Source organism: Achroia grisella, unplaced genomic scaffold (assembly GCF_030625045.1).
Source record: "Achroia grisella isolate CSIRO2021 unplaced genomic scaffold, CSIRO_AGI_Agris_v1 utg660, whole genome shotgun sequence".
Classification (NCBI taxonomy): Eukaryota; Metazoa; Arthropoda; class Insecta; order Lepidoptera; family Pyralidae; genus Achroia; species Achroia grisella.
In genome coordinates, this window is record NW_026712984.1 from 3792278 (window position 1) to 4080635 (window position 288358).

Below are 288358 nucleotides of genomic sequence, written 5' to 3' on the forward strand. Positions count from 1 at the left end.
GAAACGTTAGTCGTTACAACTCTGTAATTTGACTGCCATATGTCACCCTTCAACAAATTACAAAGAAAGCTGCTTGGCGGCTGAAATGAGCCAAACATAGCGCATATCTGTCTCGCTGACCACTTATTACTATCTTGGTAGATCAATGATAAATATAATAACTAATATTAGTAAAAAGATATTTTTGTGAAGTATAGAACTCTATTCGACCAGAACCAAACTTAGACACTTTCATTGGCACCAATATACAATTCATTCATTCTCCCACTGAGTTTAATAGGTGTTACAATGAAAAATGAAAATGACGAATGACATTACGCTCCAACGGTTATGAATTCGAACAGGTATGTAAACGGATGAATAATGACAACAGTTGTAAAGGTTTGAATTCATTATTATTTCTATCTTATCGCCGGTTTCGTTATAATACAGTGTCACATTAATACCGATGTTTGCTGTACCTAATACAGACTGGATTAAACAGCGAATATTCTATACTAGCTAACCCGCGCGACTTCGTCTGCATCACACTTATAATTATATACCGCCCAATTTAGGCGCATCACAATATAATATACAATTTAGGTAATAATAATACAGTTTAGGTATCTTTTTAAATTTTATAGTAACTATAAAGTTTCATTAAAATAGTTAGTCAGTAGTTTTTCCGTGAAAGAGTAACAACCATCCATCCATACTCACAAACTTTCGCATTTATAATGTTAGTAAGATATAACAAAGTAGCTATTTACCTCAGAATCTCTCCATATTTGTAGTCGGTAATTTAAAGCATCTTTTTTTTTATTACTTTTAAAATTTAATACTCCAAATTACTACATTATCTCACCAGTGAGGAAATTGCCTTAGCCGCACTATTAATGCATCTTATAAAGATTAGTTTTTTTGTTTGTAAAATGCTTATGTGAACATTTAAAGAATTCATTCAACAAACAACTTTTAATTTACTCTACAAATAACCAAACTTTAAAATCTTATATACAAGAAAATTTTACTTAATAAATAGACAAAGTCTTGTTTTCAAAATACTAATTAAAATATATTTTCGCAGTCATTTTTTAAGATACATTTAGTCGTACCACAGATAACATAATATTGTCGTACATTATCGATTTATAAGTACTTAATTTTTAAATACATATAATGTAGCTACCAATAACTGTAGACATACGAAACCGGGTCGAATCGCTAGTATTGATCGCTAGTAGTATTATACTCGTATGTAATACATATTTTATATCGTGTCTACCACTTTACCTCTCATTTTAACCTTAGATATGAAATTCATTTATAAAAAACACAAAGGCGTATATGACAAACTCAGCTCATGAAAACATCGGATTGAGGTGGGATAATTTGACAGGGCCCATTGGTGGCATCATTGTCATGAAAATGTCCACTCGACCGTGTGGCGGGCATTCACTAGGCCAAGTATGGCCAGGGTATGGCAAGGCGAGGCCTGCTAGATTTAACGGAAATCTTATTGTGGCCTGCTATATATATATATATCCGCCTCAAAACCAGCGCTGTATAGGTTTGCACCTCATTGAGGTTGTGCTTATATCAGAAACAGCAACTATAAGCAACTTTGTTATTTTTTATTTCTTATTTTGTGTATTCTTTGTAAGTTGTTGTGTTATGTTGGCAATAAATGAATTATCTATCTTATCTAACTATATTTTAAAAAAAACTTTAGCTCTGCTGAAATAATATGTTTAGACAAAACCTTTTAACTATATGTATATAAACGTAATATCATTAAACAGTAAAATAAAACATTACACATACTACCATATATTTGACACACAAACGCATATATAGCTACTCTTTTGTGTATTGTTAACATATATTATTGCTCGTTCAAAGATTTGAAGAGAAAAACATGTTACGCCGACCACAAATAAATAAAATACGATAAGGCAGAAACAGATGATGATAATTGCTGATTCAAAGATCTTGTCGTATTTATTATAATTGTTGAATTTCGCTTACTGGGCGACCACTACTTTTAATAAAAATAAAGTCAAACAAATGAACGAAAAGTCTAAACTTTCTTTATATATTTATTGATATTACTTTTATCGAAAACACCTATATAGAATCTCTAGAGGACGCGGTATTGGTAAAGCTTGAGAAGGACTGCACTAAACGATTTACGGCTGACCTTACTTGACTTCAAATAAATAAATACTCTTCACCACTGTAATCAAAGACAAGAAAGGGGTAGACGTTCAGATACAATCAAGAACTCCGTTGAGAATTCAGAGGAAATTTATTACACTGTAATCGGCCGTCGTCCAATAGAATTGCAATGTCGCACCAAGTTTATTTCAGCTTTTTTATTTAATTGTACTAATACTTTGAGTAGGAACTCCTCTAATATCTCAGGACATTGCACACTACGCCATCCAGTCCCAACTTAAGTAAAGCTTGTGTTATCTGTAGTAGATAACTGATATAAATACAAATATCTTTACAATATATACTCTATATAAATATAAAATACCTATAAAAACACTCATACTCATGAATACAAATATTTGTACCTTGCTAGGAATCGAACCCGCGAACATCGGAAGAAAAGCGGTGTGCTAAACCACTAGACCACCGAGGCCGTCAAGTTATGAATGAATGATATAAAGTTTGATAGCAAGGAATGTGTATATACGAGGAAGTTTGAGAGTTACGTCAGTTATAGACAAGTAGCGAGGTAAAAGATTGACTTGGTTAAGACATATTACGCGGAGGAGCGAGGACCTTTTCTTGAAGAAAGTCTTTAACATGAATGTGGGTGGAATAAAAGCGAGAGTACGACCAAAAAAAGATGGGTGGATTGTATGAAATTTGATATGTATAAAAGGATGTAGGTATAAAAGTTAAATTCAGATATGACGGCTAACAGCGATCAGTAGAAGATGAGGATATACTGCGCCCAAATAATGGGATAAAGGCACGGCAATGAGGATTATGAGTTTGATAGCAAAACAAACTATTTATATATAATGTTTATTTGTACCAATATTATAAATTCGAAACTGTGTGATTTTTACCTAGTCACGGTTGAATGGATCTGTTGTATATTTAATAGCTCCACTATAGTAAGTATGGACAGAACGTAAAATATATAACTGTTCTTTCTTGTTACCGTAACTTAATTATTCTGCCATAACTTTCGTCAGCATGTTGTTACACAGAAAATCAGAATCTTTACCCGTGGTTAATGTAGCATACTTTTAATTACAGCATTGATAAAACCTATTGCTCCACAGTTGAGCTCACTCACTCGTACCTAGGGTTGCCACGTTTAGGCAATCTCATACCCAAGAGAAAAAAACATATTACTAAAATTAATATGTTATTATGGATGGATGGATGTTTGATAATCTTTCACACAAAAACTACTGAATGGATTTGATGAAACTTTACAGTAATATAGCGTATACATGAGAATAACACATCATTACATAGTATAAACAAATTCGTTGTCGCTGTCTTTCCATCCCTATGTATGCTGATATCTTTGAAACTACGCAACGGATTTTGAAGTGATTTCTTTTAATAGATAGAGTGATTCAAGAGGAAGGTTTATATGTATAATACATGTACACCCGGGCGAAGCCGGTGCGAGTAGCTAGTAGGCTATGATTTTTTAATAAACATTACGTAAATTGAGCGAAATATAATAATAAATGTAAAATAAGTGTGAGGGAAACAAAGTTGCGCGGATCAGTTAGTCTATTATATTTGAAACAAAATTTATCTGCGATATATGTACATACATATTTCAAATTAGCTATCACCCGCTACTTCTTCATGTATCTATCTTCATGTTGCAATTCATTATCATCTGTGCACCCGTTTTGTTGTATGCTTTTATAATATTAACTGTAGATTGGTAATACATATACAGAAATAAAGAAATTATATTATTCAATATATCTCGCACACTATTTTCGGCGCTTTATAAAGTTCTTGATAAAGTAATTGATCATCTTACAAAATCCGAGAAAATTACGTTTGTTATTTTCGGAAGCCAGCAAATTATAATTTTTACGACTTAATTCTGTAAGATTCTCGGTATTCAAGGATAGGTGGGAACCCTAATCGTGCCCTCTAAGGTGCCTTTTGCTACCGTAAGCTTTAGTTAATCTGCTATGAACCGACTATGATCTTGGCCTTGTGATTGTGGCTTGATAAGTGTTTTGCTACGGTCTCATTTTATAACCAGGAACAGTAATTAAATCTTTATATAGTATAAAACGAAGGCGCCGCCGTTGTCTGTTCGTTTATATCTTTTAATTTACGCATCAGATTTTAATGCTGTATTCAAAGAGTAATTCAATAGGAAGATTTAAATGTATAATACATGCGTGTTGTAGTATATAACAAGCCGAGAAATTAAAATATTTGTATTATATCCGTGCGAAGCCAGGACGGGTCACTAGTTAAATATATATTTTACATTTATTTTCATTCAGTCTTTCAATATATATTTGTTTAACAAAGAATTTAAGAGCTAACTAAAGTGATGTAATTAATCTTTTTTTACCCCAATGCATAAAGAAAAAATTTTGGAATAAGAATAATTAATATTTTCTTTTTCTTGGTATTATACTATTTTTTATAGATGAAATTTAATTTCCTTTATTAAAATAAAAACAAAAATAAAAGTATAACATTAGGCACCTGCAAGTGAAAGTCCCTTTAAAGTCCCTAAAATCGTATTAAAATAAAAACAAAAACAAAAATAAAAGTATAACATTAGGCATCTACAACTGAAAGTCCCTTTAAAATCGGTCCATTCGTTTCAGAGATTATCATGAACAAACAAGTAGTTTTAACGTAAGTGCCGTATTTATTTACTTTCATATGCAATTAGCGAAAACTGTTAATTTGATAATGAAAACTGAAACTTTAATGTTATTTATTTGTACATATATGAAATGGTTGAGCTACATATATTGAGGATGAATTCAAGTCAGTTAGCCCATCATACCAAAATCACCAGGAATTATCACTAGGGTATCACAATAGAGCCGCGTGGAGGTCCTAATAGGGCACACTATCAGAATAAAATCTAATCTAAATATATATAACTCAGTAACAGTGATCTATCAACGCACAGCCCAAACCACTGAACAGATCGGGCTGAAATTTGGCATACAGGTACATGTTATGACGTAGGTATCCGCTAAGAAAGGATTTTGATTAATTCTACCCCCAAGGGGATAAAATAGGGGATGAAAGTTTGTATAAAACTTTGTCAATTTTAAACCAATCGAGCTGAGACTTTGCAGGCATAAAGCTAGTATGACGTAGGCATCCGCTAAGAAATAATTTTGATTATTCCACCCCTAAGGGGATAAATTAACGCGAGCGAAGCCGCGGGCAAAAGATAGTTGGTATATAAAAAAAAAACTGCTGACACTTATTTGTATAAATCCTTTTTGGTTTTGTTTGTAACTGTCAGTACAAGGTTTGTATTAAAAAACGGTTTAAAAAATCAGGAAATGTCATACCTAGGAATTCATACAGTCGATACAAACAAAAGTATTAAAAAACGGTTTAAAAAATCAGGAAATGTCATACCTCTAAATTAGTAAAGTCGATACAAACAAAAACATTAACAGATGTTCTGAATTTCTTTCGATATTTCGACGCCTTGGTCATAACTCGACCCGTGATATAAAAAACGGAGAAAAAAATTAGAAAGAATAATTACAAATAGTGGTCGGTTAATGATCCAAATTCGACCGTAATAAAAAATACAAACGATCTTTGAACCTGCAATAACAATTAAACAATTGAGTATGCATGCATGTGTGTGTCAAATAAATGGTAGTGAGTGTAATATTTTTATGGAATTAATGCATTTTTCACGCATTAAATAAAAACATTTTTAAAATCTGCACTCTCTATCTCTACTGTCTGTCTGCAATTTTCGTAAAAAGCTGTACAAAGGTTTTGCTTCACGTTTTAATATAGTTATTCTACGATGCGACTATATCTATTACATATTGTTTATATCAGTTTAGGATCAAGGAAAAGCACCTTTTGCGTCTTTAATATAAATACCATACTTTATGGATCCTTCACCGCAAGTTCCTTCATTGTGTGACAGCGATCCAATGATAACATTAAATTCTGTAATTCCGAGGTTAAATTTTTAATTAAAATTGTGGCAATAGGATACCCTAGATATTTAGTACTTGCTTCACAGGGAATAAAAGATTTCTTGGAGTATTATGGAGCCTATATTTAAGGTAATATTCTAGTAACACATTAATAAAAATCACATTCAATGTCATGCTGTAGTGTTTACGTAATACCTGTGCAAACATACAGTTTAATGGACAGATTTACAATAATTTTAAAAAATAATTTTGAATATAAACGTAACAGAGTCGCCTTCGCTGTCTGTTCGATTATAACTTTTAAATTACGCAACTTTTTAATGCAGTTTTAATCAAAAGGAAGGTTTATATGTATAATACATGTGTGTATAGTATAGAACAAGCCGAGAAATTAAAATTTTTTTAACGCATCCGTTTAAAGCAGCGAAGGATTGTATACTATATGTCTCGTCATATACTATATGACAGATTGACACACTTTCACATTAATGATATTAGTAGGCATTGATTAAAAAAATGTTTACAATCATATTGTCTTTGGTTATACTAAAGAGTTCTATAAATCACTTAGTAGAAAGCAATAACTTTGTATTCATAAGCAAACCGCAGCGACTCCGATGCCTCGAGTTACAACTTATCTAGCCTCAAGTAGCTGAGAAATAGAAAATGAAATTTCAACCCGTATTCAAATCATTTTCTCGCAACGAAATTATGGGAATAATATTTAAGGACTTTTGTTAAATAGTAGAAACTAGTAATTTAAAATTTATGATTACTACAGTTATAATGTATACAAAATACACCTATTTAATAATAAACGGTAAGCGTTTACCAGAGATGGTAAACGCTTACCGTAGCGTATGGTCGCAGGAAACATATTCATGGTGCCATTCTCACCTTGTTATTCAAGGCCTATAGTCTCTACCAAGTTCATTGTCACACCTTGCTCTACAAAACCGGAACTACCTTACCTGGCCAAGAAATAAATTATAAAATTAAATAAACAATAGAGATAATAGGTAGAAACGACGAACTCGGTGGTATAGCGGTTTAGCACACCGCTTCACTTCCGATGGTCGCGGGTTCGATTCACATGGTTTGCACCGTGTGAGGAATCGAACCCGCGACCATCTGAAGTGAAGCGGAATATTTGTATTCATGAGTATGATTTTTTATATCGGTCTGGGTGTTTTTTATGTATATCATGTAAGTATTTACAAAAAAAGTTGTTATATCAATTGTCTAAACTTAAATTGTAAGTAAGAATAAATTATTTAAAAGAGCAACACACAAGTTTCTTGCTTGTTCTTCTTGTGATGAGACAGCATTCCGAATGAGCGGTAGATTAAAAAAGCAAAAAAAATGTTATGACTATTCAAAAGTGCTTTAATGTAAGTTTATTTGAATAAATGATTTTCTATTCTATTCTATTCTATTCTAGTACCCATAACACAAGCTCTGCTTACCGTGGGACTAAAAGGCGCTGTGTTAATTATAAAAAAAAGGAGCAAATACACTCAAGCCATATCAAATATCCCCAAAAATTACCTATACCCTACCGTACCTACGCACGATAAAGTAAGGTGTACAAGCGTTCGTCTTAGTCCCTAATTACATCACCAAGTGAGACGTGTAAAGATTATGATGCAATTAGCAATACGACAGTTATCAGGGAATACCTGCCACCGAGCGCCGGTAGGGGAAGCCGGGGACATCTTTTTATATTTTACAATGTTGATATTTTTATTAAGGAAAGACTTTACAATTTTAGGCAATATCGAAACAGAAAATGGTATTCTTATAGAGAGATACTAGCTGATATTTGAATAAAAGTATTGTGTAAATTTCATTCGAATCTGTACAGAAGTTAATAAAAAATAAAACATATAATCTATACTTCCCTCCGTCCATTCATGCTTATAAATGTATCATGTTTACAATATCAGTAGGAACAACTTTAAAAAATGTATCATAAGAAAGAATTAGGTACGTTCAAAATCATAATAAACAGTTCAGATTAGGTGGTGTAGGTAATTATAGGATAAGAGGCATGACATCTTAGATCTCCGTAATGGCAACCGCATGTGTGATATCATGAGTATAACATGATAATGTGATGTCTGTAGTTCTTGTATGACTATAGGCGACTGTTACCGCTTACTATCAATTGAGTCGTCAGCTTCTTTACCATTTTAATATATAAAAAATATTGATGACATCAAGTTATCAGTTTGATATATGGCTACCCCATCTTACCGGGGGGAATGGGGTTGTTAGTGATGTGGATTAATAACCCATTGCTAGCAATGTACTATGTCAGGTTGACCCCCACGCGGTTCCCTCTGGAAACAATCGTGATAGATTCCTAGTGAATTTGCTACGATGGGCTAAATGACCTGACTTCATGCTCATCTTATCATCCTCCACTGGTGCCCCGCCAGCGTATACCATTGCGCGGGCGGGTGAAGCATACCATAATCATCCAATAAAAAAAATACCCCATCTTACCCCACCTTCCCCTATTCACTGACACGCTCTTACGTGACACATTTTAATTAAGTCTTCCAATTAACAAGTCACGCATAATATAGAATGGAATTTCAAAGAATTACACGAATGGCTTGTGTGACATTGGTCCGAGGTACAAAATGTCAAAATTATTCAAATATTCTTTTAATGTTTCCATTAGAGTTCTCCAATGAATTTTATCACCATTCTTAAATCTGTATGTTAGGTAAATTCGTATGTTTGTTTGTTCGGGGTATTCTCCAGTTAAGATACGATTTTAAAAATTCTTTCACTATTAGAAAGGTATGTTATCCCGCCTGCTATAGGCTATCCTTTGACTAATAGAAGCGGAGTAGTAATGAAGAATATGACAAAAGATATTAATTATCAGCACTTGCACAATATTAATTATCATCAGCACCTGCTCTGCGTAAGCAGTTAAAGTTAATCAAAAAAATTATTTAATAATTTAAAAATTAAACAAATATTAGGCCCGTGCGAAGCCGGGATAGGTTGCTAGTGGGTTATAAAGATAGTGTCCATTATATAATTACTAATGACCTGGCAAACGTTACCGCTTCACTTTCGATGGTCGCGGGTTCGATTCCTTGCACAGTTCAATCGTATTAATGAGTATGATGGTTTGTATCGGTCTGGAAGATTTCAATGCATATTATGTTCTTAAAAAAAATATATCAGTTGTCTAGACCCCGTAACACAAGATCTACTTATCGTGGGATTAGATGGCGCTGCGTTAATTGCCCAGGGTCATTTATTTATTAAGAGCAAAAAAATATTTCATATCTTTAGTAAAATAAAAAAATATTCAAACATTTGTTGTATACAATTATTACATTACATAAGTAAGTCAGCAGTCTACTTCTGGATGTAAAAGGTCAGGTAATGCAGAACTGTGGAGTCAAGGGCGCTGCATACATCATTAGTAACGGATATGACACAGCAGATACCGGCAAGGCAACAGCTAATGTTGTTAGTTATAGATTAGTACAGTTTTTAAAGAGCATAAATAAATGAAATTTATTGAGGTAGTCTTGTTCAGAAGTCTTCTGCATGTAGGTAATTCAGCCGCTGAGCATCTTGCTTTGTAAGATATATTTCGGTTGAAGAGAAAGATAAGACCGTGAAATTATAAGGTACAGGGGCATTAAATAATTATATATTTTTTATACCACCATGGTGTTAGTCAAGCTTACAGCCCATTCTAAATGTTTACTGTAGCCTTTGGACGCCTGAAAAAACAGGGATGTCACGATGTTTAAAAACCTTAATATACTAGTACTAGAGAAAACCTCGGCAGGTAGTTCATGCCAGAATCTAAGTGAGCGCGCGAGAAAGCTCCTCTAAAACCGCACTGTCCGAGACCACTTAGATCCCAGCGTGTGGGGATGAATTGCCTGACGATGGCGAGCAGTGCGATGGTAAAAGGTACATATAATAATAATAACTCTTTATTGCTCACTGATAACAAACAGACATTATGATAGTAAATTAAAAAGTGGAATGGAAAAGGTCTTATTTGCATAAGCAATTTCTTAGAAGAATTGGTATCAACATAAAATTGAATAACTACTAATTTATATATATTTAGGTGACTTCTTTTTTTTTTAATTAAGTAAATTATTTAAATTGGTAGGTCTGTTTATTGCTCATATTATAATAATTAAGTATTTTTATCCAATTAAATAAATTTATCGCATCAAGTTCCAAAAAAAATTTTTTTTTTACTGCATATAATTTGGACAAATAGTCAAAGAGATATTACAACATACTCGTAGCTAAGGCGCGACCGATTCGTACTTAGTGATGTTCGTATTAAGTGATTTTTCTATTAATTTTTTTTTATCACCAAGAATCGGCTAGTTACATGAATAAGAGAAAAACAATATCTCACGTTTTATTAATTCAAGTACAGAAAAAATCAACAGACTCTTCAGTAACATTAGTTTTCAAATAAATATTGGAAATTCGATAATTAGTATGAAATTGTTTAACATAATAATAGGTAGACATTGAACAATATTGTCTGCATGGGCACCTCTACCTAATTAATTCTCCAACAAGCAGCTTGCTTTGTAAAATGTGTTTCGGTCGAAGGGTATAATAACATTTACAATAGTAAAATTATAGGGTATAGTAACATAAGATCTTAGATTTCTGGAATGGCAACGCATGAGCAGTACGAGTCTTACATGACAATGTGACGTCCGTAGTGCTATATATATATATATATATATATATATATATATATGATTCTTAATTTGAATTACATAAAATAAATAATATTATAAATATGTAAGGAAAAATATTGGTTCACAATACGCGACTAATTTAGAATACACCAAGATAAAAACAACTAACCGATTATTTTGTCCTTGTTAAATATTTAATGATTTAATGACACTAGTTTTTGGTGAGAGACCAATGTCCCTAATTACTCTGACCATGTAAACGTAACTATATATTAAGAATAATACAAGCAAGCGTTTTTATTAATTAAAACCTTTTTTAATTAACTTAAGTGGAACTTTCATCTAGAGGATTCCATACCGTTACGTTTTGTTAAATAATAATTCTCGGTTCTGATATATTAAAAAATACCTTCTTTTTACTAATATAAACGCGTATGTTTGTGAGAATGGATGGGTAGATCGATGTTTGTTATTCTTTCACGCTAAAACCACTGAACGGATTTTGAAGAAACTTTACAATAATCTTATCTTATACATCAAAATAACACATCTACACATATAAATAAAATTAGAGTGTTTGTTAATGTGTAATATTGAAATAACTGTTTTTTATTACATGCATATGAATATAAATACGGTACATACATCAAATTAACATTTAAAAAATTTTTGTCTTTCTGTCTGTCTGTCTGTTTGTTCCAGCTAATCTCTGAAATGGCCGGACCGATTTTGACGGGACTTTTGGCATGTAGCTGATAAGATAAGGAGTGACTTAGGCTACTTTTATTTTTAAAAATATAGTTAAATTCCACGTGAACGAAGTCGCGGGAACAACTAGTAGACTATAAATTGCATGCGGATGAAACCGTGAGCACAGTTAGTAATAAAAATAAATTATAGAATTGTCACATTCTGAATTACTGCACCTATGTACTTATTAGAATTTTTTTTTTTTGTTGTGTACTGTACCTATTTGTCGAAACAAGGAACATAAATACCAGGGCTATATTTTTAAAGTATAAAATATGCAATAGATCTAATACGTTGCTGTTTAGTTGTTCAATTGCTTACACACAAACAGACTAATTCTTTTCAATAGTGCTTCCGTACAAAGACAAGGTGAATAGCTAGTTAGGAATACAGTTAAATAAAAAGAAAGATGTTCTTCAGTTTATCTAAACAGTGCCGTAGGAAGTACTGAGTTTATTCATATAAGATACATTACGTAAATCTATTCAGAATTGGGAAAGTTATAAAACTTACCCAATTCTGAACAGATTCTGATCATTCTTTTTTTAATCAAAAACTTTCACTCCTGCATTTGCCCCTACTAATTTTATCGCAACAAATCGATTTTCTTTTAAACAACATATAAAATCCATCATCCATCCATCCATATTTGAGTACAATCAACGAGCTGTTACCCATAACTTTATCTGCTTTTTTGAGATAAAAGATAGTGCTTTTACATCCTTTTTACACAATCTATATGAAGATAGAGTCAAACGTAACTAAGATCCATTCAACACTACCATATTTATACATTTTGTATGGCAAATCCATACAAATTTTACAAATTTGTATATAATATATAGTTTGTAATATAATCGTACTAATATTATAAAGTTTGTAATGTTAATGTTTGTAAGTGAGGATGGATGGATGAATATTTGTTACCCTTTCACGCAAGAACTACTGAACGGAATTTATTAAACTTTTCACTAACATAGCTTATACATCAGAATATAAATTTCACGTGGGTAAATCCGCGGGTACAGCTAAATCTTTAATAAAATGCATACTAATTCCTAAACTTTAATAGAATTCAGTACACAATATTACAAACAGAATCGTAGTATTCAAAGCTATAAATTTGCACCAAGTGCTTTTAGAAAATTCAATTGAATTCCATTTAAGAGCAGTGTAGATCGTTTTATACAAATATTATTCCTACTTAGATTATTACTTAGTTCATTATGAGTGTTGGTATGGTATAAGTAAGTTATGCAGATGCCTTTTTTGTGCTATCTAACTGAATATTATAACCGCGGATGTTTGCAAAGATAAATGCATTTGTACTTTATGCAATTGCAATGTATTATAACTATCAAGATTGTAAACATTTTTTATATAATTGGAATTGCAAAGATACTGACGGACCACATGCAACCGTCGCCTATATACATGAACAGTACTATATGTAGACATCACGTTATCATGTGCCACTCGTGATACCACTCTTGATTTGCCATTTTGGAGTATTAAGATGTTTTGCCTCGTACACTTTTCTCTGATTGACAAGTAATAATATATATATATATTTATATTATAATCTCATATTCAGGGAATTATCGTTCTCAGGACTATCGACACATAATGAATGCTGAAAATAAATTAACCCCTAAGAAAATTGTACAATAAATTCATAATTACCATAAAATATTTAAATCAATCAAAGCAAAACATCTTTATTCATGTAGATCTATTACAGACTTTTATGATACGTGAAATCATAATCAGTTCGGAGTGCTTTCAGGCTAAGAACTAACGACAAACTCAACTCTTATTATTATCTAATCAACTTGTACATGATTACAAAAATATAGATATATTTTTAAATTCAATTAGTGATAATGTAGTACCAGCATATGATGACTGCGTTTTAAAAGGAAATAATTTAATCAGTAGCCGTAACTCAAACAGAACAAACCTCACGAGTAACAAACGTTAGTTATTGAAACAAAGATTTATATGTTTTCAGAAATACCGTAACTGTATTTGCCGACTTGAAAAGCTTATCAGGATTGTTAGTAAGCTAAGATAGCTTACTTGTATCTGAGTTAAGAGGATTGAACAACTACTTACGTTATTGTTAAAACAGAACATGTTATGTTCCTATCTTTAAAAAGAGGGTTTTTAAATAAGTTTCTTTTCTAAATATGACTATAAACTATTAGTAATCGACAAAGACACAATTACGAGACGTTACATGCCAAAACCGAATACAAAAGACGAAATGTAAACCAGGTATTCTTTAATTATAGGGTACATCTGATGGTAAACGGTTGTCGTAGCCTATGGACGCCTGAAAAACCAGAGGGGTCACGTGCGCGTTGCCGGCCCTAAAGAAATCTTATAACCGTTCTTGAAAAATAGACAACCTACCTCTCTAGAAAACCTAGGCAGGTAGTTCATTAAAGGGAATCATCAAATTATTTCCATCAAAAAATAATAATGTGAATATCCCTTAACAATTCACACAGTGACATCTGGCCTCAATATAAGATCTTGTGTTATGGGTACTAGATAATTGATATAAATACTTAGACACATTTTTTTTTAAATACCTAAATAATATACAGATAAAACACCCAGAACCATAGAACCAATCATATCCATGAATACAAATGTTTGTTCTGTGCGAGGAATCGAACCATCTTACTAATATTATTAACGCGAAAGTTTATGAGTATGGATGGATGTTTGTTACTCTTTCACGCAAAAACTACTGTACGCATTTTGATGAAACTTTATAGCGATATAGATTATACATTAGAATAACACATAGGCTATAATTTTAAAAGATATTATGTAATTTGGGTGAAATATAATGGTAAATGTCATATAAGTGTTATGTAGAGGAAATTGCGCAGGTCAGATAGTAGGAAATAAAGCGAAACCCTAAATCGTTAGAACATCGAGGCCGTAAATGATAAGTTGTTAAAGAGCCAAAGTTGCGATATACATCTAGTAAATAATAATTTACGTCTTCAAAAATTGTGTAAATGCGCAATATAAACTAATTTGTATACAAGCTGTTTGAAACCCACTGACACTTCCGACAGTTCGTATTAATTTCCGTTCTGTTTTAACATTTTATTTTCCAGAAAATCCGATACGGTTATTAGAAAAGTAGGTACATCTAACGATCGACGAGGATGTTTTGTTTATAACGACGTTCATTGCTCCTTTTACAGTATGATATTAGAAAATAAGATATTGTATCAATAAAGTAATACTTATTCAGGATTTCTTGATGTATTTATAAATTCACTATCACCCATAAATACTTTTTTATTAACAATATTTTTTTTTTTATATTTTTTAATCGGTCTTATTAATTTATCATTTATAAAATATTAAACATAATAAATACATAATAATAATCAATTAATTTACACAAAAGACTAATTACTCCAATCGTTCAATAGTCAAAATTGGTTCATAATTTATTTAAATTATAAGTTTTAACATTATGAAGGTTCTATTATAATTCATGACTATAATTGTTTATATCGGGCTGAGTTTTTTCTACGTATATTAAGTATGTATTTACAAAAACAATATCCAACTATTTATAATATTTATCTAGCACCCATTACACAAATTTTCTTAGCTTGAGACTAGATGGCGCTGTGTGCAATATTCAGGGTTATGATTAATATTATTTACACAGATATATTAGGTTGTACAGAAAGTAATTTCGTTTTTTCGTGGCAGAGGATTTAATTGTATTTTTTGCACCCAGTTCACACTTAAGCCGTATAATTTTTATATGGTTAGAGAGCTCATATAGCAAGGCTTGTGTGTGAAAAATATCAATCAATTCTACTATGTAAGTAGTTTTTGGTTGGTGCCCTTTTAAATATGAAGAACAGTAAGATCTGTTGAAAATGCTGCCTCGTTTTCGACATATCTTACTGTTCTACTACAGAAGGGGCAAAAATGCTGTTCAAACCAGGAAGAAATTGACCGATGTGTATGTAGAAGGTGTGTTTCTGGCACAGGCGTATTGTTAACGCCTGTGCCAGAATTGGTTCGCTAAATTTCGATTCGGCAACTTTGATGTCGAAAATGCACCACGCTTGGAAAGGCTGATTCAGAACCGAGCAGCCAGAATCATTGGTAATCAACGTCTATGTGACAGACTCGACCCATTGGCTTTGCGGCGTGATATTGCATCTCTGTGCATTTTCTACCGCATATATCACGGGGAGTGTTCTGAGGAATTGTTCGGATTAATACCAGCTGCTGAGTTTCACCGCCGTACCACCCGCCAGAAACTGAAATACCATCCTGATCATCTGGATGAATGGCGGTCTTCCACAGTGCGGTTTTCTAGAAACTTTTTGCCTCGCACAACCACATTATGGAATCACCTTCCAGCAATGGTATTTCCGAACCGATACGATATTGAAACCTTTAAGAAAAGAGCTTATTCCTTTTTAAAAGGCCGACAACGTACTTGCAGTTCCCCTGGTGTTGCGGGTGCTCATGGGCGGCGGTAATCACTTACCATCAGGTGAGCCGCATGCTCGTTTGTCCCCTGTGTTATAAAAAAAAAAAGGCTGGTTGAAGCTGATAAAGACGGATAAAGGCAATGATGGATACGAACCGGCGAATAACAACACGTGAGATCGGATTGAGGTTAAATTTAACAGTTTATGACCACTTAAAAGGCTTGGGATGTTATTGTAAGTGATGTTATTCGCCGGTTCGGTGTATCGTGTCTTTATCAACTTCAACCGGCCTTCCCGAGCGTGGTGCATCTTCGTCATGAGAAAACGTCTGTCATGAAAAATCTAAATTACTTTCCGAACAACCAACTAGAATAATTATTCATTCAATGTTTACCTTTAATTTTATTTTTTGCATCTTAGTCCTATTCTACTCTGGGAATTTGTATATCGCAATTTCCTTATAACTGCATATAAGTTATTTTTACTAGCTTTATTTACCATTCAACTGTGGGTGGTAATATTCTCGTAGGAAAAGTTTGCGGTGCGAATAGTTAGTCGACTAAAAAGAAGAGCCTAGAAAGCATTGTACATATATATGGCGGCTGAATACTCCTAGATTATAGGTTTCTCAAGGGTGATAAAATGCTGAATAATGACAAAGCTTTGTCTTTGACATGACTATCAATGTATATCATATCCTGGGGATAATTGAGTCACGAATGTAGCATTTGTTACAGTCTGACGTTTGAACTCAGTCGATCGCAATTAAATTTACCATACACTTAGTCTTCCGAGTGGTAATGGACATACTCGTAGCACTGAGATAGACTTTGTGCAAAGTTATATACTGATCTAAATATGACGCGCCAATATTTATAATTAGGAAAAATCACGATATCTTAATGTAGGGAACCCAATAAAATAGATAAAACGTAGTAAGATCCTGCGATTTTCCTAATTAATTATACAAAATTGTCGTCGTGGGTCAAGATGAGATAGAGATTCATCTACTTATGCCGCCAAGCACCTCGGTTTGTAAGATGTTTTGGTGAAAGGGTGAGATAAGCGGATTAACCTCTAATGTACAAACTTCTCATGATTTTCTGCAATTTGATAGTTTACATTCACACAAAATGATTAAAGTAGTAAAATTTTATAATATTTATTTGATAAGAGCATCGGCCAAGTTTCTTGTACTAGACACATTGGTTGTGGTATGAAAAGTATAATCCATACATTTAAAATTAGTACTGTTGTTGTTAAATGTGAGACTCTGATGGAATCAAGAAATTCCCCATCATTTTGTCCATTCTATTGCGAATAAAAGGAAGAAAGAATAGGAATTAAAAAAGAAATGTAAATAAAATTATTTTTGTTGTATATTTTATGTATCAACTTATATATTTACTTTAAATTTTTTCTTCATTTGTGATCATAAAATGGATGGTACATGTTACCTAAGTAGGTAACATATACCATCCAATCTTTATTAACTTAGAGTAACAAGGTATCTATAATTTTTTATCGACATTTTGTCCCATCAAGAAAAAGTTTTCTAACTTTTTAATTTGATCCTTTATCTTTTTAAATTGTTTCTGAAGTTCAACGCAGATCTCATAGCAAATCTCATCATACATCTATAGATTTTCAATACGATTAATATTCAATTTATGTATTATTAATATACAATAATAACCTGGGACAATTAACACTGAGCCGTCTAGTCCCACGGTAAGCAGAGCCTGTGTTGTGGGTACTAGACAATTGATATAAATACTTCGATTTTTGTTTTTGGTAAATACATAGAAAATATCCAGACAGATGCAAACTGTCATACTCATGATTATAAATGTTTGCACCTTGCGAGGAATCGAACTCGCGACCGTAGAAAGTAAAGCAAAGTGCTAAACCGTTAGACCACCGAGGCCGTAGTATAATATTTCTACTATTTTAATATTATTGTTGTTATTATTCAGATAGTAAAAACAACTGAACTGCATTCAGAAATAGGTATAAATGTATACGTTAGCAGATTATTCACTCAGTTAGGAAACTCTTATTTCACTACATACTCTCCTTAAAGAAGAAGAATGTAGATTCGGTACAGATACGAACAAGATTTTAACTCATGCCGACGGCAAACAATCTGACGGTCCACAGGATGGAAAATCGTATTCGTAGCATGATTAGATCATAATTTAAAACCTAATGTGTTCCCATTTTTGATGACAAGGATCTATATTATCTATATACATATACATAGTACGTAGTAATTTCACTATCCCATAAGAATACCATAACACGAAAAATATCTGTGCAGACGTAGTACAAATTTCTCCGTATATGAAGGAGAGATCAGTATCCATATTATCCTGTGACACTAGAAGACTAAAATGTTATGCCTTGGTACATTAATTTAATTAATTGTTATAAGATTCCTAAGTAAAAAAAGCAGAAATATCCAAACTAATAACAGAGTAGCAGTGATGATAAAGCTATCTAATAATACTTAAATATTTTTAATCACTTTTACGCGTTTTAATTGTAATAAAATTCAAAATTCTTAACAAAATTAATTAAGTAAATTATATGTGATTTCAATTAACACTTTTGTTTTTTTGATATATATACTCACTATACCGGTGACTTCATATTCGGAACAATAATAGTTTGTGAACCATATTATCCAGATGTTTATTACAATATATCTGTAGAAACCGTATTTAATTCTTAATGAATTAATTTAATAAATGATACTTCGAATATTTACGAACACAAACGTTCAAGCAGAAGAAAATTCTACAAACTACTATTTTTATTGACCTTGCTTTTTTGGGAAAATATTTTAAATATTTACTTTATTATATATATATATGATGATGATAGGTAATTAAATTAACAATCGCGAATGGGAATTTCTTTATTAAGTAACTAAGTCTCTTCTCTATTAAGTAACTAACTCCACTAAAGTTCGAGATAATATTACTAGAAATATAATTAAGCATAAGTTAAAAACATTTTTACATAACCTGAATAATTTGTGTCTTAATATTTAGCAATAATATTTAGCATTAACATAAATGTAGTTTTCAATGGTAAATGAAGATATTTTTGTTATCAAATGTTAAATAAATTAAATTTAAAGATGTTATTTATTTTACAAGTTAAACTGTTAATCTAAAGTTAATGAAATATAACACTTACCATTCATAACTAAACTGATATTATTTAGTCCTGTTTAAAAATGTTTTCAAATCCACTTATAGTCCAGTTCTTTTATCACAAATGTAACAACGTAGAGAAGTCACGATAAAGTTTTGGCGCAGCTAGAGACGTGTATTCACCCCAACGTACTATCTGCGACTGAAAACGTTCAGACGTAGAGCTTTGTGTAGAGCGCTTAAGGAGGATGTGCTTCATAAAGTTGTATGTAATTTATGAAAAATAATATTATAAACTTTTCTACGTGTATAATATATTTTTAAATATATTTTCAATCATTAAACTAACCTTGAAAGTAAAGATCTCAAACGTTTAATTTTTAAAAGTAAGATTTTCAATTTTTGTATTTCTTTTCTCAATCATACAACAATTTTCGAATGTACCTTGGATTATGATGTTTCTTTTTTATTTGAAAATTGTCTAAGCTCTTACTCACATGGGTCACAGGTTCTTTATATTGATCATGATTAGTCTAACAGGACATTTTTTATTAAAGATGTTATTCACGTAACGTGGTAAACCATAGATTATTTTATAAAAATAACAAATAAGCTTATACAATATAATAACAAATACGAAATATCATCTTTAATTTTCTCTAAATTTTAACGTCCCAAGTGTAGTGTTTCTTTTTTATTTGAATCCCATTTAATACCTCTATTCCTACACACCACACTACGGATTTTTTTTTAATTTGTGAAAATGTTCCCCATTTGACTTTATTAATTGTCTCTAATTGTAACAACAAATGTGAAAATAATCAAAATAGATCTGTAGTTATTTTAGTTTTAAATTTTATGTATTTTAATAAAATATGTATTCGATATTGAATAAAATCTGTTACAGTAAAATATAAATTTTAAACTATTCATTGTAATGATAAGAATAAGATTTAAAATTTTGCTACGTTTGGCTACACAAAAGCGTAGAATACGCTACGAGCCACAGGCGGGATACGCTACGGCACGTAGATGTTGCGTAGCAAGCTACGTAAGTAACGCTACAACGCTACGAACATTTTACATATTATGCTGGTGAATACTCATATTACGAGGAAGAATTATTTGTATGTTAGTTTATAATGGAGAATTTGAAAAACTAGGGATAGATTAAAAAAAATCACATACTTTGTTATATAGTAAAAGAAGAAAGAGAAAAGATTTGATTGTATATTTGTTTGCACTGACCTAAAGTAATGTAAGTACTTGACCGATTTGAAATATTATTTTATCATTAGAATTGAGTTTATTAGAAATACACAAATATATAAATCAATCGTCTTTATATTATTACTGTTGATAATTGTACCACTAAAGAATAACATAATAATATATAATAAGTATCTATAATCTATATTCCATAATTATACATATATATTTTTAATTGTAGTTTGCGTTCTCATTAAAGGTTTTATTTAATAATATGTTTAAATTGAAATACATCCACAGTGTTTCGAACATACTAACATCTGCCAGTATGTACCGATAAATTACTTTTACCTTTTGTGAATCCAGTTTCTGTAGCTACGTGAAATTAATATGACCCTCCACACGGTTGACTTGTTTTGTTGTGCATAAAGTATTTATTAAAAACTGATGAATTGCAAAATAATTTAATATCTCTACATACAAACTTTTACTTAGATAGACTTTGTAAAAATTGTCTCCAGTAGCAAGTTGTTTTGCGACTGATCCCAGCCAATTGCTTTGCATGATGTGTTTCAGTTCTATTAGATGTTTGAATTATAGATAGAATAAACTTTATTTATAACATACATTAAAGAAAAGATATCTTATTAATATTATAAACGCGTTAGTTTGTAGTATGGATGGATATTCGTTACTCTTTCACGCAAATACTACTAAATGTATTTTATGAAACTTTACTGTAATGTAGCATATACATCAGATATAGGCTATAAATTTCATTAAACCACGGGCACAGCTAGTAAACAACGCATGTATAGTTACAATAAAGCGACCTTTTTGCTGAAAGCAATCTTTTCAAGGCAACCTTAAAGAAACGGATTTAAATATTAAACAATTGAGAGGCATGATCTAACTCCTTCGAAATGGCAACGCATGAGTATCACGTGTGTCACATGATAATGTGATGTTCGTAGTGCTGTACATGTTTGTATATATGTATGAGAAGCGGTCACTACAGCAGAGACCGCTTGCCGCCATGTAGGTAGGTGAGCAGTTAGTTCGCTATTCCAATTACATAAAAAGAAATAAAAAATAAACTCGTTACAAACCAGATAACTTCAACTTTTAGCATCATGTGTCACGTTCGACTTTTAAAGTGTCTTTTTTTATATAGATTGGATAGAGTTTCCGGCGTCATTGTTAGCGGATGCCTACGCTATATATTAAATACTATGATAAAATTTCAGGTCACTAGACTACCTAATTTTGGATGTGTTTATAGACAAACGATTTTATAGGGCAAATTTGATATTCAGACAGAAAGTTATTACTTTTTATTTCATTATTAGATAATTGCCACAATTTCGTTATTTATAATACTAGATTTTCGAGACATCGTCTGTTTTGTTAAGAAATTGATAGTCATAGACTATCAATTTCTTAACAAAAGTCCTCGTAATCGAAACTACCTTATATACGATTTTTATTTTACAAATTATACGTATAAAAAATTAGCTTTACATTTATTTTCCTTAAGCTCCATTTAGCTGTTTAGTTTTTAAAAAGGGGGCAAACAGTCAGAGAATAAGACACGTTTTTCACTTTTATAATATTTGCATGGATTTCTTATTAGAGTGAAAAATAAATGACCACAAATTTTAAGGCGGAAAGTTTAAAGATAAGGATTTCCTTGGTCTTCTCCTGGATGGGGTCGACTTTGTGTTTCCTGAACCTATTAAAGCGAACAAAGGACAAACTCGTGAATAATGACGGACATCAAGACGAATTCGCGCCAAAAGCCTGTTTAAATTACCTAAATTGTTACTTCTATCATCTAATTGTAATAACAATTTGTTTCCCCACTGATTTATCATGAAATAGTTATATTTCACAAACACTGAAACGAAATTTCATATCTAAATTTGTGCGGGGTAATAAATTATACATTATAACTAATGCAATAATTAAACATTAAATTTAAAGGAAATTGTATTTGTTCAGTTTATGTAATTTATTATTAATCTTACCATTACCGAAGAATGACTAACTAAAATAAAAGATGGATTTATTTATACGGATAGGGGTGTGATAATAGGCACTTTGTACCGGTTTTTGCAAAAATTCTCATTACAATGCCAGCCTATTAGTCGTATAGCCTTCTCCTATAGCTTTAACTCTTACTCTGTAAATGGGCTATGAGTATCGGTTATACCGGAGATTACCGAGAACTTGCCAACTCACAAACTTTATATCATTACAATATTAGTATAGGTTATTGAGTATTACATTTTGTATTAAGATCTAACCATAATCCATGATAAAGATATTACAGCGTGAACGAAAATTACTTTTTTACTTAATTTATTTGTGACTCGTAATTAAATTTTACTGAAATTGATTTTAAATAAAATATATAGGATGTCGTAAATTTATTTTTTCTATAAATTAGAAACTTTTTGCCACGCACAACTACATTATGAAATTACATTACGATATTGAAACCTTCAAGAAAAGAGCTTATTCCTTTTTAAAAGGCCGACAACGTACTTGCAAATCCCCTGGTGTTGCGGGTGCTCATGGGCGGTATCATGGGCGCGGTAATCACTTACCATCAGGTGAGCCGCAAGCTCGTTTGTCCCCTGTGTTATATAAAAAAAAATATATTAAACTCTATTCTTTCGAATATACAATATAATTTACATATCACCTGAATACATAAAGCTAGTCGGTTTTAGTTTGTACACAAGGCGGTTATTCCAGAAAGCATTAAGCTGTAGAGTATTGAATCTAGTCCCAGATAATACCCTGCAGATTGCATCGCACCTGTCCCTTCATTTACCGGTGGCAGTCATTAAGCAGGCGGACTATTGTCACGTGCCTCCCGCCGACCCTCCCCTGTCCCCAAGATTGAGGAATCCAGCCCTCAACTACTTCAGGATTGCTCTCGTTTCGCGCGTTGTCTAGAGTGCGGTTCAGACGCCGCGTTTATTTCTATAACTTCAATCTATTCAAAGTGTAAGCCAGGCGCCGCAAAGTCCTTTTATATTCCTAATGTATAAAATTTATAATTTTAGTACAATTATTTTTATATTCGATGTTTATTGATATATCCCATTATTGTTTTGCATTGAAGTATCACATTGAATATTAAAAAATTGTTCGTGTTTTCATCACATAGAGATCTCCCGAATCGTAAGAAAAATTGTATATGGAATAAGGCTGTATATGGCTATTGACGGATGACGTTTTATAGATGAACTATAGGCCGTCTCTGTCTCGTCTGTAAGCGGCTAGTCGTCATGAAAAGTGGTAAGGATATGAAACTATTATTACACAATTATATGGTGGTCCAGCGGTATAGTATACCGCTTTACTTCTGATGGTCGAGAGTTCGATTCCTTGCATGGTACAACCATTGGTGAATACCAATGGGTATGATTGTTTGTATCGGTCTAAGTGTTTTTCTATGTATAATAAGTATATTATTTTATTAGGACTAAATAGCGCTGTGTAAATTGTCATGAGATATTATATTTATATAGATATAGTTCCTGATCAGACGGGAGTTGACCTCCAGCCGCGCCATAAGTCCCTCCGCGGCTTTGGAGTGCCATCTGCACTCACCCCCTATCGTCCGGTGAAGCTGTGGTCAACAGCATAACAGTAGCGCGAAGTAAAAAACAATGGAGAGTTCCAACAGCAGCTTCCCAACCGCGTTGCACCCGACACCCTTATCAGTGGGCATGAGACAGGGTGAGGGGCGAGGGGGTATTACGCGGCTATTTCAATTATACGTCTTATGAAATAGTTGTCTCGCTGCGCGTCGATTTCGCGGATACCCGCAATATCGGCTGGAGCGGTAGGCGATTGGAATTTTTGTTAGGATTACATCATGGACACGGGAGGAGCGGATTACTAATAACGAGTATTTATTATTTTATTGTAATTATACATATTTTAGAATTAACGTTGTTTCTATTTTGCTATTTCTTGGTTTTACCGATACAATATAGTACATATATCCATGAATTTGATTTTGTACCTAATTTCGATTTATGTTCCATTAGGAAAATTGTATTAGTGTTTTGGATTGGTAATATAATTCACCCTTTTTTTATCTTTTAATAAACAGAGCGGAAAATGTGCGTATCAGATCTTACTAATTAGTATATAGTATATTAATTTTATTACTACTTTTCAAGACTGACGGCTTTACAGACTAATGATATTACAAATCTGTTAGTGATAGAGGCTAATGATAGATCATAACTAGATATAATTGAACCAAAAAATACAAAAGACTAAAAAAAACAAGTAAACTAAAGGCAATTATAAATAAATATACTATTAGTTTTTAATATTTTACATACAGAGACTAAAATATATTCGTATTCCCAACTAACCGCTATCGCTTATCGTTACGCTTGTGAATATGTATGCAGGTTAATGTGGCTCATGCGCGTATTCGAAGCGTGAAGAATGGCAGATATAGCGGCAACGATCAAGGTTTTAAATTCAGTTCAGGGATGTTCCTCCAAAGGACATTTCATTTATTAGATTTTTTCTGATCGAGTGCTTTGTAAAATGATTTGAATTGTTTTGAATATTGTGGTTTTATCATACATTTTTTTTTATATAACCCAACCCATTTTTTTTTAATTCTCACAGCGCCATTATCTAGTCCCATGTTAAGCAATCCTAGATTTTATAGTATAACATTTCTATTTTAGTATTAAAAGTCGAAATGTTTACTTTTCTTTTTTTTTTGTATTATGTATGACATCATTTTTAGATGGCACATAGTTTTATTTCAATCGTAAAGAAATGTCAATACTATTCTGTGTTAGTAGAGAGAGTACTACATTTCCCCTAACTTAATTCCTTAAAGGAATTACACTATATATCTCAGATATGTATAGAGGACTGCAGTGCATCTAATAATGTAGCCCATCTCAGATTAATTTAGTAGGAGCCTGTGGAAGCTGGTGAGATCCTAACTCGGTTAACCGACCCATTAAAATTAGCATCCCCACCTGTTGATCTTCAGTTGATTGAAACTATGAGTAGAGTTACTATTTTTTTCAGTTATATATACTTATATATATTAGGTATATACATACATCTTCGGTATACATATTTAAAAAGATATTGTCTCCGTACAAAATAATGTAGCTAAGTACCTAAGTATTTTTTTATTTGAACGCACCGATGTTTTATTACTTTTCCCTTGAATATTAATTACAAAAATTATGGTTACGATGTTCAAATTTTTCATAGTTAGTGATTAAAATTCTATCTAAACAAATAAATACACATTTGGCCATTCATGTATGCGAGAGATAAGAATCAATCATGCCCAGTCAAAACTTCGATAATATTATTTAACTGAATGCAACTTTATTATTTTCCGTACTATTGACATTTGATATAAATACAAATTTTAACAGTCATTTTACTTTTATGAATTTTTACATATATTAAAAGGTACCAATGTACAGTACTTCTACCTATTAATAATCATAATATAATTAGTAAAACAGCAAGAACTATATGAACTAAGGAAGAAATCAAATAATCTTGAAAACTTTCGTGTATTCTTGATGAGTTGCGAAAATGTTTGAACGAGGAGAAGCACCTATGTCAAAACAGAGTTCAATAGAACTCTGTACTACTCTATAAAAGTCTTGGCCTGAATGTATAAAGAAGAACAAGAGTAGAAATATACCTTCAACTACAAATAAGCTTACTACTTTCCACCTATAATTACAGAAACGTTATCAACACAGTTTTTACATCGTGTCATCCTTTAAATCGCTCGTTTCTAAATAATCGGGTTATATAGGATTCTTATAAAAAAATCTAAAATTCTATGGTATACCGATAACTATATTCTGTTTAATACAATGTAACTGTATATATACTATTCGATGTAGTGTGAGATCATTAGGTTGATTAGGATTTCACCCTGATTCCATATCAGTCAGGTCTTTGCATTGGACGTGAGGAACTCCTTCACGTACTCCCTCATCCAGGCTCCTTGGAGAACATTTCAAATGCATCAGTATCTCATACTTCCTGTTGGTATTTTTTATAACAAACGTTACCATTTTGCAAGATATAGCTTCATATTTAACTCTTAAAAAAATAAAGTATCATAAATACACTGTACTTGGAACCTACACTAATAATTATATTTTTTATTTTAAGCATGGGAAACGAGGGCAAATGCACGTTTGGTTCGAGAATGCCTATCGACATTCATATGCTGAATCAGATCATACACCGCGAAGTGAAACACTTCCGCAACTATAAGATATACAGACCTAACTTCGGATGTTAGTATATTAAGTATAACAGATACTTTTAAATACCATGAAATTATAAAGTAAGGAGACGACGATATCTTCATTAATGGTAATGCATGAGTAATATCATGGGCGTCAAATGATGACGTGATATCCGTGGTCGTCTTTATGTACATATATATATATATCCAGTCGGCTGTTGCGATCATTAGCTTGTTTGATATTAAATTTAAAACAACTTTTCTAAGAAATATTTCTCATAAAATACTAATAATATTTTTTTTTTTAATAATACTTTTTACTTTAAATATTCCTTGAATCCTTCTGGTGGTACTTCTGATTAGCTATATCATAATCCAATTATACTATGTATGATTTATGTTATGTTTTCAAATATTGAAATAATATTTCGTATATCGTGATTCAGGCGATTATCTCCTCACAGACTAAAAACACTACGCGTTCTTTTCTTATGATATTATTGTAGACAAAACCATCTTTATTTTATTACAATTATTATAAAATAATATAATTTTTAAGCCATTCCTGTAACTGGTAAATTTTACGCCGCTCATGATCAGCTGAAGGCTGAATCACGGGAACAAACGGAAAAGGTGGACAACTACCATCGCAACGTGGCACAGACCCGAGCTAAGGGTCCCCACAGCAAGTACCCTTCCCCAGCGACCGAGAATCAAGTGTGAGTATCATGTCTTATCTCCTTGTAAGCTGTTCTCGATTTCTTACTCATATCCAAGTGCATTATATACTCAGAAGCCTGAAAATTGTAATTGTATTCCATTTGTATATTAACGTATTTTCTTTCACAATATTTGGAAAACCAATTTAAAATACCAAACAAATTATTTTTGGTTTCAATTGATAATTAATATTTTTGTAACTTCGTATTTTATACTATTGTGGAGATAATCGAGCCTATGAACTGGTGGTAAACGGAATCACTGTGCGTTGCCAATCCTTATTGATATACTCCTATACGGATTTTGAAGCGGTTTTTTTAAATAGATAAGTAATCTAGAGGAAGGTCTATATATATATATATATATATATAATACATGTACACCTGTGCGAAGCCGGGTAGGTAGTTTAGAATATATTTCAATTTGTATATTTATTTATATAAATATAGGTACTGTTATAATTTAATAGAAACATTATAAAACTAGCCATTTATGCAGTTTTGTCTTAAATTATATTGCAAAGAAGGTCCGTATGTTATTTAGGAAACTTATTAAATATATTTATCGCCATAAATTGACTTTTTAGTTGTGTACATTTTTATTATGGGTACTTTTATTTTAAACGTATGGTTGTCGCATAACAGGTACGGTTGGAACTTCATGCCGCTTGTTGCAATGGATCGCAACGACCGACGCTTCTACCATCCGAAGAGAGAGAGCACTCACACCAAAGTGGAAATTATAATCCTTATGTCTAACCCCAAAAATAGGTCATAAAATAATACCTGCATGTGACAACAATATTTTATAATGGGGTGCCTTTATAAAACAACTCTTTTCTGTGTCCGAAGGAACTTTTATTTTTTGAGATACCTAATTTTATTAAATATATTCGAAGATATATTGTATCAAAAAATTGTAAACTAAATATGCCAAATATGCAAATATAAATATTCTACCTTTGCGTATAAATACGCAAAGGTAGAATATTTAGCATATATTTTACGCTACTAAGCTGGTAGATAATACTTTTTATAACGAAATGGCGAGTATTGGAGTATGGATTGAGTAAATCACTCAATCCATATTCTAATACTAGCTGTGCGTGCCATTTCATCCGGAAGAAATTTATGGCCAATGTGTTATTTTGATGTATGTATAAGCTATATTACTGTAAAGTTTCATTAAAATCTGTTCAGTAGTTTTTGCGTAAAGGGGTAACAAAAATCCATCAATTCATCCTCACAATCTTTCGTGTTTATAATATTACTAAGTATGAAACAATCCGTAGACATACAACAATCTGTATGACGGCCTCGGTGGTAAAGTGGTTTAGTACAGCGCTTTACTTCTAATGGTAGCGGATTTAATTCCAAGCATTCCATCCAACCATTCCAACATGGTACAAACATTTCTAATCATGAATATGATTGTTTGTATTTTTCTCTGTGTTTTCTGTGTATATTACGTAAGTATTTACAAAAAAAATATCTGTCAGTTGTCTAGTACCCATAACAAGTTCTAATTATCTTACTCGTTCTTCTTGTGATGAGACGGCTATTCCGTATAATGAAATAAAAATAAGTGACACTATTCAAAAGTGCTTCAATGTAAGTTTATTTGAATATACAATAGTCTGTTCTAATCTTGGGACTAGATGACACTGTGTGACTTGTCCAGAGAATTTATTATATTATTATTAAATTTATTTTGTATTACTTTTTCACAGCTAAATGGCAATAGATGATATTTTATCTAGATAGTATCGCGAGGACGTACACAATTTATCTTTAAACTCACATAAAATTTATGTGAAAATACTATAGGGTCAAAACAATTGAGTTTTATTTATTAAAATCTATTCGTCATCCTTGTCTCTGCGTGCATACTGGTTCCATCCTCTGGAGTTCTTCTTTTTATAATCACTTTTCTCCAATGGACGTAAATGAGCTGCAGCTACACGATCTCTGAAAGGAAACAAATAACAAATAATTGCCTAACCCAGGACAATTACCACAGCGCCATCTAGTTCAAAACTAAGCAGAGCTTGTACTATGTGTACTGAAAAACTGATAGATAAACCTAAATACAGTTTTTGTAAATATATCTATACATATAAATAAAATTGGAGTGTCTATTTGTAATATTGAAATAACCGTTTATTACTACATGCACATGAATATAAATACGGTACATATACCAAAAAAACACTTTTTACAATTTTTGTCTGTCTGTCTGTCGGTCTGTTTGTTCCGGCTAATCTCTGAAATGGCTGGACCTATTTTGACGGGACTTTTTTTAGCAGGTAGCTGATTTAAAATCTTTTATTTTAGAACAATAAAGTTAAATTCCACGGGGACGAAGTCGCGGGAACAGCTAGTACATAATATAATTAAAACATACCCTGACCAAACAATCCTACTTAAGGCTTATACTCAAGACACGGTTGTATCCTATGAGAATCGAACCCGCGACCGTCGGAAGTAAGACCGTCATGGGATATAAAACATACTGTAATAAATAAATAATTAACCGTATCTATGTACTTTAATGTTGTATAATAATATTTCATATATTAATATGCAATCCTTAGAAATATTATAAACGCCAATGTTTGTAGGTGATGTTTGTTACTCTTACACGAAAAAATATTAAATAACACAGAGGCATCATATCCTAAGCAGTTAAATTAATAAAGGAAAAAAATTCTACTAGGAAAAAGTTCGTTGATAAGTTTTCACGACTAAACCGTAGAACAAATTTTGATACAAAGATAGATAGGACATATGAGAAGAAAATAAGCTACTCGAAGTACTTATCCTGCACATTCGAAGTTGCGGGCACTAGCTAGTAATATTTATATGTATTATATTATATTATATAGTATATAGTGTTAAAAATGATGCAGTATTTATTTATAAGAGTTTTAAAAAAGATATTGATAATTTGTTAAATATAAAGCTGATAATTACTTCTATAGCAGTATAACATTTTAAAATATTGTATCCTAAAATACCAATATACATTCATAGACAATTTAACAAGATGAGTTAAGTAAAGAATTAAAATATTTCTTTGATGTTGAAAAGAAACACACTGTGATAGCGGCAGACTATAAGTATTAGTCCTTAGTCTCACTTATTTCAGTCGCCAAGCAGCTTGCTTTGTAAGTCTTTCGGTTTTAGAGTGCAATTAGACAGTGAAATTACAAGATAATAGCTTAGAAACCTAGTACTCTGGAATGGGAACGCATGAGTGGTATCACGGGTGTCACAAGATAACACGATGTCCATATAGTTTTTTTAATTAATGTTAATAATAATAATAATAAAGACATTTATTTCGCATTACAGTATTCTTATATACTATCTATCTTATTTACTATACAACTTAAAAGCTAAAACATACAAGTAACGCTGAATGTGACTCCCACTCAGCATTTATACTGTAATATAGTTATACCACAGCACTGATTTTCAGTGGAGCCACCACACACGAGACAGCGTACGTAAAGATAACAAAAGAAAATAAAACGTAAAAATTAAGACCATTTTATAAATAGGTATGAAAATGTATGTAAAGATAAGTGCAATTTTAATTAATTTATGTAGTAAACTTTGTATATTATTTAAGTAGGTATATTGTTATGTAATGAGATATTTATTATAATTTATTAATGGTATGGTTCACCCGCCTACACTAACAGGATACGCTGGCTGAGCACCAGTGGAGGCTGATAAGAGGAGCATGAAGTCAGATCAGTTAGCCCAGTGTGATAAATTCACTAGGAATTTATCATGATGGTTTCCAGGTGGAACTACATGGAGGTCAACCTTATCTGGTAAATTACTAGCAATAAGGTCAACATGCAACAGCAATATGTGGACACGTAACTATCGATTCTCTTCCCGCTCGGTATAATTAGTTATTCACGTATATAGGCGGCAAAAAGGAAGACAAAGTCGATGGTAACTAATAGTTCTATTATGAATACACAACTTACGCGAATTCTTCATAAGTTTTGGCAGTGTGTATAGCGTCGCACTTGACGCTGTTTACTTGCCAATATCTTCTGTCTTCTTCCACACTATTCTTAAGTTGCTGCTCCATTGCCACCAAATCTTCTTCAGTTAGAGGTTTATCCATTGTTATTCTGTAGAATATATTTTAATCTGATTCAAAAAGGAAATTCTTACTTCAGTTTTCGTTATGTAAAAATACACTTTGACCGTAGTCCATGCGACACTAAAATCAGTGGCAATATTTGAGCAGTTGAGATTAAATTCATCAGCACTATGAAAAATCGCCTAATATACTACACACGAGGCGATCTAGGAAACGATCCAAGGCGCTACCTACTAGTCCTCTGATATTGTTCTTGATTTTTATTTAGTTTCATTCTATACTAGAGATATAATATTGCATATAGTAATATTTTTCAGATACATAGATAAATCATTTATTTGTGCCTTCACCTTTTCTTTTGTATGTATGCACACAACAAAATAATAATACAATTAAAGGTGAATATAAAATATATGTGTAAATCCGGTAACAATATTGAGAAACAAAAAACCAGTGTACGCCGCAGTGTAATGGTACTGATTCTGGTTTTATATGCTGCAGCAATTCAAATAGGACATGATTTTATATGCTCAATGCAGTTTTTTACTCAAGGAAACTTTAAGTAAACTGCAAGTATTTTTTTTAAAGGTAGAATTCTAAAGTTGTAAGTTATGTTTTGTTAAGTGTAAGCACAAATTTGTAATATAAATATCGTAGTTACCCATAAATAAGGTTGCGCTTAGTAAAATAAATATATTGTAATGTGTTATACATAATATAATTGTGTTGTTGTAAACCTTGTTGATGACCTAATAAATAAACACTGCGCACCCTTAAAAACACTGTGTACTAGCTATGATAAAAATTTTAAAGTACAATAATTTTGGTGAGAAACAGAGTAATATTGATTATATCTTCAGACAGCGATCAGTTATATTTTTATTATACTCATATGTATAGATAATAGCAAAGTGATCAGTTGCGATACATCTTTGTTGATCGTGTCTATAAATAAAATACGCCTGTTGAATGATCGATGACATGTCGCAGTATTTTTAATATTCCATCAAAAATTCACAACACTAAGTAGATCATGCATTAGCTTCATCTATCACAAACTAATTATGACGTCAATTTACTATAAACATAAGTTAATCCATACTTTCATTCTATTATTTATAAATGCGAAACTGTACGAGTGTTTGTTATCCTTTCAATCGTTTAATAAAAATATGTTTTTGAAAGAAGCTAATAATTATAATAAAAGAAAATGTTTTTCTAATAATGCATCAAGATGGGGATGAGAGAAGTGAAAGTGCCGATAAGCCCCAGTTAACAACTAATGCGATATCATATTTACAATTTGTCAATTGTGTGTTTTTATATTATTTTGGTTAATAATTGTATTTTGTTTACCTGTTCTTCTGTGTTATTTACGTAGAAGTAAATTTGTATGAACTATTGTCAAGTAACTTCTTTTAACAGAACGTACCGAAGTTCCTCTTTTAAAGATTTTTCAACATTAATTCACTGAGCAAATAACAACTACGTTTTACAGTAAATTCTAAAATCATTTATATTAATTGCCTGTTTTGCCAAACATTTAATACGTTACTATGACATTCGAAGCCGTTCCCATAGTAACTGACACATCTTTTCTCGCTTGTTCAATATTAACCTGCAAAGGATTACTAGATACTTGACTCCATATTATGTTTCTGGCCACATAGAAAAGTCACTGTTCTACTATAAAAATATAACTAAATTAACTTAAAACCTAAACTTAATTGGTACTCTAAGAAACATATAAAATATCATACACTTTCTTTCATTGTATTGATTCATTATTACCATTATTCAAGTAGACGCTAGTAATTCTTTCTCCCTCGACCCTGCACTAATAGGTTGTGTTAAGGATATTTACAAAGATAGTATTAAAATAATAGTAAAAATGTATATGTGATATGGAGCTTTATAGACTGACAGAAGACTATTTTTAGCTGAAATATGGAATGTAAGAAGTGTCTTGATGAAATAAAGTCCCGGATTTGATTCCTCTCACTTTGCTCTCTCATTTATATTCATAAGTGTGATTGTATAAAACTGTTATTTACATAATAAATAACAGTTTTATATTTTTGTTGTATAACATCTTTCTTCTACTTTTCCTATAATCTGTGGCAGTGATTCGACAAGAAAGACTGAAGTGTGCAACAATAAGCCAGGGAAGAGCCCGCTATTTGATTTGATTAATAAGTGCTCGAGGTTGAAAACTCTATCATACTTACATATCTCTGTTCTGTATTTATTCGACTAAAAAACCATGTTTAGGTACATCTAATCAGTGTACTGATATACTAGACTACTTACCTATAAATTTCTCAATATCTATACATTGGAGGACAAATTGGAGTGTCTGTTTGTAATATTGAAATAACCGTTTTTTACTACATGCATATGAATATAAATACGTAACATACACCAAAAAACCACTTTTTATAATTTTTGTCTGTCTGTCTGTCGGTCTGTTTGTTCCGGCTAATCTCTGGAATAGCTGCACCGATTTTATCGGGAGGCAGGTAGCTGATGTCATAGGGAGTAATTTAGGCTTAACTTTTATTTTAGAAAAAAAGAGTTTAATTCCACGCGGACTATATCGCGGGTGCAGCTAGTAGATCATAAACATAAATCTACATATAGTCCAAAAGAAGCTGTAAATGGAACATTACAGTATATGATGTAGTACTAATGCAATGCTTATCACGTTTTCAGGACGATGTTGAACAAACACGGTGCCACGCGTTACGGAAATAGTTTGTACTCTCGTATAACAAGACTTCATTATGAGCAGTGCTGTCGCGTGGAGGGTGCAGAGGGGGCGAGGGGGTCTATAGCTCTACGGCATACCAAAACTTCATTTTTATGTATAAAATAAAACTGCATGGCAATAGATAATAATAATAATAATAATACCCCTGGACAATTCACACAACGTCACTTATTTACGAGTACATGGTAAGCAGAGCTTGTGTTATGGGTACTAGACAAGTCATATAAATACTTAGATATTTCTATTTAAATACATAATATATATATAATACACCAAGGTCGATACAAACAATCATAATCATGAACACAAATATTTGCACCGTGCGAGGAAGCGATCCCGTGACCGTCGGAAGTAAAGCGGTGTGCTAAACCGCTAGACCACCAAGATCGTCTTTATTAATGTAACAAAATTAATAGTTATTCAATTATTTGCATTGATAAACTACCCGATTCGTTTAAAATTAATATACGAATAAATTATATTTCAAATTATACTCTTAGAGACATATCCAACTTAAAATTCATAGCGCTGACAATGTTATCTGATTGAACAGAGATTAAGTGCGTTTCTATGTTGATTGTCGCATTCCTAATCCTTGTTAATGTAAATCCAATTAAAACAATATTTATTTAAAAGAGCAACACACAAGTTTCTTGCTCATTCCTCTTGTAATGAGTCTTTCAAAAGTGCTTATATTAAGTTTATTTGAATAAAGATTATATATATATTATATAGATTATACTATTTCTATTTCTACATATATCGAGCAAAATTAAATGAACTAAATTATATATCTTATAGTCATATTTCGAGTTGTATACTTATACACGCGTGATTGTAAAAGCGCCTAACGGATTTCTTAGCTAACATAAGAACAACGCTTTAGCAACAACAATATTGCAGTACCATTACTATGTATTCACATAAGTGCCTACACTGTATCAAATATGGACTGAAGGTGAAGTTTTGTGTGCTTCGTCTGAGTAAGTACTATTAATTTCCTCTGTGAAACTACACTATATTTCTTGTCATATTTTAAAGATACGGAACCATGTCATTGTGATTTACTACTCTTACTTAGTCCAAAACCGCGGGTTCGATTCCTCGCACGGTACAAAAATTGATCTTCATGAGTATGATTGTTTGTATTGGTCTAGGTGTTTTCTATGTATATCATTGTATATATTACAAAAATTTAGGTATCTAAATATTTATATCACTTGTCTAGTATCCAGAACATAAGTTATGCTTAATAAGTTGAATTATAATTAATTGGGTGTTTCACCTGCATGAAATTTATAGCCTATGTGTTATTCTGATTTATAACCTATATTACTGTTAAATTATAGATACAACATATTCTATCATCATTTCGTCCTAATTCCTCTAGCTATATTGACATTTAATCAAACACACAGACAAATAGACTAACACAAGAATAGAATTTTGGCCTCGTCTCTATTTTCCGATTTTAAATATAGAAGAAGAGAAAGATTAGAGTCAAAACAAAAATCCGCGACTAGTATTTACATTTAAATATATTTAATGACTTAAATGCTTTCTATGTACATGTATAGGTAAGTAGTAATTGTTTCATAAGTTACCTGACATATTGGTAGTGAGCTAACTTTTGTTATTATATTTCAGTTCTAATCATTATTGCTTATAATATAGTTTATATTCATTGTGTGGCTGAGTACGAAATGTTTCCCGGTTTCGATACTTCAAATCGTAATACAACTGAGATGGAATTGGATCTCAACAGCAAATCTGTGAAAATAAACACCACAAATAATCAGGTAAGAGTCGGTAAAAGATCACAAATATGTATTTGCTTCATGTAAATTGTCTGTTACGTACATGATAGAATAGTATAGTATTGTTTTATCAATATCTAGCTACTCGCTCCTTCGTACGTCTGTACATGTATTATATATAAAAACCTTCCTCTTAAATCACTCTATCTATTAAAAAAACTGCTTCAAAATCCATTTAGTTAAAGATTTAAGCATACATAGAGACAGACAGCGACAGCGACTTTATTTTATACTATGTAATGATAAATAAAAACAAAGCTCAAATATTTACAAAGGACATTTATAGAGACGTCACTAATACACACTTATAGATTCATTAGAGACCTGTATGGGTTTTTTTTTTTTGTGGATGATAATGGAATGGTGCACCCTCCTGCGCTAACGGTTTACGCTGGCGGGGCACCAGTGGAGGATGATAAGATGAGCATGAGGTCAGGTCAGTTAGCCCATCGTGACAAATTCACCAGGAATTTAACACGATGGTTTCCAGGGGGAACCGCGTGGAGGTCGAGCTGACAAAGTACATTGTTAGCAATGGGGTTGTCAATCCACATTACTAACAATCCCCTTCCCCCCACCTGTATGGGGTATCGCAGGCGTCACACGAAGACGAAAAGTTTGTGGTGCTGTTTATGTATATAAGCGACAGTTTCCACTTACCATTGGGTGGGCTTGTTCGTCGTTCTAATTATAATACATACAATAAAACTGACCGATCACTGCTGCACACTTATAAAAGAGCATGATGCCATATTTTGACTAGGTGGGCCGAATATGCATGTTCCCATTTACATAAAAATAATAAGTAAATGAAGATTTTCCTAGGTTTTCATTTCATTATTTCATTTACTTATTATGTTTCATGGTCACTGTAATGGAGAAACATTATTGAAGTACCAACTTTAAATTGACTTATATTTTAGATTATACTCGCAATCACTACAGCAGGAGAGAACGTATCCTTATCGTCCACAGTAACTTCACCCTGTGTTGAAAAAGAGAAACCGTCTAATATCGGTCCGTATGAAGTACCAACTCAGCAGGATTTAATTCTACTCATTCGTAAGACTCTGTCTGACATGTTCAAGAGCTACAACGAGAAAGCTTTTTATTTACTAAAGGATATCAAAGAGGTAACTAAATTTTATCCGAGAGTTCTATTTTTAAGTCGCGTAAAAATCTGCAAAAGATTTCTACCCACCAAAAGACGATGGTGTGTGGGTTTTAATCACTAAAAATTACTGGGTATGGATTAAATTGTTAAATATTTCTTTGTAATTAATTTCCAACAAATCTTACCTAGTTATAAAATAGAAAATATAAAAAAAAAACTTGTTTGAGTACTCTTTTACTTATGTATGTAACAGAGAGATTAATATTATTTAAAAAAGAGAGCGTTTTTTTACTCATCTCACAGAACGCTCAAACAAGTTGTTTAGTCGTAAATGGTTAACAACTGGTGCTCTGTCGCTAATATAATAACGCTCATCATATCATCCTCCATTGTTGCTCCGCCAGCGTATACCGTTAGTGAACCATTTCCTGTTTTCAACGAAAAATCTTCAGCTTCCTAGAATCATAGTCCTTCCATAGGTTTGAAATGCCTTTGGCCATCGCTCCATTTTTTGTTTGGTAAAGCAGTACTGAAGCAGACCTCAAGCAATTTTATAATTTATCTGTGACAGGCAACTAAAGCAACATCGGACATTGAGAAAAAATGCCGAGGAAATAAATATGAATACAGAAAGTGTGTGAAGAAAGTGAGCAGTCAGTGCGAATTTATGACTAAGAATCTTGTTAGTTCATTAGAAAGGCAGAGGCATGATGTGAGCGAATTTACTAAGGTAAGTAAAAAAATAGTAAAATATTTCAGATGGATATGATAACAGGGTTACTGAGCTCTCTAAATTATGCTAGAATGCAATGATTACTCTCTGGCATTTTACTTGCGAATATATATATATATATTCTCTGATCAGTATGACTGATTTAATTGGTTACTCAATACAAATTATGTATTATTTTGACTGTTATTATTTTGTTGCTGCTTGTTTTATATTCACATAAGATTTTATGAGCTGCATAGCGTTTGTTTATGCGAAGGTCACGGTAAACTGATAAATCATTATATACACTCACTTTATTAAAAAATCTTTTCTATTCTTAAGCTTACCTAGTTTATTACCAAAGCCTAAATGTATTATACAATCATAGAAGTACCTAAGTATTATGATAACAATGAACGTTGTAAGCATTGCGAAACAGATTGTTTAAAATCCAGTCAAACTGGTTTTGAGATCAAAACAATGATTCAATAAATAGGTAACAAGCCTACGTGATGTGTCATGAATTTAAATCTCTATATGTAATATTATCAAGCTGAAGAGTCTATTTGTTTGGTTGTTCAAATATTATTTTTAGTATTCAATAGCCTATTTATGGAAGAGGGCTTTATACTATATGACATCAACCTATGACCAATAGCAGCATCTTCGCAATAATTTGTCACTTCTAGTACCTAATAGGAGATTGGTACCTAATTCCGTAAAAAAGAACGGCCCCTCCCTTCTTTTCTACGGAATTAGGTACCTAGTGTTAATATTGGAGAATAGAATTGAATAGAATAGAAAATCATTTATTCAAATAAACTTAATTTAAACACTTTTGAATAGTCATAACAATTTGTTTTTTATCTACCACTCGTTCGGAAAGCTGTCTTATCACAAGAAGAACGAACAAAAAACTTGCGTGTTGCTTTTAAATAATCCTTGTAAGTTTACATTTACTAGTCGAAACGTGTGAATACAAACTACCAACCAGCACTAATTTTTTGGGTCAAATATAAATATACAATAAGTAGTAGTAGTAGTAGTAGTAGTAGTAGTAGTAGTGATAAGAGCAGACCAGTCCCTACAAGCAGCACTCGTTCACGAGTATGACGGATGAGCCAGCCATCACAGCGCTCGACCATATTTTAGGGAGCCCAATGACCCGGCCCACCACGCCGCCACGAGCATGACTACTCATTCCACTCGACCACGTCACAGCTACAAAAATTACTATATGGTAGTTACAGTATTCGCATTTTACATGAGGATGCATGCGGCCATCAATACAAAAGCCGCTACGCTATCATATATCAAGAAAGCAGTATGAAAAATAAATTATAACGTTGTCCGCAAATAAACTTATTGCTATCTATTAGCAATGTGCGCTTTAGACCGGCATCCACACTATGCTCCCTGAAAGTTATAAAGCCGGCCATCCATATCCCATCAAATGGTATATGCAGACAGCGCAATAATGGTGTACCTAATGTCACCGTTTACCATAACCGCAAGCGGAAGCACCATTCCATTACCATCCATTAAAAAAGTCAGTGGCATTGTCTATTTTTCAGGGTAACATTTGTAATATGTCATCCATGAAAGCAGACCCCCTGCAACTGGTGAAAACATTAGCAATGGAAGAAGCAAGCTTGGAATTTTCGCTCCCTGGATTTTTAAGATTACTCAACTCATGTTCATTTCATTGTAGGTACGTAAGTACTTTTGATTTTTTATTTCACACAAGTTTGCTCCAGTAAATCGTATGTTTTTCAGGTAACTTGTATATTTATAAAATAATATTTTTTTTAGTGTTTCCAACAACGAAATAGGAAAAACGCCATCTCGACACATGTCTGACCAAGAGTTGGTAATTAAACACTTTCTGACTAAAAAGAACTACATTCAACTTCTAAAACCTTAATAGCCGTTGAAATTAGCAACGAATGATGTATCAAAACGTATTATTTTATATGGCCACACCGACAATCGATCGAGCTTTCACGAGTTTCACATACCAATGGATAGATGGAGTGACTATCAATGAACTTTTGACGTGAACTTGATTGCAACTTGAATAACTTAACCAAAATATCTAAGCTTTTTATGTGATGCGAATAGTGATAACCGTGTGAGTTGATATAAAACTGTAATCAAATTAAAATACAATACGTGAGAAATGTTTATATTATTTTAGAACCCAAATTCAGTGACATTTTGGATGCTATTACTAAACTAAGCAGAAATTCTTCGAGTTTGGGTAAGTTATAGTATTAATTGAGTAAATAAATATAATTTTATTTAAAAATAATAATAAAGTCTACCTGATTATGACCATTAAGAATACTACATATAAGTATCGGGGATAGAGAAGTAGGTAACTAGAATAGTGAAGTAGGTAACTTTCATTAGTACATCATATGAACTTAATAACAAATATAATAACTATGTTTAGGTTTAACGTACTTACCAATTATAGTGTAAAAACATTAATATCTATATTTTTAAAGTAGTGATTGTTATATGTATATGAGAAGTAAAATAAAAATATTAAATGTTACAATAGCTCTGGTTTAAAATATGTACAGTTTTTTATATTAATACTTAAGAAAGTAAGCACTTATTTAAATTATCCATAATCATGTATATACTAAATTATTCCACTTTGATTTTATTATTATGATGGTATAATAATATTATTTAAACCTACATATGGATACAAACAAATAAAAATATCTTTTATCTGTTTGTAATTTCAAATTAACAACTTTCCACTAAATGCATATGAAAATATATATGGTACTTTATATTTTATCTTTGTCTGTCTGTTTGTTCTTGCTAATCTCTTACAGATGGACTGTTTTTGACAAGACTTCCAATCTCAGATACCTAATGTTATAAGGAGTAACTTAGGCCTACTTTAATTTTATAAATTTTATTTAATTTAATAAAATTACATTCAATACTGATGAAGTTGCAGGTAATAGTTATAATATATACATGGCTTACATTTTAAATTTCTATTTGTATCACATGGAATCTGATTGTGAAACAATGACCACTCAATTTATATCAATCATTTCCCTTTTATATATTCATGGTTCAACATAAGTTTTATTTAATATATTTTAAAACCCTTATTAATTGATAACCCCTAGTTTTGTAGTAGAGTGCAAGGCAAGTACTTAGTAATATGTATATTTCTATCGAAAATTATACTACTTGCAGTTTCTACATCATACTAGTCTTTTATTGAATACTGACAATTATTGCAAGATTTAAAAAAAAAATTAAAATTATATTAAACTAACTTTTTACTTCATATAGTTTTTCATATAGACAGATTTTTTTTTGTCAAAACTATATCTTCCCATTCATATGGTTAATACTGTATTAAACATACATGCATATTAAACATACATATGCATGTGTTAAGTACGAAAATAAAATAATTTATCAATATTAAATGTAAATACAAAACAGTGGAGTAACTTTTTGTAGGTATATTCTGGTGCAAGTTGTATAGTGTGAACTATTTCCTGCAATATACAGTAACTATATCCTTTATTAACAATTAAGTATTTTGTATATAACATTTTTTAACAATACTAATAATAATATAGATACTACACCATCATGTTACATCCCATGTGTTGCAATATGTAATTTCACCTCCATACCTCTTTCCTGAAAGTCTACTAAATAAGCTCCTTGAAGACAGATAAATAGTTTATATTTCATGTTACAAACGATATATAGGTAGGTTTAATTGTTATATTTTAAAAGGTAAATAAATCTTAGAAATTTATTTACTTAGAAATTTTTATTTTTAATTTACTTAGAAATTTATTACTAAATTATTTTAAAGATCACATAGTATAAGATCGCAATATAAAATACATAGTTTAATGCAATGAACACATTGTCTGTACATGCTCTCAACATAGTTTTTTAACCAATTTCTGATACATGATATATATATATTCATAACATTAATTCCAGATTGATTTGGCAGGCAAATGTTATTTATCAATACTTCGATTTATAAATATAATTAGTAATTATCTGACAAAAATAATAGTAATATACATATATAGTATATCATGAATTTCATTCTATATTATTTCACAAGAATTGTTGTAGAACATGTATACCTATTATAATATTTATTATTAACAATTAATACAATACAATGTTATATCCTAAAACGATTAAACTAATGTTATTTTTCACGCCTCTTATGTTTGTCATGTTTGTCATGATTATCATTGTATTTCTTGGACTTTTTAGATTTCTTTGTTTTATGTTTCTTTTTCTTTTTGTCACATTCTGAGTCACTGCTGTCTGATGTTGATGATGATGATGATGATGATGAACTCGAAGTACTGCTTGAACTGGAGGATCTATAAGAAAAAACCTTTTAATTGATGCTCAAACCCATTGTTGTGACTCAATATTAAATATTATAAATTACATATTTAGAAATAACTATTATTCCCTAACTTCACTACATATCTGACCTTTTTGTTTTCGTAAATACATACATATTATATATAGAAAACACCCAGACCAAAACAAACAATCATACACATTTATACAAATATTTGCACCATGCGAGGAATCGAACCTGCCACCATCGGAAATAAGGCAATATGCTAAACCACTAGACCATCAAAGTCGTCCATCTTTTAAGTAACTACTTCAACTTCCAAAGCGAGCTCTATAAAACATCCCTTGGTGAGAGTACAAGGTTAAATGTTTATCCTCAATATTAAATACTTACGTAGATCTTTTCCTCTTTTTAAGTTTCTTCTTCTCCTTGGCCTTCTTCAACTTCTCTTGTAATTTCTGCCGTAACTCTGCTTCCCGTAAACTCTGCAGGGGTGTTGCGTACTCCTGCTCGCTATCACTACTTGTGCTGCTCACATCTAGCACAATCTCTTTGTTTGGGTCCACCTGTTAACATGATTTTATCATTAACCAATAACCAACAGAAGTTAGATTTACATCCAATACAATTATATATATTTAATTCTATATTTTACAGTCACACTTTACAATATTGTCTGTATTAGTACCTCTGTTTCACCTATTTTAGCCATATAATGACTTGATGTCTAGTTTCGTTCATGTATATAGGTAACTAGCTATTCCTGCAGTTTCATGCATGTAAAATTTAGAGCCTGTGTATTATTCTGATGTATTACACCCAACTTACATATCTCTTTAAATTATAGGCTATGTGTTACTCTGATGAGATGATGAATGAAACTTTACAATAATACAAAGTTTCATTAAAATCCATTCAGGAGTTTTTGGGCAAAAGAGTATCAAACATCCATCTCATCCATCCATCCACACTCACAAACTTCAACATTTATAATATTAGTAAGATGGTTGTCAATTAGCATTAGTTGGGCTTGCTTACTTTTCCAATTAAAACAAACATAAAGCCGCGAATTACTACTACTTGTAGACAAGTCTATCAATTTAAATAGATATATAAAATTATTATGAAATACACCAAAAGATTCATATATAGAAGAATAGATATTTTGAAGCATAATTAAAAACATATTAAATTTTTCACTATTTTAATATATGTTGAGAATGGATGCATTTTTGTTATTCTTTCATACAAAAACTATTGGGTACATAGGAATGACATTTGGTATACTTGATAATATTCTAAATTAAAACAAGATTAAAGAAAATGTTACTCGAATACACACGGTACAAAGCCGCTGTATTCTGCTATTAGATAATAAAAAGGTAACTTACTTTAATAAAGTTTCTACATTGGAATGTTAAGTGGCCAGCATAACCACACTTTTTACAAGCTGCTCTCGAAGATTCCTTGCCAAACTTGTTGACTAAATCTAAATTAGACATATTTATACAAAACGTATATGTACTTAACTAAATAATATAAATAATATTTTATAAACCAAGCAAAGGTAACAAAATTCACTACTAAAACTGATTGTTTGTCATCAAATTTCGATGAACACAAAAATTCAGTGTTGCCAAGAGCATATATGTCAAAAATTACTATTTTAGAGATTTACAATTTTTTTCTATAACAGAGTCATTATTGGTGTTTGTGACAAGGAAAACTAACGAATGACCATCAATTAAAAAAGAGGACTGTTTTGCCAAGTAACATACATTTTACGATTAAATAATACTAAATTCTGAAATTTGTTTTCATAATATTTACGATTTCAATTTTATTTATTCTGAAACTAACATTTATGACAAATTGAAATTCAGTAATTCAATTTTAATATTATCAAAAACTAAACAAATACTAATATAATTATATATTACGTGATATGGTGAAAAGTTACAATTTTGTAGTAAATCATCGTATTGGGCAACACTGCTACACTGGCGTTTCGTTACTGCATGTTAGGAGACATTCTACTTTCACCAACGAAACGCCGGTTATGCAGTGTTGCCAAATAGGAAAATTTTACAGCTTTGAGAAGTATGAATGAACTACGCAAACTGTTAAAACTTGATACATTACTACACACGTATGCTACTTATTATGGATTTTTTAAAAGACTTCCTTTACAAAATCTAACAAACTCAATCCGCCTCTACATAAGTATATAAAGCTAATATGTACAATAATATTATACGTGCGAAAATAACTCTGTCTGTTTGTAGAGCGCTTTCACGCTAAAAGTACTGAACAGAAAAATAAAATTTGGTATACAGATAGTCTAAGGACGAATATAACTACTTTTAAATTTAGGATACTTTTTAATGCTAAAAAATGGATGTAAGGGAAGATGAAAGGTCATATGAAAGTATCGGCATTTTGAAAGCTAGAAGCTTGGATCTTATTTTTTTTACTGTTAATTAAATATAACATTTAAAGTTTGTAAAAATTTTGCCCTTAAGGGGATAATATAAAATATGGTATGAAAGTTCATCCTTTTTGAAGCTAGAACTTTTTTCTTTGGCTTTTTGGGTTAGATTATTACATATTTTCTATATTTAGTGAAAGTGCACAGCTAGTAAACTATATATGTACAATCAGATAGGATGTACACGCGGATTTTACGAAGTTATAAAGTTGACCTTTGTCTATGGTTATCGAGGGTAGGTCCGAAACATACCACTATGAAAATTCAAAGCTTACTTTAGAATTGTATTATATTTGTTTAACAGCTAATAATGTGTAAACGGAAGACCTTCAAGACAATTAGTCAAAGGAAATGATGAGAAATGGCGGAGTTTCTGCCCCTGTGCGACGTGTTGTTCAACGTGATCTCATTGGCGGGCTACTTCTGTGACGTGGTTTTCGACGTCGTTATGGGCTACGCGTTGCTCGAGCGAGGGTACAAGGGCAGCTTCGCTGCGGCTATATCCATTGTCGTAACGTCGCTGCTAATTTCTCAGGTTTGTCTGAAACATTTTTACTTAAAGTGTTTTGTTTGACTTAAAGTGTGACCGACGACTTATTTTGATCCAATATAATAATACCCATATTTTGTCCTAACCAGGTGTTGTCTCTCCGTTGGTACTTGCATGTAAGGTGGGCCAACGAGGATCGGAAAGGCCGGCCGCCGTGGCTCCCCATTGTGCTGCACTGTCTACAACTGGGGGTACTGTGGCGGTACGCTCGTCTCCTAGTACCCGTTGAGTTACGGCGCGTCAAACATCAAGTTAGAGATTTGTGTAAGTGATCATGTATATGCTTTATATAACGATAAATTCGTAGTTTTAAATACTTACCAACTATAATTTATTTATAACTAAGTGAGCTTAACAGTCTCCCAATATGCCCACTTAGGAAGATAATATACAAATACATACAATTATAAACAGTAATTACACAAGAAAAACAAAAGAGAAAAAAAAAACAATAATAATAATAATACCTAATCTCCATTTAACATACTACCTAAATAATCCACTGCCATCCTAATATATAATAGTAATAATACCTCTGTACAATTCACACAATGTCATCTAGTCCCAAGGTAAGCAAAGCCTGTCTAATGGGTACCAGACAACAGATATAAATACTTAGAGCCGAGACTACCAGAGTAGCAAAAACACCTCGCAGAAGCGCAAAAGAAGACGTAGGAGGGTCTTCACAAATATATCACTGTTCACCAAGAATTTGTTTGTTGTGCAGCCACAACCTAACTGTAAATATTACTGTAAAATTTCATCAAAATAACATATTTTAGTAGTAGTTTTTACGAGAAAGAGTACCTAACAAACATCCACATCAAAATATCTTTATTCATATAGTTTTATTACAGACTCTTATGATATGTCAAATCTACGGTCAGATAGGAATGCTTTTGAGATGAGAAGAACTGACAAGAAACACGGCTCGTATTCTTTTCAAAAATGTGTCTTACATGTTCAATAATAGATTCATTTTTAATTCAAGTTTGGGACAATAGTTTGACCACCAACATATCCTATAGCAATTTTGTCAAAAGCAAATAGTATATCAAAAGCAATAATCTGTGTTCGTAACCCGAATCGACCATTCTCTACAAGCAGCACTCGTTCACGAGTATGACGGATTCGTCCATCTATACTCACAAGCTTTTGCGTTTATGATGTTAGTAAGATTTTGATATTCACAGGTATGCTGCGTTTGGTGCACGCGTTCTGCGAGGCGGCACCGATGTTGCTATTACAGCTGCACATATTCTTCAAAGAGACACTGGAACCCACCAATGAGCTGGGGGTGAGCTCTGAACCTAGCATCGACGAGTCAACTGGTAACATAGCTTCTTTTCGCGTTATACTACTTGCTCTGAGGTTCAATAGTCTTCTTAATCCAATATTGAAATAATGCAATTTCTCTTGATGAAATATGTCAATTTTTTTTACTTATTTCAGGATACTAATGACCCATATTATAAATTAGCTTTGCCCGCGATTTATTCGCATAAAATTTTGCCTGTGTTATTCTGATGGATAAGCTATATCACTGTAAAATTTCATCAACATCCATTCAGTAGTTTTTGCGTGACAGAGTAACAAACATTCAACCATCCATCTATATTCACAAACATTCGCGTTTGTAATATTAGTAAGATGTAATACATAGGAATGGTCCTAATTATCTAATTATATTTGTTATATACTAATGTGGATGGTTATAAAGGCAGAGGAATGCAGAAAAAAGAATCGATGCACTATGTGAAAGATGATATGGCAAGAAAGGAAGTGAATAACGAGTGACTGGCAACAGTGATGAATTGATGAGAAAAACCTATCATCTAAATGAATGCAATTAATATAAGCACTTTTGAATAGTCAAGTTTTTTTATTCTACCGCTTATTCGGAATGCAGATTCATCGCAAGAAGAATAAGCAAGAAACTTGTGTGTTGCTCTTTTAAATAAAAGGAATAAGCAAATGATGATTAAAGTATTAATTCTAGTATTCATTTTAGTATAGGTTTTGAATATATAATACAAAAAGAACTATTAAATAACTAAAAAACATTACAGCTAACAAGGCGTTTGCGGAGTTGAACGTGATATCGGCGTCTCTCTCACTCTTCTCCGTGTGTTGGGCGCTGGCCAGCTTCAGCAAGAATGTGCGTCTCCAAAACGTGCACAGACTCGTGTTGACATGGCTCGGAGTGATATTCCAGGTACGTAATGTTTTAATAATAATAATAGCTATCATCTTCTATTGGAAATTGTCGTTATCGAGTGATATGATATATATATATCAATAATAAGATAAAGAGCAACACACAAGTTTCTTGCTCGTTCTTCTTGTGATGAGACAGCTTTCCGAACGAGTGGTAGATAAAAAACAAATTGTTATGACTATTCAAAAGTGCTTAAATTAAGTTTATTTGAATAAATGATTTTCTATTCTATTCTATTCTAATAAAGAAATCGATAAATTATATTCTTCCAGTTCCTTTGGCGTTTGGGCACTATTTCGGCACGGATGTGCGCGCTCACCGTCTACGCTCTAGTCTATGAATACTGGGTCTTCTTAGTCATAGGTAAGAATTGTAGCAACTAACATTGTTTTATGTACATAAATTATTACTAATATGATATTAGCAACGATGACGAACAAGTGAGACAGCTCGAAAGATCTACAAAAAAATTACATGCACGACTACTACAAACATTCTAGCGTCCTTCGAGCTGGATTTCAATAGGCGATGTTTATAAAATTAAAATCGCTGAAGTAGACTTAGGGATAAATATGCCAATAATGATGTTCGCGTGAGTTCTATTTTTTCTTTTATTGTAACTGAATGATCGAGTGAACTATTGGACCACCTGATGTTAAGTGGCAACCATCCCATCTATATATATATATTATATATTTTATTTTAATTAATTTTAATATTTATTTTTGTTATTATTTTTTGTATGTGTAATTTGTGTCTGTACATACTAACATTAATATGTAATACTAACAAAATGGGTAAACATATTATTATAATATTGAACAGCACTACGAAATTTTCGTCATCCTGTGAAGCTAGGTATAACCCATGTACGTTCCAGAACATGCTTCGATATTTTATTTGTTATTAACAAGTGAGCCTAAGTTAACATTTTTTATTTCAGGTCTCCACTGGGTGTCAATGTTTCTCTGGTTGATATCGCCTAAGAACGTGTTCCACGGAGAACGCATCAGTCGGCCGCGGAAAGCATATCTCTCCGCGCTTATTGCCTTCGTATACGTATTCGCGTATATCAATCTACAGGAACTCAATCATAGACAAAAAATGGTAAGAAATATACCGTGACCATTTAAATTAGATAATATGGCTCCTGTTTTAAGAATTATAAAATCTGAAGGGAACTTAGTAAATCGCTATAAATCTATTCTAATATTGTAAGATTCAGAAGTTTGTTTATTCGTTTATTTGGTTGGACGCACTAATTTCAAAAAATACTTTAAAAAATCTGTTACTGTTAGATTGTCCATATATCAAGGAATATAGGTTATTTGACACCTCTCTATGACCAATAGGAACGAAGCATCAATCATCATCAAGAAAAGAGAGGTAGTCTTTTATGATGCATACAAAGTTCCAGGGGTCACTTATTAGAAGTAATCAAAATTTATCATGTACACTTTACTCAGGTGACGTTCTACTGCGTGATGTGCGTGGAGAACTGGGTGCTGGTGGGCGCGTGGTGGTGGTCGGGCCGGGCCCGGTCGTCCGCCGCCGCGCCCGCTCCGCTCGCTGCGGCTCATGCACTCGCCTTCCTGCTCGGGCTGGCCTTCATGCTGCTCTACTACAGGTTCTATGCTTGTCTCACTTACAATTTTGTTATTCCGACTGCTCCAATGCTGTTGGCCGCAGCTGACCTATACGGCTTCACCAAACGGTAGTGAGCGAGTGCAGAGGGCACTCCAAACCCACGGAAGGACTTATGGAGCGGCTGAAGGCCAACTCCCGCCTGACGGATATGACTAGTCTGAGAGCACCGCTGTGGATTCGATCCTCGGCTCAGGCCGTCGTAATTTTAATTCCTCTTCGAATTGAACGGGAGATCGATCGGAGAGGACTTACAACTATGCCATCTGAAGGGAAGGCGATTGTTAATAATAAAATAAAAAAAAAAATTCATGTAGGACATTTTGAAAGATCAAATTAAATATCTTAAAATCTGATCATAGCCATAAGGCTGATGGCAGATAAAAAGAGAAAAAAGAAAAAATGTAAGTCATTTTAGCCGCTTGAACGACACGTTTTTTGTATTAATATTTTTGTCCTACTGTCCAGTTCAGTATACAGATGTAAATTAAGAAAAACTGAGTTTTTTTTTATTTACCAAAATATACTGTCAAATTGTTCTCTCAGTAATTTTACCAAGAAAATATTTCATTTTCAATGGAAAATAACTAGAAAAAATACATATTCCACTATGGTTCACTAGAACAATTGCAATGAACTACTTTATCATCAAATGATGATGATGTACTGTAAGTTACCGTTACCGGAATGTAAGTATCGGAACTCTGTAATAACGCAATGTAATATCATCGTGTTTTAACAACATTGGTATGGTTTTGTAGGCTAAATCATTAGTAATAACTACAGTATATACATGTATATATTACAGGTACTTCCACGTGCGAAGATTAGGCTACATGCTCGGCGAGCACCAACAAGGCACTAATAGCACAAGCGCATCGTCGCAGAATAAAAACGGTATGCCAAATACAGCACTTAGTTGTTTTTTGTTTGTATTTCAGTCGGTGCCAACACCGACCTTCCATAAAATCTTTGCACCACCGATTGTTGACTATGCACCAAGTTTTAAGTTCGTTTTTTATTGGTGGTTTTATCTACTGTGCTCGCCCTTTTTCAAAGTTCGCTACCTAGTGAGGGATAATAATTGAAGGATATTCTTAGGAACGATGGTTTTTATCTCCTCATGATAGCGTGTATACCTACTTTACAAAGTAGATATTTTGTTTATTCATGAGTAGGCTACAACCACATAGGATGTGTAGTGGCGATTCCTCTTCTTCTCTGGCAAAATCTGCAGATTTTGCCAAACAAAGGTCTAATTTCGCCATGTGTTTTTCAATTTGCAGTGACCATTGACTGTCCTAGTCCACCTTATGTACCTTTGTATAATCTAAATAACCGTCAATAAACACCAAATTTAGAAAATAAAGAAAATTATTTATACGATTAAAAATATAAGCATAATATAAAGCAGCTTGCTGTGTGACAGTGATATGAAAGATTACGGATTTAGTCATTCAAAGTTGCAATACATGAGGGGTATATGGGTGCCACGTGATAACCTGAAATCTTTAGCGCTGTTCATGTATTTAGGCGATGGTTTCTATCTACTTATTGAATGTTATTTGAATGGCAAACAAGCGGACGGCCCATCTGATGTTTGTAACCGTCGTCTCCACACATGAACTCCCTACGATATCACGTTATCACATGACCCCGGGTGATCATGCATTGCAATTCCAGTGATCTAAGATGTTATGCATATTAGTGTAATGTGAGTTCAGTCAGGGCAGATACACTGCCTAATCGAGCCGTGGAGTTTTGTATGCATCACAAAAGATTGCCTCTCTCGTAAGTGAAACTCTGATCAACTACTTTTTAGCTTCAACAATAAATAAAATTGTTCTGGAGTTTCGATAACTTTTTTTTATTCAGCTGTAATATTATTACTTTTTTTTGCTGTTTACACAATATCTAATATTTCTTGGCCGTCTACTTGCTTCCAAGCAAAGGCTTCCTCTAATCTTTTCTATTCTGTTCCGTCTTCAGTGATTCGGGTCCATAGTTTTCCTACGGTTTTAACTGTTTCATCTTCCCATCTTCTATTTGGTCGTCTGTTTTCTTTTGTCATTGTTTTAGGTACCATTAAAAAACACATATATCTTTCCGTTTCTTTTCTATAACTTGATGTGTGTTAATATATTTCTCAATATATTATCTTCAGGGAAACCTGGACAAACGGATAACACAACGATACCAGGCGTGTTTAACTGTCGGTTCACGAATCCAGTCAATAATAGCACAGCCAACGGACGCAAGAAGAAGAAACCCACTTCGTTCGTGCCGCCGCCCGCAGCGCCAGCTGCTGCTTTCTGGAGAAGACCTCTGCCGGCCGCTCATAATCACCATGTAAGATACGAATGTGGAAAATAATCTATTATGGAAAGAAATCGATTAATCAACAATCGACTTTTTTTATTAAATTTTTCATCCAATGTACCTACATAAACTCCCATAGGCCTAAATATTAGGGTTATAGAAAAATAATCATTATGGGAATATCGATTGACATTCATTAATACAACTATTTAATTAATAATCGATTTGTGGGTTTTATTTACGGGGATATTATAAACACTTGCACTCGGGTGTACTTATACTTCTGTTTCATGGCTCATTAGTATATACAAAACTCTAATTTATGTTACTTGTTACTTCTAGGGCAATAACTCTCTATCACACTAGAGGTATAATTAATTTTGAATATATAAATAAATAACTTACAGGGAGGTTCCTCTGAAAACGAAGGTTCAAGTGTCGGCTCACGCGTTAATATCCAGCAGAAACTACAAGAGAAGAAACAAAAGCAACTCGCTGAACTGAGAGTTATAGAAGAAGAGATCAAACAGGGGAAGCTGGCTAAGACCACGCCCGTTGCAGCCGAGGAAATATACAGCAGTCTCCAAAGACAGCCTATACCCAGGGCCAAAACACATGCGGAGCCACCGGCCTGGCCTAGTATAGAAATGACGCATTCCTATCAAAATTATCCCGTGGTACCCCACACTTGCAACATGTTATACCCAACGTACACAGAAATTAAACCAGAGTATGGAGTCGATAGTTTTCAAGCCACAGAAAACAACGCTTCAGACCTCAACGATTTAAAAATCCGAAGACTTCCGAACAGGTACGAAAATCCTCGAACCTTTTACGAAAACCCAGCAAATATGCGGAGTGACGTCACAAGGACGCCTCTCCGTTCGCCGAATTACTTGGCAATGGACGAGACGAGGAACTACGAGGCAAACGGTTGTAGTAGTCCTCGGAACGTAATGAATAGTAGCCCAAGAAACTATAATGCTGATGTCTCCAATAACAACTATGATTCTACAGCGTTGGACAAACCAAGGCTAACGCAAAACATTAATATTTATTCAGAAGAAAATAGACCTATGAGTGAATACACGAGTTTCTGCGAGAACGCCCAAGCTTATACCAAATATGAAGGAAAGGATGATTATACCTCCGCGTTACATAGTGCTTTAGCAAACGTTCAAAGTATAGACAATATACGAAATACATACAACGAGGCGGGTTGTACTCAGTACAATCAGAATTGCGAAAGAATGTTCCCTTACCCTGGCCTGGCAGGGAAGAAAATGGAACAAATAAGGAAAATGCAGAGGTGCCGAACTCCTGAGATTCTGCTGGCGCCGCTCTATTTGGAAGGATGCAATAGGCAGGTGTGCTGTCATTGGGGAGCACCATATACGTGAGTATCATACTAATTATATTTGACGGCCTCGGTAATCTAGGGGTATAATATAATTGTTAAGTATTTCTATCAATTGTCTAGTACCTACAACACAAGCTCTACTCAGCTTGGACTAAATAGCGCTGTGTGAATTGTCAAACAAAAATTACACTTATCGTGATATGCTGATACTAGCGATAATTGACATTTTGGAAAGTACTACATTAGAAAGTAGAATCAATGGATTTACTCTTTCACAAATTTATGTCGGACATCTCAAGATAACAGAAAATTGTATTAATAAAAGTATTGCAGAAAATGCGTTATATCATGATCTTTTTAAATTGTGGTAGAAACAGAAAGAAAGAGGAGAGTGGAGAGGAATCAGGTCCTGATGCGCCAGCTCGAGACACTCCGCGGCCGCCTTCAGACATCGACAGCCAGGTGCCAAATCAATTTAATCTCAAGTCCAATTTAAAGTTGCATACTTCTTAAAGAGCGTTCAATAGTGTGTTATTGTATTTTACTATTTTTTGTGACCACTCTTTAGCGCGTGATAGCGATGTTAATTAAAGTCATTTCACCTTTTAAAATTTTATTCCACTGATTTTATTTTCACATGTTTAAAATTTATAATTTAACAATAACTCTATTATTGTCTTTGCTCCGTTTTTGCAATGGAGGTCATCTAACTATAGATTAATTATTGCTATCTGGAGATACAAAAATCAAATCAAATTAATCGAGACTGATAGGGTCTTACATCTGCCCAGAATTAACAATAATAGTTTCTAGGACCAGTCATGTTACATTGGTAGCAATGAGGTCACTACTCCCAATTACTATCTCCTTCCCTATTAATAAGCTATAAAGAAATTCTGCATAAACTTACATTATTCTGCTTATGAATAACAAGACATTATGTTGGTTTATTCAGATCTCCCTGCCTCGTTCGTACACGTTACCTCGGGAGTTCCGGTACTGGCGGCGGAGGCCGAGACTGCGGGATGCACATGTGCCGAGCAACAATAGTAGTGATGGTATGTCCCTTTTCTATATACACTTTTAACATAAACAATATATGTATCTCATATACTCTCAATACATGTATCATGTGTATATAAAATGTTTGTGCCACAATATTATTTACCATGTACTCCAAAAAGGCTGGACCAATTTATAAAAAATTTATATTCATTAGATCTGAACATCAGCTACTATTTTTCATAATCCTAAATAGTGATAAAAGTTTTTAAGTCATTTCAATTTATATGGCAAAATATTGCGGGATCAGCTAGTATACATATTTAAATACAATTTTTTCAGGTGACGTAGACAGCGCTGATAACGACAGCGACCACCGATCAAACTGCTCCGCAGCCTCGCAGCTCCAAAGCCCGACCTATGCCGACAGTTATCAGTACAGGGAAGGACTACGACCAGAGGAACCTCGCTACAGCGAGTTGTACGCCGTGTGCCCAGTCGACCGACGGCCTAGGAGAGGCTTTAGGAAACAAGGACCCAAACCTGAGACCAAACTTTGACTATCACTGGACAATGCGGTGTTATATCTTAGTACATGTCTAAAGATTAGGGATGTGACATTATGTATAAAGAAATCGATTTTTATTATACTAATCGATTTGTCTAAAGTAATCTGTTCATGGGGCACTTGACCCGTGTGTTCACAGGCTCGCTCGGCCAGTCTTCTTTTTGAAAAAAACACCCATGTGAAAATTCAATATTTTTGAATAATGAAATCAATAGATAAAATTATTTTTTAATGATTATTATTAATCTGATTTTTATGCATAATCCATATTATTTTTTCACATCCAGAATGAATATCTTTAGTAATGGAGCCGGTGGCAAAATAAATAATTCCCTAAGGCAAACCAGGCAAGTGCCTAGAAGCGCGAGGTTAAAAGGCGCTCACACCGAACTTTTAAACAAGTTGAAGTAGAGAAACGCCAACTCCATGTATGTAGTAACCTCTATCAGACATGCAGTAACGCGAACTACATCAATGTTTTACTACTATTAGAACTAGTTAAAATTTATAATCTAGGGCGCTCTTTCCTGATCTTTCTATCTTTATTGATCCCGCCTAAGTTTGAACTAGACAACATACTTGTCTGTTGATATATGCAGCCTCTAGAATGAATCAATAATATAATCAGTTGACGCTGTTTTATTATAGGTAAAGGCTTCACAATATCTTCTAGTCTTCTCTAAAAGATGAATTCAATTTTTCAAGTGATCTTCCAAAATATTCAATACTTTAATAAATTGAATATGCGATATGTATAATGTAATAATCTCAATGAAAATATTTGGAAGTAAATAAAAAAGCGATGTAAGTACATACAATATTATATTATATATGCATATTACAACATCTAAGTCGATTGTTATAGTTATAGATGTAGAACGATTAACTATTAACTAAATATGAATATTATATATGAATTTATGCTATAAATCTCTCAATATTTGGACGCTGTTAAAAACGTCCTGGTCACGGGTCCAAGAGTTTATATAATATTTTATATACAATTGTAAACAACCGTGCAAAGCTCCAATAATCTAAATAATAATAAAATATTTAGATTATTGGAGTTTTAACTTAAGCGCAGAAAGATAAATTTCTAAGCTAACATCGTAAATAAGAATACCAATATCTTGTATAATTTAGGAATAAGTATAGGTACATTAATATTCAGATCTTGTTTATTTTTGGATTGTAATATATTTGTGATCCTATATATTTGACAATGTAATTATTCTCAATTATTATTAATGTACATTATAGTTTACCATAATAATATGAATAAATTATTGATAACTCATTTATTTGTCCACCAGTATTTCTTAGCTAAAAATGCTAAGCTTATATTTCATAGACTATTTGAAAACTAACTGAAATTACTATTCCGTCCAATAAACTTTTGAATCTCATTCATAATGTACAATATATTTAATATAACCGTTTAAGTATAATATATAATAGGATGTATAAATTAATTTGTATCATTGTATAATACTGTAATTATACATACAACTATTAAGAGGAGGTATGGAAATAAAAGAGACATGTCAAACTTTTATTTACTTTATTATCTATATTCCAATTGTAAAAGAGGGTACCAGTCACTCTATCACTCCGTGTCACTACGCCACTACTGATCTCAACCATTTACACATTTATAAAGAAACATCAACCGAAATAAGGTTAAAAATTCACAAATACACATTTAATGTTGATTATATCTAGCTTATAATAAAAGGATTGCGCGCACCGAGAGATTGTATTAGGACATTAACGTAAATAAAAAAACGTTATAAATAGACAGCCCTATATATTAAATAGGGGTGCCTCTAATGCGTTGCATAATAGTGAAATATCGAATATAGACAAAATAACGTCAGTATTAAACAACGCATTGTTCATGTCTCGGCTCGCTCAATCCGACTATCCTAGTGTAGCTCCACCTCGGACTTAGCGACTATTTCGGCCACAAATTACAAATTGAAATGCTGTAAAAGCACCTAACGTAAATGAAACGGCTCAATGCTGATCCAGACTATAAGTATATTGTAAGAAACAGAATAGAAACGACCACAAAAATATTGATATGGTTATTCAATATTATTTCATTACAAGTAAATTCCCAAGTGTTTTAAACAAATCTTATTACACTATATTATAAATACGTTGTCAATCAGTTTTATGAAATGAAAATAATCTGATGCCAGTCATAACAACTAGTACTTTATTTAAAGTTGGACTTTAGCGAAAAACAGACGGCAAGTTTTCAAATATTAAAACGCTTACATATATTATACTGCAATTCTAGATCTGTATAAATTGCCTCTCAATGAAAAATAACAATTACAAACCTAACATTACAATATCGTTGAAGACAAACACAATAAAACTAATACGATAATTATTTAATTAAATTAAAAATCATTTCTATGAGAAACGACAAAAGTATAGAAATTAAAATATATTTCGAAATTATTACATGTCACATTACATGACAAGTCCTAAACTTATATGTGGAACATCGAAAACTTGACCGTTGTCTTGTCCGCGATAATTTCACGCCAAAATATAAAAATATATGGAAGATACTGGCACGTAATCTCCCGTATTTACTAAAACACGTCTCGCGCAACCAATACGAACATAGCCCCAAACATTGTAAGTCCTGTGTATTTATTTACACCTCTTAAGATACACTTACACGATCTTAATATGAATAGCTTAATTTTGCGATAGTGCCAGGCGTTAAAAGAACACTTTTACAACCTAGGTTCATATTAAAAATAAACTTACATTCCGAATTTTTAAAACAATCTCCGTCAATCTACGACAAACGCCGACCGCGACCGACGGATGCATCCGAACTTTGTACAATGGAAATTTACATAAAAAATAACGTGTACTTTAGTTTGAGCCGTCGAAGTGAGCCGTGCTCTGAATGCTAAGTCAACAAAATGTGGTCCCGACACTGTCTGTCTGTCTAGAAATGAAAATAAAAGTTTAAAAAATATATAACAATTCATAGTTTTGGTAGAAAGGCACTCAGCGCACGGGTTACATTTCAAACTCAACAAAATATAAAGAAACGTGATAGCATATCACTTTATAGTCCCCGATACAGGCACAATGAACATAAAACTCCTTACAAGCTCTAGAGTTATTTAACTCGGATTATACTTACACTAGAGGGAATTATTCCTACAACATAAAATTACATAGTCCAAACCGCGCCGTGGCCGACTACGTACAAAATTGTCAAATGTCTCTAACCGAATTAAAATTCAGATCCTTCATTGTGACGTCTGTGATTAATTATAATTGAAAGGGGTGCATTCAAGCATTACATAAGTCGCCGTAATTTTCTTTATCAACTTTAAAATCGAAAGTTATTCTTTTATTAAACTTAGAAAAAAACTATTACACATGTAACAGTATATATGTTTTTTAATTTAAAACCGTTTAACAACATAACAACGTTTAAATTTGATTAAAAACTGCTTACATAATACTTGAACACAATGCTTATTTAATACACTAAATAGGTATTTCAATGTCTGCTTTTTCATCCAGTAGATCAATAGTCTCCGGTAGTAATCTTGAGCACTTGTGCAGAAGCCTTATTTCATACAAAATCTCATCTGTGCTGTTTAGTCAACCAACACTCGTGATTCTTACCGGTAACTATTACTGGCATAACAATTGAAGGTACAGAAATGAGTAGCCACAGACGCGGCGTCGGGTATTAGTCTAAATGTTTAAGTTGCGTATCTTACTTGACTATTTATGTTTTGCGGCCGACTGGTCACTGCTCACGATGATATGAGCTGAAATAAACATTAGCTTATTAGGATAAATTACAATACACTAATGGACGTATTTTGTAAATCAATAGTATATTGCCATATAAGTGCGTTATGACGGTTATAACACACGTGGCAGGATTTCAACCCGAGCCGAAGTTGAAGGCGTAATAGAATCGAGTGTGTTAAATATGTACGTATATCGTACGACGTGTTTCAACACCCTCGATTTTAAATAAACTCAAGCATAAAAGTGTGATACACACGAGCAAGTGTGTTGAGAAAGAAATATTAATAAAAAAAAAGTGATAGAAATATTATTATTATAAAAGTAAATATCTTGTATTTTTCATTCTGGTCATCACCTGCGCTTAATTTGTGTTTTGGGGGCTTAGGAGCCTTTCGGTCTTATTACAAAAAATCTGTTAAAACTCGGACGAAACGTGGTCTAAATGGTCGTGGTTTAAACCATTCCTAATGTTAATACTTGGAATAAATAACATTATTACGAATCCAGATCTATTATTATACAGTTAAATCGTTCATTATGTATTCCATATCAGTCACTCATGTCTGTATACAATTACGTTCCATTTTAACAGAAAACTGAAAAGATCAAAAATAATATTAGTTCAAAGAAAAATGTATAAACTAAAAATATATTTATTTCTATTTATCTAGGTCTTCATTATAACTATTTCATTAATATATAATATTTATTAATGTACTATTAGGCTGAAAATCAGTTTTAAATTACAAGTAGGAGTCCTATACGGAGGAAAGGAACGGCGAGATATTTTTATTGGAGCGTTCGAATGGTGACTATTTCAAAGTCAAATGAGTGAAAAAATAACAAATAACGTCTTTTATATATTTTTATTGTCGTAAAATTTGCTTTAAATATTTTTAGTTAATATATTTTTAATTTAGTTAAACTATTTTTCCAAAAACTACAACTTACAATAGAATTTTTAAAATGGAGTTTGTATTTTTGCATTTAGACCACTGTTAAACTTAGGTCTAACTTTAGACCATAGACCAATCACGATTTAGAGATAAACTTTATTTTGTAATAAGGAATACATTGGTGAATGGTTTATTACTAGTACTAAACCAGGTTTATCTTTTTGTAATAAGGCCGTTTAGGTTCCCGATAGTATAATGCATATTATGTTACAACAAAATTACATACACATATTTTTCCCTCTGTCTTAATATGATCTGGCAGTGCTTTTACCTACCACATACTTAACATCCTTTGAAATACTGTACAAAAACATGCTCTGCTTTATTTCTAAATTATAAAACAAATATAATAAAAAAATATATAAAAAACAAAAATAAAAATCTACCTTAAAATAAAAAGTTGTATTATCCATTCATTGCATTTCAGTTATTTACTTTTTCATAATATATTATTATTGTAATAATATATAACTATGTCCTTATATAAACTATAGGTATACTATGCAGACATCTACACTCCACCCTTAACTCCTAACATCTTAAATACACTGAAACAAAGAAAAACAAAACATAAAAAATAAAAACAAATAAATAAAATGTTATAAAACATAAAACATCATGTCACACTATGAATAAGAGAAAGCAGCACCACTTGAGTATGAAGAAAACATTCTCGTATACTTGATAAGAGAAAGGTTTCTTCAAGGCAGTTTTCAAATTATATTTTGTACAGTGAGGTACTAACCGACTTGACTGTGGCCTTAATGAAGTCCTTTTTGTGTGCGAGATCGAAGTCCGGATAGTGGCTGTACACTTGCTTGCACACCGTCTTCATTGTGATCTGTTCCAGGTTAGCGCCCTCGAGGATTTGCTTCACGTATTTCTTTATTTCATCATCCTAACAACATAAACATTATTTACACATCGCGTAATAAACAATTATGTTTGAATTGATGACTACCATTTTATTAATTGAAAAATAATTTAAGCGACAAACAGGTGTTACCCAATATTTCATCTGCATAAACTTTCGTCCTATTTTTAACGCCTTTTAGTTAATGTTTTGATATAACAAAACTAACTACAATCAATCGATAAAATGTACTAGTATCCCTATGGTTCTACCTGTAGCTAGTAGGGCAGAAGATGTATGAACTAACTACTCAAAAATAGAAATAGAAAAATATTATTCAAATTAATTTAATATAAGCACTTTTGAGTAAGCATTTTGTCAGTCAAAAATACCATGTGTATGTTTGTTTTCAATACTAATGTTGCCAGAGAAAGCACTTACAGTAGGCGGCCGTTTTGCTTTCTTATCAGAAGGTGAATCTGATTCCTCGCCACTCTCCTCCTCGCTTCCATCCTCCTCCTCTTCTTCACTGCCCGATTCCTCTTCTGATGACGCTTTCTTACCCTTTTTGGCTGGTCGACCGGCAGGTTTCGCTGCTGGCTTTTTCTTTGCTGAATATCAAACAAATATAAATAAGAAAATCAAAAGTTTATGTAAAAATCATGGTTTTATAATGAGATGTGGTGAACAAAATAAAGTATAAAAGTATTATATTTATATCAGTCATCTAGTACCCATAACAGAATCTCTACTTACCTTGGGACTAGATGGCGCTGTGTAAATTATGCAGGAATATATATAATATTATTATTATTATATTTTAAGGAAAAATTAAGTGGTTACTAACCAGGCGGCGTAGGTGCTTTCCGCTTGACCGGCGTGGCCTTGGCGTTGGCGCTGGCTTTGGATGCCACTGCACCCTTGCGTCCCTTCGCCGCCACCGGCGGCCGGCCTCGCTTCGACTTCGGCTCCTAAACAAATTTATAATTACTATATTAATACGTGAAGCAAAAATTTTGTACACCTTTTTACGAAAATTGCGCCAATGGATAAGTATGCAATTTCGCTCACTTGAAGTGCAGAATTATAATATATTTTCTAAATTATGCATAAAAATCATTACACACACTATCATGTGTTTGACACACGCACACATATATATACTCATATACACATACTCTTTTGTTTACTGTTAGTCTGTGGTGAATTTGAGATTAATACTGTTCGTCTTTTATATTATTTTTCTATATAGTCTTTGATAATAGCAACTTAATAATAAGAGGCTATACTTAAAAAAATCCATATATTTTACTTTCAAACGAGTTTGTAGAATTAGAAATTTTGTAGAATTACAAAGGCACAAATCCAATTTTAAATTCAATTAGGGAGAATGTGACCACCAGCGTATTATATTGTATTTTATCAAAGGGTTGTAATTTAATCAGTAGCCGTAACCCGAACAAACAGCACCCGATCTCGAGTAATACCTGGTAATATTAATCACATGTAAAAGTAATAGACTTGTTTGAACTTACGTCAGATTCTTCTCCTTCGCTTCCAGATTCCTGTTCGCTCTCACTCTCTGACTTTTCACTTTCTTCATCACTCTCTGATTTGGGTCGTCTTCCGCGGCCTTTAACAGCTGATACCTGTATGTATTAAAATATTTGTTCACATTGTTATTGGTTTACGTATTATATAAGGGAATGTATTCTGAAAATTTGTTTCACATTAGGTCTACAGCTACCTTCTAACATCGCATCGCTTGTCATCGACAGGAAATTCATTCCAAAAACCTTGAAGTCTTAAATATTTACACACTGCGATTTCAGACGATTTCCTCCAGTGCAACATCAGATTGAGGTGTAAACCAAGTTCAAGGATTCCTCGAGAGATCAAGGCATTGAGTGAAAGCAAGAAACTTTAATACATAGGTTTTTTAGGGTCGGCAACCCGCACATGTCACCTCTTGTTTTTTATGCGTCTATTCTCCATGGAAACCATTTACCATAAATATTTATTTATTTATTTATTCTTTATTCTATTCTCCATGGAAGGGTACCATTTACCATATAAATATGATATATCATATACATATATATATTATATAAAATGATTATATACTGAATGGATAAATAATAAATTCTTCACACACAATGGATGTGTTAATTCTTCTGTACAAAGTAATCTGACATCTTAAAAAGTCTACGGAGTAGCTTATTAAAAATATAAAATCTCGATTGTAAATTAATAATACCTTGCCCTTCTTGCCCTTGGGTTTGCGTCCGCGCTTGCCAGGTTTGCCAGAAGACCGGCGGCGTCCGCTACTCTTACGCTTGCGCCCGACTCCACTCGCACTCTCTCCCGCTTCTGGATCGAAATCGGAGTCACCCTCTTCCGAACCGCTGGGGTTGAATGAACCCTAGGCATAGATTATTATTACATTTAATTTGGCTCAGACAATGTAGTTTAATAACATTTTAAAGCACAAATATATCTATATATATTGGAATTTTCTGCCATTTAAACATAGCACTTGCACACAGATAAATTCATGTTTGCAAAATGCATTATATGTACATAACAAAATACTTACAAAAGTCTTGGGTTCAATTCCTCGCATGGTACAAACATTTGTATTCTGTGTATAATATGTGCATATTTTTGCATGAAAGGAAGTATCCAAGTACTGTATCAGTTGTTTAGTATCTATAACACAAGCTTCGCTTGTGAGTAGATAATGCTGTGTGAATTGTTCATTTGAATAATTTGGTACACTTACATCTGAGTCTTCTGATCCATCCTTTAGTGGTTTTGGACCTTTGACTTTTGTTTCTGGATCAGTTTCATACTCCTCATCCGAGTAACCTAAACATTCAATGATCATTTATTACAGGACAATATAGTAACCTAGTTAACTGTGATAAACTCACATAAAACATGTTTTTTTTCAAATATCAATACATTTCATAGATGTACAAAACACTGAGTAAATCTCTATAATATGCAGAAATAAACATCTGTATATAAACTGTATTTAAAGCATCTAAAACAAGGTAATTAATTCACAAGTATGACTTTGCTTCCAAGTACTTAAAATTAAAAATAAAGTGATAAATACGCACCTCTATTGTGCACCTTGACAGCGGCGGATCGTCTCGGGCGACCGCCGGGTGTGGAGGCGGGGGCGGCGGCGGGCGGCGGGCGGGCCACGCCGCGAGCGTGCGGAGAGTTGGCGGCCGGCTGTTGCAGGAATGCTACTATTCGCCCCGCTAACTCGCTGGCCCCACCTGATGCGTGCAACCACAAAAAACAGATCAGTATTTGCCTTTAGTGAGAAATTGTTTTCATATAACATGTATTGTATTTTAAAGGTCTAAAAATAGGGGAAATGGGCTGTTACTAATGTGGACTCATGAACTATTGCCCGTAGAATGTTCGTACCACATCAGGAAAAGACCAATTTAACAATTGAACAGTCCAATTTAATTTAATTGTACAAGGGTTATTAAAAACTACACTGAGATTTTAGAACATTATCAATGAATTATTCAAAATTTACATGCATTAATAAATAAAATAAATGAAAGTATGCTAGGAAATTTAATAACTACCTTTCTTATCAAGGTCGAGCATCTCGCACATGGTGCGCAGTTGCTTCATCTCCATCTTGGTGGTCTCGTCCAGCTTCGCTTTGTACTCCGTCGAGCCGATTGCCCATTCGTAGCCTTTGAATTTCTTGATATTACGTTTCACATTACGATCTAAACATAATTGCTGTAACAAAGCCCACAGTTTAGTATTTAGAATTAGTGGGAGGAGAGGACAGTTAGTAATGGCTCTCATGTACTAAGAGTCGTTTGACTACAGCACAGCAAAATTATCGTAAAGGTCAGGCGACGCTATTCTCGACAATACCATGAGTGAGAAAGATGTAGTCAACGACGACTACGGCTCATGGTTGTCCTATCCTCGCCTTGATACTTATGAAATTTATGTTCAAAATAATTGAAATGGTCAAGCTGATCAGCCACCTCATAAGACGTTTCCATCATCTATAGAGGGTAATAAGACTAATATGGACTAATGAATCCATTGCTAGCAATGTACCATGTCAGATTGAGCTCTAAACTGTTCCCCCTGGTGAATTTGTCACGATGGGCTAAGAAACTATCATGACAAGTTCGCAGGTGAGCATTATCTTCCATAAAAAAAACTGTTCCCCCTAGAAACTATCATGACAAGTTCCTGGTGAATTTGTCACAATGGGCTAACAGACCTGACCTCTAACTCATTTCATTATCCTCCACTGGTGACCAGCAAGAGTAAACCATTTATCTCACACAAGCTATTAGAAAGAAAGTTCCTCGGCAACTGAATTAGATAGATATCCCACATATACAACTTTTAAAAAGTCAATCTAAGTTCATTTCTGTCGTGTAGTCTTAAGGACAGACTATTTTTATGTGCCTGGAATGGCAATAAGCTACTATGACACACCTGGTTCTAAGTGGCGACATTCCTTATATACAATGAACAGTATATGAGAATAGTAGTACTAGTAGAATAGTCAGGTTCAAACGACGCCCTCATCATCGTTTTAAGGTTTCAGTAGCCATGTTCCAATTATTTTTATGGTAACTCTTAATTGCAAATTCCTTTTTTAAAAAAGATTTAATATAAAAAATAGCCTATATTGCTCCTCAGAATACAATTCATCTATAAATAAATTTCATTAAGATGCATATGAAATCAGACAGAGTTTTACTATTACAACACAAACAGACACACTTGCTATTATAATATTAGTATGGACATAACGAAACAATTATAGGTAATACTTACGCCATACAAATACTGGTGCAATAATTTCTGATCCTGAGTCTTGAACCGTGACAGTGAGACTTCCACATTGCTAATGTGACCGAGGGGGATGCCCTTGCCGGCTGGGAGGGGGACGGGAGGTTCTTGTGGCTGTGTAGAATATAATATGGTCAATACATTGATAGTAATTCTTTTTTAAATAACTGTAATAACAAATAAAAACTGTCCCACAAAATCTTACTTAAAATTCATAGCGCTGACAATACTATATGATTGCACAAATATTGAGTGTGTAGCGGCTTCTATGTTGATTGTCGCATGCCTAATGCTTGTGAGTGTGTGACTTAGAATAACATTTATTTAAAAGAGCAACACACAAGTTTCTTGCTCGGTCTACTGAGGTCGGTGTAATGAGTCTACATACAACATCCGAAATAAAAAAAATATGACTATTCAAAAGTCCTTATATTAAGTTCAATGATATAGAGATTATATCTATTTCTAATAAGTACCTCTTTTTTGGGTTTTGGTTTGGGCGCCTCCTCCTCCTCCTCTTCCTCCTCTTCTTCTTCGCCCTCCTCGTCTCCTTCTTCGTCGCCTTCCTCGTCCTCATCCTTAGCTTTCTTTGCTGGTTTTTTCACTCTAAACAATAAAAATAAATTTAGTATTACCATTTTTTTAATTAACAGTAGTGATAAAACAATGGATATTTTAATAATACATCATACATATTATGTCAATTCAAGCCTGCACTTATAAAGGTTGGATATTAAAAAGGACAATTGTAAGAACTTAATGTAAGAGAATGCACATATTCATATTGTAAAAATGTATTTGAGTCTCACATTCACACATATAAAATAGTAAACCTAAATTGTTAGAATCGATTATTGATTACGCATATAATCCATTATTTATATAAACAATGTGTTATGTAAATTTTTAAATGTTACAAATTATGTCAATATACTTACTAAAGTATTCCTAACCTTGCTTTAGACACTTTTTAATAGTACTTTCAATTACAAAACTGTAAATTGTTGGACTACTAGACTACTTACTTATCTTTAGGCTTTGATTTCTTGTCATCCTCCGCATCGTCTTCCTCGTCCCCCTCCTCTCCTTCCTCCTCCTCTTCGTCTTCTTCCTCATCCTCTTCTTCCTCCTCCTCAGTATCCTAATTTATCCATTTTCAATAATTTAAATCAGACAAGAACCTTTTGTTTTAAATAATACTATTTTAAAATGTAATTTTTTTTAATACTGCCTATTACCAAGGTAGACTTTATATTAAATCTTCTGGGTGGATACCTGTCTATTTTGTAAGACGCGTTTCGGTTGAAGGGATAGATATGTCAATGAAATTACAGGATTTGGAGGCATGACCTCCATTTTAGTCCTTCAGAACAATAACGGCGTTACATGATAACATGTTCATATGCAAAAATGAGGGTTACCACTCACCACCTTTCGGCCATCAGCTTGTCTGCCATTACATTGAATATCATACTATTACAGAATTTTTTATAATATACAGCAATTTTGTCATTACGTAGTCGAGAAGTAATTTTAGTAAAACATATATTTTTTAATATAAATATGTTAATATAAAAAAAATAAAAGTTTTACCTCTTTCTTAGGCTTCTTCTTTGCGGTCAATTTTTTTGCTCCTTTGTCGTTCTCCTTCACATCATCCTTATCGTCGTCATCGTGTGTTTCACCATTTTCCTCCTAATACATACACACTGTTTAATAGATATACATACATACAAAGTAGAGCTGAGGGAAAGGAAATTGTTGGTTGTAGACTAATATACCATATCAGATTGATCTCCACACAGTTCTCCTGGAAACCACCACGTCAAATTCCTGGTGAATTTGCCAAGATGGAGCAAATGACTTGACCTTATGCTCATCTTAATATCCTCCATTGGTGTCTCGTCAGCATAAACCGTTAGCGTAGACGGGTGAGCCATTCCATTATCACGCATTAAAAAATAACATAGATTGGCACGCCTAAGTCTACACTACACAATAGTTAAGTATCTTATACTAGAGATGCCACGAATATTCATGTTCTATTCGGTATTCAGCCTAATTTACATAAATATTGGATTTTAATATGAAACAAAAACACATAATAAATATTACTTAACTATACTATTAAATATACTATTACTTAAAATTTGTCACCAGTAGTATCATTGAGTTTTTCGTCATAATGTAATTTCGTTAAGTTTTTCGCACAGTAATATTTTATAGATATCAAAAGATGTGATGTCGGTGAAGTACATAATAAAGTAGACCATCAACTGTTTTGGCATTCCACTTTCGATTTATGTAAAATCGAAAAAAGAAAACATTTGTATATCACTAATTGCATATATTTATTTATTCTATGCCAATTATACAATTGTGTCAGAAATTAAGAGAATGATAATTTATTTGTATATAATAGACAAACCTTTTTAGAGTCACCATCTGCTTTTACATCCCGTTTGTCGTCCTTGGATTCGTCGGCCCCTGCGTCGTCCTTACCGTTAGCAGTTGCCGACTTTGAGTCCCCTGGGTATAGAGAAGCGCATTGTTAGATAATATAATAGTACTATTTAATCTGTGAGTAAAATAAAATAATTATAATACCTATCTTTGGTCTTGTAAAAGTAAGTCAGTGCATCGTGCATGCAAACGTGCGGGTGTGAGTTTCGATTTAAATTCGATATAGTAAGGATGTAAAACCGTAGCTACGTGTTTGTGGTGGAAAGGTTATGAAGGGCACCATTGCGATGGATCCGCTACAATAAGTTGTCGTCGATGAACGTCACTTAAAGTATATTCTAACTGTAGTTGAAGTTTCTATATAAAAGCACACACCTAAAAACTTCCTTCTGTTCACACACACATACACACATTATCTTTTTTTATTATTCTTGTAAATTACTTTCCGATGTCATATTGGTTAATTATATACCTAGTTGATGTGGAGCCTGTTTGAAGTCTCTTACATAAAAATTTCTGAGTCCTGCGACACAAGCCTTGAGCTTAGTGCAGGGATTGCTGTTAAAATATTTTGTCTATAATCATTGACGTAAAGTACAAATAAATAAATACATATTCTTTTACAAAATTATGATTCAGCCAAAGAGAGGTATAATACGATTGTCATTTCTGTTTATCTTTATCTTCTCTGTATCTTTATGGATAATAAAATCGTGACGAGGCGAAAACTGTCTGTTAGTGTTAAGATTTCACGTAAAAACTGCTAGAGGAAATAGGATGAAAATTTCGTATAATATATTGTTAAATATGAACCAACATATAGACAAAAAATGTTAAGACAGGTACTTAAGTGAGAACAGGGAGGAACAATGATCAATTTTGTGAAAATTTTCAATACGTCCAACAGAGTCAAGTTCACGTAAAAGAGAGCATAACGGTTGGAGCCTCGAAGCGAGCCCTTTTGGCTCGGCATCAACTCCGGAGGTAACAATCCTCGGGAGATTTAAGTTCTATGAAATTTAATTTTCACTACGCCACAATCAATATTTTTAATCTATACAAATAAATAAAATTGGAGTGTCTGTTTGTAATATTGAAATAACTGTATTTTACTACATGCATATGAATATAAATACAATACATACACCGAAACAACATTTTTTACAATTTTTATCTGTCTGTTTGTTCCGGCTAATCTCTAAAATGGTTGGACGGATTTTGACGAGACTTTTATTGGCAGGTAGCTGATGAAATTGAAATGAAATGAAATGAAATTTATTTATTTGCGTATTATACAGTTAGATATTATAATATGTCCAGGTAATAATATTATTGGCAAGTGTTAATTGCCCCAATTTACGGGCATGCAAATTTTGTATATTAAAATGGAATAATTTATAATATTATAATTTAAAATTAATGTCTTATGTACCATTCTAATTATATAGTAATAAAAAAAAAGTCAACAATCATCAGATAAATATTCTTTGATGTCATTTGTCCAGCAACCAGTAATATAATCGATTTTTAATTTATTTAGGGGCATTTTTCTCAGTCCGCGGACTTTTATTTTAGAAAAATAAAGGTAAATTCCACGCGGACGAAGTCGCGGGCACAGCTAGTTACTCATATAATAGAGAGCATTGTATAGATGCTTTTCATGTGGTTGTCATCGTCAATAGATGGCGATCTATAAATTACAGGTATTCCAAGTCAGGGGCAAGTGATATAATACATGAAGATAAGAGTTGGGTACTGTTACCAAGATACTGTTATAATAAGTTTAAAGAAAACTTTCGAGTAGTGTTCATATAAACATTTAAAAATAATTACGCGAGTTGTAATAAATGGGAATTGCTATATCGACAAAGGCGCAGCTCTTTGTTTAGAAATAAATGATTTTATGAATGAATAATATCATTAGTAGTGGGGGTAGGGTATTGTTAGTAATGTGGATTATTAACCTCAATGCTATCAATGTACCATTGTCAGGGTGACCTTCTGTCAGGGGCTCCCCTGGAAACCATCATGTTAAATACCACGATAGGCTAACTGAGCCGACCTCATACTCATCTTATCATGCTCCACTGGTGCCAGCGCATAGCGTTAACGCTGGCGGGTACATCATTCCATTATAGAGTAACTGACTTTGAGGGAGACGCAACTAGAGTCGAGTCACAACGCGAGTTTCAATACGTTTGTGGTCCGTGTCCTAACCAACATGTTACCCACCAACATCAAGAAGGACTACTGGTCGAAGAGGGTGGTGTATCGGCGCTGCCGTGGCAGATTGCCATCGTCAGTGCCGTAACCATAGAATCAATTTCAATATATTAAGTTTATAATAGTAAGTATATAAGTAGTCTGAAATATATTCTAAAAAAATATCATTAGTAATAACTAAAGTTCCATAATAAATAGGAATATAATATATTAATGTTGATAGTTGCATAATACTATTATGACACAATTTTGATAATTTAATTAATGTTTTATCACCACGTTGGCTTTAAGATTTTTGATAAACTTGACTTGATAAACCGTGACTGATTAAATTACTAGTTTGATATGTGTTAGTGTGCCTACGACGATGTCCGTTGATGTAAATATATCAATTATATAACACAATCACACAAGCATTGACTATCCATACAAACAGGCCTAGACGGCTGGATTTGAACATTTTTTTTATAACTTTTTAGTAAATTCTATTATTTTATAAATGATAGATGATCTTTGAAAAGTATAGAAAAATAAGTAACGTTTGTCATGGATTACGTTCCTTTCAACCGTAAGCGTATATAGAACTTTCGTATAGGTACTTTTGCGTATTAGTAGATACCTACAAGTACTTTTAAGGTGCGATTTTTACATTCCGCCCGTATACGTGTTATCGATTTAAAGTTTACAATAGTTTTAGACATTTGAAGCAACCCCAATGTAAAATGAAAAAAATTGAAGTACATAGTCAAAGTGACTGACGTTGCCAGGTGTTTTGAAATCAAGTCCAGAAATTTTAAAGCTTAAAAATTTAATAAGGTTTGTAACTTTCTTCTTCTTAAAAGTTGATACAAGATTATCAATGCCATAGGTCACATCAAGATAGAAATAAAAAGTTCTAATCACTTTTTTCATTAGCAGATGTTTTTAAGTCAAAACTCGTAAGTCCAATTGGGATGACATAGAAAGACGGTTCATTCTTTTATTTTTTTATACGGCGAAGTCGGAACCCTGACTTTAACGATTCATTTATTGACCCTCCTTTCTGTGTAGTTACCGCTGAATTATTTTTATTATACTTGCATACATATTTAGATAGATATATTAAGATACAAATTGCAGAATCATTCTTAATAATAATGTTTATTTTATCTATTCTTTACAATCTATTAATACATATATGTACATACATTTAGCTATACGAACAATATAAATGCGAAAATGTATCTGTCTGTTTGTTTGTTATTTTCACAACTAAACGGCTGACCTTAATGTTTTTTTTAATAGCTGATAATGTAATGGTGCAGCAGGCGGGAGCCTGCTCTCATGGTTTATGTTTGCGGGGCTTCAGTGGAGAATGATAAGATAAGCGTGAGGTCAGATCAGTTAGCTCATCGTGGCAAATGCACTAGGAATTTATCATGATGGTTTCAAGGGGGAACTGAGTTGACATCAACCTGACATTGCATACAATCCTCTTCCTTGAATTTTAATGTTTGACGAGTAGCGTGTCCACGTCACGATTTTGGCGGGAAGCTGTATATTTTTAAATTACAATTAAACGTCCGTCCTGCTTTTCAAGCGGTTGTGACCCTTATACCATTGTTCTGCACGATATATTTTTTTATTTCAATAGCGCGACCATTTCAACCTTTTTTTAACCAACTTAAAAAATGGAGGAGGTTCTTAATTCAAGTGTATTTTTTTTATGCAAAAATAAGCAGATAATTTCTCGGGAAACAGCTCTTAATAAGAGCTGTTTCCAACCCAATTAAAATAAATTCTAAAATCACTTACCTTAATTAATCAGACAGTAATATAGTGGAACAATAATCATGATGATGGATGTTGACAAATACACAAATGACATTTTACACACCTCAATACTAAATTGTTGCTGACGACATAAACATTTTAATGAGTTTAAAATCTTAATGAAAACACAAAACGTCTAAAAATGTCATTTAGTTTTTATTTCTTTATCATCAACAACAAGTATTGAAATGTGCAAATATTGTTACAAATATAGCCCCACAAGGTTAGTAGCGATGTAGATGAACACTGGAGTGACCACATGGTGAGTATGTTTACTCCCTGACCTTCTGCATCTGGTTGGGTGTCTTCATCTTTTGTATTTGGTTGATCTACATCGGTGTTACCTTGGGCCTCTGGCTGTTGCAGAGACTCACCCTTTGAGTCTTGTGAGGACTCGTCTTCTGTTGTTTGACCGTCACCAGTTGCAGACTTCTTGTCTTCATCCTAATTAAAAAATCACTATATTAATATATGAAGCAAAAACTTTGTACCCCTTTTTATGTAAATTGTGCAGTAAGAGTATGAAATTTTATACACTTATAGTTCATATAGAGAAAGAGCACATAATGTTAATATATTTTTATAAAAATACATTAAGATAGGAAAAAATTTTAACACTAACTATTGTTGCTGGGTCAAAGATATTATTGTATTTATAATAGGGTTGAATTTCAACTAAGGTAAGAGGTATGACCAAGCAATAATTATAAAGAGTGTTATACTGAGACATAAACCTGTTGTATTAATTAAAATGAAGATTTTCCAAAGTAGCAAATAATAAAATTGGAAATAAATTTAGAATTATTTTTCATAACAAACTTTACATTTATGGGATCAATTTAGTATTCAAAGTTTATATTTATATTTAGATTTCAGTTTTAATTTTGGGAAAGTGAAACTAAACCAATATCAACAGTGGTAACTATTCTGACTTTTAGTTTCTATAATACTGATTAGAGGTATACCTTACTATAGGTAAAAACTAACTACAAGTAATTATTTATTTATTAAGATATATCACAACAGGTAAAAATATATTGTATTGCCTATATAGTAATAATCTTAATTCAAATAAACTAAATACAAGCACTTTTGAGTAATTATATTACTTTATTCTACCTCTCATTTGGAACACACTCATCACAAGGAGTGAGAAACTTGTATGTTGTTCTTTTGAATAAATTTTATATTAAATTACACAAAAACAAGAGCCATGTGACAATGAACATAAAAACTGCTATGCACTAATTCCTAGTGCAATCATATAATATTCAGATGTGAATCTAAGTTTTTTTCTTAAAACATTGTTAATTTTTACAAACTCTTCAATTTTATAGTAAGCACTTTTACAGAGAAAGTGTTAGAAAATGTAATATTTAATCAATACTCCTTATTAAGTGTACTGCCTAAGTGTGTAATTATTTAAGGTTCATAGACAACAACACTTATTGTGATTAGATTTGTTTCTCAAATTATTTGCAAGTATAGCATATTCTTGGAAAACAATTAATATTAATTGAAATACCAATAAGAGAACATTCATAACTGATAATATTCCAATACTTTTATATTATATTATGTCCATTGACAATTATAATAAGGTACATAATGCAAAACCAGTAGTAAGACTAGAATTGTCAAACTTCATTGCTGATCATTGCTCTATGCTTTTAGCGTCAATGTTCGGTTTCGTACTTCCGCCATACGATAGTTAACCTTGGAACGATATACATAAGAGCTGTAATTCCTTGTCTTTACTCTATATCGTCATATTGTATACACCTGAATACATAGCAACTACATACCTATATAGTGAAGACTCAGCTCAGACTTGACTATATACCTACATATAACACATTATGCTTACCTATAGCAAAATCATTGTAATAAGTATATATATAAACTTGAATTCTCTTTTTAATTTATTATTCTTATTCAATCAAAATATTATGAATATATAAACAATTATAAAGCAAAAAATCATTAGCGAAAAAACAAACATAGTAGGTAATGAAGGCCCCCAAAGGATATGTTTTATTTACATCGCCGGCCGCGTTTCGAGAGCGAGTAATGAGATGCGACGCGGCGGCAATGGAATAAACATCATATCACGCTGATTCTAAAATTGAATAATCGCAAGAAACCAAATATCAAGGTCATGCGGATTTCCTATCAATGTCATATATATATCGTGCACATTAACAAAGGCCCTGCATCTAAATGCAAAGGGGCGGGGGTGGTAAAATATGCGAATTCGAGAAATATATGTGGTTAGAATCAGTTTCGATAACTGATCATAATGGCATTCACAGTTTTTATTGCAAAATATTGACTTATAAAACATCCCTCGGTGGCGTAGTTCCCGCGTTTAGCGGGAAGCAAACGTTCTGTCAGCCATGTTGCGACGCAGGCAAACATTAGTGATATAACCACGGAATTAATACCACTTCACCACTATAAATGTTCCTATTAGACACACACCACTATAAGGAAAATTAAAACAAATACATATTTCACAACTATACCTGATTGTCACTGATTTTCGCTTTATCGGTATCACCCGACATTTTTCCTACAAAGAAATTGAAAGCGAATTCCAAAGCGTCTTCAAACACCGGACAACACAAATGCACGCACCCATAACATAAGTAAAAAAAAAAAACTGCGTTTCGTTTCTCTAAACATTGTAGGTAAGAAAAGACGAGTAATAGTATTCATGTTAGGAAAGAAGCAATTTTTTACTTATTGTAAATAATTCTTATAGTATTTTTATCATCCTACATCGATTTCAAAGACATTGGGTTTTTATTTATATTAAAAGGGATATACATAAGGTCAAATAGAGGGCTTAAAAATACATAGAAGAATTGAAATATGTTTTATCAAATATTTTTAACTATTGAATTCAAATATAATCGCTTTTACTAACAATTCACGATTATAGAAATCAATAATTCTCAATATCAATGTATAAAATTGTAATTATGTATGAACCATTTCATTTTTGGAATTGTAAACTTAGTTTGCAAACGGTAAACAATTTTCGGTTAAAATACCCATGGAAAAATATCTTGGTTTTGGTAAACTTCATAGAATTTTGTACAAAGCTTAGAGCGATTTATTTTTATTTCAGCTTCAATTGAGTATGCAACTCAAATGTAGTAATAGTTTATATTAAATTGATTGAACATTATTTCATATTTGAGCGTAAAATATATACATAAATCTATAACATGAAAATTGCAGTTGCAAATGTTCCAGGGCTAAATTTGTCATTCATAGTCTCCAATCTGTCAATTTCAATCAAGTATAAAAACTAAAGAAAAATAAATACTTTTCTATAGATCTATATATTTTATAGTCACTAGGGAACATAATATATTGAAGCTATTTTAAAAGAATGATTTGAATCAACAAAACGCAATTCTGAGCATAGACAACATTTAATTTTTTTTTTGTAATCGATTCCTATTGATTTGCCGTGAGAATATTTTTATTTAATAAATAAGTCGATATACAATTTGCTTGATTAAATATTTCCATTTTTAACTTTCTTCCCACATACTCTACCTCTTATGATACGTAGGTGAGGTACAATATAAAAAAAAGCAATCTACATATTTTCGAAAAAACACTCTATTGATTTCTATGTTTATCGATGGTCCGCGTCTTTCTCTCGCGAGTTTGCGAGACAAACCAATCGTGTAATTTTTGGATCTTTTGATCCGTTTTCATGGCTGGCATATTATACGATTGAATGTGTTTATTAATCAAACATGAGTGATTATCCTTCTATGGCTACGCTTCAAAATAATAGCCAGACGGCAGGATATGCGAATGCTCTACAACGTGCGAGATTGGTGAGTGTTGCATTATTACAATCATATCGCCTACTCAGCGTTATAGCTTATTAATGAAGTTAACCAAAAATATGTTTTTACGAATTTCACAACGTTTTTACACAGTACCATCATCTTTTGATATATATAACTTTGTTCATCTACCTTCAATTTTGTCCTTTTACCTAACCTACATAATTTTATTCTTTAGCTTTCATTCCTTAATGTACATATTGCACAGTTGATTTTTGCCGATTAACTGTTTATTTAGTGTCAAACTATTTTGTAGGTTGCTGCAAAACTTGTAGGTGGTAGTAAGAGACCTTTGGAAGAGGGATCAGAACCGAGTCCGAAGAAATCGGCGTCAGTGGAAAGTAGTTATCAACAACAAACAATGAGGTGAGTATTTAGCTGTTATCTTGTTTTACACATCGCACATCCACTGTATTTCCCGCGTTTTTATTGCATTTTTTTAGTCTTTCATTTCAATGAAGTGAAAACCAAAAGTAAAAGTGACTGTTCAGTAAATGAATTTATAGGTATTATAACCATATTTCTAGTATAATAAAAAATGACGTAGAAATGGAACAAAAAGTGATTATAAGATCAAAAACCTAAAAATTTATGGTTTGTTATCTGTTATGTATGGTAGTAATGTTATTTATTGATATTTATAGTACAAGTTGTTTGTTACTGAAATGCTTTCTGGAACCTATATGGAAACTGCGGTTACAGAGGTGTTTACTCCATAGCATCCTCACATTGTGAGAATACCTTGTGTTTTCTAGAGATTATAGTATGCATCAAAAAGGTCCAGTGGTTAGGATTATAAAAAATCATATATTTTTTACAATACTTCGGTGGCAAATAAGCATACTGATGGTAAATGGTTGCCATGCCTAAATAGTCTAGCATAAATTTAAAACCCTGGAAATAAAGTGAAAATTAAAAAACCTTAACTTTATTTAGGATGTTTGAGTTGTTGTATTTATATATTTCCCTACCATCCAGTCTAGTTAATTCTATACATTCAATTGAGAAGAAACAGTGAGAAATTTCACTAAATTGGTTTTTTTTTACACTATCAGTGCAACAGCAGCGGCGACAGCGGCGGCGGCGGCGGCTGCGGCGCGGATTTCTGCGTCTTGTGCCCCCGGTGGGCCCCCAGCGGCTCCGCCCAGTGCCCCTCCTAGCTTCTTACCGGAACAGACTATTGATGAACGTATTAGAGTGCCTGACAAAATGGTTGGACTTAGTAAGTAAATCATTTACAATTTTTATTTCAAGAATGCCAATATTGAATCTGAGATCAGTCATATATATATTTTTTATTTAAAAAAAAATTAAATGCACAATGTGACAACTTTTTTATCTCATTTTTTTTAATGAATACTAGCATATTGATGCTTAAGTTTTTGAAGATAATAATTATAGTCTAAATTCTCAAAGAAAACAAAATTAAAGTTTTTTTTTCAGAAAAAGTAATGAATAAATTACTATTATTAGAAAATATTACACCGCCTCTATACATATATATATATATATATATAATATCTATGTTTTTATATAAAAATATATATATTTATTTAACACACAATTATAAATTTAGGCCACTGGTATGTGACATCCTTAATGAGTTTAACATGGTATTGTCAATTTTTGTCTAGTTATTGGCCGCGGCGGCGAACAGATTACACGGCTGCAGGCAGAGTCTGGATGCAAGATCCAAATGGCTCCTGATTCAGGTGGCCAGCCTGATCGCATCTGCACATTAACTGGTTCAAGGGAGGCCATAATGAGAGCCAAGTAAGTTATTTATAACACCAAGGGCGGATCGTAAATTTGTGGGGCCCTGGGCTAAAACAACTTAGGGGCCTACCTAATTATATTACTCAACTAAAAAAAATACATGGACCAAAAATAAGCGGCCAGGAATTTCACTTTCCGTTCGATAAATGCACACTTTGATGGATTAATTGGTCTCAGGGTTGTCAACATTATGATAGGTTTTTTTAATGGTTTAGTTTTTTTTTTAATCTAAATATCGCCTATTTTTTTAGTGACGGCTGGGGCCCCTTTGTATCCATGGGGCTCTGGGCTGCAGTTCAAAAACCCCGTGGGTAGATTCGGCCCTGTATATCACATGTACTCATATATTTGTTTTAGTTTGCTTGCAATTCGTTTGTAAGCTGTGTGTCTGAGCATGAATGGGATAAGACAGTGGTATTAATAATTATTATAATAGGAACCTTGGACCATTCACAAAGTGAATTGCGATCTAATCTCAAGCTAATCAGAGCTCATGGTACTACAGAACTGATATAAATATTTTGTTCATGAATACATATAAGTATAATGTATTTATTAACAAAAAAATATTTAGGAAATGCCCAGACCAATACAATCAATCATACAAATGTTGAGATCTAGGATTTGAGCTTGCAACCATTGGAAGTAAGATGGTGTGCTAAACGCTAGCCCACTGAGGTCATCAAATTACAGGATATACATTTTAGTCCTATGCAATAGTAATACGTGCGTCAATAATCGTGATATCTATGTTGCTGTTCATGTATATAGACAATTAGAATTTACCATTAGCTGGACTGTAGGCTCACTTACCATTCAAATTACATAAAAAATATTGACATTGTAATTAGATTCTCTAACAGTATCTATTATTTTTTTGGAAGTTTGTAAGAAACAAATACACCTAGGAATTGTTTATTATTGTTACACCTCGAACAGACTCCGCTCCTTTCCATCCTAAGGTTCCCTGGAAGAAATCGCTTTTCAAGGATAAGGCTGCCCATTATTACCCCTTTCTTATATGTTCATCTATACTTCTATGCTAATATTATAAAGCTGAAAAGTTTGATTGTTTGAACGCGCTAATCTCAGGAACTACTGGTTCGAATTGAAAAACTATTTTTGTGTTGGATTGTCCATTTGTCGAGGAAGGCTTTAAGCAATTTAACATTACGCTACGACCAGTAGAAATGAAGCATCAGTGAAAAATGTTGCAAAAAGGGGGAAAATTATTCATACTTGAGGGCTTCCGTTGCGTACGCTGTGTACGCTGTGTAAACGGTTCAAGTTACCCAAAAAATATGTATAAAGTGTTTTGATAACCACGCGAATGAAGTCGCAGGCACAGCTAGTACATATTTATATATTTGTACATAGTATGTAAATGTTTTTTTTATTCTTTGACGAGAATAATAAAGAATTTTCATTTCGTTTAATTTCAAATGTAACTGTGATTTTTATTCCATTAGGGAACTAGTGAATCAGATAGTCAACCATCGGGGGCGGGAAAACGCGCCACAACACCCGGATAACCCGATGGGTAACATGGGCGGCGCCGGCGGCGGCGGCGGCGTTGGCGGTGTCGGAGGAGGCATGCCGCCCATGCCCAGGGGTGGCGGCGGACTTGCCACCACGGTAAATAGCAACTGCTGTTGTTTCATTCAAAGATAGTAATAGAGCAAGAGCCCACGACTGCCAGACATACGTCATTTTAATAAACGTGAAAGTTCTTGTATGTGTGTCCCCAACACAGGTAAGAACGATCCCCAAATATGAAACCTGGATCGTGGTTCCTTTGGCAGGTACCAGGTAACAAAGGTGTAAAAAAAATCATACCAAATTCGTTATTTTAAGAAACTCCATATTTTCATATATTGTTCGTAGGACTATTATAACTTGCGCTGCTCATTGCCAGACACGTAGTGTGGTTCCAACCCCCCGCCGGACCCCCCTAAACTATACTATTTTAGAAATAAACTTACGTCATTTTAATAAAGCTGAAATTTATATATATTATTGTGAGTTCTCTCAAACTGAGTTTCCTAAATTGCCAGACAGTTTTCTTGGTTCCTTATCATACCAGACTCATTGAAACCGTATATTGGGTAACAACGGTGTATACAATTTCATATCAAATTCGTTATTTTAAGATTCTCCATTTTTTCACATATTGCTCGTAACAGTATTATAACTTGCTCTGCTCATTGCCAGACCCTTAGTGTGGTTCCAACGCCCCGCCGGACCCCCCTAAACTATACTATTTTGTAAATAAACTTACGTCATTTTAATAAAGCTGAAATTTATATATATTATTGAGAGTTCTCTCAAACTGAGTTTCCTAAATTGCCAGACAGTTTTCTTGGTTCCTTATCATACCAGACTCATTGAAACCGTATATTGGGTAACAACGGTGTATACAATTTCATATCAAATTCGTTATTTTAAGATGCTCCATTTTTTCACATATTGCTCGTAACAGTATTATATCTTGCTCTGCTCATTGCCAGACCCTTAGTGTGGTTCCAACCCCCCGCCGGACCCCCCTAAACTATACTATTTTGTAAATAAACTTACGTCATTTTAATAAAGCTGAAATTTATATATATTATTGAGAGTTCTCTCAAACTGAGTTTCCTAAATTGCCAGACAGTTTTCTTGGTTCCTTATTCCACCAGAATCATTGAAACCGTACATATATTGGATAACAACGGTGTATACAATTTCATGTCAAATTCATTATTTTAAGATGCTCCATTTTTTCACATATTGTTCGTAGCATTATTATAACTTGCGCTGCTCATTGCCAGACACGTAGTGTGGTTCCAACCCCCGCCGGACCCCCCTAAACTATACTATTTTAGAAATAAACTTACGTCATTTTAATAAAGCTGAAATTTATATATATTATTGAGAGTTCTCTCAAACTGAGTTTCCTAAATTGCCAGACAGTTTTCTTGGTTCCTTATCATACCAGACTCATTGAAACCGTATATTGGGTAACAACGGTGTATACAATTTCATATCAAATTCGTTATTTTAAGATGCTCCATTTTTACACATATTGCTCGTAACAGTATTATAACTTGCTCTGCTCATTGCCAGACCCTTAGTGTGGTTCCAACCCCCCGCCGGACAACCCTAAACTATACTATTTTATAAATAAACTTACGTCATTTTAATAAAGCTGAACTTTATATATATTATTGAGAGAACTATTAAACTGAGTTTCCTAAATTGCCAGACAGTTTTCTTGATTCCTTATCCTACCAAACTCATTGAAACCGTATATTGGGTAACAACGGTGTATACAATTTCATATCAAATTCGTTATTGTAAGATGCTCCATTTTTTCACATATTGCTCGTAACAGTATTATAACTTGCTCTGCTCATTGCCAGACCCTTAGTGTGGTTCCAACCCCCCGCCGGACCCCCCTAAACTATACTATTTTATAAATAAACTTACGTCATTTTAATAAAGCTGAAATTTATATATATTATTGAGAGTTCTCTCAAACTGAGTTTCCTAAATTGCCAGAGAGTTTTCTTGGTTCTTTATTCCACCAGAATCATTGAAACCGTATATTGGATAACAACGGTGTATACAATTTCATGTCAAATTCATTATTTTAAGATGCTCCATTTTTTCACATATTGTTCGTAGCATTATTATAACTTGCGCTGCTCATTGCCAGACACGTAGTGTGGTTCCAACCCCCGCCGGACCCCCTAAACTATACTATTTTAGAAATAAACTTACGTCATTTTAATAAAGCTGAAATTTATATATATTATTGAGAGTTCTCTCAAACTGAGTTTCCTAAATTGCCAGACAGTTTTCTTAGTTCCTTATCCTACCAGACTCATTGAAACCGTATATTGGGTAACAACGGTGTATACAATTTCATATCAAATTCGTTATTTTAAGATGCTCCATTTTTACACATATTGCTCGTAACAGTATTATAACTTGCTCTGCTCATTGCCAGACCCTTAGTGTGGTTCCAACCCCCCGCCGGACAACCCTAAACTATACTATTTTATAAATAAACTTACGTCATTTTAATAAAGCTGAACTTTATATATATTATTGAGAGATCTATTAAACTGAGTTTCCTAAATTGCCAGACAGTTTTCTTGATTCCTTATCCTACCAAACTCATTGAAACCGTATATTGGGTAACAACGGTGTATACAATTTCATATCAAATTCGTTATTGTAAGATGCTCCATTTTTTCACATATTGCTCGTAACAGTATTATAACTTGCTCTGCTCATTGCCAGACCCTTAGTGTGGTTCCAACCCCCCGCCGGACCCCCTAAACTATACTATTTTAGAAATAAACTTACGTCATTTTAATAAAGCTGAAATTTATATATATTATTGAGAGTTCTCTCAAACTGAGTTTCCTAAATTGCCAGACAGTTTTCTTGGTTCCTTATCATACCAGACTCATTGAAACCGTATATTGGGTAACAACGGTGTATACAATTTCATATCAAATTCGTTATTTTAAGATGCTCCATTTTTACACATATTGCTCGTAACAGTATTATAACTTGCTCTGCTCATTGCCAGACCCTTAGTGTGGTTCCAACCCCCCGCCGGACAACCCTAAACTATACTATTTTATAAATAAACTTACGTCATTTTAATAAAGCTGAAATTTATATATATTATTGAGAGTTCTCTCAAACTGAGTTTCCTAAATTGCCAGACAGTTTTCTTGGTTTTTTATCCTACCAGACTCATTGAAACCGTATATTGGGTAACAACGGTGTATACAATTTCATATCAAATTCGTTATTTTAAGATGCTCCATTTTTTCACATATTGCTCGTAACAGTATTATAACTTGCTCTGCTCGTTGCCAGACCCTTAGTGTGGTTCCATCCCCCCGCCGAACCCCCCTAAACTATACTATTTTATAAATAAACTTACGTCATTTTAATAAAGCTGAACCTTATATATATTATTGAGAGAACTATTAAACTGAGTTTCCTAAATTGCCAGACAGTTTTCTTGGTTCCTTATCCTACCAGACTCATTGAAACCGTATATTGGGTAACAACGGTGTATACAATTTCATACCGAATTCGTTATTTTAAGATGCTCCATTTTTTCACATATTGCTCGTAACAGTATTATAACTTGCTCTGATCGTTGTCGAACCAAGAAAACTGTCTGGCAATTTAGGAAACTCAGTTTAATAGTTCTCTCAATAACATATATAAAGTTCAGCTTTATTAAAATAACGTAAATTTATTTATAAAATAGTATAGTTTGGGGGGGTCCGGCGGGGGGTTGGAACCACACTAAGGGTCTGGCAATGAGCAGAGCAAGTTATAATACTGTTACGAGCAATATTTGAAAAAATGAAGCATCTTAAAATAACGAATTTGATATGAAATTGTATACACCGTTGTTACCCAATATACGGTTTCAATGAGTTTGGTAGGATAAGGAACCAAGAAAACTGTCTGGCAATTTAGGAAACTTAGTTTGAGAGAACTCTCAATAATATATATAAATTACAGCTTTATTAAAACAACGTAAATTTATTTATAAAATAGTATAGTTTGGGGGGGTCCGGCGGGGAGTTGGAACCACACTAAGGGTCTGGCAACGAGCAGAGCAAGTTATAATACTGTTACGAGCAATATGTGAAAAAATGGAGCATCTTAAAATAACGAATTTGATATGAAATTGTATACACCGTTGTTACCCAATATACGGTTTCAATGAGTTTGGTAGGATAAGGAACCAAGAAAACTGTCTGGCAATTTAGGAAACTCAGTTTAATAGTTCTCTCAATAATATATATAAGGTTCAGCTTTATTAAAATGACGTAAGTTTATTTATAAAATAGTATAGTTTAGGGGGTCCGGCGGGGGGTTGGAACCACACTACGTGTCTGGCAATGAGCAGCGCAAGTTATAATAATGCTACGAACAATATGTGAAAAAATGGAGCATCTTAAAATAATGAATTTGACATGAAATTGTATACACCGTTGTTATCCAATATATGTACGGTTTCAATGATTCTGGTGGAATAAGGAACCAAGAAAACTGTCTGGCAATTTAGGAAACTCAGTTTGAGAGAACTCTCAATAATATATATAAATTTCAGCTTTATTAAAATGACGTAAGTTTATTTACAAAATAGTATAGTTTAGGGGGGTCCGGCGGGGGGTTGGAACCACACTAAGGGTCTGGCAATGAGCAGAGCAAGTTATAATACTGTTACGAGCAATATGTGAAAAAATGGAGCATCTTAAAATAACGAATTTGATATGAAATTGTATACACCGTTGTTACCCAATATACGGTTTCAATGAGTCTGGTATGATAAGGAACCAAGAAAACTGTCTGGCAATTTAGGAAACTCAGTTTAATAGTTCTCTCAATAATATATATAAGGTTCAGCTTTATTAAAATGACGTAAGTTTATTTATAAAATAGTATAGTTTAGGGGGGTCCGGCGGGGGGTTGGAACCACACTACGTGTCTGGCAATGAGCAGCGCAAGTTATAATAATGCTACGAACAATATGTGAAAAAATGGAGCATCTTAAAATAATGAATTTGACATGAAATTGTATACACCGTTGTTATCCAATATATGTACGGTTTCAATGATTCTGGTGGAATAAGGAACCAAGAAAACTGTCTGGCAATTTAGGAAACTCAGTTTGAGAGAACTCTCAATAATATATATAAATTTCAGCTTTATTAAAATGACGTAAGTTTATTTACAAAATAGTATAGTTTAGGGGGTCCGGCGGGGGGTTGGAACCACACTAAGGGTCTGGCAATGAGCAGAGCAAGTTATAATACTGTTACGAGCAATATGTGAAAAAATGGAGCATCTTAAAATAACGAATTTGATATGAAATTGTATACACCGTTGTTACCCAATATACGGTTTCAATGAGTCTGGTATGATAAGGAACCAAGAAAACTGTCTGGCAATTTAGGAAACTCAGTTTGAGAGAACTCTCAATAATATATATAAATTTCAGCTTTATTAAAATGACGTAAGTTTATTTACAAAATAGTATAGTTTAGGGGGGTCCGGCGGGGGGTTGGAACCACACTAAGGGTCTGGCAATGAGCAGAGCAAGTTATAATACTGTTACGAGCAATATGTGAAAAAATGGAGAATCTTAAAATAACGAATTTGATATGAAATTGTATACACCGTTGTTACCCAATATACGGTTTCAATGAGTCTGGTATGATAAGGAACCAAGAAAACTGTCTGGCAATTTAGGAAACTCAGTTTGAGAGAACTCTCAATAATATATATAAATTTCAGCTTTATTAAAATGACGTAAGTTTATTTCTAAAATAGTATAGTTTAGGGGGGCCCGGCGGGGGGTTGGAACCACACTACGTGTCTGGCAATGAGCAGCGCAAGTTATAATAGTGCTACGAACAATATATGAAAATATGGAGTTTCTTAAAATAACGAATTTGGTATGATTTTTTTTACACCTTTGTTACCTGGTACCTGCCAAAGGAACCACGATCCAGGTTTCATATTTGGGGATCGTTCTTACCTGTGTTGGGGACACACATACAAGAACTTTCACGTTTATTAAAATGACGTATGTCTGGCAGTCGTGGGCTCTTGGGCTATAATGAAAGCACTAGTTTACGTGATTTATAATCACGAGAATTTGTAAACTCTACCCCAATAATTCTTCGTGCTATAGTCTGTTTTTTTAATTTCGGAGACTAAATTGACAGGTGTAAATGTCAAATTTTCAAATAATGTTACCTCCTATAGCGGGAAGTGGCGATACAGATTTGTTTAATCGGAAACTTTTATTTTAACATATTGCTTTAAAGATTTATGCATATATCCTTTCCACAACAGAATTTTTATTTACTTAGAAATTTATGTACATATACTAGTGTTTCCATTACTGTTGTTGTATTATATAGCATAAAAATACATTTTTGTCGTTTACATACAAATAGTATATTTTATAGTATTAAGCTATAAACCAACATTTTTATTCTATCTTTCTAACATTATTTCTAACACTATTCTATATTTCTAACAGCTACGACAACCATATATTTATTATTACTTATACTTTATTAATTTTGTGTTAATGTGTTTTAAGTAAACACACAACTCACACATTATTTCTGGATAACCTATAAAAATGGGTAATTAATATTAATTTCTGATAGTGACAAAACACTATTTAAAAAATAAAAAACTTGGCAACATCGGAAATATCAAATTTGTCTCTGGGATTAACAAACAGGCTATACATACAGCTAACATCACAGTTGCCTAGTAATAATAATAATAATAATCTCAGGACAATTCACACAGCGCCATCTAGACCGAAGTTAATTAGCTAATGTAAATTGAGCTCTATATTTTAACATAATGATAAACACCAAGTAAGTGTGATGCAGGCGAAATTGCTCGGGTTAACCAGGATGTAATATAAATTTAGAATCTATGATGGAGCTAACAGTCTCACTACTGTGATCCTAAGCTCCTAAATGAATAAAGATAATAAAACGAACCTTTTGTTTATATTTTGCCATGTTTTTTATGTGTACAGTAAACAAAGTAATTCATAGTTACGACATAACCAGTTTCATTGTTCTCATCCAACATATGGTAAGTTAACAATGAGGTGGCATAAGTCTATCTTACAAAAACAGCCCTTTTGTATTCAGTACGCACATTGACTGGGTCATTCATTATATTGCTTATTTAAATTATTTTTAATATTCCCAACCAAATGGGTACAATGGTATTCTCAGAATATGATATTGTTCATTTGTTGTAACAGCTTTATTCAAGTTTGTTTAATTTATTCTCATACACACATCATCTAGGATATGGTCTTCCAGGTTTCTTGTCTTCTTCCATGTTATTGTGCATGTTTTATTTTACATATTACATCTGTAATCCTATCTTTTCAAGTTTATAATCAATAAAAATTCTTATTTTAATAGTTTCTTTCTCCATTTTGGTGGTTTAATAATTAAACAATTTTGTTAACAGGAGGAAATAATGTTACCAGGGCCCAAAGTGGGTTTGATTATAGGCAAGAATGGCAAGACGATCAAACAGTTGCAAGAGCAATCGGGCGCCAAAATGGTTGTCATACAGGATGGACCCAACACAGAATATGTAAGTAGAATATAAACTGCCCCCCTCTGATCGATCCCCCCGTTCAAACGGGGATCGAAATTACGACGGCCTGAGCCGAGGTTCAAATCCCTAGCTGTGCTCTCAGACTAAACTAAAACTGTAAAGGCCAGCTGTGGCCAACAGCATTAGAGTAGTCCGGAAAAACAAAAAATAAATAAATACAAAACTTTAAATTAATCACTGTTACAATCATCATTATTATATAGTATAAAATAAAATCGCTGTTGCTGTCTGTCCCTGTCCATGTATGCATAAAATTTTAAAACTACGCAACTGATTTTGATGCGGTCTTTTTAATAGATAGAGTGAATCTAGAGGAAGGTTTACATATATAATACATGTAGACCCGCGCTAAGCCGGGGCGAGTAGCTAGTTTGTAATAAATTACCATCGTGTAAGGCGCAAGCTCGTTGCTCTCCTATGCCATAAACAAAAATATTATTCTGTCTTATATCACTTATTAACTCCAATCTATTGCTGAAAACTGCTTTAAAATGATATAAAAGATACATGCGACCAGACCACTACGGCGACTTTGTTTTACACTATAAAAATTATCTTTTCAATTCAACAGGAGAAGCCTCTGCGTATATCAGGCGATCCGTCTAAAGTAGAGCACGCCAAGCAGTTAGTATATGAATTGCTGGCCGAGAAGGACTTGCAGGGTGGCGGTGGTGGCGGCGCTGGAGGACAACGGCCGCAGTACGACGACGTCTACTCACCACAGGAACAAGGCAACGGACTGGCCACTAATTCTACTGAGGTGATTGTATTATACATACTGTAAGACGCATCTGTATGATAAGTAATATAATCAGTGCCGTCTTAAGCATATTCGGCGCCGTGTTGCAGGTGGACAGTCCGCGTCCCTATTGTTGTAAAAAGAAACTCAATATACTTTAATTTTTCATTTCTTAAAATATGATAACTTATATTTACAATAAAGATACATGCGTAAATCTGAATTTTAATATACTAAATTAAATATTGTTTTTTTTTATATTCATATTTAATAGGTCAACTGGTGCAGATATTGAAATTGATTGAGTTTAGAGATTAATAAAACGATATAGGCAGCGACCCCACAAGGTTTAAAAAAAACTTCTAACACAACATAGTTTAGGAAATAAGTTTTACAGAATGATGACGGTAACAAATTGCAATAGCACTGCAATTAATTTCAGTATTAACAAGGATTAACTTAACTGTTCAAAGAGTTTTTATATAATGAAGGTAAATCATGAAAGTGTATACCCTAAGCATTTTGGGCTCTGGCATATTGTAGATCTTCTGACTGACGAGAGAGAGAGACTGAGAGTCAAATATGACAGCACAAATACACTTGAAATATAACATGGTTTTTTATTCATCAGGTCTTAGTACCCAAAATCGCGGTAGGCGTAGTAATAGGCCGCGGTGGTGACATGATCAAAAAGATCCAGGCAGAGACTGGCTGCAGGGTGCAGTTTCATCAGGAGAGGGACGACGGTCCTGGAGATAAAAGGTATTTCTTTAATTTATTTGTTCATAGTAATGCAATACACAGTACATTTCAAAATTGAAGAATAATCGGGAGAATAGGTTCATCATGATGAATTTTTCTTGTATACCATACCTTATGCTTTGGACCACCATACTTTGGACATGATCAGACATAATATCATTAGTCATTCTACATACTCGTTTCTCCGGTTAATATATACTATTCTAGAAAGCAGAATATTTTCAGTCATCTAGAAAGTGTCTCCAAATTAGTAGGATTCATATAGCAACCTATATGTTAATCATCATCTCAGCCCGGAAGACGTTCATTGCTGAACAAAGGCTATGTGACTACAAGCCATTAATTAAAGTTGTATTTCTAGGTGTTACCTGCAAGGCAAACCGCACCAAGTGGAGCAGGCCAGACAAATGATTGACGACCTGATTTCAAGTGTCAATGTAGGTGTAAGTTAATATCAGAAAATTAATATATTAAAAAGTTTATTTGTATGTATATAATATGTATGTATGTTGGATGATACTCTCTAAATGGAATGTCATATTCATCAGGTTGTGGACAGAAACTTGTTAAAAACAGAAATACAGTGATACCTCATTGAGACTAAAATGAGAAATGTTACCGAACAAATTAAACTCATGAGTTTACTTTTAATATAATAATATAATTTTATTTAAATAACAATATTGGCCCATCTTTATATATAAAACTTACGTGTCACATTGTTTATCCTCGATAGATTCCTAAACTACTGAACCGATTGCAAATTTGATTTGCACATTTTGTGTGATTTGATCCAACTTGCAAGATAGGAGGATAACTTACATCTTAATTTATAGCCTCAATATTATTTAACCTTAGCCACAGCAACGCGTGACCGGATCTGCTAGTATTATATATACCTTAAGGACTAACATATAAAATAATAATATTGGTTTCTTGGTCACCACTCTCTTCTGTCAGTAGTCTTTCTTCGTTAATTTGGATAACACACCCGGGCCAATTTATATATGTTCTATTCACTAACCTAAACTAACAGTCCCAAATCCATGTGAATATAATAACGGAATAAAACTTCCGGATGTGATGTAGAGACGAGATCAGGAAGTGAGATCGAGCGGACGCGGCCGCGGAGGCTCGGGTCAAAGGAATGGTGACCGCGGGGACTTCCAGCAGTGGCAGGAGAACCCGGAGATACGAGTCACCTTCACCGTCTCCAACGTCAAGTGCGGCCTGATCATCGGCAGGGGTAAGGTCTTATGGACGATAATGGAATGGTGCACCTGCATTCGCTAATGGTTTACGCTGGCGGGGCACCAGTGGAGAATAAGATGGGCATACGGTCAGGTCAGTTAGCTTAGTGGTAAATTTATCACAATGTCTTTCAGGGGGAAATGTATGTCAATCTGACATTCTGACATGGTATATTGTTAGCAATGGAGTTAGTAGTCCACATTATTAACAATCCCTTTTCCCTCCTCATCGGCAAGGATTAGTGATTTAACAGCCATTTACGATAGGCTGTACCTATTGAACCGATGTTTGTAGAGCTCTAATAAGGGATGATCAATGTGAGATAATTATTATTACTAGTGGTCGCCCAATAGTAAGAATTTGTCGAATCGAATAATTAGTTCGAGCATAATTAATTTAAATTATGGTTATTTTTCCCAGTAAGACTATAGAGTATATTTTCTTGAATTAGGTGTTATTTTGCAGAAGTCAATTTCAGTACTACACAAATATTCAGTGCGGAAACTTAACTACCGTTATGAACTTTTCTAATAATTATCAAATTCCGACCTTTATTGAGTCTATACCCACATTGTAATATGAGTGTAGACTCAATACTATAACTCAAAACAAAATAAAAATATAAATCTATTTAGCACTATACACAAATATACCACAGATACTGGCAACTCCAATGTTCATTCAATTTCAAGTAATTACATTATTTTTCCTTCTTCTGATGATAACACTGTACCCGCCAGGTGGTGAAGTGATAAAGCAGATGAACGCCCAAACTGGTGCACACTGCGAGGTGGACCGGCGAGCCACCAGCGCCGATCGTAACACGCGCACGTTCTACATCCGCGGACATCCGGACGCGGTCGACGCCTGCAAGCGGCTCATCATGGAGAAAGTCGGCATGGTACGTACACACTTTTATAAATACATCATATATATCGCTATTAAAATATATAGGTTGATGATAGAAGGGTGAAAATTTGGGGTTGTATGTAATTTTTAATTATATTATAAAAAAGTAAAAAATAGTGGAAAAAATAATGTTGGCGTTGGGCAAATCTTATCATTTAGGGGTATCAAAAATAGATAGTAGCCGATTCACATTTAGCACAGAAAAAACACGAATCTAATATTGAATTACATTAGAGTACAAAGCGTGAACAGGTACGAAACGATGCACTATAATGTTGCGTTCATTAGAACTAAAAAAGTTTCAAAGTAAAAAGTGTTTAAAATTTTAATTTTGAATTTTACTCAAAATACTGAATTAAAAAACAATCTACAACTGTGGCCAGTACTAAAACATTGTCTGTTTAAAATATTAAATTTTGAATGTTACTCAAAAAATCTACGATAGTGGCCAGTATTAAAACATTAACAATGAGTATTTATGTGCAGCCGGTGAACTTCATACAAGATGGCGGCAACAATGGCGGCGGTGGTAACGGCAACGGTGGCGGTCCCGGCGGGGAGTTCTACGGGGGCGGTGGCGGCGGTGGTGGCGGCGGCCCACCCGCCTGGAGCTACAACCCCCACTGGCACCAACCCAACCCCGCGCAGCAGCCACAGGTAAACAATCACAGATTATCACTTTTTATTTATTATAAGTAAGGCGATTAGTTACATTATTATTATAAAACTTGTACGAAACACCATTACACATCCTATGTGTTTGTAGCCCATTCATGCATAAATGAAATATTACCTTTAGAAAGTATACACTATCCTGAGGAGATGAAAACTATCGACCTCTCCTCATTGTTAAGCATAAAGCACCTGGCAAAAGCCCTAACCCCACAATAAAAGTAGGTGAGATGTGGCCAGTTAGCGGCCAGTTAGTGAATGTATCGAGCTGCATTTATCTGTCACGCAGCAACAAATGCAGATAAACCCGGCGACTGGGCAGGCGGACTACTCGCAGCAGTGGATCGACTACTACCGCTCGCTGGGGCTCCTCAAGGAGGCGGAGGCCATCGAGCAGCAGGCCAAGCAGCAGCAAGGTAAATGAATGAAACTCTTTATTGTTCTTCTCAAAAATACAGTTACATACACAATTATATATAAAATGATAATAAATAAGACAAAGAGGTAACAACGGACGGTGGCTTGATGGGATACTTAGGATGATCGCGGGTTCGATTCCTTGCAACATGAAGATATATAAATAAGAATCATCTTTATTCAATTAAACTTACTATAAGCACTCTTGAATAGTTATTTTTTATTCTACCACTCATTCGGAACGCAGACTCATCTTAAAATGAACGAGCAAGAGAGTCGTATGTTGCTCTTTTAAATAAATGTCGTTCTAAGTAAACACATTAACGAGAATAAATTTAATTCGTATACATGAGTATGATATCGGCAGCTCCCGTAATTTTCCTAATCGCACGTATAGAGTTTGAAGTTATCCGCGAGGCGTCAATTTGCGACGTAGTTAATAAGAGAGCGGTGTCAGGTGGCGGCGGCGGAGGCGGCGGGCCGGCGAGCGCGGCCCCGGGCGCGGGCGCGGGGCCGGGCCCGGGCGCGGGCGGGCCGGGCGGGCCGGGCGCGGCGGGCGCGGCGGGCGCGGCGGGCGGCGCGGGCCCGGCCGGGGGCTCGCCCGCCGGCGCCGACTACAGCGCGCAGTGGGCCGAGTACTACCGCAACATCGGCAAGGTCAAGGAGGCGGAGGCCATCGAGGCGCAGATCAAGCTCAAGGTATGAATCTGTTGTTTTATATTTTTAAATTTAGAACAGTGCCCTTCTGTTTTTAAATGTCGTCCATATGTCGGATACGACGTGCGTCATACGTCTATGGATGGGGTTTTTTTTAAGGTTAATGGAATGGCGCTAACTAGAAACTATTACTAGAAATATTTGATTGCTTTTTTGAGTATTTATTGCTCCACGTGTCTGTAAGGACAGTATGTTTTTATTATGTCCTTGATAATTAATTAAAATTATAATTTTGAAATTTATTTATACAGAATGGTGGCTGTAGTCATTTTAATGGGTTAAATACTAAAACAACAGTGAAGTTTTAGTACTTAAATCGCCCGAATCGTTGGATTTCACAATGAAGTTTGTCTTCATCAGCAACAAGCGCAAGGGTCCGGTGGTATGCAGCAGCCGCCACAGCCGCCGCAGCAGGCCACGCCCAGCCCGGCCGCCCCCGGAGGCAGCTCGCCCATGGTGGGCGGCCAGTACCCGCAGTACCCCGTGTACCCGGGCGGAGTGTACCCCGGGTACGCGCCCTACCCAGGGTACGCGCCTTCCGGACCGGACCACCAGCAGTGAACGTCAGTATACACATCTCCCTTTAATTTAAATCACATGCTAACATAGTAATCGTTTAAGAGTGCGTTTCACGAAATATATCCTTGACAATGTATGATGTAATTATTTTAGTTCACAATAAATATGAATCGGCGCCCTCGGACCCCGAACCACCAGTAACGGAGAACTTCAATACACCCATGTCTCTTTAATTCAATCTACACGCTAACATAGTAAACGTACGGTATAAACATTTTTGTTCAGAATAAATTATGACTGAAAAAAACATAATGTATAACACCAGAGTACTCTGACATCAAAGTACCAACCTTTCGGAAAATGGATTTATAACATCCGCAAGCCAACTCTACAACTACACACTTTCCCAGCTTTCGATTACATACTTCCGTTTCCCTTTTTACAAAAATACTCTCACAGGTTGCACCTAGGCTAAAGACGGAAATAAAAATATAACTTTTGAAATAAATGTTTTATTCATTATTTATTTCTACTAGCTGTACCCGCGACTTCGTTCGCGTGGAATTTAACTTAAGGGGGTCTTCCTATGTGACGGCCTGTTTTTTAGGGATATTTTAGGATTTTTTTTCTACGACCAGTAAATATTTAGAGCTTCAAGTTTTTTTATCATTTATTAACACATATTTGGACAGTATAAATATAAAATTTCAGCTAAAAATATTCAGTCAAACTAGAGTTACAGCGCTCTGAACACCCCCGCCTCGAAAAAAAGAGCTCCCACTTCCTCCACGATTCCGGCTGATCGGCTTATCTGAAAAAAAAAAAAAACGGCGTTTTAATTTGTAGGCTTAAAAGCACGGAATGACCTATAATCAAATGAATATAAAAAAAATTGGATTTTTGATAGACATTTGAAATAAAAGTTGCAAATTAGGCGTTTTTTTTTTGTTTTTTGCTATAAAAAAATCGAAGTTTTGAAAATTTTCGATTGATAATAGTTCATTCCATGCGTTTACATATAGTGAGTGTGCCCTGTAAATTTCAAGTAATTCGGTCCAGCCGTTTCTGAGATACAATGGAGGAAAGTTTGAAAAACACAGTTTTGAGAAAAACGCGTTTAAAGTTTCAAGTCCGTTAAAAACTATTAAAATATCAACTTACTCTCAATCGGCGATGCCTGGTCCATAGAGTATTCCTTCCTCTTCCTCGTGAAACTCTTTTAAAGCAGATTGTTCAGCTCTTGAGTCAATCCTGGCTTGTTTAACGACATCACTTACGCGCCGCTCAGAGCGTAAGATTCGCTTTTCATCCCGTTTCTCAACATACGCTTGGGCTTCACGACCAACAGGGCATCCCATAATCGACATAACTTTTAAAATACCTTGAAAACCTTCATTAAAGATAATAACTGCTAAGTAGCTAGCAATTTCAACAACTTTGGGACCAGAATGAAGATGTTTAGGAGCGAAAGTCCAAATCAAAGAATTCAAAGATTCGTTATTGTTTTGTGTCTCTGCTCCTAAACAACGAATTAATATAACGTCTTTCGATAAATCTTCGAAAACCGGTTTGATAACTCCAAAATGGACTTGCGGAATTAGAGGTGGTTTATCGTGATGAAATTGGTCCAGTTCATTATTAGCTTTAGCCTTACGCCATTTACACCAACTGTCTTCGCCTTCTGGACAAAATTGATGCTGAGGGTTTTCATCAGAAGAACATTTGTGATAGTACGTTGCCCAAACTTCCGTTCTCATATCTTCAAGCGAATCTGGATGGCGTCGAATTGCTAATCCGTAGACTTTTGTAATTTCTTGGATAACTTTAAAATTTATGCTCCTTTTCTGTTTAAGTCTGTAGAAACGTGTCTAAACTTGTATAAACAAATATATTAATAAAAGGGAGGCCAGGTATAAAGCCGACGGTACACAATAGGCCCGGTCTCTAACTGCCAACTCACCGCTCCGAACCGCTCTTTCTTTTACCTGCTGTATCTTTAAAACGACTTCGAATTTTCTAAAATCGCTTTACTACCGTATTCTAGACATGTTAAGGGAGCAATTTATGAAAAAAAAAATCGATTTTTTCAACCCATCACATAGGAAGACCCCCTTAAATCTACACGCTAACATAGTAAACGTATATTTTTTATTCACAAAAAATTATAACACAGTACTTCCTAAAATAAAAGTAGATTTATAACGTGAGATTACATACTTTACTAGGCTAAAGACGGAAATAAAAATATAACTTTTGAAAAAAAATTTAATTCATTATTGTTTTCTACTAGCTGTACCCGCGACTTCGCGTGGAATTTAACTTTATTTTTCTAAAATAAAAGTAAAGTTACTCCTTATTACATCTCGTCAAAATCGGTGCAGCCATTTCAGAAATTAGCCGGAACAAACGGACAGAGGAACAAAAATTGTAAAAAATGTTATTTTGGTGTATGTACCGTATTTTATATGCATGTAGTAGAAAACGGTTATTTCAATATTACAGACTCTCAAATTTTATTTATATGTATAGATAATATTTCATTTTAAACGTTAATCGTTCATTTTAAAGTTTCTTTGGACATAGGAATTATTACGTGAAACTCAATCTAATATACACTTCTTATAATAGGTATTACTTTATATTGATTTATTTTAATATTGTATTATAATGTGCTTACTAGATACTGTTATAAATATCAATGCTATTAATTTGTGTAATATATATGTACTAGCTTATGCCTATCTGCGTTTGACTGTACTTGATTACAATTTATCTCTTACAAGAAGACATTACAGATGTAAAATTATCATATATACATATCTGTAATATTCAGTTCAATCAACTGTTAGCATGAATGATTTTCCTATTTTATTATTCTTGGTGGTGGCTCAAGACAGTTCTTTCTAGAATCTTATTGATTAAACAAATAATCTTGCTGTTGGGAATGAAAATGGAAATTGATAATATATATAAGATAAACTTTCAAAATGTTCTACGGACGTATGTTTTTTTTTTTTTTTTTCAATATTTGATAATGGGACACCTGCCTGCTTTAACGGTATATGGTGGCGGGCCAGTGGAAGATGTACATAAAAGATCAGTTAGCCTATGACGAATTCGATATCCACTTGACTAACATGGTATAGTAAGTAGCAATGGAGCCATTAGTTTCCTAACTTCTCGCGCGTACTTATTGTTTTCTTTTATGGATGATAATGCAATGATGCACCCGTCTGCGCTAACGGTATACGCTGTCAGGACATCAGTGGAGTATGATAAAACGAGCATAAAGTCAAATCAATCCATCTTGGCAAATGCTAATTAACCACGATGGTTTCCAGGGGAAACAACGTGGAGGTTAACCTGACATGGTACACAGCCATATTACTAACAATCCCCTTCTCTGCCGAACGTTAGTAGGGTAGAACAGAATAAAATGGAATGTACGTGTGGAGGTGAAATGGAATTCACCTGGTTATCGAGTATAGGGTCACAGGTACCGAACCTTGACATATCAGTCTTTTGGAATAACAAAGTGTTGTGCCTCGGATAAGAGAGGAACTCGTTAGTATTCCATGGATTCACTTATTTTTCCGGACTAATCTAGTGCTGTTGGCCGCAGCTGGCCTTTACTGCTTCTCCAGACGATAGTCCTGTCGTCCGTTGGAAGGATAGTCCAAGGATTATGGGACCTGCCTGACGGATACTATTTAGTCTGAAGGCACCGTTAGGGCTTCGAACCTCGATTCAGTCAGTCGTAATATCGTTTAAATTGGACGGGGGTCAGTCGAAGGGGAAAAGGTTTCACCGTGCGGTTGTCGCGTCGATAGTATGGAACAGAGAGAAACTCCGAGCAGCTCCCGGGACGTGACCCGTGTGTATGTTAGGGGCCCCTTTGTTTATACGTCAACATTTGCCTTCACCGCTCGTGTTTCTCTTCCTGCCCAAACAAATCACGTACACTGCCTGTAATGCTATTCATGTATATAGACGACGATAATTACCATCAGATGGGTCATCAGCTTGTCCAATCCAGTTACAAAAATAACATAAATATGTTCCTATGTAGCTGTGATGATAAGCAACAGTTATATGGAAGTGGCTGAAATAAAGCCGTAGTTTTGATGAAAATAAAACCAATAAATTATGTCTTTATTTGTATATTTGTACTACAGATAAATATTATGTCTATATTTACTTAAAATTGCTAATTCATAACCTAAGTCCCCTAAAAATTATTTAATGGAACATTTTCTATTTACAAAGTTTAGGTATATTTTTATGAATGTGTGAGGTTAGAAAGTATTATAAAATATTATATGTTGCCTGTAATGGTTACTAAAAGTCTAAAGAAATTATATTTTGACTGAATTTTGTATTATATTAATACGTGAAGCAATACAAAAGAGTGTTATTTCTTATACTTATAGTATATATAGAGAAAGAGGGCAGATTGCCAATGTATTTTATTAAAATTATGCATAATAAATACCAATAAATCTGTTAAAAAATCATTACATACACAACCACGTATTCGATATACACATGTATATATATATATAGTCTTTGACAATAAAACCTTAATAATCTTCAAACATTAAATTTGAATTAATTATGGTCGACTTTCGACCACTGGACCACCACTAGTTTTAATAAGTTTTTGTATTTTTGAATGTTGAATCCGGCAACGATTATACTTTTAAATAACATGATTGTGTTTTAACCAATTTTGGAACCGGGAAAGCGAATATACGTATAAAAAATTATTTTCGACAGATTTTGACTAGCGTTGAACGTAGGTTTTAGATGAAAATGTGTGCACGGTAGTTACGTGGCTCCACTTTTGATTGCATAGTGTTCCAACGGATATTTTTTAGATGATCTGAGTTTATAACTTAAAATTTATAACAAATAAAAAAAACGTTAAAAGTATTCATTTTAAAATCAACTTTCGTACAATGTTTATAGGATTCTTATTACAATATTATTTCTACTGCTTTACCTTTGTGCATGTCATTCATAGTATTATTTTTGGGTCACTGGTACATTAATTCGAGTATAATATTTATTTTACAGGCTTTTAAATTTTTATCGCATGTATTTAATTGTAATCTCTTTCAGTTTGCATGACTGAAATGTAATTACTATACAATAATTATGATTTTATTTTATGCTATAATATATTTGTGAAATGTAGTATGTCTTGCCCTAGTCTTAAATTGTAATGTAACAGCACAGCTCTGCCTACCACGTAAGGATCCTGGCGTAAATATAGATAGATATATAGCACAGGTATTGTTCAGCACAAAAGTGAATCAGGATATTGCTTCATAATGGATAACTAATACATACATATAGTTAACAGCTGTATATTTAGTGTTTTGAATAATCAATTTATTATTCACTATCTCCTACCTATACTACAGGTAGTAGATACTAATTAGTAATAAAGGATATACCAATCCTAAAACCAGGTAGAATATTTTATTAGAAACATCTTTCATTCACTTTTTTCTTTTAATTTCGATTGTTGTTTGGGTATCTCCGTTATTACTAACACTGGGTGTGGGTTGGTTATATCCTTTACAAATAGTTCTACGTTACATTTTTCTTATTCATATAAATGCCATAAAACAACTTATTAACTTATTTTAATTGTGTAAGATTTTACTAAGTAACATAAATAGTATTATAGGTATTTATTTTAGCTTTTATTTTTATGATTAATATATACTTTAAGTGATTTATCAACATAATTATAATTTAAAATAGATTTCTACTATGTCAGTTGACAGCCCTAATAAATATTCTTTTAGTAGAATTTAGTCCTTGAACATTGGCTCTAGTATTACAGAAACATGTTTGTTACATTATGATTTAATTCTATGGTGTATCGACACGGTTATGTTTTGATACAACTGTTTAGTGTATGTAGTGTTGCAGATGTAGGCCTGTGCCGGGGTTGCCTGCTCACGAGAACGCAAAAAATACCAAAATTTATATAAAAACTACCAAAATCTACTGTTTTGCCCTTTTTGCCATGTTCGTTTGTTCTGATTGCAGAGCGCTGACTGCCGAGTATCAAGAAAACAAGAGGATGTAGCCTGTAAATGTTATTTTAAGCAAAATTTTTACTAAAACACACGTCACGATCGCCCTTCGATCACCCACAATAAATAATATACACTACTATTATAAAATAGTCAATCGTTCAAAGATAAAAAAATAAATTAGGTCACTATATTACGCAATCAATTTTGATTATATATTCCAAAGTACAGTCTGTACAATAATGGTTATAGTTATAGCTCCTTGTATTCTTAAAATTGTTATAGAAAAATTGTCAATTCAATAAGCATTGTATGTCAACTTAATATAAGCTTTTATTCCTACATTGACGTTTCTCTATCGCAATATAATACGACATAATGTAAAAGACATTAATTAGATATATCGTAACATAATGTTTTTAATTTTATTCATAAGTTATATAAATACGAATAGGTCTCTCTTCTCTTTGCACTAATTCGTTTTTAGAACGGTTAACTTCATTGTGCGGGCATTACATACGCCGTCGACTTTTATTTTATGCCGCATTATAATTTTGTCAGCATTTAGGTTAACTAGACACGCTGGCAGTCGCTAAAGAAACGCCAATAGCCAATCAAACGATTTCGCGCTCTACTTGCATTGAAATCCGTTACATATCAATTTATTTCTTGTGGGTTACAATGTTTTATTTGTAAATTGTATCAATACATGAGATTATACTAAATTTAACAAATCACGGCTGTGTGGTCAATATATACATATATATAATTTCGACTGTGTAATTACCTATGTTCGTATTTCCATGTACCTATTGAACTGTCGTTAATTATTTTGTGCCAATTGACAATCTGTCCAGGTTTGTAATGTACCACACTGCTTTTAAATAAGAATCGGACGAAGGAGCGTTAGAGCGCCATGGTGCGATCGCATTGAGATACTTCGTCGCCGCGGAGTCGAGGTAACGCACCACTGAGTGACTAGTATATAGAATTGTAATTTTTATTGTGTGTAACATGATAATCTCTTACTTGTCGACCGCTGTTTTGGCTTTACCCCTCCCCGCGAGGTGCGAGGCGTAAAGCTGAAACACTATCATGATATGAAAATATATAGGTGTGTAAGATAGGCATTACTATTAGTACGTTCGGTCTTGCTATTCTTCCAGACCATTAGGTTGTAAACATATATGCTACACGATTTAGAATATGTATTTTTTTTTCTAAGTTATAGCTTCGGTAATTATCCCATAGGGACAGTGTATAGCAGAAGTAAAAAGGTAATGTAATATTATTCTACATTCCCCGACATTGTTCAGTATAATAAAATTATAACGCGATCCATTGGCACACGACGGATGTCCCTCAACTTTTGTATTAATATTTAAGAGATAAAGTGTATGTTATTGACATATTGTGTGTTCATTTTATTTCTAACTATGGTTTCTCTCCACAGAACCTTGAGGTAAGTGACCCTATAAAGATTAATTCACACTGCACCGTAATTACATTGTGGTTTCATGTATATTTATTCTGATTTACCGGTCTCATATCATTGCATATATTATTTGATGATCATGATTATGTGCATTTTTTAAAGTGTTCTCTACGACTATTGTACTTTAATTTATGAATTCCTGGCTGATGTGTGGATATGTTTTAGGTGTTTTCAAAGACCATTCTGTCATTACAACTTAGTATTTAATCATGTTGGTGACTTACAATCGGTACTACTATATAGTTATATGTGGTTTGCATTTTATCTTGACGTACCTTTCACAGCGATGTAGCAAGGCCCCATCTGTGCCCGCCTATCACTATGCCTTGCTATCACATATCTGTATTGTTCAAAACTCACACTTCTGTTGCATTTGATGTTACTTTATTCTATGCCCATTGTACTATTAATACGTAACTGTATTTCTGTGCTGATTTTGATACTGTGTACAATGCCGTGTCATTTCCAATTTGTGACTACACCACTGCCTTCATATTGTCGGTCTGTTAAAGGTGGGAGACCTAACTGCCTACAGTACGTAATTACAATAGAGAAATCATGTAACTGTCCTCGGGACGATGCAATGAGTTATCCAGAACAAAATGCTGGCTAACATGGTGGTTTGCAGTTAAAGATTTGGTAAGTTTTGAGTAAAATATATCTACAATAATGAGATGGTTTTGTTAACTGTAAGTATATGAACGTGGGGGACATTGTTAGGTAAATCTAGACTACCAGAAAATATATATGAAAAGACAACTTTGGTTACTGGCAATAAATGGTTTTATGATAACATATAATATGTATTTAAACCTTTTTAATTTAAAAAAAATCCATTTACAATAATAATATTAAAAATATTAATATGTATGTATGTTGTTGCTATTGAAGTACCAAGTTTTATTGAAATCGTAGAGGTTTATTATAGAGTTTTCTACTAAGTTTGTAATTAGTTGACTGTTTATAAAGATCTACTTGATCTAATCCGATACAATACATACTAAAGTGACAGGTGACAACCTGTCTTCTTTACCGATGAGTTTGTTTGCTGCGAATAATAACTGACAATAAAGACACAGAATAGTAACGTAATTACTGTGGTACTTACAAGAACTACTCTAGATTTTTCTTAATTTAGTCAATTGTAAAAATGGTAATAAAAATCAGAGGAGGAACGATGATAGTTTGTGGTGGATAGATCTCTACACACGTCTATAAAAATGGAACTTTGATTCTAGTATATTTCTATTCTTTACATTATGTCTAATTGATGTACATATATTTCTAACCGTAACCATTACTAAAATGTGTAGGGAATGTGTTGCATATATTTGAGTGAAAAGATTGTTAGGGCGTTATATTAGGAAATATGCTTTCTATATGCTTAGTCGTAAGTATTCAATTGTGATGATGGAATACCATAAAAATAAAACAATGACGGTACCTAGGACAGCGTACATCGATAACACACTAAACGCCAGCAGCAAAATAAATGGATTATAAATCATACTATTGACTAAGGTTTAGAATACTATAGGCATTTTTTTAACAATTTTTAATTCTACTTGTAATCTAATACCCATTGATGATGATATTCTGCTTTTGACGTGACTGAAATTTTATTTTTATTTTTTATGTCTATTTCTGTTATGATTTGTATTTTACGTAGACTATAAATGTTATATATTTCTATACAGTGCCTTTCCATTATAAATGCATATATATTCATCGAGCCAAGTTTATTTTATTCTATTTATGATGATATATTTTAGTTATTATTACATTTGCATTCATATCTAGTTATTTCAGTAAAACACGATACGAAGCTGGCGTTATCCAATAAAAGGCGATATATTATTCTCGAAGTTTTATTTCTAATTTAACTAGCGTTCCTACGATTCTAAACTATATACAAAACGTAACTGTAAACAAAGACGATTCCTGTGTACGAGCCGGCAGAAATAAGTATTTGTTATGGACAGTAAGTATTTCTCTATAATAACAATCGTATCTGGGTTCTTACTCTTTAATATTATGGATATTGCGTAATAGTTGCTTTGATTAATAAACACGTGATAACATGACCCTTGGTTAGTGGGGCTTATCTGCGATGTGGCGTCTTCAGCGAGGTATACTATATTTACAAAGATGTTTGACTTTCCACGATCGAATAATGCTGCAATGATAAGCTACTATAGCATTATTCAAAGGTTTATTGAATAAATATGTAGTTTAATTTGCAATTAGGTATGTTAACATGTTTATGAATCAACCGTATTTAAATTGAAATTTCATTCATTCATTCATTGTATTCAAACTTTTTAAATGACACGTGTCTGTCTCGATGGTAACTTTAAAAAAAATGTCATTTCAATATTACTTTAACGTAAATATCCTTTATACCACTATGGTGGCAAACAAGCACACGGTCCATCTGATGGTAAATGTAATATATTCTTGAAAACATGCTACATAGTCTCGTGAGAAAACCTCTGCATATATCATTCCACGATCTAAGTGTACGCGGGGGGAAAATCCTCTGAAACAGTACTGTCCGAGACCACTTAGGTTCTCTAGAGCTGAGGATAAATTCCTTGGCAATGAAAAAAGGCAACAGTAGGCATCAATTTCAGTATACGCCTATTTAAATTTAATATCTTCTTGGGGAGACTTCGTTCGAGGTCTGTGATGCAAGTGAAGTAGACGAGACGCTACTAGACCGTAAGAGTCGAGATATTCGTGAAAGAGGCGCAGTCGCCCATGGCTCCAATGGTCTGCCTGTTTCTGGCACAGGCGACACCCTGAAAACACATTTCCAGTAAAGTATTTTACAGTAGGGAATACTATTAATGCAACTTTTGTGTTGGTATGACAAAAATTGTCTCCCTGATGGTAATGGCACCCGTCTCCTACATACATACCTAAGAACGTCACATACTTTGTCATACCGGACGACTAAAGCATGCTGTGCTACCCCGGAATTTTACTACTAACATGTCTCTTGAACCAAAATTGTATTCCGACATTTCCGACTTTTCACATAGACTACCTTATGCTTATACTATTCCATCGCTCTTCAACCGAAACAGCTTTCAAAGCAAGCTGCTTGGCTAATATAATGTTGTACAAAGTCTACTTTTGGTCGGAATTTAATTGAGAAAGAGCATAAGACGAAACATGTAGTCTAGAATAACTCGAAATACTCGAATCTTTAATATGAAATATGTATAAGACCCAATTGATTCTAGTATCTTTTAGGTTAGGCGCAATTATATTAAAAATATAAGAAGAAGGAAGTAAGAAATATTTGTTATAATATTAAGTTGCTGTTGAAATTGTATATACCGCGGACCTATATTACATAGGTATCTATTATTTTGCAACTTGGTGTGAAGTTGGAAACTTACCTATTTCTTCTAGGTCTAGCTGTTTTTGGGCGTATTTTCTTTTTCTCGTGTTTAATATTAGTAGATACAGGTGCTGCACTCTCTACCTCAGCCCCACTACCTGCACCTTAACGATTTAAATACATTTACATGAACATCGAACCATGGGTTGAATATAGAGACAATCAATAATATTCCTAAATAAGATAAAGTAATTAATATGCCCAATCATCATAAAATTTAGCATATAGGTAAGTATTATTTGAAACAGGACGTAATATACTTTTATCCAGATCAAGCCAAAATATGTTTATAAGGGACTTATATATAGTTTACTTACCCACTATAAACAATGAATGCTCCACTGGCACCTGCCCAGTGGCATGCTGAATGCAAAGTGGCCGAGCTGCTTTTATTCTGGCTGATTCGTCTCTTCTGTTTCCTAGAGCCCTATGTATAAAATATTGTACTGTAATATGTAGAGCACCTATGAAAAATACATTGAGTATAAATACTTTATTCCGCTCGTGATGCTATTCATGTATTTATTTTCATTTTTGTCATAAAAAACTGGTGGACTAAGCCTAAAGTAGGCCAGACATTGTAATTCCGGGCCAGGCATTACCAATCAACGATTCGGAATAATTTGCATGTTTCAGGAATAATTAAAATAAGGTTTCGGTTTAATATTTTTCTGTTAAATAAAAATTATAACAATTTTGGTGCCCAAAAATTACGGGCTCTAGGCACGTTTTGCTAGGCCTTAGTCAGCCCATGAAAATGTATCATTATCATTGCATTGCCTTGCTTTTATCCCATATGGGGTCTTCGCAGTATGTCCCAGAAAATAGGATTTTCTTTAGTTTATTTAACTAATTCATTGCAGTATATTTGAAAGATGATCAAAAAATTTGAACTTACGAGCTATTTCCTGAACTAGGTGGATCATCCCAAGGTGCGTCGCTTTCTACAGCGCTGCTCTCAGATGCCACCAAGTACATAGATCTGTGTATATCAAATGGTGAGATTAAGAAATGAGAATTGTAGAAAATACACAATACATCTAATACAAGTGTGTTTAGTTTCGACCGATACTCATATTTGTCTTGTACAATTATACAACAGTACCTAATAGACGTCTTGGTCGTACTTGCGATTGTCACAAGGTTGATACCTCGCGCGGTATATACATTTGTATTCATAAGCATGATTGTTTGTATCGGTCTGGGTGTTTTGTATGCATATTATTTATATATCCACAAAAAAATGCTCTGCTTAGCTTTGTATTATATAGCATCGACAAATTTATCTTTACATAGTATGAAACAAAGTTCTCACCGCTGTCTGTACGCTTCGATCTTTTAAATTACGCAATGGTTTTCAATGCAGTTTTCATATATATATATACATGCTGTTTTAAGTTTGACGCGGTCATTATTTATAAGTATAAATAGTAAATCACGGGATCTTATCACGTTTTTTATATTTCTGTATTTCAATTGACTCTAACCATTATCGGGATGTAATCTCGTTCTGATGCCAATACCTCTCTTCAGTTTACCCGTGATCATGGCGATTGAAACACTGCCGAAATATCGGGAACTCAATAAAAATAAAACGTGGTAAGATCCCGTGATTTACTAATTATACTTATGTATATTATACAGAAGAACCGAGAAATTCAAGGATTTGTAATAATGCAATGTGAAGTCGGGGTGAGTACATAATAAAATGTACATTTTATTTTTGGACTTCTCCAATGCTTTTGCCTGCTAGCCTTTACAGTTTCACCGCATGATAAAATGTATGTAGTTATTGAATGGTGGCTTACCTAGCAGGCACGTACAGGTGAGGGGGTGGGGGCGCGGCGCGGCGGGATGCGGAGCGAGCGCGACGTGCCCTCGAAGCTCTCCCCAGCAATACAGATTCTATAACATTGGAAAAAAGAGAGTAGCGTCTTTTTTGTTTACCTATTATTTTTATATGATTAGTCGGAGTGATTTCTCCCCTCTGGGGAAAGAGATTCTTTAGTAAATGGAAATAGTGACGCCTTTGCCTTGATGTACCTTGTCATGTTCATGTTCACCTCCACGCTGTTCTGAAAACCTACATGATAAATCCTGGTGAATTCGTCACGTTCTCCACATCCTCCTCTGGCGCCCCATTAGTCCAGGCCGATGCATCATTCCATTATCATCCATTAAAAAAATCTGTTAGGGAGGAGTTAAATGTACGACTTTAGTTTAGAAATGGAAATTAGAATTGGACGGGGGAATGATCGGAGAGGAAGTCAACGCCCTCTTAGACGCAGTGTTACCTACCTCAGCGTCGCATTAGTAGGTACACCTGCATGTGTTGTCTGTGGGTTGTACATTTAATTGTGCATTAAAGTTTATATAAACAGATAATATTCTTACCGGATATGGGGTCACTGTCGCTGTGTTCCTGCCGTTCGCGACGCCATCCAGAGTCCGCTGCAGGAGCATCTGCAGCCACACCGAACAATCCCGACACTGCTCCAGCTACCATCTTCCTGGCAGACTTCGCTGCCGTCTGCCGAGTTCAATAATCAGATTTATTTTTATGTAATTTAAATGTCAAATAATGATAGCCCACTTGATGAAAGGGGAGTCGTCGCTTACATACATGAATAGTACTAAGACATGCCCTGCCATTCCTGAGGACCAAAGTGTTGTGTTATACTGAAATATAGTTAACAAAGTAAAACAATCTTAAATATATTGTAACAGAACTCAACGTATGTTACAACTGTATAGTAGCAAAAAGGTTTTTTAGTACTGATACGCGTCGTAATTTAAGAGTCGGCTGAACTATTCGCCTTATGAAGGGGCGTTGTAAAAAACAGTTTTTTAGAGGATATGACAGCAGGCAGCTCATTTGATACGTACCTGAGAAACTCACTACATGAAGAATACTCACGGTAACACTGAGGTCTATCTCTGGCACGCCGCTCAGGTCGGCAGCCCGTTCAGCAAGTCTCTTCAGCAAAGTAGCACCTGGTTCGGTTGTTTCTGACATTTTCACAAGATCAAAGAAGTAATCTGGATACACTTCTTCTTCCACTGTAATATACCGAGATTGATTTTGTATGAAGTCGTTTGAGGCACGACTATTTTGGGCGCCAAGAAATATTGCAGATGCATATTAAGATGTATTTTAGTTTAGAAAGTTAGTCATCCTTGTTTTGTGGATATTAGAGTAAAACTAGCTGTCCCGGCAAACGTTATTTGCCATATAAATTAATATAATTAAAAAATAGGAGTTCGTGATAGAAGAATAAAATAAATGTTAGGAGTGCACAATATTACTTAAGGGTATAAAAATAGATAGTAGCCGATTCTCAGACCTACTGAATATGCATATAAAATTTCATAAAAATCGGTCAAACCATTTCGAAGGAATATGGTAACTAACATTGTGACACGAGAATTTTATATATAAGACTAGCTGTCCCGGCAAACGTTGTTTTGCCTTAAAATAAAAATAAAAAATTTAGGGGTGGACTACCCCTAATATTTAGGGGGATGAAAAATAGATGTTGGCCGATTCTCAGACCTATTCAATACGCTCACAAAATTTCATGAGAATCAAGCCGTTTCGGAGGAGTATGGGAACGAAAACTGTGACACGAGAATTTTATATATAAGTTTACACTTACCAGGCTTTGGAATTTCTTTAGGTTTCGGCAACATAGGTGTCACATTTTGTACAATACCAATCGATCCCGTTTGTGTTGCCAACATTGGACTCTTCTGTATACTAGAAACTGATACACTTGTTGGATCCAATACAGGCTTTTGAAAGTTTAGACCTTGTACTTCCAAATTAGCTTTACTTGGAACGGATTTTACAGGAGTCTGTGGGATAGTAGGTGTAGGCACAGATAATTGGTTTGGGGAGGCCAATTGCTGAGTTGGGGTAGGAATAACAGAGGTAGGTAGTTTTGGGGCGGTTTTTCCATTCACTAGAAGATCCGGAGTTGGTTGCTTTTGAACTGTGTCTGGAAGTAATAAAGCGATGAATGAAATAATTTTTATGTTAGTAAGTAGTAGTTTATGTTTAAAATGACTTTTACACTGGAAAATAAAATATTTTTTTAATACAATAATTATAATTATTATAATAAATATATTAATTATTGGAAAAGAGACGAGTAAGTTAGAAACAAATTTAAAACTCGATTTCAGTCGCTTCATCGATTTCTTCCTCCAGCTTGTTTGACAAGACGCATAAGTATGTATCAACATGTAGGTACAATTTAATATTAGGTAGATCATCACATTCTTTGCCACTCAAATTAAACAAAATGGCATACCAGTAGTGGCGAGTTCGAGGTCATGTGTGAAGGCCATAACATTAAGGGCCGACGACAATGCCGGACCCACTCCGTTTCCTACTTCGGCAGCCAGGCCCATGTCTGCGGTCCCCACGCAGTCCGGTGGGGGCGCGGTACCCCGTCTCCTAGTAGATAGTAGACAGGGAAGCCAATTGAAATATTAAACATCAAAAATGATATTATGTATGTAGGTTGCATGAAAGTGTGATGAGTGCAAGTAAAGATTTAAAGATATGCAAGGAAAATAGAATGAATGTTTTTGAGTGAATATATTGATTGAGATGATGAATGAAATGGAGCGGCTGAATTCCAACTGCCGCCTGACGGATATGACTTCAGTCTGAGGGTACCACAGATTCGAACCTCAGCTCAGGCCGTGGTAATATTGATCCCCGTTTGAATTAAATATGAGCCTGAATTTTCAATCTTCAACCAATGATTTTTCTTATTATACAACGTCATATCCATGATGATGTACCACTTAGGGCGTAGGGGCCTTTACCCCAGCGTCAACTTCCGGGTAACAACCCCCGGTGGACTGGATTAACAGACTGACAATCTTAAACCTATTTTTTTGCGCTGCTCATGTAGATAGGTGATGGTTGCCATTTACCACAAGGTCTGCTGGCAATTTTTTGTCATTCCAGTTACATAAAAAAACTTACGGCAATGGCGCCTTCGTTGGTGTAGATATAGAGACACGGCCCCACATCAGTCGGCGTAACTCTTCACCGCTGATACCTCGACGTCTCAGCTCTGATATTGTCACTTTCCCGACGCGCTGTATACCATATTAAAATAACAATAATAACTCTATATTCAATATGACCACTTTCGTGCTCTAGCGGTTTAGCACACCGCTTTACTTCAGATGGTCGCGGTTTCGATTCTTCGTACGGTGAAAACATTTGTATTCATATGTTCGCGCTATGGTTGACTAGGAGAAAATGCCTAGAGGTGTTTAGTCCACCAAATGCACCTTCACTTTCGTTTTTGTACATTAATGTATTTAATAAATAATTAAAAATCCTATTACTCACTAAACGATTACCTAAATGACAAACATGCGTAGCAATAATCGTTCATAAAGGATTTCATTTTGCGTTAGACATAAACATCTATATACACAATATAAACTGGTTATTAAAAAAACAGAAATTCAGTTGCGTTTTTAGCCATTTCTTTTGAATTGAATCTGTAGTTCAAGTAAAAATAAATAACTGGACGGTAAGGGAAAAAAATATTAATATAAAAAACTTGAAATTCATGAGCTGCTAAATGTACATGAATAAATGACTTTTGATTTAATATGAATATAAATAAGATACTACACACCTTCCAATTGGACAGAGCTCCTTTCCGCTGCTTAGCTCTGGTCTTCGCCTTACTCTTGATGACCATAACAGCGCGCTGCTCATACCGTGGGTCGTCTGATGGACCCAAACCTATTGAATACTCCTGAAGGTAGCGATGAGCGTCGTCCTGTGCCACCGATCTCTCCAACGACACTACTATTTTCGCCCACTAAAATATTCAGTCTTCATAAATCCATCAGAATATTTTCTATTTCAATACATAAAGTAAATGTATATATTTATAATAAACTACCTGACCCAACTTCGTCTGCATCATACTTACTTGACATTTATCGTTATATTTCGCCGAATTTACGTAATATCTTTTTAAATTATAGTAGCAAAAAAATTTTTTAAAAAATGTGATTCTGATATATAAGCTATATTATACTGTGAAGTTTCATCAAAATCCGTTCAGTAGGTTTTGCGTGAAAGATTAATAAACATCCATCCATACTCATAAATTGTCGCATTTATAATATTATTATATTAAAATTAAGATAAGTTCTATTGCATCTCTTTACAGATGATTTTTACAATTATTATTATTACATTCCGCTCATACTACTTATAATGTATGTTAGATCTGTGAAAAATACACTAATAAAAACTTACGTAATAAATAATAACAACAAACTGGTTTTACCTAAGTGCCATTTGACGAAAGTTAGAAATTCGTTTTATGGTAATTGCGTAAGGTTTTACAACAAACTGCCAGAGTTTGTCATCACTCTACCATAAAACGATTCAAATGTGTTTAAAACACTTTCTTTGTAAAAAAAAGATTATTACGTGTTATTACAAAGTTAAACGAGCTTGTAAATGATAATAATGTTTTTGTAGTAAACAGTTAAAATTCATAGCGCTGACAATATTATCTATTTACACAAAGATTGAACGGTAGCGGTTTCTATGTTGATTGTCGCTTGCCTAAACCTTGTTAATGTGTATTTAATTAGAACAATGTCTATTCAAAAGATCGACATGTCAAGTTTCTTGTGAAGAGTCTCCGTTCCAAATGAGTGGTAGAATAAAAAAATTACTATTCAAAAGTGATTACATTAAGTTTATTTGAATAAAGAATATTTCTATTTCTACTTCTAAATAATACATTAATAAACACTCGAATACCTGTTTAACCCACTCCTTTTCCGACTGCTCTATAACGTGTGCGTACGTGTTGCCCATCATAGCGATCAGCATGTTCAACAGTAGGATGGGTACAAACACCATGAACACAGCAAACACCGTCTTCGCCAGATTTGGGTACGTGGTCAGACCCAAGTCTGTATACTGTAAGGATTTCATCATCTTTAGAGCTTAATTTTTCAAAATAAAAAAAAAATCAGTGATAATTAAATCACTGATTTTTTTTTAATTTTATGTAATTGGACGACGATATCTAGATTTTGATGACAATGAAAAATTAAGCTCTAAAGATGATGAAATCCTATTTAGATAATAGAATGCAAATTGTTGAAATAAATGGTGTAAGGTCCGGAGGTTCCAGTGTTAAAATGGGTGTTCCTCAGGGATCTATTCTTGGTCCTTTTTTATTTTTAATTTACATTAATGACCTTCCTTACTTGGTAGAAAAAATAGCAGACATAGTTCTGTTTGCCGATGATACTTCATTAATATTTAAAGTCAATCGACAGATTGATGATATGAAAAAAGAAGTGCTCTCTCTTCTGTTTTAAAATGGTTTACTGCTAATAATATGCTATTAAATGGAGATAAAACAAAGTGTATTAAATTTACGCTCCCCAATGTAAGGAAGGTTGATTTAAAAATCGTACTGAACAATAAACTTATTAACTTTGTTGATGGTAGTGTATTTCTTGGTATCACATTAGACTCCAAACTGCAATGGGATGCTCATATTTCTAAATTGGCTAATAGACTTAGTTCTGCCGCTTATGCGATAAGAAGAATTAGACAATTAACAGACATGGCAACGGCTAAACTCGTGTATTTTAGCTATTTTCATAGCATTATGTCATATGGTATTATATTATGGGGCAAAGCAGCTGATATAAATACAGTATTTATTTTGCAAAAGAGGGCCATCCGCTCCATTTACGGTTTGGGTTCCAGGAAGTCTTTGCGTAAATGTTTTAAAGAATCAAATATCCTCACCGTTGCTTCTCAATACATTTACGAAAATATTATGTATGCCAGGAAAAACATTAACAGTTTTAAAAAAGTAGGTGATTACACTAATAAAAGCTTACGTAATGTCAATAAACTAGTTTTACCTAAGTGTTTGACGAAAGTCAGAGTAATTCGTTTTATGGAAATTGCGTAAAGTTTTACAACAAACTCCCAGAGTCTGTAGTCAATTTGCCAGAAAAAAATTCAAATGTGTCATAAAATATTTTCTTTGTAAAAAAGCTTATTATAAAATTGAAGAATTTATAAATGATAATAATTTTTTTGTAGAAAATATCTAACTTAAAATTCATAGCGCTGAATGAAGAATTTTATATATGAGATTTATGTATTTAGACATTTATTACATACATTACAATATAAGTTGACATTCCAAATTCGTAAAAAAATTAAATAAAAATTACTAACGCTGTAGTCACCCAATGTTATTTGAAAGAGTGCCATCCATGTGCTCGGGTAACTAGAGTAGAGTGTTGATTGGACGTTGGGAAACCCTGAAATAATATTTTGTATATATACAACATACGACTATTACCGCAGTTGGGGTAGACACTGTAAATGTACCACGTGCACGTAGCATGCTCATATTTGGCTATTTGAATTCAATGCAGAGGGCGAACCTACCGCCATCTATCAATGTAAGAATTATTTTTTGTCTTGTTATCGGTGTTTCCGTAACCATAGATTGTGTACACACAAAGTTTTATTTCTTATTGGTGTCGACCTGATTCGAACTCACGACCTTTCAGTTTATATAATTTGTTCAATTCAAAAAAAAAATTTATTAATATTATACGAGTTCTTTCACAAAATTAATTATTGCTTACTTTGGTATTTTTCTCCAACTTTCTTTGGCTATTTTCTGTAAAAAATCATAGTACTTCCATATTTTTACGTAAATCATTAAAACAAATAATCAGTGCCCGCCTTGTCACGATTATATTATTCTAAAGATATATGAAACTCAAAGTCATTTTTAATCGGGCAGTAAATATCGATAATTAACTGGCAGAGAAAACTAACTTTAAGGTTATTAAAGTATATTAAGTTTTATAAAATGATTTTTTGGCCAATAAAGTTATTTAAATATAACTTACCTCTGTACAAAAAATAGAAAGATTGCGAAAATCCAAACAGTACTATGCAATATATGATGCCGAAGGTGAACATGTCGCCGGTGATCATGCTGTATATCATTGTCACGAAGGGCCCGGTCAGCTTCACTGCTCTGTTGATATATTGTAAAATTGTAATTGTTACAGTTTGTGTTGTAAATACTATAAATGATGTAGTGGAGTAACTTGAAACAGTCATGCTCGCTATAAAGTTCAAACTTGTGGCCGCGTGGTGGGCCGGGTAAATGTGCTCCCTCTAATGTAGTTGAGTGCAATCGTGGCTGGCTCATCCGTCATACTCGTGAACGGATGCTGCTTGTGGGGAATGGTCTGTTCGAGCTACGAGCACTGATTAGTCTATTTGCTTTTGCAAAGCATATGCTGGTAGCCACTCTGTTCTACCAAATTTAAATTTGAAAATGAATCTGTACGTTGTAAATGTTTATAATACATTTACAACATTTATTTGAAAATAATACGAGCTGAGTTTCTTATCAGTTCTTCTCATCTTAAAATCATTTTGAATTGTCTGTATATTTGACATATAATAGACCTACATGAATAAAGATATTTTGAATTGCTGTTTTAAAATTCTACCTCAACGCTTTATCTACACTGTGATGTTTGTTTTAATGGATGATAATGTAATGGTGCAACCATGCACTAACGGTATACGCTGGCGGGACACTGGTGAAGGATAGAAAGCATTCAAAAGTCGTATAAATCATTTTCTTTGTAAAAAAGCTTATTATAAAATTAAAGAGTATGTAAATAATAATAATGTTTTTGTAGAAAAACTTAAAATTAGTAGTGCTAACAATATTATCTGATTGCTCAAAGAAAGTTTAAAGTATAATATGTTTGACATAACCAAAGTTGCAAACAGATACTTACCCAGCAAAAAACATAAGTAAAAACCAGGAGCCGGGTAACAGAAAAATCAGAATGGCTTCCTCTGTCATCGTCTGACGTGACAATCTAGCTGGTATGCACGCCAACAGTAGCAGATTCGACGCTAGGAAGATAAACTTGGCTGGTTCGTGAATCTAAAAAGAAGGAATGTGATATTATTGCACATTAGTTTGTACGTACATACTGTGGCGAATTAATTAGAAGTAATAAGGTTGAAAATGTTGCAATTCAGTAAATATTTTTCAGAAATGAGCTCCAGCAGGTTTGAATAATTATTGAAATTACAATTACAAAAAACATGACATCGTAGTATTCTACAATGGTAACGCATGAGTGACATTACGGGTATCACACGATATCGGATGTCCTTTTTTTTCCTGTTTTGTTGACTACTCAATATCCCTAGGTATTACGCAAATATATAAACACTTCAATTATAAAAACAATAATAAAAGTTATACTCTTCACATAAAACCACATAAGCAGTATACTCAGGATTTTGTCTTATTGTATATAAAAAAAACACTATTAAGGTCCTTATACTTTGACGGCCTCGGTGGTCTAACGGTTTAGCATTTACTTCCGATGATCGGGGGTTTAATTCCCCGCACGCTACAAATATTTATATTCATGAGTATCATTGTTTGTATTGGTCTGGGTGTTTACTATATGTATTATGTGTGTATTTACAAAAAACAAAATTTAGTATCCATAACACAAACTCTGCTTAGCGCTTAAGTTATAAATCAATTAAATTAAGCCTAGCCTAATTAGCCTTGAATTACACAAAAAACAGTATATTTAAATCAAAAGAACTCACCAACTGCTTAAAATACGCTACAAGACCCTGATTCTTGATTTCATCACCTTGTTGCAGTATGATGTAGCACAAAGTGCTGAGAATGGTGCCCAGTTCACTGGCGAGGCGGAGTCCACTGCGAGCATCGCCAACGACCAGACCCCAATCGGGGTGGGCATCCGCTTCAGCACTACTATGCCGGAGGTATACCGACACAGAGAGAAGTAACAGGTGCAGCATCAGGATCATTAGTCGTTTGAGGAACTTTTTCTGAAGTAAAAATTTTATTTATTCGTTTAAAATGAATGAATAAATAAAGAATTTCCATACATTAGTCACTGCTAATCTCAGGCATATATTTTTTCTCATTATATATACATATAATTACGAAATTTCCGCGGACGGAGTAGTATGAAATTTCGCACACTTAGTTTAAAAAGAAAAGGAGTGCAGAATGTTAATATTTCTTGAAACATATACAATATTGTTTTTAAATAAAATTATTAGTCTATAGTCTTTCCAATTACGGTTGAATTTCGACCACTGGTAGCCCTTCGACTGGGCGTCTAGTACATATAGATATGTAGGATTATGTTATCTGTGATATAGGTATACAAACCCTGGCGAATGTTTTCCATTTCTCTTCTAACAGTCTCTGTATTATGCCTCCGTCTAACATATTCAAATGCTCCTGCTTTGTCCCGTTCAAAATGATAAATAGAGCTGAATTCCAATCTAGAAATTTATAATTCTGTATCAAAATCAACACTGTTTGGTGGCTGAAATAGGTGAGGTTCCCACGCAGACAACTTTCTACAAAATCTAACTTACTTTATACAAATATTTGTAATTTATTATGAGTATGATTGTTTGTATTGAACAACATAACTGTATGTATTTTAATTAGTACTTTAGAACTTTAAGTATAAGCTCTGCTTAGTTTAGGTTTATATGGCGGTATGATAATTGTTGTGATTTAAAAATAATTAAAAAACGTATCATTATATTGATGATGGAGTATGAAATTTAGCTTAATAATATTGAAACTTATAATTAAAATTTATTATGGTCGAATTTCGAATATTAGGCGACTGCTAGTATAAAAATTTATACTTACTAGTTCGCCCATCTGGCAACAAAGTATCGAGCGCGTTCAATGGGTACGCAGAGCAAGTAATATTCGAGTATCTCCAGAACTCTTTGGCTGATAGTTCCAGCATCTCCCTGAAAACCGACGCTCGGCCCAACTGGCAGGCCAACGTTAGGGGCGTAAACCCAGCTAAGTTCATCCGACCATTGCTCGCGGGAACCTTAGGATGACGCAGTGCGTATCCGAACATATCCTGAAATATTTCTTGATTTTTATCATTATATTGTATAAAATAAAGTCGCTGTCGCTGCGTGTCCCTATGTATGCTTAAATCTTTAAAACAACCCAATTTTGATTTGGAAGCGTTTTTTTTAATAGATAGAGAGATTCTAGAAGAAGGTTTATATATACAATATATGTACAGCCGTGATCAATAGGGGCGAATAGCTAGTATAACTATATAGGCAAGATTATGGTAAGTGATAACCGTCGTGTGTATTTATGAATGATCTGAGGACATTAGAAGCATGTGGTATGTACCACTCATGCATTGTTTTTTTTCAAAAGACTAAGTTTATCACCCTACGACCTCAAGAAAATTTACAAAACAATCTTATTTGGCCACTGAAATAGGTGAGACAGAAGATTTTATACAAAGATGACATCTGTAAATAGGATGAATATGGAATAAGTTATGAACCAAAAAACTGATGTTTTAGGTTTCTAGAGATTTTCACCGAACGACCAATTAAGAAAATTGCGCAGAGAATTTGAATATATGTATTAGAAAAGTTAATCACTATTTTAACTAATCACATCTGTGAGATCAGACTAGAATGCCAACCCGGCAATGGCTTCTAGATACACCATGGGAAACCACATGGAGAATGAAAAAAAAACCCCATATACCCTTCACCAGCGACGTATTTAGAAGATCATTTCACACGTAAATAAAGTTTGATATATCTTACCAATTTATCACAAACTACAACCATATGCAGTATCATGTTCCCAAACGAGTCCTGAGCGTCAGGCTCGGCCCCGGAGTCCAGTAGTAGGTTGTAGACTGCCTCGTTGGCACAGCATGCCGCCCAGGCCAACGGATATTCACCGAGGTAAGCTAAACCCTCGTAGTTAGTAACACGGGCTGGTGGCACACATTGTTGGTCGCGAGGTAGAAAGAAACTGCCTGTAATAACGGTGAGAACATAACAAAGCTTTGACACAAACCGCGGACACAATAATAATTTATACGTATAATTAGTAAAAATCACGGGATCTTACCACGTTTTATATTTGCTGAGTTGGGAACTCAGCAAATATAAAACGTGGTAAGATCCCGTGATTTTTACTAATTATACGGGGAACTCAGCAAATAAATATAAAACGTGGTAAGATCCCGTGATTTTTACTAATGGGGTTGTTTGATATTTGCTGAGTTGGGAACTCAGCAAATATAAAACGTGGTAAGATCCCGTGATTTTTACTAATTATACGTATAAATTATTATTGTGTCCGCAGTTTGTTTTATATTTGCTGAGTTCCAGGGAACTCAGCAAATATAAAACGTGGTAAGATCCCGTGATTTTTACTAATTATACGTATAAATAATGACCGCGTCAAGTTTAAAACACAATAATAATTGTAGCCGTATAAGTAATCTTTTTATACGTTTATTTACTTATAAACTATAGTCTATCTTTGAAAAAAAGGCACTAAACACAAACCAATTATTTATATAATATTAATTAACATTTGCAAAAAAATATTCTTAGGGATGCCTATATCACAAAATAATCATTACATAGTATAAAACAAAGTCGCTGTAGCTGTCTGTCCGTCCCTGTGTATGCTTAAATCTTTAAATCTAGTGACTCAAGAGGAAGGTTTATATATAAAATACATGCACATCCGTGCGAAGCCGGGGCGAGTAGCTAGTTGTATATAAAATCAAAATTTCAGCTCCTAGTCTAAGCAATTTTAGGCTTACTTTGATTGTCAAACAAGAGAAATCATATGTGTAGGAACATTTATATATATCATTAAGCAAGTATATAAATATTACGTGTACCTATTGCTCTCTGGTTGACGTCGGCGCCAGCTTCTACCAAATCTTGTACTAATTCGTTGTTGCTGTACGCTATCGCCAAATGTAATGAGCTTGCTCCTGTTTTCAAAATGAATAATATATATAATATGTAACTGGAATGAAATATTCACGAGTTCACGAAATGGTAAGTATACATTATTTACGTGATAAACTGTATTATGGGCCACATCATACGTGTCGACCGTAACTCACTTATTTTAAATTTATTTAATACTATCTGAACCCGCGACTTCGTCCGCGTGTTATTTAACTGAATTTTTCTAAAATAAAAGTAGTTTAAGTTACTCCTTATTACATCAGGTACCTGCCAAAAAAGTCCCGTCAAAGTCGGTCCAGCCATTTCAGAGATTAGCCAGAACAAATAGACAAGTAGATAAAAATTGTAAAAAATGTTATTTTGGTGTATGTACTCCAATTTTATTTATATGTATAGAAAACTGTATAGAAAAAAAGAATCCGCTTGCACTTTGTTATCGTTTAGGATTTCTATTCTTTTTGTTTCATCTAAAGTAGCTTATCTGTACCACCTGTACCACCTACCTAATTTTCTCCCAATACATTTTTCTAAAATTGAACAAACATAGTGTTAAAAAAATGTCAAATTCGATAGTTAAAGCCAGTTTTTCGCTCGTTTATTCAAACAGGCAGACACTTTCAGCTTAGTATATAGATTGTTATTCAATCTATATACTAAGCTGAAAGTGTCACATTACACATTTTCACATAATCACATTTCTTTGTCTGAAATAAAACAATAAACTGTTGCAATTGCAGCTTATAATAAAATTAAGACAAAACGGTCTACCGCCCAGAGGGTGCAGTGAGTAAACTCTCTCTTCTATTCTGTTCTTATAGTCTTATAGTCTCTATCGTTAATGGAATGTCTGTTTGTAATATTGAAATAACCGTCTTTTATTACATGCATATGAATATAAATACGGTACATAAACCAAAATAACATTTTTTACTATTTGTGTCTGTCTGTCGGTCTGTCGGTCTGTTTGTTCTGGCTAATCTCTGAAATGGCTGGACCGATTTTGACGGGACCTTTTTAGGTAGGTAGCTAATGTAATAAGGAGTAACTTAGGCTACTTTTATTTAAAAAAAATAAAGTTAAATTCCACGCGGACTAAGCCGCGGGAACAGCTAGTCGTTAAATAAATATTGTGACGTACCCAAGTATTCTTCGCCTTCTACGACGTCCGACGATAATTTAGGAAAACATTTCACCAAAGTTCTTGCCAGTCTAGTGTGGATCTAAAAAAAAAACAATACTACTTTTTTTAATGCACATAGAAGTATAGTATTTTTGCCAACAATAATTTTAGCGCCGTCTAGACACAAGTTAAGCTAGCTAAAGCTTGCGTTATGGGTACCAGATAACTGATACAAATACATAATTTTTTTTTTCGTAAATACATACGTTTTTTTTTTTCGGACTACTCTAATGCTGTTGGCCGTAGCTGGCCTTTACAGCTTCACCGGACGTTAGGGGGCGAGTGCAGATGGCACTCCAAACCCGCGGAAGGACTTATGGAGCGGCTGAAGGCCAACTCCTGCCTTTACGGATACGACTTTAGTCTGAGGGCACCACTAGGGGTTCGAACCTCGGCTCAGGCCGTCGTAATTTCGATCCCCGTTTGAATTGGACGGGAGATCGATCGGAGGGGCTAAATACATACGTACAAATATATATTATATATAGAAAACACTCAGACCGATACAAACAATCATACTCATGAATATAAAATGTTTGTGCCGTACGAGGAATCGATCCCGCGACGAATGAAAGCAAGGTGCTCAACCACTAGACCACCGAGGCCGTCCCAATAGAAACTTAATAATATTCAAATTTATAATTTAATTTATTTAAGGTCAAATTTCCACATTAAACGATTATTAGTTTGTATAAATATAACAATTAAAAAAAATTGATTGTATACATACTTTAGTATCACATATGATTAGAACATGAAGGAGAGACTCGCCGAGTGCTCCCCGGTAACACATCTGCCAGCAGGCCATATGGTCTTCCCACTTCGCGAGTGGGTCGTGGGGCGAAAGCGACGCCTCTATTGGTAGCACCACCTGATTTATTATATTAAAACATAACATAATTAAAATAATATTGAAAAAATGTAAATTTGTATAGCTTAGCTTATTTATTATATATTGTTTTATTATTATTGTTATTACTATCGTAATTGTTACCGGTATAAATCCCCTAGGTTCATTCAACTACCTATAGTCTATTTTTTAATCCTGGAGACTAAATTGACAGGTGTAAATATAAAACTTTGAAATAATGTTACCACTTATAGCGAAGTAGTGGTGTACCTGCGACACCGATTTGTTTAATCGGAAGTTTTATTGTAACATATTCGTTTTAAAGCTTTAAATGACGTTTCCACAACGCAATTTTAAAATTTACGTACATATACTAGTGTTTCCATTACTCTCGTCGTATTATACAGCACAAAAATACATATTCTTTGTCGTTTCCGTACTAGTAGTAATTTTTATAGTAGATTATTTAAAAAATGCAAAAATGTGGCAACATCTGAAACGTCAAATTTGTCTCCGGGATTAAAAAACAGACGGTACTTGTAGATACATAATCGGTATGGATACACTGATTGTTCTTGGAAAGTACGTACCAATACTTTCCAACAGTTGCTGACTCACAAGAACGGCTTCCAATAGGCACGAGAACATAGGTTGGCAGGTGGATGAATACTCTAGATTTAATCGCGAACGCAAATAGGTTAATCTTATTATTTATTAATATTATAAACGCGTAAGCTTCTGCGTATGGATGGTTCTTCTTTACTCTTTCACGTAAAAACTATTGAATGGATTTTGATGAAACTCTACATTAACATAGCTTATACATCCAAATCCTTACTAATATTATAAATGCGAAAGTAACTCTGTCTGTCTGTCTGTCTGTCTGTCTGTCTGTCTCGCTTTCACGCCAAAACTACTGAACTGATTTAAATGAAATTTGGTACCCATATAGTCTAGACGCCGAGGAAGGACATAGGCTACTTTTTAATGTGAAAAAAGGGTTGTAAGGGGTTGAAAATGGTAATGCAAGGTTATCTTTATGCGGCTGAATACACACTTATTATAATAATGGCTTAACTAAAAAATTACATATTTTGGAAAGTCTACTTCATAATTGTGTCATTAAGTCTATTTTCAAAAATTTTTAATTTCTGAATTACACCAGTATTGTACTAGATATGCGACTTATTAACGCTCATATGTCATAAATAAACATATATGTCATTTGTATAAGCAGCGCGCGCAACTGATTATTGTCAATCCGTTGTCTCCTTATGAATTTAAATGAATAAACGTTTGCTCTGCAATTTTATTTTATAAATACATAAATATAATCCTGGTATAGCCTATAACTGATGACCCTGCTCTTGGACAAGAGCGTAAGAATATATTATTAATATTTTTTGAAGAATAAAACAACATATAATATTAAAAATGTTGTCAATACATATGAACAACATTTTCTTGGAAGAAACAACATCTACCGTTCCATCCGAGCTATTCAGGTTCGGAATACGCGTTTCTCCATTCTGGCCAGTAGAGTCAGAGATATGGTTCGCGCAAGTAGAGGGATAGTTTGCAATTTAGAATATCACATCTATTATTTTGATTTAACAAAATTTTAATTTGTTATTGGCCAACTGGACCACCAATTTTCAAAAGAATTTAAAGAAATGTTTAACCTGTTTATTAAATATAAATAAATATGACATTTAAATTTGTAAATATCACATTGTCACCATTCAAGGGGTAAAATAAAATAGCAGATAAAAGTTTTTATGGAAATTCGTCATATTTGAAGCTAGAACGATGAAGCTTTTTTCTTACGCTTTTTTGGGTCAGTTTATTTAATAAATACCTTACTAATATTATGAAAGTGAAAGTGACTCTGTCTGTCTGTCTTAAAAGCCAAAACTTCTGAACTGATTTAAATGAAATTTAAAGTCTAGATCTTGAGATAGGACATAGGTTACTTTTTAATGCTAAAAAGGGTTATAAGAGACTGAAAAAGGAATTTTTTTAAAGTTTAAGCTTCAATCTTATTTTTTTGCGTATTGATTAAATATAATTAACGAAAATGGGTTGTAAGGGTCAAAAGGGGAATTAAAATGTTGTATGGATGTATTGTCATTTTTTAAAGCTAGAAACTTGAAACCCATTTTTTAGGCTGTTGAGAAAATATCAGTACCTATCGCCACAGGACTCAGCCATAAATGGTTACAGTATAGCGACATCTTATCATTGGTACATGATGACACTAATATAAGTAGCATTAAAAAAAACAAGAAAAAGGGTTATAAGGGGTTGAAAGGGGAGATGTAATGTATGTATGGTATGTATGGAAGTATCTTCATTTTAAAGATAGTAGTTTGAAACTTAGTTTTTGGCTGTTGATTGAATTGTATGGAATTATGTATGGAAATTTCATTTTTGAAGCTAGAACGATGAAACTTTTTTATTGGGTTAGATTATTAATACATATTTTTTATTATTTGCTCAAGGTCACTATTTTACGCGGACGAAGTCGCGGGTACAGCTAGTAACATATAGATTAGAAATTTTAGGCCGGTGATAAAACGAGCACAGCTAGTATAGTGATAAGTCGAATCAATGGAAATTCCTAATTGATATTAGAATTAAATAAAAACTTAATTGAACTTTCTTTGTCTTTTAAAAAACTCATCATTGACCATCATATCGTAATTAACTTTTATTCATCGACTATTTATTTAAGCTACGGTAAAAAAACATACGGCACACCTGATGGTAAACGGTTACCGTCTCCTACGAACGCCAGAGAAATCAGGAGTATCGCGTGCTTATAATAAACATCAAACCTGTTCATGATCCCTGAACTTCCATCTGAGGTACTCAGCTCTATTGATGACCCGACCTCTTCCGCCTGCGTACATGTATGCCGAGAACTCCTCGCGTATCAACTTCTCGGCTGCTATCATGCCTCCTTTAGCATAAGTCTCCAGAAGAAGACCACCTTCGGTACAAATACAATAGAAATTTTCGTAGACAAGTACCTTTTCGCGTATTTATAAAACAGGAAGATTATGTTTTTTTACTCATCGATCCTTAGTCATCCATACTAATATTATAACCTAAATGCAAAAGTGTAGGTATCTGTTTGTTTTCGCCTTTTGACAACTAAACATATCTATATATATTCTTTTTTCACATATACTCTCTTTTTCTTAAAACAGGCAGTTTCATCTGCATATTTTAAGAAAACAACCGCGGGAAACAGAATAATAAATTAATTATTTGTATATTTTTTAGATAGCTTTGAGGTAGAATGTAGAAAAATAATGAGTTATTGAAGGGCTGAGTAACTCCCGAAACTGTTCTAAAATACCAAGTGAACTTATATGTAGTTATTAAATACCTTTTTTATAATCTGCCAGTTTATACAGTACTGTATGCTCTTCTGTGTGAGGCTGTGATATGACACGATCGAGAACCGAACCTGCGGCCTGCACTCCTTCACCCAAGCGCAACTTAGCAACCACACCACCCATGGTACTGTAATATCAATCTTATCTATACATCTATACCTTCATATATATAAAATTGGAGTGTCTGTTTGTAATATTGAAATAAACGTTTTTCAATACGTGCATATGAATATAAATACGATACATACACCAAAATAACATTTTTTGCAATTTTTGTCTGTCTGTCTGTCTGTTTGTTACGGCTAATCTCTGAAATGGCTGAACCGAAATCGGCCAAGCCATTTCAAAGAAGTCCCGTCACGGGACTTCTTTTGGCAGGTAGCTGATGTAATAAGGAGTAACTTAGGCTACTTTAATTTTAGAAAAATAAAGTTAAATTCCACGCGGACGAAGTCGCGGGAACAGCTATTTTAAAAATAAGTTTTTAGTTTAATACAACTAGGTATGTCAGTATAAATTCGACGGCCTCGGTGATTTAATGGTTTACTTCCGATGGTCGCGGGTACGATGTTTCGCACGGTACAAAATTTTGTAGGTATTTATGAGTATGATTAGTATTGCTTAGGATGTTTTCTGTGTATTCATTATATTTAGATATACATATGTATTAATTATCTAATATCCATAACACAAGCTCTGCTAACTTGAGACTATATATCGCTGTGTAAATTATCCAAGCTATTATTATATCATGAGAGACACACGAATGTGGGGCTGCGTCACAAACCTGCATCAACTGGGAGAATAGGATTGTTAGTAATGTGGATTGGGGAACCCATTGCTAGCAATGGGTTCCCCAATCAGTTGACCTCCACGATGTTTCCCTCTGGAAACCATCGTGATAAGTACCTTGTAATGCGTCACGATGGGCAAAACTTATGCTCTCTTATCATCCTCCACTGGTGCCCCGTCAACGTAAACTGTTAACGCAGGAGGAAACATCATTCCATCATCATATATTTAAAAAAAAATTGCACCACCTCTCGTGACCATTTCGTCCATCGTTCTACACGAAGGAAGATATAAACAAGGCGACCGATTGAGCCATAGTAGTCCCTAAGTTCGAGTTATGTTACCGGTACTTACATTAAAACAAAATTTAGGCATGTTAGTCTGTCTGTCTTTTTATTCTTGTTAATCTCTGAAATGGTTGGAACGATTTTTTCAGGACTTTCACTCACAGCTTATGTTATAAGGAATAATTTAGACTACTTTTATTTTATTCTATATAAATAAGAAAAAGTATAATTCACGGGTAACAAGCAGTAAGCCAGGTAAAAATAAAAATAAAGAACCCTACAGTAATTGCAACGGGGCCGGCCCAAGCCTCAAGAGGGTGGCTAGTATGTAATGTGTAAAATTATAAAATATCCAGATATATAATTTGTAAAACTACAACCAAACAAGTTACATCTTAGGTTATTCATTTTCATTATTGCTTCCTACTGATAATGTAACTATTGAAAATCAATATTTTAAGAGGTGCTATAGTAAAACAAGTTATTTAATACAGCTATAAAGTTTGAATGCCAATTATAAATGTGTTATATTCATACTAATATAAATGCGAACTTGTGTTTATTTCGTAGATACATCTCATGTCTAAATTATCGAACGTATTAATATATATTGTATGGTTAGGACGAACATATGCTAACTTTTATCTCACAATTTAATCCGAAAGAGAATGAAATTGGGGATGAAAGTTCCAGAAACACTAAACAGCAGAGGAGCAGGAATATCGCAGATAACAACCAGTAAGTAATAAAATTAATATAAAGCATTTTAAGACGTTATAACTAGGTTACTTACTTCGAATCTTAATAATAAAACACTTCAAACGTTCGTTATGTATTTGCCATTAGGTATGTCTTCTGTACACAAAAAATCACCACGCATTTTGAAAATATAAGTGTGTAATTCATTTTTCCATCTATCCATATCACCAAAGATATTTAGGTCACGAACAGGTCGCTACGTCTTATTTAGGTGCTTGGTCTAGTAAACAAATGTGTGTTGCCATGGAAACAGTTCGTAGAAGTAGATAATTATAAAGGTGCAACCCTCGGAAATGACGGAAAACTGCGAAATCATGATCTATTGTAGCATGCTAATTAAACGTTAGTGATTTCAATAATTTGTAGTCTTATAAGTAACATTGTCACATATGCCCCAGTTCTTATAAATGAAAACACTTTGAAACCTCTTTCATTGTAGTTTTTATTTAGTTATTTATTAGCACATAAAACAGATTACAATCAGTACAAGAATATGATTAGAAGAGTGTAGTTTGGTACAGAACTAGATTGTAATCCTACACTATGTAGGTAATCCCAGGTAAAAGCTAAATTATATAGATGCATGCAATATATACTAGATAAGGCTATATATATCTACCTAATAAAAAGAACATTAAATAGAAAGTAATATAGAACTATGCAATCATCATCATCTCAGCCCGGAAAACGTCCACTGCTGAACAAAGCCTCCCCCAAAGATCCCCACCACGATCGGTCCAGCTCTGCTCGCATCCATATAATAATTTTGTTATTAGAAATTTATTTATAAAAAAATATAGGTAGATAGTAGTAAATATAATTTTTAGTAACTAGTCCGTACTAATATTATAAATGCGAAAGTAACTTTGTCTATCTGTCTGGCGCATTCACTCCAAACTACTAAACCGATTTAAATGAAATTGTGCTTTTTAATATGAAAAAGGATTGTAAGGAGTTGAAAGGGAAGACGAAAGGTTGTATGGGAGTATCGTTGGTGTTTAGGATGTTGATTAAATATAAATAATTATTTTTTTTATTAACTTTGTAACAATTTAACCCTTAAGAGGGTAAAATAAAAATGGGGATGATAGTTTGTATGGAAATTCGTCGTCTATTCAACGTGGACGAAGTCGCGGGAACAGTTAGTGTATTATGTAATTTTTTTTTAATATTCGATTGATCAGATTATTGAGTTATATAGATTATTGACTGTACATAGTGGCATTATTCATTAAATAGAATATATATAATTAGTAGATTTTAATTGAAGTGTCCTGTGTAGGTAAACTTTTATAAAAAAAAATCAAAAACGGTGTTTTGTATTGTTTCAGTTTTATTCAAACAGTAGTGCCACATAGTTCGTCATATAATTGAACAGATTAGTAATAGATCAGCTCAGTTGCATGTGAAAGGAGTCCTCGGATCAAAATAGTTGCCGAATTTTATTCCAAAATCTAAACTTATTATCTGAGCATCAGTTATTAGTTACTAGTGATGCATCTTGTCAATTCTATTACGGAAACGGTTGAAAATTATTACATAATAAAAATGTCTCAAACGCGGTGATTAACATTATACTTGTCGCGAACTGGACCTCTCCCTCTTACGTAAGAAACATAACCTCACTTTACGTCGTAGCTATTGGATTTTGTTTGTAACGCGTCAGTAATCAGTCGCTCGCATTGGAGTGTGCTCGTATTTCTCTCGGTAATATTACAAATACAAAACTGGCGCATAAAATGGCAGAGCAGTTACTTAATTTAAAATTTGTACGAGAAGTTGAGAAACGGCCATGTTTATATAATTATACGATTGGTGAATATTCTCGCAGAGATTTAACAGAAATCGCTTGGGCTGAAGTCGGCAAAGAAGTGAATTTGTCAGGTAAACAGTGTTGCCAGATAACTGTCTTGATTTTTCTCCAAATTTTGCATGAAGTCTCCCCAAAGTACAAGAATTTGAACAAAACTCCCTCACTTCAGAAATATGTTTGTTACCACTGACTCGACTGTCACCAATAAATTAATGTTTGCTTTTGTTTGATAGCTTGTCACTGTCTTGAAATAGAAATAGAAATAATCTTTATTCAAATAAACTCATTACAAGTACTTTTGAATAGTCATATTTTGATTATACCACTCATTCGGATTTAGATTCATCATAAGAAGAATGAGATTTTTTTTTGTGGCTCCTTTTAATAGATGTTTTTTTATATAAGCAATTAGAGTATAACAAGTAAGAGGCATGCGATAATCAACATAGAAATCGCTACACACACACTCATTATTAGTGTAATCAGATAATATTGTCAGTACTATGGATTTTAAGTTTTTCTAGGAAAACATTATTATCGTTAACGAATTCTTCAATTTGATAGTAAGCTTTTTTGCAAAGGAAGTGTTTTATATGACATTTAAATCTTTTTTCTGGCTTGTTGTTTTTATGTCAAAATAACTTCTGTTCGTTCTTTAGCCTTTCTTAAGCAAGAGTAAAATCCTCCTAATTTCAATGTTATTCACACTCCCAATTTCTCACCATAGCCTCTCACTCCTGCTAAATCCGATGAAAACCCACTATCTAGCATCACTGCAAGTAAATAATTTCATATGGAATATTTTAGTATTGTTTACTCTAAACTTTAGATGGCAGCACCATCGCAATCACAAGCAAAGCAGAGTCGCTTTAGTTCGACAGTTCCCTGAACATTTAATGATAACGTGTTAATTTTGATAGATGGCGCTGTTGACTTTTATATATTCTAATTAATTGTAATCATTATTGTCCTAGAGACATTCATTTTTAATTAATTAAGTAATTATTGTCGTAAATTAATAGGTACTTATGAACTACTTAAAAACAATATATGTTCTAAATGTTTAATTAATTCTGTTTCTGATAAACTATTAAATAAGTAATAGTTTGAGCATGTACTTACAAAGCAATCATCAATCAATCAATCATCTATTACATACGAATGCACAATACCTACGAGTATTTCCACAGACAAATTACTAGGTAAATAATAGTTATAATATTTCCTGCACAATATGTAAATAATTTATATGTACTTATTAAAATTGATGTTATAATAACTGTGTATTATCACTTGTAAGTATTACAACTTAACAGATATACTTTTTTTTTCAGGAAGTGAATCCAAAGAAAAATGGAAAAATCTACGTGCTGTATTTGTACGGCACATGAAACCATTTTTAAATGGTACCATAACAAAACCAAAGAAACCCTATTATTTAGCGGAAGCTATGCAGTTCGCTTTGCCGTTTGTGAAAACATTGTACCCAAGGTCTAATGAATGGCCCTCACAAACGCACATAGAAGTGTGTGACGACGGAGTAAGTAACTGGCAACTAGATGAGAATGAGGCGTCCCCAGCACTCACTTCACCACATTCGTTGCCTCCAGTTTCTCCCCAGTCATCCCTCTCACCCATGCCTTTATCCCCACAAATAAATCACCAGTCAAACAGTCATCAGATATGTAAAATTATTAAAAAAGAGGAAATGGAAGAGAATTGCGAGTATTCTTCGTCGTGGCACCAACCTTTTCAAAATAGAAAGACATTAAGACAAGACGATTCACAGTTAGATGACGGAGAATTTTTTCAAGCTAAAAGAAACAGGACTGACTCGTATCGACATGAAGCTAATAAGATGTACTTGTTAAGCTTGTTGCCAGACGTTGATCAAATGACGCCGAATCAGACTAGACATTTCAAGAGAAAAGTAATGGAAATAATAGATAATATTCTACAAGATACATCTTCCTTATAAGATTGAAGATTTTGTTTCGATTGAGACTAGCGTCGTACGTCCGGGATTGCTGGATTTGTCCTAATAAAGTCGTCCGGGAAGAGTTCGGCAGGAGCTACATTTGCAAAACGGTTTTCAAAGTTACGTTAGTTAGTTCTGGTCAGACTGCAAGTGCCGATGATACTGTTAATTGATGAATTGGTTGCTACAACCATCATTCTCTAAAAAGGCGCCAAGCCACCAATCGAAGGTGAGCGAACTCATAGCGACCCGCGTGATAATGTAATAAATAAAACGATTTATGTTAATTTATAATGATTAAAATTTTAAACATGTCCGGTATCAGTTTTTTTATTTTGGCCCCAAATTTTAGAGATGGCAACTTTATTTAAGTATGTAACCTTACATACCCTTACATGCCCCGGATCTTAATTTTTCTCGAGGTGGGGCAAAAATAAAAATTTGCCGTCCCCAGAACGTGGCGCTCGAGGTATGGACCCGTGTTGTAATAAAAACTGGTTTAAATTTTTATTTCTGATTGTGATAGACTTTTTAGGTAATCGATATCGATATCGAGCACCGCCCTATTATTGGGATCTCATTTTTGGAAATTCTCCCAAAATTTGGGGAAATTATTTTGTGGCGATGGGGGAATTCAGGAGACCAAATTTTCGGAGGGAATAAAATTGAGTTGGTAGGTTCTTGACTCACAAGGAACAAAAAGTCTGACAAGTCTACTATAAATAAACATTAAAAAATGTGGCAAAAAAAACAAGTGCAGAATTATTTTATGAAATTATTACGACTAATACTTACTATCGTTATAAGGCGGATCTTTTTAAAACTTGAAAAATACCACCAGACAAATATAATTTATTTATGTACGCACTCATATACGTACCTACATACATGGATGAAATTTAACCTAAAATTAAGCAGATTAGACGTGCATATGGTAAAAAAAATTGTGTATGAATAAATTATTTATTTATTTACTGACATTGAGTTTGAATTCGTTACATAAAAAAACATATTAGGTACCTATAATATATGTATATATATAGCTTCTTTTTTTATAGTAGAAATCATGACAAGCCTCAACTGGCCTGACTCCACTGGTGCCCTTTCAATGTATAGGTACCATTAGCGTAAGCAGGTACACCACTCTATTATATATTTTTTTAAAATATATAGGTACTTATATAAACATAGTCGATACATATCTTTAATATTTTTTATAATTTATTAACAATAAGTATCGTTTCGAATTCAACAATATCTAAATCTAAAATCTAAACAACTTGTTACTTAGGAATAGGATTTCTATAATAAAAAACAAGCAATTTTGTACGTATTTTATCTACCATCAACTATTTTGAATGATAGATGCCTACATGAAATTAGGGAAATATCATACAGCTAAGAGCAACACACAAAATAAAGGACAAACCAGCTGTAAATATAATATGTAATAAAAATACTGTCGCAGTTTTGTTAAATTATATTCTTTATTAATAAAAACGATTCACAAAAACATAACGTACATGAACGAAGACAATTGCCTATTGGCACTATATTTACGGACAATTTACAAAGGCGAAAACGGGTGTGAAGTAGGGATTGGGAGGGGTAACAGGCGGGCGCCATTGAACTTCGTTCCGTGTCTACAATTCTACATACCGGTATCCTTTACAACCAAAGCGTAATAAAAAATAAACTACTGGCATATTTTTCATCACAAACGGCTAATGTTGAGTAAACTTTGCTGTGATTTAAGTGAGACATCTAATATAAAATGGATTATTCAGGTGAATATATCTTTAATATAAAATAATTTAATTTCGATAAATATTTCCTAGTTTTTTTACGGCCATTTTAGTTGTATAGTTTTATTTAATTATGAACCTTAAGGGCACTCCATACAGCTCATTTTTACTGAATCGTTGGAACTGTAGACGATCCATAGTGCAGAGAATTATAGAACGCGCGTCGTTGACGTTACGATAGGGATGTACTAACCGCTCATGGAGATATCGAGTTTTTCGAGACAATTTGATTGTATGTTTAATTTTATTTATTTATTATTATTATAAGGCAGTAGTAGTGCTAGAATACACAGTAATACATAAATAATTTTGACTGGATTTTTATTGGCAGGTAGCTGATGTAACAAGGAGTAACTAAAAATAAAGTTAAATTCCACGCGTACGAAGTCGCGGTTGCAGCTAGTATAGAATATAATCTTACGAATATTGATCAATAAATGTCGTATTTTCTTTTTTTTTATAAATAATTCACCGAATTTAAATTAATTATAATTATAAGTTTATTATAATTATAAATTGCTAGAATTAGGGTTGCCATGTTTTTTGCAGAAAAAGTAGTATTTTAATTTTTATGTACAATATATTTCTTTTGAGACATCCGAGAAAAAATATTTGTTTGTCCATTATGTATTTGACATTACAACAGACATCTATGATATCATGATCGCGAAGCGCATACTTTCCAGCATACGGTGAATAAAAAGAAGCACGAAACTTAATTAGTAAAAATTTTGTATGATATTTTTATATTATATGGTACGGGTGGAAACCCTAGAACGAGAGATATAAGTTTTTTTATTATTTAAACGTTTATCCAGTCAGTAGTGTCGTGCCAGCGTCACCAACACTTATCCTATTATTCCTAAACTGAAACACGATTTACTTTGCAAGCTGCTTGCTAACTGAAATACGTGAGCCTTATTGTATTTCTATATCACGAAATGATATGTTTGTGATATCTTACTTATCCTTTTTTTTCTTTACAGATATTTTACAAGAATTTGAAGAAGAAGAGATCATTTATGAAAAACCAACGAATTTTGCGGAATGTTTCAATTTTCCTATAGTATACACAAAAAGACTAGATGATATGAAAATATTGAGAGACCTAAATCTTGATGCCTTATCAATTAAAGATATAACAACGAGGATAGTTGAAGAAAGTAAACCTACACTTGTACATTTTCCCAAACGACCATCTAGAAAATATAAAAATAAAATTTCGAAATCAGTGAAATGGACGGAATTGGAACCTTACACTCTTTATGAATTGTCGTCAGATGCTGAGGACATACCGTTAGCTGAAATAAGAAATAAAAGCAAGCATTTCCAAAATCAGTGCAAAAAGTTAGAGGTTAATGTTGAAAATAATTTTAATAATGTCCAACTTTCTTCACCTGATGAAGATTCTGTTGATCAATCTCATATACGTACTATTTTCTTAAACGGTAATGATGATACAACTGATTTCATGCTAGATGAGGTTGTTATAGAAGTGCCCCATACACAGACGCCAAAGGCTTTATTTTTTAGTCAAATACAACCAATAAGTCATAGTGCCAATACAAATTCTACTGTATATAAAATATCTAATAGTTATCTCATTCTGACGTATATGTATGCAGATTACAAAGATATCTATTATATAGATGATCATGACGTTATAACAGAACATTACCGGGTAAAGGACACAGTTACAAATGATTATTTTATTGATGCCTCGAAATATACATGTACCATTGAAATTAGTAATTGCTGTTGGTACAAACGCGAGGAAAAGATACGCCAATTGTTTACGATTGCTAAAAATAAATCGATGTCAAAATTCATGAGTGAAAAACATCCTTGTATTCCAAAAGAATGTGTTTGTTGTTGCAAAGTTAAAACGGAGTGTAATAAAAGTCATGTCTTAGAAGCGTCGTCTTTACTAAGAATGCATAATAAAACAGATACGCGCATAGGTAATTTGGCTTCATCTGGTGGATTGGACATAAGGAAATGGTTCTATTTAAAAAATAGTACTAGGAGAAGAAGGTGTATTATAAAAACGGCCATATTATACGAACCTAAATTACCAAAACGATCAATATATATCAAAGTAAAAAAAAACTACCGCCAATTTACCACTATACATACTTTACGGAAATACACCGGTAATGTCGAATACTATTACCTGAATGAAAGTGGAGAGATACAGACATATATATCGGTATGTAATGGCTCAATATCAGACGTATATCTTCCAATAGAATCAAGAATGCTAGAGAAATCTTTATATCGCTGCAAGACAACGGCATGTTGCTGGTATAAATATAAGCAATGTTTATTACAATTAGCTAGTTCTGTCTTACCAAGTGTTATAAATTTCTTAAAGAAGCGGCACTCATGCGATCTCATGTGCACATGTTGTTGCAAATCCATCTTTAATGTTCGTGCTAAAAAAGGTAAATGTGCTCCCACTTTAAATTATTATTTTAATATAAAACACACGAATGGAAATACAGTTAAAATCATACAATCAGTCAAGAGTCAACACAATAACACAATACACCAAGAGGCACAATCTACATTTAAAAAGGCCGAAACAAACTCAAATTATATAGATCTAACTGAACCAAATATAGAAAGATCAAGTAATCAATACACTGATATTTATGAAACATTTAAAAACCTGCAGCTATATGTTCAACAAGGAGATGTGACGGCAATAACAAATACACCACCTGACGAGTTATCAACTAGGAATCTAAAAATTCTCGCAATGATTATTCGTAATGCTCAGAAGCAAGTAAAACAACTCGGATTTACTGGGGGCACAGCAGCAGTAAATAACATATTCCATAAAAATTCTATTACAATTACTCATGATAATAAAATCTTAAATAACAAAATTTCATCAATCGCGAACAATACATATTCAAGAAGCACTACTTTTTTCCATAAAAATAAAGATCGTCTCCCTGTACGCTCTAATTCAATTAAAAATCAATATCGTTATTACACTGCAATAATGGGTCATAAATCTGAACAATACCAGAATTCATTTATGGCTCTTAAAATGAAATGTAATAATTCGTTGCTACAATCAATTTTCCAAAAATTTACGCCTACGGCTAATAACTCGACTCCCTATACCAAAACTGTTGAAGAAGTTGAAACTGACCTTGGTACTAGAGCAACAGGAATAAAACGAAAATCACAGCAAGACATATCGGACAACTAAATACCGACAACAAAGCAGAAAAAAGTGAAGGAAGTTGCATAAAAATTAGGGCATATGGTTACAGCATCGAGTGGTGTTAACGCACAGTAAATATTAAAACTTGTTCAAAGTTGAAGCGTTTTAAATACAATGTATTTACAACCGCCTATTTTACAGAATACAAGCATGGTTACACAGACACCAGCAATAGTTCTGATCAGATAACAAATATACCGCCACTGCAGCCACATTTTATAAACATTTTAGGTACATCTTTAACCATAATGCTACCTGCTTCTAACGATATTAATAATCAATATATTGTTGACCTGGTATGGTGACTGGTGCAAGAAATGATCAGCCCTTTACAGCATCAACAACAGAACAATCTGTACAATTTCTATTTGCTTCTAATGAGCTTCCTATAGATCCATCGAAGCACCAATAGTTGAAAATAAAAGTCACCAAGTCACGGAAAGCCGGTTCTAACGACTAATGCCCTTCAAGGAGTAAGCTCTTCTTTTTGTCTACCCTCATGAAATATAATTCACATGTTGACTGGGAAAGCCTATCATTTAACTGCAACAGTTACCTTTTTTACCACTTTCCTTTTCTATTTTGGTTTAGATTTGATAAGTGATGTTAAATATTCTGTATAATTATTTATTACTTTATTTTTCTAATATAAAAGTAGCCTAAGTTACTCCTTATTACATTAGTTACCTACCAATAAAAGTCTAGTCAAAATCAGTCTAGCCATTTCAGAGGTTAGCCGGCACAAACAGACAGACAAAAATTGTAAAAATTGATATTTTGGTGTATGTACCGTCTTTATATTCATATGCATGTAGTATAAAAACGGTTATTTCAATATTGGAAACAGACACTTCAATTTTATTTATAAGTATAGATGTATAGATAATACAATTTATTACTCTATTTCGAGTTCCCTTGGTGACGGGTTTTTTTTTTACGGTCGCTCACAAAATCGATATATTTATCGATTATTTACTGATGTTGCGATTATAGTCACAATTATCTTAAAATTAATAGTAATTTTGAAAGACTTGCATTATTTCAACTAATAAAAATTTTTTTTTCTTCTTTATGACTTGACACGAATAAAAATAATTTTAATATCATTTAGTACTGTGAGAAAAAAAAGTGTGTGTCGGCTGTATGAATGCAATGCTTTGGCAACTGTCAAACGGACACTGACATGAACTGACATTTGACACTGACAGCTTAGTCCCAACAAATTTGTATTGTTATTACTTTACTTTGATTTTCGGCAACAAAGTAACAACAATACAAATTTGCCGATTTATTACTGATTAATCTATACATATAAATAAAATTGGAGTGTCTGTTTGTAATATTGACATAACCGTTTTCTACTACATGCATAGGAACATACACCAAAATAACATTTTTTATAATTTTTGTCTGTCTATTTGTTTCGTCTAATCTCTGAAATGGCTGCACCGCTTTTGACGGGACTATTTTTGGCAGGTAGCTGATGTAATGAGTTTGGCTACTATTATTTTAGAAAAATAAAGTTAATTTACTCGCGGACAAAGTCGCGAGTACAACTAGTTTATATATATATATGTAATAGCACAGAAATGTGGATTACAGTAATCTTATCTTCATATTTTTTACTGTGGTCATAAAGTTGCATTTATATGGGTACTTTATAATTGGCTTTATAAAATATTAAAATTTTATAAAATGATTATATTGCTTTCAGAATTACCATCATTGTCCGGTAGGCGACCTCAGCTACTCACACAAAGGAATGACTGAAGTTATACCCTCTTTATGCAATAGCTACACAAATGTAAATAAAAAAAGCATAGGTATAGAAGATCTAAAAAGACAGTTGCAGGATTAAATTGAATTGTAAAGAAAATTGTGTGAACTTCAATTACAATCAACAGTTAAAGAAATTTATAAATTAAAAATGAAATGTTAATCAATTAAAAGATATTTTATTAATATTATATCTATATAGATCAACAACAATTATATTATTAGTTATAAAATTTTTTTGGAACCCATAACCCCGCCTTTTTCATTCCCTAGACATTCATATTAAAAAAAAAACAACTAAATGTGTAATTGTAGAGCTCTCTGTACCAGACATACAGATTTATTTTATGTAAGTAATCGTGAATACTTTCTTAATTATGCATTTAGTGAAAAATTGTTAATTTGAAATGAAAAGCAGACCTCAATATTATTTATTTGCATTTATTTTTCAGTTTACTCACCTATCAGCATTAAATTCTAATTTCTTTTATATGGTCGACAATAAAAATAAAATTGTTTATACCTATATCTTAGAGAAATCTAAATTTATAAATACGATTCTGTAACAGCATTTTACATTTTACAAGGAAACCAGACTAACTTATGACTTAAAAATTTCAGTATCGATTAAACTAAATACACACTTTAATATACCCATAATTTTTAGTATAATAAACAATAGAATTTATTTTAAACGTGATAAACAACTTTGCACATAATATCTTTCATTATAAACAAGCTTACAACGAATTTTGTGCGCATTTTACCCCCCGCATTTGGACGTCAGTCTGACACGGACCGTAGTCGCCGTCGGTCTTGTGACGATCAAACATCGCACTTAAGCGCTAGCCGTAATAGTACTTATATAACATAAAAATGGGCAAAACAGCTGTTAGGGTATCTAAAAGGAAAAGGAGAGCCTTTTTGATACAACGTTGTATTGAAATGGTTAGAAAAAGGTAAATATACATTACATATTTTGTCAAGTGTTTTTGTAAATAAACAGTGGTGCCGGCTCATTATCCGTGTACATTTGCAGTCCGCCATCTTAGCAACTATACTGTGATCGACTAGAACTTATGAAAAAGGTAAACTACGTTTGTTACCGGTGTGTTGTTTACACACTTGGTCACGTGTTGAGCGGAGCACGATTATTCTTAAAAACTCGATCTCGGGAGATCGGAATTTTTGAGTGGTAAACGATGGAGGTCCGGATGTCGACCTTCGATGAAATCTTGGTCTCGATCGGTCAAGCCATTTCGGAGAAGTATCGTTATATAGAGTGCAAATATAATTTCTAACAATAAGTTCCATCCACGCTTCGCGCTCCGCTCAATAAGCATTTTAGTAATCAACCCATAGATTTTTAGTGATGACCAAAAGCAATTACGCAAAATATTAAGATAAAAAAATCAATAATTGTAATAAATAGATTTTAATAAATTTTTAAAATCACTAGTATCCTGACGACTTAGGCGTAATGCCGGTTAGTCAGGGAGAGAAACACCTCAATGCCTACAATATTCACAATTATCTATCTCTTATTTGTTGTTATAATCATATCAACACTTTCGCTCCAAAACTCCCGCTGCCTCCGTTCAATCGTCCGTCATCCACTTGTCAATGTCACATAGATTACTTTGGCTCTGGCCTCTGACGTTCCGTTTCAGGTTATATGATTATTGACTTTACCATTTTTAATTAATGGTGCGTCACACGATAGTTAACAGTCGGCCATCCTGCAATAGTGTCTGGCCCAGACACATAGGTAACTGATGAGCGTAGTCATGCTTATCAAAGGATATAGTGTCTACAGGATCATATAACAAATACTTAACTAAATAAACTAAAGATACACATTACTTTCATAACATTGACTATCTTAGTATACTGTCAAAGGTTTACAATCTAAAATCAATACTAACAGAGCTAAGTTTCGGCATGCATTCAGAATGCACAAAATATAACATAACATATATTAATTTACATAATCCAAATCACCCAAAAACATGAACAACCTTTTAGAGTAACAAACAATTATTTGGCGGTGATTGACTTCTATGAGTCAGACTGTAACATATCACCATCACAATGTAAGTTTCCGATCTTATGAACATTGCATTTTTTTTTTTTATACCTCCAAAATAGAACTTGACATTTCTCATCATGAATATTTTAACGGATAAATTTAACATAACATATTACAAAAGGTAAAACTTAATTACCTACATATATAGAGAAAAAAATATAAAGAGAAAGTATTATTCTCGTGACATAAAATTAGAACAAAATCGCTGCCTGCCTTCACCTAACCAATAGAAAATAACAGGTCAATATTATTCAAGTGGTTCTAATACCCTCAATACTACTACTACTATTTTACTTCGACGATACTCTTGATTTACCAGAGAATTATTTTAATATAACATAATTCATTGAATTTCAGTTATGATTTACTTAACAATACCATCAGCTCACTGGTCAAGTAATCTATTGCACCCTTTGAACCCTGTACATTTAGGGAACTATAAATGATTGTAGATACTGATCTCAATTCTCTTTACAACACCAGTTTAACATAAACCAAAACCCACTGTTCCAGATTAATGTGAAATAGAAATAATCTTTATTTAAACAAACTTAACATAAGCACTTTTGAGCAGTCAAGATTTTTGAATCTATCGCTTATTCGGAACGCAGATTTATCACAAGAAGAATAAACAAGAAACCTGTGTGTTGCTCTTTTAAATAAATATTGATTTACTTATATTTAATTAACAACAAGGATTAGGCGTGTGGCAATCAATATAAAAACCGCTACGCACTTAATCTCCGTTCAATCAGACAACATTGACAGCGCTATGAATTTCAAGTTAGATATTTTCTAAAAAAAAACACTGATTTATAAATGATGACATTTATAAATTTTTCAATTTTATAATAAGCTTTTTTTTTTTTTACAAAGAAAATATTTTATGACACATTTGATTTCTTTTTCTGGCAAATTGAGTACAGACTCTGGGAGTTTGTTGTAAAACCTTGCGCAATTTCCATAAAACGAATTACTAACTTTCGTCAAACGAACGTGAGTTTAGTAAGCCTACTATTCACTTTATATTTTATCGATGGTATTCGTAGCCACTTCGGCCATCCAACGTTATCGAAGGGCCTCATTCGATATTATCATAACAGTTAACATCGGGTAATATAATAAAATTAAAATCATATAAAATTTAGTTTGAGATACTTTACATACTTAAAATATGAAAGTTGCCACTGACAACTACACATTACATTTCAACATCATGAATTCAGTCTTTGTTATATTTTTCCGCCTTAAGTTGTATCACTTAATTTTTCACACCAGGTACTAGTCAGCATCTCTGCAAACACGGCTGCCTAGCTAATTAGTGAATTACCTGTTAAAACAAAACATTAAAAAATGCCACCGCTTGCCCACTATGACTACGGTCTCAACAGATCTGGATTTTATTAGACTCAGCCACCGCTTGCCCGCACAAGGAGCTACGGCCTCAAACTGGTCAAATTCTCATTAGACTCAGCCACCGCTTGCCCACACAAGGAGCTACGGCCTCAAACTGGTCAGATTCTCATTAGACTCAGCCACTGCTTGCCGCCACAAGGAACTACGGCCTCCAACTGAAACACATCAAATATTTAACAACTGGTCATTTTCTCAATGAGGCATTCACCGCTTGCGCACGCAAGGAGTTACGGCCTCCAACTAGTCATATTCTTTATGGTACTATGCTATTTTTACTTCAGCCTCAAATGCTCTACATTGCAACTCAACTATGGGTTATATGCACTCCCATCAAAATTTACTATTACTTTTTATTCTATTACATATCTTTAAGAACTGGATTTCCTGGTTCCATTTTACTATTTCTCCAACGCTTTAAAGGACTTTATAACATTTAATCATAAGTTAATTCAATTTAATTATGTACCAAATTCGAATTATATATCTGGTTGATATATATCTAGTATCTACCAATTTCTGAACGAACATGCAATATATTACTACCACATACCCTACTCCTATTATTATCTACCAAATCTTGAGTAGCATCAACAAAAAGCGAGTCGTTCGTTGTACGTCGCATTGAGCACACGCGGATCCCCATTTTCTCCGTGAACTAACGTATACGGAACCATCAGCCGCGATCTCAGCGCAATCATCTCATCAGTATATCATCAAATCTAAATCACCATCATTTACCTTAAAATCCATAAATCGTATTCATAGTCATATGATTATTATATTAATCTCATAATTTCATCAAAGTATTGCAAATCATTTTTCATTGTCATATCAACCGCCCGTTCTATTAGCCATTTTGCTCATAATTCAGCTTGTCATCGATTGTAACTCATCATTGTATCACTAGCATTCCTTAATCTTTCAGATCTATTCGTTCATGTACAACTCTTCACCGCGTATATTTACCGACTATTTTCCATAGAGGTGTATCAAATTTTACCTTGTAATCGTCCTTACTACAATCTTGCAGTGTAACTATCTTGTACACCTCGAGCGCTTTATTCATAATATTTCTAAAGTGTCTGTATACGGTGTCTGGGTTCTATAAATTAGCACCTCTTCTAATTTCCCATTAATTACAACAGACACATAAAATCAATTCTGAAAGGATTAATTTCAATTTAAACTATTTAGTTAGTACAATAGTCAATCCGATTTCTCCAAAGGGCGTTCAGCCACACATACAAGTGCATATAGGTGCTCAGACTAATCTATGGAATCAAATGCCCAGTATTTGATTGCGTTGATCATTACTTATAAAAATGTTAACTTCCGTCGTCGTCAAAGACAACGCTTTAAATTTAATTCAATCTTATTTATCTGATGAATATTAACCAAATATTTGAAAACAACATCACCGTTATTATTATAAACTTCCAATATCTCTACACCTGTAATTTTGTACAATTCAACATTAAAACACCCTCACTTATTTAATACATCCGTTCTCGTATGCTATGCAAGTGACAACATCAATTCTTATATGTTGATGAGTTTACTATTAAAAGCCTTAGTTAACACTTTTATTTTACTTCAACTCAACAGTTATGTCAAAAGTGACAATGGTCTAAATACAACACATCCAATCTCATATTCCAGTCAATTAAGTCAACATGTATACCAACAATTCTTACATGCTCGTTAATTTAGCATTATACGCTTCGATTATACTCTTTTTTTCAACCAATTAAAATCTTAATAGATACAATATCTCAAGATTTAACAAAGGTTAACTAGAAATTAATAAAATTGGCAAAACCATCTACAACAGTAATTTATAACTGTAAACTGTAATCTATTGTTAACAATATTTAACTTTCTTATATCTTAACTTTCATTTATATCCTCTAGTAACTTTTCTTATATATTCCTGGGATTAAATTGACAGATATAGCCTTACTTCCACAACTTATATTGTCTCTCATTTTATTTGCATTGGATATAAAGGTCTCTTAAAACAGTTATAGGTTCAATAGGATCCTTTCAACTTAAATCTAGTATACCCATGTACACTTTTCAAAACTTTAATGCTCATACATTTAACAACAATCAATTGTCCTTTTGTTTTTGTTTTTCTTTTAACTACCTGTGCTTCTTAAATTTGTATTCACTATAATACCATTATAATTAAAGAACAATGGCTCAGCTCGCAAACATTTTCTCAACAAATAATTCTCTATAACATGTAAAACTTACAACTTAGACCATGCAGTATTTATTTTTCATTCTACATATATGCTATTCATAAAGTAGTTTATTATCCATCAGTAAACCATATAAAAATCTCATAAATTACGCCAGTATCCATATTCATAAACCAGCTCGTCCATACTGACTATCCATGTCTCTCTCTATGGAAGTTTGCATCCAGTCTTCTCCTGCTGTATCCTTTTTTTTTCTTATGTCATCTGCTTATCTTTTTTTTCTGCTGTCCTACGTTTCTTTTGTCTGTCGTCTCTGCCATTTTCTTATATATATATATATATATGGCTTATAAATTTTTCATTTCATTATATGGCGTCCTACAATCCAATCAATCACAATACTATTTAAATGTTAAATAGGCATTACTATATGTATTTATACCTGTACATATGATACAATTTTCTTTTGAATCATTACTATTTATATATTTTTTTCTTCTATAAATTATACTGATACTGTGCTTGTGAATCACTGTTCATCCCAACGGATACCAACATCTCACTTTCAATCTAAGTTACATTTGCAGTGATTAACTTGTGTTCACAAGATATTGAGGATTTTTCCTATTTTTTTTTTTTTTTTTTTTTACTTATATATTCCTGTCATAGCTATACCGAAATCACCATGCACTGTCCTCTACAGTACAGTAGATTCACAGAAGATAATTGGAAGCTTGCCACAGTATAGAAGTGCTATCTTCATAAAACCGACTAACTTCAGTCTCATTCTCTTTGGTAACAAAGTTATATTAAATAAAACAAACCACATGCTTATAAAGGCATAGCATAAAACACCAACAATCAGGAATTCTCATAAATATATAACGGTTGTATAGAATGGGAACGAATTTCCATGCATGGAAAGTTATGCAACCTATTAATAACCACATTACCAAGGTCATCAGCAAAGTTTTCTAGAATATCCATATCTCTTTACTTTCCTAACAATCTTGTCTGTCTGTGTCTCATAATTTTCTTCTATAATAATTTTAAAGCTTATGTATTTTGAATATCTTAACATTGCCTCCCACAGAGACTATTTAATAATAACTAATTAATATACAGAAACTTCATTAGTCAAATCATAAAATATTTTATAATCCTGTAGTATACAAATACATAAAAGGTAAGTTACATAAACCATTTAAAAATAGTATCCAATTTTCCTTTCTCCTCTATTTCACCATATCACAGTTTACATGTATTCTCTTAATTCTCTCCCATCTGTCCATACCTATATACAACAAAAGAGTGCTATGCACTCATTTATTTCCATCTTCCTGCCATAATATCTGAATTATAAAGTTTATTATCCAAATTTCACAATTCTAGACCACACTGTTTGACACAATCCATGTGCTAACTTCAAGATGAGTTCATTATTAACTCATGAATGCTTTAAATCAGTTATTATCATCTTCTGATATACATTTATTTATATTAATATTCAATAATATATTCTATATATTCTATTTTTTTTTTTATTATCTGTACTTCACAAATATATAATACAATTTGAATTTAAACAATTATGATTTCCTCCTTGGTTGACATTTCAATTCCAATACAGATTTAACAATGAATCTGTCCACTTTATAGTTTCTTAGTACTGTCATTCTACAAATGACACTAAATAATAAAACTCAATGGATAACTTAAGCTCAGATCCTTGCAGCAAATCTTCAGTTCATTAGCTTATGCACTACACAAGATTGGACAATATAGCAATACATTGCAATATATTACAATAGTCTATTTTCATTATTGTGATAACAATTGCCGTATGTTGTACATATTCATATTATAAAATCATGACATTTTGTGCAATTTACTGTATGGAGAGTTATAACTCATCAAAAGGCAAATACTCTCACTGTTGCGACTCAATATATATATCCAAACATTCTGTATGTACACAAATATTAACTTATTTCCAAAAACTTTTATTCATATTCATAACACTAATAGTAAATTTAAAGACAAGCTTGTTGCTCAAGTATTGTTTAGAAAATTCAACAGGTTTCTTGTACAATCAATAATACAATCAAGAGCCAACAACATTCATTTCTGGAGTTACCAAAAGCTTTTCTTTAGGTTAAAAGACAACTTCATAAATTATAAAACTGAACCATGTAAGAATAGTCTTACCTGTAATCTATCACTTTCTAACATGTCACATATTAATGTGGTGCTTATAAATTCCAACACTCACTTACTAAACATTGTCTCAAATGACAAATGTACATAGCTACAGGTACCTGCACAGGACCTTTAAGTACCTTTATTGATCAACAATGGCTGCTAAGGGCCATTCTAATGAATTTCAAGAGAAGCATCAAAGAAGTGAACCAATTGCTCAAACATATAATACATTCAATCTGAGCATACATATAATATATAATTCCAGCATAATATGACACCTTTGAGGAATTGGATATCATTTCTAGGTGCTTTTTCAACACATTAATAATCAATATCATATGATTATGATAACCTTGAGGATCCTAATAGATCTCAATTGGATTTTATACTAAATAATGATTAAATAAGGAACTATTAATAATAATAGTTTACAGTTATTCGGTTTTTTTTAACATTGGAGTTTACTACCAATTGTTAGCCATTGCTATATATATAAAATTCAAAACACAGCAAGAAATAAATATAATAATTGTACTATCAGAGTTAAGTACTATTTTCACTGAGAGCTTCACAGCTAATCATGAGATAGCATCTAAAATGTCTTTAATATCTAATATTATGAAATATAACATGTTATGTTGCTGGTATCAGTTTATGTCAACAATATACTGTGTCTATCTATATTAATATGCTTTATTAATTCATTAATAAACACATATCAAAGTATCAACCAATATAATACATATACATATGACAGTGTCTCAATTTGGGAATATAACCACCATCAAGACATATACCTGGACTATGCCTGTGATTGTCATTTATCTGAAATGGGATCATCAAACATATATGTGTACCTATGTAAAGAAATATAACAATTCTTCAATTCAATTCACGTAGAACAAACACACAAAACTGAACAGTAAGTTTGACTAATTTACTGTGAATTAGCAACAAACTCAGCAATACCATTACACTGTTTATATGTATAACATGGTATGTGTTCTCATGTTCAACCTGTATGTCAACATAGTTAATGTAACTGTTTCTAATCTGTTGATATCCTATCATACTCTATCATAGGCATTAATAACATAACAATAGTTACTCTGTATTTTAAACTAATTAGATAGCCATGTTGTTCTATACTTAATGTATTCATAATACTTCTTTCTTAGGTATATTGTATACCTCAATATCGTGCTACATGTCATGTCATTACTCTCGCAAGTTATCGTACATACTAAATCTATTTAATATGTAGAAAGCAATTCATCCAAAAGTTCAATAAAACAAGTGAGAAACTGCGTTTAATGGTATGCGTGTTATTAACGTAAATTCACTTACCACAACTTCTAGTCAGAATTACCTTACAGTCGAATTTGTAGGCGGGATTGGTACCGCTTCTGAACTTTTAAAATCACTAGTATCCTGACGACTTAGGCGTAATGCCGGTTAGTCAGGGAGAGAAACACCTCAATGCCTACAATATTCACAATTATCTATCTCTTATTTGTTGTTATAATCATATCAACACTTTCGCTCCAAAACTCCCGCTGCCTCCGTTCAATCGTCCGTCATCCACTTGTCAATGTCACATAGATTACTTTGGCTCTGGCCTCTGACGTTCCGTTTCAGGTTATATGATTATTGACTTTACCATTTTTAATTAATGGTGCGTCACACGATAGTTAACAAAATATTTTTTGTTTCTAAAATGTATTATTTTACAAATTTATTAGACGTCATTACAAATACGTTAATTTAACTGACAAATCATTATCAAAGTTTAAGAGGCCTTTCACATTTTTCGGTTCTAGTTCTAAGGAATTAAGAGTCGGAATGTATATATTCCTGAATTATATAGATAGATATTTATTAGTCTTCGTAATTTCTAAAATAGTTTATTCAAAAACGCTAAGAGACAGAAGTTTGGGATCGTCGTTCATTAATAAACAAACATAAAGTTGATATGATATTGTTACAAAAACTTAGTAATTACTTTATAAATTGATATAGCGTTGTTATTTTTTATTTTCAACTAAAATATCTTAATAAATTGATCTAAAACTTTGCCGAATCACAAATTTTCTCATAAATACAACGAAATTTTTGCATAGAAAGTACAAAATAATAAAGGTTATATACTTATAAACTAGAAATATAAACAAAAAATATGTAAGTTTCTAAGAAAATAATAATAATTTAAAGTTGTATAAATTCCGTTGCGTAAAAAGTAAATTCTCAGTACTGCGCTAGCGCTCGTCGAGGTAGGACTGGTGCTATTTTTATGACACCGCTGCGATACGATATTCGTAAACATTTACCATTGTGAACATTACTATAGTGCGACTAAATGGTTTTCATAATTTAAGTAATATTTAATTAATTCTGCTATACATACTTATTTCTACGAATAATTATTTAAAGTTGTTGTTTAATATATATGTTATACATATTTAATAATTATTTTAGTATGCCAAGAAAAAAGTACAGTTATGCTACAAAAAAACGATACCCTGCTGCACTAAGAAAAGCACAACAAACAAGGTATTTCGTCACATTAATTGTTAAAATTAAAAATAAAACAGCTTTTAGTAATTCTAAAAAGAAAGTTTATTTGAGAGAACAATATAAGAAAATGTAAACGAATTTTACATTCTGTTTATTTCGTAGTTTTTTATAAATTAAAATAGGGTTCTCACATTATAATTTATAAAAATACCATTATAATTTTTACGTACATTTTTCTTGTGTTATACTTGTGTTGTACTATGCAATGTCGATTGTAAATAAACTACCAAATTATATTATTTTATTCCCTAATGTTTAGAAATATTTTATCCAATTTACTTTATTTTATTTTATACAATACAGATATTTCTAAATTGCAGCCATTGTGTTATCCTGGTATACTCTTTGGACTTACATTATTGTACATTTTGTCAAATATGTATATTTGCGTGAAAAGTTAACAACATTATAAATGTTTTTATTTAGAGACAAACATAGGTTATTATTATATATTACAGTCAATTAACACATACCTTGTACACATAACATGTGAAGAAAGTCGCTGGTAAAAGCTATTTTCTTATATATAAACTTCTAAACAATTTTTTCCGAGAAAATATTAATTGAAAACCTTTCTGCAAAGTTTTGATATTAACACGTAATTATTTATTATTTAAGATTTTCAGTTCTTTATAAATCAGCTAGCAGACCCATTTGCACGCGTTGCTGTGGCTAAGGTTCTTGAATAATATAGTATTGCGACTATAAATTAAGACATAAGGTCTTCCTATCTTTCAAAGTGCACACAATGTGCAAATAAAATTTGCAATCGGTTCAGTAGTTTAGGAGTCCATCGCGGACCAATAACATGACACGTAATTTTTATATATAAAGATTAATTTATATAGATAAACATGACATGATCAGGAGCCATTATGGTAGGAATTGGTTTGTCAAATCTCAATGCTTCAAAAGATTTACCAATTATGTAGTTTCGATCATGTAGCAATAAACACGAACATGTTGCTGAAATTTGGCGTACCTGTTTGCTGAAAAGTCGATGCAAGAATCGGCCAACCAAGAACGAGAAGCTGCAATATCATGCAACAGCAATGATAGCAGTTGAAGCTTTTTATGTACAAATCAGAATGGCAAACAAGCTGACGGCTCTCTTGATGGAAAGGGGTAACCGTCGCCTATAGACATGAGCTGTACCATGGACATATCAGTATATTGTTTCCCCCATGCATTGCCATTTCCTCAGAACTTAGGTGTTATTCCTCTGTACACTGTAGATTCACTGCGATATATATATACACAAATAGTCTGTACCCTGAGAAAGGACATAGACTACTTTATAGTGCGAAAAAGGGTTATAAGGGATTAAAAGCGATGATAAAAGGTCGTATAAAAGTATCATTTTTTAAATGAAACAATTAAACTTTTTTGGGTTATAATCTAAATATATTTTCTTTATTTGGTCAATGTCACTGTACCACGCGGGCGAAGTCGCGGGCGTAACTAGTATACATATAATGGTGGGACCTTTAAATCGAAACAAAGCCATGAAAACACAACTATTATATATAAATAAAATTATTTGCCTAAGTTTAATATTTAGAACAAGTGAATATGGCAATAATGTATCCGACTCTTATAATAAATTATTTTGTATTCATTAATAAATTAATTTAATTAATATATAAAAAGAATTAATTAAATAAATTTATGTTATAATAATTTCATCTTCCCGTCCTTATCACAATTATTTGTTACTTTGTTATTTTGACGTCAACTCTCTAGGAATAGTATAATAAAAAAATATGGTCATTATTAGCACTTTGATAATTAAGATAAATCACGTTATTTTAAAAAACCAAATAAGTAGTTTATGTTACTCAAATTTAAGTAAAAATAACCTAACGTTATTAATTAAAATATTACAAGTATCAAAATGTTTCATACTAAACCCAAACCGATTGCGTTACACGTTTATTTGCGTCTGTGTGCGTGTAATACACACGCATGCGCTTTAACCTAAAATTGAGCGACATCATTTCGTAATAGCCCTCTTAACATTGACGTGAATAATTATTATTTTCTTATTTATTAATTGATTAATGTCCGAAGTATTTGTTATTGTTATATGTCTATACATGTAAATAAAATTTGGAGTGTCTGTTTGTAATATTGAAATAACCGGTTTTTACTACATGCATATGAATATAAATACGGTATCTATATACACCAAAATAACATTTTTTACAATTTTTGGCTGTCTCTTTGTTCCGGCTAATCTCTGAAATGGCTGGACCGATTTGGACGGGACTTTTTTTGGCAGATAGCAGATGTAATAAGGAGTATCTTAGGCTATTTTTATTTTAGAAAATAAAGTTAAATTCCACGCGGACGAAGTCGCGTGTACCGCTAGTCTAATAACAATATCTTACGACAATTCACACAGCACCTCTAGTTTTACGCTAAGCCTGTGTTATGAATACTAGATAACTGAAATAAATATATAGTCACATTATTTTTGTGAATACATACATAATATATATAGAATACACCCAGATCGATACAAACAATTATTTATACTCATAAATAGAAATATTTGAATCACGCGAGGATCGAACCCGTGATTATCAGATGAAAGGCGGAGTGTTAAACCGCTAGACCATATATGAATACATTCCTAGTATATGTTCGATTATTGTTTTGTATTGAATGCATTAATGTTTTTTTTATCGTACATCCCTACACGATTTGATCATAGACAAATGGTGTTTGTAAAAAAAAATTCATCACTTTTTTTCTCAATTTTCGAATGATGTATTTAAAATACAATTTAGAAAGTGACAACTCTCAGAAGTCGGGAGTTTTTATATCTAAAATACTCGCGACCTATTATGTAGTATGTACGAGTATGTACCTTATTTATATTCATATGCATGTAGTAAAAAACGGTTATTTCAATATTACAAACAGACACTACAATTTTATTTACATGTATAGATTTTTTGTTTGTTTCTTAAGGTCGGCAACGCGCACGTGATACCCCTGGTGTTTCAGGCGTTCATAGGCTACGGTAAACATTTACCATCAGATGGGCTGTATGCTTGATTGCCACCATCGTAGTATAAAAAATGTATAGATTGATCAATCAACATCTTAAAAAATAAGTTTCTAGCTTTAAAAATGCCAATAATTCCATACAACCTTTTATCTCACCTTTCAACGCCTTACAACTGTTTTTTCACATTAAAAAGTAGCCTATGTCCTTTCTCGGGGTCTAGACTATCTGTTTACCAAAATTCATTTAAATCGTTTCCGTAGTTGTGGCGTGAAAGCGCGACAGACAGACAGACTGAATTACTTTCGCATTTATAATATTAGTATGGATTACTAGAACAAAATAACGTTTCTAACATCGCAGGTCCACAGTTCAAGTGCAATTTAGTTGCACCCATTTTATTCCCCTCTCGGCCTTATGCGTATAAGCGCAGTTAAAATTTGACGTTCGCCATTGGTGAACTGTGCTATTTCTCTCAGCTTGTTGCCGTATCTAATTGAATTGGTACTGAGCACATCTGAATTCTCTGTAAAAGTAAAATGGGAAATAAAAAGAGAACAAAAACATGTTTACAAAATAAGAAAGTGGGTAGAGCAATTTTTTTACTGTAAGTGCCTTCATATTGTTACAGTGCATGCTAACTGATTATATGTAACTACATCAAAATTTTAATTAAATCCTATAGGTTATTTACTATATGTAGCTTTCTTTATATATTTACACCAACATTAGTAAGGGAGAGTACATTTTAAATGTGGGAAGAGCAACTAATGATTTACTATTTCGTTCACAGGCAAAAAAAGAAATATATGAAGCAAAACGGTACAGACACAAATGAAAACGATACTGCAGATGTAAACCGGTAAGTTGGTAACTTCTTTATGTTACTGGATTGATAAATAACCACGTCCCGTCTGATGGTTAATCCTTTATGGATGATAATGGAATGGTGCACCTGTCAGCGCTAACGATTAACGGCTTCATCCTCCACCAGTGGAGGATGATAAGATGAGCTAGGTCAGGTCAGTCAGTCTATCGTGTATCAATAATTCCTGATGTATTTACACCAGGAATTCCTGATGGTTAATATAAACCGTATCTGTTATACAGAACTAGGAATTTCACTTGTCATCCGAGGCCTGTAGTACACAGGTGTTGTAATTTCGGAACACTAAGATCCAATTATAATTCTCTAGCACGATGAATTAAATAGCTGTAAAATAATATGTAGTAGAACAATGAACCTAAAACTAAAAACTAAAAAAATATAATATAATAACTAAAATATATAAAAGGACCCTTTAGGTCCTGAAGATACTGGCAGCGTTCCCCCTTTGAATAGCTAGACTAATTCTTGGTCCGAGGTAGCTGGCAGCTCTTCGGTCTTCTGCTATGTCGAATTAAATAATTAAATAGAAATATTGGGATAGAGTTACATATTCTCGTGATTATAAATCACGTAAACAAACTAGTGCTTTCATTACTATCTTTGAATGAAACAACAAAAAATAAACTTATCTGGTTTCCGTATATATTGTAATATGTAATTATTATATTTATTTCCTGAAAAATATTTTGTTAAAACATCTAAACATTTTAATGTAGTATAGGTACGTTAAATGAAATGAAAAATGAAAAATGAAAATATACGTAAAGTTAGTTATTTTATAAAAGAGGCAGTAAGTCTATGTTTCTGCGAAATATATGTCAATTGTAAAAATCTATATATATAGTGCGCGATATTAACACTTGCGGAATATAGGCATACCCTAGCACGTCATAGAGAATTACAGTATTGTTTGTTATCGTGAAAATTGTGTTACTAACTTATTAGGTAGGTTGCGGACCGTTCCTATTTTAAGACCGTTATCATCGATAATGTGATGGATTGGATAAATCAATGATCTGGTGGATAAAGATATAATAGGTTCTGGGATAGCAGGTACATAGGGTGAGTGGATTTATAGATGAATGACACTTTCTATTCGATCTACTAATTATATATATTCTATTATATAAAGAGATAAAATATTTTAGTAAATTCAGAAAGAAAAATATATTGTCACTTTTTACAACAAATCCACTCATCCTATGTACCTGCTGTCCCAGAACCTATTATATCTTTATCCACAAGATCATTGATTTATCCAATCCATAACATTATGGCGATGATATTTCATTTTTCTATAAGTCTGGAAAAGGTTACATAGAAACAGTCACGTAACACACACAGATAATTTATAATATTATATAAGTATAGATAATTAATTAGATTATAGGTCAGGATAGGTACTTTATTATTTTAATCATTAAATTATTATTTTTATATGTATCTATATATTTCTACCTACGATAGTTATTTCAAGAAGCCTAAAGAAGAAAATGGCTATAATTGGAATTATTGTCTTCTTTAGAACTTAATGGAGGTACAGAGTAATCGGTCACTGATAAATTTTCACTTGTCGCTACTATTAATCACAGCTCCGAACGAATACCTACTACATAAACAGAAAAGACTGTCAGTACATTAGCCGAGTACTGCCGAAGCTGTTATCCGAATGCCGAGAAATCTGAGCTCGGTGTAAATAATACAAACTATGGAAAATCCACTGTAATTCTTTATGCTTAAAGTCTAATTTAAAAAAAAATAAGATTTGATTTAAGCCATTATTGCACTAGGTGTGCGATATGACGTCATTATGACCTAGAGTTCGATGCGCCGCCCGCGGCGTGTGGTGACTATCGTCCCATACCATTATCAAACTCGAATAAAAATCACTTTATAGGATGTCAAGAATATTATATTATTTCCCAACTGACACTACCATTTTATTTATATGTATAGATATATAGATATGTAATGTATTTTCTTTTAAGAATGATAATGGAATGCACTCGCCTGCGCTATCGGTTTACGCTGGCGGGGGACCAGTGAAGGATAACAAAATGAGCATGAGGTCAGGTCAGTTAGCCCATCGTGACAATTTCACCAGGATATTATCACGATGGTTTCCAGGAGGAACCGCGTGGAGATCAACCTGACATGGTACATTGCTAGCAATGGGGACATTAAGCAACATTACTAACAATCACCCTTCCGTAATGTATTGTTGGAGTAAACCTTGTTGGGACCTAATAAATTAAAAAATAAGAAAATTCTCAATTAGGAGTGACAGTACAACGTCGGATTTGGAGAAATTCAAAAGGTTCTTGATCCGGACTGTGTCCAAACAGCGCCAGCAGCATGTGCCCGAAGACGTCCTATGGGAACAACTGCAGAACGGCAGCAAATGTGATTGTAAATTGATATGGTGAGTATATTTGTCTTACACATTATTTAGAATAATATATTTTTTTATATACTGTTTTAAAGATTGCAAAATCACACAGGACCTTTCCACGTTTTATTTTTATTGAATTCCCGGTATTTTGGCAGTGTTTCAACCGCCATGATCAGGGTAAAACACTGCCGAAATATCGAGATATAAAAATCATATAAATAAAGAAAATATAATATAACTAGGTGTGACTTCGTCGCCGTGTAATAGACAGCGAATTACGAATTTCTATACAACCTTCATGCCCTATTTTATTTTAAGGGTAACATTTTTACAAACTTTGAATGTCGTATTTATATATATTTGAACAACAGCGTAAAAAATATTTTCTTTTATCTCTCCTTTAAAACACTTACAACCCTTTTTTCGCATTAAAAAATAGCTTATGTCCTTTCTCAGGGTCTGACTATCTGTGTACCAAATTTCATTTAAATCGGTTCAATAGTTTTGGCGTGTGAGTAAGCACGACAAACATACAAACAGAGCTACTTTCACATTTATAATATTAGTAAGGATAAATATATCAAAACTTACTATATCAGCTATGGAAGACAGAAGTCGTGCACAGACATTTTTAAGCTTTAACAGCTATGAAAACTTAAGTAAATTACTTAAATAAGTAAAAATGGTGTAAAAAATCTAAATAAAGAATTTTTATTTTAAATTATTTACTAGATGACTTTGAGTCAGACTTTTCCCGTTATTATAACAATTTCAATTGCAACTCTACTCCTATAGATCGAAGCGTGATGTGATAGAGCCCATACCTTCGATAAATGGACTATCCAACATTAGGTAAAAGAATTTTCAAAATAGGAATCAGTAGTACGGGAACATTCAAACCAGGGATGTTAGGGAGCTCCGTAACCGTAACCGAAACTATCGGATATCCGATATAAAAAAATATCCGTAACCGTAACCGAATCCGAAATAAGAGTTCGGATAATATCGGATAGCGGCGGAGCCTTATTGAGACACGTTATGTAACCATTTTATTAGCTATTTGTATTTTCCTTTTGAAATTCATTAAAAAATTAATATCTGTAACCGAAATTATCCGAAACTAATCCGAAATAATTTAATATCCGCATCCGTATCCGTATCCGGTATAATAATCATTACTATATCCGGAACCTATCCGTATCCGAAATTTCATATCCATAACATCCCTGATTCAAACTGACAAATTTTACATTTTTATAATTAAATCTAGACAATATATGTGTAGAGATATTCCTGTATAGGTAAAAACGATTATCAATTAGGGTGCCTTTGGCTCTACTCTTAAAAAAAAAGTAGCAAACCCTATAACTCATTAATTGGGTTTTGCTATTGTTTTTCCATCGGCATAGAGTGTTTTTTATAGCACAGAGGAATTGCAAATGCATTGTCATCCTTTTAAGAAGGAATAATCTCTTTTCTTGAATGTTTCAATATCGTATCGGTTAGGAAATACCATTGCTGGAAGATGAGTCCACAATGTAGTTGTGTGTGGCAAAAAGTTTCTAGAAAAACTGTGGAGGATTATGGAGGACCGCTATTCATCGCATATCGATGAATAGCGGTCCTACATCATCATATTTCATCATCAGGATATTTTAGTATCTAGCTGGCGGTACGGCGGTGAAACTCAGCAGCTGGTATTATTAATATTACGAACGATGTTCTCGGGAAATAGTTTAGTTTGTATTAATTTGTTTCAGGGATCGAATGAGAACGTTAACAATAAAGCGATTAAAACGCTTACTGATAGCGGCGGATAATCAGGATAATATCTCGTCGAAAGCGCGCATGACGCTTACAGATTGGATAATGTTCGATTTCATACTTGTGCACGAGGATATCGACTTTACCGGCGTGGTAATAAGGCCCTTTTATATGTTTTTTATGTAATTGCAATGGCAAACAAGCTGATAGACCTGATGCTGTCACATGAGAATTTATATTATTAGATGATGAACAGCATCAAAGAATATACGTTCTCATGTGACATGCCATTCTAAGGAATACTAAGAAAAGAAGAAATTCGTTTGAATTTCTTACAGTTCTTACAAATTAAATATGTACCTATACTGAACTGGACGATTTCGATTTTGCCAGGCCTCTTATAACTTCTATGTCTAATTTCACTCTACAACCGAAGTTTAAGCTTATAAATATAAATAAAGCAATTTGCTTGACGGTGGCAATTGTTAAATAGGTGAAACTGTGCCACTCACGCAAACGACTTTTTAGTGAATTTACTTTAGGAGTTGGTCAGCTTAGATACAGATAAGAAAGAGAAAGTCATTGTTTCAGGACCTTAACTTGAAGTCGGAACCTGTGTGTCTATTGGAGCTGTTTACATTGGTGCAGCGGTTCGACGTGGAAGGTCGTTCTGGAAATGAGCTGGCTTCTGCCTGGACAGCTGCCACTGTATACTACAATAGCCGGTAAGTGAAGTGCCAACAGATTTAATGATGAAAGGTTTATAGATACATAATGAAGATATTATATTTTTATAGTGATTAAACAATATATGAAGATATACTTTTAATCAAATTATACAGATGTATAATATGATATTTTTTCCGATTTGTGTCTGATGTAACTTGGCGTCCAGCTGCGTGACCCTCAATGTCCAGTTACTCGTGGTCCGTATGTAGTTGACAATTATTATTATTTAATTTATTTGGGATATGTATCCATATTATGTTAGTTATAAACTTATAAATTATGTTAGTAAATTACAATTTTATTCATAAAATTCATACATTTATGTCTATGTCCACGTCCAGAAGCCCTGGGTCCTCAGCAATGCAGCGATATCCAGTTCCCCTGGACAATCCGTCATATTGGATATGGTGTTTAGGAGGCTGTACAATGTCCTGCTCCTTTTATTAATGAATACAAATGTTTGCGGCAATGAGAAGTTATTCCACCGAGGTTCAAATAAAGATTATTTCAATTTTTAGAGGACGGCAGTGCTCCCCGATGCTGTTGCAGCGTCGTTGGTACCAGATGAAGATGTTGGCGCGTGACAAATTCTACAATTTTTGGTACGCTTACCGCGGCACCCAGAAATATTTAAACGACGCTCGCACTCAACACGCACCCACTAAACTACAAACTGCAATTGTGAGACGGTAAGACTCACTGTTTATATAGTGGTACGGTAAGATTATAATCATACTAGCTGTGGCCGCAGTTTCATTCGCGTGAAATTTATAGCCTATATGTTATTCCGATGTATAAGCTATATTACTGTAAAGTTTCATCAAAAACCGTTCAGCAGTTTTTACGTAACAAACATTTTCACAAACTTTCAATTAGAAATCTAGTATTTCAATAATATTATAAAATATTATAAAGATATAGATTTCTAATTCAATTTAAATATAGAATAATTTAAGATATAGAAATCTATATCGTTATAATATTATTAAGATATAGATTTCTAATTGGATGAATATGGAGTGGTGTTCCCGCCTGCGCTAATGGTTTACGCTGGCAGAGCACCAGCGGAGGATGTTAGAATGAACATGATGGACCAACTGCAGGCAGTTTTACCAGGAATTTATCATTATGGTTCTCAAGGAGAACCACGTAGAGCGTAACCTGATTTGGTATATTACAAGTGAGTGATTAAATGATTATGCGATGATCGCGGGTTCGAGTCCTCGCACGTTACTTTAATTTGTATTCATGAGTATAATTTTTTGTATCAATCTGGGAATGGGGTAAAATAAAATATTAAATTATATGGTAGTATTTGACCTGGAAAACGTATTTTGTTATATCAAATATTTCTGGATAGAGCCACCCTTATCTATGTCCTAGAGAATAGGGCTATACCCCTAGATTCCAGGTATATAAAAAATAGCGTAATCTATTCTCGAATCTACTAAAAATACCAAACCTTTCATAAAAATCGTAATCGTTCGATACAAGACACAGTTTTTTTTTATATTGATTTTCGCTAATTTTATGTATCTTTGTGTACAGTGCATATTCCTTTTCAGGTATCCCCATACAATCACCATGCCTTTCATTCCATGGGAAGAATTAATAAAAAAACGCTTTGCGATATTACCTGACGAGTTTGTAAGTGAACTACATACCATATTATGTACTAACTGTTACCTGTGACTTGTCCGAGTGGAATTAAAATATACACAAATGCATGAGTAAATAGCTGTATACATTTAAAATTGGAAATCCTAATCAAAGAGGAGATATTTGAGATCAAAGTGGCCAGTACGATACGCCAATTTCAAATATTAAGACCTAATACTATAGTATGGTATACCATGTGCGCTGTAGTGTGGTGCGGGTGACAGTTTCATTAACGTTTCGTTTCACTCTTAAAAGCTGCCGCGATTTACAAATTATGACTTAGTATTTCAGCTGTACCACATTCTTATATATTACGTGTTGTAGTAATAAGAAAGAAGACTAGGTATACGGAGAAAATATATTAATAATAGAGAACTAACATATTGACAACAGAAAGAATGAATTGAAGTATCAAAAACAAGAATGTAATATAAAAGAACTATAAATTCAAATACAAATTTAGAATATAAAATACATATCGGATTAGCCAGTTACAACATTACGAATGCGGTACAGCAATTAATATCTGTATTCACTTAAATGTAATTGTTAAATGTAAAATTAGTAACTGTCACCCGCACCATGTTACAGCGCACACAGTATAGCTGTTTTTTCCCAAACAAAAAAGGAAACGTTACCACTACTTATTCTTTGTGGTTGTAGCCCACTCATGAATAATCGAAATATCTACTTTGGAATATACACTCTATCCTGAGGAGATAAAAGCCATCGCTTCTAAGAATATCCTTCAATTCTTGTCCCTCACGGGTCTAGGTAACGAGCTTTGAAAAAGGGTGAGCACAATAGTTCTATGCAGGTCGCAGTGTTGCACCTGACAATAGACCAAAACCCCAAAAAAAATGTACTAGCTAGAACTCAACTCTAGTGTGGTTTTAAAATAAATAAATTTTCTAAAATAAAAGTTAGTTACTTCTTATAATATTAGCTATCTGTGAATGAATCCCGTCAAAATCGGTCAGGCCGGTGCAGAGATTAGCAAGAACAAACAGACAGAACTAAGAAAAAATTATTTAAATCTTATCTTATTATTAATAATAATAAGATTTTACTAGGATTCATATCTTGTTTTTTTTTCAGGCAGTGAAAATGAGAACGTTGAATAAAGCCTCTGACCTTCCCAAACCGCTTGATGGTAAGTAAGTAAGTAGGTATTAACAACATATTATTAAACTTTCGTGTTTAATATACATTATTTATATTGTTAACTGGGTCTTAACGCGTATAATTTTATGGTAAACTAGCTGTAACCTCGACATCGTTATAAACTTTAACTTTATTTTTTAATAATAAATTTTACTGGGATTCATATTTTGTTTTTTTTTTCAGGCTACTTGAAAAAAAGTTGAATCAAAATCGGTCTGACCATTTCAGAGAACCGTGCTGATGTAATAAGGAGTAACAACATATTATTAAACTGTGTGACTGTAATATACATTATTTATATTGTACCATGGGTGACCTTAACGCGTATAATTTTATGGTAAACCATCTGTAATTCGACATGAATTTATCACGATGGAATTTAACTTTATTTTTCATGTTCATCTTATCATCCTCCACTGGTGCCCCGCCAGCGTAAACCGTTAGCGCATGGAAGCATTGCCAAAAAATTAAAAAAAAAAAATCGGTCCAGTAACTTTCTACTAGATTAGCCTAGCTGACTTTTATTTTAGAAAAATAAGGTTAAATTTTTCTATAAAATATATAAATGTATAAATTATTTGTGATTAAAAGCAAGAATTACTCAAGAGTGTCGTTTAATCCATAAAAGCAGAAACAACAACCTAACGACATTTTGTACAAAACAATCTATTGAGCAGTAACAACCTGATAAAATAAATATTGTAAATAACAAGTGAAATGAACTTTAAATTTATAATGCATAAAGATTATTCCAAAGAGTTCCAATTCCTAGAGCCACTTTAGGATCCGCAGCTAACGTTTGACCTTAACCGTTTTAAAAGTTTTCAACAGGCAGGACATATTATACTTGGTGGTGGCTTGCGGTCCATAAAGACTAGTCATATATGTAAAGATGCATAACATCTCGGAACCGCATATTTAATTCGGCATGTATGAAGAATTATTAAAGTAAAAAAGACTTGATATTTTGTGTTGTAGGGCGAAGTCCCCTAGTGGCGGACACCTAAGGTTTTTATAAAAAAAACAAAAAATATTGTAAGGAATGTTTATTTATTTATTACTAATAATACATAACAAAGTTAGAAATCAAATTAAATTAAAAAAAAGACAACCTCAGCTTAAAAATAATTAATATTATCAATCAAACTTGGATAATAAAAAATGTAATTTATAAAAGTGGCACCTAGTACCGGACATTTCAAAATAGCCTGCATCGATCACATATGTAGCCATCTACACACTCTGGAACGTCATTACATGGTTCATGTACCGTACACGATAGGATGATCACTGGATCCAGTCTTTGTCAGTGTCTTCTAAACAAATTATGCAATTGTTGTGGTTGTGTTAGATGTAGTTCTACTTTATTTCCATTTTTTCCATTAGACTTTACGTTTTTCGCTTGTTTTCCCTTGTCTACGCTCTTTCCTTTGGTATGCTTTCCTTTTTCATGAGTGGCATACATCTGTTAGATAAATCTTTAACGTGGTCCATCAATCCTTGTTCACAACAATATTTGTATACTTTCTTAAACAGTAGGAGTGTCCGGCGCTAGGTGCCGTCCGGCGTTACGGGACTTCCCCCTAACAATATATTATATAATATTAAACTCTGCCTACCGTATATGTCTGGAATGAAGGTGTAAACATAGGTAAGGTTAGCGCATATATAAGACATTTAAAACTTTAGATAAATTCATACATTTCAGAAAACGCTCCAGATCTCATAAGAGTGGAACCAGAAATAGAAGTATTAAATATTAGAGTAGATTCCGAATCTGAAAGTGAATATGACGAAAGCGATTTGGTTGCTGAGGCGAACAAAATATTGCCTACAACTGAAAGAAATAATGACGCTATTATCGCAAACTCAACACTCACAGAAACTGATTCTGATGTTTCTAAGTCGTCAATTTATCAGATGATCAATGTTAAAGACGAAGTACTCGAAATAAAAACAGAGGAAATAGACGTTCTAACTGAATTATCCCATTGCAAAGACTTAGAAATGACCCCTATAACTACAACAAATGATAACGTAAAATGGATTAGCATCCCTGGCGAAAACTCTCTAAAAGATGCTGATAAATCACTTAATGAAGGAGAACTATCTGCTGCTGATTGTTCTATAAACGAATACCCGACTGGCTGTCCGAAAGAGGAAATTTCTATTGATATATGTGTCAAAAGTGAACCTGCTAGTACCGAAATTACTACAGAATCTGATGTTTCAAAGTCGTCAACTTCTCAGATATACAACGTCAAAGTCGAACCGCTGGAAATAATAACAGAGGGAACAGAGGCTCTGGATAAATTATCCAATTGCAAAGACTGGGCAATGAACCTTATACCTATAACAAATGATAATGTAATCGATAGAATTAGCATCCCTGTTAAAAACTCCTTTAATATCGGTGAAATAGTTAAGGAAGAAGAACAAGATTTTACTGTTTTTAGTGATATACGTCTCAAAAGTGAACCTCTTAGTAACGAAATTCATACTGCTATTTCGGAACCGATAGTTATGCCGTTTATAACTAATGTTTTAGGAAATGTTCATATGGAAACCGAAACTTTATCTAACATTTGTAACATTCTAATGGTTAATGATGCGTTGGAAGCACCTGGTATTGAACAGCCAATATTAGCAAAGCAGGAAAAAATAGTAAGTAATGAAATACAAGAAATTAATTTATCAAAAGATACCATAACCAATATTGATCTAAATAATTCTCTGAATACTACTACTCAATACAGTAATAATACTCCATACAGTATAAGCGATCTTAAAGAAGATATACCAATAAATGTAACTTTAATGGATAAGAATATAAAAGTTGTCGCTCACAATACAGTACTAAATAGCGTTGCCCGTACCTGTAACGAAGAAGATGTTCATGATGATGATGATTTATTTCTTAATAGCTCTAGTAAAAGTTTTGACTCTACTGATTGCAAAAACTATAAAACATCGGAAAAAATGAAAGTTAGCATATCTAGTAGTTTATTCCAAAAACCACGCACACGAATTTATAATTTCATAAACCTATGTAAAAATCCTGATTTTAATACTAGATTAAAAAAATTAACCATAGGATTTTTAAGATCTACACGTAATAGACAATTACTAAAGGCTTGTAAGCCAATTACTATAGATGTAAACAAAGTTTTTGAAATTAAACTTATAAATAATATTATGTATTTAAGGGCGTCCACTGTGCCAAACACAGTAAATAATATTGAAAAGGAATTTCGTAATGTAGGTGAGAAAATTAAGAGTCTTGTTCCATCTGCCTTATTGTCTGTTAATAATCTAATAGATAGCACCAAAATGAATATGCAGGATGTATCAAATATTATAAGAAATTCAGCTGATCCACAACAATACCCTCTTATTACAGAATGTGTTACTGATGTTCCTAATATAATTTATAAATCACCAAAAGATTCTGATAACCAGTATAGCAATAATGTGGATGCGCGAAAAACTGTTTCTGTTGATACACAATTAAAAGAAAACTGTTCTTCTAACTCAGACAAAGAAGATGTTAGTATGAAAGATAGCACTTTAAATACAATAAAAAAACGAAATGTAGTCGACAAATCCATTGTTTCGTGGGTACCAAGATTCAGAGCTCCAGTTAACTGGTCACGTACAAAGTTCACATATCCAAAAAAGACGGATACACTTTTGACTGCAGATGCACTTAATAAAATGCTTAAAATATTTAGCCCTGATGGGCCACAAGTACCTGTTAAGAAGTACAAAAGAAATAGTAAAGTAACGAAAGTTTTTAATTACCAACAGTCTGAATTACAGCAAGAATTAGACGACTTCGAAAGGTTTTTAAAAAATAGTGGGTCCAATGTTACTTGTAAAAATGAAAATTATATTTCCAGTAAAGTCAATAATTTTCATGTTCCTCTCGAGTCATCAAAAAGTAGCAAACTAAATACTGATAGGTATGTAAATAAATCCGGTAAATATTGCTGTTGGGCTCGTGAGAAAATAAATAAACCTCGATCAAAATCTATTCAGAAACATAACCATCCGGTAAATAAATGTTCCTGTTGTTGTAAAAATGATTTGGATATTATAATAACTAAGAAAAAAAAATCTAATAAGTCAAGTATTATAAGATCACTTCGGTCACACAAAAAATATAAAAATATAAAAAATAAAAAGGGTGTTAAGAAAATTATTTCTGGAGTGATAAATAAAAATACTATCGATACTGCGTCTTCTAAAGTGAAATTATCAACGTCAGCTATGAACAACTCACCTGTAGACTTTCCTGATACACAAGTATTATATTCTGTTCCTATTGAAAGACTATCAAACAGCAATTCTATCAAAACTGGAGTTCCAAATATATGTAAAGATTCTTCGAAGTCAACTACATATTGTAGTATATATATTGACGACAATGGAAAACAAAAAATACAATTCATTATTGATAGCACAAAGAACTTAAAATTGCTCAATTCGATGAATTTTTATTACGGTAATAACAAAGTAACTGTATTGGGTAAAGATACAGAATGTCCAATATATTTAGAAAAAAAGCAAATATTACTAACTGATGTTAAATTTCCTCTTGGTAGAACTGAGCATAAACAAATTGATAATGTTGATCAGCAAAAAATAAGAAAAGATACATTACGCGGTATATTTAAAACTGAGAACCTTAATACATGTGCAAATTTGTCTGACAATAGTATTAGTAGTAGTACACGAATAATTAATTGTAATTTGAATGAACAGACTATCTCATCAGAAGAAAATCAACATGGAAGTGATCATTCAACTGAACACGTAATTGATGTAAAGAATTATCAGTTTTCGAATATAGATTACGACAAATCAATCGTAAGTAATGTTATTATTACCAGTTGTCACGGCGATAATATCACTTTAGAGGGAAATAAGCCGTCTGATTCCGTAAAAGAAATATTCATACATAATCCAACAACTATAGACGAGAATTCTGAAAGTAAATCAGTACGTATAATTGTTCAACGAATTTTAGAAAAAAATCTAACAGGTAAAGATGACAGTTCAGGACTACAAAACATAGACTTATCATCTCATTCTAATGGATTTTATTGCAACCTGGAATCCAGTTTAATGAACGGAAATGAAGTAGATGTACAGACTGCAGAAAACGAATTAGAACAAATAAAAATAGTCAAAGAAGACTCAAGTAACAATGAGCATGATACAAAAAAATGTATATTATCAGACCTTATGGAAATGTCGGGTATTTTAGATGAAGATGCTTCCTCTATACCTGTTGATATGGTACAAGAGTCTGTTACAGTACAACCGCAAAACATGGTTACTGATGTACCTAATACCATTGTTTTAGATGAAGATGGTTCCTCTATACCTATTGATGTGGCACAAAAGTCAGTTACAGTACAATCTCAAAATATGGTTACTGATGTACCTAATACGATTGTTTTAGATGAAGATGGTTCCTCTATACCTTTTGATGTGGCACAAAAGTCAGTTACGGTACAATCTCAAAATATGGTTACTGGTATACCAAATAGCATTGTTGAGTGTCCGTTGTATTTAGTATTATCATTCCCAGAATTAAATTATGCCTGTGAAAAGAATGGTAAATTCTATAAGTATGATTTAGAAACAGGACAGGTATCTGAAACCAATATACTAATTATGAAAGATTCAGAAAATTCTGAAGAACAACAAAAGAAGTCAGAAACACATGTAACAAATAAAAATGATGATACAAGTAAAAATAAACGCAAACAAAGGAACCTGAGAAAAATGAATAAAAACGTAAATGTTTCAACTAATATAAGTCAAGCGAAACCATTAATACAGATCAAAGTACAAAGTACAAAAAAGAAAAAGAATGGAAGAAAACCCAAAGAAGAACAAAGAAAACTATCGGACACGGCACAACAAAGATATACAGTTAAGAGACGGAAGAAACAACATGCTGATGATAGTCAAGTTGGCTCTTCTGACGATGAACCACTTGCAAAAAGAAAATTAAGACCAAATAATTTAAAGGAAAATACAGAAGTTGACATTGAGGCGCAAAGCATTTCTAATGAGAACTCAAGTCTAACATCGGATTTCGTGAATATGTTACCAAGTGTAGCGAACAGTATGGAATTAAGAACAGCTCCATCACTCTCCTTAACATATGACGTCGATATGTCGCAAGAGGGCTGTATTTTAGGCCTTTAAGCTATGGTTAAATCTAATAAAAAAAGTAGGGGAAATCAAATATATCCCGAGTCTTCATAGCATACCCGTTTAATTTTTTAGTGTGTTAACCCACTGAAATAAAATAATACTATATCACATAAGGATAAACAAATTGTAACATAGACAAAAATACTAATAATCATTCTATTGAGTTCCAATAGGTTGATAGTCTCCTTAAAACTGTTAAAACAAGAGAATTTAAGAGAGAATACAGTAGTTAACATGAATGCGGTAAAATAGATTTTCTTGATTTAACTAGAAGCCCTATCAAAGAATGTGGAGTTAGTTACAAAAAAGTAAAGAGAGGCTAGAAAATGTTACATATGTATGGTAAAACGTGTTTTCTAACAAAAATAGGTGTTTTGTGATTTATTCAAATACTTTTTTATTATTTTGAAACATAAGAACAGCTTCCACAAGTAGTTTTTTTTTTAATAATACTTAGTGTATAGACTCGTGTCACTTACGATTTTATTATAGGTATGTACCTATCATTTACTGATTTCCAATAGAAGTAAATACCTAAGTATAGTTTCCTGCGGGAGTGAAATTAGATACTTTTAATATTTAAGTTATAATTACTACCAAAATGTGATAATTTGTTTGTAAGATATTTTTATTGTCAAAAGTAAAGTGTAAATTAATTATATGAATATAAATGCAATAGTATTTTTATTAATAATCCTGATTCGCCAACCAGTGCCAAGGTAAGCAGAACTTTTTTTTATTGTACTAGGGTGGCAAACAAGCATACGGTCCATCTGATGGTAAATGGTTACCGGAGCCTGACTGAGACACCAGACGTGTGTACGCAAATGTGTCCGATTTTCAGTTTTTCATGTGCTTTGTTCTTCGCGTGGAAAAATATATGGCATACTAGCTGACCCGCGCAACTCCGTCTGCATCACACTAACTAGACATTTATTATTATACATATTTCGAACAATTTACATAATAGCCTGTGTGCTGACCTGAGGTATCAGCTTTTTCGGACTACTCTAATGCTGTTGGCCGCAGCTGACCTTTACAGCTTCACCGGACGTTAGGGGGCGAGTGCAGATGGCACTCCAAACCCGCGGAAGGACTTATGGAGCGGCTGAAGGCCAACTCCTGCCTGACGGATACAACTTTAGTCTGAGGGCACCACTAGGGGTTCGAACCTCGGCTCAGGCCGTCGTAATTTCGATCCCCGTTTGAATTGGACGGGGGATTGATCGGAGGGGACATAGTACTGTAAAGATTCGTTAAAATCCGTTTAGTAGTTTTTGAGTGAAGGAGTAACAAACATCCATTCGATAAGTACGTAACATATCTATACGTAAGTAGAACGCAACACAGAGCCGAGTATGCGCGTTACTAGTGAAAAAAAAAACAACTTTTTTTATTATCTATCACCCGGATGTTTTGTTTATTAAGACCTAAAAAGTAACATCCATTTGTTAACAATTTTAGTATACTACCAATTATTATTGTTGTAGTTTTATCGCGTCAACAGAAAAAAAAATTTTACTTTATTGAAAATAGTTTTCCTTTTACCAATACACGTATAAAATAAAACTACAACAATTATAACAATAGTAACAATGCGAGTAGACAAAGCACCATCTGAGTGCTAAGTAGGGCTGTACACAACTTACTATTATTACTAATTAACTTAAATTTAACTTACTACTAATTTTGTAATATAGATAGAAAACATCTAGACAGATACAAATAAATATTCGTTATAACAAATGTTTGTATAGGAGTAATAGAACCCGCGGCTATCGGAAGTAGGTGTGCCAAACCGATAGAGCATCAAGGCCGTCGAAAATGTGATATTGGTAACACTCAACGCGCCTGCGCGGTGTTCTCGCATGGAACTTGGAACTACCGACCGAACGCTATATGTAAATGTATAGTTATATTTTTTATTATTATATCTAACCAGTTTAGAAGCGTCATGCGATAAGCCCCTGCAGTAATACCTGATCGGGGGTTTGCTCCCTAAATTTGGGGAATTGAGCAGCGATGGAAGAGTAAGTAATTTCGCGGCAGAGCTGTTAATCTAGATTAAAATAGACGTAAGTATCCGCTCTAAAACTGTGGCAAAAAAAATCATATATGTAGAAGTATGGTCACGCTCTACTAATTCAATACTTATTTATTGAGTGAAAGAAGGATTTCATCTAGCAACACTAAGACCCAAGTCGGTCGCGAACACAAACGTCTGTTTCCACGTCCTACTAAGTGGGGAATGGAGAGTTTGTGAGTTACCGACCGGAGTCCCCTACCATTAGCCAACATTTATAATACGTAACTCGAAAAATTCTCACTTATTAAAATTTTGATATTTACATTCAATATATTTTCAATACAATTATTATACTAACTGAATCTATCGACGTAAGATAATAATAAATTGTCATTAGTGATGAATATTTAAGTTACCAGTTTATATTTTTATTAGGCGTATTTTATCTTTATTGAGTTTCACTGCTATTGTTACACTAAAACTAGGTAACTATGCAACTAACTTGAAAAATTATCTTTAAACCAGCAATTATGTATATCATATAATGTATAAATTAATAATCGAACTCTAGTACTATAGTAGGTACCTAAATTGTTTTCAAGCGAGTTGGTGAACGCTTTCAATTAAAATATAATTAGAGATTAATAATCTAAAATCTCTTTCTCAAAAAAAGATGCGTGGTCTTAAATTTCTCAATTATTGATGTTGATGTCTTGATAAATAATAATACTTATAAATTTGTACATCCTATATTGGGAACCTACAGAGTTTTAATAGATTTCGCTTTCATTTACAATAGTCGGAAATCGTGTAATGCCTACTTATAGTAGGGGTCCTCTATGAATTCTATTTTAATAATGCAGTGTGTAAATGATAATTTTAACGTTACGATAATAATAATGTCAGTGTTTTTTCCTATAAGTAATTATCTATTTTTTACAAGATAGGTGATTTAACAAACATATAAATAATAGTTGCCTACTTACTACTTTATTTCTTTGGTAGTAGTACTATTATATATAGATACATATAATATTATAGAATAGACTATATTGATACTAAATATCAAATACATGCGTTCTAGTCAACGTCTGGAGCACAAGTGATTGTTCTGAAAGGAAAATAACAGAGCAAACCAGTCACAAATACCAAACAAACCTGACAAGTCGATTTCAACCGACCTATGCAATCGTTTGTCTCGCTTGTTCACTGCTTCTCCCCCTACAGAGAGAACGCTATCAGTCCTTCCCTTTCTTACTCATGCATCCGTCTTGTTTCTGAACCCAACGAAATAAAGATTTCGCCATTTTGTGTCCATTTGTCGATGAGTGCGAAGCGCCGTAGAAAAATGTTTTGTAACTGTGAATAGTTATAGTGTATTATTATATTGATATTAATTCTTAATGTGATCGAGTATATTGTGTAAGGTAATATAGTTTTATATTATTGTGTTGCATTAATGTATGAAATCCATACTTTAATATTTTTCACCGCGTGACATACCTACAAATAGGTATTTGTTTATTCTAGTAATTATCATTTATACATTGTAATTACCCAAGATCGGATATGTCCGTAATGTTCTCAGGGCAAAGTTAAATTAAATTGTTAATATAAGAAGGTTAATTTGTTATATATTTATATATTTTTTTCATAAATCAGCAGAATACGTTCACTGCACTGGGCTGCTCACTAACGTCTGCTTTTTATCGATACGTTGAATCACGGGGTTGCCAAGTATGATATATATATTTTTTTTTTTATTTTAATAGATACATCTCAAAATAAAGTATATAGATTATTTATAGATATAAAAGTATATATCCAAGTGTTTTACGTTCGACCTTGTAGCATTGTGTAATTAATTAAAAAAGAAAACGAAATGTCGTGCGTGCGTACTTACTGATTGGGTGTTCATTTCCTTCTGCCATATTGCGCTGCGCTTCAGTGTCAGTGTTGCCAACTGTAATATTTAATTATGATTGTATTATTGGATTGAATTTATCTTAATTAATTTATTAAGATTATTTTACTTATAATACTGTGACAATAGTTAATATTAGGAAATGAAATTATACTAATTAATAATATAAATATTTAATAAAATATTTATATTATTAATCAGTATTTGTATTATTAATAATTATTGCCTTGTAAGTAAAATATTACTTACAAATATTGATAGTACATCTACTACATTTTAAAAAGTTATTATGAGAAATTAGATAGAAGAATGATTCGAATGACAACATCGCAGCCGTAATATCATCGTTTTTATAAAAATAACAGGCATAAGAGTGATAGAGCCTTATATTTAAATATAAGGCTATAATTATCGTATATTTCTTCGCATATAATTATCTATGTAAATACTATATATAATACTATTATTATAATATTTTAGATAAAGGCAAGTGTGACAAATATAACTTGATCGTTATACTTAGGTAGGTATAGAATATTCTATTTCAAATAATATATACAATATTGTTTCTAGATCTATTAAAATAAAATATATATATGAAGAAACATGATAAATGGCAACATGGTGAAACAACCAATCGTTAAGAAACAGACGTAAGTGAGCACCCCAGTGCAGTAAACGTGTTTTGATGATTTCTGCTAGAAAATATGAAAATATACATTGAATTTATTTTTTATATTAGAAATTAAGTATTTCTAGAGTCACAAATAAATTTATCAACAGTATACTGGATGACATTGTTTATCGTCCAGCAAAAGTAGTAGCATAATAAGTATATTAAAGCGATTCTATTTAAGTATTGTCGACTATTGCTGCTTGCGCTGCGAGTTGATAATTATCTATTTATTGAATGGAAAGAAATAGGTGAGTTTTACTCAGGAATGGAACATTGTCATCATATTGATTATAATGTCAATAATAGGTTGTTTGTATCGCATTTATTTGTAATTATTCGATACTGCGTTATTCGGAATAACAATAAATTGTAACTGTTTCTTTGTAAACCGATTAGAACATAATGAACACTCAATGTTACCGGAAGCTAACTACAATACACCATTAAAAATCGCAATCAAATCGATTAAACGTATTTCTGTTGTTTAAAAAATATTCTTTGACAACGCCAATATAAGTGTATAAACATATTTCTTCACATATAATGTGTAATACATAATTTATTATCAGTATGATTTACAAAGGACGTATTTCCTATTTCTACCTCTTATTTCATTTTTCCCGAGTTAATTTTAATTTACAAGTATGGTTTAGAATCCTCTTGGCTGTATGTACCTCTATCATTTATGACAGATGTATGATGTATTTGTTTTTAGTATATGTTCACCAATACTCTAGAAGTATATATATATACAAAATCACGGTCATATCCAATAGTTTAATTATTTTTTTCCTGTAAAATATCTAAAACCCGTATTTTTTCATTGACTGTACAATGAAGAAGTAAAAGGTGGCAACACTTGCTGTAGCATACAAACTTGTTAAGTTGGGCTAAAAAGGACCTGTTTCCAGAGTCTTAAAACATATTAATAAAAAAAAGCATTACAAATAATATTATAGAAGGTCAATATGATTACGATGTATAGAATTTTATTTTAAAATTTCGGATACAGAATGTATCTGTACATTTTATTGAATTGACATTTTATTACTTCAATATAATACTCGTAATTAAGAATAAAAACTAGTTTGTATTAGATATTGTACTTCGGTATGTTACTAAACTAACGGTGTACATTATCTACACAAAAACAATAAATATCAAAAAACTTTGTAAAAGTAAATATGCTTATAAAATAAGAGTAATAATTACAGCATATCTTTGTAACTCTGTTTGAAGTTGACGGACTGTCATGGCGGTGCACCATTGATTTTTATTTATTTATTATGTTGTACGGCTCTGGGTTCGTCCTCTTTAGCCCAACCTTAACAAGTACTCTAAACTTGAAGTTTTACAATGCAAATTACAAAAATTAAAGTCAATGTCCAACATATTTCAATTAGACTGAAAGCAGTGTTGCCATACTAGCCAAATGTAATTTGTCATATATGGAAAATGTAAAAGTGACATGAAAAAAACGGATTATTTTAAAGATATTGAGAAGAAGCAGTGACTTCACACCAACGTCGCTGTAATTTTTTTGACGGATGACATATGGAATCATTTCAGCTGAGAACTATTGTTATTAATTCGCCACGATGTGTTAACCGACGTGACTTTACTTTCACCCTATTATTCTCTATTAGTACACCGCCAGCACAGGCGGATGCTCCATTCATATATTCATCCATACGACTTGGTGTTCTAGCGGTTTAACATACCGCCTTCTGATGGTCGCGGGTTCAATTCCTCGCACAGTACAAACATTTATATTCATGATTATGATTGTTTCTATTGCTCTGGGTGTTTCCTATATAGGTATATTAAGCATGTATTTACAAAAACTAACGTATTTAGGTATTTATAATATAGTTGACTAGTACCCATAACACAATAAGCTATTTATATAATAATAAGGGAATAGATGACGCTGTGTCAATTGTCTTGGGTTTTTTATAATGGATGACAATGTAATGGTGCATCCGCCTGCACTAACCTTTTGCGGGTGAGAATTATGATAAGATTAACACGAGGTCAGATTAGTGAGCCCATCGTGAAAAATTACCAAGAATTTATCACGATGGTTTCTTGTGAGAACCTGTGTATTATTGTCATTATACAATAATTATAAATGCCACTAGGTGTTAAGTCCGCCATATGTACTTTTTACTTTGGTATTACGTGCATTAAAGTTATATAATAATATCTAAAGAATTTATAAAAATCATATACTTTCTATTGTGAACTATATATAGATGGCCGACGGTGGTAAGATGGCCGAGTTGGAGAAATTCAAGAGACGCTTGGTCCGCACTGTGGCCAGGCTCCGACAACAGAATAAACCAGAGGAGGAATTGTGGGAACAACTTCAGAAGAACACCAAATGTGATTGCAAATGGATGTGGTCAGTATTGTCTCATATTTTATCTAGGACTAGCTCTGCCCGCGTTTTAAATTTATAACATACTAACTTTTACCCGCGGCTTCACTCGTATAACTACATTACTGGCTTCTAGATGGCGCTAAGTAGCAATATGTTGGATTTTTTACATATAAAAAATATTTTTTAACAAAAAGAATCTATCCTAATACATCCAAGAACATGTGTACAAAATTTCATGATGATCAGAGTCAGTAGTTTTTACGTGAAAGCATAACAAACATCCGTTCTTTCACATCTATACATATAAATAAAATTGGAGTGCCTGTTTCTAATATTGAAATAACCGTTTTTTACCACATACATTTGAATATAAATTACTATAATACTATTGTATAATGTAGTGTATGTACCGTATTACTAATACGGTACATACGCTAAAATAACATTTTTTACAATATTTGTCTGTCTGTCGGTCTGTTTGTTCCGGCTAATCTCTGAAATGGCTGGACCGATTTTGACGGGACTTTTTTTGGCAGGTAGCTGATATAATAAGGAGTATCTTAGACTACTCTTATTTTAGAAAAATAAAGTTAAATTCCCCGCGGACGAAGTCGCGGGAATAGCTAGTTTATAATATTAGTAAGGATATGTTATTCTGATGTATAATCTACTGTAACGAACCGGTGGACTGTATGGGTGTCTAAATGATGAAAATACATAGATTATAATAATAAAATATAATATCACAATGCAACTGCGAACTAGTAAACAATATAACAATAATAAGAAATATATCAAATAACACAGACATATCTAAAACAGTCTAAGAATATAATTTTAAAAATAATTATATCAAAGGAAATCAGGCGGTCAGGCGCCAACAGTTATATTACTGTAAGTTTCATCAAAATCCGCTCAGTAGTTTTAACGTGAAAGAGTAACAAACACCCATACATACTCATAAACTTTCGCGTTAATAATATTAGTAATACTAGCTGAGTTTGCGACTTCGTGCGTATGTACATTTGTTCTCTATCTATTATTATACATACGAGTATATCCCAATCTATTGTCGATGGTTATAATGAAATAACAACAATAAATATGACGACATATATTATTTAATTAATAATAGTGTAGATTTGAGAGATAAGTGTAGAATAGAGTGTAGATTATTTGCAAAAATAATTGCAAGCGGACCTTGTTTGCGGGGACCGCGTCCTCTAGGGTGTAGAGTTTCTCTACACCCTAGGGGACGCGGTGCACCCCTTCGGGACAGTGTTTCGAAGATTTTTCCGAAAAAAAGAGGTTGGTGAAGACCCAGTGTCTGTATGCCGTATAAGTTATTTCTCGATAAAGTCATCGTTATAACGTAGACGTATAAAAATAAACTACGGCCTATTCTCAGATCTACCAAATCTGTAGTAATCAATAATAAGCATGTATTTACAAAAACTAACGTATTTAGGTATTTATAATATAGAGTTGAAGTATATGTTTGTAATTCAAATTAACAGCTTTTCACTAAATACATATGAACGGATATACATAAAAATGTAATTTTATAATGTATCGTCTGTCTGTTTGTTTTTGCTAATCTCCGAAAGTGATGTACCGATTTTGACGGGACTTTCACTCGCAGACGGCTAATGTTATAAAATAAATATTCACTTCGGCTACTTTTATTTTAGAAATTTTATTTATCCTAATAAAAACAAAAATAAATAAAGGGATTTTATAAAATATAAATATTTATGCTCGGTGCACACGTATACTGCACCTCATGTGCTCCGTAACTTACGCGTGTTAGAAACATTTAGTGACGTCATCCGCGTCGAAATTAATTTTTTTACCACCCGTGGGTTGTATCTAGTATATAAATGGGAAAAAAAATTAAAGACACACCCATGTATCTTTCGATATTGTTGTGCTTGAAATCACTTTGATTTCCTTGTTATGTTGCTATGCTGCCCGCGTGGATTATACTTCTATGTTATTTTCCGTTAATGTAGCTATGTATTTAATTTTATTTGTATATATATATGTACCATACAATTTCATTATTAAAAAATGAGCAATACATAACAGTTTTATTTACCCTAAGGGCTCCTCGCTGAAAATCAGCGCTGTAGCTTTGGCTGCAGCAATATGCTGAACGGAGTCCTGTTTAGTAAATATTTGTTAGTATTACATTACATATATACACACTACAATATAGTAAAACAATCATTAAAAACCAATACACTAGTTTTTAATTATTCTTTACTATATTGCAATGTGTATACAATGTGTTCATTCATGTATACATTTTTGCTAATTAAATATATATTATTATTATTATTATTAACTTGGTATTAGTATGTAATATTATGATATCTGTGGTACTAGGTATATACTATAGTATATAATTCTGTTTTTTTTTGTTAGATTATTAAATATTTTTCTTTATTTGGTCAAGGTCACTATTTCACGCGGACGGAGTCGCGAAAAGCTATAAATTTCACACGAGTAAAACCCCGCGCACAGCTAGTGTTAAAATTAATATTCAAATCGGTATAAATAAGGAATGATAATAAAGATCAGGTATTAATAAAGACATTTTAAGTTTTTTTTTTTGCAGGAACCGGATGCGCACGTTGACTCTGAAGAGATTGAAGCGCTTACTTCTAGCGGTGGACAAGCAGGATAATATCACAGCTGTAGCGCGTATGACGCTGACGGATTGGATGATGTTCGATTTCATACTTGTGCACGAGGATATCGATCTTACTGGCACGGTAATAAGTCTAGTCTACTTCTTTTAAATATTTTTGTTTATAGCATAGGAGAGCAACGAGCTTGCGGCTCACACGATGGTAATTTATTACAAACTAGCTACTCGCTACGGCTTCACGCGGATGGATGTACATGTATAATATATATATATAAAACTTCCTCTTGAATCACTCTATCTATTAAAAAAACTGCTTCAAAATCCGTTGCGTAGTTTAAAAGATTAAAGCATACATAGGGACAGATAGCGACTTTATTTTATGCTATGTATATAATGATGCGTTGCTGGACTTTTAAGAAGGTATATTCCTTTTTTCTATGTAGTAGTAAACTTTGACACAAAATAAATAAAGAAACTATTACAGGATTTGAACTTGAAGTCGGAGCCGTTGTGTCTATTGGAGCTGTTCTCGCTGGTGCAGCGGTTCGGCGTGGAAGGTCGTTCTGGAAATGAGCTGGCTTGTGCCTGGACCGCTGCCACTGTACACTATAATAGTCAGTAAGTTAACACTCGGTACATTGTTTTAATGTCAGAGCAATGGCAAATATTCCTGCAGATTACATTTTTTTATGGATGATGATGGAATTGTGCACTGCGCTAACAGATTACGCTGGCGGGGCACCAGTGGAGAATGATGAGAGGTGTAGTCAGGTCAGGTCATGTACCAAACAGAAAGACACACTTACGTACAAATTTTATTGTATAAATACATACATAATATACATAGAAAACACTCAGACTTATACAGTTGTAGTAATGTCATACTCGTGAACGAGTGCTTGTTTAAAGCACTGAATTGCCCTGGTCACTACGACTGTTTTAATATCATTTGGTTACTAAACCAGTTGATTGTGTATTTAATATTTTGACAGTAATGAATTAGTAGGTAACGTGTAGGTATTACTAGTTATATTAGTTACCACTATTTAGTTATATAACTAGTTTTTGTTGTTTGTGTCACACATTTCAACTCATAAATGTAAAGTTACAATTATTTAAAAGAGCTACACGCAAGTTTCGTGCTCGTTCTTGTAATGAGACAGTTCTCTAAATGAAGGGTAGATTAAAATATATGTATGACTATTCAAAATTGCTTACATTTGAATAAAGAATTTTCTATTCAACTATTTATTTTTTTATTTATTTACTAGCTGTTCCCGCGACTTCGTTCGCGTTGAATTTAACTTTTGTTTTTATACTTTAAACGAATTTTTCTAAAATAAAAGGAGCCTAAGTTACTCCTTACTACATCAGCTACCTGCCAAAAAAAAGTCCCGTCAAAATCGGTCCAGCCATTTCAGAGATTAGCCGGAACAAACAGACAGACAAAAATTGTGAAAAATGTTATTTTGGTGTATGTACCGTATTTATATTCATATGGATGTAGCAAAATACGGTTATTTGAATATTACAAACAGACACTCCAATTTTATTTATATGTATAGATTTAATTCAGGTTACTAATTGCCCATATTATAAATACCTTACAGATTAATATACACATGAAGTATATAATTAATAGAAAAATAATATATAATAATAATAATATATATAAATTGTCTGTGTGTGTGTGGCACTGATGACGGCAATTTGCCACGGTAGCGCCTATACACCGCACCGTGGACAGCATGTCGGTGGGAGCTCGGGCCACAAATGTCTTGAAACTCGCGTTATGACTCGATTCCAGCTGCGTCGCCCTCAATGTCAAGGTACTCCTAGTCCGTATGAGGTCGACAGTCCAGCTCCTTTTATTTAATGAATACAAATTGCGGCAATCAGAAGTTAGATCACCGAAGTCCAAATAAAGATTATTTCTATTTTTAGAGGACGGCAATGCTCACCGATGCTGTTGCAGCGTCGTTGGTACCAGATGAAGAAGCTGACCCGTGAGACCTTCTACAAATTCTGGTTCACTTACCGTGGGAACCCTAAATATCTGGGGGATGCTCGGGCTCAACACGCGCCTAGCATACTGCAAAGTGCGATCGCGAAACGGTAAAACACATTCATTTTGCCACTAGTGTAGTGACCGTCCAAAAGCACACCATAATTAATGTAAATTACATTTTTTTACATCATTACATTAAGGTCCTCTTGTCAAAGACTTCAATGCGTGATTCTGTCTCAAATACATGGTAGTCTGTGATGTATTTTTATGCATTTTTATAAAAAACATTAGCATTCTGCACTCTTTCTCTAAATAAACTGGAATTGTGCGAAATTTCAATGCTTTTGCAGTTTTTTCTTCTCGTATTAATATTAGAGATTAATTAATGGAGTGTAATTTATGTCATTTGTCATTTAAAAATTATGTCATATCTAATGGTTGATAACGCATGTGACATTGTACAACTGGGGTTTGGAATAAACTTCGTATAAAAAGAAACATGAAATCTAGGATCCCTTCTCTAGTAATAAATAATAAATAGCCTAGTTTGTGAATAATGTATATTTCGAATTGGTGCAGTGGTTCTCTATCTATTTATAACATAAGTCTAGATTTCACAAGAAACAAAGTTACAATGCATATTTCTGTTTCAGTTACCCACACATAATTACCAAACCATTTATTCCATGGCCGGAACTAATAGAGAGACGGCTGGCAATATTACCAGAGGAATTTGTAAGTTTTTTTATGTAATTGAATGTGACGAATGATGAAAAACAAGCTCAAGGCTCGCCTGATGGTAAGCGGTAACTGTCGCTTATCTACTATTATTATAAACTCGAAAGTTTGTGAGTATGGATGGATGTTTGTTATTATGTCACGTAAAAAACGTACTGAACGGATTTTGATGAAACTTCAAATATATCAGAATAACATATTTAAAAAGGTTTTATGTAAATTGGGCGAAATATAGTCAGCTAGTATATATGTAAGTATTTGTCAGTTGTCTAGTACCCATAACACAAACTTTGCTCGTCTTAGGACTAGGTGCCGCTGAACAGAGATATTATTATTATTTATTTATTTTAATGATACTAAATACTAGGTCGAAGAAGAGATGGATGGACTGTGTGAAAGATGATGTGGCAAGAAAGGTAAATAACGAGATGACTGCGAACAGGGGTGAATGGAAGAGTAAAACATGTTACGTCGACCTCAAATAAATGAAGAAGGAAGAAGCAGATGATTATGAATATTGTCACTAGTTTCAGATAAAAGGTCTCCCTTTATAACTGAACCTGTATATTGTTGGTAGAAAGGAATAGATATATTAATATATATGTTAATTTCTGTATTGTAAATTCTCTTCTGTTTTTAGGAAGTGAAATTGAGATCGTTGAATGATCCCTCCGACCTTCCTAAACCTTGTGATGGTTAGTATTATATTATTGCATACTATTTGTGTCTTGTGGCAGTGTCGATGCGTAATAGAGCATATTAATTGTGAGTTTATCCTTTAAAAATAAACAAAAACCAATGTTTATTGAAAAATTCTATTTCTCACCGGGACTGGCATTTTTTTTATTGTTAACTAGCTGTCCTGGCAAACGTTGTTTGCCATATAAATGTAGGATCTAATATCGCTTTTTAAAAATAGGGGTTAGGGGTAGGGAGATGAAAATTTAGGGTTGTATGCATTTTTATGTCCTAAAAATTTTTTTAAATGTTATGAATCACTTATCACTTGGGGGTATGAAAAATAGATAGTAGCCGATTCTCAAACCTACTGAATATGCACATAAAATTTCATAAAAATCGGTCAAGCAGTTTCGGAGGAGTATGGTAACTAATAAGAAGATTACGTGAGGCTATGTCCAATTAACTAAGTCCGCTGTATGCAGTATCTCTTCGAGGACTAACGACTGAACTATACATAAATTGAAATTTAAATCATGCCCACAGATAGGTGGTATAGATATTAAATATATTTTATTAATTTGTCTTCCTGCATTTTTTTTTGTTATTGGTGTAGCAAACATGCTAACAGTCCACCTGATGGTAAGTGGTAACCGACGCCTATATACATGAACAGCACTGCAACATCATATTATTGACGTCACGGTCAATAATACGACTCATGCATTGCCATTCCAAATAACTAAGATGTCATGCCTTCATCTTCTAATTTCTTATTGTAAGCTACCAATAATTTCATTTTTAGTTTTGAAACATATTAAATAGTAACAAAATTGGAGCAAACTGTGACAAATAAAATTAGTAAACATAAAAAAAATGTTAAGCATTGTCGAAAATATCTCGAAAGTACACAAAAATCTATATGTTTCTCACAAATACACCCAGCGTGCCTGCTACACCCCACTACGGCAGTTTGAAATCGTTCCGCCGACCAATCATTATATTATTGCTTCTTATATTTTTTATTACCTCAATAGCGAATCATTTTTAATATATATGGCAGTTTTATTTAAAATTCAAGCAAAAGTTGTATATAACTGCCCAGTGGTAACACGAAAATAAAATTTTGATAAACATAGTTGAACTAAGTATTTGAATAAAACAATCTGTAATTATTATTTAAATGTGATTTTTTCCTCGTGTGTATTTCAGAAAACTCACCAGACGTCCTAATAGTGGAACCAGAAATAGAAGTAGTAGATCTCCGAGTAGATTCCGAATCAGAAACAGAATATGATGAAAGGGACATAGTTAATGAAGGGAACAAATTATTATCCACGGCTGACAAAGATGGCGATTCGCTCGACTCAAGCTCAGCAGTAACACAATCTGATATTCCTAAGTCATCAACTAGTCTAATTACCAACGTTAAAGTTGAACCAGAGGAAACAAATACAGATGATTTAGACGAATTATCAGATTGCGACGACTTAGCAACAACTATTATACCTTCAGACACAATTAGTAATAACATTGAAATTTCAAAAACATTCAGTGCACAGGAGCAAGCTATTAAATGTTCTACAGATTACCCAGCTCTTAATGATTCGGTAGAAAGCGCTTCTGATCCTACAGATGCACCAGAACCGATTGTAATGCCTTTAATAACTAACGTATTTGGAAATGTCCATATTGAAAATGATGCGTTGGTTGAAATAAGTAATGCATTAAAATTAAATTCTGATAAACTAAAAGATCCTACTGAAGTCCTGAAAAAGAGAGTAGAAACAAAAGTAACAAAGTCAGTAGAACAAGTAAAAATTGTAGACGACAATGAAGTAGAGGAAATAGATTTAGAAGGTGATATAATTAGTAATATTCATGTCAGTCAATCAATGAATACTCCTGTTACCAAAGATAATTTAACAGAGAGCAATGTAGACTTACAAAATATGCCGGCAAACATTACATTAATGGATGACGGTATAGAATTTGTAGATGATGGTATAGTCTTATTGGATTGTGAGGATACGGATGTTGAAACCAGTAAGTATATTGATATTATCCTTTACGAAATCGGTACTATCGTAGTCCCAATGAATCTTAATCTTAATAATATTAAAAACCCGAAGTTTGTGAGTATGGATGTTTGTTACTCTTTCACACAAAAACTACTGAACGGATTTTGATTTTAGGCTACAAATTACACGCGGGTGAAACCTCGGCTCGGCTAGTAATTCATATAACCAAATTTGACATTTGTTTTGTCTGTTGTATGTCATAAATGACAAAATGTGTGAAACTAATAGTAAAGCACTTAAAAATCTTTTTTATCCAGATTTTTAATAAATATTAATTTAATTTCCTTAAGTTTATATCCTACATAACAATCATCGTGTAATCGCTATAATCTTCTGATTTACCTATTCATGTTCGATCCTATTATCTCTATATTGAAGTTATAAATGTTTGTTATGCACTTGGAACTATAATTTTACTCAGATTGGATACTTGAAATTATAACTACTTACTTTATAAGAGATAAATGTAATATATATTAACGCCGAAACTGCCACTGTTCCTTGTCTTATATAACTAAATAAAAATGACCATTCCAATAAATTTGCACTATATTAGAATTAGATAAAATTTATTCTATTTTATATATAACCGAGTCTTTGTAGACATTAATTTTATTTAGTAAATTTAATATAAGCATCTCTTTATTCGTTTATAATTTTTTTATTTCAGTCCAAAAAATAACAAAGTCGGTTTACTATAGTCGCATATGGAATTCGAGACCAAAAACGTAAATAAATAGGTTACCATACTATACTATCGTAGTAAACTTCTGAACATATATTAAACGAGTAAAACAATACGAATATCGAAATTCATTAAAGAATTACTGATAATGTTCACAAATAAAAATCTATACATAGATATAAATAAAATTGGAGTGTCGGTTTGTAATGTTGATAAAATCGTTTTTTACATGTTTGCATGTGAATATAAAACGGTACAAACACCAAAACAACATTTTTTACAATTTTTGTCTGTCCGTCTGTTTGTTCCGGCTAATCTCTGAAATGACTGGACCGATTTTGACGGGACTTTTTTTGGCAGGTAGCTAATGTAATAAGGAGTAACTTAGGCTTACTTACTTTTATTTTATAAAAATAAAGTTAAATTCCACGCGGAGTATCAAATAAAATGAAATTATCTTTCTTCATATAGGTCTATTACAGACAAAACCGACGGTAGGTTTCGAACTGACTAGAATTGACAAGATACTCAGATCGTATTCTTTTCAAATAAGCTTGTACATATTTACAATAATACTGGAAAAAGAATAGGACAAAAGTATTGTTACTACTTATAAACATAAAGATAAATATTATATATTTCTAATGATGCTCTATGCTTACTTCTATTCCTATGTTAGTGTCCATGAATTGACACTAACATAAGGAGGAACAGGAACAGAAGTAAGCATAGGAATCTGGAGCAACTTAAAATAATATTAGTGGCATTTGTTTAATAGTTGAATGTCGAGTTAAAATATAAATAGTATGTGGAAATGTTGACTATACACTATCACTTGGCAATAACCGTTCATTATTTACATTTTCGGCCTTGATAATTAATTTCCAACTATACATAATATAAAATAAAATATAAATATTATAGAAAATATATATTTTAACTTTTCAGAACCTAATTTGGCAATTAAAACTGAAGATATAAAGACAGAATCCGACATTGAAGAAAATGAAGAAACACCAAAATTTGACTTAAAACTTTTAATGGAGCCCGTTGTGTATACAACCAAATTAGATGACATGAAATACTTTAAGACAAACGACTTTGCAAATGTTAAACATCTAATAAACATAAATGATATTATCGTCGAAAGTAAACCTGTTAGTATAAGATCAGTAGGTAATTCTGATAAACAAAAAGCTAACGTCGATAAACCCTCTTGTAATATTGAAGACAACTATATAAATGATGACTTACTTGATAATGCCTCTATAACTAGCGAATCGAGTGAATGTGAAAATGATAAAATACCTGAAAATATGAAACTGAGTATGTCTAGTGGTTTATTCCAAAAACCACGCACGCGTAACTATACTTTTATAAACCTGTGCAAAAATCCTGATTTTAATACTAGGTTGAAAAGATTAACTGTTGGGTTTTTAAGTTCTACTCGTAATAGACAACTATTAAAGGCCTGTAAGCCGCTGACAATAGATGTAAATAAAATTTTCGAATCTAAACTTGTAAATGAAACCATGTATTTAAAGTCACAGTCGTTACCAAATGTTGTTAAGACCGTAACTAGTGATGTGGTAGAGGAGTCTAGTACCTCAGGCGAGCAAACTACAACTGTTCTACCATCTGCAATGTCTGTCCAGAGCTTAATTGATAACACGAAAATGAATATGGCAGATTTATTGCCTGTAACCAAAGACATTAATGAACAACCTACTCAAGATATCAACAAAGATATACACGATTTATGTGAAAGAAAGAAAATAATTAATTTACCCGATATCGAAAATGTTCGTAGGATAAATCAAAAACTCCTTATTGCTGAAGTTACGCCGATTCAATCACGAATACAAAATGACAGAGGTGTAACTCCTCCAGTTCAAATTGTTCCACAAGATGGATCATCAAATATAAAGTTTCAAGAAAAGTCTAAATCAGATAAATCTATTTCTTTTGTTTCACAATCTGAGAATAAAGCTTCTAGTATGGAGATGTCTCACTCTTATGCGAGAAAAAATATTTCCAGTAACAAACTACAAAGAAAACCTAATGATTCAAAATCGGTTACCGAATGTACTTATAGGAAAGACACTAATTTTAATGTGAATAAAAAAGTAAAACAAATGGATAAAAATGTTGCACCCTGGATGCCAAGATTTGCAACATCAGTGAGTTGGTTAGGTAAAGAGGCCACAAAAGTAAAAGAAGGAGAGTCTCTTCTAACAGTAGACACACTTTATAAAATGCTTACATTAATATCTCCTGACAGACAAATACAAACAACAAAGAAAGCAACTAAAAAAGAAGTAAAAGCTTTAAACAAAGCTCTTAAGTTTCAAACGTTGGAGTTACAAAAGAACTTGGATGAGTTTGAAAGAATGTCAAATGGTTTATTGTCAGATTTACATGAAGAAAAAAACAATCTTGTTAAAAAAGATGGAGACAATGATTGTCAGACATCTGCTAGCAAATCGTCGAAACTGGAAAAAACTACAAATAGTGAATTGCCCATGAAAAAGAAACCCCTTAAAATTAATATTATTTCCGCTACGCCAGTCGTTAATTCTAATAAATATTGTTGTTGGGCTCGTGCTAAAATAAATGAAATCGACGAAAAATTAATGCCAAAACATAGGCATCCACTTAGTCTATGTACATGTTGTTGTAAAAAGGATTTAGATATTTTTAGTAAGACAGGCACGTTTAGTCCTTCGACTGACCCTGTCATTCTCGTTAAAGATGAGCATTCAGATATACAAAAAGCATGTAATACTATTGAAATAGGAGTGCAAGTAACACAAAAGTTATCTAGTGATACAAATATTAATAAAACTATTAATTTATATAAAACAAATGTTCAAAACATAATAAAACAGCATGTTGCAATTAAAACTGCGTCTACTGCTGAGAACTCGCATACAAACATCAAAAGTAGACAAAAAATTTCAGGTACGGAGGAATTAAATTTTATTACTATAGCGAATGGTTCCATAAATATTAATAGTAACAATAAAGAAGCAATATTGCCTGTAGTTCAAAATACTTGTAAAGATAATTCGGAGTCAATTACATTATTACCTAATATTATAGATGTTGATAACGACATAACAGATAACTCTGTAGACCAGGAATCGGTTGAAACAAAGTCTAATTATACTCCAATTAATGTATTATCAGGTCCAGATGAATTAATTTCTACTGTTACTACAACGAAAGCATGTATAAATATTAATACTAACAAAGAAACAATAGTGCCTATGGTTCAAAATGTGTATAAAGAAACTTCAGATCCAACATTATTACCTACTATTATAGATGTTGATAACGATATAACAAATAACTCTGTAGATCAGGAATCAGGTCAATCAGAGTCTAATTATGCTCCACATAATGTATCACGAGTTCTAATTAATACATCACAAGTTTCATTTAACATAACTTCTGATAACATTACTGAAGTTAACGCATCGGAAAGTCCGTGTCTTACTGTAACGAACTCTCCGAATAAATCAACTATATCTGGATATGAACAAAATAGTAATAGAATGTACAATAAACGCACACGAATGCCCTATACAAAACAAATAGTTGTGGATGGTACAGGAGGATTAAAACCTCATACGAAAAAGGTCTTATCCCTGAATAGTAAACATGTAGAGGCTCCAATTTATTTAGGAAAAAACAAAATATTGTTAACTGATGTAAATATGCATGATGCACCTACAAATATTAATAAAATAGCAACAAGCGAAAACAAACCATCAATCGCATACAACAGAGTTCAGACAGTTCTTCTAGCAGAGGGAGCGGAAATGACATATGTAGATATGCAACCTGTAGAACTATTGAATAAACAACGACCTTCCATGTGCCTTGACGTTGATAAAACCATTCCAACTAATGTAATTGATATAGCTAATCTGAAAATTTTAAACGATGTTGTAGCACCTGTTATCTCTTATACTCAGAATATTAACGAAATAGTTCCTGTGTCCAATGATGAAAATACTGGAGTTCAAATAAATAATAATGAATTGAAGGAACAAACTGTGGTTATAGAAGAAAAGAGTAATGCCATTGAAAGCGTAAATAGCATAAATTCTTGTGAATTATTAAAGACTACTGACAATGAAATATCAAACACTGAATCTAATATTATAAGTAGTAATAAAGAAATTGATACATCACTGGTATCAGATTTGTACTCAGAAAATACTAAAGAATTATCAACTGATAACTCATCAATTGCACAAGAAAATGAAGTTGATGTCTCAAATATAAAAGTAGTTAATAGTGAAAATTCTAAAGAAAACACGATGCATGAGGATAATAAAAAAAAAATAATAGAAAATGAAGCTGATAGTTTGGGAACAGAAACAATAGATCTAGCTTTGCCTAATTCAAACAAAATGTCAGAAGATCCAAAACCAGAAGAAGTAGAATATAATACAAGTATCCAAAGGAAAAGTATATTATCCGATCTTATGGAAATGTCCGGCATTTCTACAGAAGATGCTAAACCTATGCCTAATGATATCACACATGAGTCAGGTGAATTACTGCATAATGTAGATCCGTATGTATCTCATCCCTATGTGATGCATCATCAGTTATATCCAGTAAAATCATTCACCGAATTAAAGTACGCATGTGAAAAAAATGGTAAATTCTTTAAATGCGATCTAGATACAGGACTGATAACTACAATAAATGTATGTATTAAGAAAAACCCAAAAGAATCCGAATTACCACTACTAGCCCCAAAGAATAAAAAATCTGAGTCAGTAATAGATCTAACAGATGACAAAGACGATACGAGTGAAATACAGCCACAGGTAAAAATACCTTCAAATAAATTAGAAGTATGTAAACAGAAGTTTAAAAAAATCTCTACGGCTAATATTAGCGAAGGCATTAAAGTAATGTCTATGAAAACTAACGCAAAACCTATAAAACTGTTTAAAGTATCGTACCCTTCCATATTAAAAAAGAAAGTAGATGTTAATCTTCTTAATAAGAAAATATTGAACGTAAAGTCTTTAAATATAAAAAGGAAACGGAAACAGCATTTATTTGAATCAGAATCCACCAGTTTCCAAGAAATCATTTCTTCAGAAGGTAAACTTCAGGAAGAGGATTCCAGTAGTCATGATGATGACTCAGACGATGAACCACTTGCAAAAAAATTCAAAAGATTAAGACAGGAGAAGTCAATAAACGATAGCACGAGTGTTGACAATGAAGTAGTAAGCGTTTGTACTGAAAATATCTCTTCAGATTTTGTAAATGATATATCAAATGAAAGTGCAGAAAACAGGGTGGAACCACATTTTTCCACGCCACTTGCCATTATGTCTGACATAGATATGCCAGAAGAAGACTCTATTCTTGGTGTTTGAAAAATGGTATAAGTTTGAGTGCCGTTTATAGTTAATGATAATTAGGTATAATTTATTAATAATTCTTATTCCTGAGCACGATATAAAAAGGCATTGTGAGATAATTGTATATATATTGTAAATAGTAGATAAATAGAGAGTAATTTATGTGTGATTTAGATATGTATGTACATACATTTTAAATAATTGGACATGATTTTGTCGTTGCTGTGCCTAAATGAAAAATCTAATTATTGAAATCTAATGAAAATCGTTTTATATGTCACACATATTTAGAACATCACAAATGACGTCTACAAAGATATATCTCTGGAATGTTATAGTAACATTCTTTCAAGCTAGGTAAGATTTTTTCAACATGGTGTGTACATTAGCATTATTATATTATAAATTGAATTTATACAATTATTTACAAATTTTCAGAGACAAAATCTTTTTTTCTATTTTTCACTGAATTGTACTAGAACGTCTGACAAAGGAATACTTACCTATTTCGATCGGTCAACTTTAGTCATGCAGACTATGAATTTTTAACATTATTTTAATGTTATTTACACATACCTATACAGCTTATATAGACGGCCATATGAACACGGTTGACTCTATTGTAGAAAGATTTCTGAAACAGTTGTTATGTTATGCAGTTACCAATAACCCATAAGGATATATCATGTAGATAGGTACTAGTAGAAACACTATTACCCGGATTCGTTGTGTTGTTTACTCGAAGTGCCAATCGCAATCAAATCGAATAAAATGTAATTTTATTGTATTGAATAAATACCTGTTTCTTATTTTAATCACAGAAAGACAACCACATGAAAAACAATATAGTCATATCTTAAGTTTGCGTTTCTTTATACATTCAATTATCTTAATTTTCGAAGACTCGATAACAATTGGTCCGGTTAATTGTGTTTCATGGTACTTAATTTTGAATCACATAGTTCACTACCATGTTGTTAGAAATACAAGTTCGGATTATGTTACAAACTAAATGTGAATACGATTAAATCTATTTCCATGTTTTACACTGGTTTTGTAATTTATCACCTTATTTAAATCAAGTTAATAAAATGGAATTTGTCTATAATTTTAAGCATCGATTATTTCAGTGTTAAGTAATCTATCTTTCGACGACGGCTATTGGCTATTAACATCACGCTACGACCGATAGGAACTGGGGTGCATTCCCCCTCCAATTCAAACGGGGATTGAAATCACGACGGTCTGACCGGAGGACCGAACTCCTAGCGGTGCCCTCAGACTAAAGTCGTATCCGTCAGACGAGAGTTAGCCTTCAGCCGCCCCATAAGTCCTTCCACGGTTTTGGAGTGACATCTGCACTATCGACCGGTAAAGCTGTAAAGGCCAGCTCCAACAGCATTAGAGTAGTCCGAAAAAAAGGGGTGCATTAGTATTATGAGATATATTGTATATAAAATACATACTTCAATTACAATATGAGTATAAAATAAAAGTCACAGATAAACAATTATTTTTGTACTTATTTATGTTAACAATAACAATTATATGCATGCTATATTTATCTAATAGTAACATTAAACGCCGTTACAATCGCCGTTTCAATAGCTTTGTGTATTTGGTTGACTTCTGCTTGAGTCAGTGTTCGTTCCAAATGCCTATATACAATAGAGAAACATAGACTGTGTTTCTTCGTTTTTGGGTGGACAAATTTGTCTTTTAACTTCACCTGTAACAAATAAAATAAAGCTTATATTTTTGTTTAGGACCGGACCCCATTGCTAGCAATGTACCTCGGGTCAAACCCCACATGATCACTGTAAAGTTGTAAACTAGTCTGATTAATTTCTAGTAAATTCGCAATTATTGAACTAATTGATCTAACTTAATCCTCATGCTATCCTCCGTTATAGGAGTACCATTCCATATTCATCCAGAAAATATGGATGTAAATAGAAATAATAGCATATAGCGACCACCGGGTCGCATCGCTATACTCTCCCTAAATTAATGCATCAAGTTATATTCTTTGTATATATCTATACATATAAATAAAATTGGAGTGTCTGTTTGTAATATTGAAATAATAGTTTTTTACAAAATGAATATGAATATACATAAATACAGTATATACACCAAAATAACATTTTTTACTATTTCTGTCTGTCCGTCTGTTTGTACCGACTTTTATTGGCAGGTAGCTGATGTAATAAGGAGTAACTTGGGCTACTTTTATTTTAGAAAAATAAAGTAAAACTTTTTTATTAAATTCCACGCGGTCGAAGTAGCGGGTACAGCTAGTAGAGAATAATAAGTCACTAATGTTTAACAGATAAATGGAAATAGAAAAAAAACAACCTGTTCGATAATATCTCCACCAATATCACGTACCAAGTCATAGAAGTCATTACTCATAAATGTATCTATAGTAAAATTGTCAGGCAACCAGAAAGATATATCATTTACACATTGAGGAAATACTGAAACGGGCTTATATGTAATCTTGGCATTTAAATCTTTATTATGGAATTGAGATAGAAATCCAGAGTCTTCACTCCACATCAGTCTAATGTCTGGTATTTTGTATAAAGCCATTGCTAGTCTCTCCAGGCCCAATCCGAATGCGTATGCAATAGTATCATTAAGTCCAGAGTTTAATAAAATTTCATTACGTACAATACCACAACCCAAGACTTCTAACCAATCATTTTCATAATATATTTCAAGTTCCCATGATGGATGTGTGAAGGGAAAGTAAGCATCAACCCATCTATATTTTATATCTTTACCAAATAGTGCTTGAACTAAACCTATAAGGTGGTTTTTTAGTTGCACCTCCATAAGTTTTGTAGCCTCCAAAGTGTAACAGCTCTGTTTGGTGGGGTCAAGGATGGTGTTGGTAAATAAATGTGGCTTTTGTTTGTAGAATGTTGGTTCAAATATATCCAAGTCTGGATGGTTTGGGAATAACTCATCTCGGCGTTGAGATCTCACTGCATCTACCTGGAATTAAAAGAATATTTTTTAAATTGTATTAATTTATTTATTACTAGCTGACTCACACAACTTCATCTGCTTCACATGTATTATTATATAGTATCCTATTAAATTATAGCCTGTGTTATTCTGGTGTATATATATTACTCTCAAGTTTCATCAAAGTCCATTCAGTAGTTTTTGTGTGAAAGAGTAACAAACATCCATCCATACTCACAAACTTTCGCGTTTATAATATTATTAAGATGTATGGGTATAATTATGTGAATTAAAATTGGAAATTTATTGATAAACTGATGACCTCTAATTGAATGTGAGATGATATATATTTAATAACAATAATAACCCGGAACAAGTCTCAACAAAGGGCAGTGCTTGTACTATGGTTTTAAACAACTGGTAGAATATGTACCAGAGAAATGCAAACAATTATACTCAATAATATAAATTTGTGTATTGTCTGAGAATTGAATCTGTAACCATTGAAGGCAGTCTACTTGACAACTAGACCACAGGCTGTCTTATTAGTGTTCTAAATTTAAAATTCTTAAATATAAGTTCTAAAATCCTTAAATGCCAAATAAATATTTTATCACACTGCAAATATTATTGCAACATAAGTAGTATAAATTATTAATTCTATCCTATTCATGACAATTACAAACTTTTATATTTATTACAGTTTTTTTTATGTAATTGTACTTAATAGCAAACAGGCCACCTGATTGCGAAGCAATAACCATCACCTATATTCATTAAAAACTCTTTAAACATTACATTAATATGTGCCACCTGTAATACCACTTATTTATTTAGTTACAGAACTATCATTACAGGCCTAGGCCCAATACAATAGTGCATCTAATATATAACACATGTTCGGTAACATAAGTTTTTGTGAATTCACACAAACAAATCCAGGTTTTCTGCATTGTCCTTCTAGAATATTAAAGCATCATACCTTTTATCCTGTAATTACACTGCCTAATCAGCACCATAAGACCCAAACACAGGTTACAAAGCAAGCTGCTTGGCAGCTAAGATTGGTGAGACGGGTACATACACAGACTTTTACAGTCTACCTCTGATAAAGTAGCACAAAAATGAGAAACTAACTTGGTGGAAAACAGGAAAATGTGTAGAATCAATTTCATCTCTCCTATAAACATCACCGATCATCAAAAAGTTATTAAGTCCAGATCTCAGCAACTCACTCTGGTGTGCGGTCATGTGGGCACGGAACAACGTATCTTTATTTATGTAGTAACAGTCCGCTTTAGCTCTGCTAGGATGGTCGGCTGGTATAAGGAGATCGTCGAAGTTCTGCTTTGTGGTAACAATAGGTGACAAATTATCATACACACTAAACGTAGGGTTCCCTCGATGAGTGAAAGATTTGTAAAAATATTGCACTATCCGTTGACGCACCATTGATAACGGGTTATCTTTTCGCAAATGCAAGTTTTTACCTAAATATGACATAATTTTGGGCGTAACATTTGTATATTCGTCCGATATGAATTCTGTACCGTTTATTTTTACTGCTGTCACAGATTTCGCCGCGGTACTGTGGTTACATTTATTTAAAACCGGTGTTATTAATCGGTTTGTATTGAATAGTTTTAACATGGTTATATATTGGCGCTTCAGCAACATTTGTGTTGTGTGTATATCTTATTCTGCAAGATTATTTTATGACATATATCATTAAATATATATATATATATAGGTAATTCTTTTTATTGTTGACGGAATACAATTAATAAGAAACTTTAATTATTTTAATAAATAAATATTTATATAACATATCAGAGTCTGAATTTGACAGTACAATAATTGACATATCATGTCAGTTAATGTTGTTTTAAATTTCGTCCAATTCGGAAAGGGGAAGAGGCCCAAATTAGACTTTGGAATTGGAAAACGCATTTATTCGCCAACAAAATTATGTACATAATAAATTATACAATAGATTATGATATATCCTCATGAATGTGTACTAGGAGCTAAATATTCAAAGATGAACAAGAGAAGAAAAAAAATTAACATAACAAAATAAAAAAAACAAATAGAGAAATTGTTGACTCGAGGTAAGTACTCTGTGCTTTGTAATTTCATTCAATCATTCCAATCAAGGAACATAAGATCCTAATAATCCCTTTCAATCCCGCGCTCCATCTAGAATCTATTGAAGAACCCAAAAACTTACAATCCCATTTTTGAGTACGTTATATCAAATTTTTCAAGATTTGTAACTTCTGAAGAACAATTATTAGAAAATAAATAATATAAGAAAATATTACTGAAGACAATGGCTGTATGGGCTGAGTCCTTTTGACTTTCCCTAAAAAGAGAAAAACCGAACCAAAAAAAATCCCTTACAATTTCATTACCTAATTTCTCCTAACCTATACTTTTATCAGTTATTGACTTATTTGGTGACCGGTATATACATATTTTTTTCTTAATTGAGATAAACTTTTAAATATTTAATTTGTGTCGTCTACTTCATATAGAAATTGTGGTAGTAAAACACTACAATGTGATTAGTTTTTTATCTTGTTATTTATTAAATGAACACAGTTCTTTGAAGACTTGCTCTTGAACTGAGGACGAGCCAGAATAAATTGCAATAAAATTTGTTTCTGAGAAATGTTTCATAAACGTCTATTGCATTTTGTACAATTGGGAGGCGTTGGTGTAGCCGGGTACTTTGTTGGACAATATGGGTATAATCTCAAGAAAGAAGGTCAAAATGATTGTTTGCTGATAAATGGCAATAGAATTAAAAACATGCCTGGTTTGCCCATTTTCGGTACAGTTTCAGCAGCAGCCCCATTCACCGAAAGTGGCACGGCCAAATACAGGGTAAGTGCTTAACAAAAACAAACTTAAAATATTTTACTTCTGACATCACATACTTCCCTTTCCTAGAACACTTTTACGTTCTTTTGTTTTCTATTAATTATGTCACACCAATTTCAGTCTTTTTTACATAAAACTACTAGTGCAGGAGTTCTGGATTTCATGTGTCTGGTTATCTATGAATTTTCTGTGCCGTCCACAGAAAGTAATAGAAAATAAAATAAAAAGGGTACAGTGTAATGGTAGACTCCTAGACATATTAAAGTAATTAAATATTAAACAAATATTTTTCATAATATTAGATAATTTTGTGTAATATTTTATTTGTTTAGAAATTACTCTCAGCATCTTTTTTTTCTAAATTAATTTAATAAATGTATTACAATATACTATGCTGTTGCAATATGCATTTATGTACTATGTAAAATATTAAATTAATATAATTTTAAATACTAATTTAAAATTAAATTAATTCGTTTGTCAAAAACTGCTTTAAACATTTTGTAATATTTATTTTATATGTTTTATACATAAATTGCAACTATGATTTAGTATTGTATTCCAGAATTTATATAATACATAAATAATATTCAATTTAAACATACATGCATATACTTTAATAATTAATAAATGGTAGACCCTAATGTATTGGTTACAATTATTATTTACAGCAAATAATTACTTCTACACTTGACTAAACAAAGATATTTAAACAGTTGTTAACTAATATTATTAAGATACAGCATGGATGAAAAACAAAGCATCATTATTCCAATTTGCATTGAATAGTGATATTGGGCAGCATTTAGGCTAAATACTTTCATCCTTCAATTATTATTACCTTTTTTAGCATTATTACATACATTATTTAGCATCCTTTCTTCATCTAGCTAAGTATAGAACTGTACCAAATTTAATTTTAATCTGTTAAGTAGTTTTGTCTTGTCAGTGTAACAGTTAGACAGAGACAGCTACTTTCATATTTATAATATTACTAGGATTCAGTATTTACTAGATGCCTGCAAGTTTCTCATGAAAGTACTAACAGATAAAATTATGTCAAATCTTCCTTTCTTTACAATATAACAGTAGTCAATTATATGTATATTTTCCATTTTCTGCAGAGATTTTCTTACCCATTTATTTACACTTTCATATGATTAATCAAATGTTTAGTTACATACTAAACTATTTCATTTGCAAATGGCAAGTATCCACAGTGATAGTAATATAAACTATCATATTAATAATCACATAGCTCTGTTCAAACCATTGTGATTAATTACTGGTGAAAACAGTATAATAAGGTAACTTACCTGGCTTTATTTTGTTCTGGTGTTCTACTATACTGTTAGTTACTAGTTCCACTGTATAATTCAAGTGAATTTATTGATTTTTTTTAAACAGAATATTATTTTAAAATTTCTAGTCTTCATCACGAACACTTAAAATAATTCTCATGTTTCAGGTTCCAGAAATAATGAAATATGGCTTCCCTGGATTGGACAATATTCATTCATATGATGATTATGTACTATCTTATGACCAACGTAACAGGGTACCACATTGGGTATTCGAGCATCTAACAAAGGCACATGTGACGAAGAATGATGCAGTGGATAGGAGTAAATGCGAATTCATGCCTGATGAAAGCATCCATCCATACTTTAGGTAGGTATAAGAAATATACCATATCCTATAGTAACGCCATAGTTATCCTCACCATTGTAGTGACATATATGACTAGCTGACCCACGCAACTTCGTCTGCCTGTCATTTCCCCACCTTTTGTAATATTTTTCATTGCAGTTCCGCTCCTATTGGTTGTGGCATAATGTTATATATCTTAAATGAACAAATGACTAACCAAAACAAAAAGGATTTTTCAATTCATGTCAGTATCAGTAGTTAACAAACTCTTCAGCTTTATAATAGTATATATAGATGTGATGAGGTGTCACTACTTAATTTATATGTTTATTATAGTATCTAGGTAGTGAGTATACTGTGAAATAATTGTACTATTTATTGTACATTAGTAAGTTTATTTCGTAGTGTGCTATAAAGCTTATTAGAAACGCTGAACTTAAATCTATGTGAATGGAGATATAAACTAATGGAAGGGTCTCAAGAGTTGACAGAAATATTACATGTATTACAATTAACAATCAGTGTACATGTGAACTCAAGCTTGTCGCCTACATTTCAAATTCAAATTCAAAAATCATTTATTCATGTAGGACATTTTAGCCGCTTATGAACGTCAAGTTTTTACATTAGAATTTTTTTTTCCCTACCGTTCAGTTCGGTATATAGATCCAATTGAGAAGAACTGGCAAGAAACTCAATTGAATTACTTTTTTTTAAAAGCCAGTTTATTTACATTTCATAGGTATTTATATAGGTGTCTATGTCTAACATTAAATGAAAATCCCGAACATGAAAACTATTGCCATGCACGCTCGTCATTCAAGTAATTCAATTCAATTTCGCTGGGTATATTTGAGACGCAACTGCAATCACAGAATCACGGGTGTATCTGTAGTGCTGTTCATGTATATAGCCGACAGTTACCGTTTACCATCAGGTGAGCCGTCAGTCATTACCGGTGCATACATCTTAATGTATTGATAGTAATAATAATAAACAGTCCTGGTTTGTTTTGTGTTTATTACACAAAGTAGTCTACTCCCAAGGTAAGCCGAGCTTGTGTTATGGGTACTAGATAAATTATATGAATACATAGATTTTTTTTGTAAATACATCTATAATATACATAAAGAACATCCAGACCGATATAAACAATTATATCAATGACTACAAATGTTAACCGTGTGAGGAATCGAACCCGTGAGTATCTGAACTAAACCGCTAGACCGACGAGGCAATCTATTATCGATATAGTATTAGAACGAAATAATTTCCAGGTCACAAAACAGCGATTATCGTAAGTCAGGTTTTGACCGTGGCCACATGGCGGCAGCGGGTAACCATCGGATTTCTCAAAAGCACGTGGAGCAGACCTTTTATCTCAGCAATATGGCGCCGCAGGTATACATTTCATTTGTAGTAGTCTATGCCCTCCATCTGCTAATTGAATATGTGTTTTTTTTAAATATACAATAGTCCAATTTGATGGCTCTTTTTTTTAACACCGAAGACCGCATTGAATAATGTTATTTCTCGCATAGGGACCGGTATTTTTTATTGTTAAATACGTATATTATTTTTTAAATTATATTATATTTATATAAAAAAACATCTATCAAAAAGAGCAACACACAAGTTTCTTGCTCATTCTTCTTGTGATGAATCTGCATTCCGAATGAGTGGTAGAATCAAAATATGACTATTCAAAAGTGCTTGTTATGAGTTTATTTGAATAAAGATTATTTCTATTTCTATTTCTATTAAAGATGTTTTTAGTGTACAATAATTTGAGGTAGGTCGACAGTCCCAACGTGTCAATTTACTTTCGTTGTGGAGTGGCCCACTGGTGGACATGCGGTCTTTAACGTGTTAATTCGTTTATATTCCTTTTAATTCATGAGTCGGCTTCCAGGCGCTGACTGTGAATTCTTCCGCTAGTCCCTTGATGTCACACTTTTAAGTTGAGGCATAATATCAAATAAATATGTAATTATAGCAATGTTGCTATGTAATTGTTAGGTTTATTAATAAAAAATTGCATGCCTACTTCGAAAAGGCTTTTTCCAGCGCTGCCTCCTAATATCACTGTGACTTAATTCAAAATTCAAAATTATTTATTTAGGTAACACAATTTTTACTACATTCTATACAGTTGTTGAAGACTTCTTTTAAGCATAAAGATGCATACGCCAGGAGGCTCCCCTTTTCCATAGCTTATATCATGATAACTTTTGTAAAAATTTTAATTGTTTGTTTATATCTGTCTGTAAATAAGTCACTTACTATGATTGCAATATCTTTAATTGAAACAGGTTACAAAGCAAGTGGCTTAGAGCCCGAAATAGGCGAGACGACAAAAAAACTAGTACAAAATCAACCTTCCCAAGACTACTATGTCAATTCGATTACTCGCACGACGCAAACATTTGTATTCATGAGTATGATTGTTTGTATTCTATGTACATATCTTTATATAGTATAATATTAAGTCGCTTCTTCTGTCTATTCGCTCCAGTTAATGCAGTTTTTGGCAATAGGGTGATTCAAGAGGAAGGTTTATATGTATAATACATGTACACCCATTCGAAACCGGGACGAGTAACTAGTGTATTAAAAAAAATATGTATCAATTGTCCAGTACCTATAACACATGATCTGCTTAGCGTGAGATTAGATGGCGCTGTGTGAATTGTCTAGGGTTATTATTATTATTATTTACCCGACTTCAAAAAAGGTTATTCTTTTATACTTATAATCGTTTATCTTATATTTTCAGGTGGGTGAAGGTTTCAACAGACATGCGTGGAATACATTGGAGAAACATGTGAGAAAATTGACCAGAGTGTACAATAATGTTTACTGCTGCACTGGACCATTGTATCTACCAAGGTTCGATTACAGTCCAATATTACTTATATTACATAAGTAGTTAATAAATAAAATTTACATAATATATTTCTAAATTATAGCGTTTTTGTAATGTATAGGCTATATCAAGTGTCATCAAAATCTATACAGTAGTTTTTCCGTGAAAGAGTAACAAACATAATCCATCCATACTCACAAACTTATGTGTTTATAACTTATTAAAAAGTAAAGTTTGTAAATTATTAAAAAAGTTAGTCAGATTTTTGTTGAACAAATTCTTAATTTATTTTCTTATTTAGAAAGGAATCGGATGGCAAGACTTACGTGAAGTATCAAGTAATAGGCGCTAACACAGTATCAGTTCCCACACATTTCTACAAGGTAGTCGTGGGGGAAGCGACGAACGGCGATTTACACATGGAGGCCTACGTGATGCCCAATCAGAAGATATCAGATCAGACGCCAATTACATCATTTATGGTAACATCCTATTAATATTAAAAGAATCTAAAGGTACACATCTTAGGTATATGATATTGGAATGGTGCACCCGCCTGCGCTAACGGTTTACGCTGGCGGGGCACCAGTTGAGGATCCAGTTGAGATGAGTCTGAGGTCAGGTCAGTTAGCCAATCGTGGTAAATTCCCCAGGAATTAATCACTATGATTTCCAGGTCAACCTGACGTGGTGCATTGCTAGCAATGGGGTTATTAGTCCACATCACTAACAATTTTCGTGAAAATGAAATGATATTGTTATTATCATATTTGTTTCTGTTACAGGTACCTCCAGAAACAATAGAGAGGGCGGCTGGTTTGTTATTCTTTAACAAAATTGATAGGAGTAAATTGTCTTCGATTAACGGACGGAAAGTGTGATCTTTTAGAATTTTATAATGAAATAAGTAAACAAAGTTTGCGAACTCAAGACTTATTGACTTCCTATAACCTTGGTTATAACCAAGTTTAATCTTAGAAACAATTTTTATGTTATAATAGAAAAAATCATTATTTATTTATGTATTCGGCCGGGCGTGATGTATATAATTGTAGTCAGCAATTTAGTAATTATAAAACAAATTTTATTTTCATAGAAACAATAATTATATATTGTATTTGGCCTAATTTATATATTTTAAAATCTTAAATGGACCTTTCTCTAAAATATTAATTACATGTCTTCATAATGTAAGGCCGCCTGACAAAGACGGTTATTTGTTTTAATATTTTTATGTTTAGTGCAATTCTAAAAAGATCCTTTGGCGAATGATTGAAACCAAATATTAGTTTATGTAAGTGATTGTTTCTGAATGCAATTAACGAAAATGTGTATAATTATTGACATTAAAAAATAATCTAAACATGAAATAGAAATAATCATTATTCAAATAAACTTTATATAAGTACTTTTGAATAGTCATATAATTATTTTTTAGCATGCCACTACCGGAAAGTAGACAGACAACAAGAATAGTGGACAAAAAATTTGCTTGTTGATCTTTTAAAAATCTGTTGATCAGCATTACATATTTAATATTTTGTGTGAATAGAAACTGCCAAATAGCAAAACTAGTAATAAAATAAATCAGTGATAGTTTATGTTTGTAGGTTACTTATACTTATGAAATAAATAGTTATGAATAACACTATTTTTTATTTGTAAACTAGTAGTGTCATCTATTGATAATCAAACACACAATCACGCTACAATAAATTTTATATATAAATTTCTCGTGTCACAATGTCAGTTACTATACTCTGAAACAGCTTGACCGATTTTTATGAAATTTTATATCAATAGTAGGTCTGAGAATTTGGTGTCGGCGTTTTTCTGTTCCATTCAACCTTTTCTTTAATATCCCTGTTTGCAGACCTCTCGTTATTCATCCCTTTTCGGGCCATATCTTTCACAGAGTCCATTCATATATTTTCGGCCGTCCTCTGCTCTAATAACCATCTACATTCTAGTCTAGTCTTTATATAGCATAAAATTGTTAGCTTAGATCTTTTATAGCGGTGTTTAGCAATAGACAGAGTGAGGAAAGTTTATATCTATAATACATGTAAACGCGTGCGCAGCCGGGCCGGTCGCTTGTATAAAATAAAATGCTTTAGTGTGTAAAAACATTGTATATTCTAAATTAGCTTAGTATTACAGTTGTTTATATAGATACAAATATCTAGGGGTACACAGTTCAGTTCTCGTCCTCGTCCTCTGATGTACCGTTTTGTTGTGGCTCTTCATCCATACGCGCGTTGCCCATACCTGCAAAGAAACCATATTTATTGTCTATACTGTAAGTTAGTCTTGCTGACAGTTATATATATACTATATATAAATATCAGCTCTTGTCAGTTATAATAATAATCGAGAATACCTCACATAGCGCCATCTACGAAACATACATAGAAAACATCTAGACGATAATACTGATCAGACGATACTTTGTGTTGAAACTTACTTAAATTTATTTAACTTGTCAAAGAGTGAGAAAGGATAAGTGGAAGATGACAGACTGTGTAGACCCCAGAATAATATAATAAAGAAGGCAAGGCAATGGTGATAGGGGCGGATAGGAGGGGCCTACCTAATTATATTAATAATATAATAACTCAATTAAAGAATAACCCGACCAGAAACAAGCGACGGGAAATTCTCCGTTCTGTTCAAGAGATGCGCACATGCATGGGTTGATTGATCTCAGGGTTACCAAACCCTATGAAAAGTTTTTTTTATATATTAGATGGTTATTTTTTATTCAAAATATCGCCAATTATTTCAGTGGGGGTTTTGTATCCACGAGGCCCTGGACTACAGCCCAAAAAGTCCTTAGGTAGATCTGCCCCTGAATGGTGATGATTTAATTTGTGAAAAAGATAGTCTCACCTTGGTCCTCATCTTCCTCCGCGGAGTCTCCAGCCACCTCAGCATTCTCTGCCTCTGCCCGCTCCATCTGTCGTGCCAGTTCGGCTTCATCCGTCGCGGTCACCACTTTAGGCTGAAATTTATTTTTTAAGAGATGATAATCTGCCCTCGCCGCTCCATCTGCCGCGCGCAGTGTCTTTTGATAGCACATTGCTAGCATCCGTCGCAGAAATTGGTCACCACTTTATGACAAAAAATACAAGCAAAAGAAATTTATTTTTTGAAGATAGATGTTAAATTTAGAATAATTAATGTTAGATATTTATAGACACTCACAAAACATAAAGGTCAAACATAATGTAAATAAACATTTAATGGACATAGACTTGTACATAATGTAAATAAAAAAAAGAAATTCAGTTCAGTTTCTTGCCACTTCATCTCAATTGAATCTGTATACTGAACTTGACGGTAGGGAACAATATTAATACAAAAAATTGGACGTTCATAAGCGGCAAAAATGTCTTACATGAATATTTTTTTTATTTGATTAGGGGTTCGAAGTTTGTGAAGTCAAAGTTGCAGATAACATCTATTAAAAATAATTGTCTGCTTGATCCATAGATATGAAAACCTACCGGCATTTGTACGTTGAAAACGCCGCCAGCTTCTAAGATTGTTTCCTTGATTTTTTCTATAGCATCCTGTAACGTTTTGAGCCCGTCCGTCTTTTCAGGTGTGGTTGTTGTAATTACTTGAAAAATAAATTGTTATTTATAATTTGCCTAGTACCATAATAGTAAATCTGAAATTTTATACACAATACCACGATTATTATTGACTAATGGTCAATAGGCACGCTACCATCTACCTGATAAAATTAAAGATAAAAGGGTGAGCACAATAGATCTATGTAGGTCATAGTGCTACATCTGACATTAGCCCAAAACCCGCAATAATAAACCTAATGAAAAGAGTAAACTATTATTTTTAAAAAGAGAGTTGATAGATTTTACGAATTAATAATAATAGTTTTTTTAACTAATTAGAACGGCCAACTAGCTGACGCTCAAAGATGGTAAGTGGTAACCATCATCTATACACATGGATCCGGCCGGGACGCCACTTGAGAATTGGCATTAAGGATGACTAAGGTGTTGTCTACAAATCCTGTAATTTCACTGCCTTATACTCTTCAAAACCGGAATACAGCTTACGAAGCAAGCTGCTTGGCGGCTGAAATATGTGAAACTTAGTGACTATGTTGTACAAAGAATATGCAAACTTGATGCAGACATAATTATGAAGAAAAATGAAATAAATACTGAATTCCATATTTACAAAGATATTACATTATACATACTTGAGTTATGAACTTTATATCTCAAAATATTACTAAACTTACTAATATTACAAACGCGAAAGTTTGTTACCCTTTCACACAGTAATATATCTTATATACATGGACTATAGTTTTCAACAAAAAATAATCTTACCATACAAAGGCGGAGCAATTAGATTAATTTTAATTGGCATCTCAGTTGTGGACAACGCTAGACCGGACGTCAGAGCGGTTCTGACGGCATCTATGCCTTCATAGCCGTAGCACGCACACTCAATGTCGGCTCGGATCTTCACTGCTTGAGATGTCAGCTTCCTCTTGATGTTTGCTAGGAGTACTTCTTTAGTATTCTCATCAAGACCACATTCATTTAGAACTGATGGATCACTGTTAAAAATGGAAACATTTTGAAAATTTATAATATAACAATATGTCTAATATTATATCTCTGGACAATTCATACAGCGACATCTAGTCCCAAGGTCAGCAGAGCTTATGTTATGGGTATTAGTTTTTGTAAATAGATAACATATGTAGAAAACAGCCAGACACAAATAATCATACCGATGTATACAATATCATTGTTTACAAAATCGAATCCATGACCATCGGTAGTAAAGTGGTGTGCTAAACCGTTAGACCACCGTTGCTCATAACAATCGCAAAAGTAAATTCAAACATACGACCTTTGGTTCTAAATCAGTGTAGTATACATAAACATAATGGTACATACTATTTCCTGTCCCCCATGGTCACTAGGCCAGAAAATTGTTGGTAATGGGGAATTGCTAAGGGATGACCCCACTGGTAGGGGGGAAAGGGAATTGTTAGTAATGTGGACTCATGACTACATTGCTAGCAATGTATCATGTCAGGTTGACCTCCATGCGATTCCCCCTGGAAACCATCATGACAAATTCCTTGTGAATTTGTCACGACGGGCTAACTGACCTGACATCACATTCATCTTATCATCCTCCACTGGTGTCCCGCCAGCGTAAACCGGTAGCGCAGGCGGGTGCACCATTCCATTATCATCCATAATAAAAAAAAGACCCCACTGGTAACAATGTACTCTACATTACTAATTTAATTGGGATATCCATCCATATTATGTTAATAAGCAACTTATAAATTATGTTACTAAATTATACATATATCTATGTCCACATCCAGAAGCACTGGGTCCACATCAGTGCAACAATATATTTTATTAATTAATAAAATATAATGTAACAGTCACAACTCTTAGGCGTAAAATATACTTACACAGCAGCCTGCTTAAAAAAGTCATAAGCTGATGCTTTTTTCTTATATTTCTCTTCAAATAGCCATGCTGTCCTCTTATACAGCTCTTCCAACTGTTCCGACGACTCATAATGTAACAATTCAGCAACATGTCGCAGGATTGAGTTCACTGCTTTTGCTTTCGCATACCTTTCTGTGCATTTATCTATGTCCTCGGCTGACACACGACGTTTTGATAAGTCTATGTAGCCTGTGAACATATGTATCAGTAACATTATGAGCCAGATGAGACAAATGAATAAGTTATAAGTTTATGTGTTATGAAGTCGTGGCCATTCAGACCTATATTACTTTTACAAATAAAAAATAAAACTTACGATGTGGCATTAATTTTGATAAATTGTTATTAGAGATTAGGACACACAGACTAAATTCTAATAATCATCACTTTGGGTTTTGTTACTTTGACAAAATCTTTTCATAACAGTTTTTCAAATAGTTTCCATATATAGACAGTTGTCAATTATGTTAAAATCAATAATTGTTTAAATGATTTTTTGCAATATAATTGATATATTTATATAGTATTCAAGTTATATAGACAATATTAAGTTTATTATACATACTAATTACAATATGAAACATTATTTCCATACATTACTAAATGTGTGTATTTAAAATTATGAACTACAATTTGGGTTCAACAAATATATAACAGTAGCTAATGACGGCCCAGGGTGCAGGGTGTAGTGTTTTGTAAGCATATATTAACACAATATATCGCCTACAGTACTCTAAATCAACTCAAAGATAAAAAGAACTTCTCAAATTGGAGCAGTGGTTATAGAATTTACTTATATCACTAATAATAAGGCCTCTTTAAATGATTACTATTATTATTTATACTCCATGTTCCACATTACAAGATTTCATTTAAAATTCTATGAAATATCTTTACCTTTTTCTTTATCCACTCTGATTACCACAACGGGCTCTGTTTTACCGACCCTGATTAATTTATTGATAGACCTGATTCGTCTTCTGGACAATTCGGAGAACAAGATCATGCCTTCGATGTTATTGTATTCGAGTAGATGAACATAGGCGCCCATCTCTGCGATAGCCCTTACGTTCACCATCACTACATCTTCCACCTCGGGATATTTTTCCTGATAAAATCGACACGACAACGGCATCTGAAATTACAAATTCTAACCTATAATTACTATACATGTAACACAATAAAATATAATCATGTAACATAGACACAATTTATAATAAGTATAATTATCACCTCAGTTGTGTATTGTCACGTATTGTTAAGAATATTCTTTGTATTATTTGTTGGAATATTGAAATAATCAAATTGTTTACGTCGACCACAGCACGAAGACTCTTATACCAAATGTCACCCCCCTCGGGGGGAGTGGGTGACATTTTGACATAAAATGTAATGAAATTTGACAGTATATTTTTTTTATTAAGTATTTTACGGCCCTGGAATTTTCCTTTCAGCCAAACAATTACATTGTACACATGCAAATCAAATTTGACAGTAGATACCTATGTTGCCAGCAAATTACGCTTTCTAAATAGGTTTGTGGTAATCAGAAATTAATATTATGTACAAATTTTTATAGGTTATTCACAAAAAATGTGTGAGTCTATTTAAAACGTATAAATACGAAATTAGTAAAGAATAGATATTAATAAATATAGCGTCGTACTATCAAAATAATAATATAAATAAATGCGCTCGGAAACTACAAAAATGAATTTTGTTGTTGTTTAATACAAAGATAGCAAGGGAAAACATACCTACGCAGATTTTGAAAATATTTAGTTCAATATACGTAGAAAGCTAATCGTCTAAAACAAAAAAAATATGATTCGGAGTAGTGTCGTACAACTCCGCTAAAGTGGTAACATTATTAGAAATTTGACATTTACATCTGGCAATTAAGTCTTTTTTTTTTATTAAGTGGTTTTACGGCTCCAAAAATTACGTTTTAGCCAAACAATTACATTACACACATACAAGTTAGGTAATAATTACTATTTACTACTAAATGTCCTTATGGTATTGAGCATGATGTCATATATAAATGTATAAGTTTCAGTGTTTTGTAGGATAGATTGTGAGAGACGGGGTATTCCTTAATTTAGTCTCCGCTCCGAGTTCAAAATCAGACAAAACACCTGCAGTACCTACCAACTCTGCTTATTTTTGGAATTGATGGCGCTCTTAAATTGTTCAGCGCCATAACTTTAATTCACAAAAAATATAAATATTTTTTAATTTGAAGTATATTTTCCGGTATGATAATGAATGCGGAACCCCTTTGGTATATTTACTTTACTCTTTGGTAGGTACTTCACTGGGGCTGCAGTACTGTAACGTCGTTGGTCACCAATCGCAGCCACGGCCGTCACCGCGCGCTTTCCCCATATTCCTAATCTTATTTAGTGATTGGCTGATATGACATATATTTGATATTATTATGGATATACTTCAAGTATTCGGTTGCATGCGAGTTGTGGTATACTTATAGAGCTCTATATATATCTTATATGTTTCTAGCATATTTCTCGAAAGACGTCTTATATTATATCCTTGATAGTGTACAATTGTACATATGCTTTCTTGAAATATAATAACGTAGCGGTTTTTATATTGTGGAATGCATTCTTGTAAAGTACGAATACTATAAACATCCACATGGCAATTTTTAGTAGTTTAATTTTTAAACAGAAACAATAGAGTGGGCAGTTGGTTTGTTACTCTTTACCAAAATTGATAGAATTCAATTGTCTTCAATTAACGGATGGAAAGTGTGATTTTTTAGAATTATACAAAGAAATAAGTAAACAAATTTTGCATACTCAAACATTTGATTCGACAATATTCAATGATATTAGTGAGTTCCTTTAGGTATTTCAGACTTCCTTGATGACCAACCAAAACAAGTGTATAGGCGATTAAACACGATTTATTAGTCAATGGGGTCATCACACATTGTCCACATACTAACAATCATCCTTTCCCAATTTGTGCAGGTTACACAGTCTAGTATAAGATAAAACACTTCAGTGTGTAAAAAACATATATTATATATAGAATTATCGATGATGGGTTACTTTTACAGTTGTTTATAGAGATACAGATATCTAGGGATACACAGTTCAGTTCTCGTCCTCGTCCTCTGATGCACCGTTTTGTTGTGGCTCTTCGTCCATGCCTGCATTGCCCATACCTGCAAAGAAAAAATATTGAATGTTTTCTTTATTTGGTAAAGGTCACTATTCCACGCGGATGAATCGCGGGTACAGCTAGTTTTTATAACTGTAAATACTATATTATTACTATACCTTGGTCCTCATCTTCCTCCGCAGAGTCTCCAGCCACTTCTGCATTCTCTGCCTCTGCCCGCTCCATCTGCCGCGCCAGTTCAGCTTCATCCGTCGCAGTCACCACTTTAGGCTGAAATTTATATTACATTTATGTAATTTTAAAACGGTATATATTGTAGAAGGCCTTTTGAGATCTTCTATAAATTCACATTTTCATAAGTAGACCGCTTCCCCATCCTTGTCACAGCTTGCAATATTTATGAGATTGTTTTACGGCTAAACAGTTGAATGGATTATAATAAAATTTAATATGAGGATAGATCAGCTTTTCCCAATCTTATTTGTGCCATGCCTTAACCTTTCGAAAATTTAAGCCCCTTATCTCTAATCTCAAAAAATAATTTGGGAGGGGTGCAAATAGGGGATGAAAGTTTGTGAAGTCGAAGTTGGGGGTAAAATATAGTTAAAAACTGATCCATAAATGATATAAAAACATACCGCCATTTGTACATTGAATACGCCGCCAGCTTCTAAGATGGTTTCCCTGATTTTTTCTATAGCGTCCTGTAACGTTTTGAGCCCGTCCGTTTTTTCAGGAGTAGATGTTGTCATTACTTGAAAAATAGAAAGAAAAATAAATTATCCTTAGTAATATTATTAATGGGAAAGTAAATCTGATTGCCTTGCTTTTACACCAAAACTGATTTATATGAAATTTGCTACACAGATAGTCTAGGTTAGAAAAAAGGGTTGGAAGGGGTTGAAAGGGGAGACGAAATGTGATGCCACTTATACACTGCTATCAGATAACTAAGATGTTAAGCCTCAAAATCATATGATTTCATTGGCTTATCTCCACTCTTCAACCTAAATACAGGTTATAAAGCAAGGTATTTGGCGACTGAAATATGTGTGAACTTGATGCGGACGTAATTATTAAGAAAAATAAGATACATAGACAGAAACTTGAATTATGAACCTTACATTTTACAAAATATGCTATATTTTTAATAAAAAACAATTCTTACCATATAAAGGTGGTGCAATTAGATTAATTTTAATAGGCATCTCAACTGAAGACAGCGCTAGACCAGACTTTAGGGCGATTCTGACAGCATCTATGCCTTCATAGCCGTAGCACGCACACTCAATGTCGGCTCGGATCTTCACTGCTTGAGATGTCAGCTTCCTCTTGATGTTTGCTAGGAGTACTTCTTTAGTATTCTCATCAAGACCACATTCATTTAGAACTGATGGATCACTATTAAAAATGGAACTATTTTGAAAATTTGCAATATAATATTATAACACTGGATTATTCTCACAGCCGCATATAGACACAAGATAAGCAGAGCATGTGTAACAGGTACTAGTCAACAGTCATGATATTATTTTGTAAATACATACATAACATATGTAGAAAACACCCAGACCGACAAACAAGCATACTGATATATACTAATGTTTTTGTGAGGAATCAAACCTGTGGATATTGGCAGTAAAGCAGTGTACTAGACCACAAAGGCTGTTGCTGTAATATCTGGGATAACAATTGTGAAAGTAAATTCAAACAAAGGACCTCTGGTTTTAAGTCAGGTATACATAAACCTGGAGGTATATACTAACCATTTCATCAACCATAGCCACTAGTTCAGGAAATTCTTAGTAATGGGGAATTGCTAAGAATAATGACTGCTAGCAATGTACCTTATTAGGGACACATGCCTTGGAAACAATGGTGGTAACTTCCTGATGAGAGTGGAATGTAATCCTGATCACTCTCCACTCTCATCAGGATGTACCATTAGTACCAGCAGTATATCACACTATATTTATTAATCTATACATATAAATAAAATTGGAGTGTCTGTTTGTAATATTGAAATAACCGCTTTTTACTACATGCCTATGAATATAAATACTGTACATACACCAAAATAACACTTATTACAATTTTTGCCCGTCTGCCTGTTTGTTCCGGTTAATTTCTGAAATGGCTGGACCGATTTTGATGGGACTTTTTTTGGTAGGTAGCTGTAATAAGGAGTAACTTAGGCTACTTTTACTTTAGAAAAATAAAGTTAATTCCACGCGGAGGAAGTCGCGTGTACAGCTAGTTAAAAATATATTACTAGCAACTCTCTGGCGTAAAATGTACTTACACAGCAGCCTGTTTAAAAAAGTCATAAGCTGATGCTTTTTTCTTATATTTTTCTTCAAATAGCCATGCTGTCCTCTTATACAGCTCTTCCAACTGTTCCGAAGACTCATAATGTAACAGTTCAGCAACATGTCGCAGAATTGAGTTCACTGCTTTTGCTTTCGCATACCTTTCTGTGCATTTATCTATGTCCTCGGCTGACACACGACGTTTTGATAAATCTATGTAACCTGTGAAGGTGTATACATAGAGTTAGTATGGACTAGTTGAGCCCAATAAATAAACTAGATGAGACAAATAAACAACTTATATGGTTATGTGTTACGAAGTCCTGGCCATTCAAAACCTTTTAATTTCATAGTTATTGGTATAAAACAATTATAAAAATTTAACAGTGCAGAAGGCAGTTGTTCCTGAGATAGCAAATATGTATATCATCTCCTTATGTAATCACGCATGTTTTACAAATAAAGAATTTTGAATCTAGAAAAACATAAATAACACTTAACAATCAACAGTTTAGACACTCCAATGTATAAACTGGCATCAGTTCCAATTTTACTGTATGTATAGATAATCTATGTATAAATAATAATATAGATAATCAATAGACTTTTTATTAAATCATTGATATATTTATATAGTAATCAAGTTATCTACACAATATTATATGAATTATACATACTAATTATGTTATTTCCATACTAGATGTATATTAAAAACTGTAAACTACAACTTTGGTTGCACAAATATATAACCATGTCCAGGGCAGTCATTAGCTGTATACCTATAACAAATATATATAGCTAATGACTTGCCCTTGCTTTGCCCATATGCTCATAATGTAGTCTTTTGTAAGTATATATTAACATAATAGATAACTCTAGAATATTGAACCTTCCAATGAGTGAAAGAACTTCTCAAATTGGAGTAGATGGGTTTATTCCAGACTTAGCTGAGCCTGGGCAAGTAGTGAAGGTGAGTGTTATTGCATTCTTAAGGAGCTTTTAAACCTACACCCGTGTTACGGGTGCTACTTGGGGTTTCTCTTCCAGTAGCCGTCTTCAAAGCCTGAGTCGTCATAATAATTAGTGTTTCTTACATAAGTGTTTTTTTTATTAAAATTTTTTTGGGGTTTTTCTTTTCAAACATGTCAATCCCATTAAATCAAACCTAATCATAACAATACTTAAAAATAATAAACTAAATTAAATAATTACTAACTGAGAGGGATCTATTCATTCTTTTAACAGTACACCCAAATATAGCGCAATCTCAGAAGTAGGGGCATGTAGTATGCTCTGAATTGTACTCTTATAAAATTTGTTGATATCAAAAGTTTTTATGAATCTCTCTCTCCCTCTGATCGATTCCTATCACATTCCATCAATAGGCCTGGACTTTTTGACACAAAACACAATCTTCTTTTTTAATTAAATATACATACTTTCTTGATGGATAGTGACTGAATTGGATTCTAAATAAAAATTTCTACATGGTGATGCAAGAATCATCAGGTGTTTATAATTTTCTTTCTTTTAAAATTCTCTGAAATATCCTTACCTTTTTCTTTATCCACTCTGATTACAACAACGGGCTCTGTTTTACCGACCCTGATTAATTTATTGATGGACCTGATTCGTCTCCTGGACAATTCAGAGAGCAAGATCATGCCTTCGATGTTATTGTATTCCAGTAGATGAACATAGGCGCCCATCTCTGCTATTGACCTTACATTCACCATCACTACATCTTCCACCTCAGGATATTTTTCTTGGTAAAACCTACACGACAACGGCATCTGAAATTACAAATTCTAACCTATTACTTAAATGTAACATAGAATTCTATAATCATATAACATACATATAATTTAAAATAGGTACAATGATCACCTTAGTTGAGTATTGTCACGTATTTCTAAGAATGTTCTGTGTATTATTTGTTAGAATATTGAAATAATTATATGGTTCACATTAACCAAAGTGGACTAGGACTGCAATTGATTGTCAATTTGACTTGACATGACAGCCATATAATTGTCAAATTTGTCAATCGTTTGTCAAGATTGACACCAAAAATAATGACAATTTGACAACTACACTTTGTATTCCGTTTCATGCATGGAATGTTTGGGTTTATATTTTTAAATACCTAAAATTCAATATGCGAGAAATCGTTCTTTTGTGTATATTTGCAAGTCATTTGAGAGTATCTTGGTCTAATGGTTTAATACGCCGATGTATAACCAAGGTCGTGAGTTAAAATTTGGACGACATCAAATAAATAAAACTGTGTGTTATTTGTCTTAGTCGCTAACGAAGGAAAGACAAAATCAAAAATTCAATTATCACATATAATTAATAATTATATTATTAATCCAATACATGTGTACGGTACGTTCTTTTAATAAATGCGAATGCGATTTTGTCACTTGTAGGTTTTCGATTTTCGCACATTGGGGAAGGGCATTGTACCATGTCAAGTTGACCTCCACGTGGTTTCATTAGGAAACCATCGTGATAAATTCATAGTGAATTTATCACAATGGGCCAACTGACCTGACATCATATCATCCCTAAAACCGGCTCTGCTTATTTTGGAAATTGATGGCGCTCTGGGTTATAATTTTAAATTACTGATTTTTTAAATAAATTTAACAAGTTCCAACTTGAAGTTTTTTATATAACCAGGGAGCCCCGTCTAATGTATTTATTAGTAAAATTACGTCGTTGTTTATGATATATTATATGATCTTTTTTACGAGTTAATTTATTAGGGTTATTATTTAGATTATTCGTCTGCTGATAATATTATGTCTGACTACTCTATCTGGGAATATAGTCGTGAGGATGTGTTTAAAATAAATGTAACCTTATTTAGTAATTGGCCGGCACGACATATGAGTATGGATTGGAATATTCGGTTGCATGTGAGCCGTGGCATACTTCTAGCATCTTTCTCGGAAGACGTTCCATATTTTATCCTTGACAATGTCTGTATGTTCACTATACATATATATATATACACTATTGCCCACACGCTCGTATAATGTGCGTTCAAACACCTATTTAGTAAACAGTTTTATTATATGTTTTTTTCAAAGTGACTTCAAACAAAATCGACATATAATAATAATATACATCTTTATTTGTTTCAAATAATAAACTATTACAAATGCTGCCTAAGAAAAGTTAGTAATAATCGAGACAAAACGTTCTATAACTCAGAGAGAGCAGTCCACCCTCTCTGAATTCACCCACTAGCGCTCACGATGCACTGGCACTGCACCAGTGGAGAATGGTAGGAAGAGCATGAAGTCAGTTGTGATGTATTCACCAGAAATTAACCAAATGTCTATAGAGAATTGTGTGGTCACCTGACGTAGTAGATTGCTAGCTACGTCGTAGTATTAAAAAAAAAGGTGCTATAACTAACAATTTCTCCTCTCATATATGTAGGAATCGTAGTGCTGAAAATATCACTTAGTCTTAGGAAAAAGCTTATATATCCAGCAATAAACATAATTTTCAGCTTTATCTAGATACAGTACGGACTTTCAAATATTAGTGGTAAACAAAAAAAAAATATTTAGAATTACAAGACAGCGTAATTAATCAGGCATACTCTATACGGCCCGCTACAGAATCGTGGGACATTAAAAAGGTTGTCGTGAAATAAATTAATTGATATATATGAGAAGTAGCGCACGAGACAAATCTCTGTTAATATTTGACCGTTCCATTCAGCCAGCACGGCTCCTTAGGCATTCTGTGATGGTTCCTATATAGTAAAAAATAAATTAAAAAAGATCAATTTGTGTTTTTTAAATTGTGTGGTGACCAACTATTTTTAACGAATATGCAATTGTGTATTACTGGCCAGTGAGAATGCGGCTGTATATGTATGTATTTTTTGTTATTTGGCATATAGATTTATTTTGTTTAAAAAATAATCGATAAAAATCTTTCTAATATAAATTATACACGAATTTTTGTTAGTTTGTGTTTCGCGCGGAAATTATTGCATGTTAGTACTTGTATATACAGTAGATACATATTTACAGATTAAGCGAAGGTATAAAAATTACGACTATAAATTAAATTATAGAATTAATTATTAGAAATGTATAATAATAATAATTTATTTAAATAAACTTAAATTTATGCACTTTTGAATAGTCACAGTTATCTTTTATTTAATCTACCGCTCATTTGGAATGTCTCCTCATCACAAGAAGAACGAGCTAGAAATATGCGTGTTGCTCATTTGAAGAACTAGAAGAATTAAAACTAGTTTGATCTCCGACCTATATAACAATTTAAATATGTAATAGTGCAATAATACTCAAAATGTTATAATTTATTGTATATTGCATATTATATTACACTACCTGGGAAACGCAATTCAATCCCATAGGATAGCAGTCAAAGTAAATATAAATGGTCAAGAAGCTTATGGTTTTAGGTTTATATCTATACCTCATTTACCGAGGAAGTCTTTGTAAGAAGTCGTCTACGTCTATCACGATCTTACATATTTTATCTGCCAAGCAATTTACTTTGTATATTTCGGTTGAAAAACGAAGTCATTAAAATTCCGGGATAGGCATGACATCTTTGTCCTCTAGAATAGCAACGCACGTGTGATAACGTGATAGCTTATGTATGCCTGTATATGCCACATTTATTATCAGATGGGTTGTCAGCTTTTTTCTCATTCCAATTACATAAAAAACCTATTATAATTACATTTTTATATAGAATAAAATGAAGTCGCTGTCTGTCTTTCGCTTAGATCTTTTAAACTACACAACGGATTTTTATGCAGTTTTTAGCTATAGTGATTTTTTTCCGGACTACTCTAATGCTGATGGTTGCAACTGGCCTTTACAGCTTTACCCGACGATAGGGGCGAGTGCAGATGACATTCCAAACCAAAGAAAGGTCTTATTGAGGGGCTAAAGATCAACTCCCGCCAGACATAAGTCGTACCGAACCGTAAGGGTTCGAACCTCGGCTTAGGCCCTCATAATTTCGATCCCCGTTTGAATTGGACGGGGAATCTATCGGAGAGGGACAATAGATAGAATGATTCAAGAGGAATCTTTCTATGTAGGTAATTTTTTTTTTATACCACATAGGTGGCAAACAAGCATACGGCCCATCTCATGGTAAACGGTTACCGTAGCCTATGGACGCCTGAAACACCAGGGGTGTCACATACGCGTTGCCGACCCATAAGAAACCTTAATATACCCTTCTTGAGAAATGCATCCGTCTGTGCGAAGTCGGGGCGGGTAGCTAGTAAATAACGAATATAGGATAATAAATTACATAGATTTTTTTTTTTTTATGGATGATAATGGAATGGCTCACACGCCTGCGCTAACGGTTTACGCTGGCGGGACACCAGTGGAGGATGATAAGATGAGCATGAGGTCAGGTCAGTTAGCCCATCGTGACAAATTCACCAAGAATTTATCACGATGGTTTCCAGGGGGAACCGCGTGGAGGTCAACCTGACATGGTACAAATTACATAGATTTATTTCAATAACGTAATGCTTGCAAATATATTTGGCGCGAATTCAATAAGTAACCATAATGTTTTTCACCCCACCGGGTTGGCATAAAAATGTCGCTCGTAATAGTCATAAAATTTATTAGTCTTTTTACAGCTTGCGTTGTATTCAGCAACAATGGATTTAAATAGCGTTTGATGGGATATTTTATGGTTTCAGTAATAGTAACAACAATAAATTTATTTGTAAAAGATTTTGGCCACATATATGATGTTATTGAAAACATGGCACTTGAATCTGTCTATACATATATATCAAGCATATAAATCTTTTAGTTCATGAATCTATAAATATTAAATTATTACGATAGGGAAAAATAATAATAACATAAAATTTGACCATAATAAGCGGCTAAAATGTCCTTTGATTTTTGATTTGATTTATTGATTGTTTATATAATTATTGTTTATTTTATATTTATGTATATATCATTTAAGGTTACCATAAACACTTTGATTGAATAGAAACACTTGGAAACTAACTATTCATGCAGTTTTTTTTTCTAGATAATTAGTAGTAGTATTTTCAGTTATCAATAAAGAATACTAATATGTAATGACTGACACGACTATTTAATATTTGCTATTACCACTTTTTGTACATTTTAAAAGTTCAATTATCTCCCGTATTCGTAGATGTCTTCAGTCGTTTAGTTGTGAAATACAGGATAGGCATATAGACAGATAGACACTTTCAAAATTATAATATTAAGTATAAATTAGTATGGATGGATTTATATTCGTATAATCTATAATTATTTGTTTATTAAACCTTTTAATACATAAATAAAGTTGCATATGGCGGACTTAACACCTTAAGGCATTTTCTCCCAGGCAACCATAGGGCAAACAGAGATTAGTGGGCGGTGCATTTATGTAAGTGAATAACATGATATTAAAGTAATAAAAGGATGTAGGTATAAATATTATATTCCTTTTTATAACGACCTCGGTGGTCCGGCGGTTAGATTCGCCGCAGGAATGGATCCCGCATCGAGGCCGTCTATAATATATTGTGAACTAGTTTGCAGAAATTTCAATATATTTATTTTATGATGTACGTGGATTAATAAATAGATTAGACATCACTTTGTGCAAACTATATTATCATTTTGTTATGTGGGTATTAATTGCATAAGCAGATAGATTTGATGCAAACAACAGGCCACTGACCGCTTGTAATATAGCTGAATCGCTCTCGTTGTTAATAAGCAGTTATCAATTGGCGAATGAGGCAAACCTACAGGTCTAATTGATTGTTGCTAGCGCAGACTTGGTGGCTATGACTGGAACGGGAACACATCGACTATTATTAAAAAACTGAATAATTGTATATATACGTATTATTCGTAAATCACGGGATCTTACCACGTTTTATTTTGAATTCCCGATATTTCGGCAGTGTTTCAACCGTCATGATCAGGGGTAAACTGAAGAACAGCGAGTAGATGGTAAAGTAAATCTTTTATGGGCATACATATTCGTCTACCTTCACACGTCTTCGTTTGTTGTTACTATTGAATCTCGCTCGATATTCATCTCAGCAAACTATACTTACAGTATCTTTACGTACACTTAATAAATACACTTCCTGATCGCCTTTTATTCCCGATTCAAATTTTTATATTTGTGTATTTCGATGGCTTCTTTTAATAGTAGCAACATTTAAGATATCTGTGAAATGTATCCGATTAAATAAGATATTTAAATTCCCTTAATGCAGAAAGCATTAAGGGAACGTAAATATCTTATTAGGTTAAATATAGCAGAGAGATGTGGATTCGTATTCTGTCGAATGGAGCATTGGAATATTAAATTATTCAATCAGGTAATAAGTACATCTTATATTATATATTAATATTATATAGAAAGAAAGACAGCATTTTGTTATGATGAAAATAACTCTGAAACCTTTGCACCAAATTTAAAAATTTTTTCTAGTATTTAATACACATATAGAGCCGAAGATTTTTTTGATCGCGCTAGTATTGGAGCTACTGGTTACATGTAAAAAATACTTAACCTATTTTTTTAGGAAGGCTAGATGCTATGAAGTATTAGCACCCAGGGTAACACCCTTAGAAACAGAGTAGGAGTAAAAAAGCCAGAAGGAATGGTAAGCCAGAAAGAATAAGTAACGTAGGCAGGCGATGTGCAAATGTTATTAGGTATATCAAGAATATATTTAAAGTTTACTGTTTCTATAATATTGTTCTATAGTTTTTGGTTCTAATCAAAAATCACTTCACTTTCTCTATAACTACCATTAAAATGTTTATCCTATTATAAATTGATTTTACTTCATATTTCTAAAACAATATTAATATTGACGAAGGTAGACTGTCCAAAGTTATCTGCATGTACCTCTACCTTATAAGCTGCAGATACATGGCATAAAAGATTTTATTTACCATCCACCCGCTACCTTGGGTTTACCCATGATCATGTCGTTTAAAACATTGTCGAAATATCAGGAACTTAATAAAAATAAATAAAACGTGGTAAGATCCCGTGATTTTTCTTAATTGTATGTATAAATAATGACCGCGTCAAATTTAAAACAGATGCATGGTATCCTTCTGATTATAAAATTAGAAGAATTATGATGTTATATATCATGCTATCATACGCATAAGGTGTATCGGCGCCACCGACAGATTATCGCCGTCAGTGCCATGACCACAGTGATAATATATATTAATATTACTAGCTGTTCCGGCGACTTTGATCGCGTGGATTTTTCTAAAATAAAAGTAGCATAAGTTCTTTTTCTTCTTCTTTTCTTCTATGGCAATCGGTCGTTATTTTTAAGACCAATTATGCCAGCGTCATGTATCAGAGGCACGCACTGGAGACAAAAAGTATATCCAAAAGACCAAGTAATTTTAGTCTTTCTGGTGTAGAAACTGGAAAGGACAACACAAATTTGGTTAGTAGTCAATAGAGTACATATATAATATATAGGTAGATATATAGTATTACAATTTATTTACTTAATACATATTTAGATTTTAATGCTATTACTTTTAATGAAATTTACAATTATCCATAAAACATTAGGATTTTCAAAGGAAATTTTTAAAATATTCGCTAAGTTGACTGGCAGGGGAATTTTTTCTTTAATAAGCTGTGGATACACTAAATTGGAGCGGTTTAGTGGGCAAGAGCATAAGAAAATTAAATCTCCCTCCTCATGTCCACATTCACAAAGGGAGTTATCTCTGATTCTAAGTTTATGTAAAAATACTGGTGAGCAACAATGCCCTATGCGCAATCTACATAATACAGAAACAATATTTTTCGGCAATTTTCTATATTTGGCGAACCAAGGCTTTACAGGTATGTTTGGTTGAATAAAATAGTAAAATCCTTATTACATCAGCTATCTGCCAAAAAAGTCCCTTCAAAATCGGTCCAGCCATTTCAGAGATTAGCCAGAACAAACAAACAGACAGACAAAAATTGTAAAAAATGATATTTTGGTGTATGTACCGCATTTACATTCATATGCATGTAGTAAAAAACGGACTATTTCAATATTACAAACAAACACTCCAATTTTATTTATATGTAGGTATAGATTATTTCATATGTCTATTAGTCTATAAGGTATTTACAATCTGTGAAATTAAAATCCTGGAATAAAAAAAATAAGTGGTGTCACGGGCGTCATATGATATCGTGACGTGTAGTGTTGTATATGTACGTGGGCAACGGTTACCACTCACCAACAGGTGGTAAGCAAGTCAGTCAGCTTGTTTGTAATTTCAATTAAATAAAAATTATTGTATCTAAAATTGAACATAACCTTGATCTTTAATTCAATATATGTTAAGATTCAAAAGACATTTCCGTTGCAATGGACGAAATAGATAACTGACTGATCGTTGAAGGTCGCGCAAAGTGGGTCGCGGCTGTGTTACCAGTACCAATTATTATTTGTTGACCCAATCGAGATCTGATCATCAGAAAGTGGGGCGTCGGTGTCGATGCTTTTCGTATTATTTATTGTCATCATATATTAATCAGTATGTTGTTTGCCGCTTATTAAACGAATAAAAAACTAATAAAAATATCTCAAATATTGAACTGTGTACCAAATTTCTTCCGTCTAGTAGTTCTTGCGTGAAGGAGTAAAAAGCAGCCTTACTGACTTTTACTATTAATAGGATTTCTACTGGGAAATCTGTTATCGGATTCGGTGGTCTAGGGGTTTAGTGCACCGCCTTACTTCCGATGGTCACGCGTTCAATCCTCGCACGGCACAAACATTTGTATTCATGATTGTTTGTATCGGTCTGGGTGTTTTCTATGTATAATCTGTATGTATTTAGGGGAAAAAATATATGTATTTGTATCCGTTATTTAGTACACATGACAAGCTTTCGCTAGCTTAATTAAACTTAAATGGCGCTGTGTGAATTGTCCTGTGATTTTTATTATTATTATTATCTATAGACAAGATCTATAAAGTCTCTATTACATAGAAGTCTATGTCAGAAGATAATAATATAGAATATCCTCGTCCCTGACAGGTCTAGGTAGTTTTTGAAAAAATAAGCACAGTAAAATATACATGTCCTGACAATAGCCTAAGATAAAAAAATCGTTCCGATATTATTTTAAAAAAATAATCAAGAATATTATTCACAATTATTATAACATTATATGAAACGCTTTGTAATACAAACATTTTCTTTAATATAACCTGATTTCACACTTATATGCAACTATAAAAATTAAAGAATTTTACATAATTAAAAAAATTCTTTGCGTTAACTTTGTTTCAATAGTCGGCTTAAATGTTATTAATATTATAAACGCGAAAGTTTGTGAGTATGGATGGTTGAGATGATGATGGATGGAGTGAGTGAGTGTGGATGTGTGAGGATGGAGTGGATATGGATCTTTATTACTCTTTGACGCAAAAACTACTGCGGATTTTAATGAAACTTTACGTAATATACCTTACGTCAGAATAACATATAGGCTATAAATTTCATGCGGCTGAAACCGCAGGCATAGCTAGCACATTATATTGGTAATGATTTCATTTATTACGAATTCGTTTTATTTACGGACGAATCATTTATGCTAAGAGCCATTTATTAAGATCATTACTCATATAATCATTTCTATTTCAGGTTGGTGATCTTTGTGGGTTTGATATCTCCATACTCAACTACCAATGGTGAATCAGCAGGTACATATATACACATATTTCTATATCTAGGTATAGATATAATAAAATATAACTGATCTATATTTGTATATGATAATAACACCCTAAACTATGGTTGTGTGTTTTTTTAAGTCATTCAAGGTCAGTCAATTCTCTTTATAATTGTTGAAGTAGCAAATGCGGAATAATAAAGGTACTGGTACAACTTCAAACAACCTTTTTTCCATAGTAGGTAAACTTGAGATTATCAGTTTATTAGAATCATAATATGTTTGTTAGAATCTAACAGATTGGTAAATTTAGGGGAAAGGATTTATTTGAAGACTTATTTTAAGAAAACTTGTTAGCGCATTTTAGAACCACAGAGAACAATAATAGCAGCATGCAAATAAATCGACGACACGTTTCATCCATTACCAGCCAGTCGCAAGAGCCTTGAATCATTTCATTATTCTAACCAAGAAATTTCAGAGTGTTACACTTTGAGAGTATTCTCGTGTATATATTTATAATACGACCTCTATTAAGTTACAAAAGGGTTGCTCGAGTAATTAAAATACAGAGAAGTTGATAACCTGAGACTCTTGTTTATTTTTGTGAGTAAAAATTTGTAACTTACGATAAAATAAATTCAAAGAAAGAATTTATAATTTCAGAATATTTGTATTTGTAATAGCTATATGTATTGATTTTGTTATTGCTAAGCATATCAATGCAGCTCCTCTTCTATTGATCGTAGCATGATGTTATATCGCCCATAGCCGTCCTTGATGTTTTCACTAAAAGAATTTTACTTCTAAAATCACTTCAGTAGATCTAAAGATTATTCCTACAACTTTACAAAGTCACAAACGTTCCCCATTTTTAATATTAATATATATAATCATTATTATTCTTCGCGGCACATCGCCGCAGTATTCCCAAGACACTGGCAGCGTTCCCTCTCTGAATCTTTATGCTTACTTTCTGGGTAAAGTAGCTATCAGCTCCCGGGTCACTAGTAACTATGATGAGCTGTGCTGCAATATTCGCCATGTAATTTAAGTGGTAAACAAGCTGAATATCCGCCTGATGTTAAGTGGTAACCCTATGTGAACTGTGAATGTTGACAGCACCAAAATTATATCTTCATGAGAAGCCATTAGGACCACTCATGCGTTGCCATTCCAGAGGCCTAATAATTAGAATAGCAAACAAGCTGATAAATGGGCATTTGACGGTAAGCGATAACCTTCGCCTATATATATGAATAGATGACTAAGATAGCAATCCTCTAATCTTGTAAATTTACTGCGTTTTCTCACAACTGAACACATCTTTCAAAACAAGCTGCTTGGCGGCTGAAATAAGTGAGACAAATGTAGGTACCCAAATAGACTTCATATAAAGTTAAACATTCTAAAGGTAACTGGGCCTTTAGAATGTTTACTTGCCGAGTAAAACATACTATAGGTATATCATTTCTTTGTCATTTCCAACATACAACAAAATTGAAATATGAAAATAAATTAGGACTTTTCAAACTAAATTGATCTTTTTTAGAAATATAGTAACAATCTTGATTTGTATAAAAGTTTTTAAAAATATTTAAAATTACCTAATTTGGTTGTTGGGGAATCATTAATTTTCGCAGACCCTAACCTTTAACCCTTGTAAGACTAAAACTTTACAGGGGTAGGCACCTTTGTTCTAATAAGTTGAAGTACAAAATATTTTAATTATACTTACCAGCTTGTTGGGAGCGAGGGGAAAAGGGGATTGTTAGTAAAGTGGACCGATGCTCTTATTGCTAGCAATGTACCATGTCAGCTTGACCTTCACGCGGTTCCCCCTGGAAACCATCTTGATAAATTCTTGGTGAATTTGTCACGATGGGCCAATTGACCTAACATTGTTCATCTTATCATCCTACACTGGTGCCCCGCTAGCGAAAACCGTTAGCGCAGACGAGTGCACCATTCCATTATCATAAAAAAAAAAAAACTTGTTGGGAGCAGAGTTTTATTAATGGACTAGCCATCATATTGCTAGCAATGTACCGTATCAGGTCGACTCTACGCGGTCTCCGCTAAAAACCATCGTTGTCTGACTGACTCTAAATTGGCTGACAAAACTGAGTTTATGCTCATGTTATCATTCTCAACTAGTGCCCCGTCAAAGTATATCAATACCTGGTGCATCATTAATACCCATTAAAAATATATTCCTATACCTATGTACTTACTATTTTGGAAGACTTCTTTGAAGAGAGTTGGACATGCTTTGGTAACCATTACTTCGACAGGTTTTAAACTTGAACATGGCCATTGCTGGCAGCTTGTCCACAATTCATTTTAATACAATTCTATTATTTTTTTATAAATGTTTTTTGACTTGCTTGTGAGCCTCTCGGTAAATATACAGTTATACCTACACGTTAATTATTCCTGCTTTTTTTTATTAATGGTTGTATAGTGAACCCGCTGAAGTTACGTTTTGTTTCTTACATCTAAATACATAATATATAAATAATTTGTGGTCAATAGATGAGTGTTGGAGTATATGGAAAGCGAATTATACTAGAGATAAAAATGTTAAATGCTTATAATATGGATATAGACAATATGACAACAATAAAATGACAATATAAGACCATTCTATAATTTAAAAGATTGTGGTGAAACCTATTTGATTCTAAGTTTTATTTTTAAATACTAATATATTATATATATAATTCGTCAGATCATTGAGAATAGTGACAGTACATATTTTTTTCTTTAATTTACTAAACTTAATATAATATATGTAATTAGTAGATTTCAATTGCAAAGTGTCATTAATCTATAAATTCATTCACCTTTGTACCTACTATCCCGGAACCTCTAATTTTTATACACGATATTATCTATTCATATTATTATGTTCCACAAAGACATTCAAAGTTATTAAAAAAGTAAATGTATAAAAATATGCAAAAATTTTGCAATATATTTAATATAAAATATCAATATCAAATATTTATTGCTTTTTCCAGATATACTTACAACAATAGCACCTTTTCCTAGTGTGGCGCCATGTTCATCGCTTCGTCCTGGTGACGTAGACTTCCAGACTGTCGACCTGATTGCTGTGTACAGGCTCGACAGACCCGGTACTGCTGGAGTATCGCTGGTACAAGGCTCGCAGGATTTGCAAAGAGCATACAGAATACGAAATAATGCTAATTTGACATTACCTCTGCAGTAAGTACGCTTCTTTTCTTTAACTGGAATATAAAACGCCTATTGAACCTAAATAGTCCAAACCTTAAAATAATCATAGGGACAATATAGGGCCACTGTCCCTTTAACAAACACTTGTACACAATAGCTACAGATAGTCCTCATTCTTGGATGTGCTTTGAAGCCGAAGTAACCACCGCTCACGTGATCCTGGAGTGTGTAACAGTGGCCACACAACGTACACAAAACCTCGGAAGAGGTCTATTGGTGAGGTCGCTCCGTGAAGCCTGTGAAGACCTCCTGGTGTCTTCATAGGCTTCACGGAGCGACCGCTGTCTTTCTTTCTCCGCTTCTGGGAAGAGCTTGGGCTACTTTAGTAGCCTCTAGATGAGAGGTTAATTGCAAAGAGATTTCCATTTACATTTACGTAACTGGAATGGCCAACAAGCTAGCGGCTCATCTGCTGGTATGCAGTAACAGTCGCCTATATACATGAACAGCGATACGAGTATCACGTTACCGTATGACACCCGTAATATCAATCATGGGCAATAAGAGGTAAAACATCCCATTCAAGAGAATTAAGATATCATGCCTCTTATCCTGTAAATTAACTGCCGAAACTATACCCTACAACTGATAGAGCTGGAGAGGAAGGCTGTTTTAGGTGAAGTTTTAGGTGAAGAATCGCTTAAAGATTAATAGTTTTGAATTCTATTTCCACATCAAATCGAAATATCAAGCAGTAATGAAAAACCGATTTTGATATTTCAGACAAGTGTTCCCCAACGGCCTACCTGAGCATTTCAGCGTCATCGGCACCTTCAACAGTCGCGGACAACGAAGACCATGGAGTCTCATCAGAGCCCGTTCCAAGAGTGTACAGTTCTCATTAACGCTGCTGCCAAATGCGAAGAAACTTTCAGTTTTTGTGCATGGTAATAGGGTTGTGTTTGGAAGTGAAGAGGTATGTTTGATTAATTTATGTATTCATTTTTTGTTATTAGCAAACTAGCTGACGATACAGCGTATGGATAGTGGTAACTATGTGATATTATATTATCTGTGGTGGTAGCCATCGCCTATATACATGAACAGATACTACGTTCTTATCTGAGACCCATAATACCATTCATTTTGCTATTTTAAGGGTTTAAGATGTCATAACTGTAACATATATATTATATAGAATACTTGTATGTCGCTTTGGAATAATAGTAAAATAGTTTCTCAGATCCGTGATTGCGATTATGAAATTTATTTCCTCATAACAATTTTTTCTCTCTTTCTATATAATATACATAAATGAATAAAATATAAAAATACTTCATCTACTTAAAAAACACATTTAACTATAAAAATCTACATTATGAATAACCAACTTGGGCCTGTATTTTATTTAAAAAACTTAGAAGTTAGAGCGCACTGGTATCAAATAAAAATAAATGATTTTATGTAGAACAATCATGTTTTTTCTATAGGTATGTTAAATTTCAACTATTTAAACTTATTACAGATGGTTAAGAATCCACAGAAGCTTAAACTTTCTGTAAAGCAATTCATAAAAAAATAAGATGGATAGATTATAGAAGGCTATGCTCCTTATAAGACCAATAGCGTGGCCTTCAGTGATTTAATAACCTTATATTTTATTTTTCTAGTTGTTTTCACCTGGTTGGCATAAAGTACATATGGCTGTCACAAATGACACAGTACACGTGGCTGTTGATTGTATAGAGGTAAGTAATCATTAGTTTTATATATTTATATAATATGTCAATTCTTCAGAACACAGTGCGTTGTATATTCAATAGAACACACAGAGCTATATCCTGTAAATAACGGAAGAGATTTTATACACGGCTTTTACTATAATTTCAAGAGTTGTACGACTTATGTCTTAAACACTGGACTGTGCGAAGTTGAGGACGCTAGTTAAAAAACTAAACTACGTTGACCCAAACAATGAGGTCTCGGTAATTTTCCTTAAAATACTATATTAAGTTATTTAACACTCATTTTTTTATGTAACTGGAATGACAAACAATCTTACGATATATTTCAACCGAAACAGCTCTAATAAAGGAGGCTGCTTGACGGCCGAATAAGATCAGTCAGAGACCCATGCATATAATAATAAATAGGTAATAAATAGAATGACAGACAGAAATGTTACAAATGTAGGCATAAATCTATTGTTTTAATTAGAATTTATTAACATGCTCCTCAATTTTTATTTAGTAGAAAGATATCTTATGAAGAAGGAATAGTATTCTTCGTGTTCTTACTCAAAATATTTCATTGTTTTTTGTTGTTCCAGTTAAGACCGGAGAATATAAGTGCGCATGACTTCACGAATGCTACAATTGTCACCATAGCATCCAATGAAGATGGGACTCCATCTCCGGTAAGTGAGAAAATCAACCTTCCTCTTGAATCACTCTATCTACTTCTGAAAACTGCATTAAAATTCGTTGCGTAATTTAATAGATATAAGCGAACAGGCGGCGACTTTGTTTTGTAAAGTTTATGCATAGATCAAATTATAAAATAAAATAAGTAATTTCAAGCTTATCTCTAAAAAGAGATTTCTTCCAGTAAAACCTCGAAATGTTATAGAACAGTACAAGAACAGGTGTCCCTTTCTCTCAAATGGATAATATGGCTTGTAATAAAATTATCAGAATTAGTTTCAAAAAATGCTGTGAGTTTATATAAATAAAAATTAAAGAAGGAGATATGTACGTAATTATTAGTTTTGGACTTAATAACTGCTCTATATTTTTCCAGATCGATCTACAGTGGCTCTCTCTGAGTTGTAACCATTACAACCTTACTAGGGACAGTTGTGAAGAACTGGTAAGTAATATTTACAGTGTTTGGTGTAGTTTATTATTGTTTCTCATGCTTTATTATTATTTCTTCAAATTGTTTGCCTTTAGTGTCTGTTTTATTGTATTTTCCTATCAGATAGTTATCGTTAAGTTAAAAAAAAATATCTTTATGCTAGCTGTAACTGTTTAGTGACTAAACAGTTACAGATAGCATAAAGATATTTTTCTTTTTTTAAACTTAACGTTTTACATAAAGTTTTATTTTAACGTTAAACATAAACAAAGTTAAAAAAACTGCAGACAACAAAACAAACATTATAAACAAACAATCTGAAGAAATGTGAAGCTTGCTACAATATATTAGTAAACCATAGATTTATAGACAAATATTCTATAAAAATAACTCTATTGGGAATTTATAACTGTTTTAAATAAAATTAATAAATTCCCTCGACAATACTTTTTATCCTCAATATATACATTGATCATCACATTTTTATTATATGAACTAGTACATATTTAAATAACATAAGTTTTGACCTAACTTGTGTTATTTAAATCTGTACTAGTAATTATGTGTTGATATCGTGGTTTATTTATTTATTTAAACTCTTTATTGCACCAGACAAAGAAAACACACAAAATAATATAATACATAAACTGATACAAAAGGCGGTCTTATCGCTAAGCAATCTCTTCCAGACTACCAGTAGAGAAAGTAACATTAAGATAAGAAAATAGTAGTTTATACGATTTTACATAAAAATAATATTCCCAATTGTAATATAACAGTTGTTCGCGCCTACAAAGTTCCATCCAGCAATTTATTTTTTTTAGTTATTGTTTAATTATTCATAAAGGCACTTATAAATAAAGGGTAGACAAATTATTACTTTGAAGTTGAAGAGCAATGTCACTAAAACACTTTCTATTATACAGCCATTACATTCGCATCCATCCATACAACTATACGCATTTTTATACATTTTTTAAGTTAACTAAATTGTACATGAAGCAATAAATCTTGTATTCAACAAAAAAGAGTTTCTCTATATAATCATAAGAAGCTCCAGATGTCATCCTAGACACCAGTAACTAATATTCTCAAAACATTTATTTTCATACAGTATATTTTTTCAGGAGGAACCTGCAAATCTCATTGAATCATCGACGTTACAGGTATGTTACAAAACGAAAATCTGAAAGTAAAGAGGAACGATTTAATGTTTTAGATTATGTCGAACACTCTAAAATGATTTTTAAAATTAAGTATTGACTGATTTAATAAAATATATTCCTAGTCATATTATACATACATAAACGTGATAGTGACTGTCTATCTGTCGACTAAACTGTTGAACGGATCTTAGTGTAATTCAAAGTGAAGATAGATTATATGACGACACGTTGAAAATATAATCTAGAAGGGATGACTGGGTAAAAATGTTGTTCTCACAGAAGATTATAAAATAAAAATCGTTTTTATTCCCCAGATTGGTTCGGGCTCCGTGTCAAACGTTAATCCGATATTAGATGTTGTCTGTAAAGGATCTTGTCCTGCTGTAAGTAGAATAGAATAGAATAGAACAGAGAAGAATGAAATATATGTAATTTTGCTCTTAATACGAGTTTAATATATATATTTGATTCTTGAAAAAATATTAGTTAACTTGGCTTGTGTTGTAGTTTTTTTTAATATATAAATTAAAAAATGTTTCTATATTTACAAACTGTTAAATTGCAATTAATTCTTACTAATATTTATAATATATACGAAAGTAATTCTATCTGTCTGTCTTGCTTTTACGCCAAAACTACTGAACCGATTTAAATAAAATTTGGTACACAGATAGTCTAGACCCTAAGAAAGGAAGCCTACTTTGCGAAATAAGGATTGTAAGGGGTTGAAAGGGCAGATCCAAATTTATATTGAAGAATCGTCATTTGTAAAGCTAGAAGCTTGATACTTATTTTTTAGGCAGTTGATTAAATATAAATAAATACGACATTCAAAGTATTAAAATTACTAGTTATTATTATTTATAAATATTTATTACATGCATATATTTTTGTGTTATTAGGGACCTATCGGACCACCGGGTCCTAAGGGGGACATGGGCATTAGGGGACCTCCTGGTCTACCGGTAAGTAATGAAACATACTGTTTGTATAATTTAGACACCTTTTTGTTTGAATTTAGTTCCTTATACCTATAGCTTTACTGGGTATATATATATTATATCTTGTACATATATTATATACATATAATACCAGCGTCTAGTGTTTTACTATTACACCCAAGAGGTCGTGAGTACAAACCTTGGCGATGGCACAAAAACTTTTTTCGGACAACTCTAATGCTGTTGGCCGCAGCTGGCCTTTACAGCTTCTCCGGACGATAGTAGGCGAGTGCAGATAGCACTCCAAACCCGTTGTTACAATTCCGTAGATGATTATTATAATTATGATGACCATAAAGACTTATAACGACCTATTGCACTGTGCTAGCTGACATAATGAGATTTACTGTTTAAGTTGCTATTATGTTGTAGACGAAAATTTACTCTAATGTTAGGTACTATCACAGATAACATAATATTACATAGTACTATTATATTATCCTACAATTTGTATTGTTTTGGATGAATAAATAAAATTAATTGTGTGTTGGAATCCATTTTCCGCATTTAGTTGTTAGTCCTCTCATTTGGACCGTTGTAAATTTATTAACGCCAAAAAATTTATTTGTAAAAATAAGTTTTAACTAAGTGTGATCAAAACTAACCATAATTATTAAAATTATTTTTGTTGTCAGGGTATTAGGGGACAAAAAGGCCTAGCTGGTTTGACCGGCGGGCCAGGAATTAAGGGGGACAAGGGGAACATAGGTATACCGGGAAGGCCTGGACTACCGGGGAGCACAAACGTAAGTTAAAAACTGAATATTAGTATAGAATAAATATTTGGAACTACATGAACATTCTTTCAATAATATTATTTAAAGATTAACCTAACCAATTATTTTAAGCTTTGATGCATATGCGTATACATATATGTATTTGTGTGTCTGTTTGTGACAGCGTAGCTCCTAAACAATTATGATGCGTTTATACTTTGTATACTGACTTGATCAAGATAGTTCCTAGTTATATAATAATTTATTAGAAGTCTTTTTTTATTCGGTATTTAGAATAACTTTAAAGATGCATGCAAACTGTAAGGCGGTGATTAACTTTGTATTCTAATTACATATATGAAGGGTTTGTTTATTGTCTCGTTTGAATGTACTGATCTCTGACTCTACCTATCAAATTTCAAAAGTTGTTTTTATATTTTATAGCCCAATGTTATGAAGGTTTACGTACGATTTAACGTTACGCTAGAATCTTTAAATGCTGATAAAAAAGGAAAAAGTAAGAAGAAATGATATTAGAAAATAAATTCTAAGCGATAATGTAGATGGAAAAGTAGAAGGGATGTAGCCATAGAAAACACACATGTTTTACTTTATTATACTGTAAATCCAACCGCTGGACATAGCTCGTAGTTAAAAATACTAACCTTACAATGTGAATGTTTTAGAATAATTACAAAGAGAATAATTAATAATGTTTTGATGTTATTAATAATGAATATCTTGAATGATAATAATATTATTTTTTAATAGAATACTGTCACAGTAAATGGACGACGGGGACTACCAGGGAGACATGGACCGAAGGGAGAGAAAGGAAACAGCGGGGAGAAAGGTATCCATATTTAAAATAGTTATATAAAAAAAAATACTATTTTTATTTAATTACATGGTTTAAAACAAAGTCACCGCCGCTGTTTACGCTTGGATCTTATAAATTACGCAACAAATTTTAATGCAGTTTTCAATAGAGTGACTCAAGAGGAAGGTTTTTTATGGATGATAATGGAATGGTTTACCCACCTACGCTACGGTTTACACTGACGGGGCACCAGTAGAGGATAAGATGAGCATGAGGTCAGGTTTTTTTTATTGATGATAATGGAATGGTGCACCCGCCTGCGCTAACGTGACAAATTCTCCAGGAATTTATCACGATAGTTTCCAGGGGATACCGCGTGGAGGTCAACCAGACATGGTACATTGCTAGCAATAGGTCACCAGTCCACATTACTAACAATCCCCTTTCCCCCCCCATGAGGTCAGGTTAGTCAATTCCCCATCATGAGGAAAAGGAGGAGTAAATCCTGAAAATTCAAAGATTTATAACATACCCATAGCCAGGCTGGGTCAACTTATATTTATATTATGTGTATGTATGTATAATTATTATCGTTTATTCACCAATGTGAAAAACTTCTTTACATATGTATATGGCAAGTTATAATATAAATTAATGGTATTTATACAACTTCAATTTAATTACAATTCTAATAATAAATTACGATACGATATATATAAAATAAGGGTATGGTGATATATGGACTAATTGAATCTGCGGCTAGTTAATCCGTTAATGTTGCAGGTGAGCCGGGTGAAGCGGGCTTAGTCGGATTATCAGGCCCGCCGGGTGTGGACGGCCGGGATGTAAGTCTCTCCTAAGATTATCTGATTTATCAGACTCGCGAAAGATAATTAAAAGACTCATGAAGAATTAAATATAGTGTGTGATTCTATTATATATTACTAGCTGTATTAACGATGTTTTGCCTTAAAATAAAAAAAAAAAATTAGGGGTGGACTACCCCTAACATTTAGGGGGATGAAAAATAGATGTTGGCCCATTCTCAGACCTACTCAATACGCTCACAAAATTTCATGAGAATCGATCAAGCCGTTTCGGAGGAGTATGGGAACGAAAACTGTGACACGAGAATTTTATATATAAGATTTAAATAATTAATGTTGTTTAGTTTCATGTATGTAATAATATAAAAAAATATTATCTATTTTTTTTATTAACGTTTATGCTAACGGTCTTCAATCATCTTCCACTGGTAGCCCTCTACCACTGGAAGATGACTGATGACCATGAACTCAGGTCAGTCAGACGTCAGCCCATGGTGGAGAATGCACCAGGAATTAACTAGGATGGTTTATAATATAAATGATAATTGGGACACTACAAAGTCCCATAACAAACAATTCCTTTCTCGTCTCCAAATCATGCTATATTTATTTATTTATTTAATTCAGGCTACATGGCCCATATTATAAATACCTTATAGACTAACATACATAAGAAATAAAAATAAAATATGTAAATAAAATTGTCTCTATGGTCACGGCACTGACGACGGCAATCTGCCACGGTATGAGTATATTTAAAGTTTAATATATCAGTAACATTTTTAAAATATATCAGCGATGACTATTTGATCATTTTAGGGCCTGCCTGGGCCCCAAGGCCCTCCGGGTCTGAAAGGGGAGCCTGGCCTTCCTGGTCCTGCGAACATAATTGACTATAACACTTCAGCGGTGCAAGGTAAGTTCTTTAAGACGTAGTCCAGTACTGAAGTTGCTGCGAGAAAATTATCTATAGGGTTTTTTTATAAGAGACTTTTTTTATAAAAAGAAAGAAATATATTTGTAAAAATAATGTTTATTCAAATATATTTCAATTTAAGTACTTATCGGTAGTTGTTTTTTTAATTTACCATTTTCATCTAAAAAGAATTGGTAAGGAAATTGCTGTTGCTCATTTTTTTATTAATTATATATATATATTTTTTTAATACTACTATGGTGGCAAACAAGCACACGGCCCATCTGATGGTAAATGGTTACCGTAGCCTATGGACGCCTGAAGCACCAGGGGTGTCACGTGCGCGTTGCCGACCCTTAAGAAACCTTAATATACCCTTCTTGAAAAACCCCATGCTGTAGAAGAGATGAGAAAACCTCGGCATTCCACAATCTAAGTGTACATTATTAATGTATATGTATATTAATTTGTCTACGATTTTGTGTAACAACAGCTATCACACAGCGTATTATTATAAAATACAAATGGATTTAACAAAATAAAATCAGACATTGCAAATCAAACAAAAAAGAAGCAGGACATTGACTGACATCTGACATCCCTGTAAGTAAAGTGTATATATGTATCTAGTGGTAAGTAAATTTATGTAGCACGTTTTATAGCTGGTGTTTAAAAGGAGTCTACTATTTTTTTTAATTATAATCGAAATAACTAGGACCGAAAGGGGAGAGAGGTGCCCCTGGAAAGCCTGGTGTGGACGGTGCTCCTGGTTTAAGGGGAATACCAGGATCTGATGGAATTAGGGTAAGATTTGAATGTTTTATATATCAATAATGGGAGAGAGAATTGTCCGAGTTGGTATAATATGAAAGATTACAAATCCACAATATACCTTTAAAAAATCTTTCATTATTAGACATCGATATTATTATCTTCTTTTGTATTCTTGGATTAAGATTTTGGATGTTTTCCTATACACAACAGACAATTCACACAGCACCATCTAGTCCCATACTAAGCAGAGCGTGTTATAAGTACTAAATACCTGATATAAATACTTATTTTTTTTATTTGTAAATACATAAATACAAACAATCATACTCATGAATACAAATATTTGTACCATCCGAGGAATCGAGCTCGCAACCACCGAAATGAAGGCGGTGTGTTCTAACCGTTAGACCACTAAGGTCATCTAAATTGTATTAATGTATAGAGCTGGCCACATGCTTTGGTATATATAGAGCTTTATCGCAGTATTTGGCTTTTCTTGTTTAACCCTTAATTTGACTATTTAGATAAAAAATGTATATAACTACAGTTTTCCTTTATAATGTTGACTTTAATTCAAAATAAATTGGATTCTATAATATTCATTTTTAAATTAGATATATTTTAATTGAACAGGGTACACCAGGTCCCGAGGGACCTATTGGAGTTCCTGGCCCACCCGGAAGCCGAGGATTGCCTGGCCCACAAGGACCTATTGGAGAACGAGGACCTGAAGGATTACAGGTTATATTATAATCTGTAATGAATTGTAGAGTTTCTTGTGATTCGTTTGATTATATACAATTATGTATATATAATTATTTTTCGACAATAACATTTTTTCCCACGTTTATATATTATATACTAGCTGTGCCCACGGTTTCACGTGCGTGAAATTGATAGCCTATGTTATTCTCACGTATAAACTATATCACTGTAAAGTTTCAACAAAATCCGTTGAGTTGTGAATCCATACTCACAAACTTTCGCATTTATAATATTAATAATAAGATTTAAATTTATATTTCATACTTCAAAATATTTAATATTTCCGTCATGTCAGTAGCTGAAATGTAAAAGCTACATGGATTGGAAGTTATTATATTTTTTGTTTAGGGCCCTGAAGGTCCCCCAGGCCGGCCAGGTCCCGCTGGGCCTCCGGGGCAAACGGCTGCGGTGACTCCCGGCGTACTGTCCGCAGGACCACCCGGCCCTACAGGTGAAAGGGGAGAAGTGAGTTAATATAAATATATACTCTTTACGTAAATTACTTTATATAATATATCATGTAGTGTTCACTATGGTCAGGTCAGTCAGCCCATAGTATTATTCACAATTTTTTATCATATTGATGGATGAGAGGGAACTGCGTGAAGGTCAATGACATGGTACATTGATAGCAATGTGGTAAACAGTCAACATTACTAACAATCCTTTCCTTCTGATAATATTATTAAATTATTGTAACCAGAAAGGCGAGCCTGGTATTCCGGGAATGCCGGGGAGGGACGGTGTGGATGGTTTACCGGGCGTGCCAGGGTCAGTAGGTCCTCCAGGTCTACCAGCACCATACAACGCTGTAACTCAGGTATTTTATCTTTTAATTTAGGTTTTACAACAAACTGCCAGAGTCTGTTCTCAATCTGCCAGGAAAAGGATTCAAATGTCTTATAAAACACTTTCTTTGTAAGAAAGTTCTCAGAAAGTATATTATTTTTAACACATAAAAATGTTCTTGTATCATGAAGTGTTAGATTTTTTAAATATAATTTTTATAACTTTGTTTAGCAAGTCAGTTATATGAATTATATATTTTATTGTGATGTTATTTATTATATTGGTGTATTTATTACATAACATGTCCTTATGTCGCTGAGTATATTAGAATCCAAAATGAGGGTTATATTATACTAAGATTAATTCCTGGTTTGTTATTCGTGTTTCCTTCAGCGGAAAGTCAATCAGTATAATGAGTTCTCACAAGCTTTTAGGTTAAGTTAGGGTAGTAAACCACTAGGTCACGACACCTTTACAGATTTGGTGAGGTAACATTATTTTTTATTTAATATATTTGCGATTTTTATAGGTTCCTACAATCACTGAGAATGAAGTCAGGAGCATTTGTGAAGATCTTGTTAGACGTAAGTAAAGATGTATAGTTTGTAGCTATACAATACTGTGTGTATTATATTATATAAACGACATTCATATATTTTGCATAGATCAAGATTACTCATAAAAATATGGTTTGTTTGCAGTGTTTTTAATATATAAATAAGGGAGCAGCTCTCAATTCGGCTGTATTTTTTACGTTATTTTAAAACTTCATTAATAAACTTTTTTGGAAAATTCTTCATTAATTTGAAATGAAATCCTCTAATCTTTTGAATGGTCCAAATAAATCAGACTCAGACAAACTGCTAGCAACGTCGTGATTGTTGTATGAAAAATGAATAAATATACTTATGCGTTTGGGATACGATTTTTTGGAAAGATTTGTTTTCACGGTCAAATGTATGTGTTGGTTTTAGAGCATTTGCAAGAGATGATGATCAGTCTACCCACATTATCGCCTATTGTTAAGAGAGGAGCTCCGGGCAGGCCGGGTCCTCCCGGTATACCGGGTAAGTGAAATCGTGATATAATTATATATATCTTTACGACTTTTATCCCAGATGGGCTAGTCAAGCGTTGTCAATAGTATATGGTGTTTTTGCAGACCTTCTACGTAGGTGTAGAGGACTCTATTACCAATGTTTCTGATTAATTTGGTTTGTTATCGGTGTTACCTTCACCGGAAAGTTAATTTTTTAGTCTTTGGGGACTAATTTGGCTATATACCACTATCTTCTTTCTGTAATGGCAAAAAGAGGACTTGATGAAAGCGTCATCATGTAGGCCGTGAGTTTGATTTGACAAACACAAAAAACAACTGAGTCAATTTATATTATCACTAATGAACACTGACTGACATTTTGGCTTGTTATCAATGTTACCATCAAGTAATACTGATAATAAACCAAAAATTAAATTTAAGGACTGCGATAGGCTTCACGTTGTATTCTAATGTACTCTATATTCCAACGTAAGTTTTGTTCGAGGTATGCTCACTGATTAGATAATTGTCTTTTGACAAAACTGTAATAGGATATGGTGATGGACACAACATTCTCCCTAATTGAATTTAAAAATGAATCTGTCTTTTTGTAATCATATACATGCTCATTTGAAAAGAATAAGAGCTGAGTTTCTTGTCAGTTCTTAGCTCGAAAGCACTCGTGAACTGACGGTAGATTTGACATATCATAAAACTGCAATAGGCCTACATGAATAAAGATATTTTGATTTGATAAACCAAGCAACTATAACCCAAAGAAGTATTTGATTTATCTTAACGCTTTATAGGTAGAAACGGGGATCCGGGTGAGTCTGGACCTCGTGGATATCCAGGTGAGGCTGGAGAGCCTGGTAAACCTGGTATATCAGGAGAGAGAGGAGAGAAAGGAGATAAAGGCGAAAGAGGGCCTGAAGGAGTAGGGTTACCAGGTTCAGAAGGTCCTAGAGGTATTGCAGGTGCGTAGATCAAATTTCTACTTACTAATCCATACTAATATTATAAATGCTAAAATGTCTATGTATCTGTTTGTTATATTTTTTACCACTAAATGGATTTGAAGCCTAAACCGGTTTTTGTTCGAACCATTCTAATGCTGTTGGCCTTTACAGCTTCCCTGAACGATAGGGCGTGGGTGCAATGGAATCCCAAACCTGCGGAAGAACTTATGGAGTGGCTGAAGGCCAACTCCTTCCTGACGGATAGTCTGAGGACAACGTTAGGGGTTCGAACCTCGGCTCAGGCCGTCGTAATACATAGCCGTCGTGAACTTCGTTTGAATTGGACGGCAGATGGATCGAAGTGGGCCTAAATTGCTAAGACTGAGTTATCGCTGAGATGACGGCCTCGGTGGTTTAGAGGTTTAGCACAACGCTTTACTTTCGATGATCGCGGTTTCGATTCCTCTCACGGTCACCTTTTGTCTGTTTGTCTTATTCTTGTTGTTTTCTATGTATGTATAATTTGTTTTTAGGTCCCGTTGGTCCTCCGGGAGCAGAAGGCAGAACTGGTCCTCGCGGTGATCCAGGGCGAGAAGGTAACTGCTATTTTTTTTCATGACACATTAGCCCTCCAAAATAAAAATGATACTTCGGGATAATTCGCATAACGCCATCTAGTTCCAACACTTTGTTTTATGGGTAGTAGACAACAGATATAAATACATATATCCATGTATTTTTTTTAAATAAAGACAATATATATAGAAAATAACATATCTAAAAGTATTACCACGATTTTTTTTTGTTTGTATCATGAATTCATTCTTCCTGACTATAAACAAATTATTTGATCGTTGTAAAACCTCGTGAGAGATGATTCTGTAATACATTGAGAATTAAGCCTCAGATATTTCAGCTTATGCCAGGTTGTTGAAGTCTGGTATTTTAATCCATTAAGACATTATGACACACAATTAAAAATATAAAAACAAACTGGACAGACATCCGAAGTTATAAATTAATACCGAAAATAGTTCAATATACATCATACCAGGGAGGTTGTCTCATAAATGTCACAAACTGTGACAAGGACGGGACAAGGAAATACTTTGTATGTGACATAAAAAAATATTCTAGTCACTATAATCTTTTTTCAGGACCAATTGGACCTCGAGGCGTCCCGGGACCAAGGGCAACTTGTGATTGTCCCTCCCCAGCTTTCTACTCTTACCCTATGGGAAGTAGTAAGGGGCCTTAATATTAACATGTATAAAAATATTAGTATTATATATCTTGGAAACTTATATTTGTATAAATCCTTTACAATATATTTGAAAATAGAATGAATTACTTTATCATAATCTATTGTATAGTATGTATAATAATAACACTTCGGGACTCCGTTTTACTTGCACTCCGTTTATATGAAAAAGTAATTATATTGGTTTTTTATTTAATCGCTTTTTTGTTACCTTACGGACTCGTGACTCACCTGATGGTAAGTGATTACCGCCGCCCATGAGCCAGCCTTTTAAGAAGGAATAAGCTCTTTTCTTAAACGTTTTAATAACGTATCGGTTCGGAAATACCATTGCTGGTTAATGATTCCACAATGTGGTTGTGTGTGGCATAAAGTTGCTGGAAAAACGCACGGTGGAGGACTGCCATTCATTTACATTTTACGTTCTAGTTTATTTACCTGTCAAGTAAACTGCAATAAAAATGTAAAAAAAAATGGGAAAATGTGATGCAGACGAAATTGTGGGTTCAGCTAGTAATAAAAAAAAAACAAAATATTGGTAGCTCATAAATAATATTATCATAGTATTATCCCGTAAATATTCCGTTTCTACAATGTGAATAATGAAATAACAGTGAAAAAAGTTTAAAATAATGTTATATATAGTTCATACTGATTTTCTTTTAATACGCAAATGTTTGAAACTCTGTCACAGCTTTGGTAACATTTTATGCATTAAAGAAAGGTTAAGGTTTTAATTATTTGCTGGTTCTATTTCCTTAACCGAGTCTATGTCAGCTTTGCAGAAGAAACACTGCTTACTGTTTAATAAGTGTTGCATAATGCAGGCTCTGTAACAAAAATAAAAAATATTCGAAATTAGAGTTGATAACTTTTCTAGTCAATATATAAGTAATATTTTTCTATGAAAATGCATATATTTAAAGTCAAAACATAATATACATAACAATTAATTGTGCATTGTGCAGTCGCCATTTAATTAAAAAAAATGGCTACCTTTCTCTTCGTTCGTCGACCTACCTCACTCATCGTCAGCCCGCTTTGTTACTTTTTCTTGTTTCAAGTTAATTCTAACATTTTCTTATCTTTGTGTGATGTACTTATCTATTATAAGGAGGTTTGAGTGTTTGATTATTATGGTTTTATATAACTCAATGCATATATTAATCATGATATCGGTATATTTTAAAATACTATATATTATACGCTGTGGGAATTACCATACCATATGGCATTTTCTACTATTCAACCATAAGTGATGTAGGAAAGAAGTATTGTCGGTGCAAATAATATAAATGAAAAACAAAATGTAATAAGATATAAACATAACGGATAGTATGTTACACGTGTCTACGTATATATACATCTAGGTACATTATATATATATTAATATATACCAATTAATATGAAAATCATAGAATTATAGTACACACCACAAAGTAGCACTGGTTCACAGAAAAATGTAAAGTTACGTTAATTTAGACAATATTCCCGATTGAAAGAAAATTCACCTGCAAGAATGGTGTCCACACGGAACAAATGCTGTATCAGCAGGCCTCGCGTAACAAATGGTGCACAGCAGTTCTGACTGCGCCCCACTAGATCCTGGAGACCTGGCTTTGACCACTGCGTCACGAGCCACTCGCAGTCGATCCACCACTACTTCGAAAGCTTTCATCTCTTCTATTGTTATATCATCAGGATCTATATAATGAACAGTAATGTATAACCCCTTCATCATTATTATCCCAGATCTCAATATATAGAATGGATCTAATCTGATACAAACACACTCATGAATACAAATGTTTGCACCGTGAAGGAATCGAACCCGCGACCATCGGTGAAGCGGTGTACTTAAAGAGTAATCAGAGGCATTAGAAGCTGTCGATATCAAGGTGAAGATAGTATATACAAGTAGATAAAAAACATATGTATATGTATATATAAACAAATGTATAATAGCTGATCCGCATAACTTCGCCTGCTTCACACATGACCAATTTGTTTATCTTTTTAAATTATAGCCTACGTCTTATTCTGATGTATAAGCTATATTACTGTAAAGTTTCGTCAAAATCCGTACAGTAGTTTTTGCGTGAAAGAGAAACAAATCCATCCATCCATACTCACAAACTTTCGTGTATATATATTTAGAGAATAGAATAAAAATAATTTATTACTAACAATTATAGAAAGAGAAGTGTTCTTTATCTTTGGTTTTTCCAATCATAAACTCCAGTCCATCGACACGAAAAAGGGGCTCTGTTACTAAAGCTTTTGTCACCTTATCCAGATGCTGTGATAAAATTATTAACAAATCACACGTTTTATAAAAAAAATGCAAAGTTCAAAAACTATTATTTTTAAAAGATAGCCTTTTTATATTATTAGAATGAAAAACATGCTGACAGCTGATCTGATGGTAAACGGTCACCGTCGTCTGTATACCTAAACAGCATTAAGGATGTCACGTTATTCCGTGATACCAGTGATATCACTCATTCTATCCCATTCCAGAGGACTAAGATGTCATGCCTGTCATCCCATAATAACACTGTCTAATCCAGTGTTCAAAAACCTTTTTAATGCTATGCCCTACCTTAGCTATTCTAAAATTCTTATGCACCCCTCCCTCGGGCCTATGTAATATACACAATTAAAAAAAAATATGCATTTAGAAACTTAAATAATAGGTTATAGGAAAAAATCACTAGGAAATTTTTAATGAAACAATAAGATAAATTTCAAAAGATATTATGAATAATTGAAGTTCACTTTCCATATAATTTTAATAAAGAGTCCGTTTTTGAATTGCCTCCCTTAATAATCAAATTTATTACCCTGCCCATTGGGGCATGGGCCCCACGTTTAGAAACATGGGCCTAATATGTACCCTACAACCAAAACAAAGCAAGCTACTTAGCGGCTGGAGTTACAGCATAACTCTGATTAAGGTTTAGCTGGGTTAACGAATACCAAGGATTGGTAACGTTAACGGTCAGATTCTAAATTATATTTTTACATCAGGAGGTAATTTGGGATCCAACATCCTGATGAGGCAGCCGGCGATGGGCGTCAGAGCGACGTAGTAGTGCACTCTATCAGTATCAGGGAGGCCTCGTGCCACCAGCCTGGCGAAGCCCGCTCCTCCGCCACCACGAACACAAACCCGAGATATGACAGCCATTATGATCTAAAACAATCTTTTTTATTAAAAATAATTTACTCATGTTACATGCGACTTCGTCTACGTCGAGGATGAAATAAAAAAAGATGTAATTCATTTTCATACTTGATCGATCATGTGACCGCGTTGTTAGTACTGGTAGTTTAAAATATTTTCAATTTTCCACTATAATTCTTGCCGAATATATTAAACAAAATATAAGAAGACTACGAGTACATTTCTCCACAAACAAATTCATTATTTGAAGATTTATGGAAGCCAAAAAATGTCAAAGGTCCCTGAAGGTTGACTGGTAGAGAATGTCTCTAGCAATAAATCCGCATTTAGTAACATTTGTTTTGTGAACTTGTTGTAAAAAGTTGTGCATAAATCTCCGTAAATATTTTTTAAAGATTTTTTGATTGTGAAGAAAAATATCATCATCTGCTTCTTCCTTATCCCATTTATTTCGGATCGGTGTAAGTTTGTAATTTTTCTCTTCCATTCCTGTTCGCAGTCATCTCGTTATTTACTCCCTTTCTTACCATATCACCTTTCACACATTATAACCTTACAACCTTAAATATATAACACCTTCCTTAAAATATTGTCTTCATACCTACATTACATGCCTATACTACGACCTACCACGACCGAGCGATATGACCTCTTCAATCTCTCTGACACCATCGTAACTTTCATATTTCCTCTGATGCATTAATTCTTTACTACCACACATACATTTTAACATTTGTATTTCAGTTGCATGCAGTCAACTTTTATATATCGTCGTTACGGGCCAGCACTAATAACCATACAAGACAGCAGGCCGGATCATGATTAAAAAATGTTATTATACAATTTTAGTAATTAAATATATACAATTTTAATTTATTCCAATTTTGTTTATTATTATTATATATTATATAAAGGGAACGTGTGTATTATACTGTGATGAAAAATGTGTGAAGCAGATATATATTTAGGCATTTTTATTCTAAATACAATCAAAATCAATCAAGTAAATACTTGACACGTCCGTCCCAGAAGAAGTTCATTTTGGTTGTCACTGGCTTCGGGTTTCGTGAGCAAATCTGGTGCCAAGTACATGCACAGTTCTAACGCTCGAGCAAGTCCATGGTATAAATCAAAACAGGTTGCGCACAACTTTATTTGTCTAGACTCTAGGTGTGCATCAACGTATACTCGATCCATCTGTACATAAATAATAGATACAAATTATTATTAAACAAAACATATATATATATATATATATATAACAAGGCGGTGTAAATAGAATAATAATAACCCTGGACAATTCACGCACCGCCATCTAGTACTTCAGCAGAGCTTGTGTTATGGGTACTAAACAACTGATACAAATACTGTTTTAGTAATAACAAGTTATTGAAGCCGCAGAACAATTGCAAAAACAATATTGGATTACAAAAGGGAAACAATGAAATGATGGTCGTCTATGAGAAAATTTAAAAAACATAGTAACATATATATTTTGTCTTAAAGGCCTGAAATAATATACAGTATAAAAGTACTCTCAACATTCAGTGGAAATTTCCAAAACAAACAATATTTTTTATTATAATAAATATTGATGGGTTATTAATTTCTCATCCAATCAATCATATCCAAACGTTGTACGGCACGAAAGCTTGGAATTTAGTAACGTAAATATCGTATATAGGAATACATTATATATTAATAATAAAGCTGAAGGATGTGTTTGTTTTAAAGCGAATATCTCTAAAACTAGCAATATTATTTGTTGTATCTATGATTTAAAGTCAATAATGCTTGGGGGTAAATACCATCATGCTAGTACCTTTAACAGTAAAAAAAAATTAAAAACACAGTAACTTTTTGCAAGATGAAATGTGAAAACTAAGTAATGTCGCGGGCGGGTGACGTGATGCAGTTGCTGAGGTCAGCGTGGGTGACTGACATTTCTTCAAAATAGACTGCGTCAGAAAACAAAGTCAAATAATAGTCAACCGTAGTTTATTACTAATATTATTTACAGTTTATTTAATTTTCTTTCGAAATAAGCTTAGCATCACAGTGTACTAAAGAAAGCATTAGTGAGCCGCTGTTGACAGATCTACGACAAGCAGAACATTATCATCATCATCACCGATATTATAAAGAGGGAAGATTTGATTTTTAATAAAATGGTTGCCTGATTTTATATATTTTTCACTATATATATATTTAACTGCATATAGCTAGTTGCGTATAAATAAAAATATTAAATTCTTGGCCAGTGAGAAGAACTTCAAGACTAGAGTTACAGATTTTCCTTGAAACGTTTAACACACATACAAATAAAATTGAAATAGAAATAATCTTTATTAAATAATCTTAAACTTATTTTCAACTTATATTTTTTAAAATGTTACTCATTCGGAAAGCAAATTCAGCACAAGATAGAGAAAGAAACTTGCCTGTTGCTATAATAAGATCTTTAAATGAAAATATCTGTGAATACTAACAATCAAATAAGTCATTAGAGTCGAAATAGTAAAGTAGTAGAATGAAATTATGCGACCATAAAGACAAATGGATAACTCAAGTTATGAAATTGTTCCCGCCGGCAAATGGCCGAAGAAAAATACTCAAAGAATTTCATAAAAAAGGTAAGCACCTCTTGCATCATGGTGATGAACTCAGACAATGCCCAGTTCAGCTGACTGAGGAGTGAGTTCAAGAATGCTGCAGCGTCTTTCGGGTGTGATGATAAGTAATCTCGTATTCGATTCTGGATTATTTCTGATGGGCACGGACCTGTATATTACATATATCTATATAACTAGTGGTCCCTTAGCCTTTGAAATTATTAAAGTTCCATTGTCAAATACTATACATACTTCTATGCGTGTGTGTGAAATACATGTTAGTGTATGCAATGTTTTTTATTGATGTATTTTTGATGCATAATTAATAAGATATATTAGTATTTTGCACTCCTCTTCTATATAATATACTCCTTACCTACCGCACAATTTTCGGAAAAATGGGATTAAAATTTTTGCTTCTTGTATTAAAATAATGTATATATACGTCCTATATTGACATTCCAAACATGGAAGATTAGTATTTAAATTATTTTTTTATAAGAATTAACTCAGATAAAAACTATGATAAGAATTCTGTTATCTATATAAGGCTAGATTTATTAACACAACACGACTGATATAAAATGTATAGTAACATATAACATATGAAGAAATATTTTAACTATATTTGATTGATTTAGTTTGAATAGATTTTAATTGTAATTTTTAATATACATATATATGTAGGGTGGTATACCATAAAATGTTAATAAAAGAAAATTGTAATGGAGATAGATAAAATTAACAAAGGCACGGACCGCTGTCTGTGAAAATAAATAATAATAAAAAAAAACATATGAAGAAAACATACAATCACTATAAAACCTGGGCAAGGCCGCGTGTTATTAGTTATTTATAATTTGCTTAGTTAGTTTAAAGTAAATACGTATTCTGACTTTTTAGGACCTATTTATATTTAAACACAAGTACAAAATATACACATATTTGTGTAGTTTTGTATTAATTAATTATCTTTAGAAAAATCGTTTATTTAGTAACTTGCCTTAAATCTATTCTTAGTACACACTCAATGCTCTATGGGTCCGAAGTCGCCATAGACTACATCCATATATTCTTTTAAGTGGTTTTTCACTAATACATTACATTACACAATATTTAGCATACATTATTTAGGGCACATTTTTTCGTAAAACTCGTATTGCGAATAGGCATGAGCTCTAATAAAACGGCTATAATCATCATAATTATTCTTCTTACCAGTGAGTTTTTATGATCATTCTAGTTATGTATGACGATGTACTAAAAAAAGCTGACGTCCTCATCCTAATATGCCAATAAATATGCACATATAGATCAAACCGACGGGACATGATTTTCATTACACCATGTAGTCACATGAAACTTTGGCCTAATATAAAAAGAGAAGCGAAACATAAAAAGCAGTTCTTGTATATTTGTATCGTATGTTGGACTGGCAAATCTCACGGCTCTTTTATTTTCGGACTACTCTGATGCTGTTGGCTGCAGCTAGCCTTTACATCATGCTACAGCATGCTACAGATACAGCTTCATCGGACGATAGAAGGCGAGTGCACATGGCACTCCATACCCGCGGAAGGACTTGGAGCGGCTGAAGGCCAAGTCCTTGCCTGACGAATACGATCACCGGCACCGAGGGCACCTCTGAGTGTTCGAACCTCGGCTCAGGCTGTCGTAATTTCGATCCCCGTTTGAATTGGAGACGGGGGCTCGATCGGAGGGGAGATCGATCGTAGGGATCTCACGGCCCATCTGATATTAAATAGTAATGTTGTATATATACAGAATCATTATGGAATAGACACTATGTCAACTTGTATGCCTCAAGTATACTTTACGCGTTGTTATTCCAAAAAAATAAGGTACGAAACCTTATTCTGTAATAAATACATTAGTTGAAATAAATTGTATTTAGTTGATGAATATTTCAATTATTTTAATTCGTGAAGTAACCGAAGTATTTCGCCCATAAATTAAATAATAAAGTAAATGTTTATGAATTATGAAGCTGTGGAATATGTATAGATACTATTCTTATATAGACAACAACTGGACACTATTAATTAAGCATGCCAGATTGTACTGAAGCATGTGATTCAGTAATCATATTCTTTTTCTGTATAAAATAAAAATATTTGTATTTAGGTGAATATCGGTGTCTACGCAGTCGAGTTTGTACAAAGTTGTTTTTGGTATATCTTCAATATCTTCTCCGATACAACAGAATTAAAAAAAACGCCGAGCATAGCTCGTACGCTGAAATACTACTGTATCGTATATAAGCGAACGAGCGAATACTTACCAAACGAAATATACCAAAATAAGGAATATTTACCAAAGCATTGGCTCATAAGACCAGCATCTACTTTAGCACCCAAATTGTTTACAGTCGGTTCTCTGTCGCCGTACCTGAAACAGCATTGTTGGATTATTTACATCGGAAATTCAATTAGCTTCAAACGTTTCTACGCATTAGGATATTAGAGTAATAAATCTTATTGACAAAATAGCCTATATCTCTATCTACACCAATATTACTTGACCAGGTAAAAGTAGTTTTGCTATATAAACTATATCTGGTAAGGAATTCTATTATCATCTTGGAATATAAACAATAGTACTACATACTAAATGTACACAAGAAAAATTCATAAAAATCAGTCTAGCTGTTTCTGAGGAATTCGATAACAAACACTATATTTCCCGATATATAAAAGAAGCAAAATTCCAGATTAAATTTTAGATTAATAGGAGCGAAGCTGTATAGAAAAATGTTGCAAAAAGGGCGAAAATGTAATGCAGTCAAAGTTCCGTGAGTAAACTAGTATCATAAATGAGACTTCGTTGGCGTAAATAATACTGTTTGGAAAATGTACAATTAAATGTAAATGTTGTTTGAAGAAATTACATTTGTGTCTACATACTTAGTAATACTCTGAAGGGAGCAAGGAGAAACAATAGAATAAACAGTACACGTAAGTAAATACTAAACACTGATACTTATATATATAGAACATTTATTCAATACATATGATAGTTTTTTTATACAAAACATGCTGTCTGGTCGCTTGATTGTAAGTGGTAACCGTCGCCTATGAACAGCACTACATTGCCTCATCATGTGACGCCCGTAATACCACCCAAGATGTCATGCCACATCACATCCTGTAATTTTACTGTCCTATACTCTTCAACCGAAACACTGCTTACAAAGCAAACTGATTAGCAGCTGTAATAGGTGAGACTGAAATACCGACGCAGACGACTTTTTACAAAGTATAATTAGGCACAATTAAGGACAGGGAAATGAAGAGTTGCCAATAATTACCTGGCGGCTAGGTGCGGCCACTGACGATGTCGGAATCCGAACCCTGACCCGTGCCAAAACCTCACCAGCACCCAATTTGACTGCGCCCATGCACGATTCTGGTATGGCCGTACTAATTCTTCTACCATTGACATTTGTCTATAGACAGAGAATATTTCTATTACATTTATACTCGGATAAATTAATGAGTGAATGAGGGAAAATAAACTTATAAAATCAATTGGTACCAGCTATTTTAAGACCGTCTTATGCTCGTATATTTTGTATTTGTGCAGTAATGCTTTAATAAGTAAAATAAATATTTTATACTGAATAAAAACAGTCCGTTATTCTGAGTCCGTTATTATTTTACCAATACTTTTATAGATAAATGAGTTCATTCATCAGCAGCACATCTGATGGGAAGTGATTACTTTCTTCCATGAGCATCCATAATATAAGTGGGTTTCGATATTGTATCGGTTTGGTATGTGATTGTGAGTGGTAAATAGAGCACGAAAATGTTCTATCGCATTTAAGTAACTAGTTGCTATGTCTAACTATATTTTAACGTCGACACCGGAAAGCAAAGTACTAGCAAACAGTAATGCAAACGAATTTCTATAAAAACTTAATGTTGTAAGTAAATCATGTACTTACAATATTATTTATTCTTTACAAAATACAAAGTCAACACGAGACAATTTACCGTTTTGTATTGTATCGTGTAGAAAATTATCTCTAAAATTATTCTGGCAGTATGACAAGACAGATCAAAGTGCCTAATCGTGTCATGCATAGATGCTTCGATAATTGAGTTGTAAAAATTGTGAGAATTGTATCGTGAGAGACTGATTCCAGACCTAGCTTTAAATGAAACCTAAATTAGTAGTGATATTATTTATACTGGTACATTACAATTTAATTCTATAGCATTCGATTTTCAATTATACTCTTTATTTTATAAAATAAGTAGATTATGTAAATTTAGAGCGCAAACATCTACCGATCTAAATTACGATGTCAACCAGCCAAGCGGAAATCCAATATTGCAATTTTAATTTGAGTTTTATGGGGATTAATTAAAGTCGTCTTCAGAATAAATTTGTGTTGATTAAATTACGCTTGACAAAGTTATTCGAATTCCGTGCAAACATATAATTGTTTTCCAGATGGCCGTTTGTTTTGGTAAACAACTCAAATCAAAAGTATGTAAATTTATGTGTATGTAGGTCCACATTGTGGGTTATTGACCTGGAACTTCTGGAGTTTATAAACGTAAGGAAATAGCGCAAGCTAAGAAGAATTTGGATGAAAGATTATTTAATGAAAAGAAATACTTCAGTATTGAAAAATTTAGAGCTGACAAAAATAATTCTCCATTACTCCTTTTTAAAAATTTGCAACGATTCTATAAAATAATTTTCTACTTATATTTTAATATTCAGTGTTATAAATTCCTCCGCCATTTTGTTACTAAATTACAATTTTGTAGAGCAACCCATCGCTGACGGATCGCCGTGCGCTAGCAGTGCATGCGTTATAGCATACACTCTCTTCTAAGATATGCATCAGTGGAAGACATAAGTTGAATATGAAAGAGCACTAGTGTAGACTTAGATTATGAGACACTTGTTTGATGTGCCATATTTTTAAATGAGCCCCGCCCGTGATATGTGTGACCGTTCTTTATTACTAAAAACTGTCGTTGTATACGTATCCTGAAATTTCACTGTCATATTATCTCACCTTTGAAACTGAATCACAAATTAGAAAGCAAGCGGGTTTGCGACAGATATAGCCAAAACAGGTTCCAATGCAGATGGATTGAATTAAATATTCGGTAATAATTTATTTTACTTTTTCTTTTTATTTAGTGTTAGTTTTAATGATTTACTTACTGTTTCAAGGGCACTCTTTCGATGGCTCGCATAGTAGTTGGCTGTGTTGCAAACGATGCCAGAGTCTGCACTAGAGACTCTCTTGTACTGGCTAGAACTATCCGCTGGTCAGCAAATTCCGCGCAGAGGAACGCTGCACAGGATACCACTAACTCCTCCCATTCTATTTATTAATATAATTAATATAAGTCACAATTGAGATACGAAAAGTAGTAAGAACTGTTCAGAAATAATTATTTTATTATTTATAACTAGCTATAACTCTCGGCAATGCCCTCGTCGAAAAATTACCTCAGTTTTGTTTCAAAATTAAAAATCATTTATTCACATAGGATCTTTCAGCATATTGTGCACGTCATAATTTTCTAGTGATGACACTCTTTACCGTCCGCTGGTAATTTAGGATTTTATCTAAAGCTGTTTGCCAATCTTTATTCTAATCAATACGAAAGTTTTTGCGGCAAACAGTAATAAAAATCTATCCATCTTCTACCTATTACCACAATCTTTGATGTTCATAATATAATATAAATAGGACTATGAAAAGGTTTGGAGGTAACCATTGGACAATACCTGGAAGCTGTTGTATTGGTACAGTTGGATGCATGTATAGTCGCAGAGTATTACATAATTCTAGCATAGCATCCACGTGGTATTCTGGGACGAATGCGAAAAGAGATTCTGCATAGTCCTGGGTACATGCAGCTAAAAAAAAATCTATTATACATTTTTTACTGAAATGAATACATAACAAAGAGGGTCCCTATGGTTTAGCAGTTTAGTATACTGCCTTACTTCTGATGGTCGCGGGTTCTTTTCCTCGCACGATGTAAACGTTTGTACTCATGAATACGATTGTTTGTATTGGTCTGGATGTTTTATATATATATATTATGTATGTAACTGATCTGAAACGCTTCCAGCATTATGCCGGTAGTCTATTGATTCGTATCGTAATGTGTGTAAATAGTGTTTTTTTAGTTCATTATAGTCTGTTGTATTTTTTGTTGTAGTAGTAGCATAGTATATTAGTACAGTTGTCTTTCTAATCTATTTAAATATTTCTATCAGTCATGTAGTACTTATAACATAAGCTTTACTTAGCTTAGTACTCTAGTAGTACTGCGTGAATTAAATACAAAAGAAATAATAACAAGAACAGTATCACGAAATGTTAAGGCGTGTGAGATATGCCCTATATGATCTCTCTACAATGACCAAGCATCTCAGACACAACAATTATAAACTTGTTGTCTGACATGCTTGGTCATTCCGAAAATCTAGTGTTATACCTTCATACCAAGTAATTTCTCTGCAATATCTCACTCTTAATTTACAAAGTCCTTGGCTGTTAAAATAAGTGAGATAGGGGTCAAAATCCACGCAGACAACTTTGCACAAAATCATTTTAATTTCGAAAATGTTGTGAAAATGAAATAAGGAAACAAACCACTATATAATTGGTAGCCAAAGTAAAACAAAACAAAACACTATCGAAATAAAAGCGTGACTAATTTGTTAAAAGCAGGCGAGAACAATAATAGGTTGTTAATAATGACATTCACATTTAGTATATCAACAAACTAAATAATTCTTTATAAATTTCTCAATCCGAGTATAACTTTTAAATTGTTTCTTGATGTAATTCCAAAAGTTTTCTTTCATAAATAATAATTATACTTACGATCGGGTGTTCCGAATTGTGAATTAGACCCGGCTCGAGGAGTTGTAACCCTTGAGATTGGACTCTGTGGACTAAATTATCTATATTGATAATTAGCTAGCTAGCGCGGGTACGCGTTTCCACCCGCGTTAAACTTATAGCTTATATATTATTCTGATGTATAAGCTATATTACTGTAAAATTTCATCAAAATCCGTTTAGTAGTTTTTGCGTGAATAAGTAACAAACATCCATCCATACTCACAAACTTTCGCGTTTATAATATTAATAATTTAATAATAATAATATCCGTGGACAATTTACACAACACCATCTAGTCCCAAACTAAGCATAGTTCGTGTTAGGGGAATCGTATAATGTCGACCTCCACGCGGTCCCCCTGGAAACTATTGTGATTGATTCTTGATAAATTCGCTACGATGGGCTAGATAATATGACTTCATGCTCATCTCGTCATCCTTCATTGACACCCTGGAGTTTACAAGGAGTAAGTAGCATTATTGACATTACTCTCCCTCTATTGTCAGGTAAAAAATGTAAAATGTATGGCAATATAAGTACGTACCTTTGATCTGAGCTAGAAGTATATTCAAGTTGAAGGGATGCGTAACTGGTGCCATCCAGGATAGAGCTTTTCCCCGGTAGAATTTCTTTACTCGCTACCTGATATATATATAAATTTGTGTTGTAAATTTCACCCATCTATAAATTAAAGATATCGTAATATATATGATGAAAATGAATAACTCTATCAATAATTTTGGTTGTTGATGCTATTAGCAGAGTAAATAAATATACATCTTCGTGGCAGGAAACTATTGTAAGTGGAATATAAGACCCGCACAAATTTCAAGAGATATAAAGCAAACATCTGTATCTTTTTATAAACGCGAAACTTTTACGCAAAAACTACTAAACTGATTTTTATGAAACTTTATAGTAATGTGTTAGATATAATGGATAAGCTATATCCATAACATATAACACAGAGTATTGATTTGAATTTGAATTGACAATATATTTTTATTTAATTATTTGCTTAAAACATGGTAAGCTACAGGAAGCGCACATTGTCTAACAGCGACATCCAACTCCAAACTAAGTAGAGTAGATAATTGATAGAAATACTTATGTACATTGTTGTAAATACACACATAATATATTGTCGGTGAAATAGAAAAATGGCAGTATTTAAAATGTACATTTTTTTTACAAGCCAAGCATTTAAAGATTTTTTTTAATCTATTTAAATTATTTTTTTAATAATATTTTTCTAATTTTACACAGAATTATTATATATCATTTTAAAAGTGTTTAAATAATGATTAAGACGGCGTGGTTAGTTTAATTGACTTATATAAAAGGAGGCAATTCTAGCTTCTAATTTTGAAAAATGACGTTTTTATATTTATTCGACGATATATAGAAAACATCTAGACCAATATAAACAATCATACTCTTGAATACAAATGTTTGTTTTGTGCGAGGAACCTAACCCACGACCAGTAGTAAGGCAAAATCGCTTGACCACAGTGGCCGAATAAAGCACTCGCGAAAACGACTATTTATAGTGCCTGGGCTTCGCACGAGTGTACATGTACTAAACATATAAACCTTCCTCTTGAATCACTCTATACGTCACAAACTTAAACTGCATTAAAATCCGTTGTAGTTTAAAAGATATAAGCGAACAGCCAGCGGAAGTGACTTACTTTTATACTTCATCATCATCATCATCATCATCATTATCGCAGCCCGGAAGACGTCCACTGCTGGACATAGGCCTCCCCCAAAGATCTCCACGACGATCGGTCCTGCGCTGCTCGCATCCAATTTATACTTAGATCATATGAAATGCTAAGTTGTGACGTCTGTTATATTAATCTGTCTTACTTGTGTATGCGCTGCATAATTGATGTCTGACGACAGTCTCAAAGAATGTAAAGCCCCTGAGAAATGTTTAGCCAACTCCGCCTGTCTTTGTTTCGTCCATATGGCGCCGATCACCCAGGCCATCTGTAGAGATCCCGCCTCTAACTTTTCCTGTCAACAAAACCAGTAAATATTTGCATTGCATATATCCAGCTGAGTAAATATTTGGAGACTTATATCAAACCTGGACTGTTATTAGATTCCATCTGAAAGTATTAAGTAAACACGGATTTTATAATTCATACCAGCGGAAAAAGTAGTTCGAAGTGAAATTATTTCTGTATATCTTATATATAAAATTCTCGTGTCACAGTTTTCGTTCCCATACTCCTCCGAAACGGCTTGACCGATTCTCATGAAATTTTGTGAGCGTATTGAGTAGGTATGAGAATCGGCAAACATCTATTTTTAATCCCCCTAAATGTTAGGGGTAGTCCACCCCTAATTTTTTTTTTATTTTAAGGCAAAACAACGTTTGCCGGGACAGCTAGTTATTATATATATTTATATGTATGAAGGTATCCGCCGGATATTAGCGTCGTGGCACCCCGTCACGGCATATACTGAGCGGAGAACTATTTGGTACCATAATAATTAAAATTGCGATTAAAAATTTGTTGTGAATCAAATAAATGTATTTTCTTTTTCTTCTTTCTTTCAAATCAATTAGATTTTATTCCTTTTATTTCTATAATGTGTGCGGCCGAAAGTAAGTGGACGCCAGAAGGTACCCAGCTACCCGCTGCCCAGCGGTGGACAGATTACGTTCGGGATGCTGTCAAGGGAAATATGCAGTCGTCGATCCACTTAGCACAAAATATAGAGGCTGCCAGATGGTTTTCTAGGTATAATTCGTGATTCTAGTTAACCATAAAGCGACGACGATATTATTACTTATTAATATTATTATATATTAATATTAAGTGTTGCCGATGGCAACTTTTTGATTATTTTTATGTTTTTTATATATATATTTGAATTTTATATTTTGACGTTCTGTTTTTATATACCGTTTGTTTTCTTATGCCATATTGTCTTTATATTTTTGCGAGCGAGCTGATTACACTTATTTTACCTCACCTAGGGACGTGTCTCATTTTTAACCAGCCTTAATACAGTCCTTCCGTAACATTAAGTATACTATATTGAATGTACGTATTTATTTCCAATCATATGCGTAAAAAATACGTAACAAATTTTCCACTAACAGAAAAGTGTACCTACAGAAAAAAGGTTACCGTACCTCATATACGGCTTTTGATCTTTCCAATTCTTTCACTATTTTCTCCATTAACTGTTTTCTTAGTTTTTCTTGTTCCGTCAATTCTTCATTTGAACCTAAACGAACAATACACCTACTCTCAGTCTATCTTCTTATTACGTACATAATATATATAGAAACATAATAATATACATTACATTATTATGTACTAGCTTTACTAGCGGCATCACCCGCGTGAAATTTCAGTATATAAATTTCAATAAAAAATATAGCTATATTACTGTAAAGTTTCATCAAAATCCGTTTAGTAGTTTTTGCGTAAAAGAGTAACAAACATCCATACTTACAAACTATTGCGTTTATAATATAATTAAGATATTTATAAGTTACAACATGCATATGAATATAAATATGGTACATACACCAAAATTACAACTTTTATAATTGTTGTCTGTCTGTCTGTGTGTTTGTTCCGGCTAATCTCTGAAATGGTTGGACTGATTTTAACGGGATTCTTTCTAGCAGGTAGCTGATGTAATAAAGAGTAACTGAGGCTACTTTTATTTTAGAAAAATAATGTTAAATTCCACGCAGATGAAGTCGCGGGAACAGCTAGTAATAATATATATGTATATAGAACCGAATATAAAATGTAGATTATATTCTCTAACCTAAATCTACTTGTGCATCTGTGGTAACGTTACAGATTCTTTGCTCAATGTCGTGAAGACAATCTGCCATGTCCAACTGGTTGTCTCTTAATTCACAAAGCTGAAACAAATCAATACTAATATTATAAATACTAAAGTTTAAGCATCTGTTATTTTGTTACCTCTTGAAAACTAAACGACTGAACTGAGTTTAATAACATTTTGACTGGACTATAGATTGTAATACGGATAAGTACAATTTTTATCCTTTATCTAAAAGAAATAGATAAAGTTGCGGGAATTAGATAGTATGATATTTTTTTTCTCTAAAGACCTTGTTTTTCATTGCTGGCCATCTACCTTATGTGAATGGTAACTGTTGACTATATAGATGAAGAAATAGAAATAATATTTATTAAAAAAAAAATTATATACTTTTTTGATTAGTCACATTTTTTTTCGATTCTACCACTCATTTTTAAAGCAGGCTGACTATACGAAGAATGAATAATTAACTCGCATGTTGCTATTTTAAATATATAAATAATTATTATTTAAATAAATGTTGTTCAGCATTACATTTGTAAGATTCTGTATGAATACAAACTGGCAAATAAAGTATTTCTATCAGTTGTTTCGTACCAATACCACAAGTTCTGATTAGTTTAGGTCTAGATGCTATATGAATTGGTCTGGATTATTAATATCAGTATTAATTAATAATCTTACTTTTTCAGCATGTTTAATGGCAGCTCCATGATATAAGGCCAATAGACCATCAACCAATCTTAAATGCGCCGATCTGACATCTATAGCACCAGCGCCGGGCATCATGGACCGTGTCCCTTTCAAAGTTAAAGACGTCTCACCCGTTGTTCTAATAACAAAATAAGCTTATTACACTCGTATACTAACTAGGGCAGCGTTTCTAAACATTTTTTAGTCTACGGACCCTTAGAAATTCAAGCACAATTTCAAGAACATATATAATAAAAAAAACATACGAATATCTTTGAGAAAACTTTAGTACTGCAAATTAATTACTAAGCTTATAATAAATATTGAAATAACCGTACCAGCATATGAATATAAATACGGTACATACAACAAACATTTTTTTTTACAATTTTTGTCTGTCTGTTTAATCCGCTAATATCTGAAGTGGCTGGACTGACTTTTAACGAGACCTTAGCTACGACGGGACGCTAGCTAATAAGGAGTAACTTAGGCTACTTTTATTTTAGAAAAATAAAGTTAAATTTCATGCGGACGAAGTCCCGGGAACGGATAGTTATACGTACAATTAGTAAAAATCACGGGATCTTACCAAGTTTTATTTTTATTGTGTTCCCGATATTTCGGCAGTGTTTCAACCGCCATGATCACGGGTAAACACTGGCGAAATATCGGGAATTTTACCAATTATACTTATAAATAATGACCGCATCAAATTTAAAACATTTATTAATTAATTAAACTATCTATAAATTAGATGGCAGGATGTACTTAACAATAATGACACATTACTATCCCAATGAAGAGTACGTTTTTTTTCTTAATAAGTAAAATATTGCCCACGTGGTTTGTATAGAGTTTTATTTTGAACTTTTCTAGCACTGTTGTTATAAAAAAAATCCCTCTAACCGTTATAATGACATATGGTATGCTATGGCGTGGATCTCTGTTCTTTAAAATTTTTGTAGTTCAAGAAACCAACTAAAAATGTGTGTGTAAATAATTTTTAACTGTAAACATTATTATTCATACACATAGAATTAAATCTAAAAGTATACCAACATAAGAAAAACAATGGAAAAATCAATAAAACTGTGGCACTTTATAATTAAAATATGCAGATACATACTTGTGTACCAGAATTGTTAACAACAATATTTACTTCCTTGGTATGGAATATTACTTTCTATAAATATATCTAATACTATAATAATAGTGTAATCTACGCTACCAAAACCTTGAGATGGAATAAATTAATATTATATATCATAATTATCATGCGTATATGTACTTAGTTTGTTTGTTTATACTTACCTATTCGTCATTGGTGGCATAGGCTGATGCATGAACCTGGCCATTGAAGATATAACCTGTGGAAGTGTGGCCAAACCTGGAGAACCAGCAGTCATATCGCTTACACCTAGAAAGAAATATTTAGAATGACTTTTCGTTAAATATACGAGTATTCCTATGCAGTTAAATGAAATCGAAAAAACGGTCTTCTTGTAATGATTGTACCTTAACTTTATTCTTTTTTAATTTGGCACATAATTCAATATTCCACTAAAGCAGAGCCACGAGATTTAGCTAGTTAATATGTGCAATTAAATTAATCAAGATATAATTATTGTAACAATCTACCTATTATAATTTACTCTTATAAATGTTGTCACATTAAATATAAATACCTTTTCAAATATACAAGAATCATCCTATGAAGGATATCGATTAAATTAATACCAAGAACGCATATTCCTATCAAGGCCGTGTAATATTGCCTTTCCTACTTTGTTATTATGTTAGTAGTCGGAAAATTACACATATAATTACGTCCTTAAATAAATTATAAATTTTGGGACAAGAATAATTGGACGAGAAACTTGATATTATTGGAAATTGATGTTAATATAGCGGTGTCGTCGTTGTGATTTTCAGTTTAAATATATAGTTAGTACTTTTGATGAGTAAGAGCATCAGCATATATGTACATTAAGGTATAAAGTAACAATAAATAGCTTTCAGATTGGATAATCAGAGGGTATACCAACAGTCGACATTCTGGCCAACAAAGCATTTGACTAACGCTTGTTATATTTTATTCTAACGTCGCGTCACAGGGAGCGACCATACCTCTGTTTCTTGGGTTATTATGCGTGTTTAATCATGCTCATCACCAGAGAGTCATTATCTGTTTCTTCCTTATCCCATTTAATTGGGCTCGGCGTAATATGTTTTTCTCTTCCATTCATCCCTGTTTGTCATGTCGTTATTTACTTCCTTTCTTACCATATCATCTTTCACACAGTCCATCCATCTCTATCGGCCTTCCTGTGCCTTTATAATCGTCAAAATTCATATGCAATAAATTTTTATATTTATTTTGCTCACGTTTGAATTTACGACCTTTAGAGTCTAAGACGTGTACAAAAATCAATAGTACATGATGCCTTCAAAGAAATAATTATGCTAAAAGATACAATACCTGTGTCAATACCTCCCGCCCTATTATAGCTGGGCTCAAAGCTTTGTATGAAAGGATTGTCTTCTCCAAGAACATTTACCAGGTCCTGTCTGTAATAGAACAATATTAATATTATAACCTCCATGACAATTAGCTCAAATGGGACAATTTGAGGTATTATTACTTTTTGTTTCCATCATATATTCCCCTCCAATCGATCCCCCGTCCAATTCAAATCGATATTACGACAGCCTGAGGTTCGAACCCCTAGCGCTGCCCTCAGACTGAAGTCATATCCGTCAGGCCATAAGTCTTTTCGCGATTTTGGAGTGCCATCTGCACTCGCCCCCGATCATCCGGCGAAGTTGTAAAGGCCAGCTGCGGCCAACAGCGTTAGAATATTTTGAAAACCATCACATAACAAAGTCAGAAATATAAATTAAAGTACAAAAATTTTAGATGTCGGGTAGATTCGAATGGATGATGATAGTTCAAGATTCTAGTTATGAGCATACTGTTTGACAATCAATAGAACGATTGAACATACCTCAGAGTCCTTACGAGAAATGGTAAGACTCCGCCCAAACGGTCCACATTATAGAAGTCCAATTCTCCATCTATGAAAGTCTTAGCAGGCAGATGTGGTGGTAAATTTCTATAAAATAATTGGAACATAAAAATTCTAAAATCAGTTATACTGTAATGAATGAATACTGAATTTACTGACTATATGGTATTCTTTAAGAAGAGTACATTAAGGTTTCTTATGGGTTGGTAACGCGTACGTGATAACTCCTGGTGATTACAGGCGTCCATTGCATATGGTAACCTTTTTCCATCATATGGGCTGTATGGCTAACAGACATACAGCTTAAACTAAACTATGTTGTCTAATAAAAAGGAACAAGAGCCCGCTTAGCACTTGGTTGCTCACAACTTATTTACTTTTCTATACATACATATATTAACATAAGAGTACGGTATATAGTCTATATCGCACACAAGCAACACTAATAATTGTCCCATTGTACGTGCAACTTATTTTTTGGGTAAGGTCCAAGATGCTGACGGGTGCCTTGCCTTCTACAATAAATAAAATAAGAATGTACCTGTCTTTATATAGGTATATAAGTAGTGTACATAGAAATATAATCGTTTTAACATGTAATTTTGTATTGTATTACTTGAATAAATAAATAAATCACTCTGGAATAATATAGACCTTTCAAACAGTGAAAGAATTTCTGAAATCGATGCAGCAAATTCGGAGTTAATTTTCTTTAAAAAAAAATCTGCTCTCTCTTTGCAATATTAGTTTGGTTAAATTGTTTGCAAATTTAACATTACATTATATGTTATGTATCACACTGACAATATACAAGGAATGCTTTGATAGCAAATTCATCGAATTCCGTGAACCTCCTTTGATAGCATCGAATATACAAATTAATATAAACACGTACACGATAAATAACTTTTTAGAAGAACAAATATTTAAATTAAAATTCATCGCTGTAAATGTAGATTGATAGATGTTATAGTGAACAATACTTGGACTACAATTAAAATACGGTCGAAATTTAATTATAGTGCAAGTATTTTTGAAATCGTATTGAATGGAAAACTTCCTTCTGGTTAAAGTTGGTTGAAGATACATCAAATTTTCGTTTCTTTTTATGTAATTGAGATGCCAAACAAGCTGCCCACCTGATGGTAAGTGGGAACCGTTGCCTATATACATAAATAGCAGTAAGAATGCCGCATTGTCATGTGACGCCTGTAATAGCATGCATACATTGTTGATCCAGAGGGCTATGGTATGAGCTATGATATATATGCTATACACTTCAACCGTAACACATCTTACAAAGGAATTTGCTTAGTGGGTGAAATAGGTAAGATGAGACTGAGATACTCAAGCAGACGACTTTTTAAGAAGTCTGTCTCAGTTTTCTTAAATTGACGAAATGGTTCCCCCGTTTGCGCTAACGGGTTACGCTGGCGGAATAGATGATGATAAGATGAGCATGAGGCCAGGTCAGTTAGCCTATTCTGACAAATTCAGCAGGAGTTTATCACGGTGGTTTCTGGGTAGAACCGCGTGGAGGTCAACCTCACATCGTACATTGCTAGCAATTTGTCCACATTACTAAAAATCCCCTTTCCCCAGTCTACCTCGTTATAAACTTTAGAAGGAGCATTCATAACAAAATTTCACAACATCTGAAATATTCATCACTTTTTCAAATCAACGATTATTCAGGTAAGCTCAAGTCTCATTTAACGTTGGCCACTCTTCCCTCGGCACACCGAATCGCGTCGCAAAAGTCGGCCGAGTTATTACTATTCCTCTTTAATTACTGTTCATTCTTTTTTTTGTAAAACATATAACTATCCTAAAGATATAGGTCATAAAATGCCAAGCGTTCTTTTTAAAAACGAACTGGTAAAAATAAGGCAAAAATATGAATTATAGTACATACGGGTTTCCAACTGGATTTTCGCTCCACAACTTGAGTACGGCGGTGAGGAGACGAGCGTGACAGCACCACGAGATAGCTGGAGAATTGCGGGAGATGTTGAACAGCCTCTGCAAAATGTGTTCCTGCTTTTTTTATTTTGCAAGCATTTACTTTTTAATCTCAGTGAGATATTGATCTTTTTTACGTAATTGGTAAGGCAAACTGAAGGTCCACCTAGTGACAACCGACACCTATATACGTGAAGAGCACCACGAACACCACATCATCATATGACGCTCAAGGTAGCAGCACCTCATATATTATAATTCTGAAGGACTAAGATGTTACACCTCTGTACCTCACTTCACTTTTCAACCTTTAAGTTGGAGCATTAACATTAACATAAGCGTTAACAAAATCATTAATATTAAAATTAGCATTAACAAAAGCATTAACATTAAAATTAGCTTTAACATCAGCATTAACATCAGCATTAACATTAGCTTTAACATTAGCCTTAGAATTAAAATTATCAGTTAAAAAATAAGATTTACGACTGGTAGAAATAGGTGAGACAGTGTTACAAACACAGATGACTGTGCCGCCTGTGATTCTGTTAGCTATTTTGATCGAGTGGGTGCAAAATGATAAATTACCATGTCCAGTATGCAGTTATCCATTATGTATCTACGGAACTTCTCTAAGAATATCTTACGAGTGGACGGTACCATATTCGTGCCATCTGAATTATTTAGTAGCATTAGCACAAACTCCAACTGAAAATATACATCAATATGGTTTACCACATAGCTTTACTTCCGATGGCTGCAAGTATTATTATACAAATGATTCTATGATTTCTAGTCATGAATATGATTGTTTGCATTGATATAGATGTTTTCTACGTATATAATATACAACTATGCATTTGTGAAACACATACAAGTGAAATTATATATAAGTATTTCTGTAAGTAGTTTAGTCCTACCCATAACACAATCTTTGCTTAGCTTGGGACTGAATAGAGTTGTGTAAATTGTCCTGGGTTGCTACTATTATTAAATTCAGAAGGCATATCATTTTCCTTGAAGAGTTAATTGAGCTGACTTCAATATGTTCGTATCATCTTCTACCAACGTCCTGCCAGTGTATACTTAACTAACTTAATGCAGGCGATTGCTCTAAACCTATAGATATTCACTAGAATAAACTAAAATGGGACCTCCCTGAATTTGCGGCAAAATATATCTCCGATAACTGTAACCAGCAACTTCGTATGCGCAAACTTTCATCCCCTATTTCAGCCACTCCTAGTATCCTATGGATGTACATGGCCTAGCCTATGCATGTGTATGTACATCTCGTGTTACAATCGATCTTTATCTTAAATTTCATTAAAATCCGTTCGGTATGGTCGTGAAAAGAAAGTAACGGACAATTTCGCGTTTATAATAACAATCATGAATGGAGGTAACTATTTTTTTAATTTGCTTTTGTAAGTGCAGATAATTTTATTGCGGTTTAGCAATTTAAAAGATACAAGTTAATAAACAACGGCGGCAAAACAATTTTCAGTAATAGATACAGTGATTCAAGAGCAAGGTTTATATGTATAATAGATGTAAGTTATAGTATAAGCAAGTCGAGAAATTCAAAGATTTGTAATGCATCCGTGTGTAATGGAGAAGGGACGCTAGTTCTGTATAAAATAAATAATTATAATAGCAAAATACATATGAATACGTACATACATTAATACAAATGACCTACTTTTTAATAAAATAATCACATTTGATTATTTTATATTTCATTTACAAATTTTAATATTAAAAGATGCTCGAATCAATTATGTAAACAGGACGTTTCAGCACTTCATAAAAAAATCACAGCAAAAAGGTTCTTGTTGCGATATAAAAAAAATATATATTTATAAGGCTGCTATAAAGCCTAAGACCGTTTTACGATGTTGGAAGCTTTAGAAAAGACCTAAAACTTTTTACTTACTTTATGAAAGTAAAATTATTTTTTTAAGGCGAAAATGTTTATCCTAATGTATTTATTTATTTACTAGCTATTACCCATGACATCATCTACACAAACCCTATTTAACAGATACATTTTCTGAAAAAATAGATAGTCTATCTACATCACCTATCTCTATATTAAATTTTATTAAGATCAGTTCAGCCGTTTAGTCGTAAAAAGACAACAAATGGACAGACACACTTTTGAATTTGTAATATAGATGTGCCTGTGGTTTTTCCTGCTTGAAATTTATAACTTATATATGTGTGTATGTGTTATTTTGATGTATAAGCTATATTACTCTAAAGATTCATCAAAATTCATTTCGTTTTTGCGTGAAAGAGTAACAAATATCCATCCATCTCATCATCATCCATAAAAAAATTTGCGTTTATATATACATATATATATACAAACATATTAGTAAAATATTAATATGGGCGAGAGGTCTTGGTGGCTATTTTGACGTCTATAAAATTTTTTTATGTGACAGGAGTGAATACAAATCTGACGGTCCACCTGATGACAGATGGCATCAATACCACTAAGATCATGTTATTATGAAACTCATGCGTTGTCATTCCGCATTACATCTCAGACCTTTTACCCTATAATTTCACTGGTATCTCTCCACTCACCTTTCAACCGAAACACAGCATACATAGCAAGCTGCTTGGCGGCTGAAATAGGTGAGACAGAGGTACCCATGGAGGCGACTTTGTATTAAGTCAACTTAGGTAGGTAATACATCTATAGGGGCTATAAAAATATCTACAAACAAACTAAATGTTTACAAAAGTATTACCTGAATTTGTTCCAAGGGCGCTATAAACTTTGTTATTTTGTCGCAATCTTCTCGGTACTGGTTTTCTAGATCTGAATTACTTTGAGCTGGTAGCAGCTTTGATATTTTGTCTATAGGAAGAAAAATAAATGTTTTTTTTTTTAAATTAACTGACTTTATCTGCAAAGTCAAGTTCGTGTCAAAGCTAGCTTTTTTATACCTGTTCCCGTTGGTGCAAATGATGAACGCTTTATTGTGCCCTTTTCAGCCATTTCTGTACAAAAAATTGGATGCAGACGTAAAGATAGTGCTTAAGATTTCTATTCTATAATATTATCAATTTATGTCTGACGACCTCAGTGATCTGGCGGTCTAGCACACCAGACCTAGATGGTCGCGGGTTCGATTTCTCGCACGGCTCAAACATTTGTATTCATAAATATGATTATTTGTATCGGTCTGGGTGTTTTCTAAGTATAATATGTATGCATTTACGAAAAAAATATATCTATGTATTTGTATCAGTTATCTAGTACCCATAACACAAGCTTCAGCTAGCTTAACTTGGGTCTGTGTGAATTGTCCTGAGATTATTATTATGTTACGATAATATTACATGTTAAAATAATTGTTTAACTATTAGTCCAGACTTTTGTCTGCCGTTTCTGAGATAAAACGTAAAACAATAATACACGTCCGGAATTTTATACTATTATAGAAATTGAAGTATTGTAATACAAATTATAATGGCATCAAATTTAATTGTGAAAATATATCAAACAGACAGATATAGACTTTAGCACTATTTATGACACATCGCTTTGTAGATGGGACAATACGGAGTTCAGAGCTAAGACGGGAAAGCAACGGGGAAGCTGCGTTTGGGGAAAATTCTTCAAAAACTAAAATTACAAGGTAATCTTCTAATATAAAATAATCGTAATATAAAATTCTCGTGTCACAGTTTTCGTTCCCATACTCCTCCGAAACGGCGTGACCGATTCTCATGAAATTTTGTGAGCGTATTGAGTAGGTCTGAGAATCGGCCAACATCTATTTTTCATCCCCCTAAATGTTAGGGGTAGTCCACCCCTAAATTTGTTTTTTTTTATTTTAAGGCAAAACAACGTTTGCCGGGACAGCTAGTATATATATGATATCGAACTCTTTTGGTATGGCAATACATATAATATGATTACGTGATGGCCATGCAATGTACTCTTCATATATATAGGGGACGGTTACGTTTATCACCAGGTGGGCGCTTACAATCAGCTTGTTTGCCATACCAATTATACAGAAAAAACTAGTTCAGTTCTACATAGAAATATCCTGCATTCTCTTATGAAATGGAAATTATTTATTATTTTTTATTATTTACATACACTATTATGACCAAAAGAAAAAGAGTCAACAATTGGCTCTTATATTTTATAATGATAACTCATTCGATAATATTCATAATATCTTAAAAGATGCATTTAAGATTTTGAATGCCGAAACTTTATTCTGTAATAGATTTGTTAATAGAATTAAAATCTATAACATTTATACATATAAATAAATTTGGAGTGTCTGTTTGTAATATTGAAATAACCGTTTTTTACTACATGCATAATACTATAAATACGGTACATGCACCAAAATTTCATTTTTTACAATTTTTGTTTGTCTGTCTGTCTGTTTATTTCGGCTAATCTCTGAAATCGCTGGACCGATTTTGACGGGACTTTTTTTGGCAGGTAGCTGATGTAATAAGGAGTTACTTAGGCTACTTTTATTTTAGAAAAATAAAGTTAAATTCCACGCGGACGAAGTCGCGAGTACAGGTAGTTAATAATAAAAAGATAAAACCTGCTATTCTTGGATCTGTCTCGCCTTGTACAGAAGTGGGTCTTTGCCACCAGGGCTTCCTAATTACTGTGCGTAATACTGCATCATCAGGGCACTTCACGTTTAGGAAGTTATCGAACCTGTAAAACATCATTGTTAATTTTGAGTAATGTTAAGTTAATACTGACTAATGACCCTACGTGTGTTACCATTGGTAACCGCGACGATGATGGTTTCATCGTGGTACAAAAGAAGAGACGCACAAAGAGGGTCAATACGAACCATTATGGGCAGTACCATACCCACTGAGCCCAACTTCAGTTCTTGACTATATGAAAACAACGATTATCTAATATAACAGACTTATGATACTTTATTCCTTTAGAATGGTATTATATGAGGGAAAGAACGGCATATAATGTTCGCGGTGCTATTGGGTACTATAGGCGAACTTACCATTTACCATTAAACGAGTGTCGAATGTCTTTTAAATATAAATATTTAAAAAAAAATACTACTCACGTGATTTTATTGAAGAACACGTATTTGACAAGATGGTGCCTAGTACCACGATGTTGCATCAGCCCGCATAAAACGTATACACCCTCCGTTTGCTGCATAAAGAACATGTCCTGGAAAGAAATTCTTCTTAAAAGGCATTCGTTAACATATTTTCTATTTAACTGGACACAAGACACAAGTATGACGGAATAGAAAAATATTTCCTCGTACTCGTGAACGTGGGGATTTATCTGTTGGGTTTACGGTTACTTATTAAATTATTTCCGTTTGACAAGAATACAATAGCATATGCTGGTAGTCTCTAAATTCTTTCTGATTGAAATTAATTATAAAAGAATAAGAGCTGAGTTTATTGTCAGTTTTTCTTAGCTCAAAAGCACTCTGAACTGACAGTAGATTTGACATATCATAACAGTTTGTAATAGATCTACATAATAAAGTATCTTGATTTGATTTAATACCATTACAGATACATAAAAAAAACATGTATAGCTTATAATATCGCAATATTGTTATTACCGGAGATACCAAATCAAACAGCAAACATTCTCTAACGACACAATGCTCCAAGATATCACAAAGTGCTGCTTCATCCAGGAATATCCAGAGAAGATCCAGTAAAGTGCACAAACGCGGTTGCGGCTGAGCCAAAAATAAAGCCGAAAGATTTTTCTAAAATAAAAATAATCTTCTATTATGATACTATTATTAAGCTAGAATTAATATGAACTTCAATTAAAATGACTACTAAATAATATGCTTTTTTCTTCTTTCGAGTTTAAAAGTATTGTGAAAGTAATTTGCTAAAAAATAACTCTGCAAAAATATATTGTTGACTGGCTGATCCGCGCAATTTCGTTTGCGTCACATTTCTCCCGCTTTTGCAACATTTTTCATTGCTGCTCCTGTTTTATTGGTCGTGACGTGATTTATTTATAGCTTATAACCTACCTCGATAAATTGGCTATTGAACAGTAAAACATTTTTCAATTCTTACTGATACTTCCTGTGATTAGCGCGTTCAAACAAACAAACTTATCAGATTTATCTTTACATAAATAACATTTAGTATAAATGTAGTTTAGATCTTTTACGAGTACAATACGCAAAGGATTTTAATGAAAAATTATTCAAAAGAAAATTACATCTCGATTCTTCTATTACTTTATTCTTTCAATTTTGAAAACCTCGATGATTTTGCTGTTTGGCATACCGCTTTACTTCCAATGATTGCGGGTTTGATTCCTCGCAAACAATTGTATTCATAAGCATGACTGTTTGTGTCTATCTGTGTGTTTTCTATGTATATTATATAGGCAATTATAAGGAAAAAACGTATCTAAGTATTTATATCAATTGTATAGTACCCACAACATAAGCTCTGCTTTGCTTCGGACTGTATGACATGGGGAGAATTATCCAGGATTATTTTTATGAAAAATACTAACAAAGTTTTCATCGCGGATTTTCGTGTAGAATTCACTGGCATGTTGGTCAACGTGTATGCCCCTGCTCCTCAAGCCGAGAGCTCCTCTCAGCCGAGGCAGGAGTTCATTCACCACCACGTAAGACAAACGAAGACAACCTCCCAACTCCACAACAACAATACGTGCGAGGGACATGAGGAATGCCTGGAGACATAACAATTCTAAATACTATTCACAATATATACACATAATAGAAATACTGAATTGCAGTTTTTTAATACATACTTATATAGAAAACATCCATATCAATAGAAACAATTATACTGAGGGTTCAAATGTTTGCTTCGGGGAATCGAAATAAGATGCTGTGCTAAACCGTTAGACCGTCGTGGCCGTTAGTATAATCAAAGTAGGTATAGACTGTTTTAAGCATTTTTTTAATTTTACATACTTTTTTGGACATTTTCTTCATCTCTGCACTTTGGGCATTGATAATAGTATGAGGGGATGGTCGGGGAGTGTACGCTGACTCAGAACTATGGATGCGGAGTGCCACCTCCTCTTCAGGGGCTCTTGAAGATTCTGACTTGGACTAAACATTATAAAGAAAATAACATATACTGTAACAACATGTAAGCAGTGATAAAAAAGAAATGATGAACTTTATAGCAGTATTCTTCTTTATTTACATATTCTACTTATTTCTATGATAAAGTATCTGAAGGCCCTTCTAATAGTGGTCTAAAGATACCCCATAATTTCTCTGCCATATTTTGCCCTCCAACAGAAGTAACAAAGTTAAAGTTTTTTTACAAAAACGATATGAAAGTTGAACTTATACGATTAAGCATTCGATTATTATTTATAATGTTACTTTAAATCACAGATAACATAATATTACATACTTTAAATACTTACTAAAATAAGTGATTTACGTTCATATACTTTCCTATTCGGTACTTAAAAGAACATAAGAACAATACACAAGTATCTTGCTCACTTTTCTTGTGATTATGCGTTTCGAATAAAAAAAAAACTATTCATAAGTACTTATATTAAGTTTATTTGAATAAAGATTATTTCTATTTCTATTTATACAAATATATATTGAATTATAATAATTACCTTACTACTTTTAGGAGTTAGTGGTGGTTTTAGTTCAGAAAGACGATTCAGATTCAGTTCGTCTAATAGCCCGTCCAGATATTTGAATAGCAGCGAGGCTCTAGAACATTCTCTGTTAGGTGGCGCCTGCAGTGGTGCATAACCGTCCACTGGAAATCTTATAAATTATATTATTATTCATAGAGTATTTTAATTATTTATTGAATAACTTCATCGACAAATTTTTTTAGGATTCTTAAGGTAGGCAACGCGCACGTGTGTCACATGCGCGTTGCCCTAGTGTTTCAGGTGTCAAGGAACGGTAACCGTCTACTACCAGATGGGCCGTATGCTTGTTTTACTTCTTGTTGTTACTACGATAGTGGATCTACCATCAAGTTTTGGGATAAGTAAGTGATGATTTATAAATCGCGTGGATATTTGTAAGTGTGGATATATGAATGGATGTTTGTCACTCCTTCGCGCAAAAACTACTGAATGGATTTTAATGAAACTTTACAGTAATATAGCTTGTACATCAGAATGACACACATGCTATAAATTTCATGCTGAAACCGTGGGATCTAGCTAGTTAAATAAATTAATGACTGATAACAGTTACTCATTATTTATAATATTAAGGGACGAATTTTTATGGTAATTATTTACCGCACTATCGAGAGATAAGTTTGTTGTTTAATAAATATCTTTATTTATTAAACACGAAAGTTTAAAATAACTAAACGTTATTCACTTACACAAAGGGTACGTGTATCATAGAGAGACAAACACGGAAAATAACTTACGCACCATGTTTAATAATATACCATTTCTGAAACATTACTTTTTATTAAACACGAAAGTGTAAAAAAAAACTTAAAATAAACTGATGCAAAATAGTAATCTATAGACAAAAATAGTGCCACGGTCATAAAATACTTCTCATTTTGATGGTTTCGGTGGTCCAGCGGTTTTTTTTTAATATTATCCTATTACTTTCCATAGACAATTCATGCCCTTTTATGAGTTTTGTTTCTTCTTTTCCTCACTTGCTCCGCGAAAAGTATTAGTTGCGTGTAGTAGTGTAGGTTCTTTCCTTTTCCCTTATATACTAATAAAGTGAAAGTTAATCTGACACGATGCATTGCTAGCAATGAGATTATTATTAGTCCACACTACTAACCATCCCCTCCCCGCTCTAGTGAATGCATTTACAAAAAAGGTATGTATTTAGTGATACAGACGGAAAATAAGCGAGACCAGCACCATGTGTTACTTTATCGAACGCGACACCCAACGATATACCATTTCTGAAACATATAAAACAGACTTTTTGGAGAAATTGTAAAGTATTTGTAAATGTGTAAAAAAAAACTTAAAATAAACTGATGCAAAATAGTAATCTATAGACAAAAATAGTGCCACGGTCATAAAATACTTCTCATTTTGATGGTTTCGGTGGTCCAGCGGATAAAATTTTTTTTTAGATTATTATCCTAATTTTTTTACTTTCCATAGACAATTCATGCATGTATATATTTCGTAAAAGGCTTACAAAATGTGTCAACAGCAAATTCTAGATGTTTCTGTCATGACTATGACACATAAGACTTTTATGAGAGTTATTATTTTTGTTTCTTGAATATTTCTTTAAGAACTGACAACCTCACAAATAATGCTAAATATAATCCAATTAAGCTATTCAATCATTGTATAAATATTTTGCGTGTAGTATTGTGTAGGTTCTCTCCTTTTTTCATGGAATAATTATATACTAATAACGTGAAAGTTAATCTGACACGATGCATTGCTATGCAATGAGATAATATTATTAGTATATACGATATTAAAAATTGTATGTATTTGTATACAATATTTATTGTTAAAAAAGGTATGTATTTAAATATTCTATTGGTTATCTAGTACCCATAACACAAATCCTGCTTAGCTTGTGACTAGATGACTCTGTGAGAATTGTCCAGGGTGTTTTATTCTCGTATTTTACTCTATTACCTGTAAAACTCCATGGTTCCTTTATCCAAATCGATACAGGAACCGATGACGTCACCCGGCAACCATGCCTGTCCGTAAGGAGAAGTGGCCACATTCCACCTCCTGATTCTTCCACCATCGTAAGCATAAGAATGCGCTGTATCGCCCACTCCGGTATCCATTGAGAATACGCAAGAAGCTGTACACCATCCGATCTGGTATTAGATTTAGGGGTTTATTCCGCAGAGTAAATATATGTATTAAATCATAAAATAAATCTAAATATATATAACTCAAAGGTGACTGACTGACATAGTGATCTATCAACGAACAGCCCAAACCACTGGACGAATCGGGCTGAAATTTGCCAGTCAGGTAGATGTTTGCATATATAAAGCTATTATGACGTAGGCATGGAATTTATCAAAATTCTTGATAGGGGATCAAGAATTTTGTTAAATTCCACCGCTAAGGGGATAAAATAGGGGATGAAAGTTTGTATGAATCTTCTTAGATTTTGTAGGCCCTAATTTTTTACACACGCTAAACAAAAATAAAGCTTTACATTGCGACATTATTATTATTATTTTTTTTTTAATTTGGAAAAAAAAAGTACCCTAATATAATAATAATACTTACTACTACGCGAGCGAAGCCGCGGGCAAAAGCTAATCATGTATATATTTCGTAAAAGGCTTACAAAATGTGTCAACAGCAAATTCTAGATGTTTCTGTCATGACTATGACACATAAGACTAGATGGCGCTCTACGAATTATCATGAGATGTTATTATTTATTGGTTTACTTGAATATTTAACGATTCAAAATGATAAGAACTGACAACGATTTGTAGTTGAACGGTTATTATTTGCTTTTAACTTTTCCAAATAATTCTAAATATAATCCAATTAAGCTATTCAATCATTGTTTTAAATATGTAAATATTTTGGTCAATAACGATCATTCATAATTGTGTAGGTAAGACAAAGCCTACCTTTATCAATTCATGGAATAATTGATAATACACGAAGGAATTGTATTATTTATCAAAGACATTTTGGAAGTTATTAATGTTAGCGTCCACTTAGATTACTAATAATTCTCTTGGGAGGGGAGATGATTTTCAGTAATGGGTTATGTTAAAACCAACATTGTAGCCGTAGTTTTTGCTAATTGCGTTGAACAGGCGTTATAATATTTATTATCTGTATACCTTCGAGTTACTCGATATTATTATGTATTTTTTATTAATTGTTTCACGGCTAGTTGCTATTCTCAATTCTTTATAAAAACCAAAAGGCGAAAATAAATATATTGTTAAACTGTGCATCAGAGTTTGTTATTGACAAATTCCATTGTGTCCACTACGAGACAGGTTAGTTGCTTCGTTGCTAGAAATGTACCATATATAGTAGGTTAACCTCCACGCATTCTCTATAGGAAAACCATCGTAGTTGATTCCTGGTTTTTTAAGAGATGGTAATGGAATGGAGTACTCGCTTGCGCTAACGATGTACGCGGGGCATCAGTACCTGATCTGACTCATCTTATTATTCAGGGGAATAATAAGATGAGTCAGATCAGGTCGGTTAGCCCATTGTGGCAATTTACCAGAAATTTAACATGGTTAATTAATAATGGTTTCTAGGGGAAACCGCGTGGATGTCAACTTGCTATGATACATTGCTAGTAATGGGATTATTGATCCACATTACCACAGATAACATAATATTACTACTAACGATCTACTTCCCCCCGTTGATATTAGGATACAAATTTAAAACTTCTGTTAAATGATTACTTATAAAGTCTATTACTCTCTAAAGAATTACTTAAATGACAAACGTGTACAGAAATGTTTTTGCATGCATGGGATTTACATATAGATGTTCGATATAGACCCATAAAAGAGAAAACAATGTTAAATATTTTTTAAAAATAGAAATACAGTCAAGTCTCCTGCCAGTTCTTCGTAATGAAATCTATAGACTGAACTAGACGGTAAGGAAAAATATATTAATACATTTTAATGTTAGTAAGTGGCTAAAATATTTGATTTTACATATGTTACTTGCCTGCATAATTCCTTTTGTGCCGAGTTGCACCTCATACATCCATTTGCCGGCAAAAACACAAGCTGTGGCTCTGATTGTGGCGAAACTTGAGAGACCTTGTACACTAACTCGTTCATCACCAACCAACACGAGACGGCCTGTACCTGAAGTGTAGATTAACGGCTTTTTTGACGCCTTTGTCAGTCTAGCGGTTCATGAGTCGCACACCTTACTTCTGATGGTCGTGGATTCGATTCTACGTACTATACAAATATTTATATTTAATCCATAGTAATATTATAAATGCGAAAGTATGTCTTACTGTTTGTTAACTTTTCACGGGTAAACACCTGTACCATATATATTTTATTGAAATTTGATATGAAAATAATTTATATTATATAATTTTTCTTACAAGGTCTGATATATGCTATTTATTTATCTTAAAGAATAATCTGGAAGCGAGGTAAAAAAGAGATAAAAGCTTGTACGACGAAGTAGCGAGCAACTGCTAGTATTGCTATATACTGACTGCTAAACAGTAAATTATAAAAGGGTCCTATGGACATAGTTACCAGTTGAAGCGTCAAAGACCACAATTCTCGGTCCCACACGTCCTGGTCTATCATCAGATTCAGGCGTCTGAAACAACACAATGGGTCTAAAAAGAAATAGACAAAGACAGCGACAGAGTTTTTAAATTATTCGTGCATTAGTGAGTGCTATTTTTAAATATTTCAAAATGATCTGACTATAGAGCAAAGACATAATTATAAAGGTTTTGATGATTTATAAATCTTAAACGTGTCTTCGGAAAATAAAAGCTAATGTATAAAAATTTAATTTTTAAAAGATAGTGTTTTGACTTAAAACATATTAGTTATCACGTGAAAAAGTAATCACATAAAATGCAAACACCCACGATTGCGCGCGGTTGTAGCATCAAAATACGTTTAGTAGTTTTTGCGTGAAAGAGTAAAAAACATCCATACTCACAAACTTTTGCAGTTAAATTATTATTAAAGCGCTGGCTTTCCCGTGGTAAATTGCACGTGCTAGTGATCGCGCGGGAAAGCATACGTCGCGTAGAGACAGCAATTAATGTGATAAAATGGATTTTTTTAAGAAAACAATATTCCGAATTTCACTGCCTTTACTTATCCTTTAACAGAAATGCAGCTTATAATATTAACTGACGATTTTTGACAAAACTATTATTAGATAATGTATATTATGACATACAGTAATAAAGCCGAAATGTTTTGATTAATAATGTAAGCCACTTACCTCAGTAACAATAGGAGCATGTTTCTTGGCTGATTTAGACTTATGACTTGCTATTTTTGTGTCCAACATCTTGGGCAGATTATCTCTCACGTGACTGATATATTTATTTCTCCTGTAATGAAATAAAAGCGTATATGTGTACATATATAGATATATAAACATGCTGACAATAAAAATAAGAAATAGGTATGTTGTTTTTTGATGAAGTTAATCGACCATTATCCATACTAATATTATTTCTAATAAAAAATTTGAAAGAATATATTCATGAAATATGATATAGAATTAAATTATATCACGCGACTTTTCTGCTTTTTATACGAAAGATAAGTGTGTATGTATTTTTTGTACAAAAAAAAACACAAAAAGTATGTACGTGTGGTATGGCCAGTATATATGCAAACTAAATGTAATGCCAATTAGCGACTTCGTTGCGTGACAAACAAAAATTATCTTTATCGAATTTAGTGTTTTGCGAAAGTCCAATTCCATAAACCATATAAAAAAAAATACTTACACTCAAATTAGAATCCTCTTATTGTAAAATCAATCATCTATTTTAGTAAGCATTTATTATCTGTTCATATTAATGGTTGAATGCGGAACTACTACTAATGAATAGAATAAGAAATATCCAGATCTTACTGTGTATATTTATCTGTATTGTCCTTCATGATCATATCATTACCGAACACCTTCCGGATTGTATCGTGTACCTCCCCCTTCTCAGCCGAGCTACTGCATACCCCGAACATGGATCGAAGAACATTCATCATTACAGACACTCTCTATCTGTGGACGAAATATTCTGGTTGTAACATTTTCCTTTATTAAAATTAGCTGTTCATATTCATTACTTAATGAATTTATATAATTTTGCTTAATTCCGCCACTATTAGCAACACTTTCTCTATCCGAGGATGAAATATTTTGCTTGTACTATTAAAATTAGATAAATTAGCTATTCAGATTCATTACTCAATTAATATTCACTACTCTATATATTATTTTGTTTATTTCCGCCACCATTAGTATATGTGTGACCACACATATTCAGTATGGCAAGAAGCGTTAAGCATAACTGAAACTGAGTCGCAGTTTGGACGCCAAACAGCCAAAACTAGGATTCCAAGCTATATCCAAACTCTATTCATTGTCTGGATATACCTCGTTTAGAGTTGAAACATGTGTCGTAATATGGGTAAAGATTGAATAAACGGTCAGATTTTTATTACCTATAAAGAAAGTCGTAACGATTCCTGTAGCTGTGGTCAGGTTTCTGCACTTAATATTTGTGATCACATATATACTAATGGTAGCGGAATAAAATAAAATAGTATAAATCCATAAATTAATGAAATGGACTTCCGATAGACTAGACTAGGAATCAGCATAAAGAGACAGATAACGGAAATAAACCTAGATAAACAAACGAAATAAACCTAGATGAACTTTATAAATAAGTAAATAAATCATTATAAGCTCTCAAATTATTACCTCTTTTTTTAATAAAGCAATGAAAAAAACGATTAAATTATAAAAATACCACAAACATATACCAAAAATCGCATAATAATAGGCATAAAAAGTAGTGATAGGAAAAATATTTTAGTTAACTTAGTATTTCAATTTGACAATGTAGTGAGAGACAAAAACATATTTTAAATTGATTAAATAGGTCTGACATGCGGAGCAAATAATACTTACGTAAAAATGTGACATAAGCTGGTTAGTTTTTTTTTTATTGCAAATGGAGGCCCACGAGTTGGTAAAATCATTGTAATAATGAAAATCGTAATTTCAAAATTCATGTGCACGCTTCGTTTTAGCAAAGAGAAAAACTTTATTAGAGATGCAGAATAGAAAAAGGTATTTGTATAATACATTGCTAAATTTTCTATGTTTTAAAAGTGATATAGAAAAAAGAAATTATAATGAAACATAAAACCTACTAATTTATAACTCCGTACACAGAATTGAATGAATTTACTATATTTTCATGTTTCGCGACATAAAGCTTCTCAACAGTTCACATCTTTATCTCACCCTTCAACAGACACACATCTCACAAAGCTAGGTGCTATAAAAAATATTTCAGCTGGTTCATTTTTAAATGAAATTAACTATGAATGTGAGTGACTAACCGTTTGTGCAAATATTTTAACTGCCCATGAATATGTCAGCTCGGTCCGCCAGATACTTTATTATTTTGCTACCCAACTTTATTTATTGACAATGTTTGGGTTCAGTGCGAAATAATGAACGAAATACGCCCAAAATATAATCAGAATGCATTCCAATTAACTGTGTTGTTTTTTATGTAATTTTGTGAAAATAACAAGCCAGTTAAATCGAAATCGAATCGTTTACTTGTAATATTATCATCATACTAGCTGACCTGGCAGACGTTGTCCTGTCTTAACTATAAATATTAAATTATCTTAATATACCAATTAATTAAGTTAAGAATAATTCCGAGTAACTTTCTTATTTTTTTCTTTCATAAGGACCTTCTCCTGAAAAAAGCGAACAAAAAAATTGCGAAATTGGTCCACCCATTATTAACTTGACATAAAAATTGTAGGTAACTATTTCACAGATGAATGTAACGAAAATCTTGTATTATTTAATAGCTTCACGATCTCGTGACCGAAACAGTTAGGGATTAATTAATATATGTATATTTTTATAAATCTTTTCTCACGTACTCTTATGTACAAAATTGATACTAAAATATGGATACTGAACCCTGTCTATTACTAATATAGCATGCTTTAGGCTGGGTTTATTTATTTATAGGAGATATAGAGGTCAGGGTCACGGTCGGTAGTGCTACATCGTGGCTTCTGTTTTATATTACTCTTCTGAAAATTCTTCTCCATAATATAGACTTTTGGAGTTAGGACATGCGTCATTCCTTGCTGACGAAAAGCCCATCACACCTATGGTTGAGATTGTGGATTGGAAGTCGTCAACAGCCGGACGGCAGAAAAACTGGTACTTGTATCCAATATATAATCACCAATCATATGTTATAATTAGTGGTTCTTAAGATAGTAATAGTTAATGAGCACTTTTTTACAGCTGCTGAAACATCTCTGTAAGTACTATAACAACTCTGTCTGTCATTTTTTTGTGTCCGGCCTTTTCGCGGAAACCGACTGTCAAACTGGCGGTGTTGCCACAGACTCACAGAAAGTTGAACTTCAAACTATATTTTTATTGATTGTAATGATCTCGTGCGTTAACGGTATACCGTGATGGGGTACCAGTGGATGATGATAGAATTGCGATGGTTACCAAATGTAATTCGTAATAGTCATCCTAACATTGTACATAATAGCAATGTGGCGACTTTTCCCCATTACTTATTTCCCCTTCACCCAGCATTCACGATTTCGATTCTATAAATGGGAAGTGTATTTATTTGTGCATTTGTGATGGAGGATGTAGATTATGTATCTGTTACTTTTCTAAAAAATAAAAAGAAATTAAAAAAAAAATTAAATATATAATATCAGTTGCATCCATTGTCAGAGTAAATAAAAAAAATATAATCTAAGACTTATGTCACTAGGAATAATATAAGTTTTATATGCAATTGTGATACAATTTTAGTAAGGTATACTTGCAAGTATTGTGTATTCATTTTGGGGTTCTATATACAGTAACCAAGTGACCTCAATTAAAAAAAAAATGGTATGAGACTGCGAGCTTCTCTTAGAACTATTACATATTGTTAGATATTAAATTTTGATTCAAATCTGTCGTCCTATGATAATCTTCTTAACACCTTTGTCACAGATAAAATAAATAAATTGTTAAATTCTATTACTATATCTAGTCTAAATAAAGACGATACAATATTCACGCACTCGTTTATCAATAATTTAAGTAAATTCTGATTTGTAATGGCAATAGCAAATCATATTTTATATTTTTGTTTCATGCTTATAAGTTATCAGCTGTAATTTCAATAGCAAACGGCAAATATGTAGATTATTTTCAAATGGTTTGATAAATTGTAGGCTCGGACAGTTCGGTTGCATAGGAGATTGTGGAATAAACTACCTGGATTTCTCGAGAGATTACAACATGGGGTTTCAAGATAATTTAACATTTCTTAAGCGTTTCCAACGTATACGTGACACTCCTGGTGATTCTAGCCATAGTCCACGGCAACCATTTACCATTAGATGAACTGTATGCTTGTTTGATATGATGAGTTATCAACAGCCTTACTGTCAATATTGATTCATAGATTTACGTAAACAATTTTATCTACGCGTGGCGCGGCAGACCTGAAATTATGATAGTTTGTTATAGTTTTGTGATCATTTCTTTGTTTACGTCTAGCGTCTTTGTGTAAGTCTATTTGAGTATCCAAACTTATACTATAAGGATGTGGATAGATTTTATTTGATCTTCAATGTGCGATGTAAATCCTATGTGATGTTGTAATGATAGTGGTTTATTTATTACAAGCTATTACCCGCGACCCTGTTTTTGGATAATATAACGATAAGAACATTTAGATGCATTACATTAAAAGTATTACAAGAGGCGGTCCGCTGTTAGCAATCTCTTACAGACAACCTGATATTGACTGAGAGTATTTACATAGAGAAGGTAGTACGAGCACCATAGACAATATATTTATTATACGCACATAGATAAATATACATTATGTAAGTATAAATAAATAAACTTACATACTATATACATACATCTTATAGGTATATAAATTCTCGTGTCACAATGTTAGTTACCATACTCCTACGAAACGGAGTGACCGATGAGCTCTTGTCCTTGGAGTTATTGACTCTTCCAACGATTTTCCATCCTCCTTAAATATAGATACGACAGGACTCCAACCTTTTCTTTAAATTTTTTCCTTAATTTGATATAGCTGTGCCTTTGTCTTCCTTTTCCCTTCTTACCTTCTATATTTCCCCTCAATAATAATTTTTATAAATTCGTGCCGTATTATGTGTCTTAATACTAGTCTAGTTACATAAAGAAAAGAATATTAGCGATACTTCCTGACCATTACTCAAGCTGTTAAATCATGAAAACGGCACATACAAACTTACTTTCGCATTTAATTAATATTAGTTAAGATAATTTGTTCATTGTCGGATTTTGTGCTTAGCCCTAATTCCTATACGGATCCCAAGTTCGTGCTGTTGGAACGAGTCGTGGGATTTATTTAATTACTAGCTAAGTTAGCGACACAAAAGTTATGCGCCGTGGTATTCGCAACTTGACTTTCTTGTTTGTTAATAAAAAAATATAAAACTAACATTAGACTCTAAGTAAAGCTTACCAGAATGTATTAAGTAATTTTACTTCACTACTCATCTAATCGGTAATGCCGTTTCTGAGTTTCACACAAACATATAGAAAAATTTATAGAAATTCCAATAATAATTATTTTTGGTTCAATTACGATAATAAAGTATTAAAAATTTTATTGTGGGGGATAATAGAATTTTTCATATATCAACGAAGTACAGACTGCGAACAGTTACATTTTCATTATTTTTGGTACTTGTTTTGTTTGAAATAAGACATTATATATCTATTATTATCTATTATTTAACTATAATAATCGGTACAAACTAATCGGTGAAAACTACAGTTAATTTATTGCATTAGTTTCTGCATGTACCGTAATATAAAAGAAGACAAAAATTATAAAAACTGTTGTTATGAACTTTCTATGTATTCGTATTCTTTTTTCAGTTAATAATAATAATTATTACGCTCAGAAAATACAATCATAGAAATAGAAAATCTTTATTCAAATAACCTGAAAATAATCACTAAATTGAGTACTATTAAGAATATAATAACTAAATTGTTAAAATGTTAATAAAATAATTTCATTTCATTTAATTTCATTCCACTGTGACCAAAGGTGATCTTAACTCTAGAAATTTCAAATATAACATATGAGAGACAATAATATACATTAATTAAGTGTAACAATATATAAAATTGTTCGTTGCCAAATTTTGTTTTTACCTCTAATACGGTTACGGATCGCAGGCTCGTTATGAGAACGAGTTGTGGGTTTTATTTAATTATTTAATATTTCCTAAATGCCCGCCATAAACGGCTTAGTGGATATATTATGATAGCACTCGTAATACTCGTAGTTAACAAGCTTTTACATGCGACTTTGACTTCATAAACTTTTGTTCCTATACACATATCCAGATTATTTTTTGTGAACAGATAATCTGTTTCCAACCTTGTAATACAATCTATTTTCATCTAAAATTTTAATAAGCCAGAGTAACAAACATATATTCAGATAAATACACTTTTGCATTTACATATATAAAATTAGTATACAACAGTATTCAAACATACCGTAAAAATTATAAATTTCAATCAACTTCAGTCGCGTTAGATCATATGTTGATAAAGTTTATATGGAATCATAAGAACAACTACCAACTTCCAAATAAAACAGATCAATAATAATAATATAGGGAAATGTGGAAAGAGGATTTATAAGACTATTCTTCAAGTCTCACCAGCAACAATCCCACATGTACTATTATAACATATACTACTATTATAACATATAGTTAGTAATTACCCCAAATTACCTAAAAATGCAATGCAATTGATAATTTCTTACATTTTTATAAAGTCGACTAGCTGTCTCGGCAAACGTTGTTTTATCTTAAAATAAAAAAAAAAATTAGGGGTGGACTACCCCTAACATTTAGAGGGATGAAAAATAGATGTTGGCCGATTCTCAGACGTACTCAATACGCTCACAAAATTTCATGAGAATCGGTCAAGCCGTTTCGGAGGAGTATGGGAACGAAAACTGTGACACGAGAATTTTATATATAAGATAACAGTAACAAAAGTCGCAGTTTGGTCAGAACAGTCAACACTAGGCTTTCAATATATCCGAATTCTTTTCAGTTCCTGGTGAGGTCTCGTTCAGAGGCGAATTACGTGTTGCAATATGGATATAGATGCAATAACGGTCTGAGTTTGGTCACCAATAGAAGGTCATAACGCTTCCAGCGGTCCATTTACATGTGAGACCACAAATTTTCGCAATGAATATTTGTGGTCTCACATGTAAATGGTAACAGAATTAAGCAAAATAATGTTTATCATTACCTAATGTTACCTAATTGTGTTAATACTCATACAGTATTATATAATATTATGTTACCTGTGCTAGTATTAACATCGCCCATACAGCCATGTCGCGCTCGTCTAGGATAACTGCGGCTCTGCGCCGTGAAATATTGAGCATCTATGGCGCTTTAAGATTGCGCGGGTAAATTAAAAACAACATTCAGACTTATTCTGTAGACAGACTAATTTTCATGTGCTTTTTATTTCTAATTGTTTTATTTCTATTGATTATACCTTTATACGTCTGCAATTAAATTTTATTATAATAAAATACCTATATACATACAACAAACCTGAATATAAATACAGCCCCTAGTAACATACCTAAGAAATAGACTTCCGTAAAAGATTACCTATATCGATAAAATATTAAATAATCAGTTTTTTTAATCTTGCCAACCAATTTAACATTACATCAACTCAAACAATAAACCGATAAACGAGATCTAATAACTTTGACCCATCTCCCATCTTCACGGTTTTTGGTTTATTGAAAATCGATAGAAAGCATTACACGATTGTAGAATTAGCTTGAAAGGGTTCGATTTGAAAATCACCGTAAACTTTATTTGAAAACCGGTTTTGTGTTTTAATCGGAGTTGTTTACGAATAGTTTTGTAACAAATGGTAATGAGAAAGCTTTGTAAAACTAATGGATAACTAGCTTACTCGCGCAACTTCGTCTCTTACCTAATAGAGAGGAAGCTATGAAAAGTATTTGGGTTTGTATTTAGTTTCTCTTATTTGTTTTATTTGCTTTATTGACCACTAAAATTGGTACAAAAGGTGGACTTAATACTGTAGCATTCTCTCCCAGTCAACCTTAGGGATGTACATAGATACATCTTATTTCACATTTCTCGTTACTTGTCGCTATCGTCTGATTGAGTGCTAAATTGGATCAGTTTAGCACAAGACTGACTTCCCTCGAGACGGCTGACTCCAGACCAGACCCAGAGTAATACTTTTTTGCAATATTTTTTATTGAGCGAGATTTAATAAAGCTCAAATTCGTCAATAAATAGGCTATGACACAAACAAAACAACCAATGTTTATGCGACATCTGGTGGTAGCAATCAAATGACTTGGGTAACAGCTATGTCTTCTAGTTAGCATTCTATAACATAATATGTTGCTAATGTAGTTATATCTATTGTAAACTCTAAAAAGTCATCTCGTGGATACGTCCGTTTTTATTTTGATGATAATGGAATTGCTCTCGCCTGTTTTTACGGTTTTCGCTGGCGGGGCACCATTGAAGATGATAAGATGAGCATGAGGTAGGTCGTTTACCGTTTACCATCATCGTGACAAATTCATCAATATATTTATGCACGATGGTTTCCATGGGGAATGTCAAGGTGGTCGATATTGACAAGGTTTTTGCTAGCAATGAGATCATCAGTCGACATTACTAACAATCCTTTCTAAGCTGTTTTTAGTTTATAGGGTGTGATTACGCATTGAAATTACAGGATTTTGAAGTATGACATTTAATGAAGAGTTGACATTTCATTAAGATGTCATATTTCTTTAATAAAATTCTTTTATTCTAGAAAAATAACGTGATGTCCTTAACGTTCATGTATATAGGCGTTTATAATATATACCATCAATGATAGTAGATATTGTGTGCAATAAATTGGAGTGTCTGTTTGCGTTAAAAATATAAATAAATTTTTTATATACAGACATATGAATATAAATAAGTGTTAAATAAAAATGTATTCTAAGATAAGTAAAGTGATATTTGCAAGTATAACGAGTATCACAAGTCAGTCTCAATATTTTTCATATAGGACATTTTCAGTCATTTATGCATGTAAATTTTTTTATAGTTATCCCCAACGTCCAGGACGGCTAGCTATACTTTAGTTGAAAAGAACTGACAAGAAAATCAACTGATAATCTTCTTATATATAAATTTCTCGTGTCACAGTTTTCGTTCCCATACTCCTCCGAAACGGACTGATTCTCATGAAATTTTGTGAGCGTATTGAGTAGGTCTGAGAATCGGCCAATATCTATTTTTCATCCCCCTAAATATTAGGGGTAGTCCACCCCAAATTTTTTTTTTAATATTAAGGCAAAACAACATTTGCCGGGACAGCTAGTATTTTATATAATTTTATCGTGATGAAGCAATGGTAGACAGGTAGAAAATCGGATTGTTTACCGTTCAAAAAAAATATTAGACATAAACTTTGTGACGTATTTATCACCTTTCGCGACAGATTTTAACCTAAAGACCCCTCTAGCCCTTTGTGTGTTTAAATTAAACGCAATACAATTATGCAAATGACGAAGGTCGAACCTGAACTAGTTATAGGATAACATAATTTGCGTTACGTGTTTCCTTTTGGAAGCATACGGAATTAATGTGTAAATTTCTTTGGCGTAGGTTGGGGTCACAATGTCGGTAATGGAAGTATGTAGTGTCCATACAACAAGCGATAAACAGTTGGTAAGTGGTAACTCTACTGGCTCGTAGAAAATACATATTTATAACTGAACTAGCTGTGCCTGCGGTCCGCATTAAATTTATAGCCCATGTTTTATTCTGATGTATAAGCTTAATATAGCTTATAATTAATATATCTGTAAAGTTTCATCAAAATCTGTTCAGTAGTTTTTTCGTGAAAGAGTAACAAACATTCATCCATGCATACTTACAATCTTTCGCATTTATATAAATATATATTGTTGGTTGTGTTAAAGCTGCTTTCAGTTTACTTTAGGAGAAGTGGGATTTTGTTTTGTAATTGAAATAAAGCGACGGTGGCCGGCCGGGCCGGCAGATACGATACATACACAAATATAGCTACGGTCCACTATAGACCAACGATATATATATATATATCATATTTAATATGATATATATAAATTTTCTAATTTTACCATATCTAGTACATTTTCATAATTACATCTTTTTCTATTAAACATGGGGCATTCTGAACTTAAGCACTGAATGTGTTGTCTACTAGGCTATTATTTATTGTATATTTAAAATTTATTAATTATTATTTTTTAATTTATTAATCGTGTATGCGGAGCTAGGGTTTTGTTTTGAAATTGGTGCTTAACATAAACGTGGATGAATGGAAAGGAAGAGGATGACCGAAAAAAAAAAATGGATAGATTGTGTGAAAGGTGATATATAAAAGGAGAGTAAGCTCAGATATGACGGCTGATAGGGATCAGTGGAGGAAGAGGACATTCTGTTCTCACCACAAACAATGGGATAAAGGAAGACAATGATGATGAATTTATTAATTTTCTAAATCTATATATAACTCAAAGGTGACTGACGTAGTGATCTATCAACGCACAGCCCAAACCACTGGACGGATCGGGCTGAAATTTGGCATGCAGGTAGATGTTATGACGTAGGCATCCGCTAAGAAAGGATTTTGCTTAAATCTTTCCCCAAGGGGATAAAATAAGGGATGAAAGTTTGTATGAAACTTTGTCAATTTTAAACCGATCGGGCTGAGACTTTGCATGCATAAAGCTACTATGACGTAGCCATCCCCTAAGAAAGGATTTTTATCAATTTCACCCCTAAATGGATAAACTAACACGAGGGAAGCCGCGAGCAAAAGCAAGTTAAATATAAAACCCGGTCACGCCAACAAAGTCGCAATTACTACAATTACCCATATGTCATTAGTCTATTGATGTTTATTGTAGATAAACATATCCAATATACATAATCGTCTGTCGTGGTATGGGCATATAATGCGTATGAATGAAGATAATATTTGTTGGCAGGTGTTACATATAAGTGAAAATGGTTATAAAGGTAGAGGAAGACCGAGAAAGAGATGGATGGACTGTGTGTAAGATGATGGTAAGAAAGAGACTGCGAATAGGGATGATTGGAAGAGAAAAACATATTACGCCGACCGTAATTAAATGGGATAAGAAAGAGGCAGATGATGATATCCAATCTAGATAAAACTACGGTGATAAAAACATAAGGTATATAATAGTGTAAATTAAGTTTCAATTTCTTGTAACATAAATTGCGAGTTTCATAAATTTGTCTGCTCTGAGTTTTATTCCTGAACTCGAAGCGCTTAATCCGAGTAATGAATCTGGGATCCTCCCCTCGCTTAACGCTCCCCAAACGGCTCTTTAATAGGGGTCGTAACTTGCTAGCAGTTGCTCGCCCGACTAGCCTTTTTTTTTATATACAAGTTGTAAAATCTGAACTTTAAAAGCAAAGCAATTATTTATTCATAATAAAAGAGAAAGCATTACAGATGTATATTAAAATTATAAACGAATGTTGTTTATCTATACATATAAATAAAATTGGAGTGTTTTTATTCAATTCTGTTTGTAATATTGAAATAACCATAAAAATAAATTTATATTCATATGCAAGTAGTAAAAAATTTTTTACTACTTGCATATGAATATAAATACGGTACATACACCAAAATAACATTTTTTACAATTTTTGTTTGTCTGTCTGTTTGTTCCGGCTAATCTCTGAAATAACTGGACCAATTTTGACGGGATTTTTTTTGGCAGGCAGCTGATGTAATAAGGAGTAATTTAGGCTACTTTTATTTTAGAAAAAGAAAGTTAAATTACACGCGGACGACATCACGTATACAGCTAGTTTTAAATATGTTGTTAAATAAAAATAAATTGTAGTTAAATAATGTAGATACTTATATATAGATAGATACTTATGACACCAATGACAAAATAGTTTTTAGAATTTTTCTTTTTCCCTATACCTTTGTGCATGATAATTCTGGAATTGTATTATAAGGCCTTGAGTTTGGATATAATTGATGTCTTGTAACAATCCAGTGCTGTTTTATTCCAATTCTTTTTTCATGTAATTAGAATAGCAAATTAAGAAATGGTAAAGACGGCTAAGATGTGTCCTAAAATTTCACTGCCTTATTTCCACTATTTAACCGAAACATTACTTACAAAGCAAGCTGCTTGAGGTTGGCCACTGAATTAGCAATATCTTATGACAATTCGCACAGCGCCAACTAGTCCCACGCTAAGCAGAGCTTGTATCATGGGTACTAGATAACTGATATAAAAAAAAAAATATGTATATATATTTTTTTTATAAAAATATACATAGAAAACACCCAGACTAATACAAAGAATCGTACTCATGTTTGTACCGTGCGAGGAATCGAACCCACGATCATCGGAAATAAGGCGGAATGTTAAACTGCTAGACCACCGTCCGAAATAGAAAAGACTGAGGTACCTAATCAGACGATTTTATAGAAAATCTACCTCGATACAATTCAATTGACTGACTGGTTGACTGTGTTTGTCACCGGAAATAACAACTAAATTATTACTTCTGTGGTCTGGTATACGCCGGCCGCAGTCGCTAATTTTGACGTTAAGATGGCCACACCACTGTTGTCTCACGAATATTAATTATGCAGGCAACAACAGCTTCCATATACTAGTAATTAAAAGCAGTATCAAGGCTGTGATCCTTATAATAATAAGCAAATATGTATGTACGGTAATGTCTTTTTTACAATGTTTATTGAAGTGATATGTCTATTAACTGTTAAATATCCTACGATTTATATGTTGATAAATAAAAATAATAAGAGTTTATAATACCAATATAGCTGTATAGGATGTTCCTTAGTGTGGATAAATCCATAAAAAAAATTTTAGCGCCAAAATGTAAAAAATTAATTTTAAAAACACATAATATTATAGAGATCAGAAGGGAACTGTAGAGAAAATATATATTGTCATATTTATAACTTAAATACATTATAACAGATGTAATGGTTGGAAGTAGAAGTTTTCATTGTTAGTATAGAACATTTCCTAACTTAACACTAACCTATAAACACTAACTTGGTAGCACTTCATTTTCTTTATTGAAATTATTGGCCTTGGATGCATAACATCATAGGTCTCCGGAAAGACAACACGTGAGTACCATCGTGATACTACCATCACCGGCGTCACATGATGATATGATGATAAGGTCTTAGTGGTGTTTTCGCACACCGCTTTACTCCGAATGGTCGCAGGTTCGATTCCTCGTACGGTGCAAACATTTGTATTTATAAGTATGTTTGTTAGTATCGGTTTGGGTGATTTATGTATGTTATGTTTTTAGTTGTAATAAAAACAGCGTCGCCAGCTTTTGCACAGGCGGGTCCATTCCATTCCATATCCATCAAGTCTGCCATAAGTTAATTTAAGACATGAAGGCACCTCACGAATAACAACATACGATATCGAATAAACTAGTTCGCTTGTAAACAAATGCTGTTTCGCTCTCATTTGATTACAAACTGTATCGAATCGATTTACGAGTCATTTATTTATAGACTCCTTTTACAGCTCTGTAGTTGATCGAATGGGGAATCGAATGTTGACTTACGCGAAATTGTTACGAATTATACAATGCTCATATAACCTTAAAATAGTGTCTAATCTTTTTTTATAGCATAGGGGATAAACGATCTTGCGGCTCACCTGATGGTAAGTGATTTCCGCCGCCCATGAGCAACTGCAACACAAGGGGAGTGCGTTGCCGGCCTTTTAAGAAGGAATATGATCTTTTCTTGAAAGTTTTAATATCGTAACGGTTCGGAAATACCCATGCTGGAAGGTGATTCCACAATGTATGCGTGGCAATAATTACATTTATAGTTTACTAGCTATTGCCCGCGGTTTCGCTCGCTAATTTGTCCCGTTAGGGGTGGAATTTACAAAAATCCTTTCTTAGGAGATGCCTACGCCATAACATCTACCTTCATGCCAAATTTCAGCCCGATCCGTCCAGTGGTTTGGGCTGTGCGTTGATAGATCACTATGTCAGTCACCTTTGAGTTATATATATTTAGATATAGGGTAGGAGTGCAGAAAGCTAATATTTTTATTAATTTTTGCTTAAAAAATACATTGAATCAATATAAAAAATACTACACACTCTACCATGTATTTCACACACACGCATTGAAACAGTTTCTGATAATAGTCAAATTAATTGTGGTTGAATTTCGACAATTGAGTGATCACTAGTAGTAATAATAGAACTGTATATTGCGCAATAAAAAATAATTATAGAAAGAGCACTTTGTATAAATGTGCCTAAAAGTAGCCTAATCACTTAAAGTAATCTCTTATAGACTCGATTATTGATTAATTTAAAGTCGAAATTAATTAATGTTAAAAAGCTTGGATTATTTTTATTGATTTATGTTGTTACTCAAATAGGTATATATGTATAACATGTTGTGAATTACTGCTTTTGATAGTTAGTGTTCACATAAAATCCTAAAAATGTAACATCGAATATTTCTATAAAAGAGTAACATGTAATGGACCTAGCAAGTTAAGCATAAGCATATTAAAACTGCACTCGCGTCTGATAACGGTTCTTACCTTCTATTTATTGTTTTCCATCTAAAATAGCCATACTCAATCTCACATCCCTAACCCCTATAATAAGGGAATAATGGGGGTGAAATCACTTGGCGAACTTTTTTCTCTCAGTACGCTAGATCCTTTCTTGCTCAGTCTTTTTGTAAATTAATCTTTTTTTTAAGTAAAAAATTGGCCATACGGTCGTGAATTTAATCATTCGTATTTTTTTTCAGATTATCCATCCAGAAGAGATTTCATTGTATCTTTATTACAATGATATGTCTTCTTTTTCTAATTTACTAAGATTTTATACTAAGTAATGACTTTATTTTGGTATACACATGTATAGTCTATATTAAATATTACTACATACTACTACATTGTCAGGTTAGACATATGATGGCATGAAGCAATCAATTCAAAACCTTATAATGATAATGTAATATGGTTCAAAATGCTATAAACATGAACATGTCAGCCTGAAATAGCCTGACTGACATCTTTATGAAAGTCAACAGACTGAGTGCTAGTGATAATTTAGTGCTTCCTAAATGGCTACGACATTGTAACTCTTTGTATCTATGTAATATGTTCTGCGTACTCATAAAACTGTGAAGTTTGTATAATAATCATTTCCGGGGGAGTAGGGTTAATAATAATAATAACTGTTTATTGCGCACAGATAAATAAAGAACAATAAAAAAGGCAGTCTTATCGCTAGTAGTATGTAATGTTATATTATCTGTGCTAGTAGCAATCTCTTACAGACAACCTGTTATTAAATGCTCCTAACCTAACATTAACTCCTCCTTCTCTATCTATGAAGATACTACTAATAAATAAGGGAAGAAAGTATATATCAAAATTCGTCATTTTTTAAACTAGAACGATGAAAATTTTTTTTTGGCAATCGATTGAATATAACCAACCCCACTAAATAAAGTCAGGATGGCCTGACTTCATGCTCATCCTATTGCCCTCCACTGGTATTCAGCCAGCGAACAGTTAGCATATGCGATTACATTAAAAATATTAATTTCCTTTAGTTACAATGTATTTATAAAAAACAGACATTAAGATATTTAACGTGTATGTATGTATTTATTATTTTATTAATCCAATATATATCTTACTTATTCATACATGTATATAATAATTTTGTTTACTGTATATTTATATAATATATATATATATCTTGTATAGTTATTTATATGTATTAGCAAATTTAAAACAGCTCTCGCTAATACCCCATTACGCTTTCTGTTTATACCCTAAGGTTAGCTGGGAGAGAATGCCATACGGCATTAAGCTCGCCTGTTGTACAAAATTTTTTTTTGTTCAATAAAGAATAAATAAATAAATATCGTCATATATACATATATGTAAATATCTAAATATAATATATGTTGTAATTGGTACAAACAGATATAGACATGTATATTTGTATGTATACAACTCATCTTTCACTATTGGAGTACTTATTTACTGCGCTTGCGTCCACACTGTGTACCAATTATAGTCGATTATTATTCAATTACAGAGCCCTCTAGTCAACTGAGGGGCTTTAATTCGTGCCTGAAAACGACGTTTAGGCTTTTCTTCCATTTCAAGTTAAGTGCGATGTGAACGATACTGAAGTAGTCTGTATACGAGCATTATATTTAATTAAGAGTATTTCATCCCTTGATGAAGGATGAAAGTTTATATCAAAATTCGCATTTTTTAAACTAGAACGATGAAAATTTTTTTGGCTATTGATTGAATATAACCAACCCCAAGGTCTATACATACCTCAGGGTTGAAATCAGGGATGAAAGTTTGTGCAGAAGCCGCAGGGTCTGATTAGTTGATCTAAAGCTTCATTATTTCATTGGTGTTCTTTTGTAGACGTTTAGCAATTTCTTAAGCATAGCATAGCATAAACTTTCATCCCTTATTTCAACCCCTTCCATATTCTTTTTGTGATTAAACATCGCCTATAACATATAGGAATAAGAATATGGTCCGTTCTGTGGACACAGACAGTCTTTCTTCATATCTTTCTTTAATATACTAAATTATCGTGAAAAGGTAACACACAGACAGTTGTATTACGACACATTTTCGCGCTTAGGACAATACTGCTCGGTTGTGATTTCATCTGAACAAACTTTCATCCCTTTTTTCATACCCTTCCAGATTTAGTTAATATAAACATAGCCTAATATGTCTGCCGTCGTGGTACGATCTATCTTCATATCACGTTTCAGTAACAGTTGTTTATTGAAAGTTAGTGAAAAGGCAAGAAAAAGACATTGGCAAACTATCGCATTTATAACTAGAGTTTCTCGCGACTCTCACCAGTTTTTTTTGGAGAAAAGATTATTTCCGTGTTACAATCTATCGTTGTATCATATTTTATTAACATCCATTCAGCCGCTTCGCCCTGAAATGGCAATGTTATATGGATTTATCTGCTTATATTTTCAGAAAACAATTGTATATAGGTCAGGGTCAATAATTTTCAAATCCAAAAAAATAGTCAGTAGGATGTCACTTATTGGAAAAGGAAGAGAATATAACAATAACGAGAGGAAAAATAATTTACCTTATATTTTTTTTCCATAGAACTTGTAGTTTGCCGGAAATCGAGGTAAACCGTTTTTTACCCTTAAAAACGCATGCCTTTCCACTTTCCAAACTCAGGGCGCTTAGAAATTATTTTTTTTGTTTCTTTAATTTTTGTTATATTCTCTGTCTTTTCCAACGGGATTTCTTTGGGGGGTTTTGCTTGGACCTGTAGTACTGCGACCTACATAGATCCATTGTACTCGCCCATATTCAGAGTCCTAGACCCGTCAGGGACAAGAACTAAGGATATTCTTAGGAGCGATAGTTTTATTTGTCTCCTTAGGATAGAGTGTGAACTTTCCAAAGGAAATATTACCAACGGACCAACGGGTTTCATCTTAATATAATTTTTCTCCACTTTTTACCATTTTCAAATGCTTCTGCCCTGGTCTAATAGTGGTTGACATACTTTATAGAGACCAATTTGGCGTAGATAGGAGTCATCGTCTCTCGAAATATAACGTGACACAGCAATGCTTTCAGGCAAAGGTACGATGTAAAACTATTATTATTCAATTACAGTTTGAAATTGTTTTAGTACTAGTCATTTAACCCGTGACTATGTCTGCGTGAATTTAACTTTTTTTTTAAATAAATATATTTTTTGAAATAAAATTTACTCCTTGTAACATTAGCTATCTGCGGATGTAAGTCCCGTCAAAATCGCTGCAGCCGTTTCAGAGATTAGAAAGAATACACAGACGTAATTTCTTTTCCAAAAATACAAAATAAAATTAAAAAATATATTGAATTGTTGTATTATATATTTGTTTATATTTAATAAAAACTGTTAATTTGTTTGTATTTGTATGTATTTAATAAAATGCTGTTAATTTGACACTTCAATAAGACATGTTAAAATTTATTATTTATATATAACTTGACCATAACTCGCCTCTATTACGTCGCCATATTACGGCGACGTACTAGAGGCCCCACATGAAGACATAATATCCTTGCTCTATATAGGCGTCGGTTGCAACCACCAATTGAAGGGAAAATGTGATTGTTAGTAATGTGGACTGATGGTCCCATAGCTAGCAATGTAACATGTCAGATCTACACAGAATTCCTCCTTGAAACCATCGTGATAAATTCCTAGTGAATTGGGATGGGCTAACTGACCTGATTTCATCTTATCATCCTCCACTGGTGCCTTGCCAGCGTCAACCATTTAAACCGGCGGGTACACCATTCTATTATCAACTATTAAAAAAAACCAAGTGAGTTGACGGATTCAAATGGTGCCCTTACAGTTACATTAAATAATTATAGACTGCTGATTGTTTTTAGTCATAAAAGAAACACAAGCCTCAGAAATTTATTACGTAGGTCCCAGCGGTAGCAAATCGAATACACTATTTCAGTTCTGATTGTGTTTACACTTGTAAAGTTTATAGGCGTAACGACTTTGGTAGTTGAAATTATAGCAGATACGGCTGTATTGATATTATAAACTAGGGATGTTACGGATATGAAATTTCGGATACGGATAGGTTTCGGATATAGGAATGATTATTATACCGGATACGGATACGGATGCGGATATGAAATTTCGAGTTCGAAACGGAGTTCTCTAACATCTCTGTTACAAACATAGGTTCAGATAACAGTCAATTTACATTTCGACTAGCCTATCATCGTCCAATTAGACTCTTTCATCTTTATTATTTTGATCTCTATTATCTATTATAATAGATCTCAAAATGTTCTTTATTCCTTCTATATATTTATATACATAATATATTTATGTCGCATTGTAGTGTGTAATATTAAAAATATTAGCTTCCAGCACTCCTTCTCCATATAAATTTTAATAGTGCTAAATTTTGTAACTCTCCGACCTTGTAAATTTCTTAAAAAGAAAAACAAAGTTTTTTCTGCACTTATTAATATTACATTAATAGAATATTATAATTAAATTATTAAGGTATACTTCGTAAGGTAAGGTAAGAATATAGTTCAATTAAATTATATTCACTTATTACAAAATCCTTATTAATATTACTAGCTGTGCCCGCGGATTCACCCACGTAAAATTTATAGCCTATATTTTATTGTGATGTATAAGATTTATTACTTATATTATTGAAGATTCATCAAAGTCG

At 33.0% G+C, this 288358-nt stretch overlaps 18 protein-coding genes across 27 annotated transcripts; 10 read left to right on the forward strand and 8 right to left on the reverse strand.

The window, feature by feature from the left end:
- The first annotated feature begins 25909 nt into the window (after nt 1-25909).
- On the forward strand, nt 25910-28351 carry LOC131849839 (cilia- and flagella-associated protein 144). 2 transcript variants are annotated; one of them, XM_059199965.1, is made up of 4 exons: nt 25910-25964; nt 26688-26815; nt 27326-27485; nt 28131-28351. In XM_059199965.1, exons 2-4 carry the CDS (start codon nt 26689-26691, stop codon nt 28261-28263), a joined length of 420 nt encoding a protein of 139 aa, XP_059055948.1. In that variant the 5' UTR covers nt 25910-25964; nt 26688; the 3' UTR covers nt 28264-28351. The 2 variants fall into 2 exon arrangements, with proteins under 2 accessions (XP_059055948.1, XP_059055946.1); XM_059199963.1 differs by having other exon boundaries at nt 25925-26199.
- A 741-nt stretch (nt 28352-29092) lies between these two features.
- Nucleotides 29093-33121, reverse strand: LOC131849851 (coiled-coil domain-containing protein 103). Its single transcript, XM_059199980.1, has 3 exons — nt 33044-33121; nt 31490-31639; nt 29093-29453 (listed from the first exon to the last, which is right to left on the reverse strand). The coding sequence occupies exons 2-3, from the start codon at nt 31630-31632 to the stop codon at nt 29345-29347; spliced, it is 252 nt and encodes an 83-aa protein (XP_059055963.1). The 5' UTR covers nt 31633-31639; nt 33044-33121; the 3' UTR covers nt 29093-29344.
- Nucleotides 33122-36116: 2995 nt separating this feature from the next.
- Nucleotides 36117-40259, forward strand: LOC131849571 (uncharacterized). Of its 2 annotated transcripts, none has more exons than XM_059199663.1 (5): nt 36117-36180; nt 37122-37331; nt 37884-38042; nt 39599-39735; nt 39837-40259. In XM_059199663.1, the coding sequence occupies exons 1-5, from the start codon at nt 36127-36129 to the stop codon at nt 39946-39948; spliced, it is 672 nt and encodes a 223-aa protein (XP_059055646.1). In that variant the 5' UTR covers nt 36117-36126; the 3' UTR covers nt 39949-40259. The 2 variants fall into 2 exon arrangements, with proteins under 2 accessions (XP_059055646.1, XP_059055647.1); XM_059199664.1 differs by having other exon boundaries at nt 39599-39731; nt 39837-39937.
- Nucleotides 40006-54668, forward strand: LOC131849570 (uncharacterized). Of its 2 annotated transcripts, none has more exons than XM_059199660.1 (14): nt 40006-40284; nt 45207-45437; nt 45542-45716; nt 46646-46783; nt 47522-47667; nt 47943-48033; nt 48614-48777; nt 49137-49297; nt 50123-50211; nt 51479-51663; nt 52041-53029; nt 53365-53455; nt 53949-54051; nt 54338-54668. In XM_059199660.1, the coding sequence occupies exons 2-14, from the start codon at nt 45264-45266 to the stop codon at nt 54553-54555; spliced, it is 2724 nt and encodes a 907-aa protein (XP_059055643.1). In that variant the 5' UTR covers nt 40006-40284; nt 45207-45263; the 3' UTR covers nt 54556-54668. The 2 variants fall into 2 exon arrangements, with proteins under 2 accessions (XP_059055643.1, XP_059055645.1); XM_059199662.1 differs by having other exon boundaries at nt 53371-53455.
- LOC131849778 (protein SREK1IP1-like) lies at nt 42133-43942 on the reverse strand. The gene is made up of 3 exons (XM_059199896.1): nt 43806-43942; nt 42808-42980; nt 42133-42427 (listed from the first exon to the last, which is right to left on the reverse strand). The coding sequence occupies exons 1-3, from the start codon at nt 43914-43916 to the stop codon at nt 42247-42249; spliced, it is 465 nt and encodes a 154-aa protein (XP_059055879.1). The 5' UTR covers nt 43917-43942; the 3' UTR covers nt 42133-42246.
- Nucleotides 54669-56107: 1439 nt separating the features above from the next.
- LOC131849716 (protein DEK) lies at nt 56108-74171 on the reverse strand. 3 transcript variants are annotated; one of them, XR_009357804.1, is made up of 17 exons: nt 74063-74171; nt 71822-71981; nt 67468-67568; nt 66633-66734; nt 66065-66180; nt 65516-65645; nt 65025-65153; nt 63794-63956; nt 63305-63469; nt 62962-63047; nt 62437-62601; nt 61715-61828; nt 61027-61150; nt 60621-60790; nt 60072-60224; nt 59713-59874; nt 56108-58384 (listed from the first exon to the last, which is right to left on the reverse strand). XR_009357804.1 is itself a non-coding variant. In XM_059199831.1 (16 exons), the coding sequence occupies exons 1-16, from the start codon at nt 74102-74104 to the stop codon at nt 58370-58372; spliced, it is 1845 nt and encodes a 614-aa protein (XP_059055814.1). In that variant the 5' UTR covers nt 74105-74171; the 3' UTR covers nt 56108-58369. The 3 variants fall into 3 exon arrangements, 2 of the variants coding, with proteins under 2 accessions (XP_059055814.1, XP_059055813.1); XM_059199831.1 differs by lacking the exon at nt 59713-59874 and having other exon boundaries at nt 71912-71981; XM_059199830.1 differs by lacking the exon at nt 59713-59874.
- A 1007-nt stretch (nt 74172-75178) lies between these two features.
- Nucleotides 75179-99823, forward strand: LOC131849595 (far upstream element-binding protein 2). 2 transcript variants are annotated; one of them, XM_059199698.1, is made up of 16 exons: nt 75179-75397; nt 75666-75775; nt 76465-76631; nt 77044-77182; nt 78655-78820; nt 86228-86356; nt 86952-87140; nt 87751-87881; nt 88243-88324; nt 88971-89127; nt 89873-90033; nt 90528-90698; nt 91003-91129; nt 91588-91829; nt 92208-92410; nt 98430-99823. In XM_059199698.1, the coding sequence occupies exons 1-15, from the start codon at nt 75314-75316 to the stop codon at nt 92406-92408; spliced, it is 2256 nt and encodes a 751-aa protein (XP_059055681.1). In that variant the 5' UTR covers nt 75179-75313; the 3' UTR covers nt 92409-92410; nt 98430-99823. The 2 variants fall into 2 exon arrangements, with proteins under 2 accessions (XP_059055681.1, XP_059055682.1); XM_059199699.1 differs by having other exon boundaries at nt 88243-88318.
- A 1977-nt stretch (nt 99824-101800) lies between these two features.
- Nucleotides 101801-124702, reverse strand: LOC131849606 (uncharacterized). Its single transcript, XM_059199712.1, has 25 exons — nt 124551-124702; nt 122669-122805; nt 122112-122266; nt 119155-119295; nt 118383-118464; nt 117169-117264; nt 116069-116286; nt 115125-115350; nt 114627-114742; nt 114029-114277; nt 113191-113342; nt 112279-112409; nt 111590-111675; nt 110141-110302; nt 108990-109178; nt 108320-108435; nt 107634-107779; nt 106977-107318; nt 106238-106380; nt 105715-105850; nt 105129-105225; nt 104219-104302; nt 103638-103747; nt 103319-103424; nt 101801-102712 (listed from the first exon to the last, which is right to left on the reverse strand). Exons 2-25 carry the CDS (start codon nt 122799-122801, stop codon nt 102562-102564), a joined length of 3567 nt encoding a protein of 1188 aa, XP_059055695.1. The 5' UTR covers nt 122802-122805; nt 124551-124702; the 3' UTR covers nt 101801-102561.
- Nucleotides 124703-125973: 1271 nt separating this feature from the next.
- On the forward strand, nt 125974-128620 carry LOC131849615 (uncharacterized). Its single transcript, XM_059199723.1, has 2 exons — nt 125974-126400; nt 127664-128620. Exons 1-2 carry the CDS (start codon nt 126256-126258, stop codon nt 128305-128307), a joined length of 789 nt encoding a protein of 262 aa, XP_059055706.1. The 5' UTR covers nt 125974-126255; the 3' UTR covers nt 128308-128620.
- A 1272-nt stretch (nt 128621-129892) lies between these two features.
- Nucleotides 129893-133738, forward strand: LOC131849616 (uncharacterized). The gene is made up of 2 exons (XM_059199724.1): nt 129893-130094; nt 131099-133738. Exons 1-2 carry the CDS (start codon nt 130082-130084, stop codon nt 133333-133335), a joined length of 2250 nt encoding a protein of 749 aa, XP_059055707.1. The 5' UTR covers nt 129893-130081; the 3' UTR covers nt 133336-133738.
- A 2109-nt stretch (nt 133739-135847) lies between these two features.
- Nucleotides 135848-163939, forward strand: LOC131849834 (uncharacterized). The gene is made up of 9 exons (XM_059199959.1): nt 135848-136085; nt 149418-149486; nt 151792-151935; nt 153666-153822; nt 154261-154394; nt 154917-155087; nt 155964-156045; nt 157156-157210; nt 158930-163939. The coding sequence occupies exons 1-9, from the start codon at nt 136003-136005 to the stop codon at nt 163441-163443; spliced, it is 5409 nt and encodes a 1802-aa protein (XP_059055942.1). The 5' UTR covers nt 135848-136002; the 3' UTR covers nt 163444-163939.
- A 2873-nt stretch (nt 163940-166812) lies between these two features.
- Nucleotides 166813-186107, forward strand: LOC131849838 (uncharacterized). The gene is made up of 9 exons (XM_059199962.1): nt 166813-166905; nt 170334-170482; nt 173082-173238; nt 173599-173732; nt 175059-175229; nt 175776-175857; nt 176501-176555; nt 177751-178584; nt 180253-186107. Exons 2-9 carry the CDS (start codon nt 170334-170336, stop codon nt 184713-184715), a joined length of 6045 nt encoding a protein of 2014 aa, XP_059055945.1. The 5' UTR covers nt 166813-166905; the 3' UTR covers nt 184716-186107.
- An 87-nt stretch (nt 186108-186194) lies between these two features.
- LOC131849835 (probable phenylalanine--tRNA ligase, mitochondrial) lies at nt 186195-189414 on the reverse strand. Its single transcript, XM_059199960.1, has 3 exons — nt 188814-189414; nt 187059-187703; nt 186195-186429 (listed from the first exon to the last, which is right to left on the reverse strand). The coding sequence occupies exons 1-3, from the start codon at nt 189351-189353 to the stop codon at nt 186262-186264; spliced, it is 1353 nt and encodes a 450-aa protein (XP_059055943.1). The 5' UTR covers nt 189354-189414; the 3' UTR covers nt 186195-186261.
- A 925-nt stretch (nt 189415-190339) lies between these two features.
- LOC131849837 (endonuclease G, mitochondrial) lies at nt 190340-196710 on the forward strand. The gene is made up of 6 exons (XM_059199961.1): nt 190340-190565; nt 192031-192233; nt 193490-193613; nt 194989-195101; nt 195380-195560; nt 195864-196710. The coding sequence occupies exons 1-6, from the start codon at nt 190350-190352 to the stop codon at nt 195957-195959; spliced, it is 933 nt and encodes a 310-aa protein (XP_059055944.1). The 5' UTR covers nt 190340-190349; the 3' UTR covers nt 195960-196710.
- Nucleotides 196711-197215: 505 nt separating this feature from the next.
- LOC131849634 (eukaryotic translation initiation factor 2 subunit 1-like) lies at nt 197216-201961 on the reverse strand. 2 transcript variants are annotated; one of them, XM_059199747.1, is made up of 7 exons: nt 201831-201961; nt 201495-201747; nt 200558-200786; nt 199443-199675; nt 198585-198700; nt 197968-198079; nt 197216-197346 (listed from the first exon to the last, which is right to left on the reverse strand). In XM_059199747.1, the coding sequence occupies exons 2-7, from the start codon at nt 201730-201732 to the stop codon at nt 197276-197278; spliced, it is 999 nt and encodes a 332-aa protein (XP_059055730.1). In that variant the 5' UTR covers nt 201733-201747; nt 201831-201961; the 3' UTR covers nt 197216-197275. The 2 variants fall into 2 exon arrangements, with proteins under 2 accessions (XP_059055730.1, XP_059055729.1); XM_059199746.1 differs by having other exon boundaries at nt 201495-201732; nt 201831-201960.
- A 1666-nt stretch (nt 201962-203627) lies between these two features.
- Nucleotides 203628-208062, reverse strand: LOC131849633 (eukaryotic translation initiation factor 2 subunit 1-like). 3 transcript variants are annotated; one of them, XM_059199742.1, is made up of 7 exons: nt 207944-208062; nt 207612-207849; nt 206050-206278; nt 204916-205148; nt 204386-204501; nt 203906-204017; nt 203628-203790 (listed from the first exon to the last, which is right to left on the reverse strand). In XM_059199742.1, exons 2-7 carry the CDS (start codon nt 207847-207849, stop codon nt 203720-203722), a joined length of 999 nt encoding a protein of 332 aa, XP_059055725.1. In that variant the 5' UTR covers nt 207944-208062; the 3' UTR covers nt 203628-203719. The 3 variants fall into 3 exon arrangements, with proteins under 3 accessions (XP_059055725.1, XP_059055726.1, XP_059055728.1); XM_059199743.1 differs by having other exon boundaries at nt 207612-207864; XM_059199745.1 differs by having other exon boundaries at nt 207612-207869.
- Nucleotides 208063-209792: 1730 nt separating this feature from the next.
- Nucleotides 209793-234012, forward strand: LOC131849757 (collagen alpha-1(IX) chain-like). The gene is made up of 23 exons (XM_059199873.1): nt 209793-209952; nt 216775-216833; nt 219826-220033; nt 220787-220979; nt 221674-221751; nt 222333-222419; nt 222803-222871; nt 223987-224025; nt 224340-224408; nt 224928-224990; nt 225662-225772; nt 226514-226595; nt 227346-227407; nt 228209-228305; nt 229021-229109; nt 229713-229820; nt 230193-230309; nt 230548-230664; nt 231163-231217; nt 231608-231700; nt 232482-232649; nt 233165-233227; nt 233789-234012. Exons 1-23 carry the CDS (start codon nt 209939-209941, stop codon nt 233887-233889), a joined length of 2142 nt encoding a protein of 713 aa, XP_059055856.1. The 5' UTR covers nt 209793-209938; the 3' UTR covers nt 233890-234012.
- Nucleotides 234013-234480: 468 nt separating this feature from the next.
- On the reverse strand, nt 234481-270680 carry LOC131849681 (E3 ubiquitin-protein ligase RNF123-like). The gene is made up of 37 exons (XM_059199794.1): nt 270572-270680; nt 269720-269866; nt 269075-269186; nt 268363-268429; nt 267809-267951; nt 265754-265947; nt 264956-265050; nt 264499-264541; nt 263762-263918; nt 263088-263228; nt 262658-262840; nt 261729-261881; nt 261210-261319; nt 260709-260827; nt 259075-259128; nt 258876-258985; nt 256702-256821; nt 256067-256173; nt 254131-254238; nt 253605-253693; nt 252437-252542; nt 251117-251264; nt 250409-250508; nt 249759-249853; nt 248477-248626; nt 247149-247246; nt 246584-246654; nt 245473-245604; nt 244900-245062; nt 243020-243157; nt 242027-242100; nt 239721-239860; nt 238091-238276; nt 236918-237088; nt 236080-236191; nt 235404-235596; nt 234481-234722 (listed from the first exon to the last, which is right to left on the reverse strand). Exons 2-37 carry the CDS (start codon nt 269848-269850, stop codon nt 234626-234628), a joined length of 4410 nt encoding a protein of 1469 aa, XP_059055777.1. The 5' UTR covers nt 269851-269866; nt 270572-270680; the 3' UTR covers nt 234481-234625.
- Nucleotides 270681-288358: the final 17678 nt, after the last annotated feature.

What these genes read in the sequence shown, in the direction of transcription:
- LOC131849839 (XM_059199965.1), top strand. Translation starts at nt 26,689, where the DNA reads ATGGGAAACGAGGGCAAATGCACGTTTGGTTCGAGAATGCCTATCGAC. An exon ending in ATACAGACCTAACTTCGGAT is followed by an intron (nt 26,816 to 27,325) that starts GTTAGTATATTA and finishes ATAATTTTTAAG; the next exon opens with CCATTCCTGTAACTGGTAAA. An exon ending in CCAGCGACCGAGAATCAAGT is followed by an intron (nt 27,486 to 28,130) that starts GTGAGTATCATG and finishes GTCGCATAACAG; the next exon opens with GTACGGTTGGAACTTCATGC.
- LOC131849851 (XM_059199980.1), bottom strand. Translation starts at nt 31,632, where the DNA reads ATGGATAAACCTCTAACTGAAGAAGATTTGGTGGCAATGGAGCAGCAA. An exon ending in AAAACTTATGAAGAATTCGC is followed by an intron (nt 29,454 to 31,489) that starts GTAAGTTGTGTA and finishes GTTTCCTTTCAG; the next exon opens with AGATCGTGTAGCTGCAGCTC.
- LOC131849571 (XM_059199663.1), top strand. Translation starts at nt 36,127, where the DNA reads ATGGAATTGGATCTCAACAGCAAATCTGTGAAAATAAACACCACAAAT. An exon ending in TAAACACCACAAATAATCAG is followed by an intron (nt 36,181 to 37,121) that starts GTAAGAGTCGGT and finishes CTTATATTTTAG; the next exon opens with ATTATACTCGCAATCACTAC. An exon ending in ATGTGAGCGAATTTACTAAG is followed by an intron (nt 38,043 to 39,598) that starts GTAAGTAAAAAA and finishes TCTATTTTTCAG; the next exon opens with GGTAACATTTGTAATATGTC.
- LOC131849778 (XM_059199896.1), bottom strand. Translation starts at nt 43,916, where the DNA reads ATGTCTAATTTAGATTTAGTCAACAAGTTTGGCAAGGAATCTTCGAGA. An exon ending in AATGTAGAAACTTTATTAAA is followed by an intron (nt 42,981 to 43,805) that starts GTAAGTTACCTT and finishes TCATGTTAACAG; the next exon opens with GTGGACCCAAACAAAGAGAT. An exon ending in AAAAAGAGGAAAAGATCTAC is followed by an intron (nt 42,428 to 42,807) that starts GTAAGTATTTAA and finishes TTTTTCTTATAG; the next exon opens with ATCCTCCAGTTCAAGCAGTA.
- LOC131849570 (XM_059199660.1), top strand. Translation starts at nt 45,264, where the DNA reads ATGGCGGAGTTTCTGCCCCTGTGCGACGTGTTGTTCAACGTGATCTCA. An exon ending in ACATCAAGTTAGAGATTTGT is followed by an intron (nt 45,717 to 46,645) that starts GTAAGTGATCAT and finishes TGATATTCACAG; the next exon opens with GTATGCTGCGTTTGGTGCAC. An exon ending in CTGGGTCTTCTTAGTCATAG is followed by an intron (nt 48,034 to 48,613) that starts GTAAGAATTGTA and finishes TTTTTATTTCAG; the next exon opens with GTCTCCACTGGGTGTCAATG.
- LOC131849716 (XM_059199830.1), bottom strand. Translation starts at nt 74,104, where the DNA reads ATGTCGGGTGATACCGATAAAGCGAAAATCAGTGACAATCAG. An exon ending in AAATCAAAGCCTAAAGATAA is followed by an intron (nt 65,646 to 66,064) that starts GTAAGTAGTCTA and finishes TTTATTGTTTAG; the next exon opens with AGTGAAAAAACCAGCAAAGA. An exon ending in TGTCAAGGTGCACAATAGAG is followed by an intron (nt 63,048 to 63,304) that starts GTGCGTATTTAT and finishes TTGAATGTTTAG; the next exon opens with GTTACTCGGATGAGGAGTAT.
- LOC131849595 (XM_059199698.1), top strand. Translation starts at nt 75,314, where the DNA reads ATGAGTGATTATCCTTCTATGGCTACGCTTCAAAATAATAGCCAGACG. An exon ending in TGGCCACTAATTCTACTGAG is followed by an intron (nt 87,141 to 87,750) that starts GTGATTGTATTA and finishes TTTATTCATCAG; the next exon opens with GTCTTAGTACCCAAAATCGC. An exon ending in CGGCCTGATCATCGGCAGGG is followed by an intron (nt 89,128 to 89,872) that starts GTAAGGTCTTAT and finishes TGTACCCGCCAG; the next exon opens with GTGGTGAAGTGATAAAGCAG.
- LOC131849606 (XM_059199712.1), bottom strand. Translation starts at nt 122,801, where the DNA reads ATGGGTGGTGTGGTTGCTAAGTTGCGCTTGGGTGAAGGAGTGCAGGCC. An exon ending in TAACATTGGGTGACTACAGC is followed by an intron (nt 110,303 to 111,589) that starts GTTAGTAATTTT and finishes AAATCCTTACAG; the next exon opens with TATACAGACTTGGGTCTGAC. An exon ending in CCAACGAAGGCGCCATTGCC is followed by an intron (nt 107,780 to 108,319) that starts GTAAGTTTTTTT and finishes ACTATCTACTAG; the next exon opens with GAGACGGGGTACCGCGCCCC.
- LOC131849615 (XM_059199723.1), top strand. Translation starts at nt 126,256, where the DNA reads ATGGCAGAGCAGTTACTTAATTTAAAATTTGTACGAGAAGTTGAGAAA. An exon ending in CAAAGAAGTGAATTTGTCAG is followed by an intron (nt 126,401 to 127,663) that starts GTAAACAGTGTT and finishes TTTTTTTTTCAG; the next exon opens with GAAGTGAATCCAAAGAAAAA.
- LOC131849834 (XM_059199959.1), top strand. Translation starts at nt 136,003, where the DNA reads ATGGGCAAAACAGCTGTTAGGGTATCTAAAAGGAAAAGGAGAGCCTTT. An exon ending in TGTGATTGTAAATTGATATG is followed by an intron (nt 151,936 to 153,665) that starts GTGAGTATATTT and finishes AATTTGTTTCAG; the next exon opens with GGATCGAATGAGAACGTTAA. An exon ending in ATATCGACTTTACCGGCGTG is followed by an intron (nt 153,823 to 154,260) that starts GTAATAAGGCCC and finishes TCATTGTTTCAG; the next exon opens with GACCTTAACTTGAAGTCGGA.
- LOC131849838 (XM_059199962.1), top strand. Translation starts at nt 170,334, where the DNA reads ATGGCCGACGGTGGTAAGATGGCCGAGTTGGAGAAATTCAAGAGACGC. An exon ending in ACTGTACACTATAATAGTCA is followed by an intron (nt 173,733 to 175,058) that starts GTAAGTTAACAC and finishes TTCTATTTTTAG; the next exon opens with AGGACGGCAATGCTCACCGA. An exon ending in CAAAGTGCGATCGCGAAACG is followed by an intron (nt 175,230 to 175,775) that starts GTAAAACACATT and finishes TTTCTGTTTCAG; the next exon opens with TTACCCACACATAATTACCA.
- LOC131849835 (XM_059199960.1), bottom strand. Translation starts at nt 189,353, where the DNA reads ATGTTGCTGAAGCGCCAATATATAACCATGTTAAAACTATTCAATACA. An exon ending in ATTTTCCTGTTTTCCACCAA is followed by an intron (nt 187,704 to 188,813) that starts GTTAGTTTCTCA and finishes TTTTAATTCCAG; the next exon opens with GTAGATGCAGTGAGATCTCA. An exon ending in GTGGAGATATTATCGAACAG is followed by an intron (nt 186,430 to 187,058) that starts GTTGTTTTTTTT and finishes TATTTGTTACAG; the next exon opens with GTGAAGTTAAAAGACAAATT.
- LOC131849837 (XM_059199961.1), top strand. Translation starts at nt 190,350, where the DNA reads ATGTTTCATAAACGTCTATTGCATTTTGTACAATTGGGAGGCGTTGGT. An exon ending in AGCATCCATCCATACTTTAG is followed by an intron (nt 192,234 to 193,489) that starts GTAGGTATAAGA and finishes AATAATTTCCAG; the next exon opens with GTCACAAAACAGCGATTATC. An exon ending in GGACCATTGTATCTACCAAG is followed by an intron (nt 195,102 to 195,379) that starts GTTCGATTACAG and finishes TTTCTTATTTAG; the next exon opens with AAAGGAATCGGATGGCAAGA.
- LOC131849634 (XM_059199747.1), bottom strand. Translation starts at nt 201,732, where the DNA reads ATGCCGTTGTCGTGTCGATTTTATCAGGAAAAATATCCCGAGGTGGAA. An exon ending in AATTGCTCCGCCTTTGTATG is followed by an intron (nt 198,701 to 199,442) that starts GTAAGATTATTT and finishes TTATTTTTCAAG; the next exon opens with TAATTACAACAACCACACCT. An exon ending in TTTTCAACGTACAAATGCCG is followed by an intron (nt 198,080 to 198,584) that starts GTAGGTTTTCAT and finishes AATAAATTTCAG; the next exon opens with CCTAAAGTGGTGACCGCGAC.
- LOC131849633 (XM_059199742.1), bottom strand. Translation starts at nt 207,849, where the DNA reads ATGCCGTTGTCGTGTAGGTTTTACCAAGAAAAATATCCTGAGGTGGAA. An exon ending in CAGAGTGGATAAAGAAAAAG is followed by an intron (nt 206,279 to 207,611) that starts GTAAGGATATTT and finishes ACACCTTCACAG; the next exon opens with GTTACATAGATTTATCAAAA. An exon ending in GGAGGAAGATGAGGACCAAG is followed by an intron (nt 203,791 to 203,905) that starts GTATAGTAATAA and finishes TTTTCTTTGCAG; the next exon opens with GTATGGGCAATGCAGGCATG.
- LOC131849757 (XM_059199873.1), top strand. An exon ending in AAGATGGGACTCCATCTCCG is followed by an intron (nt 222,420 to 222,802) that starts GTAAGTGAGAAA and finishes ATATTTTTCCAG; the next exon opens with ATCGATCTACAGTGGCTCTC. An exon ending in GACTACCGGGGAGCACAAAC is followed by an intron (nt 225,773 to 226,513) that starts GTAAGTTAAAAA and finishes ATTTTTTAATAG; the next exon opens with AATACTGTCACAGTAAATGG.
- LOC131849681 (XM_059199794.1), bottom strand. Translation starts at nt 269,850, where the DNA reads ATGATGAATGTTCTTCGATCCATGTTCGGGGTATGCAGTAGCTCGGCT. An exon ending in GATCAAAAGCCGTATATGAG is followed by an intron (nt 248,627 to 249,758) that starts GTACGGTAACCT and finishes TTTTGTTGACAG; the next exon opens with GAAAAGTTAGAGGCGGGATC. An exon ending in TTCTGGGACGGACGTGTCAA is followed by an intron (nt 237,089 to 238,090) that starts GTATTTACTTGA and finishes AGATTGTTTTAG; the next exon opens with ATCATAATGGCTGTCATATC.